Consider the following 285,825-nt stretch of genomic DNA (forward strand, 5'->3'; position numbering starts at 1 on the left):
CTAATGACACTCACCCGTTGTATCAAGTTGTGAGGCTGTATTTAGCTGACGAATGGAAAACGTCTGTCTGTGCAGTGCACCAGTGTATGTAACAGTTGCCATTTATAAACCATTGGTATTATTTTCCTCTTGTATGCCAGACATCTAAACCGTTAAACATCAACCAATCTTGAAAAAATGATAGTTTTGTTTTTCTCAAATGTCACTTTATTAGAAAATACAATTCCGGAGAATGTAGGAGACACAAGGACATCTGGAAAGTGGGTAAAATACACAGACCTCTGTAAATCAGGGGCATGGAGGGTCAAAATAAAATGAGCTACAGGCAAAAAGCCAGTAGCGCATCTATGGTCCATTCATCTGGAGAAGTCCACTCCTGTTCCCCACTTCCTAGCCCCTCCCCACAGCAGCCAGCTTTATCCTTGACATTTCTGATTTAAAAGACAAGTTCAAACTTCCTGGTTGCCCTATGGTTTTAATGAATGGAGCTTTTTTTCTCCAGTTGCGGAATGAGTCAGAAGTTCTGATCCTTGGAACTGGGGAGGAAGCTGCAGAGGGACAGACATTTCGCACAGTATCCCCATTAACTCCGTTCCCCAAACACAAGGCACATCCAGCCAATTCTAGTTTAAAACATTAATATCAAACTCAAAGTCTCTCCCTCTTTTTTTCAAGGAGGATAACGCTTTGGAGTAAAGCGCAAGAGTAAATTTCAAATCCAAGTGGTAGAAAATGAGGAGTATTAAGAGATGATAAACCCAGTCTCTCCCTCCCAGCTCCAGGGGATCAATCACTGTTCCGATCCAGCCTCCTTGAGAGCAAAGAAAAACACTAGGGAAAAAAACAAGTTTTGACAGGACCCCATACCCCTGTCCTTCAGATAGAGCATCCCTTTGGCTCCAGACTAAATAGGTTTATGGCCCCACAGAATCAGAAATTCTTATAAAAACTGACAGAAACGAAGTTTGGGAGGGAAGCAGCATAAAGAGCGGTGGGTTGTGGGAAAAGCCTCCCAGGACTACCCAGCAGGCAGCCACACTGGCATCTGCAGCCTAGACCCCCCATCCCAGGGCTCAAATGACCTTGGGCAAAAAAAATCAGGGCCCAAGGCAGCCTTTTATCCCACAGAGAAAAACGAAGGAAGGGACCTTTGGGGAAGCAGCCCCAGCACGTTCACAGGGACCAGATGGCCCCCCGAAAGCGAGAGAATGGAGGAGTAGAAGATGTATTCAGGGCAAGACCTAGCAAAGTGGGGGAAGATGGGAGGAAACCCTCCTCCCAAAAGAGCACAGGTCCCTGAATAGGTCCTTTGCGGAACCCCGGAAGAAAGGCCCTTCCTTACAAACGTAGGTATCACATCGCTCTCCTTTGGAGGCAAAATCAGAAAGGCCCGGAAGCACAGGCCTCAGTCTGGCACACACAGCCCTCCCTGCCCCTCCCCACCTGCCCTCAGAGACTGGGGGGTGCGGCTTTAGCTGAGGACCCACTGGGCCCCTCCCCAAATAATTCCTATAGAGAGTAAAACAATACACAAACACACACACACTTAGGGAGAAGTCCAATAAGAACCTTAATCATATAAAAAGTCCAAACAGTCTTCCTTTTTGACTTCTGAGGCACATGCAAGTCCCTTCTCACAAGGCTTCCTCTCCAGTGAGGACAACATTACTATTTCATTTTTTAAAAATTAAAGTAAAACCTGCCTTAGAGTTTCAGTCTGCTCTTCCCGACAGCCTGCCCTGCAGATTTTGGACTTGCTTTGCTAGCTCCTGCCATCAATATGCAGATCTACAGGAATCTCCAAAACAAGCATCAAGAAAAACAAATTTGAGGACAGATTGATGAAGCTCTTAGAAATGAAACAAAGCAAGTTAACTGAACAGGCAAGTGAAGAGCTTAGTTTCCCTAGAGATTTAAAACCGAATCAAACAAAAATGGATGTTCAGACATAAACATTATCTCAAGCATGTCTAGACCCATTAAGAGAGAATCACAATACTTCAAAACTACTCTGTTGAAACTCAGAGTGAATGAACTCTCCAGAATGAAAATGGATTATATATTGGAAAAATACAAGCAACTTCACCTAGAAGAAGTAGAGTGTAGAAAGTCATTGGGAATAAAATTAAACAAGACAAATGAGCAGCTGAGAGACGTCTGCATGAAACTTCTAAAGGAACAAGAAAACAGATTATTTAGGAACCTTAAACTTGAGACCAGTCCTAGACATGCCTGGTGTTGATTTTAATAAGAAAATAATTAATTAAAAAAATAAAATAAAATAAAAAAATAAAAGTAAAGATATCCACCCACCCTCCCCTAAAACGCTACTTCATATAGTCCACCCAACACACCCCAAACCAGGCATTGCTCCCTTGACACAAGGTAAACTTAAAACTTTGCTGCAACCTCACAGCCTCCAAGGGGCTGCTCATTACAACCAACTCAAACTCAGACTGCAGAGGAGGGGATGGCAGAGAGCCTCTTACCCTCCCTGCCTCCTATCACTGAGGCCCCATCCACTTGGACATCAGGGAGGCCTGACAAGGGCCCTGCCTCTTCACAAGGAAAAGATAAGTCAAGCAGGAAGAGTCCTTTCCTGCAGCTCCACCACCAGTCTGGGCCCTGGGCCAGGGCTCCGCTGGACTCAGGAGGTCTCATGACTTCGAGATCCTAGTGCGAACCAGCCGGTCTTCTCCTGGGCCAGGTCTAGCTCTCGAAGGCGGATGTGCACCTCGCCGAGGAGAACGTTCTCCCAGAATCCTTGCTCACTCAGCACACTCAGCTGTAGTTCCCGCTGCTGCAGGTCTCCCTTGGGGATCCCATCATACACCAGCTGCAAATGAAGAGATTGGGAAGAGGGAAGTGGTGAGAGAGGGAACATGGAAGAGGGAGATGCTCAAGTCTGTGGTCACTTGATCTGCTGAGGCTACCACCACTCTATTTCCCCAACCAGAGTCCAAGGGAACAGAAAAGGCACACAGAGCCCAGCAGGTGTGGCTCAGTGGTTGAGCAACCACACACGCACTGAGAGGTCGCCAGTTCAATTTTCGGTCAGCACATGCCGAGGTTGTGGGCTCAATCCCCAGTGGGGGGCATGCAGGAGGTGGCCAATCAGTGTTCTCTCTCATCAATGTTTCTATCTCTCTCCCTTCCTCTCTCTCTAAAATCAATAAAGAAAAAAAAATTTAAAAAGAAGAAAAGGCACACAGAAACCAAGGGAAGCTTTAAAGAACTTTGCTCTTTGCTCAGCGTTCAAGTGGGGTCAGGGCAGGGACGGGACGCTTTTCAATTAGTGCCACTGATCGTTATCAGCAGAGGACCAGCAGGATCCTTCTCCCCACAGGACAGGGTCCAGGCCACACCTCACCTGTGGAAGCCCAACCCTAAGTGTCGGAAAACTTTCCTTGTAAAGGGCAAGACAGAAAACATGGCTTTCCAGGTCATCTAGTCTGGTTTATGTCCCAATTATTCAACCCTGCCACAGAGGATACTTAAAGAAATAGGTGTGGCCACATTCCAAAACAACTTTATTTACAAACCCCTGCCCTATCCCTGCATCTTCCCCACACACCATTTCATTGTAGGTGGGGTTGCAGGTTTTCCGGGCCACTTTGGTTTTCTTCTTAGTGGTTTTCTGAGGATCAGGAAGGAGGTAAATCTTCACATAGGGGTCAGGGTCATTTCCATCCTGGAGCAGCTGCTACAAAGGGAATGAAAAACAAAAAGAGATGGAGATTCTTGTATTTATCTCTTTATCATCATTCCTGTGCTCACACCCTGATCCAGGTTCTCATCTCCCACACCTGACTTCTTGCAATGCATAGTAATTTATTTTGCTTACTCCATTCTGATAAAAATATTCGGTCTACCATAATGTCAGGTGTCCTACTGAAATATCCATCGGATTGCCTATTATATCATTTATACTTTTATACGAATGCTCATGGCACACCATACTTGGTCTGTTTTGAATGAACCATCATATCCCCAGATATCTCCCTGCCTATGACAGTGTCTTTGTCTAATCTGTTATTTGATGCAAGTAATCCCCTAAGAGGAGAAATGATTCAGATTAAGTTCCTAGTTCACAGTCAACCAACTAGTGATTCCCTCAGCCTGATCCTTTTATTTATTTTTTTTATCCTCACCCGAGGACATTTTTTGAACCCGAGGACATTTTTTGATATTTTGTTCAGATAGAGTGGGAGGGAGCAAGAGAGAGAGACAGAGAGAGAGAGAGAGAGAGAGAGAAACATCAATGTGAAAGGAACACATCGACTGGTTGCCACCCACACAACCCAACCAGGGCCGGGGACAAACTGCAACCGAGGTACGTGCCCTTAGCGGGAACCGAACCTGGGTCTCTCTGGACCGCTGAGCCAAACCAGTCAGGGCTCAGCCTGATCCTTTTAAAATTTAAGTTAGATTTTATGCTTGTGGACCCCAAGAAGAAAGACTGATTTGATGTGAAACCCAAGAAAAATTTATCTGCTGAGATGGACTCCCCAGGGTCAACTGAGGGCCCAAATTTTATGAATAATAAGGGCCTGTGCGGCCGGTGTGGCTCAGTGGTTGAGCATCAACCCATGCACCAAGAGGTCGCCAGTTCGACTTGCGGTCAGGACACATGCCCAGGTTGGGGGCCAGATCACTAGTGGGGGGTGTGCAGGAGGTGGCCAATCGATGTTCTCGCTCATCAATGTTTCTATCTCTCTCTCCCTCTCACTTCCTCTCTCTGCAAAATCAATAAAGGAAAAAAAATTAAAAAAAAAAAAAAAAGAGCCTAAAGGCCATTTGTTGACATGGGCTTTTCACATACTCTGTACACCAGGAAGAACCTCAAGCTGAACTCTCAGCTTCCTGCCCTATGCCCTGAGTATTTACACAAGCTGAGTCAACTATTATAAGGGAGTTCCTGGTTTCATCTTTTGACTAAATGCACTAAGACCTGTCCCGTCCAGTCAGGACTGCTCCATAATGACCAAACAGAACTGAATAAGCTGGAAATCTCATTTGTATAAAATTGGGAACTTGGGCAGAAACTTTCCATATAAAAAAATAGCCCCACCCCCCATCCCTGGCTAGTGCGGCTCAGTTGGTTGGGTGTCCTCCAATGTAAAGGTTACTGATTTGATTTCTGGTCTGGGCTCAATCCCCAGTAGGGGGCGTGCAGGAGACAGCCCATAGATGTTCTATCCTTACATTAATGTTTCTCTCTCTCTTTCTCCCTTTTCTCTCTAAAAATCAATTTAAAAAATATTTTTAAAAATGATAGCTTCCCTTTTCTTGGTGGAGCACAATTTTTTAAAACTTAAAAAAAAAAAAAAGTTTTAGAGAGGGAGGAAGGGAGAGAAAGAAAAATCCATGTGAGACAGACACATTGATAAGCTGTCTTCTCCCATATAAAGCTGCAACTTAGGTATGTGCCCTGACCAGGAATCGAACCCACAACCTTCCTGTGCACACAGTGATGCTATAATCAACTGAGCCACACCGGGCAGGGCTTGGTGGTGATGATTTAGTTTGCTAACTGAATATGTATCTCCATAGTGACAGCTCTTTTTGCTCAAATAAATGCTTTTTAAAATCTTTATTACTCTCTAAAATTAATTTTGGTGTATATGCCCCTGCTCAAAACCCTCTCATGGGCCCTGGCCGGTTTGGCTCAGCGGTTGGAGCATCAGCCTGCGGACCAGAAAGTCCCAGGTTCGGTTCCCACTAGGGGCATGTACCAACAAACAAACAAACAAAAAAAACCCCTATGGTTCCTATCTCACTCAAGGTAAAAGCCACAGTCTTGACTATATATACCCTCTAGTCAGCTGTGGCCTCCCCAACCTCATCTACTCCTCCTCTCCCCTTTGTTCCACAGGCTTCAGCCACGAGGGCCCCTTGCAGTTCCCCACATACCCCAGCAGGTTCGGTTCCTGGCTTTTGGATTTAACTGGACCCTCTGTCTGGAACATTCCTCCCTCAGACAAATATGCATGCCCCTCCCACCTCCTTCCATCTTTGCTCAAATACCTCCTCATTAATGAGGGCTTCCCTGACTACTCCATGCAAAACCGCCTCTATCCGTATTCCACCACTGTTTCTCTCCTTTATTTCTTCTTCTTTTCCTTCTGCTTTATTTCTTGCCAGAGCACTTGTCATGTATTTGTCTGCTTACCTCTTCCTACTGGAATTTGAGCTCCCTAAGGCAAGGATTTTGTTTTGTTTACCCTGTACCCAGAGCTGATGTAGCAGTGCCTGATTCATAGTAAGCACTAGTTGAACATTTGTTGAATAAATGAATGAATGATGTTGTAAGAGTAAAACCCAGGTTTCTTTGATTCCAAAGCTCATAGTCCTTCTGCCACATACCAATGCCCCAACCTACAAAAATCTAGCACACGGCAAGTATTCCATTAGCGTTCCCTTCCCTTTCTACTCTCAATCTTCTTAAAATCATACCAAAAATTTTAGTAATTATATACCGCCTTGATTATGCTCCAAGATGGTCATATGGCTGCCCATCTCTACAATCAGATAAAAAACACCTTGGGCCTCTCCTTATTATAATCACCCTAATTACCATAATAATATTTTGTGTGCATTATCTCATTTAATGTCCATAACAACACTGTGAAGTAGATACTAATATTATCTTCAATTTAATGAGGCTCAGGGTACCTAGGCTACTTGCCAAAGACCACAGGTGGTAAGAAGTTGTGTCTAGTATTGCTTGGTCATACCCCATGCCTGGCACACTAGCAGACCCATTGGTGGATACCCAGAAACCTTGAGGTTACATTCACGAAATAGGGGCAGAGCAGGTCTGAACAATCAGAAAAGCACTAGGAGAAAGAGAAAGAATCAAATGAGAACTGTGCATACACTTACCAAGTCCCGAATATGCATCACCATGATGAAGAGTTTATTGTTTTTGTAGGAGATGGACAGCTTCACCTCCCCTCCCACCTTCCCCACTGGACGAGCCCAAGTGCCATCTGTAGGGACATAGGAAACAGAGAAAGGTCACAAGGCCAGCCATGTCCCCATCTGGTTCCAGGCAGATGTTTGTTTTCCTTTGACCCCCACTCCCCAACAGTATCTTCATGTTAGGTCCCTGATACCCCCTGGGGGACCCAGCAAGTGGCATCTGTGAACATGATTTAGAGTTGGGGTGGGATGGGTCTATCCAATTTATGTAATCACCAACTGACTATCCAGTCCCTGGGGAACCCGTACAAAGAGCAATGGACCCCACAGCCTAAGTGGGAAACCAGATTCTCTAACCTGTAAGCAAACGAACAGAGAATAAAAAAAAAAAAGAGAGAGAGAACTGGAAAGAGGTGGGGGCAGAAGTTACCCTTGGGAATGGTTCAGAGGGATGAGCAGAAATGTCACAGACAAAGTGAAAGGGGCAGGAGAGAATAATAGAATAATAGAGAACTAGTCATAGGGGGGCACTAGCCATAGTTACAAGAAGTGTTAAAAATCCTTACTCTGTTAATCATGATTGTTTTTTTCTGATTAAAGAAAGCACATTCTGACCTGGCTGGGAGTTGTACACCCTGGGAGTTTACCTGAGGAATGCTGTCCATTCTCCTAACCTGAGAACAAGGGGATCTGCTTGACATCATGGAAAGATTAACAACCTAGCCCTGGCTCTTTTGGCTCAGTGGTTAGAGGGTCAGTCCAAGGACCAACCGGTAACGGGTTTGATTCCCAGTCAAGGGCACATACCTGGATTACAGGTTCCATCCCCAGCCCCAGTTTGGGGTCCTGCGGGGGGCAGCCAGTCCATGTGTCTCTCTCACATCATTGTTTCTCTCTCTTACTCTCCCTCCCTCCCTCCCTTCCATTCTATCTAAAAATCATTGGAAAAATATCCTCCGGTGAGGATTAACACAAAGAGGAAACAAAGATTAACAACCTTGTTACTGGAGCACTGGAACCCTGGAGGCGATGCATTGGTGACTATCCTTTGCAACCCCCAGCCGGCATCCCTACCCCTTGCCTGTAATCACCAGTCCCCATTCCTTCCCCCGGCTGTAACCATACCATTTTACCCAGTCTTATTCCTTTTTGCCTACCTGCCTTTTTTCAAGTAGTCTTTGTCTTTCTACCCTATTTAATTATTTTTTATTTATTTTATTTTAAAAATATTTTTCTCTTTATTGATTTTAGAGAGAGGAAGGGAGAGGGGGAGAGAGAGAGAAACATCGATGAGAGAGAACATCGACTGGCCATCTCCTACATGCCCCCAACTAGGGACTGGGCCCACAACCTGGGCATGTGCCCTGACCGAGAACTGAACCTGCAACCTCTTGGTGCATGGATTGACGCTTAACCACCGGGCCACGCCAGCCGGGCTGTCTTTCTACCCTATTTAAGCAACTGGCTAAGAAGGGAGGTTAGAGCAGATTTTTCAGGGATGACCCACTGCTCTCCCTTACTGCCGGCATTATTGGAATAAATGCTCATATATGATTCAACCTCTGCTTAACTGGCTCAAGTAGTGACAGGCGGCCCAGACCCATTCGCTGCCCAGTTGCAAAGGCGGTGTACCTGAGGACTTGGGAGCCAGGCTGGTGCTCGCAGCCTTCTCATCCCGGGGCAGAGGGTGGAAGAAGGTATACACCAAATCACACTGGAATGGAATCAGAGAACAGGGTGGTTCTTCAATGAGTGAAGAACTTCAATAAGTTCTTCAATAAGACAGTGGCCCAGTAGAAAAATAAAAGGGACAGTTCCAGATTAAAAGGGATTTCTGAAACGTAACAATCAAGTGTAATATGCAGAATATAGAATTATATTTAAGCTATGACCACTATAAAACTGTAAAAGTCATATCTGCCTATGGACAAATAGGGAGAAAACATGGAAATGGCTAGATGATTTGGTAGGGTGATGGGTCTGATCGCTGTTTTTGTGTTTTTATGTGGATGAAAGGGGGCCATATACTAAACCGGACAAGCTTACCTCGCCTGCCAAGCAGCCTTACAAACTCAGAGACCTAAAGTAACCACATAGGATGGGCTGAAATGAAAACTTTCTAACTAAAAGCAGTTTCGTGTCCTGGGCTGGTATCTTTCTTGACAAAGGTCATTCTTTACCTTAATTTGACCCTGACTCTTATCCTTTTGCATTTAAGACAACATACCTTTGGAATGTCAAGGTGATGTCCTTTTCCAACCCCTCAGGGTAGAATTTCCCACCAGACCAGAGCCCCTTCTTGTTATTATCATGTTAATTTGTTAACTATCCGATACCCACCAAAGTAAAGGAAGTATGTGGTCTATTGTACTTTTTATCTAATCCCAGAGATACCCCCCTGCTTTTCTTTCTTCTCCTGTCTCCCTAGTCTATCACCAGTGAATTTCATGTAACCCCTTCCACCTCCTCCTTTCATTTTAATGTGGTTCAAAACTGCCATTCTCTGAGGTATTTTCTCAATCCTTGGCCCAAATAAACTGATAAAATTCTTACAGGTTTGGACATTTCTTATGTTGACAATAATAAATTATAAAAACAAATTATAATACCGTTTATTAAAATAAAATTTAAGTGGTGTTAAGAAACAGCAGATCCAAAGACCAAAAAAAAAGACTCAATTGCATTTTCTTTTTTAAAGATAAAAGCTTTGGCCTTTACCAAAAAGGAGGAGGTAGAAGCTCAGGAATGTGAGTCAATCAATCTGGAACGTCCTGATCAACACTAGTGACGCACAGTACTCCTGTGGTGCCCACTCACACCATGTTACCCTTACCTGACACAAGCTTTCCTTTTCTTCTGCTAATAACTTTCTTGTCCCACCCAGTTTCTATCCAGAAAAACCGTCCATTCTGTACAACTTCTCAAAGCACCTATTTACTAGATGGGATGCTGCTGGATTCGTCAATGCTCAATAACACCAATTTATTTGGTTGAATTTTTGTTTTTAACAGTGGATATGTAACCAAACCTACGCATGTAGCCTAGCAGTTAACCTAGCACAGATTAACCTTTATTTAGAGTTTATAACTCGATTAACCAGTAACTCCACTTGGATCACTCTACAATTTGTAAGGTTTTTGTATTGCTATATTGTAACTTGCCGAAAGCTTCACTGCTGGAACTGGTTTTCAGGAACAAGCCAGGATGTTTCCCAGGACCAGGTGAACCAGCTGAAACCACTTGGGAGGCTAGAGTAGGCTGAGGGACCCTCTGAACTTTCCTCATTGTAATTCTAAAATCTCTACCGGGGCAGAGATTTTCTGCCACTTCTGAACATGCTATGCATATACAATCTGGAATGTCCCCACCTGTACCTGCAATGATGAAGTCTACCGTGATGTTTATGCATGATTTCCCCCTAATAAAGATGGATTAGATACTTTGTTCCGGGACACGGTGCTCTGGGAACAATCCCCATGTGTCCCTGCTGCTGGCTCGCAATAAAGCTCCTTCTCATAAAATCATCAAGCAGTTCTCTTTTGTCCGGCAACGACAGAGCACTCGGACCGCTTGGGGCCAGCAACAGATACACTCTCAGCCTGCTCAAAATACTTTTCCTCAGGAGCCGGGTCCTTCCTTAGGGGATCGCATCTGACTACATACGTGCGTGGCTGCAGCCAGTTCCCTGGTTTCTGTGCCTGGCCCGAGGATGAGCCCCGACCTCTCCTCCTCTGCAGGGTCGGACGACCCAGAAGAGCCCAGGGCTCCCCACCCCACCCAACAGCAGCATCGGAACAGCCGGACCCGAGCACACCCCACCCACCTCGGCCACCTCGGGGGTGGCGTGGATCAGGCGCCAGATGTAGCCGTTTAACTGCTCCCTCCGCCGCTCGGCCCCCGCCTCTCCCCTCGGGCGGCCAATCAGGAAGCGACTGGGGAAGCTGGCAAGTGTGGGTGCGCCGGAGGGGAAGATGGGAAAGAAAGTGAAGAGGCAACAGGCTTTTGTCACATTTCACTTGCATTTTCAGTCACCTGACCCACATTCCTAACCAGCCTCCCTTCCCAGGGACCCCACTCACTCCATTCCTCCCGCAGCTCCCCATGCCTGTGCCCAGGGCACACCCGGACAGTTCCAAGGACCCCCGAAAGAAAGCCAAACTGCTGGGGAGAGTCCTATGGGTCCCCAGAAGTACCTCAGAGGCTTTGGGGCCTCCCCGTTTTCCCCATCAAGGTAAAAGTCATTTGAATGATTTTTAAAATTTTTGTGGTGAAATACACTCAACAAAATTTACCATCTTAACCATTTTTAAGTATAAAGTTTAGAGGCATGAAGGACATTCACACACAACTGTCTATCTCCAGAACTTTGCATCATGCAAAACTGAAACTCTACCCATTAAACAATTCCCCATGTCCACCCCCCACCCACAGGCCTTGGCAAGCAACATTTTTACTTTTGTCTCTAGGAATCTTACAACTGTAAGTGGAATATCACACAGTATCTGTCTTTCTGTGACTGGTTTAGTCCACTGAGCATAATGCCCTCAAGGTTTATCCATGTGCCGGAATGTCCTTTTTTTTTTAAAGAATCCTCACCAGAGGATATTTTTCCATTTATCTTCAGATGGAGGGAGGAAGAGGAAGAGAGGGTGGGGGGAGAGAGAGAGAACGAGAGGGAGAGAGAAACACTGAACCACGACCGAGGTTTACCTCTTGACTGGAATTGAACTCACAACACTCTGGTCTGCAGGCCAAGCTCTAACCACTGAGCAAACCAGCCAGGGCAGAATTTCCTTCTTTTTAAAGCTTCATACTATCCTATTGTATGTATATATACCACCTTTTGTTTATTTTTAAAAATACTTTTACTTTTTAAAAGATGAGAAATCTTGCCCTGGCCAGTGTGGCTCAGTTGGTTGGAGCATCATCCCCGTACACCAAAAGGTCACAGGTTCCATTTCCCGACAGAGCACATACTCAGGCTGTGGATTCCATCCCTGGTCAGGGTGCATACCTTTTCAACCTATCAATGTTTTTCTCTCTCCCTCTCTCTCTAAAGTCAATTAAAATAATAATGATAATGCTAAATAAAAAACATATCCTCAGGTGAGAATTAAAAAAATAAATGAGAAACCTTGAAACAGCTTCAGATTTAGTAAATCCCCCTACCTTTAGACCCAGTTTGCTTTACTTCCTGCTGGTGGGTCCCACCTTATTTTCAAGGGTGGAGAGCTTGGCCAGCAGGGGGAGCACTTGTTATCAAACTCATTACCAGGCCCAAGAAAACTTAGTACCTACTAGTTTGCTACACTAGTACCTACCCTTTGCTCTAGAAGAGTTTCTGGCTCCTGCAGTCCCGCCCATGCCCCATCCATTCTCCCTCCCCATTATCCCTCTGGCAGGAAGTAAAAGGGGCAGCTACCTGGGCAAGAGAGAAGAAGGGAAGAGCAGCCGCAGCTTATTGTGTAACTCCTGGAACTCCTCAAATGTCCGCTGGATATAAGTGGCCTCGTGAGCATTCTCTCGCATCACCTTTACCACGTAAATCTGCAAAGGTTCAAGTCTTAGAGAACACCTGACACACCCTCCACACCCAGCGAAGGGAGTACACAAGTGAAGTGAAGTGTGTGTGTGTGGTGGTGGGGATAACACTTTCCAGAAGGAAGAAGGCAAAAGTATCTCCAGTGGAGACGAAGATGTTATGTCTATGGACATATGCAGGAATTTGAAAGCAAGTGTTTCCTGCACATGTTTTGCAAGACCCTTGACTCAGAGGGAGCACCCATCCAGTTCAGCTCCCTGATTCCAGGCAGGCCACTTGGGCAAGGGAGAGTGATATGGTCTGTGACTGCTCCCAGCACAGGATGCTCAATGACTCCAGTGCCCACTATGTGGATGGAAAGAAACAGAACCCAGTAAGCTATGGGCACTGGGGAGCTAGAAAGAATCAGACTGGAGAAGACGCTTACGTAGGCCTTATTGGGGTGGAAGACCTTCTCCTGGCGGCAGACAAAGACATCACTGAGGCGGCCAGAGCGCTGAAGAGTGTGTGTGCGGGGGGCAAAGGAAAGGGTCAGCTGGTCATCTGAGCCCGTGAACTTCATCTGAGCCAGGTTATGGATGAAAAAATTGAGCTTTGTGGCTACACTTCCCAAGCTGGACTCAATCAACCTGTTGGTGCAAGAAGTTGGGAAGAGGATGTCACCCATGCCCCCACTGCCTGGACACAGCTACCTCAAGGAATACCCCCCGAGACTAACACTTAGTTCACGTCAAGTCATTTTCCTCGGGTAATGTCCTCACAGAGCATGTGATTGGCACACAATTAACTACATGCAATTTATTCATGTGAACTCAGGGGTCTTATCTCCCTGTGCTGCTCTCCTAAGCCAAAGAATTAAACCAAAGTAGGAAGGAATTAAGGATTCCACCTAGGGTCACCATGTAAATATCTAAATATTGTTGTCAAACTGAATTTCAAGGTTCCAGTACTATGGCACCTCACCAAGCACTGCTCAATCTAGAGATTTCAGTTCAAAGGGAAAGGTTCTGTGCTAGAACAACAGAAAACAGTTTGCAAAGCTCCAAAAGTGTGCAAAGAGCACAAAATGGAGACATCATCTATACAGACAAAACTGCAGATGCTCATACATAGGTACTTCCCTGCTTCTGTATACAGTGTGCCTAAAAACATTGTTAGATATGGGAAAATGAAACCAGGAAATGCATGTTTTGATAAGGGAGAAGGAAGGTTTTGATCCAGAGGGCTGAAATTCATACTTGTCCCATCAACAAAGTCTTTGACCAAGACCTGGTGAGAGTGCAACACCTCTATAAACAGAGGTAAGCACCGAAGTGCAGGCGCAAAGCTGAGTCTGAGAGGTGCAGGAATTTACCTAAGTCAGAGGCAAAGTTGGGACAGCACGTCACACTGTCAACTCAGCTCTGCCGCCTGAGCTAAGCCTCTCCCATCTCCCCAGCCCCTCTCCTCCGAAGCAGGCAGCCTGAAAAATAATTACTCGGTGTGGGCAGCGCGTTTTGTATGCAGGATGTTACCTAGTGAAGTAGGTAGTGGCATTGGCCTCTGTGTCCTGAGGCCTCAGGGCATCATAGACATACTTGAGGTCCTCTAGGTCTGAGAGTTCGGGGATCCCACAGGACAACATCTAGAAGGAGAGTAAAGGGGGAGAGAGGGAGCCTATAACAAGCAGGAATTCTTGCTTCTTCTCCACCACAGGGCAAGATTTTCCACAGCTCGGCTTTTCCTCTCACACTTCCAGGAGGGTCCTAGAGGCTGGTAAACAGATGCTGCGGATAGTGGCTGGAGAGCCACAGGAATGGACCGGCCGCCCTGGCTGAGTAACTCAGTTGGTTAGAGCATTGTCCTGATAACACCAGGGTTATGGGTCTGATCCCCAGTCAGGGCACATACAAGAATCAACCATAATGCATGAATGGGTGGAACAACAAATCAATGTTTCTCTCTCTCTCAAATCAATCAATCACTAAAAATAAATACATTTTTTAAAAAGATGTTTAAAAAAGAAAAGAATGGAGGGGCTGGAGCAGGAAGTCAGACGCCTGTACAGACACCATTGTCCTGGGTAGACTAGGCCTTGTCTTTATCTAGAATTGAGAAAAGTAGATCTCCAGGAATCCCTTAAAGCAAGACAGGGTAGTCTTCAAGAGAGTGTCAGATGATAAGGAGGAGGGGTTCAGGAAGGAATGGAGCTCCTCACCAGGCCCAGAAGGTTGAGGAAGAGGTGGGTGTGCTTGCGAATGAGGTTGTAGGCTTGGCAGCAAAGGTCAACAAAATCATGGAAGCGGCTGGAAGGCTTGTCACCCCCGTTGATGACATACGCCATATCCGAGGTGAAGACAAAGGGGGCACGGTCCCTGGGCCAAGGGGAACATACAGGTAGAAGGTCAACATGGAGGAGAAAGCCCACCTTGGGGGCTGTAATGGGGATGCTTTCCCTCATCCCTCATCACCTATGCAAACCTGGATAGATGGGGCTTTCTCCGTTTGCTTTTTCTACCTTAATCCTGAAACATCCCCAGAGACATCTGTCATTGGTTTCTTGTCTGTGAGCTAACAGGACTTTTTCCTGGATATCTACTTGTATTCCCTTTGCTGAAGTTTGCCTCATTTCCCTTTGCTCAGTCCTCAGCAGGGAGAGAGCAGCTGGTCCCTGCCTTCTGCAAGGCCCTGCAAGGACCTGAACTCTTTCTCAGCCTTCTCTTCTCCAAAGCTGCTCAGCCCAAAGACCACGCTCTGAAGTGCAGCTCCTTCCATCGCAGGCTATTGTCCCCGCTCTGAACCGTTTCTGCTGACCCCTTTTCCCTACACACACATCCCTGCTTCAGGACACCACTTAGGACCACTTACCGCTTGATGTTGCCAAACATCTGGGCATGGCCCAGGAAGCGGCCAAAATCTATGTGGAACATGTGGCCGGTTGTCTTCAGCATGATGTTGTCATTGTGTCGGTCACAGATGCCCAAGACGTAGGTGGCCACACAGCAGCCGGCACAGGAATAGATGAAGTTCTCCACGGCCTGGGAGGAGGAAAGGAAGATGGGAGGAGAGGGTATAAAGCTGTCTTGGAAGGACTCCAGGGTCACAGCAAGACTGAATTCCACTAGTTGTGGCTTCTTTCTCATGTGTCCCAACAGCACCTCACATCTACCTGTTCGGCCTTCATCACAGACCAATGTGCACACTGATACACCTAGACTTGCCTCTGGTATCTTAGGGAGCATGAGAAGATGGAAGGCCTCTATGTATATCTTCACCACTTTATCTGAACTTCTTCCTCTGCACTTTTCTTTCTCCCAGGGAGCATGGTTAGAAAGACAATGAATCTATCCAGAGCCCAAACTTGACCAGCCCAGACTGAAGAGACCTTAATAGACAGGAAAACTGACCTGCACAACTTTCCCAACCAGTCTTAACTCAAGCACACACTAAGACAGCCAACTGAAGGGTCCCTTCCTGACCCTGCTCAGAATTCTTCCATCCTTCTCCCTGCCCCCCAAACTACCCATTCCCAGTGTTCTTAGCAACAGCTAAATGCTAATCTCATTAAAGTCACTTCACTCCAAAAAAGAGCTGAGGCAGCTTAACAGTTCTGGGTGTGTTTTACACTTGAAAATTAGACATCAGACATTCTGGGTGTAAAGCAGGAGGGGAGGGAAAAGGGGTTGGATCCACCTTATTTTATCTGGTCAACACCTGTCCCCTTATCTGTCTTCCCAGAAAGTAAAAATATGTGGAATTAGCAAATGGACACCTTTCACTCTAAATCCTCTTTGTGACATTTATAAAATTCCCAAGAATTCAAGAAATGCTCACTAGCACAGGGCAACAATGATCACAGCCAACCAGGAATGTACTAAGTTAAGAATGGAGAAAAGCTTCCCAGAGAACGTGGGCCCTCCCTACACCCCTCTGCAAAGTCCTGCCATACCTCATGGCCCTTCCTTGAGTCCCACACCTTCCCCAGACCTTCCCAGCTCACACGGATCCTCCTCATCGAGTCCCCCAGCCCCAGAGCCCCCACCACTCAGGGCTTCGTCTTTTCACTCCCTCAGGGCCCAGGGATCTCCTCTCCCAGCAGTTTCTTGGCTGTTCTACAAGGCCTGTTTCAAAACTAGCTACACACAGAAACCTCCCAGATACTTGTTGAATTAAACCAGATGACTCAAAATAGAAAATTTGTGAAGAAGTCATAGAGTGCACCTCCTGGAAGAAAGACTATTTAGATGGAAGGGAGATACAGGAATGAAAGGAAACCATTCAATGAGGAATATAACACAACTCCCTGTCTTGACCTTCACCTCCATCAGCTTGCCTTCCTGACCCAGATATTCTTTGTACATGAAATGCATCCTCTTTTGACTTACAAAATCGCTGTATGCCCAAGGGCAAATGAATCAAGTCCCATCACTTACATTATGCAGGATGGTAGTGGCTCACTGGCAGGAAGTCTCACTGAACAAAGGGTGCCCTCCTGATTTAAGGGGTTTCAGTGGTAGGATATAGGGAACTCTATTTGCTGAGTAAGTGGTCAAGAGCCAAATATCTCCAGTTCTTTCCTACTGGAAGTCATCATAAGACACTACCAGCATTATTCTAGCAGAAAGGCTAGAAGAGCTGAGAAGTTAGTTTTGAAAGACTTATTAAACATTGAAGACTCAGCCCTGGCCAGTTTGCTCAGCGGTTAGAGCGCTGGACTGCGAACCAGAGAGTCCTGGGTTCAGTTCCTGCTAAGGACATGTACCTTGCGGTTCATCCTGGCCCTGGTTGGGATTGTGCAGGTGGCAACTGATCGATATGTCTCTCTCACATCGATGTTTCTCTCTCTCTCCCTCCCTCTCTCCCTCCAGCTCTATCTGGAGATAAATGCAAAAAGTATCCTCGGGTGAGGATAAAAAAAAAAAAATTTAAAAACATTTAAGACACAGAGTTACTCTTCTGTGTGTGTATTCTTGTTGTAATATGTGTAGCATATTTACTATGACTCTTTATTACATTGGCAGGAAGTAATCATCATTTCAGCACCAATCACAGTGCCTTTGCATGGTGGCTATTTAATACCTGAAAACCACATGTTAGTAGAAATAGTATATGGGGTGCGTGGGAGGGAGGAAAGAATCCATTACTCTTCTCCAAGGGAGAGGACCTTGAAGTCTGCAACACAGAGAGGGTGGACTTTGAGAGGGGGGAAGGGATTACTGTTGCCTAAAGGTATCAAGGCAATACAAGTAGATCCCTAAGCTACAGCATAAGTTATCATGAGATGGGAGGGAAGGGCTAGGATTCCAGGGAAAGGCGGAGCTTGATTACAAAAGGCTGTATGGGCAGTGCTGTGGATGTTGGACTTATCTTTTAGGATATAAAAAACCTTTGAAGAACTTAGAGCAAAGGAGTGACATAAGCAGGTTCGCACTTTATAAAACAAAACAAAACAACCCTCTGACATCAAGTGGAGACTGGTGATGGAAGGAGGAGACATGCTAGTGGTTCAGGGAACAAAGAGCAAAGTGCTGAAGGAAATGCAAAGAGGACAGATGTGAGAACTGTTTGGGAAGAAGAATCAGCAGGACTTGGTGCAGCAGAAGCATCAAGAAGGCCCGTGGCTCTGGCTTGGGTGACTGCACAGACAGTCATACCATTTACTGAGAGGGAACACACACAAGTCAGTTTCAAGAGAGGAGAGACAAAAAGCTGAGTTTTGCCCACACTTTTTTCTTTTTATCCTCACCCGAGGACATTTTTTGATACTTTGTTCAGATGGAGTCGGAGGGAGAGAGAGAGAGAGAGAAACATCGACGTGAAAGGGACACATCGAGTGGTCGCCACCCGCACAACCCAACCAGGGCCAGGGACAAACTGCAACCGAGGTTCGTGCCCTTAGCGGGAACCGAACCCGGGTCTCTCTGGACCGCAGGCCAACGCTCTAACTGCTGAGCCAAACCAGCCAGGGTGAGTTTTGCCCACACTGAGTTTGAGGTTTGGGTGAAACACAAGTGAGATGTCCAGCAAGCAGGTGGCTACAGGGTGCACTGCTCGAGGGAGGGAAGCGGGAAGAGCTTTGGGAGGCATCAGCATAGGGGTGGTAGTTAAAGTAAGAGGTGGTGGGCTGGCACAAGAAGAATGCAGAGAGTACAGCAGGTCAGGAATTAAACCCAGAGGAATATCAACGTTGAAGTCCATTTAAGATCATTTAATTCGATGTTCACTAAACAATATTCTGATTATAATTTGTCCATGGAGGTTTTGCCTCAAGGATAAAATGTATTACTCAATACAATTAGTATTTGGATCCCTTTGGAAGTTAAATTATATAAATTAGCATTCTGGCTTACAGTCAGTTTCCTATGAGTTTGGTTATTGTGACTTGTTCCCTCCCCTAAACTTAGGTAACCCAGAGACTAGAGCCATGAAACTGTGGGCCAGCCATGGACCCCACACAGCAAGCCACCAAGGCCCTACCACCCAGTAAAGCTCCACCCTTTTCTATCATCTCCATCTCCTACCTAACCTCAGTCTTGGCTTCCATTTACAACCTTGCCACAAACCAGCTCCATAACTAGGAATAATGGAGTGACTCTTAATTCACATCTATGAAAAGATGAGTTGGATTAAAATGATCTTTAAGGTCTCTTCCAACTCACTCTTGTTCTACAAAGTACTGAACCCCTCAGAGGGCACAGAAGAACTGAACAGAATCCATAATTAGGAGAGATATAGACAGGTTCTCAAAAGTTGGCCCCCTTCTCCAAAGCACAGTCCACCATGGGAACTCAATGAAGGCATCCCAGTTGGATACCAGGAGATTTTTGGTCAGCTTACCAGTCATCTGACCCACCCTTAGACATCTGGATACACCAGTCAACCAAGAAAGAATGTTTCTTTCCTCCCAACACAGCTGAGCTGTCTTCTCTGAGCATGTGCAGGTCATATGGTAACAGAGCACTGTGCCAGAGCTGGGCATACCCACCCCAGCCTTGTCTGCCACTCCCAGTCCTACCTTCTCGTACTCGTCCTCCCCAGGGTTGTGCTTCTGTAGCCAGTCGGCCAGAGGCCGGTCCTTGAAGGAGCCGGTCACCCCGTGCTCCACCTGGATCTTGCGCAGGGTCTCAGCATTAGGGATCATCTCCACCATCCCTGAGAGGGAGGCACCGTGTCACTCTCCAGAGCAGAGAGAAGGGACTGTCAGGAGAGAACTACAAGCACTTTGCCGGATGCTTCTCTCTAAATTAAACTCTATGGCATTTGGACCTGGTCTGACAATAAGGGGAGCAGATCATGGTTATTGTGACTTGTTCTGCCAAAGGATGCCATCCCCCAGGTCTCACGTTCCGCATTGCGACTCTGGTTTCTCCTATTCATAGCTGCTGCTTCTTTTTGTTTTGAATTTTTATTCTAGGAATGTTCAAATACATATAAGCATAAAGAAATGGACCATGGCCCTGGCTGGTTTGGCTCAGCGGTTGGAGCGTCGGCCTGTGGACCAGAGAGTCCTGGGTTCCGTTCCCGCTAGGGGCATGTACCCCCCCCCCAAAAAGAAATGGACCATGGCCCAGACGGTGTGGCTCAGTGGTTGAGCATTGACCCATGCACCAAGATGTCGCCAGTTCGATTCCCTGTCAGGGCACATGCCCAGATTGTGGGCCTGATCCCCAGTGGGGGGCAGGCAGGAGGCGCCAATTGATGTTCTCTCTCATGGATGTTTCTATCTCTCTCTCCCTCTCCCTTCTGCTCTCTCTAAACATCAATAAAGAAAAAAAAAAAGAAAAAGAAAAAGAAGGAATAGACCATGTACTCACACATAATCACTGCCCAGTTTAAAAAATTATCAACACTTTGCTCATCTTGTTTAATCTGTTTCACTCACCCAACACTGCTGCTTTGGCCCCCTGGCTGGAGTATTTTACAGCAAATCCCAGACATGTCATTTCACACATAAATATTTAAAGTACAACTAAGAAGGACAAAACCACCATGCCATTATCACATCCAAACATTAACAATCATTCTTTAATCTCATCTCATCTCATCTAATCTTACCTAACCCAATCCATATTCATATTTTCCCCAACTGTCTCAAAAAATATCTTTTTAGAGTTGATTTGGTTGAATCAGGATCCAAAGTCTACAGAGTACATTTGGTCCTCCTGCCTTCTATTTTTATTCCACTCCACAGCTTCTAGTGAAATCATCTTGCCCTTTCCATGTTTCCTGAGGCGCACACAGTTGGTGTTGGGAATAGGCAAAAGGACAGTAAGCAAAGGGCACCCCCCACCCTACCCTCCACCTGTTCACAGCCCCGCCCACTGCCAACTGACCTCTCCCCCTTCCAGTGGAGAAGCAGCGGAAAATCACCATGCGCATGTCCAGCCCCTCCTGGACCCAGATCTTGCTCATGATGCGAATCATCTGCAGGGTGAGCATGTCCTGGCGAAGGTCATCCCCACACTGGAGGGAGGAAGACAGTGATGACCAGAACCATCTCTACCCCCTCCCTTGGCTCCCAAATATCCCAGGAGGATCCAGACTACAGTGACAGGGAGGGACTGTCCAGTTCTCCACCTCTGACCTGCCCACTCAGCTTGTACCAGATCAAACCACCAGGGAGGAGCCACGTGGTGTTTCTGCTCTTCCCCAACCCTACATTCCCATCTGAACTGAGGTCAGGTTCCCCTTCTTCATGCAGCCCTTCTGACCACCAAGCCTCTCTGAAAAACTTGAATGTTTTTACCTTGGATTCAGAATTTACACACAGCATATGCATATAAATATAAATAAATATAAATACATTTCGTCTCCCCCACTAGATTACATGCCTTGAAACGATCATTCACTTCTCCAAAGCATGGACGTATCAGTTAGAGGGTCTATGGTTCAACTAGTCCAACCTGCACCTGATATATTAATTTCAACACCACGGCCACACAGTCATTCAGTCTTTGCTTGAATACCCCCAGGGACAAGCAGATCACTGCCTTATCCTGCCATTGTAGGGGTAGCTCTGCCTCTTGGAATGTGCTTCTGTATATTGAGCTATCAATTGCCTCCCTACATGTCCCACTCTCTGGGGCCACACAGCATCAGTCTATTTCCTTTTCCACCCAATATATGGTCTTTCGTATATTAAAATCACGGCATGGAATAGCAGAAAGAACTGGCCTGGGCTCCTTCTGCCACCCTTGGGCACCCTCCTCCCCTTCTCCCTACCACCTCCATCCCACCAGGCTTGAGGGAAATGTCCCCACCTTGAAGATGATTCTGATGTTCTCACCCAGGGGATCCACATTCTGGAAGGAGAGCTTGAGGGGCACTGCATTGGAGTTGAAGTAGGAACAGTCCTGCCACAGTAGAGAGAGTAGTGACGAGGGTCAGGGTGGTCCACACCCAGGAAGGAAAATGGCTGTCTGCTTGGGTAGAGCTGCCTCCGGTACATCTGCTCACGGTTTCTTCCAGATGTTCCCAGGAGCCCTCACACTTTCCCTCCTTTCTGACCTTCGTCGTCTATGCAGCTTGTTACGACCTCAGCTTGAGCACCTGGTCTCTCATCCCTTCCGTTCATTCTGCACACAACTTACTAGTGCTGTGACTTTGGTGAGTTCTGTGTCCCATCCCTACCTCGGTTTACTCCTCTGTGAAATGGGGCTCCCAACAGTAGCGACTTCCCAGAGTCGTGAGGATGCAATGTGATAACCAGCACGAAGCACTCAGAGCAGTGCCAGGAGCAGAGACCGCTCAGCTCCACCAGCCCGGCTTCAACCCAGCGTCATCCCAAGACACTTACCTAGCGCCCACCCTGTCCCTCCACCCTGCACAGCTGTTAGCGTTGTCCCTATGCGTTAGGGTTGGGAAGAGACCCCACACATGCCGTTCTTCCTCGTTTTTCTCAATAACCAGGTCTGCGAGAACCCCACCTCCACTGAGCCCTCCCCACTCCAAGAGCCCCAAACCCACTGGTCACTCACCCTCGGCACGATGCCCTTAACCAGCAGACTGGGGCTGAGTGGCAGGCGGCAGGAGCCATTGAGGGCAAAGAACTGTTTTACCTCATCCAGGCCTGTGCGGAGGATCCCCTGGGAGGGACAGGAGGAGGAAAAGGAAGAGAGCGAGGTGAGGGGCCCATAAGCCCCGCTCAGATCCAAGCCTCTCCCCAGGGCTGGCACCCAGCAGTAGCTGGTATGAAAACGACCCTCTAAGAAGTATGGACAACCTCCAGGAGACCACGAAGAAGGAAGACCAGCCCTCCCATGTCCCAGCCTGGGACAGCGCTTGGGCAGCAAGCCCAACACCTCAAGAGGCTAAATGATGAGTGAACAGCCTACGGCGGCCCCCAGTGAACAGAGACAGCAGGTGGCTCAGTCTGCCGCCAAGAAAAGCTAACAATATGGACTTGACAACCTCTCAAATTCTAAATGTTAGCGAGAGGCACGTTAACATTTGTGCAAACAGATAAAGGTGCCCTCTCTGGTGGCAGCAGCCTCGAGCCACGGCTCAGAGCATGGTGGACAAAGTCCGCCTGCCTTCCAGCCCTTGTGCCCCCGACTGGGTGGCTCCTGTGCAGCGGACAACTGTGCTTAGCCTCTAAAGCAAAAAGTCAAATAAAAATTGTAATGCTTTGCAGCACAAACAAAACCTATCCATGGGCTTTATCCAACTTGCAGACTGTCAGTCTGTGACCTGGAGCTTAGAGAGTCACTAAATCAGAGAGGGTCAAGGGCTTAAGAAGTTCATGATTGGCTGCAGAAGTTCAGGACCGGAAGTAGGTAGCAGCAGCCTCATCCCACTCACCTGCCTTGCAGAGGGGGTGGCCTCCCGGACCTGCTGGGCCAGCTTGGCCAGGGTGTTGACCAGCCAGCACTGGCGATTAAACTCCTCTCTCAGCCCCTTGCCGCAGCAGCACAACAGGGCTGCCAGCAGATACTGGTAGCGGATGCTGAACTGGGAGTCCTTGAGGCCGTCCTTCAGCAACCTGCAAGGCCAAAGGAGCGGGAGTCAGGCCACTCAAAGGATCACAGGCAAGGGTGCACGTGTGTGGGGAGTCAGACCCCACTCCAATCGTGGAAAACCCACCCCAAACCTGGGAGGACAGCTCATACAGAGACGGTCACCCGCATCCCAGTCTATGCCCGCTCTGCCTTAGAGCTCCGACACCCTTGGCATCTGCTTCTCCTTTCTTTTCGCCACGTGTGGGTGGGTAGGAGGTCCAGGGAAGATCCTCGCTGTGCTACGTGGTGGTGGACTGAGACACTCTGAGCATCGGGCTGGCCCAAAGCCACACGGTAAGTCAGCAACATACTGGAACGCAGGAGGCTCAGCTCCCACCCTGCACGCCTGGGAGTGGGACACTCCAGGGGAAAGGACCCATGTCTCCCTCCCTCCTGTGGCACACAGCTTTACCAGAAGAAGTAGTGAGTCACTCTCAAGTCGGAGACTGCCCGCTTTAGGAGGAAGCGCACCAAGGGGCTGTCCAGGTAGCACTCATACTTTAGGGCCTATTTAGGAGAGAGGGAAGAGGAGGCTAGATGGACTGCCCGCGATCCACACCTACCACTCTCTCCACCCCAGGTTCTCAGGGGCAGAATGCAGACCAGCATGGGGGCTTGGGGTGAGACCACCAGAACTGGGGGGCAGGCCATTCCACCCACCTGCACGAGCTGGGGCAGGTAGTCCAGCAGCTCGGCATCCGAGAGCGAGCCGATCCACTGGACAGCCATATGCCGCACCTCCTGGTCCGGGAAGCTGCAAAACAGAGCCCAGCGCCCTGACCACCAAGCCCCAGGCTCTGAGGACCGGAGCAAGCCAGCACCCTCACGTCAGAAGCATGAGGGGAGAACAGCCGATGTCCCCCAGACTCGGCCAAAGCCATCGGAAGAATCCTTAGCACCTTCTCTGGATAGCAACTTCAAGAATGGCCCTGCCCCCTGGGCAGAGCTGGACTCAGACCACGGATGAACAGGAGGGTTGTCATGTTCCTTCCTCGTGTGACTTAAAGAAAACAGGACAAAGTCCTCAATCCCACTCCCAAAGACCTCTTCCTTGACTCCCACTGTGCCGGAAATTCCCCCACCAAAGAGCTCTCGGAGGGTTAAAGCATTCTTGTGTCTTGGTACCATCCTTTAGTGCCAGTCTTGCCAAGTGAACAACAGAGAGGCATGGAGTTTTACAGAAGCCCGAACACCTTGGCAGAATTCATTTAGCAGAGCAACACCATTGCCTCAAAAAGTCCTGAAGGCAAGTCAGGACGGAGTACACGTTAATTTCTGAAAAGGTGAGGAAAAAGCCAACAACACTGGGCACCATCTGAGAAAGGCAGCCTGGCGGTCTGAGGGGACGAGCCTTGTGTCCCCAGAGAACCCCTCAGAGGAAAGAGGACTGTTGAAGTAGGACTAAAGGAGAAGGTCTGGGTCACACGCACTCGCCCAAACTCAGCCATGGTGCAGGGAAGGCGGGACATTTCCTTACATGTAAATGTTGCCTCAAAACAAAACAAAAAAAACACATAAACAAACTTTGGGCTCTAGTTAATGATATTCATGCTAAAGTATTAGGAGGGAGTTATGATGCCTGCAATTTACATCAAAATGCATAAAAAAATTAAGTGGACTGGTGGATGGATGGATGGATGGATGGATGGATGGATGCACACACAATAAAGCAAATAGAACAAATCCTAATGGTTAGAATCCCAGTGGCGGGTGTATGGATGTCCACTATAAAATGCTCCTTTTTGTTATACCTTGACAAATGTTCATAATATAATATTGGGAGGAAATGAGACAATGACAAAGTGGAAAAGCCCTGAATTTCCAGCCCCACGTTGCCACATTCCCCAGGGCTGGCTCAGGTCGGCGATGGGCAGTGCCAAGCCCTGGCTTCTGCAAGGACACCTGGTCAGTAGAGGTGGGTGTTACAACTCACGTGGCATGTAGGAGCCCCAGGGCGTCCTGGTGGTTCATGTGGGTCCACTGCTTCAGGAGAGCATAGATGTCGGGCAGGCAAGCCCACTCCCAGCTGGGGGCACTGGCAAGCACCAGGGGAAGTGAGCTGACCTCCGAGTGGCAATAATATCGCTTCTCCCACAAGCGCTTCTTGTCAGCATCAGTGAGCCTGGGGGTGCGGGTAGCAGGGGGAGGTGAGAGAGCAGTCAGCCCGAGGGTAGGGTCCTTATTCTCCAACAGAATGCTGCACACTCTCCAACTCATTGGTCCCCCAGCTTTGCGGCACAGCACAGTCACCTGAGCTTTGGGAAATCCTCACCCCCAGGCCGCAGCCCACACCGATGAACTCCGAATGTCTGGGGAAGTGACTCTGGGTATTTTAAGTGCCTAGTGATTGGCATGTGTATAGGGAACCAGGGCCCAAATCTCATCTTTGATGCTGACTCTGGGACATCTCAGACCTGGGGAGGAATCCAGGGCCAAAGGCATGGAATTTGCTCCTCCTCCTAAGGATGCCCTTTAGGGCACCACTCCCAAGGAGAGCCGCCAGAGGGCAGTGGTCCCACACAGCAGGGTCTGGGTAGCTCAGAGGTGTCCTGGGGCTTCCTAGGTCCAGCTGGAGGTTTTATAGGATCTACAGCTAATTAGGTCTTGCCTGAGATCAGGTGTCTAATGGGAGAAGGGAGCTGACGGACTAATGAAGCCAGGGGTCCAGCAGAGGAGTGGGGGTGGGGGAGGTCTGCAGTTGCTCAGCTACTCTGGCTGCACGGGGTGGGGCAGGACAGGAGAGAGGTGAGCCCTGTCTCTGCCTGTCCCCACCCACAACATACACAGGGCAGGGCAGGAGCCAGAGAGCACACACAGAGCAGGCATCCCAGCAGCTCCTCCAGGTCCTGATTCCTCAACCCCTTCTCTAATCCTGTGAGAGAAGCAGCCCAAGGATGAGATCAGCTTGGACTCGCTTCCCTCTGAGAGCTGCCAGCTTGCCTTGACACCTGATCCCTTTTGGAAAGTGACAGGGCCAGAGAAGCGCAGACTGTGGGTACAGAAGGGACGGGAGGTGGGGGCAGGGTGGTGCAGTCGCCGCTAGTAGTAGGCAGTTGATCTGCGGTGTGAAGCCAAAGCTATGGTCCTCTTGGCAAGCTGAGGCTGGGCCAGCTTCCCAGCACAGGGATGGGTATTTCCAGATCTAATCTCCGGACCCTGACTGCTCCACATTGGCCAGTGTCCAAAAGGCCTGGGGGCTGCCCTCAGCAGAAACCTCCTTCCACCACTCCCTGTCCTGGTGGCCGTGCCCGCCCTATCCCACCTCTACTCCCAAAGCAGAAGGGCATGGAGCTGGGAGGTGAGAGAAGTCAGACAGAATGTGATAGACTTAGTGGGGCCCGAGCCACACCTGGGGGACGCCCTGGGCCTCACCAGTACAGGGACTCCTTCTGCATGATGTTTTTAAGCACACGTTGGTCTTCCTCCCGGAGGCTGCCGAACTCATAGCAAGGACTGAACTTGTCCCCAGAGGGGTTGGTGAACTTGATGCCAAAGGCCGAGGTGGGGAAGTCAATCTGGGGGCGTCCCAGAAGCAAGGAGAGAGAACAGGCAGGTGAGAGGGGCTGCCACCCATCGGGTCGCCAGCTTCTTTCCCACACCGCACTCCTGCCTTCCTCCCTCCCTTACCCTCAGGTTCTTTGTTTAGGAAATAACCCTGTTAAACGTGGTGCTCTCTCAAGCCCCGCTCAGCTGTAACTTCCAGCAGAATAAGAGAAGAAAGTGAGGAGAGCGGAATAAAAATGGGCAAGTGAGGAAGAGGTTGGGCCGAGATGCCTCTAGGTGAGGGACCAGCCTCAGGCCAGGACTCTGAACAGAAGTGTCTCCAGGCTGAGCCACTGGAAGCCTCCAAGCCGAGGTTGGGGAGCCTTCAGTGTGGTCCGGGAGGGCACTCCGCCTGGTAGGGGTCAGACACATACAAGGTGGGGGCCCTACCAACTCTAACGCCTGTGACCCGGGGTTCCCTGCTCTATGCTGCTGGATGGCCATCCTCCCAACTGAGTGAGTCAGTTCTCAGAGGGGGGTGCTATGTGCCCTCATTCAACAAATGTTTACGGAACCCTATGTGTCAAGCATTGTTCTATGCCCTGGGCACAGAGTAGTAAATAAGGCAGAAACCGTCTGCTCCGTGAAGCTTTCACTTCGTATCTCTCAGTCCACGTCCACTTCGACGTGCCACGTTCCGTACCACAGCACCCCACGACCACAGAAAGGGGAGCCGGAAACTGGTAACCAGACCTTGGGCCTGACCACCTCCTCCTCCTCTCCCCATGAGTCCGTGTGCCTGCTGGAGCACCGAGTGACTGCTTCAGGGAGGGCGTCCCCTCAGGCCCCAAGAGGGGACAGCTAAGACTTTATCACACTTAGTGCTGTGAGGGTTCAATACAAGCGGCTCCAAGGAGTTGAGTATGGACGGGGAGGGTCTCAGACCTGCCGTTAGGCTCCTTGAAATCAACTTTCACCTCCAGGAGATGGGACCGATCCCACAGAACTCACCTTCCCGCTCTAAGTCTAACCACATTCACCCAGTTGCTGTCACGTCATCATCCCATGCCCAAGTTCCAGCGCCTTCCCCTCCGTCCCAGCCCAACCTCAAGGAAAAGCTTGGAGCTAACTCTGGTGCGGTGCTGCTGGTGGGTGGCAGGCAGGACCACAGCCGGGCTCTCACCTGCAGGATGACACTGTCCGGCTGGTGGAAATTAGGTGTACTCCAGCGGGCCGTGGAGTTTTCCTGTGTCGCTGGCCATAAGCCCAGAAGCTTCCGGCCACAGGTTAGGATGCTAAGGAGGATGGAAGGGGGGGATGAGCCAACAAACCCAGGGGCGAAAAACATGGAGTTCCTCCTGCTCCCCAATCCAAACATCTGCCTTTGCTACTTGAAGCCACCACCCAAACCCTCTGTCTCGTTCTTCCCCAGACCACAGACTTTTTCTTCTTCCAAGTCCTAGAAAAGTGCCCCTCTTCCAGGAAGCCTTTCTGAGCAACCCCAGGCCCTGGTGTGGATGACCTGGTGGCAGGGATGCCTTCCTAAGATAGAGAGCCGAACTAGATGACCTTTAAGGTCCTTGCAGTGGCCACACCAGATGGCATGTGATCCAAGCATTGCATTTTCATGCCCCTCCCCAACAGTCGTGTGCCACCGGTCCTGCCCAGTAGCTCCTGGTTCCATCCGTGGTCCTGGTCACTAATCCTGCGCCTTGGTCCCTTCCACCAGAGCTGGGACCCTCTGGGCTCTTCCAGTGAGCCAGCCCTCCCGTTGGCCGTGGCCAGTGCAACAGCCAGGCCCTCTCTGTCCTCCTCCGTCCCTTCCAAGGCCAAGAAGCGACCGCCCGGGGCTCACATACTGCCTGAAGTTGAAGAGTGGGGTAGTGACCCAGCCCAGGGCTGCAGGCACCCTCCGCTGCTTGCCGGCCTCTGAGGAGCTCCCGGGTGGGGGGATGGGCAGGGCATAGAGAGTGGCACAGAGCAGCGTCTCCCTGGGCAGCCGGTTCACCTGCACTGGGAAGCAGATCCTAGGGAGAACAGGAAATGACATCAGAAGGTGCTGCCCCCAGGGCTTCAAGGCCCAGGAAGTCAAGCCGAGGCTGCCCACTCGGCCTCCCTCTCAGGATACGGGACACACTCTGGGGAAGCCTTCCTGCAGAACAAGGACAGTCCCAAACTGCAGGTTCAGCTTCCACTGGATGCTCCCAAAAGCACATCTGGTGTCTTCGCAGCCTCTCAGAAAGGTGAGGCAAACACCCCCTATCGGGGGGCTACCCGTGCTGACCAGATAGAAGTCGCTTGGCCAGTGCCATCTCCGAGTCCAGGTGACTACAGGTCCCATACTGTAAGCCACACACCTTCCCCTGCTTTAGGATTTCTGCGGAGGACCACCAAGAAACTGCTCCTTTGACAGTCCTTTTCCGTTTAACAATCCCAACCCTTCCCCTCATCCGGCTGCTGAGATCCACAGGAAGCAGCAGCGTGCTCTCTGCCCTCGTCCTCCACCCCCCCCCCACCTGTCGGTCTTCTCCCTGTCCCCTTAGCCTAATCCTGGGGACACAAGATGGTTTGCTCTCATCCCAAACATTCTCAAAGCCAAAGGGACACAGAGAAGGGGCTTCTCAACGAGAGGGGGTGGGGCAGAAGGGCTGAGCCAGGCAAGCCTTCCCTCTCCCCAGCCCAGAGGTTCCCTCCCAGGCTCCTCTGAATCACCCGCCACGCCCTGGTCAGGATAAGGGTGGGGTGAAGCAGAGCTGTGGAAAGAGGGAAGGCCCACATTACCTTTGGAGAAAGCTGTCCCTGGGCCAAAGTCCACACTGTCACGCCCTTCTGGCTGGCCCAGGGCCCATCAGCTCCCCGGGCAAAGGGAACAGGGTCAGAGCAGCCACCCCCGAGGGCAGTATTTTCATGGTAAAGCAGCCTCCCTCCATGCTGCCCCTCACTCCTCCAGGGGACTCCTCTCCACCCAAGTGAGGTCCTCCCGCCCTCCCAGGAGACTGGCAGAGCCCTGCTCTGTCCCAGCTGCCTAGGGTGGGGGTGGGGGCGGCTATAATTAGGGCCCCTCCAGCAGCCATCGGACATGCCTGGCTGGGGGTGGCAGAGCCCGGCTGCTGGACCTATTTTGAGAGCGAGCTGATCCCTGTACGACTGCAGCGGGAGAGAGAATCAGCTGACCCCACAGCAAAGAGCAGAGGGAGCTGGGCTCGAGCCCTTTCTTCTCACCCAAGAAGAGGCTTCCTGCCGCTTGTCAAAGGAAAGCTGGACGGAGGGAACTTTCTCACTGAAATCACAACCCATCGAACCAGCCAAGGCCCCGTTCTCAGTCCTTGAGTACACCTGGTATTCCAGGGGTCGGTCAGGATCCTCAGGAGGTTAGCTGCAGCCCTGACATGCCCCCCTGCCTGAGAAACCCCTCCTTCCCTCTGCCACCTGTTCCTCAATGTCGCATCACCTAGCAAAGGGCTGCCTCCTCCAGGAAGGGTTCCTGGCATGAGCCCATTCAGTGCTGGTTCAGCCACTCACATCGACATCTACTCACGCCTCTGCACCTCAGGTTCCTCACCAGTGCAGAGGAGCACACAGCTTCACTTGTGTGATGTGTGTATACACGGTCTGCATGCTTTCTGCTAGGTGACACTATGGCTACTGCACTAGACGTGGGCGACACATAACCTTTTCATGCACAAATATCCCCATGTATCACACGTCACTTTGTCCATCACTTGGAGCAGGACCCGAGAGGGCTCCCTCAGCGAAGAAGACAAAGAAGAAAGCACTTATCATGTGCGAGGTGGTGTGCCAAGGACTTGACCTGCCAAGTCCCAACTAGTCTCAAACAATCCCAGAGGGCAGAGCCTACCACCATGTCCACTGTGGACTGAATGACCTGCCCAGGGTTGCACCTACAGTAAAGATGGGAGGGTGACCATACTCAAGGCCTGTGTTCTGAACCTTTCATCTTCTTCCAATGCCTCAGTCTTCAACATGAAGATGCCAAGAGGTCGCCCCTGGGGCATCTGGATGGGCAGTGCTCAGATGACACCCTGCACAAGGCTCCGGGCAGGGCACCAGCCCTCTGGGATTCCAGGCAGACTTCTCAGACAGGGAGCGAAATGAGACCCAGAGAGTAGGCAGGCTGAGGGACCTCTGATACTCTATGGGAAAAGGGTATAGGGCCAATTCTGTGGGGTCTGCCTGGCCCGGAGCACTGTCTAGCACCCCTCCTTTGACAGTGGAAGTAACCAAGGCCAGAGAAGGCTGAGGGGGTGGTGGCACTCACAAGACACTCACTGCAGCCTTCCTGTCCCCAAGGAGGCTCTCCTGCCCTGGCAGCTATTTCATAAAAGGACTTGATTCCCCACAGGAGGGAGGGGCTGCCTCCCCAGCTGTCCACCTAACGTGACCCGTGCCTCCCAGCATTTCCACAGACTCCCTATCTACCTATTCGGCTTTCTTGGCCTCCAAGGACCCTTCTCAGTCCCTCTAGTATGCACTCTAAATACTGAAGCAGTGGTTCTGCTCTGCAAATAGAGACCCAGCTGCAGTGAGTATGGGGAAGTGAACCTGGGCAGCAAGCGCGGCCTTATGACTGCCTGGAGGAGGACCAAGCACAGCGAAAGAGGCCCAGGCAGGCAAACACCTGCAACCCCACTTCCTTCCTGCTCCGCTCGGCTGACGCCTACCTTCCCGGCAGCAATTTCTCGTTGAAAAAACGCTGATTAATATTCTCCTGGGCTTATGGCTTCATATTTATAACTTATCTGTCCATGGCAGTCCCACAAATGCCACTGAGTTAGGCAAATATCCCTGCTTCACATTTTGAGAAACGGAGACACAGGGGCCAGAACTAAGCTGAAGGACAGCCTGCTCTCCGTGGCTTCGAGCCCATTACTCTTTCCTCCAGACAACCGTCCCCTCTCCATCTGTAAGTGCCCTCTCTCTGTTCTGTGGAAACTTGGGGAAGAAGTCAGTGAAACTTTCTATGGGAGACAAGATCCAAACAATGAATTATCATTCAAACCACCAATGAACACTGTACATGACCCTTCACGGTTCACCAAGAGCCTTCAAGGACACTTCTCTTTGGCGTCTGCTAACAGCTGGAGGGGAAGAAGTTATATGTGACCCCATTTAAGAGTTAGGGAAATAGAGACTGAAGAGGTCAAATGACTTGTTTGGTTAGGGCTGGCGACCCCACCTGGTTCATTCCAGAGCCCGGGGGTGGTGCTTACCGCTGGTCCCAGATGATGAGGTGAAAGAGGTACTTGGAGAAGTGAGCCCGCCGGGTCTGCAGGGGGCTGCACAGCTCCTTGCCACCATGGCTGAGGGAGCAGGAGAGGTAGAAGTCTTCATAGCTACCAGAGAAAGGGAGCAGGTCAGGGTGCTCAGCTCCCACACCCCACCTCAGTCACCCCACCTACTCCATTTCCCTTGGTGAAACTCCTCTGGGTCTCTGGGGACTGTAATGCGGGGTCACCGGATGGGACAGTCAGATTGGATTTGCAGAAGTGTGCTCTGGGAGAAGCAATTTCATCTGGGGCCCTCTGCCCAGTTTCAGGCTCCATGTTGGGCCATGGGTTTTCTCCTTTTCCCATGGGGCAGCAGCCATGCAACCTCCTCCTTCCAGCGAGCTTCAGCCCATGGGGTCGGGTGTGCATGTGTGCACATGCGCAGGTGAGGAGGGTGGGGGATGAAAATGACATCTGCCCACTTGAATGCCAGCACATGGGGGTCCCTGTGGCTCATGACAGGTGCCTGACAGCAGAGGTCAGAGAAGGCCCCAGTTTCCCAGGCTGCCTCCTTTGTTCTCTGCCAATCTCCTAGAGGAATACATTAAGTGAGGAACAAAGAGAGAAGGGGAGGGTGGGACAGGAGGGGTCCGGAAGGGGGTGGTTGGAGCCAAATGCCTATTCCCCCAGGCCTTGGATGCCGGGGACCCTGCAGAGGAGTTGAGGATTACCAAATGAAGGAGCCTCTCCACACCCACCACTGCAGGCCAGACAAAGGGTCACCTCCCACCTCCCCACCCCCTCCCATTGTGCATCTGCAGGGAGTGCAGTCATTGGCCGTGGGGCATGCACGGGATCTGGGAGGCAGCCATCTGTCACCAAGTCTCCATCAGCTGGCCTTGGACGGGAGGGGGCAGGGATGCCAATGCAGCCTGCACTGAGCCAGCACTAACAGGGAATGGCAGGTCTGCCCGACTCCGCCTCTTCTCCATTTCCTAGGAGACCTTTTCTCTCCTCCAGGACGTTCCAGCCCACGTCCCCCTCAGGCACCACGATGCCACCTGGAAGTCAAACTCTGCTCCTCCCTACAGACCATCAGCCCTGGGCTCACCTGGCAGCCCAGGTGATGGGAATGCGGTGGGTGGCGTAGACGGTGAAGGCCAGAGGCCCAGAGAAATGGCAGGCCTCCTGGACCAGATCATGCTTGCGGCTCCCGTGAACGGCCGTCTGGAAGTCCGCATTGAAGGTGCTGCAGTACAGCTCCACCAGGTCCAAGATGGCCGCTGTCAGGGCTTCCACGGCCTTCTCTGTGGAACGAGGGGTCAGGAGCAAGAGGCGTGAGGCCTCAGCAAGCCCCTCTGGTCGCCACTGCGCTGGCCAGGGTGGAATACCCGGGGAAACAGCCCCCAAATGCCAGTTGCTTTTCAAGTGGCCATGACCAAGCCCGCCCATCTGGGGTGAAATGAGAAAAACGCGGGAGCATGTCATAAGCTTCTCCTAAAATGAAAGATTAAATTTTAAACATTGTCCTTGTTTTTACATGCTGCAACGTGAGAAATGATAAATGTTCTTTCTTTTAGGAAATAGTGGGAACCGTAATAATTCGTTACTTTTAAAAAGTCATTGCTTGGCAAAGTAAAAGCGGAAAATTTCTATGTCGGTCTCCAAAATAATACTTTTTGGGACATTTTATTGGTCCATAAAAACCCAAAGGCTGGAAATCGCGAACCGAAAATCCCAGAATATGGGCTTTGGAGGGCAAAGTTTTGCTTGAAAGACTCAAGGGAGAATCCCGGTGAAAAATTCTTTATCTCCTCCCCAGACCCATCCTAACTCAGAAACGCAGGAGGTGTGAGAGACTCAGAGAATAATCACAGCCTCTCCCAGGGAGTTTTCCCATCTGGAACCCAGGGCTGACTTTGCGTTACCACCCCCACCCGCCCACTTACCCCACCTCGTCACCATCTCCCAGGGACACCACAGAAACAACTAGTAAAAATGATGAGAAAACATTCTGTGGAAAGGAAGGTGATCTCCAGCTGTGCCCATGCCTCATGCAAACACACACACGCACACGCACGCGCACACGCACGCGCACACGCACACAGGCAGGCCTGGACCCCGCAGTCAGGGGCCAGGAAGCACAAGGAATCTGGGCAGAGTCTGCGGTTGTTAGCTGCCCCTCCTGGACAACGGCCGAGAGCAGTTCCCTTACCTCGGTTTTCCCTCACAGCCAAGACGGTGGGGTCCTATGGGGGAAGAAGGAGAAGGAGGGGCGCTTCAGGGCCTCAGCCGTTTCCGGCACAGCTGGACGAAGGGCTTTTCACAGCTGTGCTCATTTGGACCAGACTCGACTGAAGTTTGAGGAGCAGAGATTCCTCGGGGAGGTCGAAGTAATGGTTTGTAGCAGATCCGTGTAATGGACAGAATGAGCCAGACCGAGGATAAAGTCACTGTGTCCACCCAGATGAGACACCGACTCTCAGGACACTCCACTACAGACCCAGTTCCCCTCGTGCTGGGCCTGGCTGCACCCCACACAACCTCCCACTGTGGGCTCGCGAAGCCCCTGGCCTGGGGAAGCTTTGCTCCTGCACCCTGATGCATACGCAAACTCCCAGGCAATACCTCAGTGACTGAGTAAAGCCTCTCCTGGTCTGGGCTCCCAGCAATCAGTCCCAGGGGGCAGACCCTAGCCCACCCTCAACCTCTGAAAGGGGAGACACGCTTGGTATCCATTTCCCAAGAAGTCTTCTGGTTAAACTATTCAGACATCAAAGATAGAGGTGGAGAGAAGAGCCTGTTAGTAGCTGGACAGCTAATTACCCCGTTGCCTGTGAATATTCCTCTCCTCCTTCCCCATGCTAGCCATCTGGGCCCCATTACCTTCTGAATTTTCGGCTGCACGCGGGAGGGGCAGGGGGGCAGCTGGTTGAGAGCGCTGGTGATCTCGGGGGTCTCCACGGCAGCCAGGGCGTTGCAGATGGCCTTGACGGACTGGACCACCCTGTCGGCCTTCAGCGGGAAGTCCCCCTGTGAGAGGAGGCACAGGGAGGCTGGCAGGCTAGCGCCTGGTGGAGGAACGGGCTGGGGGGACTGTGGGCTCATGACCCTCAGGAGTCACCAGTGGGATCCATGCTTCATTTTCAAACATCCAGTGTCGGTGAATGCGCCATGCCCACGTTCCCAGTTCTCTGAGCCTCCTCGCACTCCCAGCTACCGCCCAGCTACTGTACAGACACCCAGGGGAAGTAGCGAGGAGGCCAAAGAGACCACCCTGGGGCGCCACTTGCCCACACAGCCTTACTTCCCCTACGACCACCTAGAGAGCCTAGGCAGATCCCGTCTGGGTCGAGCCACACCCACTCCTTCCCCCTGCACTTGGGCTCCCGTCAGTCTCTCATCGGAATTCCCTTACCTGTTCCGCCCTGATTACCTACCTACATTCAAATCATGGACCAGCTAAAGGCCAGCCTCCTTCCCAGGCAAAGCCTTCCCTGGCCAGTCCTCCTCCACTCCTCTCCAAGAGCCCTTGAAGAACTCATCACCACCCTGTCCGTCTACCACTAGCTTTATGTTACTATTTCAGACCAGCCACTAAGAGGGGGCTGGACTCGTGCAGAAAAGGGGTTCAGAGAATGACCCCTCACAGGAAATATTCAAGCAGAGGCTGCCAGAGAAGGGACTGTAGCACTGGGGAGAGGTCTGAACTCCCCAAAAGGGAAGAGTCCATGACCACTGCTGATTGAATCATGAGACAAGGTTTTGAAGATTCCCTATCTGATTTTTGTTAGCTTCGTAATGTTTGGGACAAATGTTTATTATCATGGTTTCGAGGTTTCAAAACCTCTATGAATCCAAGTAAGGAGAGCCCTGGCCCTTCCCTGCCTCTGGGACCTTCCACATCCTCATGGTTTTCCATCTGTGACACCAGAACCTCAGAACTTCCCAAATCAGAGGTTCCTGGACATTCAGTGCCCACAGGACATGCTCCAGTGAACATCCAAGTACCACAGCTGGGTGACAACTCAATGCCCCTTAGCTTTGGAGATGCACTACTCCAGAGACAGGGTTCAGGACACGGTTCATGACCACGTCTACAAGGATCAGAACCCCTCTCCACACACTTGCCAGCTACCCAACAGCCAGCAGTCTTGGTTTGTCCATGAGCTAGCAGAATGAAAAGAAGTATTCTCCTGACAAATTTTCAATGTCTACTCTAGATCCCTTCTAGGGCTGGCTGATCCCAGGAGGACGGGGGGAGAGGTTGGAAGGAGCTTGGGGGCAGCTGGGCCACCCCAGGATCTGTACTTACATCAGCCAGTAGGAAGGCATCCACCTCATTGTGGTAAGTGTCAAACAGAAGACTCAGGGCCTGCCTAGGAAGGTGGGGGCAGGGAAAAGTCATAGGAGATGGCAGGACAGACACCCCCCCCCCATGTACTGTGCAACCCATTCTCTCCCCCCTTTTCCACAGCTCAGGAATCTGACCCTGGTTTAAAGGAGTTCCCACTCCCCCACATGTCCCATGAGGACTGAAGGGTGGCAAGTCCTTTACTCTGCCACCTCTCACATGGAGAAGGATGGCAAAGAAATGTAACACACCTGGAGTGGGCATCGACCCCATAACTCTTGGGTCCGATCCCCAACACCTGCCAAAAGCCCTGTCCCTGGCAGAAAGGCAAGCATGGGTGTCTGCTGGGTTCCCCTCGGAGTTCCTGCTTGGCCCAAATCCAACATGGCACCCCCTCTCACCTGCTGATGGTCTGTTTGACTGGCCTCTCTTGCAGATGGACAAGGTAGTTCAAAGAGGAGGGGCTCTGGTCATCATTCACCTGTGTAACAAGTGCCTTATTCAGGGAGGGGTGGTGCCTTCATCTCAACCCAGGGCTCCTACCCCACTCCCACTAACTGTGTTCCAAATTCCCTCTGCTCCCCCTGCTCCCCAACACGAACCGTCCGGGCCAGGTCGCTGCGTACAGATTTCTGCTCCATCAGCTGTAGACGAATGTCAATGTCAAACTTGCGGCAGTACTGAATGTACTCATGGCTGCCCAGGGCGTGCTTACTGGTGGGACAGAGGGACAAGACCATTAACATCCTGGGGACTCAGTGGGAGGGATGATGTAGACCTGAGCCTTGGGAAGAGAGACACAGGAGGACAGGGAGATGACCCAGAGCTAGTACTTGTGTTGTGCCTCCTACCTTGGCTCCTAGAAACGTCGTGGTAGAGCTTGGGGAAGGAATGGGTCTGTCTAAAGAAAAGCCACCTAAGACACTGGGAATACTTTCCCAGGTATTTATTATCTGTACTGTTATCGGTAGTTCACTCTGGGGTGGGAAGTTCTGGTGGGACGAGTAACAAGGGACTTCTTGGAGGGTAGTGTTTAAACCCCATTCCCTTGGCTTTGGTGTATGGGACATGCTGAAATTCAGCCTGTGCTCAGGGTTGGGCGTGGAGCTCAGTGAGTGACACTGTTCCCCTACTGAGGTCCTAGGTCTCCCACACCCTACTATTACCAACTAGGGTGTTGAGATCAACCCAGTAACCCAGCAAAATTCCAGGTCTGTTATCCCAACACCCATCAGAGGTCTGCTTCTGCCCTGGACGGGTAGCTTAGTTGATTAGAGTGTCCTGCTATGCCAAGGTTGTGAGTTTGATCCCCAGTCAGGGCACATACAAGAACCAACCAATGAATGCATACATAAGTAGAACAACAAATTGATGTTTCCCTCTCTCTTTCTTTCTTTCTCTCTCTCTTCCCCCACCCTCCACAAATCAATAAATAAAAAATTTTAAAAGTAAAAGGTCTGTTTCTCCCCTTCCTCTGTGGCTCCCGCCTGATTGTGAATAACTGTATAAATCTCTACAGACATCCTAACAGATACCTGCATGCATGCCATTCCCACTGCTCAAGAGACCCCACCCCACCCAGCCTCAGAGAAGGAGGCCTAGCAAGTCCCTCCATGATCCAGCCTCTTCCTCCTCCTACATCACACCTCAGTCAAAAAGGAAACCCAGAAGAGAGGCAGAGTGAGGCCCACCTGCAGCCAGCTCTGCAGGCCTGGGCTGGGTCCCAGGAGCTGAGGAACAGAGGCCGGAAAGGGACTTCCTTCCTCAGCAGAGCTGGGCCTCTAGGCCAGCAAGGGAGGAGAGAGGAAGGAGTGAAGGGGAGGGGTATATGCAGAGCCGACAGAGGTACCCAGGCCTGAGGCCAGTTAAAGTGAGGTTAGGATTTAAGGGGGTTTTCCACATCTTGAGGGGCCAAGCCTCTGTCTGACGTAGGCCCCAACCGGCTAAGCCTGAGCTGCAGCGAAAATCTAGGGCTGGAAAGACGGCCCTGGGGCAGGTCTGGTGGGAGTACCCTGGAAGGAAGGAAGAGTGTGGTGTGGTGGTGGGGTGGAGGTGGGGGGCAGGAAACCCAGCCCTCCCCAGAGACTGTCTCAGGGTTCTTATCTGAGAGCAGCCTGCATCCTGGACCCGACACTCTCCCTGGCATTGGCCCCTTCTGCTACGCTCAGATGGGAAACCACAGGGCTTCCTTGGGAGCTGGCAGCTTTCTGGAACCCCACGAGGGACCTTTCCACCCCACCCCAGGTAGCTGTCTTGTGCTGAGGGGTCTGGACTTTTCTGTTGGTGGGAAGGAAGAGGAGAGACTGGGTGGAGAAGGAGAGCTCCTGGACAAGAGTCGTGGACACAGGTCCTCTGGGGACTTGCTCGCCCTTCTCTACGGAAGGCCTCCCATGTGTGCATTCGCGTTAGAGTGGGAGAGGCATGACCCAGGACCATCGAGCCTGTTCCCCCTCGCCCTGAGCACGCCACCTGGGTCTTGGCAGGAAGTTAGAACTTGACAGCTTATCTACCACCTCTGGACTCAAAGACGAGGGGACCAACAAGGGAAATCAAACAGTATCCATCTGATCTGATCCCCACGAGTTCCTCTCTTTGGACCAGTCCTTCCCTGCTAAGACTTCCTGGTGGCTCACTGGGTCATCCTCACATCCAACCCTCACTACATTTTGTGGAAGAAACTGTGGGTCAGCATTTCACAACTAGGAAGTGCAAGTCAGAACCCAAACCAGCCACACTGATGTGACCTGCTCTGTCCCTTGTCCCCTTAGGACAGTGGCCGGCTGCCCAGGCTGCTCTCTAGGACCCCTCTCATTTCTCCAGGGGAAACCAAGGACACCGTGAACCCTCTCAGCAGCATTCCCTGGAGTTGTGCTGAGTGGGACCAACCCCTTTCCTTTCCCAGTTGAAGGCACAGAGACCAGAAAGGGCCCACACATCCCTCAGGTTATAAAAACCAGCTGAGAACTGCTCTAGCCATAGACCAACCATCCTTGCATCTAAACCTGGATATAAGAGAAAGGGCTGTCCTGGCCGGTTTGGCTCAGCGGTCGGAGAGTCGGCCCACGGACCAGAGAGTCCCGGATTCGGTTCCCACTAAGGGCACGTACCTCGGTTGCAGTTTGTCCCCAACTCGGTTGGGGTCATGTGGGTGGCAGCCACTCGATGTGTCTCTCTCACATCAATGTTTCTCTCTCTCTCTTCCTCCCTCTCTCCCTCCTGCTCTATCTGAACGTAAGTGCAAAAATGTTCTTGGATCGGGATTAAAAAAAAAGAAAAAGGAAAGAGCAACTGGTGGCACCGAGAGGTTCTCCTAAAAACTACGACACGGCTCCTTGTTCCCCACCCCCAAGGCCTGCTTTCGTGGGCAAGATGCCACTGGGAGCCTGGGGAGGACAGCAGACCTCTGTGCCCCCGAGGGTGTAATTCCCCCTCTCCAGCCAGAATCCAGGGTCCTAGGGAAGTGGAGGGGACTGCCACCGCCACAGCAGCCTGTCCGGAGGCTCCTGCTGCACAGGGCGCGGGGAGAGGGCTGGCAGACAGCCCCGTGAGGAGGCTAACCAGCAGCACACCCAGCGGGGAAAGGCTTGCTGGCAGGGGCGGGGGAAGAGAGCAACTGTGATTTCTCCCCCGGGTTCCGCTGGGCACCTCTGCCCAGTCCTTCTTCTGCTTCTTGCTATAAGGGCACCTCCCATAATCTAGGGCAGGAGGAAAGCCACACAGTCTCCCCACCATGTCTCACACCTCTCTCCACATGCAGGAGTCTGCAAGCAGATATGACTGAGCCTGCCTAATCCCCGCTCCAAGCTCTTTCCACAGATTTGGCTCAGGAAGCGGCCAGCCCTGCTGGAAGACGGGGCTCCTGGAAAGTGCGACGTGGCTGAGAGAGCTGGAAAGCAGAGTCCGGCGTGGGGCTGTGGGGAGGCCGCCAGCCCCAGGCCCGGAGCCCAGCGCCTCCCGAGGAAGCCCCGACAAGCCTGAGACCCAGGGGGTGCGCATCCTAGCCCCTCCAGTTCACTCACTTCTGCAGGAACTCCTCCAGCCCACAGGGCTTCAGCACAAAGTCATCCACATCCACACCCCGCAGTTCATCATGGGTGTAGCACAAGGTCTGGTAGATGAGCAAGTCCACAGTGGAGGAACCTGTAGGGGAGGGGGCAGGGCAGCAATGATGGGGGTGTCGGGGTAGGCGGGGCTCAGCACCTACCCTGATCCCCTATTCCCAGCTGAGCGTGATCCAGCACTCTCACCAACCAGACAAAGCGGCTTAGGGTTGGAGGAAGAGACCGTGGAACTAGAAGCTGGCTCCAGAGCCAGCCTCCCAGAGGAGCTTCCTTACTGCCCATTAACCAGGCCACACCACGGGGTGGGAACCAAGGCCAAAGGATCTCACCCCACTTCCAGGTAGGCTCGCCCTCCTCCCCCTAACTTACAGTTGCAGGTAAAAGTGAGTGGCTCCCGCAGGCTGTCACACAACACTGTCACCTTCAGGTTGACCTCATCCCCAAGGTGCTCTGGGCTCGTGGTGACGGCACTCCAGACATATCCAGTGAGGAAGTAGTCTTGGATAGTGGAGCCAGATCGAAGGCTGTGCAGGAAGAGAGGGAGAAGGACCCTCGCTGTGCCTTCAGAAGAGAGCAGTCGAGAAGAGGCCTGCTGGGACCCTCCCGCCCTGAGGCCCACGGGCCCCTCTGTCCCCAGTCAGCCTGGCCCTCTGCAGTCCAGGATGCGGGCCGGGGGAAGCAGCTCTGGGAACCGTGTTGTTGATACATTTGCTACAGTTGCACAATGTTCCCCAGGTGGACAGTAGGGGTAGTTCTGAGCTGACGCGCTGAGTGCCATGGGCCATGGAAAGGTTTCCTGAGTCCACTTCCTTTCTCATCCAGCTCCAGATAGCTCTTATCTCATGGGGGGGGGGGGGGGTTGCTCCTCAGGGTGACCAGCATAAAGCAACTGGAGTAATTTGACTGTTAATTCGAGGCTTTCTAAATTTTGTCACATCTAGGAAACTCCTAAGGTGCCTCCATCTCAAAAAGCTCGCAAACACCCTTTATAGGAAGCATCCCACAGCTCTGGGTCAAGATATATTAAATGTGGTTCTTCTTTCTTCCTAGAAAAAGGTGACCCTCCTCCCCAGCCCCCACAACCCTTCACAACCCCCATTCGTGAACTCTTACATATCCAGCATGTGGCAAAATGCAGCAACTTCCTCGTCTCTCTCCTCTGAGACCTCGAACAACTCATGGCCATTGGCGACGGCGTGGGGCCGGGAGACCACCTTTGAGAGAAGAGCAGCTGACTCAGAGCCTTTCCCCTCGTGGCACCGCCCACACACTGCTCCCAGATCTAAACCATCAAACTCTACCTAGGCGTTCAACATTCAGTGAAGGGGGCACAAGACAATATGGAAAATCCTGGAATATATTTATCTGCTATCCTAGGATATCAAGAGCCAACTTGAAAGAGAGAACGTGATGCTCTAAGTCCAGAAGCCTAGGTAGAATGAACAAGAGTCTGGCCAGATCTCCAGAGAGGGCGGTTTCTAATAAGCTCAATGCAGTGGGGGGTGGGGGGGGGTGGGGGGGGGTTCACGGCACTGCTGCGCCTCTGGGCTGGCTTTCTGGGGGTGCTCCCAGAGGCTGGCAGGGGGCTGGGCTGTTGTTCCCGTCCCACCATGGAGGCCAGGAGAAGGGTTGCCCAAACAGTCCCCAGGAAAGCCGGGCCATGGGCAAAAGCCTCAACATCCACAGTAAGCTCTGGGGACCCAAAATAGAGAAGACTGAGAGCCCTTAGACAGAGACAAAGACAGACACACATGCCTTCTCGGTCAACACTGTTTGAGGGAGAAAGTGTCAGGGTAGCTTTCTGGCTAGCAGAGGACCTGGTAGGAGGCTTAGCTCCTCCTGACTCCCAGCTCTTCCGGATCTGGACAGCTACAATGCCAGGGAACCTGCCTGAGCCCCACTTCCTGTCCAAGACATGTGTGGCGGTGGGAATTTTCTCAGACAAGACCTAACTGACTCCTGCAGTCACAGGCTTTCATTCACCCATGACGAGTGCTAAAAAAGCCCTCTGGCTAGGTCTGCAGCCCAGCCCCCAGAGCAGGAAGTAGGGGAGCTGGTGCATGACAGGTTTCTGCCTGAGGGGCCTGCCCACAGCCACCAGGCGAGGCCACCCCAAGCGAATGAAGCTGCATCTGGGATGGAGTGGCCGCAGTAGGTGCCAACACCTGCTTCCGGGAAGCCCAAAGCTTGGTGCACACACAGCAATGCCTCCCCTCTCACCCTGCCTCTGGCTAATCTCATGCCCTCCCCAGCCCTCAGGCGAATGGCAGCACTGAGCTCATTTCAATATCCAGTTTCCTCTGAGTGACCCTCTCCTGTTAGCCTTGCTCCCCTGGGTGAACAGGGAGGGGGTGCAGAGTGGGGTGGGCAGCAGTGAGGGCAGCTGGCATGTGAGGCCCTGGCTCTGCCAAGTTTGTGCCTGGGTCCTGGTCAAAACAATAATACCATTGTCAGCAATTAACCCATAAAAGCAAGAGCAAGAAAGAGACAGAACAACAGAACGAGACAGAGGAACAGAAACAGATACAGAGAAATAGAGACAGAGAGAAGAGAGGAAGGCAGAGACCAGAGTAGCTCCTGAAGGCCATTTTCATGCCCTTTCAGTGCCACTCCCTGGCTCCGTAAGAAAACAAAGCCACTTACGTTCACCCTGCTGGCAGGCCCCGGAGGCATCCCTCGGTGCTGGCTGGGGCAGTCTGCCAGGCACAGGCTGGCAGCAGGGGTACCAAGCTGGCACTTGGAGCCAACCATTTCCAGAGCTGGCTCCACAGGCCTGGGACAAGGAGGGTCCCTCTGGCTGGAAGCCCGGTGAAGGCGGGGAGGTGGTACAGGCCGAGGGCCTGAGGGGTCCCCCCGCCTGGTAGGATGGGTCCCTGCACCAAGTTGAGGTGGTGAAGACCAGGGCCGCATTTCCCCACTAAGAATGGGCAAGAGCGTGTGCTCTGCCCTAGCTTCTTCAGGGAGCCCCTGGACCGGGCTCCCTCTCAGAACTCTGAAGCAAGCAGGGGATGAGGGGCAGGGGGGAGGAATGGAGGAGCAGGAGAGGGAGCGACAGAGGTGACCACCTACCAGGGTGGCTGGACCAGGCGAGCAGGCCCAACTCTGTGAAAGGAACTCAGAACTGGGAACAGGACTCTCCCTGTCCCTATAAATAGCAGGAGCAGCCCCACCTCTCAGAGCAGGGCCTTTAAAAAGCCCTGAGCTCTAGAGCTGTCACTTATCCCAGGAGCTGATGTGACTTCAGGGGCTCCATTAGCAGAAGCACAGGAAGGAAGGACCATGTGCTTTCCCAGAGTTGAAAAGGATCCCAATTGCTAGGACACACAGTGGGGAAGCCCCGGTCTCTCAGACAATGTATAAGGAGAAACCAGGGATGGAATGAAGTGGAATGCTCTTCCTACAGAAGCCATCAGCCACGAAGGTGCCTCCTGACCCCTTCCGGAGCAGGGCTTCCATGGCCCAGGGAGAAACACAAAGCATCTTCCAGTCCTACCCATGGGGATGCTGCCGGCACATCCTTAAAGATCAAAGCTGCCCTGGAACCAACCACATGCTTTTGTGTAAATACTTTGCTATTTTATATTATGTACTTATAAAAATGAAATTATTATTGTCATACTACAGGATTTTTCTAAATATTTTCAATGTGAAAAGAGATGGATGGGGGTGATAGTTGCAGAACAATGGGAATGTACTTCACACCACTGCACTACATACTTATGCTTGGTTAAGACAGTAATGTAATGTTATGTATATTTTACCATAATAAAAGAGAGACAGAGAGAGAAAAAGACAGGGAGAAAGAGGACAGGAAGATAGACACTGAAAAACAGAGAGAGAGAGAGAGAGAGAGAGAGAGAGAGAGAGAGAACAACAGAAGGAAAGAGAGACAGAGGAAAGAGGGAGAAAAAGGAGAGAGACAGAGGGAGAAAGACAGAAAGAGACACAGAGAGAGAGAGATAGTGAGAGAGAAACAGAGAGACACACACAGAGAGAAAGAGAGACAAAGATAGAGAGAAAGAGAGAGAACAAGCCAGCTTTGGAATAAGAGACCAGGGCTGTGTGCCTTGGACCATCAGGCAGGGCTGCGGAGGGGCCTGGACCAGGGTCTGGTATTCGGTGATCACTAAACAATGGTTAATATGAGGATTGAGCCTCATCATCATGCAGCATTTTTGGCAAAGGGAAAAGCAGAAGCAACTTACTCCAGTCCATAAGGCCATTGGGACATAGAGTCAACAATGAGTCCCACAACCCCAGTTATGTCCTCACATTCTGAAGCAGGCACACACTAGGAACTAGGACTTTGAAATGCCTGCTCCCAGAAGATACACAAGATACACAAAACTCATCCCTGGAAAGGAGCCATGCCTCTAGGTGTCACTTTTCCTCTCCCTCAACAGGACCCGGGGGCCCATGACAGAAGCAGTGGTGAGGAGAGGACTAAAGGGATGAGTATGTGGCCAATTTGTAACAGCAAAGAAGAAAGAAGGACTATTCTGCTTCTGAAGACATGAGAAAAGGAAGACAGAAGAAACGCAGTGATTTCCTCACCGAAGCTGCCGAAATCCGGTGGTTCTTGCCAGGTGTTCCATTTTTCCGGTTGGCATAGCGAGAGACATAGGTCCGCGGAGGGACCTGGGGGGGCATGGTCTTGCTCCGGGCCACGGGTTTCCCAGGAATGTCCTTGCTGAAGTCCAGGGGCCTCCGGCCCTCCTTCCAGCCTCGGGTGGCATCCTGCACCATCTCTGCATCGTAGGTTGACTTCAAGTTGAGCCGTGTAATCGCATCATTGATGCCATCGTAGTCCACAGATCCCAGCAGGCACCCACCCCCACCTCTTGGCTCCTCTTCTAGGATCTGATGCCCTAGCAATTTGCCTAGAGGCTGTTCAACCAAAGAAAAGGTGTTGATGTCATTGGGCTGGGAGATCTTGGAGGACGATGGGGACCCCTTCCTGGGAGGTAGGGGAGGGGTATCCCAGATAGAGACTCGAGGAGGCAGAGGAGGCGGGGACAGTTTCTTAGAAGAGCCATCGACATCCCCCGGTCTTGGGGACAAAGAGAGCTCCCCATCTGAACCATCAAAAATGTAGAGATAATCTCCAGCCAGGGAGCCTTTGGGCCAGGGATCTGGGCCAGGCTGGGAGCCCTGGGAGGTAGAGTGGTTGGGCAGCTCCTCCTGTGGGGAGAGCGAGTTGTAATTGAGGGTAGGATCAGAGCCAGAAAGACCGCGTAAGAGCTTGAGGTCATTCTGCCTTCCTGCTGGCTTGCTGTAGAAGTCCAGGGCTGGCTCGTCCCAGTTGATGAGAGAGGGGTCTGTGTTCTGCTTGGTTCTGTTCTCCTCCTTGTCATGCCGGAGCCGGGACAGAGCATCATACTCCATCTGTAGGGCTTCAGCCATGGCCAGCTCTTTGCGGCTGATGCCCACTGATTCCAGGGACGTCCAGTGTTCCCCATTGCCCTGAGTCGACGACATAGTGAGGATGGGTATGGAGGAGACAAGGAAGCCTGTTACTTCCTGCCAAAGTCAGGTCTGCAGGGTTGTGGCATGGTGTCTGGGCACCTGCAGGTGAGGGGTAAAAATATCAATCATTCAGTCACAAAGAGAGATGTATTAATCATCTGACTTAGGTGACATCATCTGGGCCTGTTTCTTAATTGCCTACAGCAGATGGAAAGAAACAGAAAGGTGGGGGGGGGGGGGGGAGATACCAAGACAACTTTATCTGTCCATTACAGCCATTCACCCTTCCGTTCATCTATACACGTCTGCACCTCCAGTCCCTGACTTCCCATTCTCATCTCTCACACGGACCCAGAGGAAAAGAGGCATCAGCCAAGAGGAGAAACAGAAACAAGGGCTCCTCAGTCAGTGTAGAGGGGACAGCTCTCAGCAGCTGCTGCTGGGGACTGTGAAATGGTACTGCCACTTTACAACAAAGGCGGCTTCTTGAACAGGTAAACATCCACCTACCATATGACTCACTATCCCTCTCACAGTTACTTGCCAGGAAAATGAAAGCACAGCCCGACCTGTGTGGCTCTGTGGATTGGGCATCCTCCCATGGACTGAGAGATCCTAGTTCAATTCCTGGCCAGGGTATATGCCCAGGTTTCGGGCTGGGTCCCCAGTAGTGGGTGTGCAGGAGGCAGCTAATCCATGTTTCTCTCTCACATCAATGTTTCTCTCTCTCTCCCCTCCTCTCTCTCCAAAAAATCAATTAAAAATATTTTTACAAAAAAGAGAGAAATAAAATGAAAACACGTGTCCACACAAAGATTTATACATGAATATTCATAGCAGTCTTACGTGAAATATCTAAAAATCGGAAACAACCCAAATGTCCACAAATAGGTGAATAGATTTTTAAAAATGTGATGTGTCCACAGAATTGACTATTACTCAGCAACAGAAAGGAATGAATTAATGACACATGCAATATCCAGATGAATCTCATAATAACTTCACTGAGTGCAACAAGCCAGACAAAAGAGTATGAGTATGTAGGATTCCATTTATATAAAACTCTGGAAAAAGAAAACTAACCTACAGTGACAGAAAGCAGGTCAGTGGGTATCTGGGAGGGCTGGAAAGAAGGATGTATTACCAAGGAGCAGAAGGGAACTTTTGAGGATGATGAACATGCTCATTATCTAGACCGTGGCAATGGTTTCACATATGTCAGGACTTCTCAAACTGTATCCTTCAAGTATGTACAGTTTATTGTATGTCAATTATACCTCAATAAAGCTATAAATGAAGAGTACAATAGAATGCTATGAAACAAAACTTATAACTACTCATATTGTACAAGAATCCTCCCAAAATACACCCATGTGAGCAATTAAACAAAGACTTCCAAGGGTGAGACCCAGGTGCCTGATGGAATACAGTTGTGCCAAAAGATCGACTTCTCCAAGGCCATTCGGGAAACCAGGCAAAAAGGCAGGCCCTCCAGGCCAGCTGCCTCTAGCTGCCAGCAGCCCCTTCATTTGCCGCAGTGGTGGCATCCTTTGCCTTAGAAACCATGGCATGAAAGAGACACTGAGCAAACGGCTGTCCTGACGAGGTTAGCCTGGCCCCGCACTTCTCAACCCCGACTGCACGTTAGAAACATTGTGAGAACTTTCTAAAAGTATAGTCCTGATGCCGTGTTCTCCCAAGGGATTCTGATTTAATTGGTCTGCAGTAGGGCACTGGTGTTTTTAAAACTCCCCAGGAGCCCTGGCCGGTCTGGCTCAGCAGTTAGAACATCTGCCAGCGGAATGAAGGGTCTCAGGTTTAATTCCCGGTCAAGGGCACGTACCTGGTTGCAAGTTCAATCCCTGGCTCCAGTTGGGGTCGTGTGGGAGGCAACCAATCGATGTGTTTCTCTCACATCGATGTTTCTCTCTCTCTCTCTCCTTCCCTCCTTTTCTCCCTCCCTTCCATTCTCTAAAAATTAATGGGAAAAACATCCTCGAGTGAGGATTAACAAAAACAAACAAACAACAACAGCAACAAAACTCCCAGGAGATTCTAGTCTGTAGCTGAAGCTGAGAACCACGGGGCCTATGTGTGCACAGTAAGTCCTCAACGTATTGACAGGTTCTCGGGAACTGAGAGTTTAAATGAAACAACATATAATAAAACCAATTTCACCACAGGCTAATTGATATAAACAAGAGTTAAGTTCCTGGGGCACATTTATGGTAACAAAAACATCACCAAACTTCAAACTAAAGACCCAAAACATTTCTAATATTAAACATTGAAATAAACGTGAACTATCCATACATTTAAGAAAGGTGAATGAGCCCTGGCCAGTTTGGCTCAGCGGTTAGAGCGTCGGCCTGCGGTCCGGAGAGACCCGGGTTCGGTTTCCGCTAAGGGCACGTATCTTGGTTGCAGTTTGTCCCCGGCCCTGGTCAGTCGTGCAGGTGGCGACCACTCGATGTGTCCCTTTCACATCGATGTTTCTCACTCTCTTCCTCTCTCTCCCTCCCACTCTACCTGAACAAAAAATGGAAAAATGTCCTTGGGTGAGGATAAAAAAAAAGAAAGGTGAATGAAAACAAGGTAATTATTTTCCAACTCGATTACTCCAGTTCAGGGTCATGGGTGACTGGAGCCTCTCCCAGCAGCTCAGGGTGAAAGTGGAACCCCACCCAGGACAGGATGCCTTTCCATTGCAACGTCACTCACACTAAACCACTAACTTAGACTAGGACAACGTAGACAGGCCAGTGCATCTAACGGTCACATGTTCGGGATGTGGGCGAGAACTGGAGTACTAGGCAGACATGGGGAGAACATGCGAACTCCGGACAGCGGCCCCCGCCAGGAGTCAATTTTATCTTTTCATCAGTGTTATAACAAAATGATATTCGAGAACTTGCTGTATGTGTGTCTTAGATGAGCTTGGGGGAGGTAAGTGTGAAGTGGTCACATCTGACCCTTAGCACCAGCAGCTAAGAAGTTCACAATTTCATTAAATTATCAAAAATTGTACATTCTCCCCACTGGTGTGGCTCAGTGGATTGAGCATTGGTCCGAGCACCAGGAGGTTGCCAGTTCAATTCCTGGTCCAGGCACATGCCCAGGCTGCAGGTTCGATCCCCAGTAGGGGGCGTGCAGGAGGCAGTCGATAGATGTCACTCATAGATCCTTCCATCTCTCTCCCTCTCCCTTCCGCTCTCTGAAATCAATAAAAAAAAATGTGTTTTTAGTTTGTATATTCTATTGTACTGCTTTATGCAGCAGATAATAAATATATGAGGTATGTTCTTCCTCTGGATTAGAAAGTTAAAAACATCAACAGGAAAAAGATCCATATAGATTATTGGTCACAAGTTCCATCAGATCCCAAATGAATTAGCAAACAACAAAAAAGAAAGCAAAATGAGTTAGGAAAAGGATGTACCTTAACCTAAGGTCTCCCACCTACCCCAGAACCCCATGCATCTGTCAGGCACAGGCAAAGAACACTGAAGGCCCAGGGCTGGCTCAGCGAATTTTAGGAAGTAGTTTCTCAAAGCTGAATTAGCCCAAGCCTGTCCTCAAGCACACAGATTTCTCTGCCTATGGAGTTTCTTCACCCTTCAACAGCTTCTTAGAGATTATTATTGTTATTATTGTGAAATATATTTTCACTGATTTTTAGAGAGAGAAACATTGATGTGAGAGAGAAACATCAACTGGCTGCCTCCCCCATGGACCCCAACAGATCAAGCCCGCACCCCAGGCATGTGCCCAACTGGGCATCAAACCAGTGACCCTTCAGTGCAGGGGATGATGCCCAATCAACTGAGCCACACCAGCCAGGGCCTTATAGATTATTTTTCATCTACAGAGGGTAAGAAGCAGTCCCGTCCCCCCACCCCCAGAGAGAGGGAGGGAGCGAGGGGGAGAGAGAGCAAAACATTGATGTGAGACAACCGGTTGCCTCCCACACATGCCCCGACCAGGGCAAAGGGTCCCTGGGCCAACGCTCTAACCACTGAACCACACCGACCAAGGCAAGAGGCAGTCTTTCTATTTGAAATTCAAAGGAATTAGGTGACCAGATAAAGATGACCAGAAAGAACAGAGCTGCCCAGAGCTGGGAAACTGGTTCCAGAGAAAGGAGGTTCCAAGTGCTTTAGCTACGAGACACTAGATAAATGTCCGAGTTGGACTGCGTTTACGCCTTTCAATCCAGACTGGATTTTCAGCTCTGAGCTGGGACAAGCAGAAGAGTAAGAGTTGTTGGCTGTGGCCAGGTAGCTCAGCTGGTTAGAGCATCACCCCCATATGCCAAAGTTGTGGGTTCGATCTCCGGTCAGGGCACATACAAGAATCAACCAATGAATGAATAAATAAGTGGAACAACAAATTGATGTTTCTCTCTCTCTCTCTAAAAACCAATAAATAAAAATAAAAAAGAACAGTAGGGGTTGCCTTAGCCAGACACCATTGTGAAGAAAACACTAGAACGAATCTCAATGTCCTCGTTGAACCCTCATCGTCTCTCACCTGGGCTACAGGACAATAGCCTCTAAGAGTTCTCCCTCTACTGACCTTTCCCTCTCGAAGGCTTTCTCCACAGAGCAGCCAGGGCTCCTTTCTGGGGTGCAAATCTGATCATCTACTCCCAGGTTAAACCCCTTCAAAGGCCCTCTGTCTGATTCCTTTACACGGTCTATCACGGCCAGCATCTCCCTCTCATCTCCAACCATTCATTACCAAGTATTTGACACCTCCGTGATTCTGTCTCTGCTCCTGGGTGTGTCCTTCCCAACACTCTTTGCCTGACTCCAACTTGCCCTTCTCAGGCTTGGCTCAGATTATCATGTTCTTCCGAAAGCCTTCTCTGAACCCCAGATCGAACTAAGGGCTCCTTCTCTATGCTCCCAATAGCAACCTGTACATATCTCATAGTCTTAAAATATTTTATTCAAAATTAGAGGGGTATGGATCTGTCACTCCCACTAAGCTCCTCAAGTTCCAAATTCATTTCATTTCCACTGAGAAAAATGTACTTGAACTGGAATATAAGGGCAGAGTATTCTGGTGGTAAGACTGTTTAGACATGGAGACGGGTGCTCAGAATGCAGGTAGTGTCCTTCTTTGGGGTCCTTCAAACACAGGACTGGTTTTCACCCAATTAGGCCAGGTTTGACATCCATAAAGGCAGGTGGGCTGATGGACAAGACCACCACCCAAAGTGCCTTCTAGTTCTGAGAGCCTTTGATTCCAGCTCATCGAATCCCTTCAAGCTCCTTAGCTCCAGAAGGAAAGGGAAGAAAGTCTGAGGAAGATCCAGCAGGCCCAGCTCCGGAGGCCCTCCTGAGACTGGAATTCAGATGAGGAAAGCTGAGCTACCCGTCTCTAACCACCATCCAACCCCCTAGCTCCTGGCCAGGACACCACCAGACTGTCAGCCACACGGGGGAAGGAGGCCCAGGCTGCTGACACATCTCAGGCCTGGGGCCACGCTGAGAGCTGCCCCTTGCAAAAGGCTCGGGGCTGGGCTCACGGATGCCGAGGGGTCCCTGGTGAGGAGGCAGGACAAACAGCATCCCCCCAGGACCAGGAGAGCCACCCGGAGGTGAAGGGGGAGTTCTGAGCAGAGCAGCAACCAGGCACTGGGGAACTCCAGAGTGAAAGAAGAAAGGCAGGAGCAACCAGTCCCCACAACCTGGAGGTGCAGAGAGAACTCGAGCTGCATTTTCCAGGAGGAAGGGCAGTGCACAAAGTATTTTAGGAATCGGTCTCATGTTTCCTGCTTCCCCCTTCCCTAATTCAGTTCTTTCTCTGCCAGCCTCCGCTGGGCTGACAACTTAGAAACTGTTCTATTCCCTTAGTCCTCAAGGGCTCCTAGGGATTCTGTAAGGAAAGAGGTGGGGTGGATGAGGGCCTGGGTCTCTGCGACTCTGCAGCCCATCCACAAAGAGATGCCTGAGCCAGCACTGCTGGGTCACACAACCCCAGGGAGCACCCACACACTGTGTTCTAAATGAATGACGCCCTTGACCACGACAAAGAAAACCACGTGAATGGCGCCCCCTGGAGTTGTGCGCCTTGGCAGCCCTGGCTGCGTTCTCTTCTAGTATCCATCTCTCAGACAGCAAATGGAGAGCCTCTGAAAGGTCATTTTAGCCAGTTTCACCGCCCGCATGCGCCGCTGGTTAACATTCCCCGGCATGCACATGCACATGCTATTTCTCTGCTTACCCATTTGAAAGAAAGATGCAAACACTTCACCCCTAAATAATTCACCCTGAATCACTTAAAAACTAGGACACTCTCCTGTAGAAACACAATGCGACCCACAGAATTGAACACGAGCACGATAACATGATTTAACATATAGTCCGCATTCAAATGTTCTCAATTGTCACTCGGGAAGTTTTTCAAACATACACATTCCTGGTCCCTCTCCTGAAGGGTCTGATTCAGTGAGTCCCTGGACTAGAATGTTCTAAGCCCCTCAGGAGGTCCAAATGAGCAACCAGGTTTGACCCACAAACTAGGGTTTCAGAACTCCCAGGAAGACAAGGGGGAACTGTGGAAAGGGATCCCCCAAAGCACTGGTCAGCTGGTGAAGTGGACATGCTCAGGGCCGAGCAGGTCGGTGCCAGGGTCTCCGCAGCACCAGGCACCAAACTCAGTCCACACAGCTGCCAACAGATGGCGGAAGGCTGGTGGGGAGGAAATGGGGTCAGGGCTGAGCCACACAATGGTTCAGAGTCAGAGGGTGGAGAGAAAGGAGAACTGGCTCTGTCAGTCCCGGAGCCAGAGAGGGAGGACCCAGGGGCCAGCACTGACGTCAGCTGTGGGTGGACAGGGCTTCCTGCTGTGCGCTGGAGTCCACCGGATCAGCTGCCCTGCTTTGGACGGGTCATCTTCTCCCCATTTTCTGAGCCAAAGAATTGGATCCCAATGGGTGTCGAGTCCCGGCTACGTGCCAGGCACCATGCTGGACCTCTGCGTATTCAGAGAACTGTGGCATAATTCTGGAGAGCTTACGATCTAGCAAAGGTGATAGATAAATCCATGAATATATCAATAAATGTATCAATCCCCCTCCTGAGGCACCGAGCAGGGAGGATATGTTGGCTCATTTTCACTGGGCAGGGAAAATGGAGAGTTATCAACAAGGTGATGAAAACTACAGAGGGTTTCAAGCCCCCAGCCACGGGCATCTCACCTGTTAGTCATTTTTACTAAGGGAAGAAGACAGTTTGAGGACTGCCTCCGGAGCATCTCCTCTCAAGGACAGAATGGGTCAAGGGGTTGGAGGCCATAAAGACTTAATCCCTCTGGCTTCCAGAGTTTCCAGAGAAGACTCCTGACCCTATCTTACCCCCAAGATCTGCACTTACCCACTGGCTTTGCAGCCAGAGACCCCCCACACACACCTCAGCCACACACCTGCTGCCCTGCTCCCACAGCCCCAGCCCTAACAGGGAAGTCCAGCATGTGCTGTGCCAGGAATCCGATTCCTCTAGCAGGAAGGCATATTAAGGTCAGCCCTGGCTAGTGTGCTCAGTTGGCAGGAGTGCCGTCCTACACACCAAAAGGTTGTGGGTTCCATTCCTGGTCAGGGCATATACCTAGGTTGCGGGTTTGGTCTAAGCCCCAGCCTCTGGCTCTCTCTCTCTTTTCCCCTCCCTCTAAAAATCAATGAAAATGTCCTTGGGTGAGGATTTAAAAAAAAAAAAAAAAAAAGGTCAGGTATGCCAGCTCCATGCCTCAAACCAGATGTGCATCTGATCCCTGCTTCCGTACTGAAAACCTACAGGTTTTATATAGCTCCTCTGATGTCAGGCCCATCACTAAACCACACGCACTGACGAAGTCTTCCTCGTATCTAACCTACATCCCCTCTGTGCGGCTCTCACTTAGTCCCAGATGTGGGGAGACAAAGTAACAGCCTGTGTTCTCTTCCCACGCATACAGGCCCTCTCTAGCGTCCTCTCAGCCAAGTTAAAGTGGCTCCACGTGGTCCAGTCTTTCCTACTGGGACTCTCTCCCATCTCTCTTCCCTGGGCCTACCCTGGTCTTTCCAGTAGTGTAAAGCCAAAGTGGATACAAGAGTTGGCAGAGGGTTCTCTGGGTCTTAGGAGAGCAGAGGGAGAGGTGCTAGGAGGCTGTGTGACATGGTCAGATGCAGTTGGGTTTGCATTCAGAGCCCTGGAGTCCCCAATCCTGGCTCAGAAACCATTTGTGCAATTGGTTCTGGTTACTCCCACACATGTCAAATCCCCAGAGATCATAGCTCCCACCACACAGCCTACAGATTTGGAATCTATGAAAAATGTCAGGGGTGAAAGAGGTGAGGCAGTTCGTGGCTCCTCTCAAAATTTTCCTTCCCAGAGCTGACGATTTAGATGGCAGGACCAGCTGAATGGAACCTTTTGCAAAGAGGAAAGAAAGGTCTTGGCAGTGTGTGGATTTCCAACCCAGGAACCATCCCATGAGCCAGAGCAGCCACATCTCCTGTCTGGTCCACTTCCTGCCACCCCCTCCACCTGGCCTCAGCCACAGCAGCCCCAAGAGCCAGCTCTTCCAGTTCAGATCCCCAAGGTTCCCTCCAAAGACCATGGTGGGTGGGAATGTAAACGGGTGCAGCCAGTAGGGAAAAACAATATGGAAGTTCCTCAAAAAAGTAAGAATGGAACAACCATATGACCCAGCAATTCCTCTTCTGGATATTTACCTGAAGAAATCCAAAACAGTAATTCACAAAGATATATGCACACCCCCCCCATGTTGATTGCAGCATTACGTACAATAGCTAAGATATGGAAACAAAATAAGGGTCCATTGACAGATGAATGGAGATGTGGTACATGTATACAATGGAATATTATTCAGCCATAAGAAAAGATGGACACAGAGGGCAGACCACATGAGGACACAGAGAGAAGACGGCCATCTACATGCCAGAAAGGCCTTAGGAGAAAGCAACCCTGCCAACACCCTGATCTTGGGTTTCCAGCTCCAAAACTGCACTGGGCTCCACACCTGGCCCTTGCTGATGTCTAGAGCTCCAATGAACCGCTGTCCTATAACAGCTCTGCAGGGAACACAGACTCTCAGCTCAACTGACTGTTCACCTATCTGGAAGATGAAACACACTCTTTAATCTGCGCTGTATCACAATACAAGCTGGTCACAAGGGAGTCCTTGCTGAAAATCGACCAACTCCTAACACACAATCATTTTTTAAACTAATTAATTTATTATTTATTTATCCTCACCTGAGGACATTTTTCCTTTTTTTTTTTTTTGGTACGTGCCCCTAGTGGGAACCAAACCCGGGACTCTCTGGTCCACAGGCCGATGTTCCAACCCCTGAGACAAACTGGCCAGGGCCATTTTTCCATTTTTTGTTCAGATAGAGTGGGAGGGAGAGAGAGTAAAAGAGAGAGAGAGAGAAACATCGACATGAAAGGGACACATCAAGTGGCTGCCACACGCACAACCAACCAGGGCTGGGGACAAATTGCAACCGGGGTACGTGCCCTTAGTGGGAATCGAACCCGGGTCTCTCTGGACCGCAGGCCAACGCGCTAACTGATGAGCCAAACTGGCCAGGGCCAATCATTTTATTTTTAATATTTTTATTGATTTGGAGAGAGAGAGGGAGAGAGAGAGAGAGAAACATCGATGTGAGAACAGAACATCAAGGGGGGATGGAGCTCACAACCTGGACATGTGCCCTGACCTGGAATTGAACCAGCAACTTTTTGGTGCACAGGATGATGCCCACCCAACTGAGCCACACAGGCCAGGACCACAATCATTCGTTCATTCATTCGTTCAATCCTCATCCAAGAATATTTTTCTATTTATCTTCAGATAGAGTGGGAGGAACGGAGAGAGAGGGAGAGAAACAATGATGTGAGAGAGACATTGACTGGTTGCCTCCCGTGCGACCTTGACCAGGGCCAGAGACACACTGCAACCAAGGTACATGCTCTTGACTGGAATCAAACCCATGACTCACTGGTCCGCAGGCTGACGCTTTAACCACTGAGCCAAACTGGCCAGGGCAGGACCACAATCATTTTAGAGCTTCCAGTAGAAACTTTGTCTCCAGAGGAGGTGGCCCTTGCAAAATAACCCCTCGAAGGCACAACTGGCACCAGAGCACAAGACCACAAGACTCCTCATTATCTTGTTCCTCGTACAGCATCTCTACGTACCGTACATGTTAAATGTTAAACCACCTCTGGACTGTACATGTTAAATGTTAACTATCCTGTGCCCACCAATGTAAAAGAAGTACGTGTCTCTCCATTTGTTCTGTATCCCATCTTAGAGATTTCCCAGCTTCGCTTTCTCCTATCTCTTTAATCTACCAACGGATTTCATGTAGCCTTCCTTATGTCTTCTTTTATTCTAAATGCATAAAAAGAACTACAAAACTACCACTCTCCAGAGCATTTTCTCAATGTGTTGAGATCTTGCTTCCAGGCATGCCCTGAAAAATTTGGCTCAAATAAACTCTTATAAACTTAAAAAAAATTATTTGCAACAACATTAACAAACCTAGAAGCTATTATGCTAATTAAAATAAATCAGATTGAAAAAGACAAAACAGCCCTGGCTGGTGTGGCTTAGTTGGTTGGGCATCGTCCCATGCACCAAGGGGTTGCTGATTTGATTCCCAGTCAGGGCACATGCCTGAGTTGTGGGTTGCAGGTTGCAGTCTTGAACCCCAGTGGGGGGCATGTAAGAGGCAGCCGATCAATGTTTCACTCTCACATCAATGTTTCTCTCTCTCTCTCCCCAAAAATCAATAAAAATTACTTTAAAAAAAAGGACAAAACATACGATTCCACTCATATGTGGAATATAAAACAAAAAAAGTAACAAATGAACTAACAAAACAAACACACAAAAAGCTCATAGATATAGAAAACAGAATGTTAGTTTCCAAAGGGGGGGGGTGAAGTGGGTAAAAGGAGTCAAATACATGGCAACGGAAGGAGACTAGACTTTTGATGATGCGCACAAAACAGAGTACACAGATATCAACTATAATGTTGTACACCTGAAATTTATGTTATTAACCAATGTTACCCTATTAAAAATTAAAAATTTTAAATTTTTTTTTAAAAGAAAAAGAATTACTGCCCACTTCCTCAGCCTTCCAGAGAAAGGTAGTGGGACAGGAATGGGAGGGGTAAGAGGAACTCCCAGGATGAACTTCCCTTACCCATCTTGGCCCCCAGCTGAGGGGACTCCTGAAGAACCTTCTTCATAAACAACTTTCTTACCAGCACAACCTGCATCAGAAAATGAACCCCAACATTTCCAAGCAGCAACATCGAGGAAACCCCAGTCTCTCTGATGGTACTGTAGGCCCCATGAAGTGTAAGGCCCTCTGGGAGGACGTAAGAACATGGGTGCGTGAGGGATGGGACATGGCAGCCCTCGCCAGTCTTTGCCTCTCCCTGCCTCAGCACCTCACCTTTGCTTCACAGGGCCATTTGCTTCCTGCACAGCAGGAGCTCCTGCAAGGCCCAGACCGGCCTCTGTCACCTCCATCTGAACCTGCAGACCAGCTCACCCAGCTCATGCCCTGTGGAATCCAGTTCTCCGGGATTCCTTCTGGGGGCTGGGAAAACACCCTGGAGGGGACTAGCCCATGAAGCAGAATCCAGAAAGTAGGTCACAGCTGTTCCCATCCAGGTGAGGCACCAAACCCAGGACAGAACATGTTCTGTCTGGAGGACTCACAGGAGAGAAAAGAGAAGAAGCAGGGCAGATCCCCTCACGCTCAGGTTCGGTCTTGACACCCTACATCCTCAAGTGCTGGGCAGGGCTAACCCATCAGAGTCTGCAAGGAGCAAGGAGGCACCTCAAACATGGCCCCACCCCATGCAAGGGGACAGGATGTATCTCAGATGAACTGCAAAGGCCGGGTAGCTCAGTCAGTTAGAATGTTGTCCTGATACACCAATGTTGCAGGCTCAATCTGCACATACAAGAATCAACCAATGAATGCATAAATAAGTGGAACAACAAATGGATGGATCTCTCTCTCTCTCTCTCTAAAAATCTATCTACATACATTTAAAGGCACTGGACTAACCAGAGTGCACCGAATAATGCCAGTGTGACCATCCTCCAGAAGGACACCTTTGCTGGGGATTAATGCTCTGATTTTTAGGGAGTGTCTCGAATTCATTCAATTATAACAATTCTATGGTTGTTTTCTAGTAGAACCTCTCTTAGACATCTGAATGGTTGTCTGTCTCCTCCATGACAGGGTCCTCCTGTCTTTCAGAGGTGAGGAGAGTGAGGGCCACTAAGGGTCACCAACTTCGCGCTGGTATCACACTGGAAAAGGGTCCAGAGAGCCGACACTCAGAAATCATCTCGGCCCCAGCCCTGTGCTCTCTCAACAAGTACACACTGGGCACAGATGTGCTAAAACCCTAGGACAAGAAGGACCCCGGAAATTAGTTTCTGGAATGATGCTACACAGAGTAGAGAAGGTGGGGCCAGCAGCTTGGTGTGATAGCAGTATCTGTGGGAAGAGGGGTACAGGGGGGGACTGCCTATCAGCCCTGGTTGGAGAGCCAGTCGACAGGGACACACTGTGTGGGAGGTGGGCTGCTAGCAGTTGGCAGCCACCTGCTTGGCTTGGAGGAGGGTGAAAGAAAATTAAGCAAAAAACAGTAAGCCAGCCATCCATGCGAACCTCCAAGAAGCTGAAGACCTGCTCCCACAGCATGCCCAGGGCAAGCTCCATCCCTCCCTCTGGGCAAGGAAGCTCTGTACCACTGTCCACAGCCCTGCCTACTGTCCTTCTGCCACCAGAGTTCCTAAACCAGCTATCTAGACATGTCTGAAAAGACAGTATCTTCAATTAGTGCTGATTCCCCAAAGAAAGAGGGACCCAAAGCCATGGTAACCACACAAATGGCACACACCCCTCCCCCTCCTCCCCCCAGCTCACTCACTCCCTCATCAGCTCCTTGGGGACAGGAAGCTAGCCTAGACACCATGAAGTTGTGATCTTAGTACTGGCAAAAAAGTCTGCAAGAAACAGACGGAAGGTTGAACTCAGAAAAGAGAGGAAATAGGACCTTCAGCTCCAAGGGGCAGCTGTGGGCCTTCGCTGTCCACATTCTAACACCCTGGGGGCAGCACAGAGAGCACCAGGGATGGAGGCCCCTTGCACAAGACCACCTGGCTCTGGCAGGCCTCGCGGTGGTTATTGCCTAAGTCAGAGCTGAGTGGAGAAGCCCTGGGGTACCCACAGAGCAGGACGGGAAAGGACAGAGGTGCCAGCTCTCAAGCAGCCCCCATCTTTCAGCCCAGAAAACAACACACAAACAAAACACCACCAAACATCTGATACTAATTTACACCTGGGTGTTAGAGGCCTAGGTGTCAGTCCCTCCCTGGGATATTTGCATTTAAAAAGCAGAGTCTGAGAGGAAGAGTGCTCAGACCAAGCCTCCTAGCAGTGGCTGGGGAAATGTCTAGTGGTGCTGGGAGGGATGGTCCCTTAAGGTAGGTGGGTGGGTCCCTGGTGTAGGCTGTGCCTCTCCATGGCCTCCCCTGGTCTCAGCTCCTAAACCCCGGAATCTCTTGCCCCTCTCCAGAACACAAGTCCCCCCAGTGCTGCCCACCAGGCGGCTTGTCCTAAGTCACTGACCCCTCCAATCCCTGGCCTTGGCTATTGTTAGCCAGCCTGAGCCAGGCAGCCACCAGGCATTCCTCAGTTCTCCACTATTCCTGGTAGCCGGCTGGCCGGAAGGATATGCTCTCAGGGCAGCCGACCCAGGGGAGGACAGGGTCTCTATCTTATCAATATCAAAGAAGAAACCCCACTGGGGAAGCAGAACCCTAACAGGAACTGAGAAATGAGATCCTCTCTGAGATGGCCTCGTAGTGTCCAGAATCCCCAAACTACAGGGGAGGGAATTACTTAGATGGGGGGACTGGGAAGGGGGCAGCAGGCAGTGGTCCTGATGGTGCCAATCACAGGGGACCCAGCTTTGGCTCTCCCATCAGCCTGGTCACTCCTAGACCTGTCCCAGTGGTCAGTCCAGTGCCATCAGCCCAGCTCATCTGCATGTACAGTCTGGTATAGACCCCATGCCCTATTTCCCAGCCCACTGGGCTCAGGGCCTCAAGACAGCCATGGGTGCAGCTGGAGGTGCCTTTCCCTCCCTCCTGCTTTCTCTCTCCCATCGCCACCCTAACTCAAGAGCCTCAGAAGCCTTCCCTGGCCAACCCTTTCAAACTCTCCTCACCTTCTTACTCTCCGTGTCTCCTTAACGCTCTGATGCTGTGTGCGTGACATGACTGATGAAAATGCTGGCCTGGTGTCTAGGGCACAAGATGATGAATTTCCTAAGTAGGAAGTGACGTAGGGGCGGGGGAGTCAAGCACAGAATCATGTCAGTTGGTCTTATTGCTGCTCTGAACGTGCCCTGATGCCTCTCTCCATCACTTTGCACAGCAAGGTCCCAAGGGAGACAGAGGTTTCCTGAAGAGAGCACCTACGTCTATACCCGGCAAACTGGACCCTCAGCAGAGAGGTGAACCAGCTGCCCCCCTAGCACAGTGTCGCACTCACATTCCACCGGCCCCATCTTCATGACCCTCACTCACGTGACCCTCACTCAGGGCCTGCCACGGTGGCAACAGTCAGAGGCCATCCTCAGCAGGTACTGGCTGACATGCTTGTAGCCGGATCTGCAGCCGGGGGTGACTGCACGTGCAGGCACATGGGAGCCAACAGTCCGCAGGCACTTTGCTGAACTATGATTACAGGTAACCTAATCACCACTACAAAGTCTAAATTAGTACCTCCAGAGCTTGGTCCACTTTTCGTGACTAGAGTGTTTTGGTGGAAGGGGAAGAGGGCAAGGAAGCAGGGAGGGGGCGATGAGGGAGGGAGGCTGAGTACATGAGCATCACAGAAACAGAAGGAAGGAAACAGACCTATTGTTTGCCTCTGGTATTCCGTGCCAGGTATTACCTTGTTTATTCCGCACAGCAGTCCTTAAGTGTGGATATTATTATCCTTACTTTATGAATGAGGACACTAGAAAACAGGAAAGGGATTGAGTAGAATGCTCAAGGTCAGACTAGTAAATGAGAAAATCAAGAGTTGAACTGAAATTTGTTGGAGGTCACCATTCAGTACTTTTTCCATCCTGCCAGAGACCCAGACACAGCACATTTTACCAAAGGTTCAAGCTGATGTGGAAGATTATCTGGACACACCCCCCCCCACATTCTCCCCCACACCACAAAACACTTCTCCACCTTCCCCACCCCTCAGAAAACAAGCAAATGAATAAACAAGAAAAGAAAACACCCAACCCAGCTTTGCAGATGAGAGGAGCAACGACCAAGGCGGAGACATCACTCCTCTGAATCACAGAGCTGGTCAGCGGTAGCCACGTGGGACCAGAAGCAGGTCCCAGACCCTCCTGCCAGTGCTCTTTCCACACTGAGCCACAGCCAGTCTTTTTACCCAATTCTCAAAACCCTCCAGGGAAGGGGAGCCCCCAGCCTTCCTGTCTCCATCTTTCTCAAATTGATCCATTCCTTTTCAAGCTTCTTATTACTTTCACAAGTGAAATATTAGGCACCAGAAGGTTATTATCCCTTTCTCGAACCTGAATGATGAAAAGAGCCTCCTAGTCTGTCTCCCCTGTGCTCCTCTGCCAGCATGGCCCTCCTGCAGCCGGCTCTGGCCCTATCCTTCTTCTGATGAAAGGGGTTCTGCCTCTTCCCTTCCCTATCAGATACTCAAGACTCCCCACACTGAGTCCCCGCCCAGCCCCCTACATGTCCCCCAAATGCTGATGGTTCTTAACCATTCTCCAGGGCCCCAAGTTCTCCCATAGAACTTCACTCCTGCTAGTGCCTCCTGGAGTCCTCTTGCCTTCTAAGGAAAACCTGCTTTTATAGCCTTCTCTCATCTCCTATGACTACCACTTTGTTTTCGTCCAAATATCTCTAACATTTTTAGTGCGTGCCCAACTGGTGTGGCTCAGTGGTTGAGCGCTGACCCATGCACCAAGAGGTCACAGGCTTAATTAATTCCTGGTCAGGGTACATGCCCAGGTTGTGGACCCAATCCCCATTGGGGGGCATGCAGGAGGCGGCCAATCGATGTTCTCTCTCATCGATGTTTCTATCCCTCTCTCCCTCTCTCTTCCTCTCTCTCTAAAAATCAATAAAGAAAAAAATAAAAAATAAAATAAAATTTTTAGCGTGTCCAACTGCATTTACATTGTTTTGTATTATCCCTACTAGTGATCAGAATAAAATTATCTTTCATCCATGTTTAAAAGCACTTTCATAGACATTAGCCCATTAATCTTAAGAATAAAAATGGCCCTGGCCGGTGTGGCTCAGCGGTTAGAGCGTCAGCCCACGGACCGGAGAGTCCTAGGTTCGGTTCCCACTAAGGGCACATACCTCAGTTGCAGTTTGTCCCCGGCCCAGGTGGGGGTCGTGTGGGTGGCAGCCACTGGATGTGTCTCTCTCATATCAATGTTTCTCTCTCTCTTCCTCCCTTTCTCCCTCCCGCTCTATCTGAAGATAAATGCAAAAATGTCCTCAGGAGAGGATAAAAAAAAAGAATAAAAATGACCTCTTAAGTATCTTGTCTTCCCCACGCTGCTCAGCGCAGGGCTGTTAAAGGCTGGGTTCTGAGGGTGCTCTGACCAACCCAGAGAAGAGTAAACACCTTCGTGCGGTAGGAGCAGAGATTCCGAGGCTCAATGAGGATGGAGAAGTTGTCATTTACTTTTCCAGGTAGATACCCCACAGCATTTATTAGATTCTCAGAGTTTAGAGACCCACAAAACATTAAGCACTCGGATCCTAGCTTCTGTACTTCTATGAAATGTTATCCAAGGTTACAGCAAATTTGGGGCAGCCATATGGCAAATGACTGATACTGAGCTTATAGGATTACCCCATTCCACAGAGAAACTCATCCATTCACTCACATTACCTCAGGGTCAGGGATCACACTGAATTCCAGTTTGTATTCCTAGGGTTTAGCACAAACCTGCTATTGAAGGATGATAAAATTAACTGTAACCACCACCATTTACTGAGCCCTTGCCATGTATCAGGCACTGTTCTAGACAGTTCATTAATGAACTCAGTTCATTTATACAACAACCTTTTTTTCCCCTGGTACTATTATATTTCCCATCTTCCATTTGAGGAAACAAAAGCACAGATACATTAAGTCACTTTCTCAAAGTTAAACAACTTGTCCAGATTTTGAACCCAAGAAATCTGACCCCAAAGCCATACTCTTAACCACATGCTGTTTTTATACTGTCAATGAATGAATGAATGAATGTGAGAATGAAAGAGCAGAGGCACTGAAGATGCTCCATTTCTTAAAAACACAGTGTTTTTTTTAAAAGAAATTAATGTATTGATATTCATAATTATAACAACAGTTACCACTTATTGGAGTTACCACTTATTGGAGTTAGTCATGTGCTCCATGGATTACACACATTATCTTCATTTATATTTAACAGATCTGGGATTAGATATTTACCCATTTGTATTTTATGTTTTCCATCACCATTTATCCCTTATATGCCCTCTTCCACCTCCAACACCCCCCCCACCCCCCGCCATCACCACGCTGTTGTCCATGTCCATGAGTTTTTTTTGGTTGTTGGTTTTTTTTGCTCACTCCCTCCATTCCCCACCAACACTCCCCGAAAACCGGTGTTTGTTTAATCCTCACAACAAACCTGTCCGGTTGGTTTTTTTGTTTCTTTTTATCCTGACGACATGCTTAGAGAGAGGAAGGGAGAGAGAGAAAGAGAGAGAAAGAGATCAATGTGAGCCAGAAACATCCATCAGTTGCCCTCTGTTCTTCTGTACGTGTCCTGACCGAAGATAGAACCCACAACCCAGGCATGTGCCCTGACCGGGAATCAAGCTGGCAACCTTTCGGTGCACAGTACATCACTCACTCAACTGAGCCACACCTGCCTGGGCTGAAGATGCTCTGCTGGAGGAACAATTAACTAACCATTAATGAACCCACCCCATATTATCCACAGTTATCACTAGAGTCCTTCTCCAGCCTTCCTGGAGTTCAGAGAACATCTACAAGTAGCTTCCTGATCTGCCAGTAGAGAACACATTTGTTCTTTCCAAACATTATCTGACAGACTTGCATCCCTTTGTGATCACATCTCCTTCCACAGATGACTGTCAGAAGAACACTTTCTGTTGTCATCTGGTTCTTGGGGAAGCCCCACCCCATTCAGAACTTGGGCCTCATTGACTTTTTCTCACAGGTCCAGTGAGCGCAGCACAGGAGGAATCCTGGCCTAGATTCAAACCTCAGCTTCTCTCTAATTATATAATCTTAGGCACATTTCTTAATTTTTAGTTGGACTCTAAACCTAATATAAACCTCAGTTCTCCCAACAATAAAGGGGGAAAGAGACAATTTCACCATCATCCATTTCCTCCATGGTTGCAGAAAGAGGAAAATGCGGTTAATGTTTTCAAAGCGACAGGTGGATGGGCATTTGATGTCAGTAGCTAACCTCCTGCCTTTCTTGGTATCTGAATCTTTGTTCAAGTAGCTCCCTTCCCCCTTCCTTACTGCAATCATCTGCCACAGCACAGTCAAAACTGCACTTCAGGGAATTTGCCAGCCCCCTGGAACCACTCTTATCTTTCAAAGTCTCTTGTCAGGGAACTGTATCTACCACCTTTTCTCCCTGTTGGCTTGAGTAGAGCTGTTCAGCCTGAAGGACCATAGACATGAGACACCTGCAAAGCACCAGGCCCAGGTGGGATAAGGGAACCACAGAGTGGGAACCAAAGGCCCACCAGATGTGGGAGATATGCTAGAGCATCACCTGGTCATGGCAAAGACCACAGGTTGTCCAGGCCACTGGGCAACCCCAAAGGAGCAGCACAGGGAAAAGCCTGAGGTCTTCCTCACCCCAGCACACCCTGCAGGCCTCCCTCACCATGCTTCAGGAAGAGGGAAATGGACAAGCTCCCTCTGGCCAGGGCTGAAGAGCTTGATCAGATGCCGGCACACACACCCCCATGCACACTCAGCACGAAATTCAGAGACGTGGAAATGAAACCTTGGGCTCACCCAAAGACCAAAGGAGCGGCCACCATCTCCTCAGATGCTGGATGCCAAGCAGAGCTATAAAATGTGCCTCGACTTAATTTTTCCTTGGACACGATTCCAGATAGGACCGCCAGGCTCCAGAGGAGCTGCAATTCCTAAGTCTCAGAACTGCTCTGCTCTGGGTTCCTCAGCTGGAGCTGGGGAGGGGGAAGTATTTGGGGATCAGAGTTGCTACCTCCTGGGCCATTTCTCTTCCAATATCTTTCCAAGGTCCAGTGAGGCAATAGAGTAAATTTTCATTCAGTGACTGCTACAGTATTGTAATTCAGTGCAAATTGCTTACATCTGCTTGGCCATGTCTCAGGTGGTTTAGAGAGAGGAGGCGCAGTGTTGGCCCACTTTGGGGAGCGGGAGTAGCTATGTGCTAAAGAATCTGGTGCCATGCTGGGACCAGCCGGCCTATGGTACAAATTCCCCAGTGGAATAGAGAAAAAACATCAGGACAGCTGGAGACAATAGATTCCATCCCAGGCTGCCTGGATAGGGACAGGGAAAGGGGAACCACAAAGACCCCCAAAGGGGATGAAGATAAAGGGAGAGAAAGTGGCCGGAAAGAGCAAAAGCAATGGCAGATTCACCACACACACACACACACACACACACACACACACACACACACAGAGTCCTCAGTCAAGGAGGGTGTGTGCACTCAGCAACCTCTTCCCACCACCCAGGACCCTGCCAAGCCCCTGGACTCCCCATTCTACACCACCCCAACCCAGCTGGGCAGCCTCCCCCTTGGGCTTCCAGCTGCTGCATGGTTCCCCAGCATCAAAGCCACCACAGTCGCGAGCTGAAAATGACTGACAATGACTCCAGGAGAGCAGCGCCTCTCTGGAGGGCTCAGAACTCGGGCCTGAGGGTCCCTCTCCCTCTCCCGGGCTTTTTCCTTTTGCTGCAGTATCCTTATAAGGGAGAAGCCAGACTACCATCCGTCTAGCTTTTTTAAAAAAATGTAAATATTCCCCAGGCTAGATGATGACTTTCAACCACTGCACGAGAAAGCACCCCCCCCATAACCTTCACTCCGGGCCAGGTTTGCTTTTTAATTCTTATCTTAAATAACCAACTAACCAACCCCCCAAACCACTGGTTTGGTTCAGATCACATAGCAGTTGGGAGCCAGGAAGTGTGTTTAGAGGGGAAGAGCGGCCCGGGGTCTCGAAATGCCCCCAAAAAGCTGGAGGTGGGTGGCGGTGGGGGGTCGACAACCTGCTCCGCGCTGCGAGCTGGAGCTGTCGCCTCACGGCATCAGCGGTTCAGCCCGCGCGGGCACCCTCGGTTCCTGCCATTGTTGCGTCTCGGCTGTTGCCATGTTGGAGGGACAGCCCTTGACCTCCACTCGCTCCATGCAGGGCCACCTGCAGCCCCTGGGCGGTTGCTCTCAGCCCGGCGTGCGTCCTACCTGTGCTCCCCGCCGGCTCTCCAGCGAGACCCGGCCACGACGGCGGCAGCTCGCCCCGCAGCTCCTCCGGGCGGCCCCGGCTCCGGCCCCGCGCTGGCCGAGCGGCCGCGCACAGCCCCCCCGAGCCGCCCGCTCCGGGCTCCGCGCGCTAGAGCAGTGGGGAGGCAGGGAGGGACGCCGGAACCAGCTCGAGGGAAAGAAAGTCCTCTGGCCGAGAGCGTGCGCAGCCCGCAGTCAGGCAACCCTGCCTGAGACAATAGCCAGAGCAACGAGCAAGAGCAGAGAGGCCATCTCCCGGGGACCCGTCGCACTGCACCGCGACGCGAGGTTCGGCCAGACCTGCCAGCGGGCGCAGGACGGGACAGCACAGGACGCGCGGCCGCCGCGCGCCAGCCCCGGCTCCGGTCCCAAGCTGGGCGGGTCCGCAGCTCTGCCAGCCTTCCAGCCCTCCCCCCTTCCCTTCCAGCCCTCCCCTCCCATCCCTCTGTCTCTCTCCTCCACCCCTCCCCTCCCTCGCTCCCCTACTCCCTCCTCCCCTTCACTCCCCTCCCCCTCTCCTCCAGCTCCCCTACTCCTCAACCCGGCTCCTCTACCCGCTCTTCCCCCCCCGCTCCCTCCTCCCCCCCTGCTAGTGCGCCTGGAGGAGAACCACACCAAGTTTTGCTTGGAAAACCCAAGAGCCAAGATTTCCACTTCCCACTTGGGTGAGGGTTTGAGAAATTTCCCAAATTGGTAGGTTAGCCCGAAAGAGCCCCTATTTGAGGTCTGAGGTCGGGGTCGGGGTCGGGGTCGGGGTCTGGGGAAGCTGTGTGGTCGTTGTCACACTCGGCCTCTTTGGTTTTTCTGTTAGCCCAAGTGGGTGGTCAGATCTAAGCTTCAGAATAGGAATCGCTACATGGGGGTGGGTCCTCCAACTCAACTATGGTAGGAAAAAAATCCTCTTTCCTACAACATGTTGTATTTAACATTTTGACCCTAAGTACCTTTCTTTGAGTGGCGGTCTCTAGAATTTTCCAAGAGGCTACACCCAAAAGAAACTTGTAGTTGACCAGCTCCTTATTTGCATTTGGTTTGCATAACTATGATCTATGATCTCCAAGTACATTTTCCTCAAAACATGAGTCTTGTTTCCCCCAGAATTCTTCTTTCTTTCTTGCCAGACTATAAAGATCAACACCTGGTTCTCAGCCTTCCTCCTCTGAAATTTCCTTCAGGTATCCAGAGTCTAGATTCCTGGCCTCCTTCAGACGCCCAGGACTCCCCAGCCAGGGTTCCCATGAAAACATCTGTCAACCTCCCCCTTCCCTGGTTTCAAGGAACTATTTGTTAAAGTGCTTCCATTACAGTCTGTTTGGGGTTCACCAGGTTAAAAAAAAAAAAAGACAAAGGTGTCAGAAAAACCTTTTTTCAATGTCCTCATTATTATGAAACTGCAACAAACTCAACACAATCCTTAGATTCATAGAATAATAGAAGACTCCAGAGCTCAGTAAGGATAACTGTTGGAAAGGGAATTTGAATGCCTAAAGGAAGTCCTCCAAATCCCTGTGCAAGCACAGTTGCAACTCCAAGGTGCAACCACTTAAGCTAATGCTTGCTGTCTGGAGTAAGTACTGTCAGAATCCAGGTGAAAAAAAATAGGGTCACTGAGAGAGCAAGGAGGGAGAATTGCAAGGGCATGCCTTTCTTGCTCTACAACATTTCCCAGCTCTGATACAGAATTGACAGTGATTTTTAAAAGACAGATGAGTCTGATGAGTAAGAGGATAAAAAGAATCTCTAAAAATTAGTGGGGAAAATTAAGCTTAAAAATAGAAGGGGTAAACAGCTTGGTACTGGCACAAGAACAGACATAGGTCAATGGAACAGAATTGACAGATCTCAGAGGGGAGGGTGTGGGGAGAGGGGGGACTGGAAGAGATGAACCAAAGAACATATATACATGTATGCATGCATAGCCCATGGACATAGACTACTGTGATGAAGGCCTGGTGTAGGGCAGGGGCTGGGTGGAGGGAAGCAAAGTGAGGGGAAATGGGGGACATCTGTAATACTGTCGACAATTCAAAAAAGAAAGAAATAGGGAGTGGTCGTCAAATATAGAATCTGCCAGTTTAGACTGCCCTCTACTGGGAGAATTAAGTTCAACAGTCTTTGTGAAGTGAGAAGCTTGAAGAAGCACTCACTCCAAGATGATCTCATGCTAAATAAGGTACAAGATAGCATTCCTGGTGTTGTTTGTAATGCTACATAGGAAAAGCTGATTCGGCTCACGTGACATCAGATGGGACTTTGCAATGTTAATAAGCTAAATTTTCAAACTTAGCTGTTGGCTATTGCATGAAATTATTCTCTTTAGCCTGAAGTAAACCTGTCAGCTGTCTCCAATCTGTCGCTCTCTCTTCCTCCAGTCCAGCCAGGTGCATGTATTCACCAGCTCCCCTACCCCCAAACAGAACTTGCGCTCCCCACTTTCCTTCCAGACTTACCGTTTTTTCCTCCACTGTGCTTAGCTCACTGCTTGGGAAATAGTAGGTACTCACAATAAGCAACTTGACGGATTAATCTCATTCAGTCTATTTGATTTGAAGCAGCTGGTTTATTCTCCAGAAGGAAAGGGAATACGACGTGACAAAGTCATAGGAGAGGAAAAAAAACCTTGAAGGCCCCTTTATTCTTGCCCTTTAACTCTCTTCCTTCAAATTAGGTAGTACACACCCGAAACTAATATTATATGTGAACTATAATTGAAAAATAAAATACTTTAAACTGTTTAAATGTTAAGTATAATAAATCTTATTCATAAAAAGAGAGCAAAAAGTTTTTCCATATCTAACACAGTGGGTATTCAAGAAATGTCTGAATAAATAAATTAATATCTGCCTGGCTCATTACAATTTCTTTTGTACACATCTCTGATCGTGTGTTTTCCTTGCTAATTCAAGGATCCCTAACTTCATTTTATAATCCATGATTTTCTGTCCATTCTCATCTCCTCCACTCTTGTACTTGAATTCTTATTACTGCATTTATTACTTTGTTACAATTGTTTGCTTAAATATCTGCCTTCTTTCCTAGACTGTGAGTAGAATCTTCCACTCTAGAGCTAGCATGGAGTCTAAGCAATAACAGATGATCAATACATGTCTGTCCAAGTAAATCATTCCTTCCCTCTGCATTTTCAGTCTGTCACTTCTAATCTTATTCACAGTGGGAAAAGTAACAGAGTGGTAAATTTTTAGATTTAGAAGGCATCTTACAGGTCATCTAATCAATTTCCCTCTTTTTATAAATGTGGAAACCCAGGCCTGTTCAGGATCACATTATGTGTTGGTCTTTGTTCTGAAAGAATCAGGCTATTATAGGAAAGAAATTCCTCTAGCTGAGGCTGAGCTATTTTGTTGTTCATTGTTTTCAGGACCCTCAAGTTTCCAAAAACAAGAATGAATTCCCTTATCAGGCCTTGAAATTTCATAATCTTGTGTCCCACACCCTATGCGTCAGGGTTGATAAAACCGATTGTAGGAAAAACTGGGCTAATCTGAAATTTGTATTTTTAATACTGTATATTTCTCCCCCTGGTGCACACTTATATTACTTTAGAAGGATTCATTTTGAGTCTGACTTGAAATTGCAACATATCTGGAAAAGGGGGAAAGGCAAAATATTAATCAAAATCTGATTTAAAGGTCTAAAACTCCCTTATCAAACATTTCCATAGTCACTTCTATTTTCCTATATTAGCTCCTCTATTCATGAATCAAATGTTATCTTTCCTTCTTTTGTGCTCAGGAATGCTTATCTAATGGTTACATCATCTAGTGAATGGAAATGTATTTTTTCAATAAAGGGAAATATACTGTAATCTGGTTCAGTAGAATGACTCAAGTTAAGAGGTCCTATCAGCAAAGTGACAGATGGAAGACAGAAGAATTATAATAAAAAGGGTTGAATATCTGAATGTTCAGTGTTCAGCCTGGTTGCCCATTTTTTCTGTAATTTAGTACGTATTTGAAAAAACCGCGATAGAGTGAAGCCCCGTAAGTTGAAGTGCAAGTGGCGAGGGAGGACTGTGTATAAATAAAGAATCCTACTTCTTGGAAATTCACTTATCGCGGTGGTCCGGAACTGATTGACCGCGATAAACGAGGGCCGGCTGTACCACTGAGTTTTAGAGAGTTCAGTAGATACTGACAATTTATCAAACATGAAATATGAAAGAGCTTGAAGAACACATGCCTTAAATAAATGGAGAAAAACAGAAAAGCAAATTTTGTTTTTGTCTTTCTTTTAAAAATACTTTAAATCTAATTAGAATCTAAATTTAAGCTTTGGGAGAGGCAATTTATTGAAATTATATTAAGTAAAGAAAAGAACAGGTATTTCCCAAAACTGCCCGGATAGCTCAGTCGGTAGAGCATCAGACTTTTAATCTGAGGGTCCAGGGTTCAAGTCCCTGTTCGGGCGTGTTGTTTTCATACCAAATGCTATATACAAAAATGTCCGTGCGGAAGTGTGTTTATGTTTTAAGTTGAATTCACTTTTTGCATAGATTTCAGGATATGCTAAATAAACATCCTGAGGGGGGAAATGTGACTATACACAATCACTAAATTTCTTGGTAAGTATGAAGGTTTTGCGCCGTGGTTTCCCAGAGAAAAGGAATTTGTTTTTTCAGATTACTAAATTCGGAAAGAAAAAAAATACTAGCAAAGACGAAAACAAAAGCAATGCTGCCGCCCAAAACAAGAGGGAGAAAACCAAAAGGGGCAAAAAAACACAAAGCGCCCGAACAGGGACTTGAACCCTGGACCCTCAGATTAAAAGTCTGATGCTCTACCGACTGAGCTATCCGGGCTCTCACGCGGAAGCGTGCTTGTTGTAATGCCTTATATAAAAGTTAGGAATCTTGTGCAATCAATTCTCTTCACCCGCATTTTGTGACACTGCTTTAGACCCGAGAAAGCTCGGGATTCATGCACCAACGAAAAACACAAGACCTAAATCACACACCTTTCGCCGGCATTACCAGCTAATTCAGAATCGCGAGATATTTATGTGCACAATAACCATTATTAGGTAGGCTTCTTTGATTAGTAATCTCTTTAATAGGTCCAGAATTAAGAGAACGGCGAGTATATCACTTTTGAAGCATTGCAATGATGTCTGGTCTATGATACTATTAATAGTTTGGTGGATATCAGTTCTAAAACCTAAGCGACAACAGCGACAACAGAAAAAAACAATCAGCCTAAGAGAATACAAATACGCCGTTCTGAAGCTATTGGGTTGAACTGTATCGTATAAAGTGGGAGAAAGGACACTGCGGAGTGATAGTGAGATTGTCTTGCAAGTAATTTTAAGCGAAGAAAACCCTGGGGGAGGTCACCAGTGGAGACCTTGGAGGCAGAAGCCCTATTAAACCCGAGAGACTGGAAAGCCGAACAGACCAAGAGAGAAGAGATTCTATAGATCTTGACATCGGAGAGCTGTTCTGGTCCACAGCCATAATAATCTGAGCACTCCCCTCTGCTATAGGGCTGACTTTGAGAATTACCAACTGTGGGGTTTACAATGGGACAAAAAAGGATTTTTGGTAGCTGATGTTACTGTCCCTTAATTTCATTTGCTTAATCCCAACTGCTTTTGGAGTGATTGCTTTGGTCCTGCAATTCCACTTTTAGGAATTTGTCCTTAAGAAAGAAATAGGGATATAAAAAAGACCTGATTATAGGAGAGGTCCCCATGGCATTTTAATTTGAAAAAATTGGAAAAGACATAAATGGCTGTATAAATTATGGTACAACCTTAATATAGAATGTTATGTAGTCATTAATAATCATGTTATAGAAGAATACTACTTGGGGAAAAAATGCAAAATGTTAAGTTGGAAATATTTCAAATCATTTTTTTAAAAGGGTACATTGAAAAACTGAAAGGATAAATACTTCTACATAAAGCCTGGGTTCTGAAGTTAGGTGCTCCTGTTTGTATCCTTACTTCCACGGTGTGATCTTGAGCAAGCTACTTCTCTGTGTCTCAGGACAATGAGATGATTGTGAGAATTATATAAGATTGCTATATAAATTGTTTAGAACAGAGCCTGACACATAATAAGGATCGATACAGTCACATAAAGATTTACTGGCAAAGCAATATTTACAATAGCTGAGATATGGAAGCAATCTAAGTGCCCATCACCAAATGGTTGGATAAAGAAGATGTGGTACGTATACACAATAGAATATTACTTGGCCATAAAAACTAATGAAATCTTACCATTTGTGACAACATGGATGTACCTGGAGGGTATTGTGTTAAGTGAAATAAGTCAGAGAAAGACAGACACCATGTGATTTCACTTATACGTGGAATCTAAAGAACAAAAAAACCCTAACAAAAGAGAAAGAGACTCATAGATACAGAGAACAAACTGATGGTTGCCAGATGGGAGGGGGTTAGGGAGCTGCGTGAAAAAGGTGAAGAGATTAAGAAGTATGAATTGGTATTACAAAACAGTCCCAGGAATGTAAAATATAGCATAGGGAATATGGTCAATAACATTCTAGTAAATATATATGGGGGAATCACTTAGTAAGTTATATAAATGTCTAACTACTATGCTGTTCACCTGAAGGTAATATAATATTGAATGTCAACTGTACTTGACAAATTAATAAAAGATAGATGCAAGGAAGGAAAAAGAAACTTAGTGGCAAAGATGTAACAGGAACAGGCTCTATGGCTTCTGCTGTTTCTATTCTCTGACACTACCCTTCAAAAAATGCTTAACATACTTTTTAGCTAATTATTTTTATTGAAGTACAATTGACATATAACATTATATTAGTTTCAGGTGCGCAAAATAATTTTATATTTGTATATATTGTAAAATGATCACAATAGATCTAGTTAACATCTGTCACCAAATGGTCATACATATTTTTCCTTTGAGAACATTCAAGATCTTCTCTGAGAAATTTTCAAATATGTGATACAGTATTATTAACTATAGCCACCAATCTGGCTTAATTTATTTGACTGGAATGGAGGGAAATGTAGAGAATTTAGAGAGCTGGCAATATTGTGTTAATTCTGGGCAAAAGGAATAACTTTACCCCTAGATTTGTTCCATTCATGTTACATTAAAAACAATTACAAGGACTACCATATTAAGTGTTCTCTATGAGAATCATATCACCAGAGCTAACCATCTATCCAGGGCTAATGGTAGAATGAATGGTTTCTGAAATTGGCTGTGTGCAGATGGGATGCTCAGTCACCAGATTAGGAATATTAGACTGCCTTTTCTTTGCTTAAGACCCTTTGATTCGCCCTGGCCGGTTTGGCTCAGCGGTTAGAGCGTCGGCCTGCGGTCCTGAGAGACCCGGGTTCGGTTCCCGCTAAGGGCACGTACCTCGGTTGCAGTTTGTCCCCGGCCCTGGTTGGTTGTGCGGGTGGCAGCCACTCGATGTGTTCCTTTCACATCGATGTTTCTCTCTCTCTCTCTCTGTTCCTCTCTCCCCCTCCCACTCTACCTGAACAAAAAATGGAAAAATGTCCTCGGGTGAGGATAAAAAAAAAAAAAAAAAAAAAAAAAAAAAGACCCTTTGATTCTTCCCTATTACTTATTGAATAACACGTGGAATTTTTTATAGCAGCATTTAAAATCCTCTCCAATCTGGCCCCAGCCTACTTTGCTAGCATTCAATACCACTTAGTAGAAACATAAGGCAAACTACATGTGTAATTTAAAACTTTCTAGTAGCCACATTTAAAAATGTAAAAAGAAACAGGTGAAATTAATTGAAATATATTTTATTCAACCCAATAGACCCAAAATATTATCATTTTGATGTGTAATCAATATATTATTAGTGAGATGTTTTGCACTATTTTTTTCCTACAAAGTCTTTCTGATGTATATTTTACACTTTCAGCAGAGTTTGGACTACCGCATTTCAAGCCACATATAGCTGGTGGTTATTATATTGAACGGTGTGATTCAACACAATGTCAATCTTCTATACAACATCCAACACTTCGGTCAAAGCACACTCCTCTCAGTTTTAAGACTGTGTCTTCCAATTCCTCATCCCTCTCCTCTCATTATTTATGCCATATTTCTTCAAACAACATCACTGCCTCATGAAATCCTGTTCATTTTTCAAGGCCCAACCCAAATGATACCTCTTCTACAAAACCTTCAATTATTATGTTAAATGGGAAGGAAAGATTAAATCAAGGGACTGTAGACTCACATCCAGTTTATAGATTCAGTAATAGAGCCATACATTTATTATTCACATTGAAAAAAATAAGATTGGATCTCTGTTATAACATGCACAAAACGTCAGTTTCAAATGAATTAAAGGCCCAAATGTGACAAGCAAATGTTTAGAGTTTACTCGGTTCAATTTTGTTATTTAACAAATAAAAAAGTAAAATGTTTTGGAAATCAAAAGCTATAGGCAGATATTTGTGCAGGGTCAGAGCCCCTAACCCTTGGGTGTTGTTGAAGGGTCAACTGTAGTTGAAGGCTCTAAGGGAAGTTTTTGACTGCAGAAAAACAGAAGAGTTAGAGATGGGATATGGCAGCTGTCTTCAAATAACTGAATAGTATTCATATTGGAAAGAATGAAGCCTTACTCTTCTCCAAAGTGCAGAAGGGAAACAAATTTCCAAGTAACAGATTTCAGCTCAGAAAATCCTTTAACATTTAGAATCATCCTGAAATAAAATGAGTTATTTGGGAGAGAGAATGCTGAGACAGATGTTAAACAGCAGCTTGCAGCCATCTAGTAAATCCTATCTTCCCTAAACCAGGGACATTTAAGAGTAAATGGTTTGCACTTCTCCCCAACCACAGAGTAAATAATTTAAATCACCCTACTGGGAGACAGCATAAATCCAATTAGTGCCATTTGCCAACCACATCCAAGGACAGGTGAAGTTAAGAGAATAAATATCAGTTTGGTATGTCAAGGACAGGTGAAGTTAAGAGAATAAATATCAGTTTGGTATGTCAGCATAAAGCTGAAGAATAGTCTATCAAGATCTCCCCTAAACGCCCAGCCTTAAAAACCCATCAACAGGAAGGTCCAGGTGCTGGCTCTCCTTCCCAGGAGCAGCCTGCGCCTCCACCCCCTTCTTCCCCTATAGGCATGCATCTCCTAAACTTTAAGGGACCCCAAGAGGCTTGCAACCGGGGCAGCAATGGGCAGTGGCAGTTCATCTCAGGCAAACCTCCTGAACCTGTCCCCAAGGCCCCTTTTCTGACATCTTAGTCAGCCAAAGGAGACCAGCCTGGGCTCATTTCCCATCTTTTCTTGTTTCACTGTCCCCAGCTTTAAAACTATCCTCTAAAATTCACCTCGACTCATGCTGTGAAATTTTTCCTGCACGAATTCAAGAATCCACACACTATTCAAGAACCCACACACTATGGGCTGGCCCTAGGCAGCCGGGTTCAGAGCCAGGACCTCTTTCTGGCAGCCAGAGGTTGAAGACAGCCTGCCTGAGAGGCGGTGTTTTTGAGAGGTTTGTTGAAGCCACTTTCGTATTGGGAGAGATTAGATAGGACCTGGTTGTGTGATCCAAATAAGCTCCAGCTCACTGTTTTTTGCACCGTGCTTTCAGCATTTACCACATCTCTTGCAGTGATTTGAGTCTATGCTAGTCCTATCTCCCCCAGTTAGCCACAACACGGGTGCGATTTCCCTTCTTCAGCCTCCTCCGGGATTAAGAGTAACACCGAGGAACGGAGGGAGCGATATTTTTCTGATGAGCTGAAGGCTGCCTTTGACGATACTCATAGCTTTCTCCCCTCCCCGTTTCTTGATCTCCTAGGACACGTCTGCAAATGATCCCAAGACCTCGCGATTTCCTGAAGCGTTCGCTCTCGAGACCTCACAGCTCTTCGTCATCCGGGACTCGCGACTGGCTTCCGGAAAAGGACTGTACTCTATGGTAGGGAGAACTTATCCTCTCTAGCTCTCTAGTCCTCCAGTTGAACTATCTATGGTTTCCAGAGGCCTCACCGGAAGCTCCCAAGTGAGCCAGATTCAGGAAGCCGGAAATTGCGCTCTCATTGCTCGCCGCCGTTTCAAATTGCTGCTGAGGCTTGAGGCCCTTTGACTGACGTCCTCTTCACCTGGGGTCGGCGTGGGAGCGATTCACCCAGCGGCCGTACGGCGTAGGTTCTTGGGTTTCGTCGGCGCGGCGCCGGGAGGCCGGGTCGGGAAGTGTGGAGCGGCCGGGTCCGCGGGCCGAGAGTGGGGCGAGCGGGCGGGAGGAGCTCGCGGCGTGGGTGGCGGCCTTGGGACGGTCGCGCGGGGTAGGAAAAGGGTTGGTGGGGACAGGATTGTGAGAGGAGGGCCCGCGGAAGGTGAACATTGGGGTGCCGTGATGTGATGCGGTTCAGCGAAAAGGTTCCAAACCTCACGAAATCGTTGGATGGACGGTGTTGAGCCGCACGCAGAATTTGAATACCGAGGCACTTTGGGGAGAAGAGGCGGGAGAGAGGGAGGCGGGAGAATGACTGGGAGGTGTTTCAAGATTTTAACGTAGCAGTTTTCAGGGCCACGGGCCATGTGTCTCAGAGGCATGTGGTGCTTGTTTGAAAAATGCCTTCCAAGCAGTATCAGGAGACAGGGCTCGGGAATATGCATTTCTATCAGCACAGCTCCTCCCGTTTAATTCCTATTACTGTATACCCTCAAGTTTGAAAACCACTCTTTTAAAGGGATGCCCGAAGAAAATGCGCCTGCTCTTTCTCCTCGTTTGTACTGGGCAGGATCACAACTTTTTATAGTCTTAAAATAACAAATAGTGCGTGCCTGTTAAAAATAATGCACACAGTACAGAAGTGTTGGAAGTGAATCCATCATCCCTGACCGGTTTCCTCCTGAGGTTAGCTACTGTTAACTGCCTGATGTTATATCCTTCCTGACTTTACTACATATATCCACATATTTAAACAGCAGTGGGGTCATTTTGTATGTATTGTTCTGCACCTTAATTTTGCAAATAATGTGAGGGACAGCTTTACATACAGTTAACCAAAATACTTTTTAAAGATTGTGTAGTATTGTATTACAGGGTTGTATAACAGTTTCTTTAAACAGTTACCCACTGATGGATTTTTAGGTTGTTTCCTGGCATGTTGTTGGTTTTGCAGACTGTATGGGAACGTACTCTTCAACACACTTTATCTTTGTACATGTGTAGCAGACGTTAGTAAGAACTTCCTAGAAAGTCAGAATATAGGGTTTGTCTGTTTTTTACAAGAAGAAATTTGTTTTTATTAACTCTTGTTAAACAAAATCCAGCCCTGGCCGATTTTGCTCAGTGGTTAGAGCATCAGCCTATGGTCCGGAGAGACCTAAGTTCAGTTCCCACTAAGGGTGCATACCTCGTTTGCAGTTTGTCCCCTGCCCTGGTTAGTCATACGGGGGGCAGCCACTCGATGTGTCCCTTTCACGCCAATGGTTCTCTCTCTCTCTCTCTCCCACTCTATCAGAACAAAAAATGGCAAAATGTCCTCGGGTGAGGAAAAAAACAAAAACAAAAACAAAATCTAACCTAGTAAATATAAAAGATCTGATTGGCTTTAATTCATGAATTGGGCAACATCCTATCTGGCAACCAGAAGGGAGTTTGAGGGGCTGTACAAAATAGAAGATTTTTTTTTTTTAATCTACATTTTATTTATTTATTTAATTTATTTTTGTTACAGATGTTTCTCCCCCCCCCCACTGATTCCCCCCTCTCCCACCCTCCCTTCCCTGTCCCCAGCTTTGTTGTCCATGTCCATTGTTCATGCACACAATCATATAAGTTCTGTGGTTTATCTCTCCCCCACCACCCCCTCTTCTAGGGATTGTCAGTCTGTACCCCACTTCCACGTCTCTGGGACTACCCCCATTCCTCACTGTTATGTTCATTATATTCCACAAATAAGTGAGATCATATGATACTTGTCTTTCTCTGGCTTGTTTCGCTTAGGATAATACTTTTCAGGTCCCTCCATGTTGTCTCAAAGGATAAGAGATCTTTCTTACTGCTGCATAGTACTCCATTGTATATATGTACCACCGCTTTTTTATCCATTCGTCTACTGATGGACATTTGGGCTGTTTCCAGATCTTAGCTATTGTAAATAGTGCTGCTACGAACATGGGGTTACATATATTCTTTCTGATTGGTGTTTCAGGCTTCTTAGGGTATATTTCTAGAAGTGGGATCACTGGGTCAAATGCAGTTCAATTTTTAATTTTTTGAGGTAACACCATGTTGTTTTCCATAGTGGCTGCACCAGTCTGCATTCCCACCAGCAGTGTACTAGAATCCCCTTTTCTCCACACCCTCGCCAACACTTGTTGTTTGATTTGTTGATGGTGGCCATTCTGACAGGTGTGAGGTGATACCTCGTTGTTTTAACAAAATAGAAGATTTTTATAGGAAGAGGGATGGAGCAAGGGAAAGGAAGGATTAGTGTGTTTTTTCTCTTCTTTATTGATTTCAGAGAGAGGAAGGGAAAAGGAGAGAGAGATAGAAACAATCCATGAGAGAGAACATCGATTGGTGCCTCTTGCAAGCCCCCCACCTGGAATTTGGCCCACAACCTGGACATGTGCCCTGGCCAGGAATTGAACCAGCAGCCTCTTGGTGCATGGGTTGACACTCATGAGCCACACTGGCTGGGCAAGAAGGATTTGTTTTTATTTTATTTATTTATTTTATCCTCACCAGAGGACATTTTTCCATCTTTTGTTTAGATAGAGTGGGAAGGAGCGAGAGAGAGAAACATAGATGTGAAAGGGACACATCGAGTGGCTGCCACCCGCACGACCAACCAGGGCCAGGGACAAACTGCAACCGAGATATGTGCCCTAGCGGGAACCGAACCCGGGTCTCTCTGGACCGCAGGCCAACACTCCAACCGCTGGCTGAGCCAAACCGGCCAGGGCAAGGATTTGTTTTTAAATCATTTTTTCATTTACAATTGACATACTTGGACATACAATGATGCTCATTGCCTCTCTTAATTATTTATAGGCCAAGTTGACAAATTATCAGATATGTAAGATTATAAAAAACCAACAAGCTTAACCTAATGAACATAGAGTGTTTTGCAAGCATACATTACAGAATTGATCAGCTAGAGCAGCGGTATTTATTTATTTTTAGTCTTCACCTGAGGATATTTTTTCATTTATCTTTAGATAGAGTGGGGGGAGAGAGAGACGCACATCAACTAGCTGCCTCCCACATGACCCCAACCAGGGCCGGGGATGAACTGCAACCCAGGTATGTGCCCTTAACCGGAATCGAACCTGTGACTCTTCGGTCCACAGGCCGACGCTCTAACTGCTGAGCCAAACCAGCCAGGGCCTGCAAGAATTTTTAAAACATGCAATACCTGACTATTTAATCAAGGGCACTGACCTCTTTTTCCCTTAGATTGTCAAATAAAAGATATGACAACATGCAACAAAATAGCTGTTGGTATGAATAAATCAAAATTATACTTTTTTTTTTATCAGCTTGGCAAAATATATTTTTTGGTGTGCTATAGAATTTTAGTAATTAGTTTGTGTGCCATAAGATGAAAAAAGTTGAAAATTGCTAAACTAGACCATGCTGAAAGCCATGAGTAATGCGTTGTGCTACAACTTTACAAAGGCCATGGTGTCACTAGGCAATAGAAGTTTTTATTTTTTTTAAAAATTTAAATGGTGGTGGTTATTTTTAGAAAGATTAAAATTTTTCTTTTAGTTTATTGATTTTTTTAGACTTTAGAGAGGAGGAAGAGATAAAGAAACATTGATTTGTTTTTCCACTTATTTATGCATTTATTGGTTGATTCTTGTATGTGCCCTGACCAGGGATTGAACCCACAACCTTAGCATATTGAGTGGATGCTCTAACCAACTGAGCTACTGGGCCAAGACTAAGTGATAGAAGTTTTTTAGCTTCCTTTTAATCTTATGTGACCACCATTGTTCTTGAGGTTCATTGTTTACCAAAATGTGGTACATGACTGTAGTAAGAGCCTAGAAACAAATCATCATCATACAACAGTCAGAATAAATGAAAGTCACGTATGCTTTGACATGGATGAACTTTGAAAACATTATGCTAAGTGAAATAAGTCAGACACAAAAGGACAAATATTGTATGGTTTCACTTATATGAGCTACTTAGAACAGGCATATTCATAGAGACAGAATAGGATAGTGTTTACCAGTGTCTGGGCAGAGGGGATATTGAAGAGCTAATTGTTTAATGGGTAGAGTTTCAGTTTGGGGTGGTGAAAAAAGTTCTGGGGATGAATGGATAATGATGGTGCATTTTGAATGTAATGTCACTGAATTGTACACCTAAAAATGGTAGATTTTATGTTATATATGTATAGTTTACCACAATAAAAAAAATTTTAAAGAACTGAAGTGACTATGTAGCAAAAATCACTAAAATTACATATAACATGCCTGCTTTTTTAAAAATTCAAAGCAACCAAACAACACACACACACACACACACACACACACACACTTTTTAGGATTCCATTTTGATGCACTAAAAGGAAGGGAAGAAAATAAAAACTTAGCATTCAGGATGATTGTTGCAGGGGAGGCAGGGGAAATGGGATGGGCAATATTGTTGTCAGAGTCCTACTTTTAGATGCTTATTGCAGTATTTATTTTTACTCTATTATTATGTTTTTTTAGAGAGAAGAAGGTGGGGAGAGAGAGAAAGAAACATCCATCGGTTGCCTCCTGTACCTGCCCCAACACCCAGGTATGTTCCCTGAAAGGGAGTCGAATCCTCCACCTTTCAGTGAATGGGATGATGCTTTAACCAGCTGAGCATGGCCAGGGCTGCTTATTGCATTATTAAAAGGAATCAAGCAAAAGTGGGCCAGAAATGGATGAACAACAAGAGTATGTCTTGAAGGAAAGGATTGTGGTTAATTCTGTGCACTTGAGGTCTAAAGGGAAAAAAATACCACTAGTGGGGATTTAAGAACTCTTCTGAGATCGACATCTTGACTCTAGCAGTTTAATTGTTTGCTTTTCTTGCCTCATCTATAAAATAAAGATATTACCTACAGCATAGGATTATTTTAATATTAAATGTGCCTGGTACAGAGTAAATGCTGTAAGTCTTTGCCGTGTGTTTCCATTATGTAATGCTATGTAATAAACAAGTCAACAATGTAGTGAGTTAAAGCAGCAGCTATTTTTTTTTTTTTTTTATCCTCACCCGAGGATATTTTTCCATTTTTTGTACAGATAGAGTGGGAGGGAGAGAGAGGAAGGGAGAGAGACAGAAACATCGACGTGAAGGGACACATCGAGTGGCTGCCACCCGCACGACCAACCAGGGCCGGGGACAAACTGCAACCGAAGTACATGCCCTTAGCGGGAACTGAACCCCGGGTCTCTCCGGACCGCAGGTCGACGCTCTAACCGCTGAGCCAAACCGGCCAGGGCAGCAGCAGCTATTTTTATTAATTGCGATTCTGTGGGCTGAGCTGCATGGTTTTCTTTCTTTTTTTTTTTTTTTTAATCCTTATCCGAGGACATTTTTTTGTTTTTTGTTCAGATAGAGTGGGAGGGAGACATAGAGGGACGGAGGGAGGAAGGGAAGGAGGGAGAGAGAGAGAGAAAGAGAAAGAGAAACATCTACTTGAAAGAGATACATCGAGTGGTCGCCACCTGCACAACCCAACTAGGGCCGGGGACAAACCGCAACCGAGGTACATGCCCTTAGTGGGAACCAAACCCGAGTCTCTCTGGATCGCAGGCCAACGCTCTAACCGCTGAGCAAAACTGGCCAGGGCTGCATGGTTTTTCTCGTGGTTACTTGTGGTCTGTCATTTAGCTGTAGACAGGTGTCAGCTGGCGCTGAAATGTCTGAAGACGTGTTTCTTTTTGAGGGTATGTATGCCTGAAAGGTTGGGGCTCAGATGGACCAATGAGCCTCTCCATATATTCTTTTCTTTTTAAAAAATTTTCTAAATTAAGTGCCCTGCTAGCTCTGTTGGTAGAGCATAAGACTCTTAAAAATTTTTCTAAATTAAATTTATTGGGGTTAGGGTTTGACTGGTGATGTGGGCTTGTGAAAATTTACAGCAGGGAGAAGGGAGAAAAAGGGAGAAAGTTTATTTTACTTTCTCCATAGTAGGCGAAGGACCCATGCACTGACAGGCAGTGCAAGATCAGGGAAGAAAGAGAGTTGCTCTTTTGTTGAGGGCTTTAGGAAGAAAAAGGCAGCTGAAGCCGGGGAGATCGTGTTGAAGTTGAACAGACTCAGTGGTGGCCTTGAGAAGGCACAGTTAGTTTGTTCTCCAGGAGGCAGGCCAGCTGATGTGGTAAGGAGGCGACCTTAGCAATATCTTTTCTAGCCTGTAAAATATGCTTTGGGCCCTGGCTGGTTTGGCTTAGCGGTTAGAGCATCGGCCTGCGGTCCAGAGAGATCCGTGTTCGGTTTCCGCTAAGGGCATGTACCTCGGTTGCGGTTTGTCCCCGGCCCTGGTTGGGTCATGCAGGTGGCAACCATTCGATGTGTCCCTTTCACGTCGATGTTTCTCTCTCTCTCCCTCCCACTCTATATGAACAAATTTCGAAAAATGTCCTCAGATGAGGATAAAAAATAAATAAAATATGCTTTGGAGCAATGAAAGTTACCTGGTGTAAAAGGGGGAGTCTCATCTGAAGGGATTACGAGTTCAGAAAGGCAAAGGAGAAGGGAACTTCCTATTTATCAGTGACTCTTTAAAACCTGCAAGGAGGGGGAGTAGGGGAAAGCACAACCCTTATCTATTCATTGTTTGAGTAGAAAGGCAGTTTAAATTTAGAGACAGCAGCAATCTCTGAGTTTAATTACCTGGTGCTTCTCATAAATTGTGGGAAAATTGTAACAAAGAAAGGCCTGTTTTCTGTCCTTACATGGTGACATACACATGTCCTTTCTGTGGGGTCTCCAGTAGAGTAGCCAGATTTTAGGGGCTTCCAAAAGCATAAAAATGAAGCTCCCAGGCCCAGAATTGGGACATTATCATTCTGCTATGATTAGAAAAAAAAATTCTGAGATGTTCTGAATTAAATTACAGCTTCAGGAGAATGAGAAGCTCTGACAAATGACTGCTCACTTGCCTGTGTATCTGTTGGAATTTAGGATTAATTTCTAGGTGGTTATTTCTGCGATTTTCCAAAAGAGAATAGCCAGACACCATAGAACCCCAGGAGCCTTCGCTTTTTATTTACACATGAACATGAATTTTCCAAACTGCTGCCCATAGCTAATCCATAGGAACTGACACTTCTTTGCTGACTTTGCTCCTCTCCCAGAGCTGGCCCTGCTTCAGCTTCTCCCAGCCACTTTATATATAAAAACACTCAACAATGCCAGGACGGTAGACCTGTTGTCTTAACCTAGCAGTGCTGCTGGTAGTTCAGGCTTCATGCCCCAGGTCCTGGTCTTTCTTGTTGTCAATGGCCTAATTTTCTGTTACAAAAGACTTTTTTTTTTTTTTTTTAATTTATCTTTATTGTTGAATGTGTTACAGATGTTCCTCATTCCCCCTCCCCCTGACTCCCTCCTCCCTACCTCCACCCGCCCTCCTGCCTTTCCCCACACTGTTGTCTGTGTCCATTGGTTATGCATATATGCATATAAGTTCTTTGGTTTGTTTCTTTCCTCCCCCCAACCCCCCTTCCCTTTGAGGTTTGTCAGTCCAGCAACCAATTTGTACTTCTTAATCCCTTCACCCTTTCCCCCCATTCCCCCAACCCCCTCCCATCTGGCAACCAACAAAATGTTCTCTGTATCTATGAGAATGCTTCTGTTCTGCCTGTTCATTTTGTAGATTCAATTGTCGATAGATATGTATTCATTACCATTTTGTTTGTTCATATTTTTTATCTTTTTCTTCAAGAAGACCCTTCAACATTTCATATAATAATGGTTTGAGAAAACAGCTGACAGTCTTATGGGAACTCCTTTGTAGGTAACTATCTGCTTTTCTCTTGCTGCTTTTAAGATTCTCTCTTTGTCTTGAACCTTTTGCATTTTGATGATGTGTCTTGGTATGGGCCTCTTGGGTTCATCTTGTTTGGGACTCTGTACTTCCTGGACTTGTATGTCTGTTTCCTTCACCAAGTTAGGGAAGTTTTCTGCCATTATTGTTTCAAATAGGTTTTCTTGTTCTCTCTCTTCTCCTTCTGGCACCCCCAAGATGCGAATTTTGGCACGCTTGAAGTTGTCCCAGAGGCTCCTTACACTATCCTCATTTTTTTGGCTTCTTTTTTCTTTCTTTCTTTTTTTCTCCAAATAAGAGCCGTTTATTAGCCAGCCGGCGTCTGATTCCAAACACCCCTGTGATAGAGTCTTTGGAATCAGTTGGCTTCTTTTTTCTTTTTCCTGTTCTGATTGGGTGTTTTTTTGCTTCCTTATATTCCAAATTGATGGTTTGTTTCTTGGCTTTACCTACTGTACTATTGAATCTGTGTAATTTATTCTTTATTTCAGTTAGTGCCTCCTTCATTTCTGACTGCATCCTTCATTTCTGACTTTTTTTTATGCTCTTGAGGCCCTCACTAAGTTTGCTGAGGTTCTCACTAAGTTCATTGAGCATCCTTATAAGCAGTGTTTTGAACTCAGCATCTGTTAGGTTGCTTATCTCCATTTCGCTTAGTTCTTTTCCTGGAGTTTTGTTCAGTTCTTTCATTTGGGACCTGTTTCTTTGTCTCCTCATTTTGGCTGCCTCCCTGTGTTTGTTTCTCTGTATTACTTAACGAGAGGTATGGGGCTAGCTGAGACCAGATGCTGCTCGTTTGAAAGAATTTAGGAAAACCTGAAGCGGGATCCAAGACAGGCCAATCTTATGGTAAAGCAACTGGCAACGGCTTGGGTGGGCCTGAAAGTTGAGTGGGTCAGGCCTCAGGGAATCACCAGGGCGAGGCAAACATAGTGAGCCAAGTTGCAGGAGCTCTTTGCTGCCCCAGGGAAAGGCTCACCAAAGGAACAAAGGCCTCTGGCAGCACGTCTGTCCAGGAGAAAGCCCTTTCCAGCCCTGCTTCAATGCCAAACAACTCCTTTTTTCCCTGTATGTCTCTGGCACCCTCAAGCTGCTTTCCCTCTGAGCTTAGAGCGAGAGCTTAGAGCGAGCAAGTCCAAGTGCGGGCCCTTTAAGAGGAGTTGCCTGGGGCTCCAGCCTCCTCAGCCTCCCTGAGCCTCAGTTCCCGCTGGTTTTTCTAGCCTGAAGTTATGGGGATTCTCTTCCTGGCACTGGAACCCTGAGCGGGGCACCTGATGTGGGACGGGGACCCCTCAATCCTCAGGGAGGACCTTCCCAGCCGAGGTGTCCTAATTTTTATCCGCCACACGTGGTTGTGGGACCAGCCTGTCGCACCTCCACCCCTCCTACCAGTCTCAATGCAGCTGCTTCTTTAATTCCGTAGTTGTAGGGCTTCCATTCAGCTTGATTTCAGGTGGCTTTGAATGATGGTTGATCTATAGTTTAGTTGTAACTTTGATGTGGTTGTGGGAGGACGGATAGTTTACCTACGCTGCCATCTTGACCGGAAGTCACAAAAGACTTTCCCTCTTGGAAGTTAAAACTTTTTGTTAACAGTAGCATTCTGTTGATTAAATTATGTCACAGAGCCAGTTGGGAGATGTGGTTTGTGGGGACCATTTTGTGAAATCATCCACACTGTTAATATTTGTATTCATCATGTTGTTGTACCATGTATATAATTGTTATTTTAGGTACTGGGGATATATTATTAATGAACAATAAATACAAATCCCTCCCTACTGGTAGCTTATTTTTTACATGATAAATAATTAAAATGTGTAGTGTGTTGGTTAGTAACAAGGAAGAAAAGTAAAGCAGGAAGAGATAGAGAACATGGTGGGTTGGGAGTTGCAGCTCTAAAAATGGGAACTAATGCCCTGGCCAGTTTGGTTCAGCAGTTAGAGCGGTGGCCCACGGTCCAGAGAGACCCGGGTTCAGTTCCCCCTAAGGGCATGTACTTCGGTTGCAGTTTGTCCCCTGCCCTGGTTGGGTCATGTGGGTGGCAGCCACTCGATGTGTCCCTTCCACGTCGATGTTTCTCTCTCTCCCTCTCTCCCTCCAGCTCTGTCTGAATAAAGAATGGAAAAATGTCCTCAAGTGAGGATAAAATAAATAAATAAATAAAATAAAATAAAAAAAAGGAGGAGACTAGGAGCTAGAGGGGCAAAGGTGGAATAGGAGAGGGGCCAGCTATGTGCTACCTGACACGGAGATGCAAGCAGACCACAAGAAGCCCCCAGAATAAAGAAAATTCCTGCAAAGATTAATACTTTATCGTTTACCTATACCATAAAAGGAAAATAGACCACAACATATACCTTGTAAAGGTTAAAGTTAATCCCAAAGGTTTTTTTCCACTCTATTTCCCCATGACACTAATTTTCCATAGAAACTACAAATAGATATAAGCTCATCTTCTAGAGGCTGTTGGGGTCTCACTTCCTTTTTTTTATCCTCACCGAAGAACATTTTTGCATTTTATCTTCAGATAGAGTGGGAGGGAGAGAGAGACATAGATGTGAGAGACACACATCAACTGGTTGCCACCCATACGGCCCTTAGTGGATCCTGAACCTGGGACTTCGGTCAACGGGCTGATGCTCTAACCGCTGAGCCAAGCTGGCCAGGGCTCTCTTCCTTTTCTTGTGAGAAGGGTCCACTACTCTGTGAAGTGGCTTTTCTTGCTTATCCTCTCTGCTCAATAAACTTAATTTAGCTTTAATCTCTTATCTGGGTTGAATCTTGATTTTTTTTCCTTTTTAAAGCCAAGAACACTCTTGGCTCCCTCTTGGCTTGGGGCTCAAGTCTCCCCTGGGGATTTACCCCTCTGGTATCAAAAGCAAAAAAACGTTTAAAAGGCTAATGCAGTTAGGAGATGGGTGGTTTGGATTAATGTAGTGATAATACAAGTAGGGAGAAGTGCTTAGATTTTGAATTCATTTTGAAGACACAGCTTCAGAATTTATTTATGGATTGGTTGTGGAGTGTGAGAGAAAAAGGAAATTAACATTGTCTTTAAGGTCATTGACCTGAGCTACTGAAGGATGGAGTTGCCATTTACTGAATTGGGTAAGACTACAGAACAAGCAGGTTTGGGGAGGTCATGATTGGTTTTAAAGGGGACAAAGTTTTGCCTGCCTAAAGTTGCCTTTTGGGATATTAATTTTAAACTGATTATTAAGAAACAAGACTCAGAAAAAAACTGACCCTCCCTCCTTTCCTGCCTAATAGTCTCAGATAGAAAAACTTGCTCCAGGAAGGAAATCTTAACATATCTACCTTAGCCCAATCTGAATTGAATGTGATAGGAGGGTGTCAAGCTGGGGCCTGTTAACCAGACACCCCTCGAAGCATCTCATTGTTTCTTGGTTGCTCAGAAAAATTTATCTGCCATGTATGTTCACCTCTCAGTTACCTGTGTGGCCCATTCTCACTTTTGAAATTTAAGAGCCCATTCCCCCCTTTCGCCTTTGTCTAAAATGTCTTATACACTCAATTTTGCCTCACTGTCTTTGGAATTTTCATGCTTATGTGAATTCCTTGTGCATATGTATTACAATTTTGATTTTTTTCCTCTGTTAATCTTTTAATTTGATGATTATTAGCCCAGCTAGAAGAACTTAGAAGGTGGGAGGAAAGGTAGTTTTTTTTAGCTTCCAGTTTATTTGAAATGCCAATTAAAAGCTACCTGTTTTAGCCCTGGCCGGTTTGGCTCAGCGGTTAGAGCGTTGGCCTGCGGTCTGGAGAGACCCGGGTTCGGTTCCCGCTAAGGGCACGTACTTCGGTTGCAGTTTGTCCCCGGCCCTGGTCGGTCATGTGGGTGGCAGCCACTCGATGTGTCCCTTTCACGTCGATGTTTCTCTCTCTCTCTCCCTCCCACTCTATCTGTACAAAAATTGCAAAAATGTCCTCGGGTGAGGATTAAAAAAAAAAAAAAGCTACCTGTTTTAAAATGTAAGTTATGCCTGTATCCTATTAGACTTCCTTTTTTTGTTGCAAGGGAAGTTGATAGGAAGGAGGAATTAAAAAAAAATTTTTTTTTTATCCTCACCCTAGGACATTTTGCATTTATCTTCAGGTAGAGCCAGAGGGAGAGAGGGAGGAAGAGAGAGAGAGATACATCGATGTGAGAGAGACACATCAATTGGTTGCCACCCACACGACCCCAACCGGGGCCAGGGACAAATTGCAACTGAGGTATGTGCCCTTAGTGGGAACCAAACCCAGGACTCTCTGGTCTGCGGCCAACACTCTAACCACTGAGCCTAACTGGTCAGGGCAGAAGGAGGAATTTTATACTTTGTAATAGTTAAGTCTTCTTAGAAGAGTGAGGAATCTGGTTATTTTTAGCTACACTGTTGTCTTTTCTAGGCTCTCTCACCATTTCCCTGATGTGGCTTGTTCACAAATCTTACTGATTGTCACCTTTTTACTAAAAAAAGGCCTGACGTAAACTTAAGCAAGTTTATTTAAACAGTTTATTTTCCTTTTCTACAGTTTTGCTTTAAGGAGAAAAGGTAGAGGTGAGAATTTTAAATTGAAACTTACTCTCTATTTCAATTCATTCTGTATCTTTCCTAGGCGATATATGTCCATCTTGCTTTAACCCAATTTGTAGGATTTAGTTTCTGTTGACAAGAGAAAATTTCTGATGGTCTTAATTAAATTACAGCTTCTTGAGAGTGAGAAAAAGACAGGAATAATTAATCAGTTAATAGTTGCGGGCCAATTAACAAAAGATTGCTTACATTTTTGAATATATGTTAGAGCTTTTTTTTTTTTCTATTTTCTTTTCATCCTCACCCGAGGATATTTTTCCATTTATCTTCAGATAGAGTGGAAAGGAGAGAGAGGGAGAGAGAGGGGGGTGGGGGAGAGAGAGAGAAAGAAAGATAGAAACATCGATCAGCACAGCCAGGGCCGGAATCAAACTTGAGACTCATTGGTCCTTGGGCTGATGCTCTACCCCTGAGCCAAACTGGCTAAGGTTATGTTGAAGCTTCGAGTCAGTCTCTGCGTCTGAATTCTGCATATGCATAACCTTTCTGGACTGTTGCCTTAACCATTCAAAAGTAGTAAATACTTCTTTCTTACAGATGGTTCTCTTATCAAAGAACTGCCCATATTTCACCTTATTTCCTCCTCTTTTATCTCTAGAGAAAGAGCAAATATGTGGTAAACAAATTCTTACTGGACCACTCACAAACAATGGGGCTGAGGGAAACAGGCTTTACTAGATTTCTCCCTGTCAGACACAGTTTGTTTATATTATGATACTAATGGTCATTTCCTTTAAGCAGGTGTTTCTATTTGAATTCTTTTAGGCAGGTAAAAGGGGTGATGTGAAAGGTTCTTTCTGAGCCTTTTGTTTCTTAATAAACAGCTTAGACTCAGTATCCCAAAAAGCATACTTTGGGGTATCAAACCTTTGTCCCCCTCAGTCCTGCCTTTGAAACTTTAACAAGTTTCATATTCTAGAAGCTAAGTTGATAGACTGCATAGATGGTTCTCTTGATTAAGCTCTGCAGTTTTTGTTTTGTTTTGTATCCCCACCGGAGAACATTTTTCCATCTTTGTTCAGATAGAGTGGGAGGGAGGAAGGAAGGAGGTTGGTGGAGAGGAGAGAGACATCAATGTGAAAGGACACATCGAGTGGCTGCCTCCCACATGACCCCAACCAGGGCTGGGGACGAATTGAAACCGAGGTGCGTGCCCTTGACCTGAATTGAACTTGTGACTCATTGGTCCATGGGCTGACGCTCTAAGCGCTGAGCCAAACCTGCCAGGACTCTTCAGTTCTTTTTTTTTTGGTATGTGCCCCTAGCAGCAACCGAACTCAGGACACTCTGGTCCGCAGGCCGACACTCCAACCACTGAGCCAAACCGGCCAGGGCAGTACTCTTCAGTTCTTATTTTAAACTGAAAGTGGTCAGAAAGGTATCAGGAGTCCCAGCATGGCTGTAGCCCTGGCCCGTTTGGCTCAGTGTTTAGATCATCAGCCCTCCGACTGAAGGGTCTTGGGTTCGATTCGTGGTCAAGGGCATGTACTTGAGTTGCATGTTTATCCCTGGCCCCAGTTGGGGTCGTTTGGGAGGCAGCCAATCAATGTGAGACACATAGTTTTCTCTCTCTCTCTCTTTTTCCCCTCCCCTCCTTGTTCTCTCTCCTCCTCTCTCCTTTCCACTTTCTCTAAAAATAATCAATGGAAAGATATTCTCGGGTGAGAATTAACAACAAAAAAGAATTTCTGCTTGGGTATATTGCATTTTTGTAGGGTGTCCTGGGGTGTCTTTTTTACTTCTGCTCGCTGCTCTTTTGTAAATCCTAAAGAGAGAATTTTCTAATTTACACAAGATTTTATAATTTTTTTAATCCTTTTAAATTTATCAACAGACTTATTTCTTCACTGCCAAAATGGCATCACTTTCTACCTCTGCCCAGTGTTCAACATCTGACAGTGCTTGCAGGAACTCTCCAAGACAGATGAAGCAGGTAAAGCATTTTAGGCATTCTTATTTCTCTCTAAGTTGAATAAAAAAATAGAGTCGGGGTATGACTTCACTGACTAGGATTTTATACAGAGCAGAAGTATTATTTTTAAAAATGTCCTATTGAGATAGGCCAATAAGCCAGGAAACAGTGTTAATGCTCATAAATTTGAATTGATTATTGATTAAATAAATGTATGGAAGTTACTATTGCTCAGTGGTATATTTTGAAAACCAGGGTGTTTTTAGGGTATAGGTGGCTAGTGGGGAATTTGGGACCAAGTTATATAAGTTAGTTGATTCTCTCTCACTTCCTTCTGATTAGGTTGTTTTCTTTAAAAATCAGTTTTTAAATTGTAAATATAGCAAGTGTATTCTTGTAAAAGATTCAAACTTTATAATGTATTTATCTTTAAAGTATTTATAAAGACTTTTTTGACCCATCTCTTTCCACCAAATCCCTTTCCCCTAACACAACATAAAACACTTCTAATCAGTTTGGTGTGTCTTGTTCCAGATCTTTTCCTCTAACATACCAAAATGCGTAATTTTGTTTTGTGTTTTTGTAAAAATTATACACTATATAATAGTATGTAGCTCAATATATTATAAAGGTGGAATTTAGACTTGATGGGGAAATGTGGCTTATATAAAAAATGATTTTTATATAATTGGCCATCTCTGGAAGGAAACAAATTAAGACCCCAAACCTTGTATCAAAACAAATTGCAGATAGATACTTAAATGTAAAAAGTGAAATGATTAAAAGTATTAGAAGAAAATTTAAGAAATACTTGTGAAACTTTAGAATGAGGGAGGCCTTATGATAAACTGTGGAGGCTGTCAGAGAAAGGGAGAGACAGATTTGACTATATACAGGTTAGAAAACAATCGTGTGGCTAAGGGCAGACTGCACAATCAGAGTCAAGAGATAGCAAAGTCATTATGCCTTGTTTATCCGTTTATCTACCAGTGGTATTTGGGTTGTTTCCGACTTTTGGCTATTAGGAATAATGCTACTATGAACACTGGTGTACAAATAGTTGCTTGAGTCCCTGCTTTCAGTTCTTTTGTATGTATATCTACAAACTTCTGGGTAATATGTAGATTTTATGTTTAACTTTTTGAGGAGCTGTCAAACTGTTTTCCACTGCAGCTGCACCATTTCACCGGTTCCAGTTACTCCACAATCCTCACCAACACTACGTTCTTTTTTCTTCTTACTATAGCCATTTAGTGGTGTGAATGTGCTGTCTTTTGAAGGTGTTGATTTTTCAGGAAGTAGTCTGATCATCTGTAGTTGTTTTATGCATTGAAAGATTGTACAATATTAGATTAGTATCTACCAGTGTTTAAAAAGTTGAATGAGGTTGTCTTGTTCCCTGGGGTATCAGAAACCAATGTAACTGAACTGTAAATATCAGGTTTATTTTATTTTATATCAGGTGCGACCAAAGCTGCCACTTCTGAAGATTTTGCAGGCAGCAGGTGCACAAGGTGATATATTCACTGTTACCGAGGTAAGCTACCAAAGAAAATTCTGTTTTAAGAACAGCTGAAAGGAGGACATCTGTAATACTTTCAACAATAAATTAAAAAAGAACAGCTGAGAAGTATAAACCTATGGATTTGTAGTTCTGAATCAGGCCTAAGAAAGGAAGTTCCTCCTGAGGTACTGGAGTTGCAACTTTTGCTCTGTTTTAAAGACTACTGAGCTGCACTGAATTTCATATTTCCTTTAAATTTCCTTTTTGAAGTTTGCTGTCAGCTAAACATAAGACTAACCATGAATTTGTTGATTTCAGCTGAAGTGCAAAACATGCCCGGTCGATGTGGCTCAGTGTTTGAGTGTCTACCCATGCACCAAGAGGTCACCAGTTCAATTCCCAGTCAGGGCACATGCCCAGGTTGTAGGCCAAATTCCCAGTGCAGAGCATGCAGGAGGCGACAAATCGATGTTCTCTCTCATCGATATTTCTATCTCTCTCTTCCTTTCTCTCTAAAACCAATAAAGAAAAAAAAACTTTTTTAAAATGCAAAATATGTAAAAGTTTTTTAAAATGACACCATCTGTGATTTAAAGGATATGCTACCAGGCAGGAATTAGATGCTGTAGTTTTGCATTATAAATGTGTCAGGTACTCTTTTGAGCACTGTGAGTTATTTTAAACGCTTATGCATTTAAATAACTTATTTAGCTTCTAAAGTGTATTTTTTTCTTTATTGATTTTAGAGAGAGAGGAAAGGAGAGGGAGAGAGAGATGGAAACATCGAAGGGAGAAAACATCGATTGGCCGCCTCCTGCATGCCCTCACTGGGGATTGGGCCACACCAGCCGGCCTGGCTTAAAGTGGTTTTTAAAAACAAATTGAAGCCCTGGCCAGTTTGGCTCAGCGGTTAGAGCGTCGGCCTGTGGTCCAGAGAGACCCGGGTTCGGTTCCCGCTAAGGGCACGTACTTCGGTTGCAGTTTGTCCCCGGCCCTGGTTGGTCGTGCGGGTGGCAGCCACTCGATGTGTCCCTTCACGTCGATGTTTCTCTCTCTCTCTCCCTTCCTCTCTCTCCCTCCCACTCTATCTGTACAAAAAATGGAAAAATATCCTCGGGCGAGGATAAAAAACAAAAACAAAAACAAAAAAAGAACAAATTGAATTCGCCCTGGCCGGTTTGGCGCAGCGGTTGGAGCGTCGGCCTGTGGTCCAGGGAGACCCGGGTTCGGTTCCTGCTAAGGGCATGTACCTCAGTTGCAGTTTGTCCCCGGCCCTGGTTGGGTCGTGCGGGTGGCAGCCACTCGATGTGTCCCTTTCACATCGATGTTTCTCTCTCTCTCTCTCCCACTCTATCTGAACAAAAAATGGAAAAATGTCCTCAGGTGAGGATAGAAAAAAAATAAAAATAAAAAACAAAAAAAACCCAAATTGAATTCTTTAAATGGAAAAGACTTGGTATTAAAATGTTAATCTCTTTGAACTTTGCTTGCTAGTAAGGTAAACCCTTCCTAAACAGAAGAAACAGAGCTTTTTTTTTAATCCTCACCCGAGGACATTTTACCATTTTTTGTTCAGATAGCGTGGGAGGGAGGGAGAGAGAGAAACATCGATGTGAAAGGGACACATCGAGTGGCTGCCTCCCGCACGATCCAACCAGGGCCAGGGACAAACTGCAACCGAGGTACATGGCCCTTAGTGGGAACTGAACCCGGGTCTCTCTGGACTGTGGACCAAAGCTCTAACTGCTGAGCCAAACCAGTCAGAGGAAGAGAGTGAGAGAGAAACATCGATGTGAAGGGACACATCGAGTGGCTGCCACCTGCACGACCAACCAGGGCCGGGGACAAACTGCAACCGAGGCACATGCCCTTGGTGGGAACCGAACCCGGGTCTCTCTGTACCGCAGGCCAGCGCTCTAACCGCTGAGCCAAACCGGCCAGGGCTTTTTTTGTTTTCTTAAAAAGCTTAACACCTATCTGTAATGCTGCACTCCTGAGCCATTAAAACTCTCAAGGAAACCAATCTGGAGGCATTTCAGATTTTCTAGAATGCTTATATTTTCTTTATCATTTTAAATTAAATCCATCATTTGGACTGTATCTAAAATTCTGATAAGTATGACTTTTTTCAAACTTATTAAAGTGTGGAGTTTTACATCAAATTACATACAAGTTTTACATACAAGTTACACTGTCTTAGCAGAGTTTATTGGGGAAAAAGTTGGACAGAGTCCAACTTTATGATAAGCTCTATGTTATAAATCTTGACCCTACCTGGTACATAAAGAGGAATTCCCTAAATATTTTAAAATATTGGTTGTCAGTGTGTGCATTGAGCCAGTATGGTATAATGAGAATAGTAGTAGTATATACAGATTTAGAGTAGTGTTTTAGAGGATTTTATTTTGTATACTTAGAATTGAGGTTTTTTTTTTTTCCTGAATGTTGGGCAGACATAAATATAATACTTACCTCCTCCCTTTATATGCCCCCTTCTTTTTTTTTTTTTTTTTTTTTTGTGGTATGTGCCCCTAGCGGGAACTGAACCTGGGCCTCTCTGGTCCATATGCCGACTCTCAACCACTGAGCCAAACTGGCCAGGGCACCTCCCATTTCTTCTAATAGGTGTTCTTTCCCATCTTATTTTTCCCTAGATATTTGATTAGATATGAGAAATTTCTTAACCTGTTAACCGAGCGGGACGTAAACCTTGCATACAGTAAAAAGGGAATTCCCCGGTTAACAGGTTAATACTGGGACATATTACCTGGGATGGAGGGTAACCTAGGAGCATCATTGCTTCTAATATAGCAGGAACAGTGTTGGGAAAAATCTGTGCAGATATCTAATGATTTATGAGAAGTGGAGGCCTAAAGATAAAGACAGCTGCTTTGGTCTGCTTGTAATCAGAGATAACAAAATTCTTACTGTCATTAAGTGAAGTTGTATTAAGCAGTTTTTTAAAAAATCTGTTACCTAGAGAAAACATTAGGACAAATTAGATCATTTTTAAGTTTTGAATCATGAACTTGTCTGTTTCCTTCCATTTTGTAAACCTGTGAAAAAAGCCAGATAGACTGTATTTTTGATAAACAAATTATGTTTTATGCACTTCTAGTGATGATGGTTAGTTAACCGTTGCACTTCATTTGTAAAAAATCAGTAAGTGAACACATCAAAAGATTATCGGCCCTGGCCAGTTCGGCTCAGCGGTTAGAGCGTCGGCCTGCGGTTCAGAGAGACCCGGGTTCGGTTCCCGCTAAGGGCACGTACCTCGGTTGCAGTTTGTCCCCGGCCCTGGTCGGTCGTGCGGGTGGCAGCCACTCGATGTGTTCCTTTCGCATCGATGTTTCTCTATCTCTCTCTGTTCCTCTCTCTCCCTCCCACTCTACCTGAACAAAAAATGGAAAAATGTCCTCAGGTGAGGATAAAAAAAAAGATTATCGTAGTTATGTACCCCTGGACTTGCAAAATATTTTTATGACCCAGGCAAATTTAAACTTTATTCCTTCTAGTAATAGGAAAGACCCCTTTATTTGGATTGGTGAACAAATTTTAAAGGGGATACTAGGTAAATTCACCACTTTTTCTCATTGTTAGACCAATACATTTGTATTATAAAATGTAAGGGTCTGTTATGGTCCAGAATGTTAATAAGTGGATGAATCTAGTATTGGGGGTCAACTATCCTGTTGTAGGACCCTGGACTCCTTATATGTTATCTTTCTCTAGCAAACCTAACTTGTCCTTATAATTAATTTGTGTGTTTTTCACAGCTGCTGGACAGAACTCTTAATAATATTTATTTCTTTGCAGGTCATGCATTATCTAGGCCAGTATATAACAATGAAGCAGCTCTATGATCCGCGGGAGCAGCATATGGTATATTGTGGTGGAGATCTATTGGGAGAACTCCTAGGATGCCAGAGCTTCTCTGTGAAAGATCCGAGGTAAAAAGAGTGAGGATTTATTTTTGAGGTGCTTATACTTAACTACTTAATCTTTGTAAGTAGTTAATGATTATTTATTCCCGTAGTCAACAAATATTTAAGGGCCTACATGTCAGATGGCCTATGAGGCACTGAGAATACAGTATTGAGCAACAGTCTGATTTTATGGAGCTTAATTTAAGTGTAGTGAGATAGGTGCTCTTCCCCATTGTAATCTAATTATCACACTAATATATGGTAAAATTATACTATGATAAAGTTACAGAAAAAACGCCACATGATGTTGTGTTGGGTGGGGTTTAGCATCTTAGGGATCAAGAAAAGGTTCCTTGAGAAATTGATATTTGAGCTGAGAGCCAAAGGATAATAATTAAAGAGTCAAGAGTCGATTAAAGCGGCTGGTTGAAGGAGCTCTTATGGCAATTGAGCGTCACTTATAAAGGCCTGGATATTAGAGAGCTTAATGCGACTAGGTTAGAATTTTGTCAAACAGTTGTAGAGGAAGTGTGAGATGATGAGAAATGTAGAATTGCTGTGCAGTTTGAGGTTGATGATGGGCTCTGCTGTGATTTTTGTGACCTTTGTGCGACTTTTCTCCAGCTGTATGGGGTATTTGGTTATTTATAAAATCAAAAGCTAATTAGTAATTGAGAAGCAGGATTCTTTTTCTTTTTTTACAAAAAATATTTTTTTTCTTTATTGATTTGAGAGAGAGAGAGAGAGAGAGAGAGAGAAACATCGATAAGAGAACGTTGACTGGCTGTCTCCTGCATGCCTCTTGCTAGGGATTTGGCCCTCAATCTGGGCATGTGCCCTGACTGGGAATCCAACCAGTGACCTGTTGGTGCCTGGGTCGACGCTCAACCACTGAGCCACACCGGCCAGGGCAGTATTCTTTTTCTTTCTGTAGCTTTGTGATGATTTTTGAGTCATTTTTTCTTTCTTTGATAAGACTCCTTTCTACCTCCACTTCCTAATCGCCCCACTTGAGTTACTCTTAGCCAAATAAATAAAATGTAAATTAATTTGTTTGTAATGGGGACAAAGTAATAACAAGGGTTTGGACATTAATGTCTCGATATTCTAATAATGAAAAAAGATCTGCCTGGCTGCTGTAGCTCAGTTGGCTTGGAGCTTCCTCCAGTCCCATACACCAAAAGATGGTGTGTTCAATTCCCGGTCAGGACACATACCCAGGTTTCAGGTTCGATTCCCAGTGGGACCTGTGTGGGAAGCAACCAGTCAATGTTTCTTTCTCTCTCTAAAATCAATGAAAAATAAAAAAATCTGTTCTGGGGGCAAAAAATTCTATCTATATTTTATAAAGTTGGGAGATAGTGTATCAGAAATACATTTAACATTTTAATGGAAAACCATTAGGTTATTAATTTATTGTTTTATTTCTTTGACAGCCCTCTCTATGCTATGCTAAGAAAGAATCTTGTCGCTTTAACCACTGCTACTGCAGGTATGTCTCACCATCATTTTTCAGTCTATATTATAGCTTTGAGTCCAAGGGGGCAAATGATGGGAAGGGAAAACAAAAAGGATCAAGGTGGAGATGGAATGTTATCTTGGCATGGGATACTATCACACAGAATGTGATTACTATGTTATTTAACTATTGATTGTGAAAATTTTCCAGTATACTAAACATAGATTGGTATAATTAATGTGTGCGCCTCTTAGACTTAGCAGTTGTTAACATATCGCTGTATTTGCTTTATGTAGTCATACTTTTTTTTTTATCCTCACCCGAGGACATTTTGCCATATTTTGTTCAGATAAGAGTGGGAGGGAGGGGGGGAGAGAGAGAGAGAGAGAAACATCGATGTGAAGGGGACACATCGAGTGGTTGCCACCCGCCTGACCCAACCAGGGCCAGGGACAAACTGCAACCGAGGTACATGCCCTTAGCGGGAACTGAACCTGGGTCTCTCTTGACCGCAGGCCGATGCTCTAACCGCTGAGCCAAACCGGCCAGGGCTGTAGTCATATTTTTAAAATCGCTAACAGATCAGGACTTTTTTCCTTCGAACATAACTACAATGCCATTATTATACTCAACAAAATAATAATAAACTAAATTATTGCATAATAGTATCCAATAGCTAGTTTCTGTATAGTTACCCCCAGCTATCTCAGAAATATCTTTAAAAAATTTTTTTATTAATTTATTTTTGTTAAAGATATTTCTTCTTTTTTCTCCATTGACACCCTCCTCCCGATCCCCTTCATCCGAAATATCTTTTATATATGGCTTGTTCAAAGTCCACATTTGATGCAAAGCCCATACACTACATTTGGTTGCTAAAACTCCTTTTGTTTTTATGTCATTTATTTGATGAAGTAATGAATCATTTGTGCTGTAGCATTTCCTACATTCTAGAGTTTGTAGATAGTATCCTTGTGATGTTGTTTAACATTTTTCTCTGTTCTATTTTTGGTAAACTAGCAGTGCTTGAATAGATTCAAGTTTAAATTTTTTGCTAAGAGTTTTCATAGGTGGTGCTTTTGTACATGTTGCATTACATTAGAGTGATGTAAGGTGTTTGTGCCCCTTGCTTTTATTTGATTAGAATCTGTGGGTTCCCATGGTGTCAGTCTGATCCATCTATTATAAAGGTCCCCCAAGAACCTTTCACTTGATGGTTATTATGATTATTTTTAAAAATGTATCTTTATTATTGAAAGTATTATGGATGCTTCCCCCATTAACTCTCCACCCCGCTGCCACTCACCCCTGGCCTTCGCTGCACTGTTGTCCCTGTCTGTCGGTTATGCATACATGCATGTAAATTCTTTGGTAAATCTCTTTTCGCCCTATGCCCCTTTCCTCTGAGATTTTACCTAATGGTTTTAGTTCTCTGTTATTTGAAGGCCAATTTGTCTAACCCTTTGCTTGATTTCATACCTTTTGTTTTATTTTTTTATTTCAATATTCATTTAATTAATTTATTTTTGTTATAGATGTTTCTCTTTTTTCCCTCCATTGACACCCTCCTCCTGTTCCCACCCCTCCCCCCGGCATTGTTGTCTGTGTCCATTGGTTATGCTTATATGCATAAGTTCTTTGGTTTATCTCTCCCCCCCCCCTCTGAAGTTTGTCAGCCTGAACCCTATTTCTATGTCTCTGAGTCTGTTTTGTTCATCACCTTATTTTGTTTATTGTATTCTACAAATAAGTGAGATCATGTGATACTTGTCTTTCTCTTACTGGCTGATTTCACGTAGCATAATACTCTTCAGATCCCTCCATGTCCTCTCAAAAGGATAAGAGATCTATCTTTGTTACAGCTGCATAGTATTCCATTGTGTATATGTACCACATTTTATACCTTTTAAATACTGTTCTTTGAGTTTAACTTATTACGTATGTGTAGGAATCTGGCTGCTTTGGGTCTGAACTGTGGTGTTAGAGATAAGTGAATTAATAAACTGGAGACAACTGAAATGTAACCCAGTTTCACTCATCTCCAAATACTGAAACTTTTTTCTTCAAGATAGCACTCTAGATTGGCTGTCTTTCAATAGTTTACTGAAACATACAGTTTGAAAAAAAAAATCCATTCCTAAGAATTTGCTCTCATCAAAATGTGATTTTGAACGTATATTGAATTTTGAAACCTGTTGGTTTCATTGAGCCTTTGCCCACTTCACCCAGCTGTAAATTTCTGTTTCAGAGAGAAGGGCCTTGCGAATGATACGGCTTTTTATTGAAATTCATTCACTTGGGAAATAGTATCGCTTTTCTGGGGTTCTCACTATAGGCTTGAAATACATAGCGGATTTTATATTTGCTCTTGTACCTTTCAGTAAACTTTGTTTTCTGATTGATCTTTATCTGAATATCTAGCATAGGTATAATTCTCACTTTGTCTCTCATTTTCTTTCTTATACTTCCTTTGCAGAATTTAACATGCCATGTATTAAAATGAACATTTCTATAGCAAACATTTCAACTGATCCTCAAAACAACCCTGTGGGGAAGGTTTGGAGATGAATAAACTAAGATTTTAAAAAATAGAATGAGTGATTACCATGGTTTTTTTCATTGTGCCACACATTGCTTTCTCCTTAACCGTTGCTTATAACAGAATTTGCTCCAATTAATTTTTTAAGCACACTTTTTTTCTGTGAACATTAAATCTTTAAATATTTTGTCACTTGGAAATAATTTCACCTACAAAACAAATCCCAAAAGTATTATAGAGTTCCTTATACTCTTTACCCAGATTGCCCAAATGGTAACACCTTACATAACCGTGGTACAATTAACTTTGTCTGCTCTGACTTGCACTTGGATTAGTTCTTGTAGTTGATCTTTGTAAAGTGGGTGGCCTGTGCTGTGTTTTATTTGAAAGGACAAATGAGACAAGTGCTTTCATTTCACCTATTTTACACCTTTGCAAATGAGCTAAACCTTTTATTTTGATGACTGAAAGAAATATTATTTAAAGTGAAGGTGGTGCCCCACCAGTGTGGCTCAGTGGATTGAGCGTCATCCCATGCACCAAGAGGTCACCAGTTTGATTCCCGGTCAGGGCACATGCTCAGGTTGTGGGCTTAGTCCCCAGTGTAAGGGGGCATACAGGAGGCATGTTTCTCTTTCACATCGATGTTTCTATCTCTCCCTTTCCATTTCTCTCTCTCTCTTAAAAAAAAAAAATCAATAAAAACATTGAAAGTGAAGGCGGTTGCCCTGGCCTGCATTGCCCAATGGTTAGAGCATCGGCCCGAGGACTGAAGGGTCTTGGGTTCGATTCCCTGTTAAGGGCACATACCTAGGTTGCAGGTTTGATCCTCGACCCTGGTCTGTGTACATTCGGGAGGCAAGCAATTGATGTGTGTCTGTCACATTGATGTTCCTCCCTTCCACTCTCTAAAAGTCAATGGAAAAAAAATCCTCACATGAGGATTAACTAACTAACTAACTAATTAACTAAATAGTCTTAAAAAATAAATTGAAGGTGGTTCTTTATAAACCATTTCTCCAGCCCGGCTGGTGTGGCTCAGTGGTTGAGCATCGACCTGTGCACTAAGAGGTTACCAGTTCTTTTCCCCATCAGGGCACACGCCCAGGTTGTGGGCCCGATCCCCAGTGGGGGCCAGGCAGGAGGCGGCCAGTCAGTGTTCTCTTTCATCAATGTTTTTATCTTTTTCTCCCTTTCCCGTCCTCTCTAAAATCAATAAAGAAAAATAAAAAGTTTAAAAAAAACCATTTCTCCAAATTTCCACATGCATCCTAATAAAATACAATATATATGACAAATTTATTTTATTTTTTTTAATCCTCATCTGAGGACATTTTTGCATTTATCTTCAGATAGAACAGGAGTGGGGGTGGAGAGAGAAACATCGATGTGAGAGACACATCAACTGGTTGTCACCCACACAACCCCAACCAGGGCCGGGGACAAACTGCAAATGAGGTACATGCCCTTAGCGGGAACCGAACCCGGGACTTTCTGGTCTGCAGGCCAGTGCTCTAACCGCTGAGCCAAACCGGCCAGGGCCTTTGTATTTATTTTAAAATTTATTTATTTTAAAGTTTTCTTCAGATAACTTTTTTGCTTCCAATTATTACCTAAGTAAGGTAGTAAGCTTTAGAATATGAATGACAGTAAACAAATGCTTCATCTGCATTGTATGTTAATAGAGCTTTGAAGACCACTGTGGTCATAAAATGCTGCCTCTTAAACTTCTCAGTATCTTCATTTATCTTATAACGTGCTTCTAGAAATAATGCCCTTTATAATTACAATTTTGAAAATGTTTGTTTTGTGCAAAACAACTGAATTGTGAGACCAGTTGTAGGCTCTGTATTCTCATTTAGTTGAGGATATTTTCCATAAGATCTCTGGACCTGATAATAGCCAATGAACCCAATCCATGATAACTTACTTATAAACATCTCAGTTATATGTAGCCTCTGGGTGGTCCAGGTTATTCAGTTCTCTAAAGCTAAGTTTTTATCTTCTGTTCTGCTTGAAAATTTCCAAGTCCTTGAAATACATTTCTTTTAGACTAAGAATTTCTCTTAGGTTATTGTTTCCTTTGCTTCTTTTTATTGGCCTTGAGAAAAACTTTCTCTGCTTCATTGTCCTTAGAAAATGTTTATAGTAATTGAGAAAAATAATACTTGTTGATTTTAAAAAACCTAATCTGTATTTAGGTGATGGGAATTGAAACTGAAATCATTGGCATTTAGAATGTACGTTTACATGAAGATGCTGTGGTGTTATGAAACAAGCGAGAAATTGCACATTTTCAGATTTCATAACCCTTTTTAACTTTTTAACATTTAGAAAATTAAATTAAAAAGCCAAACCTTTTTTTGTTGTTTACAAGTTAGGCAAATTTGGTAATAAAATACCTGTAGGAAGAAGTGATAAAAATATGCATGATTATTTCTTCTTGGAATAATTTTTCATATTAATATTTGAAAGCTTGCTATGGAAGAACATTTTTTGTTTTCCCCCAGATTACATTTTGATAATATTATTTTAAATATAGTCTGTTTTGGTTTTTGCATTTTTTTACCAGTTTTCATTTTCCCATTCCTTTTGGATGAGAGCGTTGTTCAACCAACATGGAGAAGTATGTTTCTAGGGACCAAACCTGGCTCCAGGGTTGTTTGCTGAGGTCCTTTTTGTGTGGAAAGAATGGTTATTACCAGGGAAGGTTTTCCTTTTGTTTTACTTGCTATCCAGATGCTGCTCAGACTCTCGCTATCGCAAAGGATCAAAATCTGGATATTCCAACTCAAGACCGTCTGAAGGTAAAATCACCACATGGTGACTTATTTTGTTGTACAGAGTGGCCCCTTCTCTGTACCTATGGATCTTGGCCTCCCAAGACCTTTCGCTGAATGTGTAAAAATTTAATAAGAAAGGTTCTTGGGAGTTCACAGACCAGGGACAGAGTGAAAATTCTCTGTTCTGTCCATTACAGAGTTCCAGGCTCTGAATCTTTCTTTGGGATGTAGCACTTCTGATCTTTAGTTCTTCCAGTTGCATTTTCTTTGTGTGCGCGCCTGTGTGTGTGGGATGTTGTATATTCATAGGTATTTGAGGAAACTGCTTTTATTAGATTTTAACAGGCTTCTTGGAATTAAGTTCATGTTAGGTCATTTCTTAAAGCTTCCCCAAACCTGGGAAAACCTTATGAGCATCTTGGTATATGGTGAGGATTTCACATGTTTTCTGAATTGTGCCTAATTTCGTAGTAGGTTAAAGGGTTGATATTAATATCCTGTTTTTAATAGTAGATTTTGGTCTTTTGTGCAGATATTTTTTCCCCCAGGTTTGAGATTCTCCTAGCTCTGCTCACAGTGGGTTGAGATGTTGCCTTTATTTGATGACTGGTGAACGGGAGTTCTCTTTTCTTGTGTGTGTAACCCATTGTGTTGCACACTAACTGGTGAGCCAGAATGGAACTGCTACATCCCCTGGTCTCAGTCATTTCTACTGCATTGAGAGATGCCTTTCCCTTCTTTTCAGCAAGGTGAAGAGGAAAGTTCCAGTTCCAGGAAAAGTACTGAAGAAGGCAATACTCCCACACTGCCTACCTCACAGTACAAATGCACAAATTCTAGAGAAGGTACGTTTTGGATAAAGGCTATGTAGACTTTTCTTTTTTATTGATGATTTCTAGGAATGACATCTATCCAAATTAAGCACTAGTTATAATTAATACTGTTATATAGAGAAACAAGAAATAATAATGATGCTTTCTCTTCTATGTGAAGTAGGAGGAGCATATGTTATACTTATTTCTCATTCTTTTTAAAAAATTCTTGTCACTATTGTGAAGTCTGAAGAAGATGGTAGTGTTCTTTTAGCAACCCATGATTACTGGGGTGGAACAAGATCTTTTCTTTGGCAGAGATGGGGAACATATGGCCCTGCGGGCTGTACATGGCCTGCAAAATCAATACCAGTTAACATCACACCCCTCACCAAAGAGAAGCAGTTCCAGCCATTACATTAGGAGTGAGTTAATTAAATGTTTGACCAAATAAAGCAGGCTAATTTTTAAGTTGATAATTTTATATGGCCCACAAATGATATTATAAATATCCAAATGGCCTTGGCAGAAAATGGTTCCCCATCCCTGCTTTAGCTAGTAAGCTAATACAAGATGGCTACACATTTTTCATTTTGCCACCTGGTAACTTAGCTGCCTTGGTCTTTTAAATCTTGGCATCCCTGTACATGGTTGGTTAGAATTTTTATTTTGATTTGTTTGCTTGATGCAAATTTTCATAGATTTTTTTAAGTTTGCAAAAATGATAAAAGATACTTAGTATCTCAGAGCCAAGAATGAGACAGAGGAAGCCTAAGTAGTTCCTTTGCCTTTGGGTGGTAGTTATCAGATCTTTGCCGACCATACTTGATATGGTATGGTTAAGTGAGTTAATTGATACTTTGGAAGTTTCCCAAGTCCTACTTTCTAAAATATATCCTAAATTTTTTTCTGCAAAATTGTATAAAATAAAAAATATCTTAAAGGTATTTTTTGGCATGATGATTTCTAGTCTGGGTTCACATTTGAAGCAGTGGCTGTTGAAATTGTTTTAAATGAAACCAGTTTTTCTGCCTAATTACCTTGGAGCTTATGCCAATCTTATGGCATTAATGTATAATTTTGTTTCTTTAAATTCACATTTTTGCTTATTTTCTACTTAGAAGGCTGTTTAAAACAAGAACAGCTAATTCTGGAGACTATATGTAGTTTATGATGTAAATTTTGAGAATAAATAGCTTAGTATTTTTAGGAAGATGTATATGTAGAGAGGACACAATTTTTATATGTGTAAAGAATGGCCTATTTTCATTCCCTGCATGAGAAGTTATAGAGCTTGACTAGGTGAAGATAACTTTAATATTCATCTTAGGAGTTTGGTTTCTGATAACTTCAGCAAGGAGTAAGTAAAAAGACAGTTGAAGTTTCTCTGATCACAGATACACCTTTTAACAGACAGGATCAACACAATTTGTAAGTAGGTAGGATGAACTTTTGTTCTAGCAAGGATCCATTATTGCAGAAAAAATTTTAACTATATGTATGTACCTCAGCACATTTAACTAACCCGTGGTTGCCATTGGTATGTTTAGTGCATTGGGAGGAAGTAGAGGAGGGGAAGAAAGTAGGAAAAAAGTAAAGCACAACCAAAAAAGATTGCGTGATGAGAAAAAAAGAAAGGAATTTCATGTGGTAGCAATGAACATAGGTTAGTAACTGCCTTGAATGTCATTTACATGTAGGACACAGGATCTTTCATTTGAACTATGTGGGGCCTTAATGTGTTTTCGATTTGCAGTAGTTTTAGATTTTTAGACATCTTAACTCTGAAAGAGCCCATTGATCCAGAAGGAATGAATATATATATTTAAACAACCTAGAGTTTAGTGGTTATTACCTGTCAAACATATGAATTATTGAGAAATGTCCCAAAATGTGTGGTACCAGTGAGGCTGCCTTGACAACCTTGTATTTGCCTGTGTTACGTTCTGTACCATCTCCTATCTCAAGGGTTTGGCCACTATGCCATCACCATTTGCAGCCCAGTGGATCAAGTCATTATCAGATAGAATGTACTAGAGCAAGATATTCTTACATTTCTTGCGGTGGTAGGAATGTTTAAAATACCAGTAAATACCACTGTTCGGATACTTTCAGAGTTTAGATTTCTTGATAAATGATTATTTACTTCTAGTGTCATTACTTGCTTATAAAGCCTACACAGGAGAATAGATATGGGCTCTGCAACTGTGTCAGGTGTTTGGTTTCTGATTCTTCCTTAGTGGGAGTAGGAATTACTTTTTACTTATTTTATAAAGAGATTATAAGTATTATAAAGAGTTTTGATTCTTAAGGGCTGTATACAGAGTTATCATGCTTTTCATTTGACTTCTGTAGATGAAGACTTGATAGAAAATTTAACCCAAGATGAGACATCTAGGCTGGACCTCGGTCTTGAGGAGTGGGATGTGGCCGGCCTGCCTTGGTGGTTTTTAGGAAATTTGAGAAACAATTACACACCTAGAAGTAATGGCTCAACTGATTTACAGACAAATCGGGTAAATTTCAGGTTTGAAGAGGAAATTCTTTTTCTCCTTTGAAAAGAGTGACATTCTTGGTTACACTAGACCACACATTACATTCTCCAAGAATTCTCATATAGTGCTGTGACTTAAGTGCCATCTGAATGCAGACAGTACCCAAATCTATCTTCAGCCTTGACCTTTCCCCTAAAAGCCTTCCCAACCCTCTACTTAGATTATCTGACATTTAACATGTTCAAACAGAACTTTTATTTTATTTATTTTTTACCAGATACTCCTATGCAGTCTGTCCTTTTTTATAAGTCTACTTTCTGCCCAGTTATTCCAGCTGAATATTAAGGGATATGATTTCTTTCTCTGTCATATGCCACATTCAGGTTATCCAAAACATTCAAAATCTAACCAACCAGTTTTTATTACTTCCACTGTTGTAACCCTAATTTAAGCCATTATCATTCTGCTCCTTTATCTTATTTTATGTTTTTTCATTGCAATTCTCACTTTGTAAAATGATTATTTTACTGTGTTTATGTATGCATTGATTGTTATCCCCACTGAAGTGTAAGTCCAGGGCTTTTATTAACCACTCTGTTATATTGCCTAATACAAAGCAGTATCTGAGACATAATAGTTGTTCAATGAGTATTTCTTCAGTAAATGAATGGACATATAATGGCAAAATAATAAGTTGTCTCTTATGACTGTTGTAGAAAAGGATGTCATAAATGTCCATAGTTGAATGCAGAAAGTTGTATTTAAAGTTGTTTAAGAAATCAGAAAGCAGAGAGAAGGTTTGAGTTATCGTCAGTAGTTCTCATATTTCTTCAATAAACATTGACCATTAGAGGAGGAATATCTCACAATTAATAGAATGTTTTCTAGGTTCTCAGAGTGTCACTTGTGGAAAGGAATGTAGAGAATGGATTCTGTTTACTTGAGGAACTATGAGTCTTTAGCTTTTAAGGTCTTCAGTGCTGCTTCTCAGGTATTATACTTGATTTACTACCAAAATACACAATTCTGACAGTCCCCAGCTTTAATAAACACCCTCAAAACAAAAAAATAAAATTTATTACCAGGCACCTATACATCTATTAGCTTTTATATAATAAGTACCAAGTAAGTATTTGTTGAATGAATAGATGTTTATTGGAGACAGGCTAGGTGTTTGGAGATACTTGAGGACATTGAGTTTTGGGTTCATTTATGTTGGTTCAACATCTCTGATAAGCCTCTGACTACAAAAACTCATGTTTGTTTTCTCTGTTAGGATATAGGTACTGCCATTGTTTCAGATACGACAGATGACGTGTGGTTTTTGAATGAGTCAGTATCAGAGCAGTTTGGTGTTGGAATTAAAGTTGAAGCTGCTGATACTGAACAGACAAGTGAAGAAGTAGGGAAAGTGAGAGACAAAATGGTATGTTGTGGAACTATTTCACATTGGTTGTATCTATGTGTGTGTAGTATAACCTGTTCAGGTCTGGTGACATGACCTACGCTGCACTGCTTTGTACAGCAAATGACTCTCCTACCTTTCCTTCTTAATCTTTTTCTGTATCTAATTTTAAGATTCACACTAAGTTAACCAGGCTGCCTTAAAAATAGGCTAGGACTCCATGAGTAAAGCTCCTTCTTTGTTAGAAGCAATAATCTACCCTTTTTCTACTTACCTAATTTCTCATTGTAGAGGATTTTTTTCTTCTGGAGACCTTGCGTTGCTAAATAGGCAAAGTTCTAAATGGCCACAGCAGCCTGTAGAGGGGGAAATCCTTATTTTTTGAACATCTCAATAGTTTTCATAACAATTTTATACTCAAATGGAAATGGAGGAGGTTTTCCTACATACTATAGATTTTAAATTAGGGAGAAAAGAGGGAGTTAGAATTCTGAGTACATATGATGTGAATACACCAAGATGAGTCATACAAGCATGTGTTCAAGTCTCAAAATAAATAGGCAGCAGATCCCAGTGCCTGACATGGTCAAGAATCTCAGTAAATATTCACTAAATAAATATAGCAAAAAACCAGACCTAAATTTGTCCATTCTTGTAATTTAAGGGATTTTCATAGTAATTTGGGTTTTTGAAGGTGATATCCTATATGTTTGTGGTAGGCAGATAGATGCTTGGGCTCTCTTAGACTAGTTATGTGGGTATTATTAGAAGGGAAAGCATGCCCTTGCTGGTTTGGCTGAGCAGTTAGAGCATCGGCCTGCAGACCAAAGAGTCTCGGGTTTGATTCCCAGTCAAGGGCACGTGCCTCGATTGCAGGTTCACTCCCTGGTCCTGGTTGGGGTCATGTGGGAGGCAACAAGTTGATATGTTTCTCTCAGTCTCTTTCTCCTTCCTTCCCTCCCACTCTATGAAAAATCAATGGGAAAATATCCTCAGGTGAGGATAAAATAAATAACCAAATAGAAGGGAATGCAAGTGGCTAGAATGAAGACAAAGGTGACATTTGGAAACTTCTAGAGAGAGATGGGACTTAAAATACTTAAACTTTTGTGAGAAAATTGCTGTACAGAGGGTCATAATTGTTTTATAATTGGTTTTGTTCTGTTTACTGTGTCAAAATTTAGGGTTTTAATTTTTAGAATTTTAATTTATAAATTTTAAAATTTAGAAGACACTTCCCACATTTCTTTTTGTTTCCTGGTCTGTGGTCATATTGTACTATATAGGACAGCCAGAATATTACATAACTAGTTGTACTTTTGAATATAAAGAACATTTTAAAATACTTTGTTTTCATTTTTCACATCTAAGTTCTTATTTTATATAGTGCTTTACAGTGCCCACCTAGATTTCCAAGATAATTTTTCACATTTAATTATTTGTAGCTTTTCTGCCCTAATACGGTTTTTTTGTTTGTTTGTTTAAGTCATAAATTTAGGCACCCCCCTCCCTTCTGAATGCAGAAGATATTTGGTAACCCTCTGGGTGCTAGGTGTGCACAGTCATTTTTGATCTCATGTTTAAACTATCTCCTTTTGAAGTGGTAATGATGGAGGCAGAATGTAGACTTTAAATGGAAGCTCTTCCATCATTTCTGCGCTCAGGTAATAACCTCATGTGAAATAGGTAAACCTTACTAATGAGATGTCTTTGCCGTCACAGGTGATTGAAGTGGGAAAAAATGATGACCTTGAGGACTCGAGGTCCATATGTGATGATACTGATGTAGAGGTTGCCTCTGAGGTACGACTCTAGTAAAAGAGCTGTTTGCACCACTCATGTCTTCAGATGGTAACGTTCCAGCAGTTCAATGTGGGGAATGCCATTGCCCCATTTTATCTACCTTTCCTGAGTGTTAGGAGATGTTGGTTTCTTTACATTTTGTTAGAAGCTTTTATTGGAATTTAGAAAAAGAAGATGAGTTGATCTACTCTCCCCACCCTGAAAAGGGATGGCCTAAATGCCTCTGTGCCTTTCACCTGCTTTAAAAACTATCTTGACACGATCCATTGGGTAGTTATCTCGAATAGGCCTGCACTGCTTCTCCCACTAACGCTTCTCCTCTCTGTGATGCCAAAGATAGACTTAGAAGCTATCTAACTTTCTTTGTCAGGAATAAACATTATATTTTCAGCCCTGGCCTGTTTGGCTCAGCATTTAGAGCGTCGGCCTGCGGTCTAGAGAGACCCGGGTTCGGTTCCCGCCAAGGGCACATACCTCGGTTGCAGTTTGTCCCTGGCCCTGGTTGGTCGTGCGGGTGGCAGCCACTCGATGTGTCCGTTTCACATCGATGTTTCTCTCTCTCTCTCTCATCCTCTCTCTCCCTCCCACTCTATCTGTACAAAAAATGGAAAAATGTCCTCGCGTGAGGATAAAAAAAAAAATTATATTTTCAGTGCTTTCTTAAAAAGAAATGGGAAATGGCTTAATTTTTATACAGATTTATATTATTGGAGGGCTAACAAATGAAGATTTAGTATTAAGGTTTTAGTAATAGGTATGAGTTTGTCACCAATTGACAACTAAGGTTTAGACTCAAATGTGTTTCTTGCTTTTCTGTTTTTATGCTAGTTCCCCATTTTCCTTTCAGCATTCCCCTCTGCTAACTCATTGGAAAAAAAGGGGTGCTGAGGGAAGGATAGGGAGGTTGATTTTACTTTTTGCTGCTTGGGAATAGAAAAATTTTAGGTTGTCTCTGGTGTTGATTCCTCTCCCACTTCTACCCCACCACTGTTGACCATTATGGTAATTCATTGTCTGTGTATTGCTAAGTAATAAAGTAGAATATATTGGTCCATTAAGTGGTCTTGACCATAATAAAAATAGAGTTAAGTGTTTCCATCTTCATTAGACTTCTGTGGCTACTTGGACCCAGAAAACCCCTTAAGCAAATAGACTGTATTTTATCAAATCAAAGATGCCATTGACTTTAACAAGCCCTATTATTTTATGTACTACTAGAAAACAAAAGTTGATGCCAATTAGACCATGACATACCATCAGTTATGAATTTCAAATTTTTATTAAGTTTCTTTGTGTATTTGTGTAATATTCATTCGAGGTCTGAGGATCTTCAGCTGGCACAAGAATGTTTTGAGGCTCTCTGGAGAACACCCCAATTTACCAAATGGTTGTGTCCCTGCCTCTTGGTCTGGGGCCTGGGGTGGGGAACGTCAGGCCCACCGGCCATCTAAGGCCCAGGAAATCAATATAGCAGACTAATTTTTAAGTTGATGAATTGTATGGTTAGCGAATGATGTTATAAATATCTAAATGGCCCTTGGCAGAAAAAAGGTTCCCCACCCCTGGTCTAAGGCAATTGAGTTATGATTTCAAAACTTCAAGTGCTTGATGTTCATTCTGAAAGCAATCAGGTTGGCCTGGGTAAAACCATTGATCCTGTGAAAGCCAGGCAATTATGCACATTGAATACTCTTTACTTATTCCAGGTAGCTACCTTTGAATTAAGGTATGTAAAATTTATTGAGCTCTAGTATTTTCTAATTTTAATATGGAGAAGTAGGAAAAAACTTACTTGGCAGATTAACCAAAGAATTTATAGGCATATATGCATAACCTATGGACACAGACAATAGGGCAGTGAAGGCCTGGTGGAGGGAGTCAATGGGGGGAAAAGGTGGGGACATCTGTAATACTTTCCACAGTAAAGGTGAATTTAAAAAAATTAAACTCTTGTAAAAGAAGATAATATAAAGCTCAATGAGAATTTGGAAAAAGGAAAAAATATTGACATTCAAGGATAAGAACACTTCATTTTTCAGAGGGTGTGACTGAGGCGTACAGTTAGCTACCGTGATCCTGAGAGCAGTGAGAAAGCAGGAGTACATTTAGTAGTTTTTTAAAATCTCACAATTACAGCTTTTTTTGGCCAGATTTTATAACATTTCTTAAATAGTAGAAAAGAATTATAGAGTAGTGTCTCTTCTTCATTCTTTAGATAAGATGAGTTCTTTAGATAACTCTTAACATAAGAGTTCGTTGTCAAAAGAGAAATGACCTAAAAGGAAGGCGGGGGGGCGGGGGGGGGGGTGGCGGGAAGCAAACAATGTAAATTCCACTCAGACTAGAAAGCCAAAATAAGACTTTGCTGTATCAAATTTGGCTTGAATTGGTGGTAGTTGTGTCACTATCAAAGTGGCTAGACTGGTCTCTCACTAGCTTAGTTAGGTGATGAGAATTTGGCCTACTTTTCCTTTTCCCCATCATCATCTTCCCCAGAGTATTAACTGGCTTCACTTTACCTTTGTAGGATGAGTGGCAGTGTACTGAGTGCAAGAAATATAACTCTCCAAGCAAGAGATACTGTTTTCGGTGCTGGGCCTTGAGGAAGGATTGGTATTCAGATTGTTCTAAGTTAACTCATTCTCTCTCCACATCTGATATTACTGCCATACCTGAAGAGAAGGAAAATGAAGGAATTGATATCCCTGATTGCCGAAGAACCATATCAGCTCCAGTTGTTATACCTAAAGATGTATATAGAAAAGAAGAACATCCCAAACTCTTTGATCCTTGCAGCTCGGTGGAATTCTTGGATTTGGCTCACAGTTCTGAAAGCCAGGAGACCATATCAAGCATGGGAGAACAATCAGCTAACCTTTTTGAACAGACAACAGTTACAGGAAACGTAGAGGATTGCCGGAATCTTTTGAAGCCATGTAGTCTATGTGAGAAAAGACCACGAGATGGGAACATTATTCATGGAAGGACGAGCCATCTTGTCACTTGTTTTCACTGTGCCAGAAGATTAAAGCGGACTGGGGCTTCATGCCCTATTTGCAAGAAAGAAATTCAGTTGGTTATTAGGGTTTTTATAGCATAGCTGAATCAATGAACTACAGAAATATTACCAGGCAAGGTCTTCAAAACATCAGTATTGAGCACCATCTTCACTCAGTTTGACTCATTTTTTTTTTTTTTTTATTGATATAAACATTGTGTTTCAGGACATTTTTGCTTCTAAATATATGGAAATTGAGAATGAGTTCTTTAGAACTAGATCATTAATTTGGGGACTCAGCATGAAAAGACATGTTAATCACTTCCTTCTCCCTTCAAGATGAGGATCTGCTGCCTGGCTGGTGTAGCTTGGTTGGAGGGGCATCCTATGCATGTCCTATGGTCATGGGTTTGATTCCAGGTCAGGGCACATACCCAGGTTTTGGGTTCAATCCCTGGTTGGCGCACATACAAAAGGAAACTAATCCTTATTTCTTTCTCACATTGATGTTTCTCTCCCTCTCTCCCTTTTCTCCTCTCTCCCTTTTCTCCTCTCTCTGTAACCAATCAAAAAAAATTCTTGTATGAGGATTAGAAAAAAAAAAAAAAGGTGCCCTGGCCGGTTTTGCTCAGCAATTAGAGTGCCGGCCCACAGACCGAATGGTCATAGGTTTGATTCCCAGCCAAGGGCACATACCTGGGTTTCAGGTTTGATCCTGGCCCTAGTTGGGATCATGCAGGAGGCAACCAGTTGACATTGCTTACATCAATGTCTCTCCCTCCCTCTCTTCCTCCCTCTTTTTCACTCTATCTAAAAAAATCAATGGAAAAATATCCTCTAGTGAGGATTAATCCAAGTGGGGGGAAAAAGAGGATTTGGGAGGGTGCTGCTACCAGTACAAACAAAAGTATGTTCATTCATTCATTCACTTATTAAATTACTTGAAGATTAACATTTTTTAAGTTACTTTTATGTTCTACACTTATTTTCTGTTAGGGAGTGTTTATTTTTAATTCAGTTACAGTTGGCATTCAGTATTAGCTTTAATTGTACAGCATAGGGGTTAGATATGTAATTTGCAAAGTGATCCCCCATAAATTGCCCATAAATCTAGTACCCACCTGACACCATGCTTACTTATTACAAATATTATTAACTATATTCCTCTTGTACTTTACATCCTGTTAGGGAATGTTCTTAGGCATCTAAACCCTGGTGGCTATTAGAAAAATATTAAAGTTAACAGTGAAAAAACATTTTTTGTATAGTGCTGTAGATCACTTTATGTTGGCAATTAGGTTGCATGGCCAAAAGGAAAGTCTTTTTTTTTTTTTTTTTTTTTTTTTTATCCTCACCCGAGGGCATTTTTCCATTTTTTGTACAGATAGAGTGGGAGGGAGAGAGAGAGAGAAACATCGACGTGAAAGGGACACATCGAGTGGCTGCCACCCGCACGACCAACCAGGGCCGGGGACAAACTGCAACCGAAGTACGTGCCCTTAGCGGGAACCGAACCCGGGTCTCTCCAGACCGCAGGCCGACGCTCTAACCGCTGAACCAAACCGGCCAGGGCAAAAGGAAAGTCTTAAACAGAGTTCTCCCATGTGTGCCTAGAATAATGCTGTGAAATATTTTTTACTAACAGACCCTGTGAGAATTTTGAGAGTATATATATAATCTTTTGCACAGTTTAAAATTTAAGGCATAATTAACACACAGTAGTATTCTCTTCTGTAGACATCTGAGTACCCAAAACAAGCTCGAGAACATTTCTGTCACCTCAGAATATTCCCCTGTGCCCCTTTCCAGGCAGGCCCTCTGCCGTTTCCTGGCTCTCACCCCAGATTAGTTTTTCTTTTTGCACATAATTGGCCATCTAAATTTTAAGAATAAATGTAAGTACTTACAGAGGCTATACTATCCAGTATATTGCATGTATATGTGCATTAAAGATATTTTTATCAAAGCCTTCAAGCTACAGATATAGCTGATTAAATTTGTAGAAAATGTTCTGTCATGTAAATGGGAAAACCTGCTCTCATAAAGTTAATCGGCCAAATCAGACTTAACTTTCAGTAAAAAATGTTTGACTTTAATTCAAATTAATGTATTAACATACACTTTTGGCACAACCTTCTCAATTACAACCTATCTATCTTAGGATAGATAAGGCCAGGATTTTTAGACCCAAACAGCTCTTTTTGCTTTACTCTGTCTTCTTGTTTTTTAAGAGTTCTCTGAGGGTCTTTTTGTTTGTTTTTTGCCTTTTGTTGGTGAGCTGTTTTGTTTTTTGCATTGTGAGGCAATGCTTCATAGTAGGATTTTAGATGGTGAGAGGCAGTCTTTTGAAAATAGGGAGTATGGCACTTGTGAAAAGGGAAGTAATTAGAAGTGTTAGATCTGAACAATCTATCTGAGCACACAAATCTTTGGACAATACACATGGTAATTAAAGATCTTTAAATCGATTTTCTTATAGATATCCCTGTCCGCTTTTCCCATGGAAAATATCTTGGTTTATGCGCAGGTGTATCAGTATGTCACTTTGAAGACCAAGGCCCTAGAATTTCAAATCCCTGGGCCAGGGATTTCTATTTGAACAGGTGTTCCTGGAAAGCTGATGCACGTGGGCCACAGACTATACTTTTGGAAGTCTTGCCCTTAAAGGAAGGGGTTTTCCAGGTATAGGAAGTAAAACGAGATTCCTTTATTTAGCATCATAATTTCTAGAGGATAAGTTTTGTTAAAGTTAGAGAATTTTATTTTATTTTTTTATGTATTATTTTTTTTATCCTCACCCAAGGAGATTTTTGCATTTATCCTGAGATAGAGCAGGAGGGAGAGAGGGAGAAGAGAGAGAGAGAGAGAGAGAGAAACATAGATGTGAGAGAGACACATCCAGTGGCTGCCACCCACATGACCCCAACCGGGTCCAGGGACAAACTGCAACTAAGGTACGTGCCCTTAGCAGGAACCGAACCCAGGCCTCTCTGGTCCACAGGCTGACGGTCTGACCGCTGAGCCAAACCAACCAGGGCAAAGTTACAGCATTTTAAAACTAGAGTGCACTCATGTACTCAACCCCTTTTATTTTGCACATGAGGCTGTAGGTCAAAGGACTGCTGAAAGTCACAGAGCTAGTACTAGAATACAAATCTAAACTATAGTTTAAATCTTACTTGCTTTCTCATTAAGTATGTTTTTTTAAATTGATTTCTTAGGAAGGGAGAGAGAGAAATGTCGATCGGCTGCCTTCTGCACGCCACCTACTGGGGATCAAGCACACAACCCGGGCATATGCCCTGACCAGGAATCGAACTGGGACCTCTCAGTCTATGGGATGACACTCAATCCACTGAGACACACCAGCCAGGCACTTCTCATTATTTATTAAATGGTGGTGCTTTGTTGAACTTAGATCAGCCAATAACTGTAATATACTGGAGAAGATAACTCGGCAGCCACAGTTGGACTTTAGAGAAACAGTGGCTTTTAACACTTTTCCCAAAAGGGAGAAGGCCCAGTAAATGTCAGGTTTTCTTCTATAATCAGATAAATATCCCTCCCATTGGGAGGACAAGTAAAGGTGGCAGAGGGACCTGGAGCATTTTCTCCAGTGTTGCTCCTCCTTGGTGAATGTTGCTCAGAAGTCTGCCTCTAGGCATTAGGCAGAAGGGTTTCCCCCTAATAAGTATAACTGGTCCTTTGAGTTTAATACTTTGTTAGGCCTATGGGAAATGTTTAAAACTTCAGAAAGTGAAATTACTTTCTTCCCTGTTTTTCCTCCACCACTCCTCTTCATATTAGTTTGACAGCTCTCAATTTTATTTTTCCAATCAATTGTTTTTGCAGTGATAAGATGCAGAGTTAGGGATCTGCGCCAGTGTCCTGTGATTTCCCTTATATAAAGGTGCAGTTTTTTAAAAATTTTTTTTAAATGTTAAGATTTTATTTGTGTTTGTAGATAATTGATGCTGATTTTGGTACATTTCTTGCACAGAATCCTCTCATTCTACTCAGTTTTCCTCCTTTTCCCCTTTGTTCACCTGTGTTTTTCACAGTTCCTGTTAGTACTAAGTACTGTGATTAGAAGGTCCGTGAACTGTGCATTTGAGCTGAAAATGTAATAACCTATACTTACGCTTACTGTGCCTCTACGGAGCCTTTTGAATGACTGAAATGTTACGGAGAAGTGTATCTGCAGGAAGAGTAGTATTTCTTGATACCTTATCTAAAGTCCAAGTTGCTGCTTCTGCATATGTTTTTTTTCCTTCATCCAGGATCCGTACTCGGTGTCTTCTGGGAGTATCGCACAGGAGGTGGAATTCCTTATTTTTTGAGGGCAGGATGGGTCAGGGATCCGTAAAAGAGCCTAATAGTGCTATCAGAGCAGATCTTTATGTGCAGAAGCTTTGAACTATCGTGATCTGCTTTATTCGGTTTTGTTCTTTTTTCATTGGCACTGCGGTACAGGTACATTTTACTCACGACCACTAGAGCAAAGCCTGTGCATGTGAAGTCTTCATTGTTGACTACTACAAGGTACGTTCTCCACTTCCAAACACTACCGTTTTTTTTTGTTTCCTAGTGTTATTTTAATCGAGTGTTCAGAGCAGGTGAATAGGGTGTGACATCCCAAGTGCTATAGTTACAGATGGGAAAAGAAGTAATTTGTCCAAAAATGTAGATAGTAATTGGTGAAACGAAGATTTAACCGCCAGATTACCAATCTCCAAATCCTTGACACTTAAAAACTGTTAAATTATAAAATATTTCAAACATACAGAAAGGAACCTATTATACATGTATACATATATACTCATACCTCTCAATTTTAACAAATCTAAACATTTTGACATGTTTGCTACATAACACTTTTTAAGAACTAAAATATCATAGAGACAGTTGAAGCTCCTACACAAGCCTTTTTGCTCCATTCTCCTCCCTCCCTCCCCAAGTGAACTCTTCCTGGAGCTGGTGCTTAGCATTCTCATGAAGTTCTGATACTTTCACTGCCCACGTATCCATAGGGGTATCTTGAGCCTCATTCGAAGCAACCATACCAGGTTCTCTTCACTACTCAGATGGAAGCCAAACTTCAGGAACTTGAACCCTGGTCCACATCTTCGAATTGAAAAGGGCTCTTCAAGACTCTTGAAACAACTTCCAGATGGAGATATATGTAGGATGAGGTCCTAAAAGGGGCTCTGTCCTGGAGCTGGCACCCTGCGCCGTGGCATGTGGAAGCGCTCTGGTTCCCCAGCATGGAAGCTGTCTAATAAAGGGCCTGCTTATCTTTTAGTTAGTTGTACTTAGGGTAACCATACACTCGGGTTTGCTTGCTGGAAACAGTGCCCGCTTTACCCCTTTATTTCAGCATCCAACCTGGTTTGTCTTCGTCTCTCCTCTTTCATTCTCAGATCTTTTCATTGGAATGTTAAATTATATGGTCTCCATGGTAGGCCATGCTTGAGTTGAAATCGTGATTGAGAGGAAAGGGTCTATTAAAGTAGATGTCAGTGGGGTTTACTAATTTCTAAATTATCATGTCATAGACTTTTGATTAATGAAATCACCCTATGTTGGACTCAACTTTCTTGTTTTTGTTATTTAAGTGAATATTTATGATCATGTTATCCTTAACATAAAGTTCAGGGCATCGATGAATCCTTACAAAAATGAATTTCTAGATTGTAGCTAAAAATGTCTCCCATCTTTTAATATTAACTCATTATGTTTGCACTGTACTTGTTTTTGCTATGCTTCTGTATTTGACACTTAAATCAGACTTTGTAAAAATAGTGGACCAGGCCTTAAAACTGACATAACCATTTCTCCACAGTCCATTTGTGGAATATCATAGGTTCTCAATTCTGGACTTGAATAATGGATCAACATCCAGCCAGGCTAGCCTCCTACCAACGATAAACATCTTTAATATAAAATAGAATCACTGCCAAACCTTTGAAATATGCAGTTATGTTTAAATAATTTATATGTGTTTAGATGTATATAATGCTTTGTGGACATTGTTTTGTTTGTAAGAATTTATGTTTAAAGGTCACAATAATTTGCAGCTTTTAAAATGACAATTCAGTGCACTGTTGACTCCTTTGTAAAGTCATTAATGAGAAATTGGTGAATGTTAGATCATGGGTTCTACAATGGTATTATGGTGTTATCTCTTGGTTCTCTTTAGAAAGGAGGAAACTCGTTAACCAGCTATTTGTTGTTGTTTTTTTCTTACAGAGAGTTATGTGAACTGAAAGTGTATGACTTTAGATACTGTGAATCTTGTTTTCTGTTTAGCCAAATACCTACTTAAATTGTTCAGACCATGGTCTAAAGAACTCCTATTGATGGTTCTCCCATTCATGGGTATACATGTGTGCACACACAATATCAAGACATAATACTTTTGCGAAAAAAAAATGGATATAGCTTAGAAACTATTTTGTGTTTAGAATCTGCACATCCAAGGTAAAGGAACTTGTATGCTCTCTCTGTGCCAAAGTAAAATGTACACTGTTTACAAATGTCTGGAAGCTTGCGCTGCTGTAGGTGTGGTTACTTTGCTGGCATGTCCTAGAGTGTGATTAGAAGAGTTGTGGTTTAGCATATAAGGGGAATATTGAGGACCCTAAACTGAAAATGGGTGTCTGAGGAGTAGTTCGAGTGGCTCTCCATACCTCATTGATTACAGCTTTTCCAGATTGCTTTGACACGTCCTTTGTGTTGACAGCTTTCCTGTTTGCCATTTCTTGCTTGCTTTTTTTTTTTAATGAGGTTTGCAATTTTATTAAAACAAAAAATAACCTATACAAAGAGGAAAGTTGCATTTCTGTGGGCAGCATTAAGGCGGGGGGACAGCTCTAGGTCTGATGGCATCCCTGTCTGTGCCCTCCCCACCTGCCAGATCTGCTGCTGGATAAAGGGGTTCGAGTGGCCTCCATGCCATCCTGTGGGCAGATGAGCACCACAGAGGTGCCCCTGCACACCACCAGACCCAGCTGGCAGGTGTGTTCTGTAGCTTACCTTGGTCATCAGGGTCTCATGTATTTGATGGTGTCATCAAGCACGAGGTCGAGGAGCGGTTCAGACCCTCTCAGGATTCCATTGGCCACCTTTTCGCTGCACCGCCCTGTTCTATAGCTTCCCTTACAGGAGCCGCCAGATCTCTTCTCCCGAGGGAGATTGTCCCATAAGCATTTTAAGCTCTCTTGATGCAATTATGTGCAATCCCAACTAATGCTGTTATTGGTGAATGCGGCATTGTTAAAGAAAAGAAAATAAATTTATGCTTGGGTTTATTGTAACTATCAAGAGCTTTTTGAATGACTGAAAATGTTAGAGTTTTATCTGCAGAAAAGGTAGCTTATCTGAAATCCAAGGTGCTATTTTTCTTATGGATGGTTTTCCTTCATCCAGGATACTTATTTGATGTCTTCTGGGAGCATAGCACAGGAAGTAGAATTCTTCATTTCCTGGGGATCGAATGGGTCAGGGATCATAAAAAGGGCCAAGTAGTACTATCAGCAGTTCTTTTCTCAGAACAGTTGCTGGTGCTGGAATTTGGCAAATGCTTTATTGAAAATTGGCATTATCATAACACCAAGACTTTATCAGAGCATCTACTTTCTTATCCCAAGGCTTTTTTTTTTTTCATTTTTAGCAGTGATTAGTTTGATGTCAGACAGTTCCCCCCTCCTTCCTCCCTTACTGTTTTTCCCATGGAATTCAAAGTTGTTCTCTATTCTTGGATACTGCTTTTACACCAAAGGCCTTCTGTGTAACATGTCCTTAGATAAGATTCCTCTTTTCCAGTCCCGGGAAATGTTTCTGTTGCAGAGTTAGTTGGATTCCAGCAATGAGGAAGGAAGCTGTGACATCAGAGCTGCTAATGTTACAGCTTGTAATTGACATTTCCCCAGTGTGTGTCGTGGGGGAACAGGGCAGTTAGCTCCCCCATGTCTCAGCACTAAGAACTGGAGGTCAGCCTTTCTTCTTCCTACAGGAGGGTTATATTTTTCCTCTATAGTTGGCATTGTTTTTTCATTTTCTTTCAAATAAGAATCAAAATGTCTCCTTTGGTCTTTTTTTTTTTTTTTTTTGGTGGTACGTGGCCCCTAGCAGGAACCGAACCCCGGACTCTCTGGTCCGCAAGCCGACACTCAACCACTGAGCCAAACTGGCCAGGGCTTGGTCTTTTTTTTTTTTTCCTTTTTTCTTTCTTCCTTTTAGAAGTAGAGAATGTATTCAAATGGGAATGAAATGTTTCTGGCCCCTTGGCAAGGTAAGGAGTACACATAACTTACCCTCCGTACCTCATAGTTTTTTGTGGGGATTGTGTGTGAGCAACTTAACCTAGAATTGCCTTAAATGGGATATTAGAAGTTGTTATCCTCTTGGTAGACCAAGTTTCGGGGTTTTCATAAAGTGAAAGAAAAGGGCAGTTCAAAATAACTTCGAATAGTGGCAAGCTCATTAAATGAGGAAAGGAGACATTGTCATGTGTCCCTGCCCAGTCTTTATAAGCGCCACTAAGTTAATAGCTGTTTTTTGGTGTTTGCACTATGTAAAGCTTCTAATACCTGTTAACTCTGTTGTGCTCTTTTGTGTAGTATTTTTCATTTTGCCATTTTGTGTTGTCATTATTGGGGAAATACGTAATTTTGTCTGTATACAGCAAAATCTCTTTGGTCTGATTTGGGGGTGAAGAGAATAGCTTTTGTCATAGAAGTTGTTATAGTCAAACATCAACTTTTGATATTTTCCCCCAGTTAGCTGTAGAGTAATTATATATTTCATTTTTAGGTTCCCAACCCCTGAAGGAAACCTCAAAATTTTGCCGAGTATTTTTGTTGTTGTTGTTAATCCTCGCTCGAGGGTATTTTTCCCATTGATTTTTAGAGAGTTGAAGGGAAGGAGAGAGAGAAAAAAATCGATGTGAGAGAGAGACATGGATTGGTTGCCTCCCGTAAGCACCCTGACTGGGGCCAGGGATCGAACCTGCAACCCTTCAGTGTGCAAGCTGACTCTAACCATGGAGCAACACCTGCCAGGGCACAGAGCATTATTTACCGTTGAGCTAATTAGTGAATTGTGGAGGTCCCCCCCCCCCCCCCGGAGACCTTAAAAATTAGAGAATAGAGAGTACCTGCACATCTGGCGTGAGTTCAGGCAAGCCTTCGCCGCACAGGGCGGACCTAACTGAGCTCATGGTTACATCAACTTATCCATGCTCGTTGCTACTGAAGAGATTTCAAGTGGGGAGATGGTGGACTTGTTTTTATTGAGTTTACAAAGAGGTGCCAGGTGAATTGTGGCTGGTGCAAAGGTACGGAGGGTGTGTCGCGAAGGGCACACCAATCACATGCTTAGCATTTGCTGGGGACTTTAGTAGTGGTTCTTAAACTCTTGGGGATTATAGCCCTTTGTGGAAAGTAAATGAAATTTAAGGAATCTCATTAAAAGCACAGGATGTTACATCCAGTTTCAGGAGCTACATTGAAGCCACTGGTCTGTGGCCTTCAGGTTCTGTTCTTTGGAGGTCTGTCAAAGGAAGGGGAGAGGTCACAAAGAGCTTGCTAGCCCACATTCTTTTCTAAAGGTCACTTCCCTGTCACTAAGGCCATTCAGGTGAGTGAAAGGTCTGGTCAGTTGTTTAGATAAATTTGTTTGAAATAAAAACTATTAAAAGGAAATGATATGTAGTATACTCCTGTGTGAGGAGGCCCTGGGGATGGGGTGTGTGTGTAGGGGGGTGATACTGGAAATACCAGGGGTAGAATTTTATAAATGAAACACAGGAGGAGCATTAGAGACAAGAATGAGGCCAGCTTCCTTGTCACAACCTTTCCAGGTTTGTGACCTCTTTAAAATGTTTTGTTGTTGTTAATCCTCACCTGAGGATATTTTTTATTAATTTTTTTAAAAGTTTTTATTTTTGTTAGAATGGGGGTCGGGGGACATCCATTGGTTGCCTCCCACACGACCCTGACTGGGACCAAAGATTGAACCTGCAACCCAGGTATGTGCCCTTGACTGGAATCAAACCTGCAAACCTTCGGTCAGTGGGATGATGCTCCTACCACTGACAAAACTGCTCAGGGCTTTAAGACACTTTTAATGATTTCAGCTGCATAGTGTTTCCTGGGTTTTTGCATTCTGCTCACCTTGGTGCTACAGATGTATCATCTTTGTTGATATAGTCGTCAGGCCAGAGGAGGACAAGCTGAAACTAGTAACAGCAGACACATTGCCTAGTGTTTGCTAGAATTTGTGCAAATCTAACCTCTAAAGGTGTGAAAAGAATTAGTGCTGCTAGAAAAATTTCAGGTCATTACAGGTTTGGGGATCCAGGGAAAGTCTGGCGACATATATACCCAACCCTGAACTAATTTGATTAATTTTTTCTTTTGCTTTCTTTCCTCTTCAAAATAAAGGACAGGAATTAAAATTGTTCAATAAACTTGTTCGTTAATATGGGCCTGAACTTGCTTGGTACTGGGAATACCATAGTGAATAAGGCAGCTCCAAATTGCCTATGGTCTAGCGATGGAGTTAGGGACTGAAGGGAGCAGCAAAGAGAGAACTGCAGGAGAGAGGAAGCTTGTTTGGAGGATAAGTTCTGTAGCTGGAGTTAAGGACATGACTGGAGAAGTGATGAGAAATGGGGCTGGAGTGTTGAGGGGCCGGACGGTGAAGGTGTGATAGGCCACGCTAATTCACTTGAACCATATCATGAAGGCAGTGGAGAACCATCAAAGGATTTTAAGCAGGGGTGTGGCGTGGCCTCATTTGCCTTTTTGAAAGATCAATCTGGTTGTATGGTTAAGAATAGACTGGATATATGCATATAAGTTGTTTGGTTTATCTCTTCCCTCCCCTCCCACCCTCCATCCCTCTGAGGTTTGTCAGTCTGTTCCCTACTTCCATGATTCTGGATCTCTTTTGGTCGACAGCTTATTTTGTTCATTATGTTCCACAAATAAGTGAGATCATGTGATACTTGTATTTCTCTGACTGGCTTATTTCACTCAGCATAATACTCTCTAGGTCCCTCCATGTCATCTCAAAGGGTAAGGGGGGGGGGCGTCAATGGGGAAAAAAGGGGGACATCTGTAATACTTTCAACAATAATAAAACAAAAATTGCCATTTACTAATAAAAATTAATTACGTACATGGAAAAAATATATAATTCCATAATTTCTCCTTAAAAAAAAAAAAGGCAATAGACTGGAGTGCCGGCTGGAAGAATTAGGCTGTGGCAGCCGTCCGAGCTGTAAGCGACAGCACTGCCAAGGTCGTGGCAGTGGGCCTGGGGTAGTAGATAGTATTTACCGAGCACTTAGTAGGTGTTCACTAGTCATCTGTTATCCCATGAGGTATTTAAGGCTTAGAGAGATTAATAACCTGTCCAAGGTAACTAAGAATCACAGAGTCAGTCACTGGTTAAAACCATCGTGTCTGAGTGGAAAACCCAAGCGAAGTACGTGGATCAAGGTGGAAGTGACAGACTTCATGAATGTGGGTGTGAGGAAAAGGGAGGAGTCAGGGATGGCTGGAGCAGTTGGTGGGTGGTGGTGCCATTCATTGAGTAAAAGAACAGGCTTTTGGTGGTAGTGGTGAGGTAGGAAAAAATTAGTTTTGGATGTGTTGACTTGGTGCACATGGGAAGATCCAAATGGAAGTGGAGCTCAGGAGAGAGGGGCTGTAGATATCAAGCACCTCGTACGTATCTTGTACTTTCTGGGTTCTGAGGACACAGTGGGGAGGGTGATGAACATGGGGTTCTCAGGGCCTAGGAAAACCATTAACACCTAAGATTAGTGAATGTTAGGATGGTAGAACACTTGCTGCTATGGGAAATACAGAACCGGGGCCTCATTTAGTCAAGAGTTTGGAAACACCCTCCTTAAAGAACCGAGAAGCCGCGATCTGAAGGAAGGATAGGAGTGCGAAGACAGGAGGAAACATGCAAAGGCCTTCAGGTGAGGAAATCATGGCATCCGAGAGGACTGCAAAGTTTCGTGTGGCGGGAAGCACGGAGGGGGAGAGGAGTATGTTAGAGGAAATTGTTGGAATAAGAGTTTGAAGGGAATGGAGGTCTGAAAGGTACTCTGGAGAATGAGAGAACAGACTATGAAAAGTTTTGCAAGATGTATGCCCAAGACTATCCCATCTCTAGACTAGGGTTTCAGAACCTCAGCACTTGACGTGCTGGGTGGGAAAATTCTTTGTTGGGGGAGAGTGTCCTGTGCATTGTAGGATGTTCAGCAGCATCCCTGGGCTCTCTCCACTAGATGCCAGCCGCACACCTCCTTCCTCTCACTGCCATTGATGAGAACCAACGTGTGTGCTGACACTGGCAAATGTCACAGCAGGAGGAAATCGGCCCTGGCTGTCGCCTAGCTGCTGAGTGCTTCAGGGGGAAAGCCACTCGACTTGCAGATTCATGTCCCTGCCCTGGGCTCCCAATTCTAGCTGGTTCTTCTGTTTCCCTCATAGTTGAACTGATGATTCTAACCTAGAAGACAAGAGGAAAGTGAAGACAGTTTTCTTCTCTGCTTCAGATTACCTCGTGGGATCATAGATGTCAAGCCAGCACCTAATGAGTGTTGATCATCATCATTTCCAGGAGGGGGCGATAAGAAACAGCCTTAATGAAATGGAGAGAAGGGTGTAGAAGGAGTAGTGGGTGGACCAAGAGCAGAACGGACAGGTGGCTGTGTTCAGAGAAAAATTGATGTTCTACTAAAAGGTGTCCAAGATTGTGGTGGATCATCTTGTCTACCAGGTCTTGTTGAGGGGTGTGCTTCCTGCCCAACTGGCTGCAGGCTTGCCAATGAAATGTGAATAGAAATGAGGGTGCTACTTTGAGCAGAAGTTTAGGGACTGTTGCAAGGGTCAGTCAAGGCTCTTTCAGCATAAGGCTAATGTGCACCCTAGAGTGGGGCTGCTCCTTCAGCTTGGCCCCAAGGTTGACGAGGACAGGGAGCAGAGCTGTGACTGTCCTGGTGGGCAGAGAAACATTTTATTGGAAGCCACTGAAATTTGGGGGTTTGTTACGACACTAACTTAGTCTAAGCTGACCAGTCCAGAGGTGGAGCAATTCCAGGTGAGGGCAAGTGCTAGGCATGGCATTGAGTGAGTGGTTGTGGGCAGGTGGTTGAAGTCATGGAGGTGACATTCTTTGTTGAGGTGGTCAGTGACGCCCCTGTGAAGCTAGGGTTGGATGAGTCAGTCACATGGTGTAGTATCACCCAGCGTGGCAGGGCTGTTGAACCCTCTGGCAAATGTCACAGCAGGAGGAAACGTCTCTGATGAATGAGGGAAGGTACCTGGAATGAAGGAGGAGTAAAGAAGTCTAAGTCTTGAGTGCCACAAGAGCAGAGACTTTATGTTTGGAGGGGCGATGTCTGGACGCAGGACAGGGGAAGCCCGTCACCTGTGCTGAAGGTCCAAGAGGCGGCAGCTCTGGATCCTCTTTCCAGAGAAAGGGTATATATACATGTAAAATTTTACATGCAAATGCAAAAAAAATTTTTATTTTCCCCTTATCCTCTGTAGGCCCTAGGTTAAGAACCCTGATACAGAGCAGTAGCTCTCAAACCTTAGCAAGCATCAGAATCACTGGGAGGGCTTTACCAGCGGATCACTAGGCTCCATTTCCAAAGGTTGCATCCAGTAGGTCTGGGTGGGGCCCAGGCATCTGCATTTCTATCAGGTTCTTGGATGATGTTGGTGCTGCTGGCTGAGGAACCACACTCAGAACCACTGCTGTAGTCAAACTATGATAGAAAGTTTTGGGAGGGAGAGGTACAGTAGGAAATTGCGAGAGACTAGGTCATGGGGATAAGGATGGAGTGTTTTTGTTCTACTGGACGCCTAGATTAAAGCTGGGCAAATGCTCTAATGTTTCTGCCACACACAGAGAAAACCTTTCAAGGTGGAGAAAAGGGAGAGGAGTGAGCATTTATTTCAGGTTTAGGGCAATGTGTATAAAAATATATATCTTTATGTTAACAATGTCCTTTCAGATCATCTTCAACACCCTTTACTTTACAAAGAGGGGGACTGATAAGCATCACTTGACTCATTGACCTTCTTGCCTCTTCTCACTCTGGGGCTCTTTCCCCTTGATCAGTAACCTTTTAAAGAATCACTAGCGGGAAATAAGCCTGCTTTTGAATCAAGTTAAAGATATGGGAAACTTCCAGCACACTAAATTGGGAAACTCCAGCAAAGTACCCTGCTCAAAACTGGATAAAGCCCCTACCTAAATACAGGACACATTTGGGGGATAATTGCACCTGCTTTCTCCTCCTCCTCCCCCCTCTCTCTCATGCTTGTAACCAGGATTTTTGGAATCTTGGCACTGAATTAGGATTGCATTAGCTACTTGATGGGTGACCTTAATGTCACTTAATGTCTCTAAGCCTCAGCTCCCTGATCTGGGGTACAGAGCCTGGTGGACAAATGAGGTAACCCATGTGAGATGCTTAGCACCTTATAGTTCCTCTTGTTGCTTCCATGGAGCTAGGGGTTGTAGCTTCCTCAGAGTGAGTGAGCAATCAAATGTCTGGCCTCTAACCAGCGGATGTAACCTTTATCTTCCACCAGAGGGCACTAGTAACCTATAAAATCTTAGAGGAGGGTCTTTTTGCCTTTAAAACAACATAGTCGAATCCTCCGGAGCAGCGATTCTCAACCTGTGGGTCGCGACCCCTTTGGGGGTCGAACAACCCTTTCACAGGGGTCACCTAAGACATAACAGTAGCCAAATTACAGTTATGAAGTAGCAACAGATAATTGTATGGTTGGGGGCGCCACAACATGAGGAACTGTATTAAAGGGTCATGGCATTAGGAAGGTTGAGAACCACTGCTCTGGAGGACAAACCCCTAGGTCAGCGATTCTCAACCTTTTTCATCTCATGGCATATATAAACTAACTACTAAAATCCTGTGGCACAGCAAAATATATATTTTTTGCCGATCTGACCAAAAAAAAAGTGTAATTTTGATTCATTCACACTGGAAGGCTATTATTGTGTTGGCTGTTGTCATTTTTTAAATTTGACAGTCTAAGGGAAAAGAGGTCAGTGCCCCTGACTAAGTAGCAGGTATTGCATGTTTTAAAAATTCTTGCAGCACACTGGTTGAAAATCGCTGCCCTGGGTTCAAGTCTTTGTTCAAGTATTCTTACTGCTGGCGCTTGGAGGAATCATTTGTAAGATTCCTCTGAAGTCCAGGAGGGAACTCTGAAGTAAGAAGATTAGTGTAAACAGCACTGTAACTCCTCACCAGCCACCAAGATCATTTCTGGTTCTTTTGGGTTGGGGGGAGAGGGAGAGAGGAAGAGAGAGACAGACAGACAGACACAGAGACAGAGAGAGACATCACCTCGAAAGGAACACATCGAGTGGCTGCCTCCTACAAGGCTGACCCCAGCCAGGGCCAGGGATGGACCTGGAATCGAACCTGCGACTCCTTGGTCTGTGGGCCGATGCTCTAACCCCTGAGCCAAGCCGGCCAGGGCCATTTCTGGTTTTGATATTGTTCATTTCTCCCATCCATTCTTGGTCTCTTCAGACTATCTGTAACCTAGTTACAAATTATCCTCTCTATAATAAGCTATTGCAGCTCCTTTCTTCCTGGTTCATTCAAATGGGTTTCCTTTGGTGGGCAGCCTCCCCCGCATGTGGCCGCGATCGTGGGTCATGGCCAGCCTTCCTGCAGCAGGGGCAGGGGCGTGGTGGGGTGGGGTGGGGTGGGGTGGGGTGGAGTGGAGGAAGGATCTATTTCTGAGACTGCCTTACTGCTGGGCCTGATGCAGTTTCCCTAAATCCCGCTGTGGTGAGAGTCTACTGATCACAGGTACCCATCACAGGAGGCTGTGTTCTGGGAGCTAGCTCTCCATCTGAGGAAGGGGGACAACTAGGAAAAGTGGAGGCCACCAGCCACCACGGCCTCCCTCAAAACATCCCACACTTCAGGAGAGCATTGATATCCAGCGTGTGTCTAGTACACACTGTTTATTCTTTACTTGTCTTCTTTGTTTTTGAATCTGATGGAGGAGGAAATGGAGCCTCAGGTCAGCGTTCAACATTGCACATGGGGATGCTGGCCCAGACAGGAAGAGCCTGGAGGAAAACCCAAAGGGTCTGTCATGCATCGTAGTAGGAACACAGAACCACAGCATCTTTGGGGTGGACGGGACTCCGGAAATCTGTGACCCTCACTGCTCAGAGAGGGGAAATGACATGGGCAGAGTCACATGGCTGGTTAAAGGCAGACTACGCCAGCAGAACTCGAATTCAGATCCGGGGGCAGACACACTAGTTCTTGCCTCGCTGTTTTTCACTCAGTCACCATCGCTGTTTTGTTTTATGTCACATAATCTTCACAGCAGCTCTGTGAAAGAAATGGTGTTAGAGAATGAGATATCCCCATTTTACAGAGGTGTAGAGAAGTTAAATAAAAAATTAGCCAATATTCTACTTCAGTGTTTCTCTGTGTGTTTTGTTTTGTTAAGTGGGACTGACCCTTGCATAGCAGGATACATAACATCTCTGGCCTCCAAGCACTAATTGGCCCAGTCATTATGATATCACCCCAAATTTCCAACTCTCCCCCCCTCACCCCACCCGAAATATAGTAGAGGAGAAGGAGTATTAAAACTGTTTTGGTCCAGCCGGTGTGGCTTGGTGGTTGAGCGTTGACCCATGCACCAAGAGGTTGCTGGTTCAATTCCCGGTCAGGGCACATGCTCAGGTTGTGGGCTTGATCCCTAGTGGGGGGCATGCAGGAGGCGGCCAATCGATGTTCTCTCTCATCGATGTTTCTATCCCTTCCTCTTACTTCCTCTCTCAAATCAATAAAGGGAAAAAACAATCAAACAAAAAACTTTTGCTGGTTTGGTTATTTTTATATTAATGAAGGTCATAAGGTGGAGATAGGAACAGGACAAGAGGAAGGAGACCCCGGGGGATGGGCACAGTCCTGGAAGGGAAGAGGCTAAATTATAAAGGACGGAAATGACTAAACTAGAGGAACTTGGAATATGGTTACATCTCAAACCTGGACTGTGGGCGAGGTCTAGCCTCACAAACTCGTACCTGAGAGACCAGTCCGGTCTCACAGACCAGGAACAGCTGGGTCAGTGGGGCGACGGGGCACTGAGGCTGGAGGAAGCTGGAGAGCCATGCCCACCTTGAGGGGCGGCCCCTACCCAACTCCAGCCTGGTGTTTCCAGGTGGTCATGTGGGGTCCCGGGTGCCAGCTCTTCTAGTGTTTTAAGAGTCTCCACCAGGCCAGACTTTTATAGGAAGTCTCCCTATTGTAAATACAAGATTTAAAAAATAGATTTAGCCCCGGCCAGTTGCTCAGTGGTTAGAGCATCTGCCTGTGGACCAAAGAGTCTCAGGTTCGATTCCGGGCAAGGGCACATACCTCGTTGCTGTTTGGTCCCCAGCTCTGGTCTGGGTTGTGCAGGAGGCAACCAATCGATGTGTCTCTCGCACGTCAATGTCTCTCTGTCTCCCTGTCTCTCTCTCTCTCTTTCTCTCCTTCCCACTCTGTCTGAAAAAATTAAAATGGAAAAATATCCTTGGGTGAGGATTAACAACAACAAAAATAGATTAGGTAGGCCAAGGAAAAAAGCCCGCGGGAGAATGTGGGTAGTCGGTGACCTGTAGGTCAGGTCCTCTCCGAGGGGCCATTCACCGAAGGTACCACAGTGTGTGCCCACCGTGCTGGTTGACAGGGATGCAGGTTTCAGTACCCACACAGGAAAGTCACTACCCATCGGTGCTGGCAAACAGTGGCGAGCCTCCCTGGGTACTGGGCTCCACCCAGGCCTGCGGATATCTGTCAGGGGAGCTCCGGTCCCTTCTGGATCGAGGTTCTGGAATTCTAGAGCAGCCAATGCCTGCGCCTTTGCTTGGCCCTGTCATTTCCCCTGAAGTGTAGGAATGGGGAAGAGAATTTGCTGGAGTCCGGGCTCCGGGGGGCCCTTCCTGGTTCATAGTACTGGCGGTTTGCAACCTCCTGCTGCTTTTATTCTCTCCGCCAGTCGGTCCCTGACAGCAGCTGCAGAACTAAACAACCAGTTTTCCAGCCCCGCTGTTCAGCCGCACTGATGATGAAGTTAAATGCTCTTTTCTTTAAACCCACTGGGGACGAGCTCCTTCCCCACTCTCTCTCCTGTTAGCGAGGGGAGAGCAGATACTTGGGAGCAGCTCTTGATACATGGGACGCTGGTGCCCGAAGATCCTCTATTGGGCTCAAGCCACCTTCTACTTTGGGGCCCTGGTGGGATGTTCAGCTTGTTGAGAATGAAAGCATGTGCTTGCCTGTTCTTCGGGGCGGGGCCTGCCCACATCCCTCGCACCCTGGGCACCGGGGCAGCTCGAAGAAGAGGCGGTGGTCCCAAGCCCTGCTGCCTGCCCTTCCTGACCCATGTGCCCATGTGTGCCAGTTTTTGTTGTTGTTAATCCTCACCCGAGGATATTTTTTCCATTGATTTTTTTTTTTTAGAGAGAATGGAAGGGAGGGAGGAAGAGAAAGAGAGAGACAATGATGTGAGAAAGACACATTGATTGGTTGCCTCCCACATGCACCCCAACTGGGATTGGGGATCGAACCTGCAACCCAGGTACATGCCCTTGACCAGGAATCAAACCCCTTTGGTGCGTGGGCCGAGCCACACTGGCCAGAATGGATTTGCATATTTTAAAAGAGGTCCCTCAGGAAAAAGTAATGCTTCCCCAAAGGAATGACCACACTGGTGGAGATCCAGAGGGAGACAGTGCACGGGTGCTGTAGATATTTGGGGCCACGTGCCTTTAAATCAACCTGCTCTCAGGTATTTAGGCGCAAAGGGCAGCTTGCTTCTCGGCCCCTCCCTCCCTGTCTCCCCACTGCCGGAAGCACCAGCCCTGCCTTGCTAAGGAGCATCGTTTCAATCTTTTTTTTTTTTATCCTCACCCAAGGACATCCTTTGATATTTTGTTCAGATAGAGTGGGAGGGAGGGATTGAGAGAGAGAGAGAGACATCGACAAGAAAGGGACACATCAAGTGGCTGCCACCCACACAACCCAACCAGGGCCGGGGACAACCTGCAACCGAGGTACGTGCCCTTAGCAGGAACCAAACCCGGTCTCTCCAGACCACAGGACAACGCTCTAACCACTGAGCCAAACCGGCCAGGGCCACTGTTTCTTTCTTTTTTTTTTAATCCTCACAGGAGGACATTTTTCCATTTTTTGTTCAGGTAGACTGGGAGGGAGAGAGAGGAAGAGAGAGAGACAGAGAGAGAGAGAGAGAGAGAGAGAGAGAAACATCGACGTGAAAGGGACACATGGAGTGGCTGCCACCTGCACGACCGACCAGGGCCGGGGACAAATTGCAACCGAGGTACATGGGGGCCACCGTTTCAATCTTGTACCAGGATCTTAAAATATATACTTGTTCAAGCTTCTCCCCAGGTCTGTGAGCTGCATGTGTTTATCCCTATTATCGACGAGGAGCGAGGAGACGTTAAATGACTTGCCCAAAGTTACACAGTTGGATGCTGTGCCCGGATTTAAATCAGGTCTGAATAGCCCTTCTGGTCAAGACTCTCCTCCCTCCCCAAACTTGTCAGCACTGCTGAAACCCACTTCATTGTTCCAACTGTGTAAAGACATCGATCCTGTCACGAGGAAAACGACCTGGAAGGCATAACACACTTGCAATGACCATGACATCAGAAACACATTCATCTGATACGGTGTCGTGGCATTAGGGAACAGGTTTTGACCCAAGGGTCGGGCACAGCCAGAGAGGAGCAGGGAAGGTGAGGTCAGAGCTCCCCGCAGCAGGGCCTCTGCTCAGTGCACTGAAGGGTGAGGGGAGATATGCCAGGAGCTGGAAGAAGCTGGGGAGGGTCAGACAAGTAAACTCAGCAAGTTGGGGGAGAGAAGTGAGCATTTATGACCTCTGTGCTTGGACCCTGAGTAACCAGGGAAGATACAGGGCACAGGAAGAGGCGGCTGCAGGCCACCTGGGCTCTATGCGCAGTAAATTCACACAGCTTCCTAAAGGTCCACTCACCGAAGCCACGCCCTTCTCTGCATTGTCTGGACCAAGGAGACTCCGTGGCTGGGACCAGGTGTGACAGGGCATGTGGTGTGGGATGGCCAGGAAGGTCCAGGACAGCGATCCCGGACAGTGCAGCATCTCTGCCCAGCCAGAGTACCCAGGGTCGGGGCATATGGGCGTCAGGTAAGTGGGTGTCTTGGTGATGGATGGGAGTTTCCTGGCAACCGTGACCTTTCTCTCTGTTGAGTTCAGCCCCAGGGCCCCTTGTCATCCACTGATTGCTTTGTGATTAATGCTCAAGTCACTTACGCCCACCTCCTGTCCCTGCTCTGTGCTCCCCAGTTCCCATGATTGTCCCTCTGCACTTATGTAATTTACTCAGGAATTATTGTCCCTAGACTCTCTCAGCGGGCAGGTAGTGACCAGGGTCTGCGTGGGATTCCCCTGTGGAAATCTGACCAAGGACAGAAAGAGGAGTCGTGACACTAGGGAGAGATTAAATCTCTGCAACGAGTTAAGCAGGGCCACGCTGAGGCCAGTCTCTGCCCTGCAGGAATCACCCCTTCGTTCCTGCTCACTCTGGGGCTCAGCAGCAGAACAGTGAGTTCCCACAGGGGAGTCATTCACTTGAGCTGCTGTGGTCCCGTCCAAGTTCCAAAGTTAGGTTGGGCAGCCTAACCCGGGTGGTGGAACCGGAGAACTGCATTTGGAGGAGGGGGTGGCCCCTCTCAAGTCCCCAACATCAAGCCAGGCAGCCCTGCCCCGACCCCATTCAGAAAACAAATGGTCCCGAATGAACACGCTCACTTGTTTTCAACAAATATTTTTCTCACCTTGGCCTGAGATTTCAGAACAAAGACTGTATATAAACTAGATTTAACACTGATTTGGTTGCACCGACTTTATAACTTATCAGAGCAGGAAAGACAGAATTACACGCTGTTAACACTCCTTCATTCAACAGCTGTTTACTGAGTACCAGACAGGAGAGAGGGGCTGTTGGTGTTAATTCTCTGGGAAGAACATCTCATTAATAATGCTCTATGCTTTTCATTCTTCCATGCTGTAGCAGCATTGAGTTACCCCCCCCCCCCCCATCTGCCTCCCTGCCTTCCTCTCCAGGGCAGACGAACAGGTTTTTGCTTAATGTGAGGAAGGCTGGTCCAGTAAAGGACGGGGAACAAATGCCCTGTGTACAGTGGGAGGCCAGGATTCTGAGTTCTCGCTAGATAATGTAATGCTTGGAGGAATGTGAATTTCTCCAACAGCCCAAACGGGGCTTCACATAGAAACAGATCTGGTGGCAAACGGTGGATTCGACTCAGCCTTTCCAGGAGGAAGCCAGCTGCTGTGAGGACGAGAAGCCTGCGTTCAGAGGGCCAGAGGGCCCCTCTTGCAAAGAGCAGGGCGCGAGAGCTCCGCCCTGCCCTCGGGAGCCTGCCGGCGTCCCTTTCCTGGTACTGCGCGGGACAAAGGCTTCGAGGACGGCCTGCCTGCGCATGCTCCGTCATTGGCCAAGGCTCCGCTCTCCCCCGCACACTCCTACCCCACCTAGCCCCTCCCCCGCTCGTGGTCTAATCCTCCCCCGCTCAGACGTGGCCTTGGAGGGCAGCGCACAGGGGGTGCTCCCAGGTTGCATAGCCAGGTGGGGCCTGTCAGGCTGAATGGGGAGCTCACGCTTCTGCTTTGGGAAGGAGCCCCTGCCAGCTGTCCGGGGTCGTAGTCATTGCAGAGATAATGTCCTGCCCTTACACAGTGCTTCCTTCTAGGCAGATATTTACAGATATTAGCTCATGAACAACACTGTGAGTCAGGTGCTGTTACGACCCAATTTCACAGATGAGGACAGTGAGCTCCAGGGAAATTAAGTGACTTGCATGGGTCATACAGTTAGCAAGTGGCGGTATCAGGATTTGAATCTGGACAGTTTGCCTCCAGAGTCCACGTAGTTAACAATATCTTTTCTGCCCTCCTAGACGAACATTTTCTTATGTTAGACTCTTTTGATTGCAAGTGACAGAACCCAACCCAGGCTGTGGGTTGGCACAGTCGGCAGAGATGGGCAAGGCTGCTGTGAACACAGCCTGTTCCTTCCCGCCCCTCCAGTGGAGAACCAAGGACACTGCAGCCAGGGGAAGCAGCAGTTGCAAAGGCTCAGAGGCCCAAAGGGTAGGTCAGTGAGGGCTGTAAGTGACTGGGGACAGAGACGGAGGGAAGCCACAGAAGACATCTTCGTTGGGCCAGGTGCATGGAGTCAGGGACTCACTGCAAGGACCCTGAGCCAAGGACACCTGTTGTCTGGTCCGAGGCTGGGGTGAGAAGACAGAGCGCCAAGCCTGCAACCCGGTGCTCTCCTCAGCTGCTCTCCCAACACGCTGCTCTTTCCGGGTCGTTTTCTGTGGTTTCCCAAATCTTTTTCTGCTTCCGACTCCCCTGGAGAGTTAGTGCTTCGTGGAAAGAACTTTGATCTGTCCAAGCCCTCTGAGAGGGGCAGTCTCTGGTGCAGAGTAAGTGTGTAGCTTGACACCTGTGCCCATGTAAGTAGAATCTTTTAATTAAAGATTCAGTAGGAGGGGAGTGCTGTGCCAGGCACCGGGCGGGCAGGGGCTTGGGGATCAGTGGCTCAAAGCCTCCTTTCTTCAGGGGGCGTGGTCTCTGATTTCCCCTTTTCCCCTTTGCCACTCCTCACTTCCACTGTTGCCGGCTTTGAAGTTTGAGTTCTCCCTGAATCCACACAGGGAACTGATTTAGAAGACAGAGCTCCCGTCCCCCATGTTTACCCAACCACCATACTGGATGTGGCTGGGGTAGGGGGAGGAAGCGAGGCCTATTGACCTGGCCAAGCCCCTATCAGACACAGGTGAGTGGCTTTCTCCTCCTCCTCCTGGTGTGAACTTGAGCAAACCATTGAACCTTGATGGGCTTCTGCATCATCCTTGACGCGTCAGCCGAGTGACTTGCGACAGCTCCTCCCAGCATGTGCAGGGAGCAGCGAAAGGGCAAAAGGAACAGAGGAGACCCAGTAAGCAGAGGCCCCAGTTGTCTTCCTCCTGAGATGCCCAGTCAGAGGGCTCCCATCCCCCCAGCAAAGGGTTGAGCTGCAGGGACCTTCCAGCTGTTTACCTTAGAATCTGCTGGGCTCCTGCAGTTGGGGCGTGGGATGCAGGGAGGAAAATAGAAACTAGATGATATGGTGGCAGAGTGAATGGAGTGGATGGGGTGAAGGCTGTGGGTTGGCACAGTCGGCAGAGATGGGCATGAACACAGCCTGTTCCTTCCCGCCCCTCCAGCGAAGAAGCAGAGGGAATGGGGTGGTGTGGGGAGCAGCATGACCAGTCATATACCTGAGACCCGTGTTCTATGAAAGGCAGTGAGGTCCTGGCTTGAGACTTGGCCTGACAGACCCCCTGCTGAATGCCTGGGAGTCCCTGCGAATCAGGGGAGCTGGGATCTTGGAGACCTCAAGGACAACTGCTTTGCTCCACAGGGGAGGAAGGGGAGACCGGCAGAGGGGAAAGGACGTGCTCAGGGGCTCAGCACTTGTAAGTTGCAGAGCTAAGAATTAGATCCACTTGCTGAGGGTTTCAGGCATTTTGATCATCTCCTAAAAATATCTCCCATAACCCTAACCAATACCTGAATTCACTAGGGTGGTTCTGGGTGTAACTTCTGATCACTGGGCCTTTGACCTTGGCATCAACTCTACACCGTACAGGCCAGAGCAGACGGGGTCTGGGCTCTGCCACAGCCCCCTCTTCACCGTGGCCAAATCTGTCTTCTTCTCCAGGCCTGGTCTCCTCATCTGGGGTCACCAGCGCCCCCTTCACAGAAGGGAGAGAATGGACTGAATGGGCTACCGTTTTGGGTCCTGCCACGCCGCAGGCTTTGCCAAGGCTCCTTGACAAGGTGCTGCTCCAACTACCCGTTCTTTCCGGAAGCCTCTGGGGTGCTGTTGCTGCCCGCACTTCCACAGATGGCACTAGACCGCTTTTACTGGACACCTCTGTGTTCGTATGTTCACGTTACTGTAGTTCATAGGGAATGTTCTAGGGCTTCTCCTGCATTCCCCAGCACACTCCCGGAGGCCAGGCACTCCGTCACGCTTTGCCTGAGGCACCTGGTAGAGGGCCAGCGAAGAGCGGCAGGTGAGCCAGGAATATTTGTACAATGGACTCTTAATAATGCTCATTGCTTACGACTGTCAGAAGTGATTTCACATACCTTGTCTCATTTACCCATCCATTCGAATCCATACACATTTGCTGGGCTGACAATAACATGCGCAGGCTTCACCCCCTGGATGCTGGGGCTGCGAAGGCACATCACACCCCAGTCTGTGCAAGGAGCCACAGGCGGGAGACGGCTGGGTGTCAGCAGAGGTGCCGTGGAAGCCCCTGGAGGAGCCCCGAGCTGGGGTCAGCGGCCAGGGTGGGCGGGGCTTTGTAGGGCTGCAGGAGCCAGTCTGCCGGGGGGATTCAGACTGGGCAGAGCCTGTGGGAGAGGGAAGCTGGAGGCAGGGTTTTGGGGTGATCGTACACTCAGTGGTTCAGTACTGTAGCTGCTGGCGTGGGGAGCATTTTGAAGGATGGCGAGGTGGGAAGAAGGAAGAAAGGAAACACTTTCGATTTGAACGTGGAGAGCTGTGTGTTTCCACAGCACCTGCACGTCTGCCATCTCAAGTGAGCCTGAATCCAGCAGCAGCAGAAGCGTTGAGTCTGCAGTCTGCGCCAGGCTTTTCTCAGGCATTTGTGTATTTCTTCGAACCTGCACCACAACCTGAGGAGTAGGTGCTGCCACCACCTCCCTGTGTGGCAGGGGACACCCAGGCACGGTGACAACTGACATCTTCAGGAGGGGAGTGGTGGGCTCTGTCATCCTCACTCAGCAGTTGAGGGCATGGAATTTGGAGGTTTCATGACATGTGTCCAGTCCTGTGCTATGCAGTAGACCTGGGACTCGAACTCAGGCCTCTGGGCTTCTAGCCTGGTGCTCCCCCCTGGAAGTCTCTCTGTCCCTCAGGACAAGGTGTCTGAACCAAAGCAAACAATCCGACTGTGAGTGGAAATCTGCTCAGGCTGCCCTGGTGTGTCTCCACGGATGAGCTTCTGCCTCTGCCACCGAAGGGGCCAGGACGTCATCGTCCAGAGCGGTGACCTGGGCTCTTAGTGGAGCATTTCACCTGGTCAGCCAGCTGCTGGAAGTGCAGAATCCACTCCCTGTCTCCTGGGCACAAACTGCCCAGGGTGCCCCACTCCAGGCATCCAGTCTTGTTACCTGATGCAGTTTGCAAATTAACCAGCTGTCCCAAGTTCCAACAGAATCCAGCTTCACGTCTGCGGCTGTCCATTCCTCCATACCCACCTGTTCCCGCTTCGCCGCCACCAAGGAGAAGGGGCCTTTCTGTGGGTTCCTCTGGCCAGGCCCCGCTTGACCCCGGAGGTCCCCTGATTGCCCCTGTCTTCCCTGGACTGTGGTCTGCAGCATGAACACAGTCTCCCCCGCACTTGCCTCTGGCCTTTTGCACCTTCTCTGATGGACTGCCCTTGGGGAGCAGGTGCTCCTTTCTTGCTGAAGCTGCAGCCATTCCAGTCCAACCTGCATCATCCCGTTTCCGAAGCCAGGTTGCTTTTCCCTCTCTGCCTCACCTCTCTCATCCTTCTTCTCATGGGGAGCTCAGGGCACTGCTGTGACAGCGCCCCGGCCCCTGGCCCCACCGCTGCAAACTACTCCTTGGCCCTCCGGCCAGATGCCCCGTCTGTGGCTTACTTTGCCCCCCTGCATGTTCCCTTCTACTATCTGGCTCTCTTGACCCTAAGATATTCCTTGGTGACCTCTGTTTGCCACCTCACATAGTTCTGGAATGATGCCCGTCTACCTGCTTCTCCTGCTCACAAGGCCTCCATCACTGAGGCAGAGGGCAGAGTAGACGGGTCAGTTGGTTCTCAGGGTTAACAGATCTGGTTTGAATCCTGGCCACTGCCAACAGCCGTGTGACCTTGACCATATCTCTTTGGGATATTATACAGAGATTATGACATCCAAATTGTAAGACAGTCTGGTCGGTGTGGCTCAGTGGTTGAGCATTGACCCATGCACCAAGAGGTCACTGGTTCAATTCCCAGTCAGGACACATGCCCAGGTTGTGGGCCTAATCCCCAGTAGGGGGCATGCAGGAGGCGGCCAATTGATGTTCTCTCTCATCAATGTTTCTCTCTCTCCCTCTCCCTTCCTCTCTCTCTAAAATCAATAAAGAAAAATTTTTTTAACAAAATAAAATATAATTAAAAAAATAAAGTAAAGGGGGCTCCCCCACCAAAAGTGTTCCCTATGAGTCTGAGGAGTGCACGTCTCCAGGTCCCTGGACAGGTACGTGCTGAAACTGTCAGCTCCGCGGAGAGCCTGGGACCAGGGTGTTTACCTGGATCCTGCCCTGCCTGCCCCATCTCCCTGCAGCCCCAGGGGAGCATGGGGAGGGTCCCAACGCCAGGCAGATGGGTCACTAGCATTGGATTTGCCACATTGTTTTATAACCTGCCTTATGACCTACCCCTTGTAACCCACACGTATCCCAAGGGCTGGGTCATGCTCTCGTCGCCTCTCTCTGCCCAGCACGTGGCACGGCACCGGGCACACTGGGGTCTGGATACACAAACACTGAGAGCACTTGCTCTCTGCCAGGCACAGTGCCTTACGTGTTTTACTCCCTAAGCGTTAATGCCACCAGCGTTCCCATTTACAGGCGCTGAGCCGGAAGCCCAGAGGGGTTCGCTAACATGTCTGCAGTCATCTAGGTAAGAGAGACTCTCCCGTCCTTTTCAGGCTCCTGGGTTTCTTTGTAGATGAAACATCCCTGAAATCCTCACAGAGCAGCAGAACTCGGGGACCAGCTCCCGGTCTGGGAGGGATGACTCAGAGGAACAATGGGGGACCTCAAAGATTTAGAGCCCCCCTCCCAGGTGAAATGATGATCACAATCCCCAAGACCTGCACTGCTTTTTTTTTTTTTTTTATCCTCACCCGAGGACATTTTTCCATTTTTTGTTCAGGTAGAGTGGGAGGGAGAGAGAGGAACAGAGAGAGAGAAACATCGATGTGAAGGGACACATCGAGTGGTTGCCACCCGCACAACCGACCAGGGCCGGGGACAAACTGCAACCGAGGTACATGCCCTTAGCGGAAACCGAACCCGGGTCTTTCAGGACCGCAGGCCGACGCTCTAACCGCTGAGCCAAACCGGCCAGGGCACCTGCACTGCTTTTATATCAACTTTTGAAAGCCTTTCCTAGCAAATATCTTTTTAGGGCAAATATTATTCTTTTTTCCGATAAAGAAGCTGACACCCGGAGAGAAGTGACTCACCCAAGGTCACCAGCTGGTGAGGGCAGGAATGGTATCTGTGAGCTGAAAAGACTCAGGACAGGATGGGCTTGCATCTGGGGGACAGCCTCCCTCTGCCACCTCCCAGGAGCTGGAGGCCACGTGCACAGGTCTGAGCTCAGGGGCTGAGCCTTGGAAGCCGAGCTGCCTCACACCAGCCTGCCCTCTCGGAGGCAGAGGCTGAATATCCAGCACTCAGTGGCCCAGGGTGGCCCGGGGCTCCTCTGCCTCGTGGCTGCACACTCTGAGGCCGACTTTATGAAGGAGGACCCCCAGTTAGTTCCCACATAAAACAGCTTTATGGGCTTGCAAACGCCAGGCTCCAAAGCGGGCTCGCCTGGTTGGACCTGCCGGAGTCAGTCACAGAGACGCTGCCCCACCCACCCAGAAAGTGCCCTAAACCAAAGCCTGGGTGGCCAGCAGTTTCCTGGCCACACCTTAAGTCCAGGCTGAGCTGGGAGGGGACACCCATTGAGACAGACAGGCAGGCAATCCCTGCTCCCTCGGGCAAAGTGTGCAGCTGGGATGCCTGTAGTTACGAGTGTGCACACGATGAACCTCCCCAGCTGTGTGGGCACACAGGGGCCTCCTAGAGCATCAGCTGCCCAGCAGCCCCTTTTCTGGAAACTGCACAACCACCTGGTTACAGCAAGACTCCCAGGGGCGTTCTCCTCCCCCCACAGCCACACGATTGGACCAGCAGCAACCTAAGCTGGGCCAATCAGATTTCTTCCTTCATAATGTGGATTTGGAATCAGGAGAGTCCAGTGAGGTCTGGCTTTCTCATAAACAAGAGGGACGGAAACCTCGGAGAGGTTGGTGGCAGCGTTTTATTCCACGTCGTCAAGGATACAGAGGAAGCCACCAGCAGCGAGTGACAAGAAGGAGTCAGACCTGGAAAGAGAAGGTCCAATGGCATCTATGCCCTTGGGTTTCCTGATACCTCGGGTTCTTCTGATCAGGTTTTCATTTTTGCTTAGAGTTAGTTTCTGTTCCTGGCAACCAATAAAGAGTTAATACAGTGAAACTAGCTGTTCTCAACCAGGGGTGATTTTGTTCCCCAGGGGACATGTGGCAATGTTTGGAGACATTTTTGGTTTTCGTAACCGAGGAGCGGGGAATGCTGCTGGCATTGGTGGAGAGAGCCCAGGGATGCTGCTGACCTGTCACTATGCGCAGGACAGCGCCCCCCCCCCCCACACACAGGGTTACCCCGTCCAAATGTCAACAGTGCCGGAGCAAAGAAACCCTGGAAGAACTGCAGAGACCTTGTACATCGAAGGCAGGAACATTGTCACGTAAAAGTAGGTTCCAGTCTGGCTGGTGTGGCTCAGTGGTTGAGCGTTGACTCATGCACCAAGAGGTCGATGGTTTGATTCCCGGTCAGGACACACGCCCAGGTTGTGGGCCCGATCCCCAGTGGGGGCATGCAGGAGGCGGCTAATCAATGTTCTCTCTCACGGATGTTTCTCTCTCTCTCTCCCTCTCACTTCCTCTCTCTCTCAAATCAATAAAGAGGGGAAAAAAAAATTTTAAAGTAGGTTCTATGTTCTCCATTTACCAAAGATGATTTTATATTAAATGATAATATTCTGGTGGTGAGATTTCTTACACTTTGGTAGGGGGAGGAGTATCAATTAGTTCAACCTCCCCGAAGAGTCATTTAACTATAATGAGGGCCGCCCTGGCTGGTTTGGCTCAGCGGTTAGAGCGTCGGCCTGCGGTCCGGAGAGACCCGGGTTCGGTTTCCACTAAGAGCACGTACCTCGGTTGCAGTTTGTCCCCGGCCCTGGTCGGTCGTGTGGGTGGCAGCCACTCGATGTGTCCCTTTCACGTCGATGTTTCTCTCTCTCTCTCTCTCCCCCCTCCCTCCCTCTCCCTCCCAATCTATCTGAACAAAAAATGGAAAAATGTCCTCAGGTGAGGATTAAAAAAATTAACTATAATGGGGCCCTTAAAATCTTCACTCTTAGATCCAGGAACTGACTTTGTAGAATTTATCCCTGGTAGAAAATCTTTTTTTTTTTTTTATCCTCACCTGAGGACATTTTTCCATTTTTTGTACAGATAGAGTGGGAGGGAGATGAGAGAAGAGAGAGAGAGAGAGAGAAACATCGACGTGAAAGGGACACATCGAGTGGCTGCCACCTGCACGACCAACCAGGACCGGGGACAAACTGCAACCAAGGCACATGCCCCCAGCGGGAACTGTACCTGGGTCTCTCCGGACCGCAGGCCAACGCTCTAACCGCTGAGCCAAACTGGCCAGGGCCCTGGTAGAAAATCTTAACTCAGAGGTATACACATTGTTTACTGCAGCTTTATTTATTGTGGTGAGAAAGAGAAACAACTTAACCATCCAACCCTCCACTGTCTATTGGTTACATAAATGATGATGCACTCATATCATAGAATACTACATGGAGCACTTAAAACTATGTTTGTGGAGATTACTGAATAACACAGGGAAATGCTCATTTTGTTAACTGAAAGACCAGAGTACAACAAATTTGAAATATGTAAGCACAGAAAAAAGGCTATAGGGAAACAGATCACAACTTCAGCCGTGGCTGTCTCCAGAGAGTAGGGTCACAGCTAGTCTTGTTTTCCTAGTTTTTAAAAGTATTTTCCAATTTTTCTACAATAAAACATGCGTTACTTTTATAATTAGAAAAAATCCATACTAAAAAGTAATCCTAAAATCAGAATTGAGGACAATGTAGGTTTAGAATTTCCTAGATTTTTCTACCAGGAATAAATTCTATTCCCCCCCAAAAGCACTCCCCTTTTTAAAGTAATTGCCAACAGTTCCAGCCCTAGGCAATGATGAGGTGGAGGACGCCTGGTGGACGGGATATAATACAGTCAGTCAAACCCATACCACCCAGACTTGGAAAAGCACGTTCGTGGTCCATGTGGAGACGCTGGCCCTGCATTCCCAGCCCTGCATTCCCGGCCCCTCCGGTCCGATGGGAACAGCAGGGAGAGCGCAGCAACTGCTACCTGTGTGGAGACCTGCCAGCCACCTTGACCCAGGAGCTGGGGCGGGGCCACTTGGAGAAGGCAGAGATACTGTGGTCCTGGGAGGAGGCGCCACCCCGAGCCTCGGAGTCAGTGACTAGACCAGAGGGGGACATTGAGGCCCTCGGAGAAACAGGATCCAGAAACTCCAAGCAGATTCCAGGACAAGCGCTAAGCTGGGCCCAGGGGAGGGGTGCGGTGGGGTGGGGGGGGGTAGGAAGGGTGGAGGGGTGGGGAGTGTGGAGGGGAGTCTGAGGAGGGGGAGGGGAATTGCCAGGAGGAGAGATGACTAGCAAGGCACTTGCCGTGTGTGGTCTTTGCTGTCAAGGCAGGGCCTACAGAGGGGCTTGCCTCTCAGGTGTGTGTGGGGGCAGGATACAGGGTTCCACCTTCATTAAGATTACAGCGAGGTAGCATTGTACGCACACGTGTATATGGACAAGGAAGACACACAGGAAGTGAAAACAGCTCACCAGGGTGGTAGAAGGGGGTTTGCTTATTTTTAGACCTGTTCCCGTTTCTCTTCCTCGTCAAGGTACGCGCAGCCTCCGCGTCTCGTCTCCACTCACACCTTTGGCGTCCACTTTTATGTCCCTCTCACCATCCATGATCACACTACACTCACAGCTATGCCCATAGTCATCTCTCTGTGAAGAAGCTCCCTTCCCCACGGTGGGGAAATGCTGGCTTCCAGAAGTTCAAAAACAAAGCCCGCAAACTTCATGCTGTGTCAGTTCCCCTCGGCCTGTCTCCCCTGCCTTCTCACCTCACCTCACCCCTCTCCTCTCCTTCAGCCACCTCTGTCCCTCCTTGTCTGTTCTCCTCCTTCCCCCCACCCGGTGCTTCCATATTTCCTTGGTCCCTCCAAGTCAGGCAAAGTGGTTTTGGTGCTTGGCGTGACTGACGCCATCTTAAGAAGCATGTTGCTCTCAGTGATGACCAGTTCACCCCAGAGGGGTGGGCCCATATCACCTCAAAGGAATGTTCTTACAGGTGGGTACGTGGGCCTGTGAAGTTGTTTACTGTGTTGGAATATACAGCTCTTTTTGTTTTTTGGTACGTGCCCTTAGTGGGGACTGAACCTGGGACTCTCTGGTCTGCAGGCCGATGCTCCAACCGCTGAGCCAAACCAGCCAGGGCTGAATATACAGCTCTTTTTTTTTTTAAATATATATATATATTTTTTATCCTCACCCGAGGACATTTTTCCATTTTTTGTACAGATAGAGTGGGAGGGAGAGAGAGGAAGAGACAGAGAGAGAGAAACATCGACGTAAAGGGACACATCGAGTGGCTGCCACCGCACGACCGACCAGGGCCGGGGACAAACTGCAACCGAAGTACGTGCCCTTTGCGGGAACCAAACCCGGGTCTCTCCGGACCGCAGGCCGATGCTCTAACCGCTGAGCCAAACCGGCCAGGGCTGAATATACAGCTCTTAACAAGCATGCGCCTCGTGGCTACAAGCCCCCCATGTTTCTGGAGACTGTATCTATCAAGCCCCTATCCCCTCTTGGGCACCGAGATCCACCCTCTTTCTGCCGCCTGAGACTCTGCTTCTTCATCCATCAACTCCCGGTTCAATTCTGGAGTTGTCAGCCTCTTTCTTGGGTCTCTCAGCCCTGTCCTCCTTTGGGGGTTGGCTCTAGCACACCTCAAAATATTCCCAACAGTCAAGCATCTCCCCTCTCTCCAGGCCCAGGCTGTCTGCCAAACTCACCTGACGCAGGAACCCTGAAGTCTGACCACGGTTTCTTTTCCCAGGGGAAGCCCCAGCTGCCTGCATTTTGATGGGGATTGGTAAGAAGGCACAGGGTTGGGGTTCAGAAGGAAGGGGGAGGGGGTGGCTGGGGCTCACAAGAAGGGCCGTGTGCCATCCTTGCAGAGACTGGGCACTGTCCTGTCTTTTCATGTCGTGGTCAGTCCCTCCCCCTTCCTGGCTCAGACTATCTTTTACATGTGAATGCCTCCCGGAACGACACCTCAGATGTGAACTCTGGAGCCCTGAATTTATGTCTAAGGCAGAAACGACCTCACACTCCCAGGACTGCTCCTCCAGTAGACCGACCCTCATGACTTACCTCACCACACCCAGGGCCTGGGACCAGCCAAGGAGACACCCTCACCCTCCTCTCTCCCTCGCCCCGTGTTCTTCACTCATCACGTTTGGAACTTGTCTCCCACTCCTCCCCACCACTGCTGCCTTGATCGACGTTTATTTTTTTTCCTTTTTAAAAAATAGACTTTATTTTTAGAGCAGTTTTAGGTTCACAGCAAAATTGAACAGAAAGTACAGAGAAGTCCCATCCACCCCTGCCCCACACATGCACAGCTTCCCCCACTAGCAACAACCCCCCCTCCCCCAAGAATGGTGCATTTGTTACAATGGATGAACCTACCCTGATGCATCGTTATCACCCTGAGTCCATAGTTTACATCAGGGTACACTCTTGGTGTTGTACATGCTATATGGGTTTGGACAAATGTACAATGATGTGTATCCACCTTTATGGTATCATACAGGAGAGTTTCACTGCCCTTAACACCTTCTGGGCTCCCCCCTCTCCTCTCCCCCCTCTCCTCTCCCCCTTATCCTCTCCCCCCTTCTGCTCTCCCCCCACTCTTCTCCCCCCTCTCCTATTTACCCCAACCCTCGGCAACCACTGATACTTCCACTGAGTCCATAGTTTTGTTTTTTCCAGAATGTCATATAGTTGGAATCATACAGTTCATAGCCTTTTCAGATTGGCTTCTTCCACCTAGTAATATGCATTTAATATTCCTCTGTGTCATTTTATGATTTGATAGCTCATTTCTCTTTAGCACGGAACAACATTCCATTGTCTGAATGCATCACACTTGACCCATTCACCTACTGAAGGACATCTTGTTTGCGTCCAGGTTTTGGCGAATCTGAATACAGCTGCTGTAAACATTCATGTGCTGTAAACATTCATGTGAAAGCTGTTGTGTAAACGTAGGCTTTTCACTCTTTGAGTAAATACTGAGTAGTGTGATTAATTGTGTGGTAGAGTATGTTTATTTTTGTAAAAAACCACCAAAGTGTCTTCCAAAGTGGCTGTACCATTCTGCATTCCCACCAGCAGTGAATGAGAGTCCCTGTTGCTCCGCATCCTCCCCAGCGCTGGGTGTTGTCAGTGTTCTGGATTTGGGCCATTCTGACAGGTGTGTGTAGTGGTGTCTCTTGTTTTAATCTGTGTTTCCCTGACAACAGATCAGGTGGAGCATCTTTTCATGTGCTTATTTGCCATCTGTACATCTTCTTTGGTGAGATGTCTGTTCGGATCATTCGCCCGTTTTTTAATCAGCTTGTTTGTTTTCTTGTTTTGAATTTGAAGAGTTCTTTGTGTATTTTCGATAGCAATGCTTTATCAGATATGTCTTTTGCAAATATTTTCTCCCGGTCTGTGGCTTGTCTTTTCATTTTCTTGACACTGTCATTCACAGAGCAGAAGTTTTTAATGAAGTCCAGCTTACCAATTATTTCTTTCTCGTATTGTGCCTTTGGTGTTGTATCTATTTTTACATGGACCACACCAATGGTCTCTTGACTCTCCCAGGTCATCCCCCACCCTCCCTGCCCTCCCTTTGAAGATCTCTGTGAACTCCATGAACAATGGCTTTTCACGTCCTCAGGGGCTCCTCCCTGCCTCAGGCTTCACCTGCTGTCCCTTGTCCCCCAGACGTTTGCCCAGCCAACTCCCTCCCAGCCTTTGGAACTGGACACAAAGCTGCTTCCTTAAGGGAGGCTTCCCTGATGCCTCAGTGCAGCTCAGGTGTCCCCTGCTGCATTACATCTCTTCCAGCCCGTGTGCTTCTGCTTCCTTCCATTCATCGTGGTCGATGTGGCTTCCTGTGAAGACCTGAGGTCCTGGAGGCAATGGAATTCCTATGTTGGTCACTGTTTATCTTTACACTCTAGCACTGTGCTTCAACCATAATGATGATTATTATTTTAAGGGCAAAGCAGGTGATTAAAGACCAGAGTGAGCCCTGGCCAGTTTGGCTCAGCGGTTAGAGCATCGGCCTGCGGTCCAGAGAGACCTGGGTTCGGTTCCCGCTAAGGGCACGTACCTCGGTTGCAGTTTGTCTCCGGCCCTGGTTGGGTTGTGTGGGTGGCGACCACTTGATGTGTCCCTTTCACGTTGATGTTTCTCTCTCTCTCTCCCTCCCTCCCACTATCTGAACAACGACAACAAAAAAAGACCAGAGTGAATCAAATAGGCATTTGCCTCCAATGGGCTCCTTAATGGTTGTTAACTGACTGATAGATGGACTCTGGAACAGGGACATTATCCTGTTCCGGCCCCTCCTTCATTCTGGGCTGAGAAGCACAAATAGATCATTGGTGGGACAAAGTTCAAGTTTACTTTGAGGGGCATGTTGGAAGGATGCCCAGGGCACATTAGTGCTGAGCCACCTCGGGTAGAGACAGCCTGAGCCATTGATAATTATTGCTGAGATGTCCCGGACATCCATTTAAAAGATTCAAACAGACTTCCGGTCAAGACGGCGGTATAATAGGTAAAAATGGTCCACGCCTCCTGTCATAACCACATCAAAATTACAACTAAACTACAGAACAACCATCATTCAGAACCGCCTGAAATCAAACTGAATAAAAGTCCTACAACTACGAAATTAAAGAAGCAGCCACATGGAGACTGGTAGGAGGGGTGGAGGCACAGATGTGCTGGTCCCACACCCACATGTGGCGGATAAAAATCAGGAGGGTACCTTGGCTGGGAAGGTCTTCCCTGAGGACTGAGGGGTCCCCGTCCCCGTCCCACACTAGGCACCCAACTCAGGGTTCCAGTGCCAGGAAGATAAGTCCCCAGAACTTCTGGCTGTAAAAACCAGCGGGAACTGAGGCTGAGGGAGGCTGAGGCTCTGGAGCCCCAGGCAGCTCCTCTTAAAGGGCCCACCCAAGGACTTACTCAAACTCACTCTTTCTGGGCTCCAGCATTGTGGTGGCAGCTTGAAAGGCACCAAAGATATATGGGGAAGAACTGAGTTGTTTGGCATTGGGGCGAGAGCTGGAGAGGCAGCTTTCTCCCGGACAGACGTGCTGGTGGAGGCCCTTGTTCCTTTGGTGAGCCCTTCCCCCACAGAGCAGGACACCTCCAAGCCCAGCACAAGAAGCGGCCATCTGAAGATCACTTTGTAGCTTATGCCTGGTGGCCCTGGGTAGAACACAGGCAGAGGGTGACCTTGCCCCAGAGCCAGGAAACCGAGTGAACAGTGTCAGACTACATTGAAACACCACCACCCAACCACCTCCACAAGTGACACACTCAAGAAGTGGACTCAGTGGGTACAAGAGCCCTGCTGAAATAAGTCTTGCTTTGTGCAGTGTGCCCCTGCACAGATGATCCTCCAAGGTAGTCAGAGGTCAGTGGTCAGTGGGCACAGCCAGGCCTTGCAGATGATCAGCCTGAGTAAATCCCTCCCATTGATTTGCCAACAGCAATCAAGACTCAATTACAACAGAAGGGTGTACAGTTCACACTAGGGGTGCACCTTGAGTGCCCAGCTAGGGTGGTCAGGAAGGCTGTGCCACTAGACCCTACAGGACACCTACAACAATAGCCCACCCTAGGAAGCCTAGAAGACATAGCAACTCTACCTAATACATAGAAACAAACATTGGGAGACAGCCAAAGTGAGGAGACAAAGAAACATGTCCCAAATGAAAGAATAGAACAAAACTCCAGGAAAGAACTAAGCGAAATGGAAATAAGCAATCTAACAGATGCAGAGTTTAAAATACTGGTTGTAAGGATGCTCAAGGAACTTAGTGAGGGTCTTAAGAGCATAAAAAAGGACCAGTCAGAAATGAAAGAAGCCCAATCAGAAATGAAGGAGGCACTAACTGAAATAAACAATAATTTACAGGGAATCAATAGTAGAGTAGGTAAAGTCAAGAAGCAAGCCATCAATTTGGAATATAAGAAAGCAAAAACACCCAATCAGAACAGCAAAAGGAAAATGTAATTTTAAAAACTGAGGCTAGTGTAAGGAGCCTCTGGGACAACTTCAAGTGTACCAACATTCGCATCCTAGGGGTGACAGAAGGAGGAGAGAGAGAGCAAGAAGTTGAAAACCTATTTGAAAAAATAATGACAGAACATGTCCCTAACTTGGTGAAGGAAAGAGACATACAAGTCCAGGAAGCACAGAGTCCCAAACAAGATGAACCCAAGGAGGCCCACACCAAGACACATCATCATCAAAATGCAAAGGGTTAAAGACAAAGAGAGAATCTTAAAAGCAGCAAGAGAAAAGCAGTTAGTCACCTATAAGAGAGCTCCCATAACACTATTAGCTGATTTCTCAAAAGAAACTTTGCGGGCCAGAAGGAAGTAGCAAGAATATTCAGAGTGATGAAAAGCAAGAACCTACAACCAAGATTACTCTATCCTGCAATGCTATCATTTAGAATACATGGACATATCATAAGTTTCCCAGACAAGAAAAAGCTAAAGTAGTTTATCACCAACAAACAAGTATTATATGAAATGTTGAAGAGTCTTCTTGAAGAAAAAGAAGATAAAAAATATGAACAATAAAATGGCAATAAATACATATCTATCAACAATTGAATCTATAAACAAAGTGAACAAGCAGAATAGAAACAGACTCATAGATGAAGATAACATTTTGTTGGTTGCCAGATGGGAGGAGGGTTTGGGGGGGAATGGGTGAAAAAGGTAAAGGAATTAAGAAATACAAATTGGTTGTTAGACTGACAAACCTCAGAGGAAGGGGGATGTGGGAAGAGATAAACCAAAGAACTGATATGCATATACTGTATGTATAACCAATGGACACAGACAATAGTGTGGGGAAGGCAGGAGGGGGCAGGAGCAGTGAGGAGGGGTCAATAAGGGAAAAAGGAGGAACATCTGTAATATATTCAATAAGAAAGATAAGTTAAAAAAAAGATCCAAACAGCCCTGGCAGGTTTGGCTCAGTGGTTAGAGCATCGGCCTGTGGATCAAAGTGTTGTGGGTTTGATTTCCAGTCAAGGGTACGTACCTCAGTTGCAGGTTTGATCTCCAGCCCAGTGGGGGTTGTGCAGGAGGCAACCAATTCATGTGTCTCTCTCATACAGATGTCTCTCTCTCTCTCCCCCCTCTTCCCAATGGAAAAATATCCTCTGGTGAGGATTAAAAAAAATAATAATAATAATAATAATAATAATAATAATAAATAAGAGATTCAATGTTATCTCCTGCAGCTCTGGCTCAGCCACAGCTCTTTATAGGAGAAGACCTGGAAAATCCAGAGAGTCCCAAGGTCATGGCTCAATTCCTGCATCTGACCCGGTCCCTGGCCACATTGGGGGTCTCGGCTGTTGCAGATTCAGGAAATTTTGCTACTCAGTTTTCATGTATAAAAGTAATTTTCCCTGATGGTGAAAATATAATTGAGCAGCACTAGGGGACGTTCTGCTCCACCCTGGGGAACGCCTGGATGTCACATCCTCAGTCGACAGGACTGGTACCCTAAGCTAACTCGTTCATTCTGTGTGCCTGCTCCTCATAGGAGAAGATAGGCACTTTTCAGGCGGCACACAGGGACTTGGTGGCCTCCAGGAACGACAGCGTCCACCGTGGAGGCTGTGAGCTCCTGGAAAACCAGAACCGAGATGGCAGCCCAGGACCTGGAGGGCGAGGGTGGGCCTCCTTGAACAGTCTTCCTGCTTTCTGGAGACAGGAGAAAGGTGTGCCAGGCAAGGACGGCACAGCAAGAATCACAGGTTGGATCTGGAGGCCAGGTCCGGATGAGTCTTCCTTACCCAAGAGGCTGGATGACTTCTGAGGCCTGGGGCAAAGAAGAACAGATGGCTAGCAAGCCCAAGTACACCCCAGGTGCTTACACCCTGAGAAGAGGTACGGGGACAGGCTCGAGGATCAAAGGCTCCCCAGACCCAGAATGTCGGGGCCCTGAGCTCTGTGGTTGATACCCACACCTGGAGGTTTGGGGCAAGCAATGCAATTTAGGGATCTGGGTGGCCTGGGCAGTGCCAACCCATCTAGTCTTGTCTATAGTTCAGTCATAACTTGGGGATAAGTCACTTCCATTATATTAGATATTTCTGAAGGACTGGCCTTAACACCTGACTCAAGTCCTTCTTAAAACCTTCGCTTATCACGTTCAGGGAAAGAAGCCATTTATACGTGTAAGTCCATTTAGTGAAGTCCAAGAACTGGCAAAACCAACCTATGGTGATAGAAATTAGAACCGTGATGGCCTCTGGTGGGACCTGTCTGGGGTATTAGGATTATTCTATATCTTGATTTAGATGTTGCTTACACAGGTGTATACATTTGTCTAAGCTTATTGAACTGTGCACTTAAGATCTGTGCACTTTACTGAATGTAAATTATATCTCATATAAATAAACAAAATGACCTTGTCTTGCTGTTCTTGGAGGAAGAGATTTTCCTATTCTTTGCTGTGGAGAGGCAGCTGGCTGGGCCCCCCAGGAAGCAGTAAGTGGCTTTGGAGTAAGACAGTCTCTGGTTTTAATTGTGTTCTGCCACTATCATTGTGACCTTGGACTAGCTGATCTCTGGTTTTCTTTTTTTTCTTTCTTTATTGTTTCGCGAGAGAGAGGAAGGAAGAGGGAGAGGTGGAACCATCGATGAGAGAGAACATCAACTGGCCGCCTCCTGCATGCCCTCTCACTGGGGATTTGACCCACAACCAGGGCCCTGACCGGGAATCAAACTGGCGACCTCTTTGTACATGGGTTGACACTCAACCACTGAGCCACACTGGCCGGGTGATCTCTGGTTTCCTAATCTTTAAAATGGGGCTGGTAAATGAGTTATATAGCAAATTGCCTGACAAATAGATGGTGTTCAGACATCACCTCTTACAGGAAGCCTTCCCTGCCTTCACCAGTGTCAGGTGCCTTCTTCATTCCCACACACCAGTGTAATTCAAATCTGTGTCTCAACCACAGTGCACATCTGACAGTCACAGATTTTGTGGTTGTTTATTCAATGCTCAAACTGCGAACATGGAAGCTGTAAATTCCAAGAGTTTACTATATTGTAACATTTTCTCTTTCTTGTCTGCATTCTTCACTAGGCTCTCAGATCGTGAAGGCAAGGGCTGGGTCTTGCTCAGCTTTGTATCGCCCCAGCTATAACAAGTGCTTGCTAATTGTTTCGCCAGTGAGTAACTAATAAGTAAATTAATGCATGCATAAGTAATTGAATAAATGCATGAAAGAATGCATAAACTAGTGAATATGTGAATAAATGGATGAGTAGAGAATCAAATGAATGAAGGAGTGCTGGTTTCCTTCCTTCCGAGAGGTTGTGTGGTGGTGGCAGCCCAAATGGCCCAGTTACACAGCCCTGGGAAGAGTCAGGGCTGGGGCAGCTTGAAGGACAGCCCAGCTGTCGGAGCCTTCTCTCTCCTCTCTCTGGCCAATATTCACCACCCCTCCATGGTGGTGCCGAGGGAGGGAGGCAGGGCGTGCCTCCTGGAGGTGGAAAGCTAAGTCCGTGGAGGTCCTGTCCCCTGATATCCCTGCCACCGGCAATGAGGGCCCGCTCCCTCCCGACGCCATGTCCCGAGCAGATGTCTCTCCTGTCTTGTCAGCCACAGAGCGGCTGTCAGGAGCTTGCATTATTTATCTGCTCTGTAACGTTTACTGGGACTTAGTGTTTAATAACTGTCACTCCAATATATCTTTTCTTAATCCCTTCAGATCTGCTGCTGTGGCAATTTTAAATATTTATCAACATTATTCGTGTATTCGCTGGTTGGGTTGCAATTTTTTTGTAATTAAAGATTTACAAGACACGGCTCGAGATTTAGGAGGGACTGGTAGAGATCAAAGTGGGTGGAGAAGAGGGATCTGGTCTTGGAAGCCATTGCTTGAAACCCGAAGCTGGAGTTGGCCCTCCCCTGGGAACGGTGGAAGCTCCCCCTGGTTTCGGGGCTCTCCTCTGCCCTCTTCCACGCAGTTCCTGCCTCCCGTGGGAGCCCCCGCTGCCTGCCAGCCCGCGGTGGGTGCCGGGGGACGACAGGGGGCGAGACAGGAAAGGCCCCTGCTGACACGAAGCTCCCACTTTGGTGGTGGAGACAGATGATGAACATGTCAACACGTTGAAAGAAATCATTTTGGATTTTGAAAATGCTATACAGGGAGTAAACAGATCATGACTGGAGATGGGATGTTCGTATCCGAGTTCCTTATTGCAGACACTAGGCACCGACTCAGGAAAACTTCACTAAAAAGAAATTTCTGGAAGGATAAGGGAAGAATAAAAGAGAAAGAGAAAAAGAGAAGGCACAGAGAGAGGCAGTCTCTTCGGAGGGTGTGGCCCTTGGGACACATGTCTCCCCACAGGGTCCTGTTTTTGTGACACTCTGCCCAGGAATCACAGTCCAGGGACAGGGGGGCCTCCCTCTTGGGCCAGGGGAGACCAAGGCACTTTGACTGAGAGTTTTATCAGAACTGGCTCCATTCGGGGAGGGGAAGTCATCCAAAGCAAACTCTGAGTGATGACACCACAAGAAGGGGCTGATGTTTTCAATGCTGAAACATCAGGCGAATGTGACCCAGAAGGCCTTTCTGAGGATATCTGAGCTGAAACCAACCGCTGAGAGGAGCAAGACGCACGGAGAGCTGTGTGTGTGTGTGCGTGGGGGGGGGGGGCAGTGGGTGTGAACGCCAAGTAGCTGGTCCTGTCTTGTCTCACAGGCTGGACTTGGGAATGGGTCCATCTCCGGTCCTTAGTGTTTCCCTGGGCCATGTTATGAGCCCAGATTTGTGTTTATTCCAGATGGAATGAAATAGAAGCTGGTCCAGAGGGCATTCTCCTAGCTCCTGGGACAAGAACAGCAGAGAGGGTGGAACTCGGGTCAAGTCGTGTTCCTGGAGGCCTGGGTGGACCTGGCTTTGTGTTATGTTTGGTAGACTGAGGATGGATGACGCATGCATGCACCTGCTTAGAGCGCGGATGCTCCGGTCGGGAGATGCACACAGAGCGTTCCAGCAGGCCAGCGAGAGAAGTCAGCTCGGGTTGATTAGAAACCTCTCTCTTTTCTCTGTGTTGAGTGTTATCAATTCCCCCTAAAGACTATTTTAGCAGCACCCCATCTTGATTTGTTATGTTTTTATTTTTATCCAATTCAAAATCCTTCTTAATTTCTCTTTTCTTTGGCTCATGGATTATTCAGAAGTGTTATTTAGTTGCCAAATATTTAGGGATTCTCCTAGTTATCTTGTTGTATTGATTTCTAATTTTTTTCCATTGTGGTCAGAGAAGGTACTTGGTATGACTTAAATCATTTTAAATGTACTGAGTCATATTTATGGCTCAGAAGATGATCTTGCTTGATGAAAGTTTCATGTTTACTTGGGAAAATGTGTTGGGTAGAATGTTCCATAAATGTTGACTAGATCAAGTTGGTTAATAGTGCTGTTCAAATATTCTGTCTCAAAATATTCTGACATCTTGTTCTATCAATTATGGAGAGAGGGTATTAAAATCTCTGACTATAAATGTGGATTTGTCCACTTCTCCTTGCAATTCTACCAGCTTTTGCTTCATGTATTCAACGTCCCATGAATGATGGGCTTTTCCAGTCTGGCCCGTAGAAACAGGTGCTACTCCCAGCTTGTGTGAGTATAAAGCACTGTTTCCTTTATTCTTGAATCTATTCTGATTATTCTTCCGCCCACCTCACAGCTTCCTCAGTTGTATGTGGTGATCCGTTCTCAGCTGGGTACTTGAGGGGGATTCTCCTTAGATCTCAGAGTTCTTCCTCTGTGGAACTCTCTTCTTTCCAGTTCTCTTTCCTGTGAATTCTACCTGCCTTGTACTCTCAGAATTGTCTGCTTAGCTCAGATGTCCACCAGGTTCCGCCTGGGACCTGGAAACTCTCTTAAGGTAGTAAGCTGGGGCAATCAGAGGGTTGACCTTATTTATTTCTCGTTTCACAGGGATCACTACCCTTCATTGTCTGGTCTTGTTAATGTCTTACAAATGGTTATTGTGTTATAAATAGTTGTCTCACATATTTTGTCTGGTTTTTGATTGTTTGAGGTGAGAGGGTAAATCCTGTCTCTTTGACTCCATTTTGGCTGAAAACCATTCTCTTTGGACTTTGGAGATGGACCTATTGGCAAACTCAATAGGAGAATCTCAGGAGGTCCTGAGACTTTAGGAGCAAACAGACAGTCTTTTGCCAGGTCACTATTCTTTTTTTAATTTTTTTTCTTTATTGATTTTAGAGAGAGAGGAAAGGAGAGAGAGAGAGAGAGAGAAAGAGAGAGAGAGAAACACTGATGAGAGAGAACATATTGATTGGCTGCCTCCTACATGCTCCCCCACTGGGGATCAGGCCCACAACAATTTGGGCATGTGCCCTGACTGGAAATTAAACTGGCGACCTCTTGGTGCATGGGCTGATGCTCAACCACTGAGTGACACCAGCCGGGCAGGTCACTATTCTTTTGAGAAATAGTTCGGCTTGTTGCTGGCCTGATAGACTAAATCCCTGACCACTAGACACCACATGAGCACGCAACCAAAGCTACTCATCATGATTGACTAGCCCATAAATGCAGGCATGCCCAAGCAACACTCCATAATCCAGAGCAAGTTATATCAGTGGGACTGGACCAAGCAGGTGCCATGGCTTGTGTAGCATAGGAGGAAGTCACTCAAGCGCTCAGTGTGCTCATTCCTGCTGCTCTCCACCTCTTCCTCAGTCTACACCCACGGCCTCATGGAGAGTTGACTGAGGAGGAGAAAAACCAAGACTGCTTTGTAAAACTCTTCATGATATGTCGGTACCTACCCAAAGTAAACTATTTTAGCATTATAGCTCCATTCAGGAGTGCACTGAAAGTGGGGAGCACAGATCTTCCCGGTGGGAGGACTTGGAGCGGTACAACATGGACTACTTGGTTTGAAAGGAGAGATGGCCAGAGTTAAGGCTCTCACTAATGCATGCGCTTGACTAATGATTTGGCCAGATGGTCAAGAACTTGGAAGGAGTAAGATTCAAGAACTGGTGACAGGGAGTTTAGAAAAAAAGATATGAGTATGGGCCTTTTGGAATGGATATAGAACATGAGCATATTTGTTTTTCATGTGGATATCTACCAAGCTCGTATTAGTAATCAGGTAGACAAGATGGTCCACTTTGCAGATGTTAGAATTTTCCCTCAGGAACCCCACGGTTTGCTCAATGGGCTAATGAACAGAGTTGCCATTGTGGCCAGGTTGAAGGCTTGGCATAGGCTCAATTCCGTAGTCTCAGCAAGAGTCACCTGATTACCACCATTGTTAAATGTCCAACATCCTCAAAGTAGAAACCAACCTTGAGCTCCTGACTTGGTACCATAACCTTGGGGGACCAGTCAGCTGCTTTAGGTCAGGTTGGTTATTTCCAATCCCACCCATGGAGGGGTTATAATTCATTCTCCTGGAGCAGACATCTATTCCAGTAGAATGAGAGTCCTTGCCAACAGGGTCACTTTTGTGATGATGGAGGCCTCTTTGTTTGCCCAAGGGGTAGGTACTGGAATAGAACCTGGCTGCGGCAGGCAGATCTCGCTGCCATGGATGGAGCATCAAGAGTTTCCGGAGACAGCCTCTGAGGGGGCACATGAGCCAGAGATGGCTGCAGAGGCGAATAAATAGCCAAGTCCTGAGACATCCGCGCTTAGCTCAGGGCCCAGTAATTGTCATGTTGATGAGGGCATGGCAGCATGGCCGTGTGTACGTGCGTGTGGTGCATGCTAACATCTCATCTTTCTGATCAGCTGGGAGGGCTTGAAGGCATGGGATGATTGATGAGGTCTCAGACGGAAGGCGACTGTGAGGCAGTCTCTGATCTCTTGTTTTTTCAGGGTCTAGCACAGTTTCTGTCACAGAGTAGTTTCATCTACTGAATGAGAAAATAAAAGAAAAAAAATGAATAAGCAGGTATGCATATCCTTGGAGTTGGAAGGGATCTCAGAGATGATCTAGTCCCATCCCCAACCACTATGAGGCTGTGTTTGCTGGCACCACCCCCTCCCCACTGCTTGTCATCAGATAGAATAATGGTTCTAGCGAAAATGTACCAAGTGCTCACCATTCTACCTTATAAGCATTAACCTTTTATACGCCTCTAAACTCAAGGAGGTAATGATTATGCTTATGTACCAGTGAAGAAATAGTCTCAAGTAACTTCTTCAAAGGCATACAATTAGTAGATGACAGAGTCAGGAATGGAAGCCAAGTGCATCTGACTCCACAGCCGAAGCTTGTCAACGCTGTGCTGTAAGGTCGGAATACACATTGTGGCAGAGTTCTTACCACTGCACAAAATAACTTGCACTCTCATTAGCCAGCTTTGGTCATTAGAAAGTTTTGTTTGTTCGTTTGTTTTTTTCTTTATTGATTTTAGAGAGAGAGGAAGGGAGAGGGAGAGAGCGAGAGAGAAACATCGATGAGAGAGAACATCGATTGGCCGCCTCCTGCATGCCCCCCACTGGGGATCGGGCCCACAACCTGGGCATGTGCCCTGACCAGGAATTGAACCGGCGACCTCTTGGTGCATGGGTCAATGCTCAACCAGTGAGCCACACCGGCTGGACAGTTGTTAAAATGTTTTTTACGCCGAGTTGAAAATCTACCTTCCTGTGATTTCCTGCCCCGAGCGTCCTCTCTGAAACTCCGGAGAATAGCCACCCTCCTCCCACTTCCAACAACCTTCCTACAGCTCTGTGAAATGGCTCTCATGGGCTGCAAGCGTGGGAGGGTCTCATCAAGACTCCCTGCTGGTGCCCTCACTGACCCAGCCCGTTTCCCAAGGCTCTTGGCATTGGCTCTCAGGCTGAGCAAAGTGCAGTCTGGCCGGTGCAGTTTCGGACCATTGCCTCCTGTCTAGACACTATATATTATTAATGCCATCTAACCTCACATTAGATTTTTGGCAGGAGGAATTCTTCCCCTGCTCTGGCCTGCGCGGCTGAATTCATGTGGGACTTAGCTCAAGGCAGGAAATGATATGAGAAGGCAAGAACAGCAAGAGCCCTGGGTCTGGCCTGAGATATCTGGGTTCTGGCTTCTGGTCTCAGTACTGAGAGAGAGGGAGGAAGGAGAGGCTGCCCAGGAACTGGAGGGCGCCCTGGTTTGTGGGTGGTGCTTGACAACGGTCTCTGGTAGAGGGGAGCTGTGAGGTGTGTGTCCACACGTGTGCACGTCTGTGTGCCTGGGTGATGTAGCAGGGAATCTTCTAGAGCAGCTGTTGGGCGTTGGTCTCAGCCTCATCCACCTGAGCCTTTCCATTCCCACTTGGGTGTAACTGAATCGTTTCGCTGGGAAAATCCTCCTGCAGACCGAGCTGAACTCTGCATGTGAGATGGCCACTGGACCTCTCCCTCATCCCTCCAGCCCCGGTGCAAGGGTTGCCCTGGCGTGGAAACCCGGGAGGTCCAAAAGCCCAGGTCTGGTCGCCTGTGCCAGGGCTGCAAGGAATCGGCTCGCTTCACCTGAGCTGGGCAGAGTCCTCTCCGGGCTCTGCCTGTGTGGGGTGGCTGCTGCTCGCCCTGGCATGTGGCCCCATGCTAATTGCCTTGGACTGCTTAATTAAGATGTAAGGTGGCTCCTGATGCACAGAGAGGGTGAGGATGAGGCCTTGGATACTCTGTCTGACCTTCCGGAGCCCCAGAATGGTGAGGGGTGGAGAAGCCAAATGTGAGAGGGGAGAGGAAGGGGGGTAGGGCTCTGCTGCACCCCCACCCCCACCCCGCCAGAGCACAGCGTCCATCTTGACATTGCCCTTGGCTGGCTGTGTTTCGAAGGGCCAGGTTTCACCCACCTGCCACCCGTGGGATGAGGCAGGACTGAGTGAGGATGTCACTGGACCGCAGAGAAGGTGTGGGCTCTGGAATCCAACAGACTTTGGTTTGAGTTCTGGGCCTGGTATTGGGTAAGTCAGAAAAACTTTCCAGACCTCAGTTTCTTGATCATTTAAATGAGATTAAAAACATTCCACCTCCTGGGATTGCTGAGAGGCTTGAAGATCGTGTGTATAAAACACCTGTCTCACGGGGGACACTTAATAAAGAACAGTAGTGGTCGCCGTAAGGAGACCCTGCCTGCCCCTCCCATCCTGTCTGGGCGGCACGGGAGAGACCGGCTGATGATATGACAGTCCTTTGGGGTTCTGCAGGCTGTTCTGAGCTGGAGTGACAGTGACAGTGGCATTTACATAAAAGTCCCAAACACTTTTGTTTCCAGGAGTGCAGCTCTGAGGGCTCCGAGTGCAGTTCGGGTGCACCCCTTTCTGTGCTCCCCCACCCCTTGAAACATTGCTCTTCTGAATGTCCCCAGCTCAGGGACTTGCTGTTGATCAGCTGCAGGAAAAAGATTCAGGATGCTGCAGGGAGATTTTTGTCTCGCCAAATCTCTATGCTCCACGGGGAAAGGCCAATTAGAGCCCAGCTCCCAGAGATGCATCACTGTCACACCTGGCTCCTGGGGCCCTCAGCCTGACTGGCTCCCTGGAAAAGGCCATAGATCACAGCTGTCTCCTGGCAAAGGCAGGGAGGGCTGGAGGGGGCAGGTGGATCATTGGACAGAAGTGGGGAAGCAGGGAGGGCTGGGAGAAACCATACATGCTTCACCACTCAGTGTCCCAGGGCAGAGGGCAGCCAGACACGATAATCCGGAGCTTTGGAACCACTCCCGAAAGAACGTCAGGGATGATGTCTCGGTTGCGTGACCTCGCCCCTTTCCCTGCTTATCCTCATTTCCCCTTAACTTTGGGGAGACACTGGATGTCAGAGACTTCTTTGGCTCAGAGGAGGCTTAGTTCCAAATCCGGATTCACTGGACACCAGCTGCCTCCACCCAGCCCCACATTCTTCATGACTCCTTGACAGCAAAGCAGGGTGGAGAAATTGGAACCTTGGTGCCCTGCTGGTGGGGATGTAAAATGGATCAGCCGCTGTGGAAAACAGCGTGGTGATTTCTTAAAAAAAAAAAAAATTAAACATAGAATTATCACATGATCCAGTCATCCTACTTGTGGGTATATATCCAAGAGAATTGAAAGCAGGGTCTCAAAGAGATATCTGTACACCCATGTTCATGGAAGCCTGGTTCACAAAAGCCAAGAGGTGGAAGCAACGCAAGAGTCTACCGATGGATGAACGGGTGAACAAAATGTGGTCTGCACATACAATGGAATATTATGCAGCCTTAAAAAGGAAATAAATCCCAATACCCACTACAGCACAGATGAATCTTAAGGACATTATGCTAAGTGAAATAAGCCAGACACAAAAAGACAACTACTGTGTGACTCCCCTTTTTTGAGGCATCTAGAGTGGTTAAGTTTATAGAAACAGAAAGTAGAACGGTGGCTGCCAGAGGCGGGGGAGGAAAGGATGGCGAGTTGCTGCCTAATGGGTACAGAGTTTCAGTTTTGCAAGATGAAAAAATTCTGGAGACCCGCTGCCCAACAATGTGAATATACTTAACACTACTGAGCTGTACATTTAGACGTGGTTACGATGGTACACTTTTTTGTTGTGTTTTTAACTACAATTAAATTTTTAAAAAATCAGATGATTTAAATTAAAAATAAAAAACCAGCAAAGCAGGATCAAGTGGTGGGGTTGGGGTATTAGCAGTTCGTTATTTCTTTTATTGATTTTAGAGAGAGAGGAAAGGAGAGGGAGAGAGAGATAGAAATATTGATGAGAGAGAAGATTGACTGGCCATCTCCTGCATGCCCCCCAATGGGGATTGGGCCCACAACCTGGACATGTGCCCTGACTGGGATTCAAACTGATGACCTCTTGGTGCATGGGTCAACGCTCAACCACTGAGCCACACCGGCTGGGCTTGCAGGAAGAATTTTTAACAAGTAGAATTGTTCAACTGGATGGGCTGCCTTGTGAGGTAGAGAGTTCTCTGTCACTTAAAGTATGAAAGCTGGGTCTGGCCAGAGCAGCTCAGTTGATCGAAAGTCGTCTTGTGCACCCAAGGGTTGCAGGTTCACTTCCCAGCCAATACACATACCTGCATTTTGGGAACGATGGGCAGTTCTAGAGAACTCAGTGGTGGACGGGAGGTGGGGCTAGAGGAGTCTTCCACACCAGTGTCTATTATTCTGCATCTTTTGTGCTATGGTACACACTTCTGAGGATAGGACAGGATTTTACTCAACCCCCAAGCGCCTAGTAAATCCAGTGATAGCAGCTTGGTGGATGATTAATGGGTGAATGAGTGTCTGACTAGGCAGATGAGCCACTGAATGAGTGAACCAGCTCTGTTCTTCCACATGGTCCTCAGCCCCTGGCCACTCTAGAAGCCAAAGCCAAGGGCAGTCCTTGCCATGGGAACCAGGGTGGGAGCTGGGACCTAGGGGAAAGAAAGGAGACAGGGGTCTGCAAACAGGGGCAGCTGGGGAACTCATAAAGGGTGTTTTAAATGTATTGAGCTTCTACTACAACGGCTCTCAACCTTGACTGTGCATTTAAATCACCTGGGGAGTTTTTTTTAAAAAAACATTGTAATGTTTGTATCTCATCCCTAGAGACTGATTTAATTGGTCTGTGCTGCTGGGCATCAGGAGTTTCTATTTTTATTTATTTTATTTTATTTTATTTATGTCCTCATCTGAGGACATTTTTACATTTATCTTCAGATAGAGCGGGAGGGAGAGAGGGAGGAAGAAAGAGAGGGAAACATAGCTGTGAGAGAGACACACTGAGTGGTTGCCACCCACATGACCGCAACTGGGGCCGGGGACAAACCGCAACCGAGGTACATGCCCTTAGCAGGAAACGAACCTGGGACTCTCTGGTCTGTAGGCCAACGCTCTAACCACTGAGCCAAACTGGCCAGGGCATCAGGAGTTTTTAAAGCTCCTCGAGTGATTCTAATGCATAGTCAAGGTTGAGAATCACTGTCTTACTAAATGCTAGGTGCTTTACATGGGTCTTCTCATGTAAGGTTCACACAATTCACGAGTCAGGTCACGGCTTCTCAGAGCATGGTCCCAGACTCCAAGCATCACTTTGGGAACTTGTGTGAAAAATGCAAAATTTCAAGCCCCACTCCAGACTCTGGGAGGTGGAACCTCTGGGGTTGAGCCAGGAATCTGTGGTTTGGTCCCCGTCCCCAGGTGATTCTTGCGTATGCTTCAGTTTGAGAGCCATGGAGTCAAGTACCAGCAGCCCTCCTCCACAGGTGAGGCAGACAGGTGTGGTTACTAGCGCACTGTCTCAGGGATAGTCAAGATCACAGCAGGGATTTGAATCGAGGCATGTGCCTCTGTCCAGGCGGGATGTCCCCCCCTTCTTACTTCTGATCCCCTCTTCAAGGCTGAGACACACCACACTGCTTGTGGGAGGCGACAGGGGTCTCTTGCTGGCCCCGGGCTCACTCTTTCTCCTTCTCTTCGCTGGGTGCCAGCCTGTGGTTCCATCTGGAGCCCAACGCTCTTGTCCTGGGGAGACAAAGGGCGGAACACCCCACGGTTTGTTCTAAAGTGGTTTTATTAGGTGCTTAAAATAGCTTCTGGCAGATGGCGTGTAGAATGGGGACCGGAGCAGAGCTGCAGATAACATTTACAACATTGTGTGTTTGTGCACGCGTATGTGAGTGTGTTGGGGGGGGGGGCAGAGAAGCCGAGGAGTTGGGGGAGGGGCACAAAGGAGAACTAGGACAGGATGGGTGATTCTAATCTACCCAAGACTGAAAAGAAGGGCTCAAGACTGGGTTTCCCAAGGCACTTGGGTGAACCCCGTGCCCTCCTTGGCACAGGGCAATTGGATGCAATCGGACAGATGTTGACTGGCTGAGTGAACTTGAATGTGGCTCTCAGGGTTGGGGACCCACAGGCTTGACAAGGGAGAGGGATGCAGCAGAGTTCTAGAAAGCTGGTAGGTTTTGAGGGACAGGAAGCTCAAAGCTTTGATCGAGGGTTAGGGGCAGGCACAGGAGCCCTTGCTTTGCAAATGAAAACACTGGGAATTCACTTCCTTTTCTTTCTTTCAAGGGAAATGTCTAGATACATAAATCTGAATCCCATTTAGGTGCAGAGATGGTGGGTGTCCATCAATCAAATCCTCCCCGACAGAGCCCCAAGTTGTGGGTGGCTATTTCCCTTGGCAACTCCCAACTGTACTCTGGGGTCCTCAGCTGTGGGGGTGACTCTCAGAACCTCTAATGCCGCAATTCTGGATTTCTCTGGGTTTCGGACCCATTTCAGAATCTTATCAAATCCAAGGTGGCCTCTCAGAAAATTTCACATATGCATTTGAGCAGAAAACCTTGTCAGCAATCCACAGTGGTCCATGGACTCTCCAAGTCCATTTTGAACCACTGAGGAGTATGGGCAGGGCCTCTCAGCCAAGAGACTGGGGTCTGGTTCCCCTCCACCCTCACTGTAACATGAGTGGAGATAGTGATGTCGAAGCCATCAGAAAGCAGGGGCCTGAACCAGATGATTCTGCAAGGCAGGCTTCAGCTGTGAGGGATTGTGCCAAGCAGTGGCCTTTGAGCCGAGGAGCAATGCACTCGTCTCCCCAGGGCTCCTTGGCATTGGTCAGTTCTGCCCCCACAAGTCCTGGGACCTGCCCACCACACACGCAGCTCCTGCAGTCCTTGTTGGTGCAAGTGGTACCTTCTCCTCCTTGGTCTCTGAAGTTGGTAACTGACTTTCGGGCAGCACCACGCCCCCTCCCAGAGGAGCGCACTGCCTCCGTGTCCTTGTTTCAGGTAGAAGGTGTTCTAGTGTGGGCAGGTGAACAGAGCCTGGGGATTCGGAATTAGAAGACCTGGGTTCAAACTCCAGCTCTCTGGTTGTGTGATCTTGGGTAAGTTCTGTAAAATTTCCAAGCCTCAGTCTTCTTACCTGTAAAATGGGGGTTACAGCCATATCTGCGTTGCCTAAATCGCTGCTTATTACTAAGAGCAAATGAGAAAGTAGGTATCAGTGAGCTCAGTCATGTGCCACGATATACCACACGTTATTCTTTTTATTTTTTAAAAACTTTTTTGGTTAATCCTCACCTGAGGATATTTTTTCCATTGATTTTTAGATAGAATGGAAGGGAAGGAGGCAGAGAGAGAGAGAGAAACATTGATGTGGTAAAGACACATCGATTGGTTGCTTCTTGCATGACCCCAAAGGGGCCGGGGATCAAACCTACAACCCAGGTACGTGCCCTTGACCGGGAATCAAACCCTAGACCCTTTGGTCCGTGGGCCAACGCTCTAACCACTGAGCAACTGGCCAGGGCCTGCAGGTTGAGCCTGCGTTCCTTCTTCCCTCCTCACAGGCTGACGCTGGCCCCTTTGACTCCTTAGGTGGCAATGAGGGGACAAGGAAGAGCTCCGTCCACTCCTTCCACCTGCTGTGTTCTTGTTGCCAAGGGAGCGGCCGCTTCCCAGCAGCGGCTCTTCGGAGCTCTCACTGGTCCATGAGCCAGACCACAAGCCCCGGCTTCCAGGTGCGCAGACGGGGTGGGGATTGCGATGGGAAATGTCTACACGCGAGGCAGGGGAGAACTCTGGGTTCCTTGCTGCGGACTGTTCAAGAGGGCACAAAGATTTGGGGTGCAGGAAGGAGGCCAGGGGCGGCTAGCTGGGCATTGGAAGGTCACAAGAAGTGGAACCAGACAGAGGAGAACGGCTCAGGAGGGCATCGTGGCATGAAAATGACACGGGCCACTTGGCCGGAAGGAGGCCGTAGGGACTGTTTTCTAATCGATTCTGAGAAATGGGCACGGAGGCCAGAGGAAGCCGTGGTGGGGCCCCTGCCACCTGGGCACGCGCTGCTGCGCCGCTTGGCTCGGCGTCGAGCTCCTGACCTGCCAGCTGGTACCCAAGCTCCGAGGCAAAGGAAGCCCAGGGGCAAAGGCTGCTCTGGGCAAAGGCTGCTCTGGACATCGTCTGACCAACAGAGAAGAACCAGTCAGGGAGGGGACAGAGCAGACCCTCCAAAGGAGGCCGCTGTGGAATTTTAGAGTTCATAGTGTCTAAGGAGGGAAAGGTGGGGGTGGGGAAAATGAGACACACTCGGACTTCCAAAAGTGTGTTTCAGAAACGTAGAGAAAAGAATCAGAAGCTGTGATTCCCGAGACAATATAGTTTAAGCGGTTTTAAAACCAAAGCCCTGACAATAAAGTCATAAATTATCTTGAATAAAAAAAAAAAAAGAGGGCAGCATCTAAAAATAAAAGTGGCAGCACAGGGAGCCCTCTGAAATCTGCACATGGAGTTCAGTTCTCATGCTCTTGGAAAACTACTGGCATACTTTTAAAGTGTACGCATGTGAATCTAGTGGGGCGGGGTGGTGAAGACAGAGCCTCTGGAGTCAGGCAGCATTTCAATCCCGCCCCTGCCACCTACCGGCTGTGTGACCTTGGATCGGTCGCCTAGCCTTTCTGAGCTCTGAAATCTAGGCTTGTAAAATGGGGACAACAGTATCTACTTGATAAGGAGGCTTTGTGTAAGGAGGCTGTGTGTGTGAAATCTGCATGAGAAGGGCTAACACACAGTAAGTGCTCAATGTTAGCCGTTATTACGATTCTACAAAAAAAATACAAGGAGATGGTGTTGATTAAAGGGCAGCTGCAGCCCTAGCTGGTGTGGCTCAGTGGTTAGAGTGTCAACCCGCACACCAAAGGGTCTCGGGTTTGATTTCTGATCAAGGGCGCGTACCTGGGTTGCAGGTTGGATCCCTGGCCCTGGTCAGGGTGCGTGCAGGAGGCAACCAATCGATGTGTCTCTCTCACATTGATGTTTCTCTCTCTCCCTCCCTCCCTTCCATTCTCTCTAAAAATCAATGGGAAAAAAAAAATATCCTCGAGTGAGGATGAACAAAAACAGGAAACAGGCCACTGCGAAAGGAAAGCTCAAATGGGTAAGAACCATACTGGGGTGGTTCAAGACACGTGACCCAACACTTGTGAAACCTGTGAGGAACACACAAGGGTCGTTTTGGCAAAATCATCGAGGAAGGTAGCCGCCATCAGGCCGGGGACAGCCAGCGTGTTGTCCGTGGGAACAGAGGAAGGGCAGGGTAGGGACCCCTGTCACTGCCGTCTCCCTCGGAGCCACATGCTTGAGTGACAGACACTGGGATGGAGCTGGAGGCCGAGAAGGCTCACTCCTCACACCTGGCCTGAGCCCTGGTCTCCCCGTGACGAGACAGGACACCGGCAGCCCTGCGGACCGATGTCGGAGCCTTGATCTCCGAGAGCCTCTTCTGAAGGTTCACGGGGAAAGGCAGGGGTCAGGAGCCTGTGGCAGGGTAGATGTGGCTCTGATCTTCAAAACCAGGGGAAAGGACACTTTAGAAAGTGCAGAGGGGCATGTGGCGTCCATCCCTGGCAGAGTTCTAGGAGCAGTGATGAAACTGAGATGATTATTGCAGTGGACTCCTAACTGGCTGCTCTGCTTTGCCCTCAAGCACCCCCCTTCTCCGTCTAGCAACCAGAGGGATCCCCTTAAGGCAGATCACACTGTCTGCTCAGGACCCTCCCGTGGCGCCGCCTCGTTCAAATGCGATAGCCTGGCTATTTCTCTGACCTCAGGTCTCATGGGTACTCTCCCCCTCCCTCTCTTGATCCGACCACACTAGCCTCCTTGCTCTTGGCCTGTCCTCATGCTAATCCCTTTGCCTGAATCGCTGTTCCCCCAGATAACTGCTCGGTTCTCTCCCCCAAACAAGGCCTGTGCTGAGCTCCCTATGTAAGCCTTCGAATCTCCTCGTGTCCTCTTCTCTCCCTGACTTACGGTTTTTCCATAGCACTCATTACCATCCAACCTACTATCTCTTTACCCATTGGTCCTGTTCCTCCCCTTTCTCCCCTCACTAAAATGCAAGGTCAGGCTCTGAGAGTTGTATCTGCAGCCATGTTCATGACATATTTGTGACTGGGAGAGAGCGAGGAGAAAGGGAGCGAGGAAGATGGCTTGGCGCACGTAGAGGGAGTTCACCAGACTAGGTGATCAGCCATCCCAGTTTGCCGAAGACGGACCGCTCCTAAAACAAGGGACTTCCAGTGCTCAGACCAGGGAAGTCCCACTCGGTCATCTTACACCTGATAGGCCAACCTCCTTTACTTCTGTGATACAGGGACTAGAGGGACAGCTCCCAGGAATGCCACAAACTCACTACCTCCTCATTTTGACACTGACTCCCACAAAGTCAGCCCCGTAGGAGAATGCAGAAATGTCAGCGGCAAGATAGTATATTTCAGTGGCTTGCAGTTGTCTGAGCGGCTCCACCAGACATGTTGATTGATGGCCCGTGTCAGGCCGGTGGGAAGGCTGTTTTGCTGAGCCATGGAATGTGTCCAGCCTGGTCCGCTCCGTAGTCTCTCTGAGCCGTGGACGGGACATGGAAGGCGGTGCACAGCCGAGCAGTGCCAAGCCTCGGGAGGGGAGCTAATGTGTTCGACAGTCAGGCTGCAATTTGAAATCATGTCGATAGATGGAAATGATAGGCCTTATATAACAACTTAAAATTTAAACAGAAATAAATAGTGCTTTCTATTTAGGGTTTTTTACAAAAAGCAATCTTAAAAGGAAGAGCCAGGTAAATAGTTATTTTGTTTGTTTTAAACCCAGCATGTTTAGTTGCCTCCACACTTTGTCTAGTGTAAAATCTAAGACTTCCCAGGGCACGTAGGCGTGTTAATAGACATACAGGGCGAGGTCCACTGTCTTCCGGCCTGGTCAGACCCACCTGAGCTGCATGCCCAGCTCTGGACCAGGGAGAGGCGCTTACTCTCATTTGCTCAGCTTCTGGCTATTCTGGGGCACAACCACCACCAAGCGCCCTTTTCTCCTTCTTCCTAACCGGCTATGTCCCTGCAGCGTCATCTCTTTCCAGGAGAAACAAGGCCACTGGTTCCCATCGTCTCCCCGCTCACCTAACTTCTCCAGGGTAGCCAATGTCCTTAGGACGTGGGGATTCACTGGAGAGACAGGTTAAATCAACATAACTGCCTTTTCTCCCTAGAAGAAGGGATTTGTTTTCACGAACTCAAGCAGCAGTGAGCTCCACAGCATCTGGGAAGCACGGAGCCTGGGAGCCTGGGAGCCGAAGGGCACCTCTCTCCCCAGGGGGTCCCCCCCCCCCCGGGGCTTCCTGTCTGTGGCTGGAGTCTGAGGGAAAGGAAGGTAGCAAAGAGATCTCCCCCCTTCCGGACCCAGGCACATTTGGAGTCTTCGGAACTGGTGGGATCTAAGCCCCGGGCCTCCAGCTGTGTTGCTGCTCACTTTCCAGGTTGCTCTGATGGGTCCCCGGTCCTAGGGGAGCAGTGGGGGTGTCAGCGGAGGTGCTGGTGGAAGGGAGCTGCAGGGCCCCACAGGCCCCCCAGGGCTCTGGGTGCTCATTTAAGGGAACAGCACCTCGAACCTCTGTGCCCTGTGCACCCATCCAGAAAGGCGGCAACTACTGATCGTCCTAGAAGAAAGGAGAGGCACTGGATTCTGGCCCCGTTTCTCCACGATCTGCAAAGGCCCTCCGGCCTCTTCCCCACATGCCCTCTGGATCTCGGAGAACGGATCCGACTCTCACAGATGGCAGCCAGGCTAGATCCCAAGGCCACTCGGTCAGCTGGCGGAGCTGCCCAGAACGCAGCCGTGGTGACCCCACGGCTCATCAGGAGAGAACCCCGGAGGCCTCAGGAGTGTTGGTCATGGGTGCCGGAAGGGAAAAGGAGCATGTTTGTCGAGTCTCTGCTGGCCTGGCCCCTCCACGGAAGAACCCAGCACCCGCCCCTGGGAAAGAGCCCCTGGGACTGAGCCTGCTGACCGGAGCAGCCACCAGTCGGGTGCGGGGAAGCGGAAGGACCATCCTCCAGCCCTTCCCCAGCTCTGTCCTGGGGGCCGGGAGCAGGAGCTCCACATTCCAGCCACCACCTGCTGGAGCACTGCGGTTCTCCAAGTGTGGCCCCCGGGCCAGCACATCAGTCTCACCTGAAAGCTGGTTAGAAATGCAGGTTCTCAGGCCCTGTCAGCTCTGGGTCAGAATGTCTGGGGGTGGGCCCCGCCCTCCATGTTGAGCAAGCGCTGGGCTATCTGGGGTAGGCTGCCCTAAGAGGAAGGAGGCTTCCGAATGGGCCAGCGTTCGAATGGGCCCTCTCTAGGTCCCGTGGGGCCTGATGCTCTGTCTCCTCGTCTGCTTCCACCAGTGTGCACATGTGACTCTCGACAGCAGCTTGGAGCGGCCTCTAAGCAGTCTGCTGAGCATGTCTGAGCTCCGGGGTCCTCAAGTTCACGCGGAGCCTCTTCTCAGTCTCAGGAGCCCCGTGATGTTACCCAGCTTATCTCAGAAACAAGCCCTGGGCCAGGGGCCTCTTGTTCTGCAGCCGCCCATTGGCCGGCCACAGCAGCCCCACCCCGGCCTCTGCTGCCCTTCCCACGATGTCCTCTTCACACCGGGGCCTCAGAAGTCAATCAGCTTAGAAACATCCTGTAAGAGCCAACCAGGCTCGTCACGCATTGCACTGAAATGGACTGGAAAGATAAAGGCAAGGGTTTCCTTGTCCCACAGCCCGCCCCTCCCCAATCCTCTCTCACCCACACTGGCTCCTGCCCCCCTGAGCCCGAGTTCTTGCTGTCTCAATGATTTGCAATTCTCAGCATGACTCTGCCTCTTGGGTTTGTTTAATTAGAAATAGGCCTGGGAAGTGCTTCTTATGCACCGGCATGTTAATTGCTTATCAGAGAATGAGTTGGGGTGACAATGTTTGGTGATGGAAATTTCCACTCCCTCCATCTCTGGCTTTTTCTCCATTTCCCCCCCCCACCCCCTTCTCCTCGCCTTCTGTGCTTCCTCCCTCTCTCATCAGCCTCTCCTGCTCTGTGCCCCTCTCCCCCCAGCCCTGTGGCAGGGACGGTCTGGGAGAGGCCAAAACCAGAAGGGAAAACCAGCGCCCTCTTTCTCCATCCCCCCCCTTTCCTTTCTCTTCTTCCACGCCAGCCCCCCCCCCCCCCCCGTCACCCTCTCTGCTTTCAGGGGACCCAGAGCAGAAAGCTCTGAGTTTATACTCAGTACTAAAAGGAATAGTTTCCCTTTGTTCCCTTTTCCCTCCTTATTATGTTTTTCTTATTTAGCTTTATTTTTTTAAAAACAGGAGAAAAGAGTGAATTGGGTTGGGGGGGAGGTGACACATGTCTCCACAAAGGTACAAAATTGCCGGTAGAAAGTCAACCTCAGAGTGCCGACCGAGCTGCCGAGAGGTGGCGGTTGGGCAGCCTCTTCCCAAATGTCCTTCAAGGCAGGCTGGGGGTCCACTCTGGGAGCCGTCCGCACGAGGGAGGAGAGGCCTCCTTCAGCCCTTGCCCGGGAGGGGACAGAGCAAGCCACTGAGACTGTGCAGAGAAACAGAAGAGGAGGGGGCACATCCTGCGGGCCGAGGGCTGGGGCACAGGCAGGGGAGCCTCTGGGCATGTAGACACTGGGGAGGTGGGAGGCTCTAGCCAGTCCTTCTGTCCCTTGCAGATGCTCCTCCAAAGAGGAGCCCCCAGAAGAGAAGGGCCACGTATTGAAAGCCACAGGAACAGCCCCTGGGGCCACAGAGCCCTGTCTGTCTTGGTCCAGCAGTCAGGCCTCAAGCACGTGGGTCCATGTCACTTTCTTGGCAGGGCATCTGGCCCCGATTGTGTCCTTTTTGTTAAAAAGTAGTCCTAGTTACTTCTCTACTGCTGAGAACAGGCTGAGCTCCAGGAATTTTGAGACAATGGTGGTGACAGTGTTTCCCCTTCGAAGGACGTGGACAGCTTCCTTCCCAGGTTCCAGGGCAGGACAAGGGGTGCAGACACCACCCGGACTGAGGGGGCACCCCAGCCCCAGAAAGCCCAGGCTGGAAGGAGAGGCCACCCACCTACCCCCTGCCTGGGCTGGCCAGTGCCAAGGTGGGTTGCTAGCCCGGCTGCCAGCAGGAGGACAGCCAGAGCCAGGATGGCTATGAGCCCAGGTCGGTCCCCTAAGGCTCTATGGCAGGGAGTGGCCTCTTTAGTCCTGGCCCATACACAAGCCAGCTGGGTGTGGGCATTAGCGAAGGCCACTTGCAGGCAGGCCCAGTACTCCGTGGCCTGAAGGAGGCGGGTGATGTTGTAGCTGTGGGTGCCCCGAGGCAGGCGGGCCAGAGCAGTGGCCCCCTGGCCCCGGAGGGAGGAGGCGCTGGCCCAGGTGAGGTTGGTGGAGATGGTGTTGGGTGGGGGGACCCAAGATAGCAGGATGTGATAGGGATGGGTCTCCTGCACCCGGAGGTCTAGTCCCCATCCCTTGTCCCTGCCTAGCTGCAGGGGAGCCCGGCCAACCACCACACTAACTGTCTTCGTATCGGCCCCTACCAGGTTCTGGGCCACGCAGGTATACAGCCCCGCCTCTTCCACCGTCACCCTCCGAAGCTCCAAGGTCCCCTCGGGGTACACCCGGTACCTCTTGCCTGCACGGGCAGCTGTCAGTCGAAGGCCAGCTGGAGTGACCCAGTAGATCTCAGGTTCTGGTTCAGCCAGCGCCCGGCAGTGCAGCACCAGGCTCTCCCCACTGGCCACTTGGAGGCTGGGAGGAAAGCTCCGGGGGGAGATGAGGGGCAGGCAGTGGTCCGTCATCTCTCGGAAGGGCACCTCCCGAACTGGGCGGCGCTGGAGGTCTGGCGGCTCCGCACACAGGGTGGACTGCGGCTCGATGAAGCGGACACGCGTGCCGGTGGCATTGGCCCAGCGGATGACACAGTCACAGCGGATGGGATTGCCATGCAGACCCACCTCCTGGAGGTTGGGCAGGGACTCCACTGTCTGCCGATGCAAGGCACTGAGCGCGTTGTTGTTGAGCATGAGGGTCTCCATCTGGGGCAGGTGGTGGAAGGCACGGGGGTGGATGAAGGACAGCCGGGGGTTGTTTGTGATGTCCAACTTGGTCAGCTCGGGGAGGTTGACCAGGGCAAACTTGTCAATGGAAACCAGCTCCTCCATGTTGTTCAGCCCCAGCTCCTTGAGGTGCAGCATGTTGGCGAAGTCTCCTGGCCCCACCCGCTGGAGTGGGTTCTTGTTCAGGTCCAGGAACTTGAGCCCAGGCACCTGCTCCAGCGCCCGCCTGGGCACCCGGACCAGCTGGTTGTCATAGAAGGAGAGGCTCTCCAGGCTTTGCAGCCCCTCCAGGGCATAGGTGGCGATCTCCCGAAGGTTCATGCCCGCTAGCACCAGGCTGCGCAGGTTGGCCAGGGGCCGGAAGTTCATGTCCAGGATGGCATCCACCTTGTTGCCCCCGATCATGAGGATCTCCAGGTTGGGCAGCATCTCGAACCAGCGGCTGTCCACGGCCCTCAGCAAGTTGGAGTTGAGGTGCAGCCGCAGCAGGTTGCCGAGGCCGGCGAAGGCCCGGGGGGCGATGCGGTGCAGCTGGTTGTGGTTGAGATAGAGCTCCTGCAGGCTGGCCAGCCCTGCAAAGCTGTGGTCCTCTAAGTGGGTCAGCTGGTTCTCTTCCAGGTGCAGGCTCAGCAGCTGGGGCAGGGCATGGAAATCACAGTCCCGGGCATCCGAAAAGCTGTTCTGAGACAGGTCCAGCTCTGTGAGGTTGGCCAGATAGCCGAGCTCACTCCGGTCCACGCGGACGATGCCATTGCTCTGCAGGAGCAGGGTTTGTGTGCCTGCAGGCAGCGCCGGGGGCACGACCGTCAGGAACAGGTCATTGCAGTCCACGGTGGTGGCCTCGCGGTAGGACGAGCGGGGTGTATACCAAGGCCGGATCTGGCAGGCACACTGAGGGGGGCAGGGCACACGCCAGGGGACCACAGGCACGGCGGCAGTGGCACCAGCCACCCATGCTAGCAAGAGGGGGGCCACAAGGAGCCTCATGGTGGAGCCTCAGGGGAGGGGACCATCCACAGGGAAAGTCTCAAGTCCTTCTGCTCTTAGTGGTTTGCAGGCTGAGGGTCAGCAGCCTGCCAGGGCCCGGGGACCCCCACTCCCAGGGCAGTCATGGGGGATGATGGGTGTGCATCACTTCTTGCCCTCCTGGGTGCGGCTCTCCGTCCTTGTCCGCTGGGCCTGCTCACTCATCGCCATGCCCCCGCAGGGCAGCCCTGGAGAAGAGGAGGCAGCGTTAAGCAGTGGCGGAGAAGCAGACTCTATCCCTCCTCCCTTCTCTCTTGTCTGACTCAAGAGGCCAAAAGAGCTGCGGGGGGTGGGCCCCCTGGGTTCCGTCCTATAGTCCTTAGGCTTGAGTGTCCTTTTCTAGGACCTGAGGTGGGAAGTAAGTGACTGTGAGTCTTCATGGAAAGAGGAAGAGATTGGACCTTAGAAGCTTCCAGAATACTTGGGAAAGGTGTGTGTGTGTGTGTGTGTAGAGGAGATGGTTGTGGTTATTGTCATCTTCAGACTTGTTCTGAGACCAGAGAGACGTGGAGTAGATTCTCCAAGCTTTCTTACATCTCTCCTCCCGGCCTCCTTGGCTCACTCAATAAATGGAAAATCAAGTGACCGTTTGCAGACGTCCCTCTGAGTGGTGTGGGCAGAGGATGGTGAACGAAAGGACAGCTTCTAAAGTCCAGGGCGGGCTTCCTGATCCCAGACCCAGACGGTCTGGGGCAGAGAGTGGGCCTGCCTGTGGTCTGCTTAACCTCTCCTGGGCTGGGGCGCAGCTGGGGTTTTTGCCAATTTCTTACTTGGAGGCAGGGGTTTCCCAACAGCCTGGCCGAGCTGCCAGGTGTTGGGATTAAGAAGTCTGGGTCTCATCTCCTTAGCACTGCAGGTAAGACCTTATGTGACCTGGCCCCAGCCATTTCTCCTGGCTTCTTTTGTTGCCATCCCACTTACCCCTGTCCACAACCTTTTCAGGTTGAAGTTACCCTGACATGTCCCCCTTCTCATGTCTCCTTTTATATATATATGTGTGTGTATGTGTATGTATATATATGTGTGTGTGTATATATATGTATGTATATAAAATATGTTTTTTATTGAATTTTTTATTATTATTATTTTTTAATCCTCATCCGAGGCCATTTTTCCATTTTTTGTACAGACAGAGTAGGAGGGAGAGAGAGGAAGAGAGAGAGAGGGAAACATCGATGTGAAAGGGACACATTGAGTGGCTGCCACCCGCACGACCAACCAGGGCCGGGGACAAACTGCAACCGAGGTACATGCCCTTAGCGGGAACCGAACCCGGGTCTCTCCGGACCGCAGGCGGACGCTCTAACCGCTGAGCCAAACCGGCCAGGGCTTTATTGAATTTTTTTAGAGAGGAAGGGAGAGAAACATGAATGAGAAACATCAATTAGCTGCCTCCTGCACGCCCCCTACTGGGGATCGAACCCACAACCCAGGTAATGTGCCCTGACGGGGAATCAAACTGGACCTCTCAGTCCATGGGGCGACACTCAGTCCACTGAGCCACACCGGCAGTGCTTTTGTAGCGATTTCTGAAGCTGGGAAAAACAAGCATGACTTAAAATGCACAGAGGTTTTGTGTAGGGGGTTGTAGGCACTGACATGTAAACTCAGGGCAAACACATGTGCACACAGGCATGCACACCTGCATACATGTGCAAGGGGAGCCCGGAGAGCCTGGCGCCTGAGCCCATGACTGGCGGTCAGGAACAGGGGAGGGAATTCTGTGGGGTACTATGTAGGGGGAGAAGCAGCAGGGACAAACTGAGCGCCTGAAGGGCCTTGTCATGGAACTGGACCTCAGACGAGTAGTCCTGCTCCATGCCTGGACCTGGTACGAGAGAGCAGAACTCACCAACAAGGAGATCTTACTGTTACATACTTATCACTTCCTACCGGAGCACCCTGGGAATAGTTATCGACTTCTTTGAGCATCTGTTCCTTATGTATAAATGAAATTGCCATTAGGATTTAAGGAACGGAGTGTGTTGCAGACAGAAAGAACTCAATTAATGTTAGTTTCCTTCCGACTCCATTAATCCCCTGGGGCTGGGAGGCCCTCCAACCAGAACTTCTTAGGAGGAACAAGTTGGATCCTAGAGCTTCACAAGCCTCTACCAAGCTCGCCTGCTGTGGGCTCAGTGTTGCCCCCAGGTGGTAGGGAGGAGAGCTGTGAGCAAAAATAGACAATATACATGTCACACCTTTAAAGAGTGCCTCCCTTGCAGGACCAAAAATGCCAAGTGACCAGGAGAGCCCGAGATCACCCATAAGTAGAGAGAAGGCTGGAGCGGGTGGGGAGGGGTCTTCAGCTGGGCCCCAAGCATCTGAGACCCTGCCTGAGTCGCAGGCATCTCTCCTCCAACACCTTTGTTCTAGCACTTGGTGATGGAGAAACCATTGAAAACAATTAAAACCCTCCAGAGACTGGCTTTTCCTGCACCCCAGGCAGCACCTTGCTCCTCGCCCCCTCTGGCTGGAATGGGTGATCGAGGCAATGTCCCTGCTCCTCCCCGGGAGGCCAGGCCTGCGATTCAGCACCCAGAGAGAGGCAGCGGCTTGATGACTCGCGTTCACCCATCTCTCGTCTCAGGACTTGGCGAAGGCCCAGACGAGTCCTCCCCCTCGCTGCTGGGCATGCAGCCCCTCCAGGGTGGCACGCAGAGCTGCCCACTCACCGCCATTGCCATCTGAGGCTGTCTTGCACACAGCCCACTCATGCAGGCTGATTAGCAATTTCTGCCGGGAGCTCAGAGAAAGCTAATTGTCTTTTATCCATAATCTCCCGGGTGAGCGGGAGTTCAGGCTATCACGTGTACATCTTCCTCAACTGGATTCCAAGCTTCTTGCAGCAGGGGCCATGTCTGACGTGCTTTTGGTGTCCCCACATTCTGTAGGACTGAGCATGAGAGGGTACTTGTGAGTGGATACAAATAGTGAAACGTGTCATCTTTCCACAACCCTGCATGTAGGTCGAGAAGGGATTTCGTCTCCTTTTGCAAGGAAAGCAACTGAGGCTCTGAGAGGTTACGTGACTTGTCAGAGGTTGCACAGCTTCTACGTGGCTGGGTCAGGATTCAAACCCAGGTCTGTGACTCCATAACCTGAGCTGCCAGCCCAGCCCACGTTCCCTGCCTGGTGGGTCAGTGCCTGCCTTATCGGAGCAGAGCGCAGGGCTGGCCCAGCCTGCCAGCCTCAGCCGCAAATCCTTCAGAGATGGCCTGGTCCTGAGCTACTCCTGCCTGGGTACCTGCCAGGCCCTCAGACACCGTCCCTAGACTCCTGGCTAGAGTGACCAGCTGGCAAGGGCAACATGTGGAAGACACTGCTCCTCTGTGAATGTGGCTGGGCCTGGAACCACAGGGGCAAACAGAGCCACAGGCCCCACAGACCCCAGCCTGCCTACTGACAGGGGGGTGAGGTGGTGGTTTCACCAGCACTGCCGGCCCCACAGCCTTCGGCGACAGGAGACAGAAAGCCCCGGGGCCACAGTGAAGGAAGCAAGGTCGCCCACTCCAGAGGCAAAGTTTTCTCTTGGAAAGGCTGGCTCTGCAAGCCCCATCGACTCACCTCCTCCAGGCAGCTGCTCTGGATTTAGCAGATTGGGTTAATTGACTGATTAAACTGAGAGCTTTGGAGAAGCTGTTGTCAGGAGCCAGAACTGCCCTTTCCTCCTCCGGCCCCGCCCCCAGCACAGTCCCTGTGCTCCAGCCACATCTAAACTGCTGCCCCTTCAGCCTGTCACTGCCTCCTCCCCGCATCCTCTTCCTTCCGTGGTGCCTCCACCCCACCTCTGGGAGCTGGGGTTCTGGAGGGAGGAGCAGGCAGGCGGTGATCGATCGCCTGGTCTCCAGGCTTCAGTGCCAGCCCCCCTGAGCTGAGAGACAGATGGGCAGCATAATTGAGTGTAGCGTTGATAAACTCCGGCCTCCTCACCGGTAGATAAGCGCGGGGTGGGAGGGATGCAGAGGGAGGGAAGCCAGCCCTCCCCATCTGTATATCTGGCCTCTGCTCCCCCTGGAAGGTGAGCACGGCCCCTCACCCCCATCTCTCTCACAGACAGCTGGGACCCCAGAGCGGAAGGAGGCCTGGGTGCACCGCAGGCGGGGTCGATCTAGTCCTCTGGAGCCTGACTTCCACACATACCTTGTGCAAAGGAGGAGGGCGGGGGGGCTTTGCCATCAGTTCGAGCCGGGCTCTGCCTCTCGCTGTGTGACTCTGGGCAAAGTGCGTAACCCCCTGAACCTCAAAAGCCCAGGCTGGGAAGTGGGGACAAACCTCTGCTCACAGAACAGCTGTGGACGTAAGGGACATGTGGTGCCTGTCAGTCCCCTTCGTCTGCCCCTTCATGTTCCCTCTTATTCCGTCTTACCACCCACTTCTCATTGCTCACTTTTGTACTAAACTTTTAAAACTATTATTGAGGTATAACATTTGTACAGGAGAGTGCATAAATAACACTAATGCTAAGTATACAGCTGAATGAATTTCTACCTTTGTGGATACCAGTATAACTACCACCGAGATCCAGATATAAATATTTCTGTCTTTCTAGAAGGTTCCTGGGAAGGTTCCTTTCTAGTCTTAGCCAGTCCTCGTCTGGAGTTAGCCACTGTGCTGACGTCTATCACCATTCATCAGTTTCATCTTTTAAACCCAGATTTCCCCTCTCTTTTCCATCACAACTTGGGACCGTGGTTTTTGACCCTTTAGGGAATGTCAGAACTTCAGACTTGAAATTCACTTAATTCATCCTTCTACTTCCTGAGGGCTATAGCTTCCCAGGGTCTCATGCTTAATCAGCCCTCCAGGAAGGGGGACCGAGCCCCCTGTCTTGTTCTATAATTCCCGCATCGAGAAATTGCTCTATGCTTTAGGGCCCTGCTCTGACGGGAATCGCTCGGCCTGGGCCCACGTGCCAGGCCAGGACCCGTGCGTCCCAGGCTGCCTGGAGGCAGGGACGGAACAGGATGGCCTCAGCCAACCTCCCTCCCCAAAGCCCTGCTGGCTCCTTGCCACCACCGGGGGCAGCGCTGCTCACCCCCTGCTGCAGACCCCCAGGGCTCCTCATTGCAGAGTTCTGGGGCCCGAGCAAGAGGACACACTGACAGGTGGTCAGGAAGGAGGGGCCCAGACTCACTTCTAACTGCCCCCAATGTCTCTACCTGCCCATCTCGGAGGCCGCTCACATTTAACTCGTCTCAAACTCCACATCTTCTCCCACCAGACCTGCTCTGGCTTCTTCAGGCCCACCTGGGCCAGACAGCGCCACCTGCCGCCGTCTCCAACATGCAAACCTCTGCCCTCTTGACCTGTCCCTCTCCCCCCACCCATGCTCTTTGGTCTCTCTTCCTCACCCCCAGGTCACCCTCTCATTCCCAGACACCTTGTGCTCCCACCAAACCAGGCTTGCTACCCACTTCCACTCCTTGGCCTTCATACACGGCCTGCAAAGCAGCTTCGACTGCCAAACTCCTCTTCAGCCCTAAAAACCCACCCCAAATGCCACCTCCTCTGTGATGTTTTCCCCCAATTCCCTCGAGTAGGGTGGTTACTCCCCCACCCCACCCTTGGGAGTCCCAGAGACTGAACGGACGTCCGCCACAGCACCCTCCTCGCTGCCAAGCTGCAGGTCCGTCTTCCCGGCCGGGCTCCCAGCTCCTCGAGGAAAGGATGATTTGTTATTGATTTCTCTATCCCCAGAGACTAGTGCAGCGAGACTTCCCCTGCGGGGGTGGAGGGGGTGGGAGGTATTTGACCGCCATGAACTGTGAAGGGCAACCCATTAGTGGGTCATGAAAACAATTTAAAGTGGGTCACAATCTGCATATACAAAAAATGTAACATAGAAAGCATCTGAGTAAATTGTCGGTAGCTAGACTAAACATTGATTTGAGAAGTGTTCCCCCCTATTTTACACACACATACACACACACACGCACACAGAGTGTACAGGGACATGATGAAAAGTCATACATATTTTTTGCCTTGAGCTGTAGTTACAAAAGCTTGAAAACCATTATTTTACTGAGCATCTTTCTCTTGGTAAGTTGAGCCCCTTCAAATCTAGTTATCACTGGGAGGATGACATAAAGCAAAATCCCAGAGGAAAGACACCACATTCCTGGGTGCCTTCTCTGTGCCAGGATCCCCATCTGCTGGCCGCAGCGGATGCCTCATCCCACCCCCGACTGCCCTGGGAGGAGGTACTTTTCAGGTCAGAAACCCCAAGCTCAGTGGAGCTAAGCAGTCAGAGCAAAGTCCCCCAGCACACTGTGGGAGAGCCAGGCTTTGGGCCCAGGTATGTTTCACTGGTCAGCCTTTTGTTTCCATGACTCTGATGCCAGAAGCTGACCTCCAAGAGTGGATGATAGTGGGGGTACTGGAGGAGGGCAGGAAAAAAACTGGAGAGCACCCCCTGGGGAAAAGTTTCTCGTGTCTACCCTTCCCTTCCCCTCCTCTCTGGAGAGGAATCGGGGTTCCAGCAAAAACCCCTTCCTGGGCCTGGGAGGGAAGGGGCTGGGTCACAGGCATAACTCTGCTCCCAGGTCTCCGACTGGCCCAGGCGGAGGGCGTGAGGGCTCTGGGGCCTGGAAGGAAGCCGCCTGTTATTTCTGAGTTAGGAGCGGAGGGCGCCAGTGGGTAGCACACGGAGCCTTTTCGGTCTGGTCGCGCTGCACCGAAAGGGCTGCAGGACAGCGACGCTGCCCGCCGGGCACGGAGGGGGGCTGGGTCCCGCTGCCAGCCTTCTCTGGTGCCTCAGCATCCCTCCGTCACAAGCTGCCTGTCTACTTCTCTGTCTGGCTCTCCCACCAGACTGTGAAGCCCCTCAGGGGAAGGGACTGGGTTCCACGTTGCCAGTTCCTCCAGCTGTAGTAAGAGCTCAGAAAACATCTGTGGGAGGAGGGAACGCAAGGCAGGGAAGGGCAGGGAGAGGCGCTGGTTGTGTCAGGGCTTCTGACCCCATGGACCAGAGTCTGGGCTCAGGCCCCTTCCACCTCTCTTCTCACCAACTGGAAGGAGAGACAGGTGGCTCCCGGAGCGGAGCCTGAGCCCGGCTTCCTCAGGCTGGCCCCCTGCCCCCTGCCCCTGGCTCCTCCACTTAACCCTTCCCTCAGGGAGAGAAGGTGCTACTCTCTGACTCAGGGCGCTGCCTCTGGATTCGACGGGATCCTCATCCTTCTGGAGCTGTCTCAGGCCCCCCTCCCCCCCCCAGAATCCTGTGGACTGCAGACATCCGAGAGGACTTAGGCTCGTGGTGCCCAGGGGTCCTGGTGCTGGTGTGTGACCTTGAGCATCCTCACGCAGGTTCCCCTGCCTCCTGAGGGGATGTCTGTAAAGCGCCTGGTGCTCAGTAGGGTCTCCTCCCCCTTTTATCCGGCGCAGTTTGTGTCTGAGACAACCCCTGGCTTCTAGACCACCTTTGTACCAGGACAGCACCAGATGGTCACGTGGCCTCTACGGCAGGCACTCTCCTAGGAGCCCTTCCACTGCAGGCTGATACCCCTTCCCGATGGGGCCGCCTTCTCCTGGGTCCAACGTATGCACTTCCGGGGACCTCTAGCTGGGGTCCTATTTCTCGGCTCCAGAGCAGCTCAGTTCCTTTACAGAGCATGGATGTTGTAAACAACCCAGCTCCTCCTGGCCTAGCTGAGCAGCAACTCGTTTCTCCAGATGCTTGCTCCCTGGAAGGGTGGAGAGGCCCCTCCAGAAGACTTCTAGATGTCCCAGCTTGACAGTAGCCCAGTCATTCCACGCTGGCCACAGTCACAAGACAGAGGGGCTGACAAACCCAGCTGCTGATCCATGAGCCTCTCCAGCCTCCCTCCATACAATTCCCCCTGTTCTTTTTAGACTGAGGTAGGGTGCTGGGCAGACCCTGAAGCATTCTTGAAAGGCTCCCTCCTGAAGCCAGGGCCTCAGGACATCCCTTTAGACACAGTGGGTCCCTGGAAGCTAGGCATAAGGGCAAGGGAAGGAGGGGGAAGACTTCAGAGAGATGCAAGCAATACTCTGCTGCCACAGTGTCTTTGCACATGCAGGGTTCCTGCCCAGAAGTTCCTTTTCTCATTTGTGTATCTCAGAAATGCCTTCCCATCTCTGAAGCCTCAGTTCACACTGCATCTCTCTGAGGTTGTCCCTGACCACAGCCATCCCCTTCCCCTCCCCAACTAATCAACCCTTTGCCCCTTCCCCTGTCCTCTAAGAACCCTCATGCAATATGATGCTCATCTCTTCTCTGACTGTGAACTGCTCCAGGACTAAGGGAAGCACCAGTCTTCCAGTCTTGTTTGAGGTGAATGGAGGAGTTAGGTGGGGTAGGGGAGTTCTCTCTCTCCAGTATCCATGCATAGAAGGAGGGACCCCCAGGGCATGGGGGTGGAGCTGGGGGGAGATGCTGGGAAGAGGCTTTGGGGCCTGGATGGCTGAGGCGAAAGGGCAGTGGATCAAGTGGGGAGACCAGTTAAACAAGGAGAAAAGCCAAACCTCTTTTAATGGCAAAGGAAAATGAAATGAGAATGAAAATTGATGAGGCGGAGAGAAAAGGAGACTCATTTCATCAGCAGGTTTACCAGATGAAGCTGAGAGATATATTGCTGGCGGAAGGAGCCTTGGTCTCCGCTCTGCTCACTGCCGCTCCCTCTGTCAGCTGTCTCCGCGGGCCTGGGAGACAAACGGCTGCAGCTGCGGCCTCTGCGCCCCGCCCCCACTGCAGCCAGAGTGGCTGTCAGTCCTCAGCACCCCTGCAGGCCTGCCCGCCAAGCCTTCGCCTGGCCCTCCTGGGCCCCTCTCAGTCCCACTGGCCTCGCCCTCGGCAGCCCCTCCTTGGTCTCCCCTCCCCAGCTGGGGGCCAGGCCTGGGAGAAGCTGTCGAACTTCTGCACCCCTCTTCCTGCTTCTCTGGAGCCAGAGGGTGGCAGAGGTCAGGACACAGGAACCAGTGGTGGACACAGACCTGGGCTTTCGTCCGACTTGGGGACAGACCTTGGAACATGTCCTCTCATTCTCTAGGCCTTGGCTCCTCATCCAGGAAATGAGAGGACTGGGCCAGAGCAGCGAGCATTTCTGAAACTGGTCCTTGGACCGGCGGTATCAGCATCACCTGGAAATATGTTAGAAACGCAGGTCCTCGGGCCCACCCCGGCCCTCCAGACTCAGAATCTCTGAGTTGCCCATATTTGCACAAGCCCTCCAGTTGCTTCTGAGCAATTTCTGGGCTAGATAATGGCTAAGGTCCTTCTGGCTAAGATTAGAATTCTGTGTGTGTGTGTGTGTGTGTGTGTGTGTGTGTATGGTGAGCTTCTTATTGTTATCCTGACACTTAAGACTGGAGTTTACATTGCCCTGGCCGGTTTGGTTTAGAGCATTGGCCAGTGGACCAAAGAGTCGCAGGTTCAATTCCGGTCAAGGGCACGTACCTCAGTTACAGTTTGGTCCCCGGCCCTGATGGGGGTAGTTCAGGAAGCAACCAGTCGATGTGTGTCTCTCTCACATCGGTGTCCCCCACCCCCCACACACTCTATCTGAAGAAAAATGGAAAAAATATCCTTGGGTGAGGATTAAAAAACAATAGACTAGAGTGTACAGACCCCTCAGCTCACTGTCCTGGCCATGAGGAAACCAGTTAGCATGCACAGCCCTGACTCTGCGGGCGCTCTGAGGGGAGGTACAAGGTTACGGGGAGAGCAGACAGGAAGTCACTCTACGTAGTAGGATAGAGGTGTCAAAGAAGCATTCACCAAGGGCAACAGGGGCACAACAGAGGAGAGGACACAACTCTGCTTCATGTGGGAAGTTGGGCAAAAACATCAGCGCAACTTTACCAAAAGCCATTGAATTGTACACTAAAAATGGGTGAATTTGATGGAATGCAAATTCACAACTTCAATAAAGTTGTTTTAAAAAACCACAAGGGAGGTGTTGTCTGGATCAGTAGGTCAGCAGGTGCACAGAGGGTGGACGGCTTTGTACACACTGGAGACAGCAGGAGCAAAGGTCCTGGGATGAAATGCGTGCAGTGAATTCCGAGGAGCAGCTGCCCTGAGGTCCCAAGACTGCCCGATGTGGGGAAGAGGCTGGAGCAGCACGCCAGAGCCAGAACGGCCAGAGCCAGAATGATCCGGACACGATAGCGCAGGCAAAGGGTGACCAGAGGGGGCATGCAAGGCAGTGACCACTACAGCCAGCAAGAATCATAATCCATTAGGAGAGGGTGCCCCTTGCCATTCAAATTCTTCCATAGCCACCATCCTACCTGATTCTCACAAGAGCCCTGCAAGGGCACAGGGGCCATTAGCCCCGTGTTAATGGAAAGGATATTAAGTGACTTTCCCAAGACCATTCAGCACAGGCGTAATGGAGCCAGGCCTGGAAGACAGTGTGCTGCCAAGTCGAGGCTTCCTTTCCCAGCGGAACAACAGTGGCGTGGCAGCCACCGACTGCAGACTGCTTAGGAGCCAGGCCTCGGGCTGGGGGCGCACTGGGCGGCTGCACTGGGTGCCTATAACAGAGAGGACGATGTGGGGTCCTCTCCCATTTCACAGATGTGAAATTCTCAAGAACATCTAGCCGGTCAAGCCAGGGCTCCAACTTGGTTGTGGCTGGTGCCAAAGCCTGTGCTTTAAATCCTGACCCCACATCACCCAAACTCCAGCCCCCACTGCCCAGCTCCCCTCAAGGCTGGAATGGAACTGGATTGCCGATGACTTCTCCTTATTGAAACTCCCTGGAGCCTGGGCCAATCTGAGAGAAAGAAGCTGGCCTCTAATATAAGCTGGGCAGCCCCTCTCAAGGGAAGGCCCTTTCCAGTCTGGCCGAGGCTCCCTGTCCCTCTAGCTGGTCCATGCCTTCTGAGCCCAGCCCGCCCCTGGGGGGATCCGCAGCTTCCAGGGCCCAGAGCCCGGCGCTGGGAACGCTTCCATCCATGATCAATAGCAGCATAATTCAGGGACTGCAGCAAGTACGAACGAGTGGAGGTTAAATCAATACTTAGAAGCTTCAAAATTAAACTAATTAAGAGCAAGCTTAATTATTTTTACTGTCTGGGAATAAAAAAAGACAAAAGGCCCACCTATATTTTATAATTCTACCTTAGTATCGTCTGGTAATTTGGGGAGAGCTGGAGATGAAAGGCGATCCCCGCTTTCTGCCTTGCAGGAGAGGGGGCACCTCGTCCTTGTACTAGAGATGAGGAGGAGAAAACGGAGGGGGTGGAGCACAGGACGCAAACTGCATGTGTAGAAGGCCACTGGCTTGGGCCAGGGACCGTTATAGGTTGACCTGTGGCCCCCCAAAATATATATGGAAGTCCTGACCCCCAGGACATGTGGATGTGACCTTAATTTGGAAATTGGGTCTTTGCAGATGTGATCAGGTTAAGATGAGGTCATCCTGGATTATGATGGGCCTTAGCCCAGTGACTAGTGTCCGCAGAATAGGGAAGTTTGGGTGCAGACACAGAGGCACTGGGAGACGTCCACGTGGTGATGGAGTGGACGGGGTGCTGCAGCGGCTAGCTGAGAACAGATACCCCTGGAAGCTAGGAGTGGCAAGAAAGAATTCTCCTCTACAGATTTCAGAGGGAGCACGGCCCTGCAGGCACTGATTTTGGACCTCTGACCTCCAGAGCTGTGAGACCACCGATTTCTGTTGTTTATGCCACATGGTTTGTGATACTTGGGTATGACAACCCTAGGAAACTAACACAGGGATCCTGGATTCCAGTTCTCACTCTGCACGTAAAACTGCGCAAACAACTTAACCTCCAGGAGCCTCAGTTTTCTCCTCTGAAAAATGGGGATAAGACCTACTGACTTTTAGGAATGTGGAAGAGATCAATGAAAAGACGAATGTGAAATATGCACTATGAACGGTACATGCTACGGAACATCCCCTGGGCTCATTGCTAGTGGAAAGATTCTGGGAAGGGACTCAAGAGCCATCTGTCAGATGGGCAGGAAGTTCCCTGCCAGCTCGTAGGACTGGTCTAAAAACCCAATCAGATCATAGGTGTGCGGTGCCTTTGCATCATTAGAGATATTATATACACGGAGGGTATTTTATTGCCGTTTTCAACAGGGATTTTATTTGCTGCCCACTTGGCCCAGATTTTATCATCTGTAAAACAAAGGGGTTGAACAATATTATTTTAAAGGCATTTTTTTAAGCATCATTCTCTGGGCTAATTTATATACTTAAAAAAAAAAAGTTCATCTTAGCAGCCAAACCTCATCCTTAGACCTCTCTTCTTAGCCCTTCAGCCCAGAACAATGCAGAGGGACGCCAGCGAAGCACTGGCTTTGCTCCCCTCTGTCCCCCCTTGCCTGGTTGAGGGAGGGGGACCAGGGCACCTTTCCTCTGTCCCCCCTCAAGAGTATACCAGGCATGGAAGGAATAGGAAACCACACAGGCAGCTAATAAAATCTCTATCGATCATGGGGTGATCGAGTCCAGCTGGCTCCCGGAGCTGTTCATCTTAGTAAACGTTCCTAATGGTCCACCTGCACTCAGTCCTGAGTCCTAGAGCCGTGCCCTGTTAAAGGGCACCGCACAGTGCAGCTGAGCAGGCCTCTCCAGGGCTCCGGGGGTGAAGGCTCTCAGGTGGTCTCAGAACTTCGGAAGGAGCTGCACCTTGCAACAGTGGGGTTCTCTTGTGGGAGGACTGAACTTCCTGTTATGTGACAACAACCATTCTTACCAGATGGGTATCAGTGAGTGAATAAGCATCTGTCTGCACATCGACCTCATAGGATGACAGCAGTGTCACCACGATAACCACCTGCACGGCGCCATCACCTGGTCACCCCACCTGCAGCCCATCATCTCTATCAATATCACCAGACCCCTCGTTGCCACTGCCTCAGCTGTGACCACCAAGACCCCCATGCCCGCCGCCATCACCACCCATCACTCTGAATGCCCTCCACCGGCACCATCGTCTTCTCCTTCCCTCGCAGTCCTGGTCATCATAAGTACCCTGATACTCAAAATTAGAGTTACATGGTTCAATGCTGTGGCATGCACGGAATCTGAAACCTGTGGTTTCTGCCACTGGGGGATATGCACGACACAGTGAGACCCTCTATGACGCCAACGCGAGAACAGGTGGATCTGCATGCACACAGAGGTGCACACTGAGCAAAGCATGGCCTTGGAGCTGGCATGTGTACCTGGGGAGTGCTGGAGGAAGGGCAGTGGGGTTGGAAGGGCACACAGGGGGCGGGACTTGGTGTGGCCGGGAGAGCTCCACATTCTGCTTGGGGGTAATAAAACGACACTCCACTGTCTCCTGTCCCACTCCAGACCAATTAAGTCAATGTCTGGGGACTTGGCATATAAAAAAAACACCCCAGCCCTGGCCGGTTTGGAGCGTAGGCCTGCGGTACAGAGAGACCCGGGTTCGGTTCCCGCTAAGGGCATGTATCTCGGTTGCAGTTTGTCCCCGGCCCTGGTTGGTCGTGCAGGTGGTGGCCGCTCGATGCGTCCCTTCACATCGATGTTTCTCTCTCTCTCTCTTCCTCTCTCTCCCTCCCGCTCTATCTGAACAAAAAATGGAAAAATGTCCTCGAGTGAGGATAAAAAAAACCCAAAACAAAACAAAAAAAACACCCCAAACAAACAAACAAAACCTCTCCAGGATTTCTTTGTCCGTAAATTTTATATCAAAAGAAATAAAAACCCTGTGAAACAAAATTAAAGTCCATAGTGTTCATAACAAAGAATTTAGAATAGAGTGTACTGATGTCTGCAATTTACTTTGAAATGCACCCAAAATAACAAAGATTGAGGGACAGACGGAGAGAGCAAGTCTAGGGAAAGGTTGATGGTAGGGTCTGGTAGATGGTGGGTGTATCACTGCTCACTGTAAAATTCCTTCAGTTTTGCTGGATAGTTGAAATTTTTCATGAAATATTGGTGAGAAAAATCCCCCACTGGTGTCAATGTGAAGGCTGGATTGAGAACCATTGCATCTGAAGGAAAAAAATCCATAAGCAAGTGAAATTCTCTTTCCTCCATCCTCCATGTGTGAAGGAACACGCCCTCTTTCTGTCAAACCAATCAGACTCTCGCCCAGGGTTTGCCACCCTCTCAAGTGGAGGCACAGACAGTGTGTTTGCAAAGTGCACCCGAGGAAACGGAGGGGATGCTGGAACAGGAGCCTGGGCTGGGGAGACATGCAGCTGCCCCACGCCCCCCAGGGCTGCCCTGAGCGTCCAGGGCTGGGCCTGGGACCTGCCACAGCCATACCAGTTGGCCAGCTCTGCTCTGCTCAAATGCCACCCCCCCCCCCCACATCGCCACCCCAAGTGGCCCCTTTCTGAAGTCCAGGCTCAGATTCTTGGCGAAGATTAAACCATTTCTCAGGGAGACCAGACCAGAGCCTGACTGTTGCAGTGTGTGCGTGCGTGTGCGCGGGGTGTGGGCTGGACCCTGTGGGCGGGGGCCACTCTCACGCCTCATCTGTATGCTCCTCCACACCTGCTGGCCTGTCTGTCGGGGAGTGCCATGGCAACACCGTGCTCTTTAAACACGGCAGTTTGTGCTGCCACCGCCAAGCAGCATTAGGCGATTTAATTAAGGAGCTGGCAGCAGACAAACTTTGTGCGTTAAAGGCATTTTATTAAATCCCATTGTATTATGCCGCTCAGTTGCTCCAGGAGCTGAGGGGCTGTGAGGACAGAGAAAACACTGCTGGGGCTTTCTCTTCTCTTCTCCACTTTGCCTGGCCTCCCTTCTGCTTTATGAAAACATCCCCTGATGCGGAGGGACCCCAGCGGCGACTGCCTGCTCCCCTAGCCCAAGCCTTAGGCCCTGTCACATGGTCTGCAGGCAGCAGTCTGGGGATAGAGTCACTGGCATGGATCCCGCATATTCCGGTTCACAGAGTGCTGCTCTCCCGGGCCAGGCCTCCAACCCTGGCTTCAGTGTTCACCACAGCACGTTTCATGTCGTCGGCCCTAAACTCAGCCTATCCCATGCACCATCTCATCTCATTGAATCCTCCCACACCCTTGGAGTAAAAAGGCTGACATTCCCATTTTACAGCTAAGGAAACTGAGGCTCACAGACATGCAGTAGCCTGTCCAAGACCATGGAAGTAGGATGCAGCAGAGAGGCTGACAGCAGAGCCCTGGTTCCAACCACAGCTCCCTGCCATCTCTTAGGGCTGGTGACCTTCTCTTATTTGTCTGCAGGATGGTCTCCACTCCAGTCACCCGGCCAGGAAACGAGCCTGCGTGAAGCTGGGATAGCAGTGGGGTTCTCCAGGACCCTCACCTCCTGACCTACCAGCCTACAGTGTGCCTCATGGAAGGTCACACCCAAGCCCGAGAACTTGCCAACGTACTCAGAGAGCCCAACCTCTCCTCCTGGCCACCACAGGAGGGTTTCTGGCTGGGACTTGCAGCCAGTCCATCTCCTCTGAGGACCAAAGGTCGGGAAGCCAGATGAAAGGCCACAGGATGTGGGAAGAACTTTCTGGGTGAAACCGAAAGGGCATGACTTGCCAGGAAACCACCTGACACCTACCCTACCCTCAGGGGAGCAGGGCTCTGGGCCGGTCTCTGGGAGGCCAACTGGGCTCCTACCCTCCGGCTGGGGGGAATCCCTGGGCTTCCGTGACCCTGAGACTCAGCTCCTACCTTTGGGAATCCCTCTTTGTAAGCAAGGGTGGGGGAGACCAGCAGCCCCGGGCACTTGTGGAGAGGCCCACTGTCCTTAGGGCTGCAGTCTACTCCTGGGCCCCAGGGTCTCCTCAGGCTCCCCAGGTGGTCCGCCTGGCCTGATGGGAGAGCCCAGGCTTAGGAGCGGTGCCAGCAGGGGGCGCAATGCCTTTCACTCTGCAAACGTTCACGGGGCCTCGCATGGTGCACAGCCTGGCAGATGAGGAAGGCAGGGCGCCTGCCCTCCAGACCTCTGCCAGGGACTGTCCTCTTGAGCTTAGTTCCCTCAGTTCTAAAATGGGGCTGTCAACTGAATAAACATAAATAAAATGGGGGCAATGACATATGCCTTGTATCGCTCTGGGTTCTCCTTATTGGTCCTCACTCCCTCAGCCCACCTGGCAGAGACTGAGCCACTGTGCGCACCCTCCTGGGGACACCTTTGAGAAGTCCCCGGGGAGGCCATGTGAGTGGGGCAGCCAGGGCGGACAGAGCCGGCTGCAGGGCTGGGCCCACGGGCCAACTCGAGGATGCCGAGCTACACGCTCCCAGGGTAAGTCTCCCTGGGAAGCAACAGCCTGTGAGGGGTCTGGTGGTAAGACATCTGGTCTGCGTGGAAATCCAGAGATTCTAATCCCAGCTCTCCCATTGACCAGCCATGGGACATTCTCACTGAGCCCGTTTCTTCCCATCCATAGGGTGAGGATAAGAATATCTGCCTTCGAGTTTAACAGGCACCCCTCACTGACTGCTTGCTGTGTGCTGCACCTTTCACAAAGCTTGTTTCTTATTCAAGCCACACAACAACCCTACAAGAGCAGTAGTGTTTATTTAATGGAGGCTCAGAGAAGTGAAGCAACTTGCCCAAGGACCCACAGCAAGTAGGTGTAGAAGCCATGATTGAAGTCCTACAGTATGATGCTGAAGCCCTCGCTCTTAACCAGCGCCCACTGCCAGGCTGGGAGGGGGCTGGGAGGGGGCCGGGAGGGGGCTGGGAGGGGAGCGGGAGGGGGCCCGGAGGGGGCCGGGAGGGGGCCGGGAGGGGGCCCGGAGGGGGCCCGGAGGGGGCCGGGAGGGTGCCGGGAGGGGGCCTGGAGGGGGCTAGGAAGGGGCTGGGAGGGGGCCAGGAGGGGGCTAGGAGGGGCCTGGGAGGGGGCTTGGAGGGGTGTGTGCAAAAGGGCTCCAGTGGCACTAAACTGAACTACCTGCCCCAAACCCTCCCCCTCCCCTGCTACAGCTTGGCCAGTTTTCTTCTAGTGAGATACAATGCAGATAAGGAAGTGCTCCAGGGGCTCTGTACCTTCCCCTCTGCTGGAGCAGTTTGGTCAGCACACATGTGTGTGTGTGAATGTGTGCATCTGTGCAGGAACATGCATGTGTGTGCGTGTGTGTGTGTTGGGGCTGTGGCAGACGTGTGTGTGTGCATCTGTGCAGGAGCATGCATGTGTGTAGCATGTATGTATCTGTGCACATGTGTGTGTGCGTGTGTTGGGGCTGTGGCAGACGTGTGTGTGCGAATCTGTGCAGGAGCATGCATGTGTGTAGCATGTATGTATCTGTGCACAAATGTGTGTGCGTGTGTGTGTGTGTGTGTTGGGGCTGTGGCAGACGCGTGTGTGTGCATCTGTGCAGGAGCATGCATGTGTGTGCGTGTGTAGCATGTATGTATCTGTGCACAAGTGTGTGTGTGTGTTGGGGCTGTGGCAGACATGTGTGTGTGTGCATCTGTGCAGGAGCATGCATGTGTGTAGCATGTATGTATCTGTGCACATGTGTGTGTGTGTGTGTTGGGGCTGTGGCAGACGTGTGTGTGTGCATCTGTGCAGGAGCATGCATGTGTGTAGCATGTATGTATCTGTGCACATGTGTGTGTGTGTGTGTTGGGGCTGTGGCAGACGTGTGTGTGTGCATCTGTGCAGGAGCATGCATGTGTGTAGCATGTATGTATCTGTGCACATGTGTGTGTGCGTGTGTTGGGGCTGTGGCAGACGTGTGTGTGCGAATCTGTGCAGGAGCATGCATGTGTGTAGCATGTATGTATCTGTGCACAAATGTGTGTGCGTGTGTGTGTGTGTGTGTTGGGGCTGTGGCAGACATGTGTGTGTGTGTGAATCTGTGCAGGAACATGCATGTGTGTGCGTGTGTGTGTGTGTTGGGGCTGTGGCAGACGTGTGTGTGTGCATCTGTGCAGGAGCATGCATGTGTGTAGCATGTATGTATCTGTGCACAAGTGTGTGTGCGTGTGTGTGTGGGTGTTGGGGCTGTGGCAGGCAGAGAGGTGCCATGCCTGGACAGGTGAACCAGCTTGTTTTCACAGCCATTTCCCAGGGAATTAAGAGGGGAACATTCTCTGTGATCATGATAAAAACAATACTAATCAATAGGGCTGCAGCTAATCTTTCTCTAGCGCCTCTCCCGCCAGATCTCAGCACCCCGGGCAAGCAGCACATCTTCTGGCTTCACAGCCACACCCCAGGGGGGAAGCCCCGGAAACTGCCCGATCTTCTGTCTCCTCCAGCTGGGAGGAGGGCAGGTGCATACTCGGGACCGACCTGTGCCAGGAGCTGCCCTGTGAGTGCCAGGGGCAGAGCTGGGAAGCCATCCCAGGACTTTCCTCCTGCTTCCCCAGGACCACCCTGTGCCCATGAGTAGCAGAGCGGGTGAGGGAGGGCGCGAGGTGTCAGCTGTCTTTGCCCATCAGCTCTGGGCCCCCCACCCACCAGCTCTGCCTCAGGGAGGAGCCCCGCCCCTGCAGCCAGTGGGGCCGTGTCTGTCCGGCAGGTCTGGTCCCTGTAGAGGACAGCTGATGGCTTCCTCTGGTCCCGGCCAGGAGTCATTACGCACCAAATGTCTAATTTAAACAAGTGATTAGGCAGCTCTATTAAGAGCACACGTGCTTCCCACCAGAGAGAGACAGGAGCTTCCTGAGGTGGCCGAGGCAGGAGGACGCAGCAATGGTCTCTTCTCCTCACGCATTTCCCAGAGAATTCAGTGTGAGGTGGAGGGTCCTGGGTTCTGAGATTCAGCATCCCGGGCGGCTTGAAGCAGGACAGATTTTCAGACACAGAGCCCACTCCCGATTGTCCGGGCAGCCCACCCACACCCTGACACGAAGGACCGTAAGCGATGTAAATGGACAGAGAAACCAAGGTTCTCATGTGGCCGGTGGCTTCAACCTCCCCATACACACCACACTTTAGAAAAGCAATGACCGAATCTGAGTTATATGCCTTTGCTTCCTCCCTTAGCTGCAGGACAAGGAAGGGGTCAGAAGGGGAGACACGGCCAGGAACTGTGTTTATCATAAACACACACCCAGCATCTCCGGAGAGAAAGCCTTCTTAATCTCCTGAGCCTGCAGGTGGACTGAAGAGCCTGGAAACACGGGCAGTTGTGTGCAAACACATGTTTGTGTGTGTGTGCATCACGTGGCTGTGTTTTCCTGCAAAGAAGGCCCAAAGCGTGTGTCAAATTTTCAGTGGCTCTGGACTCTGCTCCTCTGTCAGTCTGAAGATGACAGGTCGTCACCTTCCATACAGGGACTTCCTCTTTCGGAACGCAGTGGTGGGCTTTGAGGACTGGATTCCACCTGCCTGAAGAGCGGGGTTAGGACAGGTATGGGGACACACTGAAGCTGACCTGTGGCAGAGAGGCTGGCCAGGCAGAGCTGTGGCCACCTCCCGTCCAGAGGTGGTCATCAAGTGCCTTCCTCGTCACCTCACTTTCCCCGTTGTGACAGCTCCATATCTACTGTTTCCTGTCACCCCCGTGACAGCTTCCCAATGATAAAGGTGGCCTCGATGTCACCCACATTCCTCCGCAAGCCCAGGGGCTACAAAGAGATCAGGTTCAAGCAGCTGGGAACTAGGTGCTCGGCACGGCAGAGCGGAAAGAACAGCCTTTAGACCACGAAAGACCCTCGTTCAAGTCCTGCTCCTGTCCTCACTAGCTGTGTGACCTTAAACCAATAACTTTCCTTCTCTGAGTGTCAGTTACTGTCTCTGTAAAGTGGGACGACCTCGCAGGATTATGTTGAAGATGAAATGAGGTCGAGCTGACGGAGACTCTGACGTGGGGCCCACACACAGCAAGAGCCCAATAAAGGGGTTCTCTTTCCCAGCAGCCGCGGGCTCCCCCCTCCAGCCTCGAGAAGAGGCTAATTGGTAAAATGTGGATGTGGTCAGAAGCCACTCCCCCGACGCTGGTGACCCAAATCTCCCAATCCTTCGTGGCTTCCCTGGGGCTCCTTCTCCTCCACGAAGCTCCCCTAACACTGCTGTTTCCTGACTTCCCACAGTCCCCCTCGGGGCTGCTCATCTGTCTCGTGCAGTCTCCTCTCCATCCCTCTCTTTGTGCTGCGAGGTCACTGGCTCACCGTGAGCAAAGAGCAGACCCCTTGGCTGCTCCAGCAGCAGCACCAACCCCCAGTCCTAGCCTTGCCTGCCTTCCGTCCTCGCCTCCTCCTCCCTTCCCCTGCCCTGCACCGGAACGGGCTGTTCTCTTGTGCACTTTCAGGCCTTTGAGCTTGTTGCTCTGGCACGTCCTTCCACTCTGCTTTGGGAGCTTTTAATTATCCTCCAAGTGTCAGCTCAACTGTCATCTCCTTTGTGACACCTTACCTCCCTCCTGCTCTCCCAGCTCCTACCCTAGTTTAGCAGGAGCCATGGAGTGACTGTCCACCTCCCTAGACAGCTGCTCCGAAGCCGGGGCTGCACGCGCTCCAGCCTGGCGGCCCCTCTGCCTTGCACAGGGACTGGCACGTGGTCGGGGCTCAGTGAATGTGGGGTAAAAGGACAAGTGGTGTGGTTGCCCATGGCTGGCAGTGAGGTCTCCTTTAACAGGCTTCCTGTAAAGGTGGCAGGCCCCCATCACAGGTGACTCACTTGGGTCCCGCTGGAGTTAGGTCCCACCCTGTCCGGACTGGATGAGCAGGGGCGACATTAGAGGGCTGATGCACTCATCTCACCTGGGTTTCACACGCGTCCGCTCCGGGCCACGGGCCGGAACCTCTTCTACCTTGCACCGACACAGGGAGGAGGAGGGAGAGGGCGGGGGTGCAGGGGGTGGGATGAGGAAGAGAATGAACAGTTGCGAGCACTGGCAGTGTTAGGTCTAGCTCTGTGAGACCGGCATCCTGACTCATTTCCCCGACCAGGACACAGGCTCCAAGGTGACTGACTGGCCCAGAGCCAGGTAAGAGGTTGCACAGAGCTAAAAACTGGAGCCAGGTTGGTCCAGCTCTGGAGTGAGAGTTGTTTTTCTTCTTTATAAGATGCTGCTTTCTGCAGAAATCACAACGTAGGACCACAACGTAGGACCAAAGGAGGCAGGAATGGGGAAAGGCTCAGAGGGAAAATGTGTATGTGTGCGTGTGTACATGTGCGCATGTGCGTGTGTGTGCGTGTGAGTATGTGTGTGTGTGTTTTTCTTCACCGATGAAGACAGAGAATGGGTGGAGATCATTTGAATCGGTTGCCCAGGTGGCTTTGGGCAGCCTTTCCTCTAACCTGCCCGGGTGTTGCCAGAAGACTGCACCCGGGGGTTCAGGTTTTAGGGTTACAAGGCAGCCCTCCGAGCAGGTATCCCCATGTGAGGAATGGCTATTTCAGCACAGCGATTTCTCCCTCTGCCTCAGTAACAACCCGGGGCTTCACCCCACGTTTGGCTACTTGCACTACCTGGCCAAAGCCTCAACCCCAAAAGGGTGAGGAGGAAGATGGAAAGTGAGGCGAGGGGAGGAGGAAGCCCTCCATGGCGAGAAGAGCGGGTGGGGGCTCCAGACAAAAGGGGGGCCCTGGCCGGTTTGGCTCAGCGGTTAGAGCATCGGCCTGCGGTCCGGAGAGACCCGGGTTCGGTTCCCGCTAAGGGCATGTACCTCGGTTGCAGTTTGTCCCCGGCCCTGGTTGGTCGTGCGGGTGGCAGCCACTCGATGTGTCCCTTTCACATCGATGTTTCTCTCTTTCTCTCTCTTCCTTTCTCTCCCTCCCACTCTATCTGTGCAAAAAATGGAAAAAAATGTCCTCGGGTGAGGATAAATAAAAAAAATAAATTTAAAAAAGGGGGGGGAGGTGGGGGGAGGGGTGGGGGCCAGGCTGCTTGGACTGGACCAGCGCCTCTCATCAGGGACTTGACTGCCTTTATTTTTTATCAGAAATATGTGGCCTGAAAAATACCTGGGACTTATTTAGATGCCTTTGGGGTTATTTTAAATGTGTTTTATTGTTTTTCTTTAGTTTTTAGTGAATGTTCCTTTCCAAAAAAACTATTCTCGTTTCTGTTGAAATGGAGAGAAAATAAAATGGGAGGCACCTGCTGTGCAGCCCCGCAGAAATAGCCCCTGGCAGCACCCTCTGGAGAGCTGGGGGTGGGGGGGCAGCAGTCGCACCCAGAAAGGAACGAGGGCTATGAAGAAGGCTGGATTTCCTTCAGGCCCCAGGTGAGAGTCCTGGGCAACCCCCAGCACCTACATTCCGAGGCCGGGTTCTGCAGCAGCGTGTACAGCGTGCTGCGTGGGTGCCACGAGGCTGCTTGATCCTGCAGGAGCGGGAGAGGTGCCCGAGGGCGCCTGCACTGAGGAGGATTCGGGCTCCTAGTAGGGAAGGAGTAAGGAGGCAAGAACGAGGTTGGAAAGTTTAGGGGAGGCTTCGAGGAGCCTGGTGTGGCAGGGTTAACAGTTCCTTTCCTTCCGGGGGGATGCCATGCCACGTTGGATAAATAAACACTACGCAACTGCAAAAGACGAGTTCCACGGTGTGTTAGGTACCAACACAGTGTTACCCCCCTGTCGGCCCCCATCAGGGTGACTGATGACTTATCCAAAGCCACGCTGACATTCCAAATGAGATGTTTGGATAGGGGTGCCATTCAAAAGGGCCCAAAACGCCAGACAGACCCTGCATGTAAAGAGGTGTTTGTTACCTTTGTCTCACCTACTTAAAGGGGTCTTGTCTGACAGCATGCCTTCTCCAGCAGAGTGAAGGCGGAGAGAGGGAGGGAGAGAGAAGGTGTGCTGGAAGATGGCAGGCGAGAGGAAAGGGCAGGGCTCCCCAGAACAGTAAGTAGGAAGTCAGGGTGATATCGGTAGAAGTGGGGGTCCTTTTCCCCACTGGGTTCTGGGGGTGGTGTTCTTACGATATCTTGAGAAAAAGGATTTTCTGTGACTCGCAGAGGAGAATGAGTGATTTTTATTTGTGTGGAGTTACATCCCTGGCTTTCCGCAGCCCAGTCCAACGGAAGCAGTGTAGCTGGGTTTCAGTAGAGCTAGAAGCAAAGCCAGTGTCCAGAGTTTCTTTTCCACGTTGGAGCTGGGTCCAGTTCAGCATCAGGCTAGTTACAGTCCATTAGTCCAGTGTGGGGGGGGGTCCACACGGGAAAATGCAAGAGAGCCCCAAAACCCAGAGTCACATGAGTCCCAAGAGTCCCAAGAGCAGTAAGAGCACAGGCAAGTGAACACCTTTGTTCAGGGGGTTAAATACCCCAAATTTCTATAGTGGCCACGTCCATTCTGGCCAATGACCTTTGTTCTCAGGTGTGACTGACTGCTAGCTCCTTCCTTGTGTTACCCCAACTTTACTGGGCATTGGTCTATTTTCCCTTTGTTGGTCCCCCTAGGGAGTGTCAAGTTGTAGCTTCCTGGTGAAGCTGCCCACATGACTTGCTTATATAATATCTGGCTTCCCTTGGCTTCCTTTCCCGTTATTAACAACTGGGTTAATTGCAACCGGCTCAGGGACCAGGTGAGATGGCTCTCACAGAGGGACTCCGCAGACCGGAGCAGCGGCTAGAAGGAAGCCTGTGCTGGCCAGTGTGGTGGCCCCGTAGGTGGCCACTGAGCGCTTGGAATGTGGCCAGTCCAAACTGGGACGAGCCGTGATGTCCACGTACACCAGCTTGTGAAGATTCAGGATGGAAAAGGCATGCAAAACATCTCATTCATAACTTGGTCATGCTGATCACATTCGAAATGATAATATTTTGGATATACTGGGTTAAATACTGTTCTTTACGTTTCTATGGAAGAGTGTTAGTCTAGACTGTGGGGCAGAAAGAGGTAGGTTCGCCCCCCCCCCTCAAGGGCTCTTCATTGGGTCGCTTACGCTCTCCCAGCCTCCACTTCCTCATCTTGTCAACTGTGAAAACATGGCCACGGCCAGGTGGCTCAGCTGGTTGGAGCATCGTCCTGTGCACCGAAAGGTGACGGGTTCAATATTTGGTCAGGGCACATACGCAGGTTGTGGGTTCGATCTCCAGTCGGGGTGCTGTGTGATCGACGTTTCTCTCACATTGATGTCTGTCTGTCTGTCTCTAATATAAATTTTTTTTTATCCTCACCCGAGGACATTTTTCCATTTTTTGTTCAAACAGAATGAGGGAGAGAAATGTCGACGTGAAAGGGACACATCAAGTGGCTGCCATCCACACGATCAACCAGGGCTGGAGACAAACTGCAACCGAGGTACATGCCCTTAGCGGGAACCGAACCCGGGTCTCTCTGGACCGCAGGCCAACGCTCTAACCGCTGAGCCTAACCAGCCAGGGCTAAAATAAATGTTTTTAATGTAAAAATATGGTGTGTTCTTGTGAGGTTGCTGTGAGGATCAAACAAAATGCCACGTGTAAAACACCTGGCGTGACACCATCTACATGGACAATCAGTGAACCCAGCCTGGCCCCTCCCCCTCATTCCCGGGGGCCACCTCTGCCCTCAGCACCCGCTAGCTTCGTGCTTAGCTTTCCTACTGGCCTCTGCGAGAATCTGGAAACGACTGCCCCTTTGCAGACCTCGATTCTCTCAACTGTAAAATGAAGGGGTTGGGTCAGACGACTCTGAGTTCCCCCCAAAATGATATGACCCTTAACCTGAATTACCCAACTTCGGGGGGCCTCGGTGACCCCACCTGAATCATGGTGAGGGGACAAGTACTGTAGCAATATTGGCCTGAACGGAGAGGGCACCCCACTGATACTCCTGCCTCCTGTGGCACAGACCCCGCTGGGCTGGGGTCTGGAAGCAGGGAGGGGCTCGGTGAGCCCAGGTGAGGACCATAAATCGCGTCGGGAGAAGGCAGAGGAGACGTAAAACCTTTCGCTAGGAGCATCACAGCACTGCCTGAGCCCCGGGGAAATTAACCCCTCTCCCACGGAGCTTGTCCGATTCCAGCCTTGCCCCACAGCTCCTCTCCGGAGGCCCCCACCGCCCCGGGCCAGTGCCGTGGCGCTGGAGGTCAGGACCGCCAGGGGACCGAGGCAGGAAGAGGATGCTGAGAGCAACCAAAGACCAAGGCTCAGCCAGTCCTCAAGGCCTCCCACCAAGGCCAGGAGAGGGCTGATGGTTTTTCTCTCTGATCCTAAATGCGAAGGCCTTAAACGTCAGGACACAAGAGCTCTTTTTGGTAGATCCACAGCAAGTGCCGTTATAGGGGCGGTCCATGGCTTCCTTGGACCAGAATCACCCAGCCAGGGTGCTTGCTAATCACCAAGATTCATGGACTCCACCCTTGACTTCTGGAATCAAACTCTTTGGAGGTGAGACCCAGGACATGTATGCTGAACACACTCTGGAGGTGATGTCTGATAACCACGGATGGTCTCTGATAACCACGGATGAAGATCCCAGGTGAGGACTGGTCTAGTGACTGAGACCCGGGAGACAGCCCCACCTCCCCAGCCCAACATCCACTTCTCCACTGAGCAGCCTTCATTTCCGTCGGCCCGGTCAGCAGGGTGGGCATGAGATGTTTGAGCAGAAGGCGAAGAACCTTTATGAGGGGGAGGGAAAGCGAGGATGGCTGCACCCCTCTTCTCCCATCCCCGGGCCCGGTACGCAGAGGTTCCCGCAGAGGGCGGTGGCAGCCAGTGGAAGCAGACACGGCGGGGCGGTGGTGTAGGGAGAGGGGAACTTGAGGCAGGTGGCCCACCTAAGCCACCGAAGGCAAGGCACCCGAGGGACCAGGTGGGGCGACAACACAAGGCCGTAAGCAGGCTGGTGGGGGCTGGGGGCAGACAACGGGGGAAGTGCAAAGAAGGCTGGAGAGGGGCAGCCAGTGTGTCTTCCCTCGAGATGGTGACAGGGGCCTGAGCAGGACACAGGAGAAGCTGGGCCTCCCCCACGGCTGCCCTCCCTGCTGGAAGTCTCGGCTGCTGGATCCCACATGTCACAGTTGGAAGCCTGAGCGATGACCCAGGCCAACAGCCCAGGAAGCTGAGGCTCTAAGAGGGGACGTCCCTTCCTCCCCGATTCCCAGTTCTGAGCGCTTTCCACCCTCCCAGGTGCCTCCGCTTGGTGCTTCCACCAAACTGGAGGATGGCCCTGGAGGCGAGGTGCAGAGGTGCAGCAGAGACGAGGGCGCACCCGCAACTCCCTCCCGTGCGCAGATGCAACTTTATTCAGGGGGTTCCAGGGGGCACTCGGCGCTTGCCTGCTGCTTTGCAAACACCTCCACCTGCACAGCCTCATTACCACGCAAGTGCTCACCACCTTCTTCGCCTTACAGATGAGGAACAGGAGGCTCAGGGCCTTCAGGTTACCGGTGGTGGTGGCAGCAGCCTGGACCCGGGCTTCTCCTGACCAGGTGGGCGCCTTTCCACCAGTCACCTGCCTCCACAAGCCTGTGAGGAGGCAGCACTAGGAGCTGGGATGCGATCCTGCCAGAGTCACAAAGGGCAGAGATGGAGGCACCGCACCAAGGTCCTGGCTTCAGGACAGAGGGACCAGGTGAAGGGATTGGTGGAAGGCCCCGGAACGAATCAATGGCAAAGCCTGATTCCTAAACCTGACTCCTCCAGCACAGGTGACTCACAGATGTGGGTGAGCTCGGTTTAGGGTCACTCTGAAGCGGGGGCAGACGCCAGGAGCCGGGTCCGTTCCCTTACCTACTGCCACTCAGTATTTAGGGTGGTTCTCACTGCAGAGGGTACTGGGGGTCGGGGACCCAGGGCCGGACAGCTTTGCACTTGGACACCACTGGGCTACGGGGTCCCTGAGAACAGGGTTGGTCTTGTCTGTCTCCTGGCACCTGCAAGGGCCCCAGCACACAGCTGCGCGGTGAGTGAATGAATGAATGAATGAATGATGTGTGAATGGATGAATCAAACCAAACTAAGTGGAAATGAGGCTGAGAGGGGAGGGGTGTGGTAGAAGAACAGGGACCGGGACTCAGGACTCTGCCTTCTTCTCTCCTGCACCAGCGTGTGCTCACACCAGGCACTGTGCTGGTGCAAACCAGGAGCAAGAGAAGTGTCCCAGGAGGGAAGGGACAAGTAAGCAATAATGAGGAAGCATGATGGGCCGCACGTTCCAGCTGAGCCCGGACTCTTGTGTGACCCCGAAAGTCCCTCCCTCTCTAGGCCTCAGTGTGCTTAGTAGCAGTTGGGGTTAGATGGAACGTCCTGAGCTCACTTCCCACACTGTCCCCGGTGACCGTCACCTGGCAGGCATGCAGCCTCTCCCCCTGCAGAGCTCTGCAGGCTGGGTGGGAAGAGCAAGGCCAGGCAGCGGCACCCTGTTCCAAGGGAGGCAGACAGACACTCCTGGAATCTGGGTGCCCGCAGACTGTGCAGCCAGAGATAACGGACTGTGACAGGAGCCAGCCAGTAGTCAATTCCATTCAATAAAACTGCCGGCCCAAGAGCCCAGTAAACAGCAGGCTTCCCTGTGCGCCTGAGGCACTCTGCTTCCTCCCCTCCTGCCCGCCAGCCCCTTGCCAGCCTGAAAATGTCCCTCAGCCCGGGGTGGAAGGTGGGCAGCGGAGGATTACACGCCCCGTGGCAGGTGAGGGCCTAGGCCACGGGGCAGTGGGAGGAGGAGGGAGCCGGAATCACTTAGCCCTCATTAGTCCAAATTAAAGTCAGGAGTGAGATGACAATTACAATTTGCAGTGGGCTAATTGTTTTCCCTCAGAAGCTGATCGTTTTGCAGATTGGGGGAATTAATTGTTTCAAGTCCCAGGTGGATTAGCTTTGATCCCAGCTGAGGCAAGGCAGTTCTGCCTCCTGGACTGGTCCTCCCCTTCGTCAGCACCCCTCGGGCAGCCACCCAGCCTCAGGCTTTTGTCCTTTGGGAGTCTCGGGCAGGAAGAGACGGAGGGTCCGGGGGTTCCTGGGAAGAAGGAGCAGAGAGCATTGGCAGAGGCAAGGCTAGGAAGCCAGCGGTGAAGCTACCAGGAGGGGGCGCTCTAGCCTGTAGGTAGCCTTGCCTAAGAGCCATCCATCTGCCCAGTTGAGGGGTGGGCTCTGAGAAGCCTCCCTGGACTTGCCAGAAGTTCCCATTTCCACGGAGCACCCGAGAGTCTTTGTAACACTCGTTCGTTCATTTGTTCGTTCATTCATTCAACAAACACCAGTGGCCTACTGTGTGCCAAGCACTTTAATGAGGGCTGGGGACACCGCAGAGAACAACAGACTCCATCTCTTCTCTTGTGAAGCTTACATGGGGGGAGGAAGAAGGGGCAAGAAACACGTCCTCAGATGGTGACAAGGGCCAGGAAGAAACATGGAAGTAGAATGGCCCTTAGAGATGCCTACGCCCAGTCCCTGGAAGCTGTTGAATCTGTTACTTTATGTGGCAAAAAGGACAGTGAAGATGCAATTAGGGTCATGGACTTTAAGACTAGGGAGAGTCCTGGATTATCTGGGTGGGGCAAATCTAATCACAGGAGCCCTTCAAGGCAGGGGACTTTCTCTAGCTGGAAGGAGAAGAGGGATTCCAGGCATGAGGACTTGGAGTCTTGCGGCTGCTTCTGAGACATAGGGGATTAGGCACAAGGACTGAAGAGAGGCCGTGAGCTGACAGCCAGGACACAGACCAGGCCCCCAAGCACGGGACGGGACTAGCCCCCTGAAGTGGGAAGCGCATTCTCCCCAGAGCCCCCATAGTTGACACCTCGGTTTGGGCCTTTTGAGAACCAAGCCAACCTAGATGGACTTTGGACCCACAACATTGTGAGGCAGAAAACGTGTGCTGTTTTCAGCAGCAAAATCTGTGTTTTCTGTTGCTGCTGTAAAAATCACCAAATTCAGGAACTAAACGGGGGCGGGATAGAGCGACTTGGTGCTGCTTGCTCTGGGTGCCCTGGAAGGCCCGAGGGCCGAGACCTGCATGGGGAGGCAGAGCGGGGTGACCAACTCACCCCTTCCCCAGACTTCAATCCGAGTCCCCCCAAACCCCAAGCGGCGGGCCCTGTACGGCAGAGAGAACACGCACAGCTCTGAGCCTGCATGGGGAGGCAGAGTGGGGTGACCAACTCACCCCTTCCCCAGACTTCAATCTGAGTCCCCCCAGCCCCCAAGCGGCGGGCCCTGTACGGCAGAGAGAACAGGCACAGCTCTGGGGCGGAGGCTTCCAGGTGAGAAGCCACAGAAACCCTCCCGAAGGAAGTGCTGTCAGACGCAGGAGCAGGGGCAGGGCTGCTGGGAGACCTTGCTCAGAGCACTTTAGAATGGGGCAGTTCCAGCGAAGGTGGGGGGTGGGTGAGAACTCCCCTATGGAGCCTCTTCTAGACCCTCCTCCCAGCCGTGGGGCTTAAGAATGACTACTGCCTTCCCTGCCCCCCAGGGCTCCTGCCCTCCTCCCTGCTCTGCCTCCCTTCTCTGCCGGGCAGGCGCAGGTGTCTCCATGGTGCCGGGACCAGGTGCCGCCTGGCAGCGGAAAGTTGGCGCACCGCCAGCAGCACAGAGCAGGGGAATTATTTAAGGATCTTAAATTAGTGAGATGATAGGGGGCTGGGAAGGAGAGAGGGAAGACGGGTTGCAGTGGGCTTCAGGCCCTGTCGAACAGCACCTTTGAGCCTGGAGAAGGCCTGAGAGGCCGAGGGCAGGAGCAAAGCAGACATGGGTGGTGGCCCCACACCCCTGCACAGCTGCGCCCCCTTTACACGAACCCACCCCCGTGTCCGTTCAGCTGGTCACTCTGCACGCGAGGCGGGCGGGAAGCAGCTCATTAGGCCCGAAGCAAGGAGTTGTGTACTGGGCCGAGCGAAGAAGGACCTGCGTTCAATTTTTGGCTCTTTGTCTCATTAGCTGGGTGATGCCTGGCAAGTTAATTGCTCTGGGTCTCAGTTTTCTCTTCTGTACAATTAGAGCAATAATACCTACTTTGCAGGGTGGTGGTTGTAAAGATTGGAGATGTCAGAAAGTGTCCCACCTGGCCCTGGCTGGTGTGCTCAGTGGTTAGAGTGTCGGCCTGTATATCGAAGGGTCATGAGTTCGATTTCCAGTCGAGAACACGTACCTGGGTTGCAAGTTTGATCCCTGGCCCAGGTCAGGGTTGTGTAAGAGGCAACTAATCAATGTCTCTCTCTTACATTGATGTTTCTCTCTCTTCCCCTCTCCCTTCCTCCCTCCCACACTCTCTATAAGTCAATGGAAAAAATATCCTCGGGTGAAGACTAACAACAAAAAGTGCCCCACATGGAGTGGGTCCTGGATATACTGCAGCTATTTCAACTGTGAGCAGCACCTCCCATCCCGAATCCCAGCCCCTTTAATCCAATGTTTCTCAAATCAGAGTGTGCCCAAGAATCACCTGCAGTGTTTATCAACATGCAAATACCCATCCTGCTCCTTTGGGGTTGGAACTAGCTTCCAAGCAGGTGATTCTGATGTAGGCGGCTGGGACCATACCTGCTGTCCCAGGCCAGTGTCTGCCTCTTGGGAAAAAAGCAAAAGAGCTGGCCCAAGGCTGTCCTGTACCTGTTCCCATTTTAGAAGCTGCCTCCACAGATGGAAAGAGCTGGCTGGGAGGTGATGCCTTCCCCGCACCCTCTGCCCTCATCTGAGGCTGTCTCCACACCTAAGGAAGCTGAGTTGGTCCTCCTCAGCCTCTTTTCTTTTTTTTATCCTCACCTGAGGACATTTTTTTCCATTTTTTGTTCAGATAGAGTGGAGGGAGAGAGAGAGAAACATCGATGTGAAAGGGACACGACCCAACCAGGGCCGCGGACAAACTGCAACTGAGGTACGTGCCCTTAGCGGGAACGGAACCCGGGTCTCTCTGGACCGCAGGCTGACGCTCTAACCGCTGAGCCAAACCGGCCAGGGCTCCCCCTCAGCCTCTTGAGATGTTGTGAATCCTCAGAAGGTCAGAGCTGGAAGGCACCTGTGCACCCACCTCATTTTGCTTCCTTGTTTTACATCGGGAGAAACTGAGGCCCAGAGCAGGGAAGTGACTTGGGCAAGGGCACACGCAGCAACTCAGAGCTTCTAGCTCTGATCTGCAAGCTGAAAGTGCTTGGCTACGTGACTGCTAGTCCCTCTGTGTCTGGGGAATTATTTACTCCAGGAGTTAGCTCCATTGGCCCCAGCTGGGGGAACCCTGAGGGATGACCAAAGCTGATCGACTTCCTTGATCACTAATTAACCTGATTTCCCAGCCAGAAGGTCTGCATAACCTTTATCACATCCCTACTCCAGGTCTTATTCTGTTTATTGTCTACATTTGGAGGGGTTTTATCATTTTTTTCCCTTTTTCCCCCTCCCTTACTCTCTCTCTATACACTTGTTGAAGCACTGACTCCCGGCCTGCTCTCTGCCAGGCAGTGGGAACACACAAGATGAAGGAGACCAGCAGCCCTGGGAAACCGTCAGCCTCGCAGGACAGGCGACACCCCCAGGTCTGATGTGGCCCAAGGGCTGTGAGATGTGTCACGGGCACTAGCCATGCAGGATGGTGGCGTTCAGAGCAGCCCATGGCCCTAGGGTGTCCTGGCTTTCCTCTGTACGTCTCTCCTGTCTCTGGCTATCTGCCCACAGAGTACGTAGCAATTTAGGTACGATACAGTACTATTATTGAAATGTTAGAAAATATAGAAAAACATATGAAGAAAATGTAAACAATCTCCTTTTCCGTCTCCTGACACTAACCACTGTTATCCTGCTGCATGTCCTTCAGACTATTTCCTACGAAGTACATCTGCTTCCTGTTGGTCTCCCCGGTTTCATGTCATATTTCTTGTTTTGGTGGAGCACATCCTTCTTGCAAACAAGAGTTAAGTTTCTTGAAAATTTGCATGTTTGAAAATGTCTTTATTTGACCTCTGCAATTAATTGATAGAGTGACTGGAAATGTACTTTCAGATTGAAAATAACTTTCCCTCAACAAATGCTATATGATTTCACTTATATGTGGAATCTGAAGAACAAAATAGACAATCAAAACAGAAACAAACTCATAGATACAGAGAACAGGCTGATGGTTGCCAAATGGAAGGGGGTTTGAGGACTGGGTGAAACAGGTGAAGAGAGTAAGAAACACAAATTGGTAGTTAGAAATAGTCATGGGGAGGTAAAGTACAGGATAGGGAGTAGTCAATAATATTGTAATAAGTATGGTGTCAGGTGGGTACTAGACTTACTAGGGGGAATCACTTTTCTTTGTTTTTTTGTTGTTGTTAATCCTCACCCAAGGATATTTTTCCATTGGTTTTTCTTTTAGATAGAGTGGAAGGGAGGGAGGGAGGGAGAGAGAGAAAGACACATCGATTGGTTGCCTCTCACGCAACCCGACCAGGGCCTGGGATTGAACCGGCACCAGATAAGTGCCCTTGACTGGGAATCAAACCTGAGACCCTTTGGTCCATGGGCTGACGCTCTAAGCACTGAGCTAAACCAGCCAGGGTGGGAATCACTTTTTAAGTTATATAAATGTTTCATCCCTATGCTGTACACCTGAAACAAATGTAATATTGAATGTCAGCTGTAATTGAAAATAAAAAATAAAAAAAACTTTCCCTCCCGTGTTTGAGGGCATTTTTCCATTATCTACTTGCTTGCAGGATCCTGTTGAGAAGTCTGCTGTTATTCTAAACCTTTTTCTTTCTAGATACTTGTAAACTCCTCACTTTATCCCTATCATTTTGAGACTTAAAAATGTGTCTTTGAGAGGGTTTTTTGTTTTTGTTTTTTCATTAATTGTGCTGGGCACCTAGTAGGTCCTTGCAATCTGGAAAGTGACTATTTTCATTTGAGGAAACAGAATACAGTTTTAATTAAAAAAAAAAAAATTTTTTTTTCTTTATTGACTTTTAGAGATAGAAGGAGGGAGAGATAGAAACATCGACGAGAGAGAACATCGACTGGCCACCTCCTGCATGCCCCCCACTGGGGATCGGGCCCGCAACCTGGGCATGTGCCCTGACCAGGAATCAAACCTGTGACCTCTTGGTGCATGGGTCAACGCTCAACCGCTGAGCCACACCAGCTGGGCTAGTTTCAATTTCTAACAGTTCATTCTTGTTCTCTGCATTTTCCTTAAAAAAATGTCCATCAATGGATAAATGGATCAATAAAATGTGAAATAGCCATACAATGCAATATTATTCAGCCACAGAAAGAAATGAAGTACATATATATGCTGCAACATGGATGAACCTCGAAAACATCATATGAAGTGAAATAAGCCAGACACAAAGGCTGCATATTGTATGATTCTATGAAACATCCAGAATAGGCAAGTCTAGAGAGACAGAAAGTAGATTCGTGGTTGCCAAAGCCTGGGGGGAGGAAGGAATGGGAGTGAGTGCTTATGGGTCTGAGGTTTGGTTTTGGGAATAGGAAATGTTTCAGAATTAGATTGTGATGGTTGCACAACCTTGTGAATATACTTAAAAAAACCCCACTAAACTGTATACTTTTAAAAGGGTGAATTTTATGATGTGAATTATATCTCAGTTTTTCAAAAAGGCCCCTTGTTCTTGTTTCGTGGGAATAAAACCATCTCTTATCTCTCTGAGATGATCAATTGTGGCAGTGGTGGAGGTGGTTTTTATGTTTTCTTTTACTCCCTGCATAGTGTTTGCTTTCTTCAAGTTGTTTTCTGTTTATTGGGGCTTATGCTTTTTTATATTGGACGCTTTCCTTAAAAATCTAACGATCCTTGGATGACGGCTCATCTTTACAAGCGAGGCACTGGGAAGCTGACTGGGAGCTTTGTGTGTGGACAGAGCTTGGTGACTGGCAGGTCTCACCATGGGAGGGCTCAGTGGAGTTGCCCAAATGTCACAATTTGCCTGGCTACCAGCATTCCTCGAGGAAGAAAATGGCAAGGAGCTTTCCCATGTGGCTTGCAAACTCAGCAAAGCCCCATTTTTTAATGCACTGCCTCACCACCATTCTTGTCCCCATGTTCCCAAGCCAACACCTCTCAGGTTCAGCCTCTGGTGAATCAAGTTCTCTCCAGGGTGCTGTCTGTGCAAAGCAGGGATAGTTCTTGGTGATATGGGTGAGGAATCACGCTGGGGTATCACTCTCTTGATTGGGGCCCTGCTCCATACCCTGTCTTCAGTTGGCACAAGCTTCTGAGCTTTCTGTGGTTCTATGGCAGAAATCGGCCCATTTTTCATTGGCTCCTTCTTTGGGGGTTTCTAGGTTTTCCCTTTTCTATCCCACCAAGTCAGTTAGCTTCTCAACTTTCCAAACTATATAGATATCACTGACTCGCTTCGGTCTCCCTTCCCTTGTGGGCGTATACCTCTTCACTCCTTCCCTCGTTTTAATGTGGCAGCAGAGAGAAACATGGATGCGTTCAGCCTACCGTGTTTACGCAAAACCCCTCTTTGCTACCTGTCGTTTGAAAAGAAGCAGGCACTCGGCATTCTCAGGTTTATCATAAAGTGGCTTGTAACAACCACCCCTGATGTTGTGGCAGGCAGTTAGACAGACATGAGCAGAGCAAGGACGATGGGCCAGGCACCGAAGGTCATCAGGGCCGAAAGTCCCAGGTGCCTGGCAACCAGCAAGACTGGGAAAACAGGGACTATGCCCCCAGGGTAAACTTTCCTCCCTCAACGGGGTGTGGGGTTTGGACCCCCTGACCTTTTCTCTCTAGAGCTCACATCAGGCCTCCTTTTTTTTCTGCTCCAGGCCCAGAAAAGCAGCAAAATCAGCCAAGTGACCCCAGCTGCACTGACCAATGAACCCCTGCCCTGCCTCCAACCAATCAGTGGAGACCACGAACTTGAAAGGACCCACCTGGAAAGTTGATGAATATTCTATTGAGATCACCCACCCCCCTCCCTTAAGCTCTCTACCCACAGAAGCTTTTAGGATGAAGGGCCCATGGAGCTCACCCTCCCACGAGCAAGCTGGCATCGCCTCCCCGGCCCCCCAGACGCAGCACCTTTACCTCTTCTCACTTCTCAGCTCCAAGGGCCCTTCCTTTGCCTCTATAACTTGTTTCCTAAGCCTATTTCTTCTACAAATGACTTCTTCTACCTCTGTGATTGTCCAAATTAATGTTCTCTTATGGTTTGAGTCTTGGCCCTGAATTCCTTCTTAGCCAGAATGCAAGTACTGAGATTGCTGACTGCGGTCTGACTCAAGCAGCCTAACGCCCGGTGCCATTCTCGCTGACACTCACAATACGCCGCGAAAAGGTGCACAGTGCAGACCGCAAGTGCTGTGATTCAGGAGGCCCCCGGCACGCTGAGAGCCAGGTGACTGCCCTTGCTGGCCATCGTTACATTTCTCAGTCATACTTTACTGCATTTTATGGGGGAAATTACATGGTAGTCTGTAATCCATGGATTCGTGAAGGGCTATGATGTATCCCTGGAAAATGTCAAGGGTCTAGTGTACTTCTGTCGCTATGGAAACTAGTTCCCTCGTGGCGATCAGGCTTAGCAACATCCACGATGGCCGCTATGCACGTGGATTCTGGCTCTGGTAACGAGCAGAGAGCAGTCCCTAGAGAGGGTCACACTCACCCTAGTGAGCAGCCATGTCCTTCAGGATGTCCCCTGGGCCTCCTCTCCCTCTGCGCATCTAGCACGGGGCCTGACCGGGGGCACTTCAGCTCAGAAGATGAAGAGGAAGAGGGTGAGCCTGTCATGCCCCCTAAGATCTGGAATATATGAAGTGCTCTTGGAACTGCTTTCAGATCCAGCCCCCCGGGACTTCTCATTCACGTCACCCACGTGGGGGAGAGTTGGCTCAAAGCTCCTTCAGTGGTCAACACGCCATAATCAACCGTCTGAGTGTGTCTGGGAGGGACGGCTAGTTCAAAAGTCACTTGTGTTTGGCTTTGACATGCGTTCGTATTTTTGTCCCTGGCATAGTTACTACAAAAATGAATTAATACGTGTGCTTAGAAGTGCTTAGAACAGTCTGGCTCATGGTAAGTGTTTTATAAGTGTTTGCTACTATTATTATTACAAAAGTTGTAGTTCGCTTGGGTCCACATGATAACAAATTTGCATTCCCTGCCTCTTTGCAACTCCCTCAACTCAGACAATGGATGAGCTAGAGACCCAGGGATTAACTCCTGGGTCTTAACTCCTCTTTACACAACAGGGAATAAGCCACCATCTAAATGCCCTGGCTGGGTGGCTCCATTGGTTGAAGCATCGTCCAGTTCACCAAATGGTAGAAGATTCCCGGTCAGGGCTCATACCTAAGTTGCGGGTTCAATCCCTGGTCGGGGCGCATGCAGGAGGCAACCAATCAATGTTTTCCCCTCTCCCTCTAAAAACAAAACAAGACAAAAATTCCCCTACAAAATATTTTGATTACTGGTTTGGCCCATTCACTAGACTGGTGAACTCACTGTCAGCCCCACTTCCCAACACTTCACCAAGAACCAACTGGCTGATGTCCGTAAAGCCATTTGTGAGCTGTGCTTATGGCGGCCCCTTCTGGCCGGGGAGTGAGAGGCCGGCCCAGGGGTGAGGTCAGCCCAGGGGTGAGAGGGGGCCCAGCGGTGAGGTCAGCCCAGGGGTGAGAGGCTGGCCCAGAGGTGAGAGGCTGGCCCAGGGGTGCGAGGCTGGCCCAGGGGTGAGAGGCTGGCCCAGGGGTGAGGTCAGTCCAGGGGTGAGAGGCCGGCCCAGGGGTGAGGTCAGCCCAGGGGTGAGAGGCTGGCCCAGGGGTGCGAGGGGGCCCAGTTCCTCCTCCGCACAGTTCGGCCCTCCCTGCGTTGTACCTGCTGCTCGGGCGCATCCCTGGGCGGCCGGCCTGTGGAGCTCTTGCTCCTCCTTTCCAGATGCGTATGCTCACTCCAGGTCTCCCACACATCCTCGCTTCTCCCTGCCAGCTGCTCCTGCTGCCTTTTACGGATGTGTCTCTATCTCTGCCTGCCTTTACTTCTTTAAAACAGTTTTTAAAATATTTTTTTTACTGATTTTTAGAGAGCGAAGAAGGGACAGAGAGAGAAACATGGATCTGAGAGCAGAACGACATCGGCTGCCTCCTGCACGCCCCCTACTGGGAATCGAGCTGGAAACAGGCATGTGCCCTGGACCTGGAACCGACTCGGTAACTTTTTGGTGCATGAGATGCCGCCCAACCGAGTGAGCCACACTGACCAGGGCTCTGCCTGCCTTTTCTGTCATCATCTCACTTTCTTTTCTTTTCCTGGGCTGTGGGCTGTGACCCACTTAAGGGCAGGTCTTGTCTATCATCAGTCTGAACACCTAGCACAGGGCCTGGCACATAGATGGTTGAAATATCTTTTTTTTTCTTTTTGGGATGGCGGAATCCTCTTATTTTATTTTATTTTTTTAAATCCTCACCCGAGGATATGTTTACTGATTTTTTTTTTTTATCCTCACCTGAGGACATTTTCCCATTTTTTGTTCAGATAGAGTGGGAGGGAGAGAGAGAGAGAGAGAGAGAAACATCAACGTGAAAGGGACACATCGAGTGGCTGCCACCCGCACGACCAACCAGGGTCAGGGACAAACTGCAACCGAGGTACGTGCCCTTAGCGGGAACCGAACCCAGGTTTCTCTGGACTGCAGGCTGATGATCTAACCGCTGAGCCAAACCGGCCAGGGCATGTTTACTGATTTTTAGATGATGGGAGCAGGGAGAGAGGAACATCAATGTGAGAAAGAACATTGATTGGTTGCCTTCTGTATGTGCCCTAACCAGGGATTGAACCCACAACCTAGGTATGTGCCCTGACCAGGAATGGAACCCACAACCTTTCGGTGCATGGGACAATGCTCCAACTAACTGAGCCACCCGGCCAGGGTGATGGAACCCTCTTTTTGTGTTACCTTGTTTCTGTATCTGCTTTGTGTCCTCTGTTTGTTCACATTCTCTCTCTCTCTCTCTCTCTCTCTCTCTCTCTCTCTCTCTCTCTCTCCAGCTAGCTTCCCCTCCAAGCCTCTGGGCTGCTCCCTGCCGGGCGGGGTGTGGAGGAGGTGGTTTTCCATCTCCGGGAAAGCCCTTCCGACCTCAGCTGCAGGAAAGGCCTAAATGGGTTGCCCAGCTCAGCATGTCAGGACTGATACCTGCTGATGAGAAGCAGGCTTGTTCGGTGCAATTTCCAACTCATTTGTCTTTTCATTTGTAGCTTAAATTGGCCAATTTCATCGGGAATGTGCTTGGACTCTCTGGCAATTCACACATAACAAATGAGTGTCCCCAGTAGCTGTGACAGAGCAACTGGTAGGGGAACGAGCCTAGGTCTCCCACGGCAGCACGGTGATGGTCCTGACCCTCCAGTCTAGAAGCCCAAATGCCTGAAGGACGGTGACCGGTCCTGATGTCCACAGGCCTGAGGAGGGAGGGCAGGGGGCGACCCGCAGGGAGAGGCCCTGGGAACAGCTGTTTCCTTTCTTTTCTTGTGTTTGCTCCCATGACCTCCCTACCTACCTATCTAGAGGGAGGGTGTCAAGTGCAGGGAATGGAGGGTAGCTGTTCAGGCTTTTAAGAGTAGGCAGAATGGACATACTGTTGAGAGAAAGAAGCCAAATACTCCGATTGCATGAAACTAACACCGGCGAAACAAATGAGTGTGACTAGAACTCGGAACAGCGACTAGCCCTTTAGGTATTACTTAGGCTGAGAGAGCAGGAGGGAGCCCGGAAGGTTCCCTATTTTGAGCTGGGCTACAGTGACACCGGGAGGGCTTGTACATCCGCGAACAAATTCACCAGGTTGCACACTTGGGGTCCTTGTGCTTCACTGTATAAGTTCTACCTCAATTAAAATGAGAAGTCACGCCAATGGTTTCCAAACTTCATCGTGCATAAGACTCACGGGGAAGCGTATGTACAATGGGGATTTCCGATGCCCACCCCCGGAATCTCTTTAGTTGGTCTGGAGAGCTGTCTGAGAACCTGCATTGTTAACAGCCCCCTCCTCCCGAGGGTGGTCGCGGACCAGACAAGATCACACAGGGGCTTGGACAACTGTCCAATCAAATGGCCTAATGCCACCCTGCTGACAGCCATGAGGGGCAGCTGGGTGGTGAAGGGCTCCCAGGTGACTTGGCAGGGAGTGTCAGAGGTCGGCCACCAGTGAGTGGCACAGGAAGCGCCGTCAGCAGAAGTGCTAGTGGACACCAAGGAGCTAGGTCAGGGACCAGGCCCCCTCACCAGGGAATAGAATTACTCTGAGCAATTACTCCTGCCTGGGCACTCTGCCCAGGATGGCTGGGCACACATCAGGGAGCGGCCTGCTGCTCCGCAGATGCAAGTGGCCGGGGAGAGCTGGTCCCCTGCAGAGGTGGAGTGCCGTGGAAGGGCCACATGACTTTACAGGGACTGGGGACTGGGTCTGGTCAGCCGTGCATGCCTCAGCAAACCCCTGCTGTTGGACAGAAAGAAGAAACCAAGACTGAAGGCACGTGCTAAGGAGGAGACCCTGGGGTGGGGGTGTCGACAGGGTGGCGGTTCCATAAATGCGAGGCTGAACTTCAGCTTGGAGCACGAGTCTGAAAATGTGTGTGACCCACATCTGCTGAGCCACCCTTGACTGGAAGGCCTGGGAGGGCTGAGATCTAGGGGCGGGGAGCGATCCAGGGCACGAGGGAAGGGGAGGGAGCAGCCCCATCAGCCAGACCTTACAGAGGCCATACCGTCTGCTCCTCACAGTAATTCCGACATGCCTGACTTATGTGCACTTTGCAGATGATCAAACCAAGACTAAGAGACAGTCACCAACGTGTCCAAGGCCACAAACTCACAAACATTTGGAACCTGAACTCAGGTCCTTACAACTCAAGCCCCACGATCTCTCTGTCCTCTCCCTCTCAACCTCTAACCGTGATGGGACATTGAGGAACTTGCAAAATGCCTTCTCACACATGAACTTACTTGATTTTCACAAATGCCTTGTGTTAGACGGGTAGGTCCCATTTTATGGATGAAAAACTGACCTTCAGGTAAAGAATAACCTGTCCAAGGTCGAACATGATAAGTAGCTGGGCTCTGGACCTTAAACACAAATCATATGGCTCTACGTCTGCCACGACCCCTTGCCTGGACACCGAGAGACACAGTCCAGCCCTGTCACACGTTTTGGAGAATTTGGGGATGCTTCTGCTTGAAGCACACCTCGGTTTCACGATGACTGGAAACTGATTTTACATAACTCCTTTAGGGACTGAGATGGGAAAATGGCCTCGTCAGGGGCACAGAGGTCCAGAAAGCTTTGGTGAGTAGCTCACAATTACACAGGACACGGAGGCTGGATCTGAGACTAGAACCCCTGTTTCCTCAAATGAATCCTTTCCAGTAGCCTTCTGGGAAATTCCTTCCCTCTCATGGTCTCTGCCTCAGGGGCCCTCCTGTCCATCCTTCATTTCGATCATGAACTGATGCCAAAGGTGATAAGGAAGCATCAACCAATGATGGGGGAGGGTGGCAGCCTCTGGGAGTCTTCAGGCCAAGAGCATTCGGAGGCATCAGCTCATGGACCTGGGGCACATCATCAAGGGACAGGTGGGGACAGGGATGTCATACTGGATCACTGTCCTGACACCACCTACAAAGGGTTTTCCCAGGCCTTCTCCCTGGTTAAGCTGGCCATCAGGGAGTCCCCACACATGGGAGGACCACACTGAAGAGGACGCTGTGTTCTGGGTGAGCTGCCAGTCTCTGGACTGCTCTGATGTGCCACGTCTGCAAACAGTGGCAGCCATTCTGGACCCTCCATTCTGTGGGTGCACTTGGGGTTTATTTGCTTGGTGGCTTCTCCCCAGCAAACATTCTTTGCCCACCCTGGTTTCTTCTTGCTTCCCACTCTGCTCTGGGAAATGCAACCAGTATTCTCCAAATCAGACCCAACTAGACCCGTGAATTGGTGGCCCTCAGGTCATCACAGCACGCTCCAAGCACGGGTGCAAATGCTGTTCGCATTATCTGCAAGCTGCTCGTCGTGTCTGTTTGTGTTTCCTGGGAGTCTCCCTCCTCTGCTCCTCGCCTTCCATCATCTCCCTAATGGAGAGGCAGGATGCAGTCCCCCACAGGCTGGCATTCATCTTCCCAGCCTGACCCTCTCACGGGCTATTAAGCTGCTGTTGCAAGATAGAGGAGGGGAGAAAAATGAAAACAGTGCACAGAGAGCAGCGGAGGGCAAATGGGATTCTCTCAGAATGGAGCCATTGATAAGGCGGCCGAGAAGAAATGGCCTCGAGCTCTGGAAAGTAGACAGCTCCCTAGACAGCAAGGCCAGGTGAACGGGCCTCCTCACCGGGTGGTTCTCGGGAAGAGGCTAGGCTGGGAGAGGCTCTCTGCAGATGGCTGGACAGCCTGGGAACCCAGGCAAAGGTGCTAAGGTAATTGCTACCCCTGTATCAGTAAAAAAAAAAAGAAAAAATTTAGCAATTCTCCCTCCCCTGCCCCTGTTCCTCTCCTCCCAAACAACTGCAGGAAGAAAAAGCTGAAGCCGACAGCCCAGCCCGGTTATAGGTTCGTGATGCTAACTTCCCTCGGCCTCCTCTGCTGCAGTCCTTTTATTGCTGGAACACCCTGCTTCTTACTGTGCTCCCACCTGCACTTGACCTCTGGAAAGACTACCTTGCCGACCTCAGGGCCGGTGGGATGGACAGGCGTGACCTTTGCTGGCCACCACTGTGCCTCCATCCTACACCCCTGCCTGGCTGCCATTCTCTCTTTCTTCCCTCTGATTTAAGGAAAGAAGGTTTCTCTTTTTAAAACCCCTCAGCCCGGGCTGGTGTGGCACAGTTGGTTGAGCGTAGCCCCATGCACCAAGAGGTCGCCAGTTCAACTCCCAGTCAGGGCACGTGCCTGGAATGCAGGTTCAGTTCCCAGGCTGGGGCGTGTGGAGGTAGCAGATGGATGTTCTCTCTCTCATCAGTGTTTTTTCTCTCTCCCTCTGCCTTCCTCTCTCTCTAAAATCAATAAAGGTTAAAACAAAACAAAACAAAAAACACATCCTCATCCCTTCCCACTTCGCCAGGAAATTCAGTACTTTACTTACTCTCTCTCCTTTTTTTTTTTAATTTTAGAGAGAGAGAAAGGGAGAGGGAGAGAGAGAGAGAAACATCGATGAGAGAGAACATTGATTGGCCGCCTCCTGCCTGCCCCCCACTGGGCATGTGCCGTGACCAGGAATTGAACCGGCCACCTCTTGGTACATGGGTCGATGCTCAACCACTGAGCCACACCGGCCGGGCCCTCTCTCCACCTTTAAAAACAACGATACAAATGCCTCCCTTGCCTGTTACCCTCTAAATGCAGAGGCCTAGGCCTGCTTGCTTATGTCCCTGTGAGCTGCTTTCAGTCTCAGCTCCTCTGACCCCGCGGCATTTTCTCAGCCTTCAGCCTACAGACACGCCAGCCCGCACCACCCGGCATGGCTAAGCGCCCTTCCTGCAACTCGCTCTGTCTTTGGGCTCTCCTGGGCTCACGCCACCCCTCGGGGTCAGCCTCTCCTGACACCCCTCACGCAGTCTCGTCGCATGGGCAGCTCTACCCTAGTGACCATCTCATGCTGTCATCTTTCCTCCGCATCCAGTTCCCTCAAGTACCAACTTCCACTTGAGTCCTTAGAACGCTGGTCCTAAATCAGACATGCCCCACCCTCTGCCCCAGTACCGGCACCTCTTCCTAACCCTTCTTCCAACAGTCCATTCGGTCTCCCCAACTCTCGTTCCATTCTCTTCAGGGAGATGATTCTTCAGCTCTTCCTTCGAAGTGCCCCTGATACAGAGACTGGTCGTGTAGTCCTGGGGTCTGAGGACAGAAGTCCAGATGGCCTGCCCAAAGGTCAACATTACTTGGAAGTCTTGTTTCGAACCTTCCTGTAAACGTTATACTAGACCCGTACTTGCTTCCCTCTTGCATCTGCTCCGAGTCTCTGCGTCAACGTGGTACCACCGCTGAGAACCATGTTCCTAGGCTTTATTCCTCAGTCTCCAGAGTGAGCGTCACCTCCTCAGGGCACTTTCGGTCTCTCTTTCCTACCAACTACCACTGGCTTTAGAGCCAGACACTTTAGTCTGGCATTTAGTTCTTCTTAATTGCTTAAAGGTGGGTCAACGCTGTTAGTTCTTTTAATCTGTCCCTCCGACCTGTGGCACTTGGTAGGGCCTTGACTGGACTAAAACCACAGGTTCCCTTTTGGCATCATGGGACATGTTTCCAAGAACCCTCTGTGAAAGTCCCACCCTGGAGACCCCACTTATCTCCAATGTGTCCCTGGAGGCTGGGGTTGGCTTTCTTGTCACCTCACCTCTCCAGACAGAGAAATGACAGAGGTTCTGCAGCAAGCCCATCTCCTGGGTGCTGTGCCCAGGATCGAGGCGAGTCCAACCTGTGGTTCCTTTGCAATCACTTAATTGCATTTGGCTCTCCACATCTGAGGCTGAGGACTTCCACCCACTCCACAAATCCTCCTTAATTAAACCCCCGGAGGCCCCTGCTGAGTGGCGGCAACTCGGCTCCTTTTCTGCAGGTAACAATGCCCTGGTGGACTTTGCAGCTTAGGGTGGGCACTTTCAGTCCCAGCCCATTGCTTCTGCAGACTGCACCAGCGCAGCCTGGCCTGGGAACAGCTGCCAGGCCACCAGGTGGTGGCAGGAAGCAGGAGCTCGAGGGGTTTCTCTGCTCTGTGCTAAAATGAGCAACCTGCAAATTAGGTGCAAAATACCATGCAAATATGACACATATTAATTTGGAACAATTAGCTTTGGGCATTTTAGTCAATAAAATGCCAGCCCTGTATGTGATCACATTTATTGCCCCAATTGTCCTTTTCTGATACTCCAAGCAAAACTGAAGGTGCAGTTACATAAGCTATTGAGAGGGATGCATTCCTCTCTTGTGAATGTCTAGGCACAGGGGTAAGGTGGACACTACATTACCTATGTAAACACAGATGCCATTATATCCACATCCTTACTGGCAAACATTTATTGAGCCCCTATTCTTTTTTTTTATCCTCACCTGAGGATATTTTTCCATTTATCTTTAGATAGAGTGGGAGAGGGGAAGGAGAGGGAGGGAGAAAGACACACACACACACTGATTGCCTCCCAAATGACCCTGACCAGGGCTGGGGATGAACTGCAACCAAGATACATGCCCTTGACCAGAATCGAACCCAAGACTCTAACCACTGAGAAAACTGGCCAGGGCTGAGCCCCTATTCTATGTTAAACTCTGTGCTGGGTGCCGAGAGAAAGACATGGAGCGCCCTCATTCCGCTGAGCTCGGTACATTAAACGTCTAGTAGGTGCCTATTACCAAACATTTGTGAAGTGCCACTTACTAGTCGTGTGACCCCGGGCAAGTTAGTTTCTCGCTGTAACGTGGGGTAATGCAATGTCCTTCAGTGGGTGAAGGGTCGGACTGTGGCATGTCCCTCGCAATAGAGAGGAATGGGCCATTGAGACAGGCAACAACTTGCACTCAAGGAAATTATGCTGACAAGAAAAGCCAATAGAAAAAAATTATAGACTGTGTGATTCCATTTATGTAACATTTGTGATATAACATACTTATAGAGATAGAGAACAGATTAGTGGCTGTCAGGGGTTAGGGCTGGGTGCGTGGCTATAAAACTTAGCACAAGGAAGCTACAGTTAAGTATCCTGTTTGTTGTGATGGTTACACAAAACTGCACGCACACAGATCGATGCCATGCATAACTGGTGAAATTTGGAAAAGCTCTATGAATTATATCAACGTCAGCTTCCTGGTTTTGATATTACACTATACTTCTGTAAGATGTTAATATTAATATAGGGGGAGGCTGGATAAAGGGGACTCAAGACTTCCCTGTATGTTTCTTTGCAATTCTGATGCATCTATAGTTATTTTAAAATAAAAAGTCTTTTAAAAGATAGGGTACAGTACCTACAGCACAAGGTCAGCTTTGGGGTTCCGTGAGCTAATATAAAGCACTTTACATAGCATCTAGCACACAGTACGCCCTCACTGTGTTGTTGTTGTTATTACATGCCAGGCACTGGAGTTCCAACAAGAGTAAGTCGTGGTCTCTATCCTCAAGAAGCTTCCGACCCAGCAGAAGAGGAAGACATAGCACAGAGATGTTTAACGGAATATACCGAATGTAGTTAGTACGTAACAGGCGGTCTCTGGGCTTTGGGGGAGGTTTCCTGGAGAAGATTCACGAGAGCTGAGTCAAGTCTGGCAGGAGAGTATGAAGGGCACGAGGCGGAAGGAACAGTCGAGCAGGGCCCAGCGCGGAGGAGCAGCTGGGACGGCTGGGGAACCAGAGGCAGCTGGGTTTACTGAGCATTCTGGAGGCAGAGGGTGGAGGGGAAGGGGCTGGCGAAGGAGGAGAAGCCACGCCAGGGAGGGAGTGCATGCCCAGGAGCCCAGACGTCACCTTCAGGACTCCTGGGGTCCTCCAGCAGCCTCAGCCACCCTCATTCTGTGCTCTGTGTTCTCTGGGCACTCCAGCTCCTGGGACCCCAGAGCCAACCCTGTCAGTCACTGTGTCCCCAGCACTGAACGAGGGACTGCTGAGTATACGAGGCAAGTGAGAGGCCTACCAGGGGCTCCCAAAGCCAAATTGTACTGCCCTTAACCACAGAGGAGATACATTTACTGCAAACCAACTGCACACCCCATCCCGGGCACACCTTTCCCCACTCCCTAGGGGCTTTGGGGTGCACCACTCCTTCCACCCTGTGGATCACCCAGAACTCATAGCACCCGCTTTTCTGTGAGCCATACATGCAGAGGACAGACAGAACGGGAGAGGCGCCAAGCACCAGGCTCCATCAGCTCCTCGCCGACCAGCCCTGTGACTGCGCGTCCGCCACTCACACTCCTGAGCTGCACCTGCCCCACTGTGAGACGAGCGGCCACAGCACACACCGGCTTCCTCGCAGGGTGGCTTGAAGGACACTAAAGAAGCAAACCCCATAGGTATGTGAAAGGGCTTTGTAGGCTGTAAAGAACTGTGCAGATATGGAGTATTGCTATTGTTCTCGAAAGAACTGCTGGGGAAGAGGAGTCTACACCCGAGTGGAACATCAGAATACCTCTCCTTTGAATCTGGGCAAGGTCTTTAGCTATGAAAGGACAGTGAAGGGAAAGGAAAGGGGGACAGGGGCCTGTTTCTTTATCTAGCAGAACACTGGTGAGACAGAGGCCATCTGGTCACGCTCGGAGGGTAGCTTTTCCCATGAGATGCTTTGTATTTAAAAATCTTTTTTTTCCTTTAATTTTTTTCTTTACTGATGTTAGAGAGAAAGAGGGGAAGGGAGAAGGAGAGACAGAAACACCAATGAGAGAGAACATCGATCGGCCGCACCCTGCACGCCCCCCACTGGGGATCGGGCCCACAACCTGGGCATGTGCCCTGACCAGTGACCTCTTGGTGCTTGGGTCAACGCTCAGCCACTGAGCCACACTGGACAGGCTGAAACACCTTTCATTAATGAATTCTCTCCAATATTTTTGCACAGCAAATCTGTGCTACAGTGGTGTACTAAACAGACAGGCTCTCCTGTGGGGGCCAATGTCTAGTGACAAAGACATTCACTGATGTAATGAACACCCAATTACATAATTAGGTATCACAAGGTGTATTGAAGGAAGCATGCAGGACATTATGAGCGTGTTTAACAGAGGCCTGATAAAATTCTGGAGGTACCCGGAGGGAGCTTTTCTAAGGAAGGGCTACTTGAGTCGAGACCTGACAGATAATGAAAATTTAGCGAGGAGAAGTATGAAAAAGTGACAAAGGGCCAAGAAACAGCATGTGTGGCGGCCATGAGGCAAAAAGGAGTGTAGCTGTCAGGGAACAGAAAGAAGCCAACGTGCAGAGTGCAGAGCATGGGGCTGGGGGCAGGGCGACAGACGGGCCAGGTCCTACGAGGGGCTGCCGGCCCCGCTCATCCTAGAGTCCATCCTAGAGTCCCCACTGAAGTTCTGAGAGTGGGAGGGAATATGACCAGATCAGACTGTGTCCTTAGAACGTCATTGTAGCAGCTGCTTAGAGGCTGGAATTGGGGTGCAAGGCAGATGCAGGAAGGCCAACGAAGTGATCCCAGTGGCCCAGGCGTGAGGCGAGGGCAGCCTGAAGTACTGTAGAGGTTGTGAAGATGGGCGAGTGGGTGGATTTGGCTGCTGTTTTGGAGGTAGATGCGACAAGACCTGGTGGGGGACTGGAAGTACGGGGGTAAAGGGAAGAGTTGTCAGTGACTCCCAGTTTATGGCATACAGAACCGGTGTGAGGTGGTCCCATTCACAGAAGCAGGCCATGCTAGAGGGGGATCACGAGGGGGTGAAGCAGACGGTGGGAGATTTAGGAGAATCATGACCTCGACTTCAGATATGCCCAGTCTGAGGTTTTGTGAGACATCCAACTTAGTCATCTAGGCAGCCAGATATAAGGACATGGAGCTCAGATGAAGAAGTACAGGCTACAGACTTCTACCTGGGTGTCCCCTGAATGTGGGGAAGCCATCCGTGAGATGGCCTCGGTCAAGGATCCAGTCAGAAGAGAATACCCTGAATCAGGCCACAATCACTCCAAGGTTTCTGGAGAAGGGAAGGATGACTCAGCAAAACAGACTTGGGAGTAACCAGAAAAGCCAGGATGATGGGGTAAGAGAAGCCAAGGGAGAAGAAAGTGTCAGAAAGGAGGAATATTTTTGAGAAGTAAAAAATGTTCCCTGCAGTTAGCAATACGGAGAGCTGTCTTAGCAGAGCGATGGGGGAGGAAGCCAGACTGCAGGGGGGCAGAGGAAGAGGTGGGAGGTGCAGAAGTGAAGAGAGCTCGTATTGCCAGTTCTTTCAAGAAATTTGGCTTGTAAGGGGAGAAGCGACAAGGCAGTGGCAGAGCGGGGCTTGAGGGAGGCGTCTGTTGCTGTTGAAGACGGGAGGACCTTGGCCATGGTGGGAAGGGGTTCCTGAGAAGACCAGAGGATGGTCTGGAACAGAGGTGGGGGAAGGCTGGCCGGCCACGGCGCTGCCTCCTCTGCAGAAACAGGGGGGGAGGAGGAGAGAGCTGGTGCAGAGACAGGTGTGTGTGAGGGTCTGGTGGGGAGGAGTTGAGGGAATTCTGCCTGATGACTTCTATGTCTCTGTGAAGTAGCAGGTGAGGCCCTCAGCGGAGAGGGAGGGTGCAGGTGAAGGTTTGGGGAGGGTGTGAAATGGTCATTGTGGAGAGTCAGGAGAGAGAGAACCAGAATAACGTGGTAGGAACACCCAGCACTTTGGGAGAATAAATTGGGTTGGTGATGGTGAATTTTTAGAGGTACCGATCTGCCGCGTTATGTCTTTTTCTCGCAGGTTGAGTGTCTGTATAAAGACAGAAAGAAGCAGACAGAGTGGGGACTTGGCCACTCTGGGGCAATAAAAAGACAGAGGGACAAGGGAGTTTAGGATATTGGCAGGAGGGGTCTTACAATGACAGAACATGGAACCTGTGTGGGCTCAGAGAAGGAAAACAGGAAGGTAGTGAATGGCAAGAAGGTAGAGGTGCCGATGGACGCAGATCCCGAGGACGCTAAAGAACGGCTGTGTGTGGGTCAGTGCACAGCAAGATGGCAGACCAGGAGGTGGGAACCAGAAAGCAGGGACCTCTACTAGGTGATTTTCAGGTGATGGCAAGATCTAGGGTGTGACCCTGGGAGCGAGTGGCTGAGGTGGGGAAGCCAGTGAAGGGGCTGATGGGCCGGGGGTAGGATGAATTGCTCATGTAGTCACTGATCTCACCCAGGACAATAGATAGATTGGGAGAGGGGAGGATGTCTATGAGCAGATGCCAAAGGCTTCACTGGACCGGGAAGGTGGCCAGTGATGATAAGGGGAGGGGAGAGGTAGCCTGACTTTACGAGGTTTGCGGAATAATGATATTATATATTCTATTCCCTTCCACCTGAAGTACATTCTCCAGAGTGAAAGGTCAAAAAAGAGCTCTGGCCAGTTTAGCTCAGTGGTTAGAGCGTCGGCCCACAGACCAGAGAGTCCCGGGTTCGGTTCCTGCTAAACGCACGTACCTCAGTTGCAGTTTGTCCCCGGCTCTGGTTGGGGTCGTGTGGGTGGCAACCACTCGATGTGTCTCTCTCACATCAATGTTCCTCTCTCTCTCTCTCTCTCTCTCGATCTGAAGATAAATGCAAAAATGTCCTTGGGTGAGGATAAAAAAACAAGGTCAAAAAAGAAAGTGGAATAAGTCTTGAGAAGAGGTAATTGATTCAGCACAGGGTCAGAAGTTAGGAGATTTATATCTTGTCCTGATGATATTAATATGCTTTGTGACCTTGGGCAAGTCCTCCCCCCTCCCTGGGTTGGAGGAATTAGTTCAGCGGGTGTTAGGTGTGCTGAGATCCTGGTTCTCCTTCTCCCTGGGTCAGCCGGAGTCCCAGAGCCATTGCATGGAGTATGTGTGCTATGCTGGAGGTGGGAACGTGGGAAAGCAGTGGGCCAGACCCTCTCCAGGGACCCAGCCGCCTCTGACGTTGTTTGCGTACCTCTGGTTCTCTGTCTTGGAGAAGGCTGTGGGGAGGCTGACAAAACAGACAGATTCCTGCTGCAGGCAGAAGTCCATCTGCTGGCAGAGAGGAAGCCAAGTTTCCCAGTTCACACTGGCTCCCCTTGCCTCCTTTCCAGCACCAGCTGGGGGCGCTGTGATCTGCTCAGATGCCCAGGTGAGGGCAGGTGCTCTGCTCCTCTTCTGCCTGGTGGCCGGGTGGTTAGTGGCGGTCCCTTCAAGCCTTGGCAGCAGCTTATGCACATGGAGGAGCAGCCACCCACTGGCTCCCTCTTCCACTATCCAGTTCTAAAAACAGACTCACCATTTCTCCAGATTTTTTTTTTTTCCTATCCTCACCCGAGGACATTTTTTCGATATTTTGTTCAGATAGAGTGAGAGGAGGGAGGGAGAGAGAAACATCGACGTGAAAGGGACACATCGAGTGGTTGCCACCCACACAACCCAACCAGGGCCGGGGACAAACTGCATCCGAGGTACGTGCCCTTAGCGGGAACCGAACCTGGGTCTCTCCGGACCGCAGGCCGACGCTCTAACCGCTGAGCCAAACTGGCCAGAGCACCATTTCTGAGAAGTCAGGCAGCACGTCTCAGTGCACATGGCCCAGACAGAGCCTTCACAGTGCAGCTTTCTCCTGGGGACAGCCACTTCTCAGAAATCCACGGAGATCCACGGAGATCCACTACGTGCTTGCCCTTGGGCCACCCTCTCTCTGCTACTAGCCTTCCTTGGCCCCCCTCTCCTCCCTCTCCCGTCAGACACTATATACTTAGAGAATGCACGGACCACCTAACTTGACCCAAATCATGCAATACCAGCAAAGACCCAGCACCTGGCCCAGTACTTTGTACGCAGTAGAGAGGCCATATTTACTGAATAAATGAGGATTATTCTTGAATATTTAAAAAAGGAAACTCTACCAAGCCCTCTCAAATTTTTAAAATTATTGATCACATTGCTTAGATTTATTGGAGTAAATAATTAAAAGATTACTTTTAAAATTCTTTCATACTTACTGATGACTACTACGTGCCGAGCATTTTACAAGTGTGAGCTGGTTTTACTTTCACAAGCCTGTGAGATGGGTATGTTAACCCCCTTTTACAGACGGGCAAACTGAGGCTCAGAGAGAGGTTAAGAGGCATGTCCAGGGTCATAGAGCTGGTTAGCAGTGGTCACAGGATTCCCAGACATCTCCTCTTTTTAGCACCAGGCTGCCTCTTACAAGGGCATACACAGAACACCAGCTGAGACGGAAGCAAAGGGGAAGACAGAGAAGTGCACCTGAGACCGGCTGAGGCTCCCACTGCCTTACTCCGGGGAAGTAGTTTTGAGGCTGGGTAAGTAAGCTTTGCCCTCACTCACCTCTCCCCCTTTGATTGCTTGGCTGGCTCACCCACCACCTCTGCAATCTGGCCTATCCCTCAATGCCACCTGGTTTGGCTCCCTGAGCCTGAGAGGGGCCACGAAGCTGCAAGGACCTCTCCTATGGATACACTACCCCTGCTCCCCTCCCCCTGAGGCAGAGCAACTACTGGGCCAGGAGGTACCCTTTGTTCTCAGGGCCGAGGGAGCAGGCGGGAGTGGCAGAAAACATGAGTGGGCTGACCTGCCACCATGAACGTAGCTGCCAGCCCCTCCACACCTGTTTGCCTCCGGCTGACAGGTGAGCAGCTGTGCTCTACAGCTTTCTGTCCATCTGTCTCCTGGTGCTCCTCAGAGCGGGAGGGCCTGGACCTGAAGCAGCAACCTTACTCGAGATTTTAATGGGCCAGGAAGAGGAAGGGTGGGCGGGGAGGAGAGTGTGCCCTTCTCTCCATCCAAAACCAGAACCCCTCCCGACTGCTCTCGCTGCGTCCTCCCCTCCCCTCTTCTCCCCTAGCTCTGCTTGCCAAGCTCTGCAAATTACCACACATGCCAATAAGTCATTAGAAACCAGAATGGCAAATGTGGGGTTGCTATGGAGACCAGCACCAGGAGCTGGCAGCCCTGGGGGCCAGCCTGTGGCTCAGGTGTGCAGTGGAAAGAGCTGGGAAAGCCAAAACAACCGGCAGAGGGGAATAGAATGTGTTATGCACTATTGGGGTGTGGTTTCCAGGCAGGGCACCAGGCTCTGCTGCCTCCTGCCCTCCTACCCACTTGCAGCTTGTTAGGTGTGATAAGTGACCAACAGGCTGCCAAAGGGCAGGTGCAGCCTGGGTCAATGGGCCCAGCCCCTCCCTCCATAGACATGTCTCCCCCCTGAGGAGGTGGCTGGGATAAAGCCCACTTGGGGACTAACCTTAGAGACCAACCCCCAGAGCCAAGGACCACTGACAGCCCTTAGCCACCTGAGCGGCTGCCTGTTTGGAGAAAGCCGAGGCCCGGGGAAGGACTGAGGGCTGAACAGCACTCAAGCAACACTCATCTTCCTGGGCCTGGAACTCACTTTGCTTCTGCCCAGCACTGAGCACAGTGCCTGGGCCCCTGTAGGTCAGAATGCACGTGTGCGCGCGCGCGCGCACACACACACACACACACACACACACACACTTGTTGAAAATGGCTGAGAGGTGTGCAAACATCCGGGATTTCTGACCAGATAGCAGCAGGCCCAGGTGGGAGTCCCAGCTCTCCCACTAACTCAGTGTGCCCTCGCTCAAAGCCACTTCTCTCTGGGTGGGCCTTGGTTTCGTCATCTGGAAAATACCGGGATGTATTTCCGACACAGTGTATTCCCAATTTGGCTCTTCAGAGTTACAAGGAGATTCCTCGGGGTCATGGGTCAGGAGGAGGACGAGTCAGTGCGGTTCCAGTCCCCCGGCTTTGCTCCAGCAGCCTCTGCTCATTCCCTGTTGCTGCTGTAACGTATTACCACAAATGGAGCGGCTCAAGACAACGCAGATTAATTATCTGAGTGCAAAAGTGACTCTCGCTGAGCTGAGATCAAGGTGGTGGCAGGTCTGCGTGCCTTTGTGGAGGCTCTAGGGGAGAATCTGTTTCCTGGCCTTTTCCACCTTCTAGAGGCCACCTGCAGTCGTCAAAGCCACCAGTGGCCCATTGAGTCTTTCTCCCCCCACCCCCCTTACTGATTTCAGAGAGAGAGGAAGTGAGAGGGAGAGAGAAATAGAAGCATCGATGAGAGAGAACATCAATTGGCCGCTTCCTGCATGCTGCCCACTGGGGATCTGGCCCACAACTTGGGCATGTGTCCTGACCAGGAATCGGACCGGTGACCTCTTGGTGCATGGGTCGATGCTCAACCACTGAGCCACTCCGGCTGGACCCATTGAGTCTTTTTCACATCACATCACTCTGGCCCTGACCTCTGCCTTCCTCTTCCACATTTAAAGAACCCTTGCATTACACTGGGTCTGCTAGATACTCCAGGACAATATCTTTGTTTTAAGGTCAACTAATTAGCAACCCTAATTCCATCTGCCACTTTAATGCCCCTTGCTATGTAACCTGACATTCTCACAGGTTCCAGGGACTAGTACACAGACATCTTTGGGGGGCCATTACTCAGCCTACCGCATGTGTTTTGAAAAGTGGAGCAATTTCTAGAAATGTCTGAAAGCCACATGGCCAGAGGACTCTCAGTTGCCATCAGTTCCAAAGGGCTGTGACTTGGACTCCTCCTTTTCTCCCTGGGGGATTATTACAAGGAATTCAGAGGAATACTGGGGCCTGACCATCAGGGGTGAATGTTGGCAGTCTTAGGCGGTCCTGGTGGGGTGTGCAGAGAGGGGGTCTCTATGTCCACCAGAAAAGAGGTCCCCAGGGAGGAAAGAATGGGGGAACCCACCTGTCTCAGCTTTCCTCTCCATTCCATACGCACATATATACTAGACTGTCCTGCAGCGATCTGTTTTGTTGTTGTTGTTAATCCTCACCTGAGGACATATTTCCATTGATTTTAAGATAGAGTGGAAGGGAGGGAGGGAGAGAGAGAGAGAGACTTCGATGTGAGAGAAACATTGATTGGTTGCTTCCCACATGACCCTGACCGGCTATGGGGATCAATCATGCAACCCAGGTACATGCTCTTGACTGAATATCAAACCTAAGACCCTTGGGTCTGCAGTCCAACGCTCTAACTGCTGAGCCAAACCAGCCAGGGCCTGCAGTGATCTGTTTTTGTTTCTATTTCCAGGTAAAGTCAGATCAGATGGAGGAGTGTATGTGTGTGTATGTGTGTGTGTGTGTGTGTGTGTCCCCATGCATACAAGTGAGTGATCTCTCCCACCAGACAGGATGATCGCAGAGGTCATGACTCCTCTTCCTTTGCTGTCCCCATTACCCATCCCCATCCACTGACATTGCACCTACTGCAGCAGGCACACTGATTTAACGGTCGTAAAGTTGAGATACTACCCTTTCCTCCCATACCTTGACCTTCAACACTGTCCTCTTCCAAGATCCATCCAGAGGAGTCCCCAGACTATTTGTAACAAACTCTAGAAGCAGTACCACGTTCAGAAAGCACAGTCTTAGAACCTTTCTGCTAGCACCTTTCTGGGACTGTAGTGATCAACGCTGGTGCAGGTGAGAGGGGCTCTGACGTGCCCTGAGGGAGACCGTGGCCTCCCATTCACCTCCCAGACAACAGAACCTCTGCAAAACACCCTCTGCCAACTGCCCGGGACCCAGTGGGGCTGGATAACAAATCTCTTATGAGAACGCTTTCCTGGATATTAATCACAGCCCTTGTGTTTTATGATTTTATGCAAATTACTCACCCTCTCTCAGCTTTATTTTTTTTCCTTGGTATAAACCAGCAGCTCACACTGATTCCTACCTCTATCATATGTCCCAGGGGATCCCAGAAGAGAAATATGATGAGGCAGGAGAGAGTTATTCTCTGCAGGATCGGCCCTGGGGAAATTGAGGAGGAAAGGAACTAACATTTACTGAGCTTCTACTTTGTAGCAGGCACTTTACACAGATTAGCTCGTTTAATGCGGAGAACCAGGGCTCTGGAGTCAGGAAGAGTTGGGGGTCAGACTCTGGCTCTGCCACTTGCCAGCTGTGTGTGGCCTCGGGCAAGTCACTTAATGTTCCCCGGCTTGAGTTTCCTCAACTGCAAAATGGGGGAAACCACATCCACTCCACAGAGCTGTGTGGATTAAATGAGATAAAAGCCGCGAAGCTTTTGGCACATTGTAATCACTCAGCAATGTTAGCTCTCACTGGTAACGACCTGATGGAGTGGGTGTTACTAACCCGGATTTGTAGCAGGAAAACTGAGGCTCAGAGAGGTTACATATAATGCCCACGGGGTGTGGTTAAGGAACAGGGACGCTAAGCCTCCTCTGACCACGAGTTTAGATTTGTGGCTTAGAGATCGTGCCAGAGCTCCAGTAGAGCTGGTGGGCCCTCCTCCCTCAGGCTGCCAGGGCCCAGAGGAGGGGAGGGGTCTGTTTAGCAGAAAGGGCTGCCCATGTGAGTCTTGGCTCCTGCTCTTTGGCTGGGGTGTGGGGCAGAGTGAGGTGCTACTGAGGGACCCCACTCCATTCCAGGGCATTCTCTCTAGAGGTCAGAAGTGAGCCAAACCCCAAGTCCCAAGATCCGGGCAGCCTCTCTCCAAAGCAAAAAGCAGACTCACGCCTCCTAGGGGAACGTTTGCTCATTTAGGTACCATGTTATTTCCAATTCACTACACATGAAACCAGTGGGATTGTTCTAGGAGTGACCTAGCAAACGGGAGCCCCAGCAGAGAGCAGGGGAGGAGAAGCCAGCTGCGGACTGGGTCGAAAATGGAGCATAAGGGATGGCAGAGAATCGGGCCAACATCGGCGAGCCAAGGGGCTGGTGAGCCACCCGTTAGGGGAGTGCAGATCTCAGAAACCACTTGAGAGCTGGAAAGGGGCCCTTCTCAAAGCAGGACATCGAAGGCTAGAGATCAGCTGGCCCTGCGGAGATTAAGGCAAGAATGCGGGACGATAGGTTTTCCTCCTCTAAAGACAGGCTGCTGACCTGTCCAGAGAGAACAAAGGGGGCGCCAGAAGCCCTACTCCAGAGACAGAAACTGCTCCTCGCCCTGTGCCACCCCATCTGGCCACCCTTCTCCCGTTCCCGCCCCCAGGAGCGACCGGTTCCCATTCCCCTCTCCAGAATCCTCCCCTCAGCAGATCCAAACTCCACCCGGTTCCCAGGCCCCAGTCAGCCGCACCCCTTTGAGGCAGTGTTCCCTATATACTCCCACGCAGAGCTCACAGTTCTGATAACATTTATAGTCTAAATCACACAGTTTAGCACTTGGTTTTAAATACTGTCGGGTATTATTCCCTTGTTATTTCTTGGGAGTATACGATTTGCCTCCTCAACAGATCTGTAGATTTTCTTACCAGTACAGACTGTGACTTATGTTTCTTTGTATTCTCCCTGACCACAGTGCTCAAAAAGTACTTGGGGGTGGGGGTGGAGGATTGTGTGTACAAATACTAACGGATTAAATTAGCTTCAATGGCTGGAGAACCTCCTGACTAAGCCCCTAGTGAAATGGATCACCAAGATCCTGGGGTTTAGCCCTAGCCGGTTTTGTTCAGTGGTTAAGAGCATCTGCCCTCAGACCAAAGGGTTGCAGGTTCGATTCCCGGTCAAGAGTACGTACCTGGGTTGCAGGTTCGATCCCTGGCCCTGGTAGGGGCTGGTGCTGGAGGCCATCAATTGATGTGTCTCTCTCATATCAATGTTTGATGTTTCTCTCTCTCTCTCCCTCCCTCCTTCCTACTCTCTAAAAATCAATGGGAAAAATATCCTCAGGTGAGGATTAACAACAACAAAAAATGTCAGACCGCATGCCTCCTGCCCCAAACCCTGCAAAGTCTCCATCTCTGAAGAAACACCAAACTCCTCTCGCCAGCTCCAGGGCTTTCAAAGATCTGGCCTCCACTCAGGTCCTGCCTCTGAGCCCTTGCACCTGCCGTTCCCTCTGCCTGGTGTGCTCTTCCTACCTTGCAGCCGCTTCATCTTTATTCATAGGTCACCTTCTCAGCGCGGTCTTCCTGGACCACTCTGTATAAAACTACAAACTCTCCTCTTCCAACGTATCCTCTCCTATCCCCCTTCCTTGCTTAATTTTTCTCTTTAGAACTATTTATTTTACTGTCTCCCCAGACAATCAAGTATAAACTCCATGAGGGCAGAAATCTGTTTGCTAGTTGCTCACTGTTTTCTATACCAGCAGGCCAAGCACAAATCTTAAAAAAAAGACTTGCTAAATAAAGAGATTCCAGTCCCACTCTGTGTCTGACATAGCGGAGACATGGTTCTGCAGAGACGGGCAATGGACAGGAAAATTCTGTAGCTCTCCCGAGGTGTGGGATACTGCCCTTCCACCCCGAGGCCAACTCTGGGCAAGCACCTTCTGAAGTTCACGGGCCTGGAGCTGTGTGAGCCCCAGCTACCTTCATTCCATCGGGAGATCCGTCCAGAAGTAGAAGGGGGAGGGGCTGGATGTCAAGGCATTGAATGTCAAGTCCCTCCTGTCCCCGTGCACGGCTTGCCTACCAGCTGCCCCTCTGTGGTCGCTCCATCTTCTGGCGTCACCAACTCTGCCCTCGCAGGCCAAAGGCAGATGCTTTCATCACCTGCCTTTGAATGCTCATTTTGAGAACATGTTATAGGGGAACATAACCTGTCTTATCTCTTTCTTCCATTTTTCCCCCTGGAAAGATCAGGTAAGACAGACCCAGTTTTATAGGAGGAATCAAGCTGATTGCCTAATCATCGCTGCTCCTTCTTCCATATGTTTTTTTTTCCTGAGAGATCTGCCTCGTGAGTTTGTAAGTATGAACGACTGGACTTGTTCCTTCCAAGACACCCCACTGATGGCACCACTCCCAAACCGTCCCTACCTAATCTGCTGAATCAGACTCTGCGTCCATCCTCACATCTCGCAGAAGTCACCCCTCCACTGGTTCCACTATCGTTGGCCACAGGGACTGGCTCTTAGGGTCTAGCTTCTCTGAACACCACTGGCTCCATGTGACCCCCAAGGCACTTAGCTGAGGCAGAAGAAAACAATGTTGGCTCTTGAGGAGCTGGGACCTGTGGAAGCAAGAGGAAGAGGGAACACCCTCTCTGAATGTCCCACAAAAGGGGACAGGCAGCCCCTGGCTCAGACAGGACTTTGGGAGCTTCTAATTGCAGGGAGGGAGGAGAATGGGCTGGATGGCCCCAGAGCACTCTCCAGGCCCAAGGACTGCTAGGTTCTGAGGGTGGTTAAGGAGCAGGAGCCCTTGGGTCAGAAAGATTAAATCCTTGATTTTTTTTTTTCTAGTTATATGTCTTTGAGTAAGTTACTGAATCTCTCTGAGTTTCAGTTTCCTTGAGTTTAAGTTAGAGATAATAAGACTACCTACCCAACAGGGGTACTTTTGAGCATTTAATGGGATAATATAGGTAAAGTACTGGCACACAGTAAATGCTCAATAAATGCTAGCTGCTACAATTAGTGCCATTACAACGTGAGAGGCGGGGGCTGAGACATAGTTACTGCCTAAGGAACCCTCTGCCTGATCTTCATCCTGGAACTCATTTCAAGTCCATCAGATGCTGAGCAGCAGGGAAGACGTGGGTGGAAGAATGTGCAGAGAGAAACTGAATTCTAAACCAAACTTGGTCCAATTCACCTCCTAACAAGCAGCTCCCTCAGCCCAAGGTGTCCACTGGGTCCCCCGGGAATGCATAAAGCCAGAGGACAAGGGGTGTGACAGCTCTGGGTTTGGAGCGGAGGCTGCTTGGTGATGGCTCAGAGCATTCAGGAAGCCATGGTCAGGAGACCAATCCCAGCAGGATGCGTCAGGCCTCCTGCCCGAAGACCAACTGTTTTAGGCTGGTCATGTTCTGTTCCTGACACCTACAGAAGGCAACCCATACCAAATCAGCACCTGTTCATACGCTACCCCTTTGCCCCACATACCCTTGGCACCAGTGTCCCCGGGCCCACCACCTCAGCCTGGTTGACTCCTTTTCAAGCCTTGCCCCAAATAGCATGTGCTTTGAGAACCATTCTCTAATCTGCAGGCAGAGGTTGTCACCTCTTTTTCTGCTCATCTCTGTATTATAGCACTTGTTTCATTATTCTAAGACTGCCTCTCCCGCCCTGGCTAGCGTGGCTTGGGCCTCATCCTGTGCACCAAAAGGTTGCCAGTTCAATTCCAGGTCAGGGCACATGCCTGGGGGGTCTGCAGGAGGCAGCAGATTGATGTTTCGCTCTCACATTAATGTTTCTCTCTCTCCCTCCCTCCCCTTTCCTCTCTCTAAAAATCAATAAAAAATTTTTTAAAAAAAAGACTAATTCTCCCACTGAATGATAATAATAATAATATACTTACATAGAACTTATTATGCCAGGCACCGTTCTAAGCTCGTTACATGTATTAACTCACGTAATCCTTATAACCACTCTGTGAAATAGGAAACTGAAGCACAGAACGTTAGATGACTCAGTGGTGAAGCCTGGATTTGAACTCCAGGGGTGCTGCTCAAGAATCTATATTCTTACTGTGAATTCCTGGAAGGCAGGGGCAACATCTGCTTTGTCTCTTTGTCTCTAGCATCTAGCATAGGTCTGAGCACACAGTAGGTGCTTGGAAAAGATGGGCTGATTACATAAGCAAATGCCTGCGTAAGGCTAATCTGGTGACGATTCTAGCCTCTGAGCTGGAGGATTGAGAGATCAAGGCCCTCACAGAAGTATAAGGTATAGGTGTCCTTATTCACCCTCTGTTAGCAACCCCACCACACGCTGCTGTCTGTCCTGTCTGGTTGTCTTTTCTTGCATGTCTCTTGCTTTCTGTTTTTTGTTTCTCAGTTTATCTTCTGCCTTTGTCCTCCTCTCCTACTGTTTCTGGTCACTCTCCCCCTTTGCTGCTCCATCCATCCTCTGTCCATTGTCCTTGTCCTTCCCTGGAGTTCTTGCAGGCTTGAAAGCATCCCACCCCCATTCTTTGCCTTGGAGCGTTTATAGAGTCCAGGCTTGCCCAAGGTGGTTGAAAACACCGGTGGCATTGACTCATTAGACTGGCCATGGATGAAGCTCCTACCCTCTGACCCTCAGTGAAAACAGTCATTTCTCCATCAACTCTACCTGGATGCAGGGTGGTGGTGTGGAGTGGGGGTTGCCTGCCTATAGCTTGTCACATATCTGCATAGCATCAGAAAGTCCAGTGCTCTCTACGTGCTCTCTCAGGGTTCCATCTCCTCCAGGAAGGCTTCCCTGCTCACTTGAGAAAGCATTAAGCAAATCCTTATATATTCCCATATTATTCTAACTGAGAAGATACGGCACGCTCCTGAAAAATTTAATTAAAATGTAATCTTCAGACAACTGTACAACTTACCAGATGCCACAGGCATCACAGGGACCAAATGAACTGCAGACAACCAGTGCTTTCTAAATGTAGATCTGTGTGACCTGAGGCAAGTGGTTGATCCTCTCTGGTCCTCAATTTCCTCAGCTACAAAGCAGGAGTGATAATCCAGACTTTAGAAGGTTGTCGGGAGGACTGAATGAGATAATTTTTATAAAGCTCCTGACAGACTGGTGCTTAGCAGGCACTCAGTAATAAATGTGTGCCTTTCTCCCTCCTCTGTCCAAAGCACTGGACTTCTACCCAGCCCTCCCAGATAAATGATGAGGTATGAACTGGTCCATCCTTTTAGGTCAGAAATGTCTTAAGGACAGATGGCCCTAGGTCTGTAAGCTTTGTGGTACCTGGTATATTGTAAGGAGATGGGCCTGTCATGTTAGAGGTCACTCAGCATGATGACGACAATTGACTAGGTCTGTTCACGCTCCCACCCCTCCCACTGAGCAGCGGGTCTTTGAAAAAGCCTGGTGGGCACAAAACTAATCAGCTGGGAGGTCCAGATACAAGTTCACTTCTGCCCTGAGACCCGGGGGGGTTGTTTAATTGCTGTATCCTCAGCTCCTAAAATAGTGCTAAGCACATAGTAGGTGCTCGATAAATTGTTGAACAAAGGAATTTTGTTTAAAAAGCAATGGATTTTCTTTTTCCTTTCAAACATAAAAACGGGGGGTGGTGGCAAATGACAGAATACAGGAGACATGCCAGGGAAATGCAGCTGCCAGGCCCACCAGCCCTGGCTCCTCTTCTGCAAAGAGGATTCAGCAAAGCCAACAGTGTGTTCCCACAGTCAGGGAGCACAGAGCACATGCCTGGCTTGTGGTTAAGCCTGCAGTTGACAGGAGAAAAGGGGGGCAAAGGTGGCGACGGAGACCTGGGAGGGAGGGAGGCAACGTCCCAGGAAGAAGGAGGACGATGAAAGAAGAGGGAGAGTGTTGTGAGGAGAAAGGGAGCCCCTTGAGAAAAGACTGTGAAGAGTGAAGGAGAACCGGGAGGAGGAAGGAGGGAGGTGCAGGGCGGGAAATGGGGAGTGGGGAGGAATTGTGGCGAGCAACAGAGGCAACTTGTCTCAGTCTGGGTGGAAATTGTCTTAGCAGACCTCTGAGTTCCCACTAATTCAGAGGTGTTCAGTGTCTCCTTCAGGTTAGGCTGTGCTGGGGGAGGGTGTGGGTTTAGGGGTGCTCCTACACACTAGGTATCTGCCAGACCCTGGGCAGGTCTCACTCCCTGGTGCACTGTGACTTTTAGTTCCATCCTTTCCAGAGGGATCCCCTGGGAAGGAAGGAGGACACTCAGTGTGGTCCAGCCCAGGGAAGGTAAAGGGCCTAGAAGGCTCAGACCCCTGGCTGTGCCCTGTCCATCTTCTTCCCACAAGGGCACCTGATCAGCCAGGAAAGTGGGTCAGGCCACCCACATGTGACTTTTTTCTGATAACAAGGCCCACAGGCAAGGGGGCCTCGGGGCCTTATACACGACTCCCCATTCCCTGCCAGCCTAGGATCCTGGCCTTCTCATGCAGGAAGAGGACACTGGGCCAGAGCCTATCCCAGGCTGGCAGGGAAGGGAGCCTGCCTTGTGCCTGGGTGCATGAAAAGACCCAGAGCTCCCAGTGATGGTGACCAAGCTGGCAGGGAGCCACCTCTACACCCCTGACCCGAGGAGGCAGTTCTCTCTACCACCCACCTCCTGGGGTCTTCAAGCAGAGGGCCTTCCCCGTCCATCTCGGCCGCTGAGCGTCCATCTCTGCCGCTGAGCGCGGTGCCCAGCCCACCCCCTCCCGACCTGACCCTACCATCAGAAGCTGCGTTGGTTCCAACAGATGGGAGCTGCGGCAGTCTGAAGAACAGAGCACAAAGCCCAGCTGACATTTTCCTTCCTGTTCGTTTGGTGGGGGAGGAACCAAGAGGGGAGCACAGCAACACCCCTTGGCCCTCCCCCAGGGTCCGGGTCTCCTGCACCGTTAGCTTCTCAGCTCAGCCCCTGCCCCCGCGGCTCCTCGCTAGCTGGGCAGTCAGAGTCTGTGCCGCCCTTGGATGCAGGACGGACGGACCACCTGTGGCTGGCCCACCCCTTTGATCCCCTTTGGTGCTGCAGTGGGCCTAGAGCTGTCTTCCCGATACTGCTTCCCACTCCCGGAGCCCCCAGACTGAGCCCAACGCCGGCCCATCCCCCACCTCAAAAGTCCCATCCCAGGCTGCGGACAGACCCCTGCCGGCCTGGGAGGAGCCTGGCTCACGGTTCCAGATACTTCGGAAGGACACCAAGGCCACCTTGTCCCCCCGCACGGACACCCGAGATCCAAGGAAGGGAAAGTCCCTGCGGTTTGGGGCGCTGCCACCTCGCCGTCCGCCGCTGTCACGCCCTCCTAACCTCTCTGCCACCTCTCGGCTCCCCGACACCTCAGGGCCCCGCTCTCCCCAGCAACAGTTTGGGGCGGTTGGGGCCCCTCGGGGGCAGTACAGCCCAGACGCCCCTCGCCCGCCCGGGTCCAGCCGCGCAGTCGGCCGCCTTCTTTACATTCCCCAGCCCGCCTTCCCTCGCGCTCGGCCGCCTCCCTCCGAGTCACCGGCTCCCCTGCCTGCAGCTGGCGGGGCCGCGGCCGTCCCTCCCCAGCTCCCGCCACATCCCGCGGCCACGCCAGCCGCACCAGCGCCGCCCGGGGTCAGCCCGGAGCCGCACACTCACCCCGTGGCCGCCGTCCGGGTCCCGGGGCCGCCGCGCCGCTCGCTGCAGCCCAGGCTGAGCTGGGCAACCGGGTCCGCGCCCTTCCCCCGTGCGCCGCCCGCCCAGGCCGGGAGGCTCGGGGCCGCCTGCCCTACGTGGAGTTGCCCCGGGAGTGGTGCTGGGGCAGAGTCCCGGCGGGCGATGGCAGAACGACGGTGTGCTGCCCGCCCGCGCCCCGCGCGGGGGGCTCCGCGCCGCCCTTCGCGCTCGTGGCTCGAGCTGCGGGCTGGAGACGGCGGCTCGCTCCGCGCAGCGCGGCCAAGTCCACCCAGCAGGCCCCCGCGGCGCCCCGCGCCCCTCGCGCCTCCTCCCGGCTCCTCTCGCCCTCTCACTCGCTCCTCTGCCGCTCTCCCAGCCTCCCCGGCTCACTCCGGTCGCCGCCTCCCAGTCTGCCTGCCACGCCGCCCCCTTCCAGTCCCGCTGCCATTTTAACTCCTGAGTGGCCAGAGGCACCTTCTCCCCGACACACACCGGAGGGAGGAGTCGGGTGGGGCCAGTGGTGTTCGCGCCTTTAAATGCAAAGCTTAGCTGAAAAATGTGGGCATGGGGCTTGGGTCTGAGAGGAGAAAGGGGGGTGGCTCTTAAGATATTACCTCTTACCCCCTTGCAAAGCCCATAGGTTCTATCCTTCCGAAGTTAACAGGGGACTAAGGAATTCAGTGGGCGGGTTAGAATCTGTTCAATGGACCTCTTATTCTAAAGGCTGGAGCCCAATATACCCTTCCAGCATTGACCTCTGAGCAGGGCAGCCTTACATCTCTGAACATCCCACCTGGCCTTTAGCAAAGGTCAGGCAGGAACTGGCAAGCCCACAGGCGCTTGGCTTTGGGGAGTGCTCACCCTGCGGACTGGGCGTCATGAACATGGGGAAAGCAGAGTGAGCTGATCCACGCTGAAGGTGGGTGCTGGGCTGCTTCCTGGTGGCTTAGGAAGGCCGGGTCCCTGCCACTGGTCTGGGCTTAGGGTCCCCTGCTGCAGCAACGGCTGAAGGCCCATGCCTTAGTGGGCCTTCCTGGATCACTCAGAATGGACAAAACAAGGCAGCTCCCAGACAGGCCACACCCCTGATGGGTCTTGACCAGAGCCTGCAGAACCAACAGCAGGGAAATGGGTGAGGTAGAGTCCAAGATATGGGGAGTCCTTTGAGGAGGGCATCTGGGATGTCTTCCTTCATCGGGGCTTGAGCTCAGTGCCGCCTGGGAGGTGAGCTCTGGACAGAACAAGGACAGAGCTTTCTGGCTCTGGCTTTTCCAAGGGCACAGCCTGTGTAGTAACTCTAGGCCTGGAGGCTTTTATAAAGCTGCCATGAAGGTCTGAGCATCCTGCATGCGCAGAGGGGTTTCTCACCTTCACATATTCAGTGAGTGTGAATTATGTTCCCACTGTACCTCTGAAACCACCCCTACACCTCGGCCCTCCACCCCTGCTGTGGGGTCTAATGGCCTTGGGGAGCTTAGAGGGACCGAGTTGTAACTATCTGAAACAAATTTTTAACATTTCAAGGCAATGGAATACAAAGAGAAAACGCCATCATGGGCTAGGGTTATACATGGAGGGTTTTATGGAGGAGTTGAGATTCAAACTGAGTCCAGATGGAGGGATAGGATTTGAACAGCAGAGGAAACATGGACCGCTGAGGCAGGAAAGCAGAGACAAGCAGGGTATACCGTGTTGCCTGGGAGGTAGGGGCAAGGGAGGGAATTTATAGAGCTCCTATTGGATGCTGGGCCTTTTCACATCTCTCATTTTATCCTCTGAGTTGACTTACCCCACTGAATAGACAGGAGGATGGAGGTTCAAAGAGTTTAAAACCTGCAGTCAGAACTTGAACTCTTTCTCTTTTTCTTTTTTAAAGACAGGCAGACCGCCACGTGCGGCGCCTCATTTGGGTGTGCTGGAGTCTTGGAAGCTTGGCTACCCTACGTTCTCCTACCAACAGACCTTAGAGCTTGTGTGGAGGTTCCAGCAGGGGAGCGTATACGCTTGACCGAAGATGGGTCCTCTCGTCTTGGAGGAAGGTTGTCCTCTTCCATCAAGCACGCAGCTCCAGGGGGGATGCACACAGATCGTGAGGGAGGAGGGGGACACCCACCTTGCCAGCCAGATCAGCTGACTCAACCCTGGAGATTAATGGGTGACAGATGTCGCAGCTAGATCGCCCTCACATCCAGAACTTGAACTCTCTTTGAACCCTCAGTGTCTTTGCTGCAGTCCACATTGGATATGCAGAGCGGAGCAGCTGATGAAGGGTCTGATCGGCCAGGCTGAGTTTAGCTTGCCTGTGCACACGTGATTTGGGATGAAAGACACAGGAAGATGGGAGGCTAGTGAGGAGGCTGTTGTGGGAATGATGGGGAGGGGAGCAGTGAGAATGGACAGTGATGAGCCTTTGTAAGGAAGACCTCGCAGAACTTTAACTAATTGATTGAAAAGGGTCAAAACTTGACTCCACACTTTTGAGTGTGAGTGTTTGGGTTCCTTGTCAATTCAGTGGAGCCACCTCAGCATCCTGAGGGCCAGTGCCACTGTATACAGACTGACTGTGTAAAGGAGGAGGTGTTACCTGTCCTTTACCAGCTCAAGAGCCTGCGCCTCTCACCAGTGCCCCTGCCTCCCAGCACCTGTGCACAGCCTAGTGTATCTTAGGTCCCAGACAGTAAGCTTCTGGAGGGCTAAGGCTGTCCCACGCAATGTCGTGTCAAGACTAGTACCTTAGGGTAGGAGCTCAATACCTGATTATTGAAGAATTAATGGGGTAAAAACAAGTTTTATATACATATATATATATATATTTTTTTTATCCTCACCCGAGGACATTTTTTGATATTTTGTTCAGATAGAGTGGGAGGGAGGGAGAGAGAGAGAGAGAGAGAGAGAGAGAGAGAGAGAGAGAAACATTGACATGAAAGGGACACATTGAGTAGTTGCCACCCGCACAACCCAACCAGGGCCAGGGACAAACTGCAACTGAGGTACATGCCCTTAGCGGGAACCCAACCCGGGTCTCTCGGGATGGCAGGCCGACGCTCTAACTGCTGAGCCAAACCGGCCAGGGCAATATATATATATTTTAATCCTCACCCAAGTATATTTTTCCATTTATTGTCAGATAGAATGGGAGGAGGAGAAAGAGAGAGAGAGAGAGTGAGACATCGATGTGAAAGAGACACATCGATTGGTTGCCTCCTGCATGACCCTGACCAGGCCCAGGGCCAGGGCTGGGACAAACCACAACTGAGATACATGCCCTTGACCAGAATCGAACCTGCAACTATTTGGTCTGCGGGTCGATGCTCTTACCGCTGAGCCAAACTGGCCAGGGTGAAAGCGAGTAATATTTATTAAGTGACTGGTCACTAAGTGGCAGACCCCTTAAGACATACGCTGGGTAAGGGATCTGGGAATTCCATTGCCCACCGGGAGAGACTGGGAAAACCTTCTCTTGAGCTGACTCCAACTCTTCCAATACAATGGGACTGAGGAAAGAGCATAGATTTGAGAGCAAGGGGTTTGAACTCTGCTTATCACTTCCTCTGTGTTGCTTCAGGAAAAGTGCTTAACCTCTCTGAACTCCAGGTTCTTTCCTATGTAAAACTATTAATTCAAGTAATAGTGGTTAATTCTCATTGAACATCTACTATGTGTAAGGCATAATACTAATCACACTTCTACATGAGCTCATTAAAAATTGCACCAACAGCACTCTGGAGATAGGGGAAAAAAGTGTAGCCTTTACATAACTGGTACATAAAAGAGCTGAGATCTGAACCCAGGGCTATTTGATGGTGGAGTCTAAGCACGACACTACCCTGAAACGCTTCCTAAAGATGAGGGTAGCAATCAGGGTATTAACTCACACTCAGGATGGGTGTAAGATACAACAGAGTTACAAGTGTCCGGCAGTGAGCACAGTGCCTGACACATTGCATGGTCTTGGTAAATGACAGTCTTCTCTCAAACCATACTGTCCTTCTGAGCCAGATACTTTCCTGGGAAAAGATGGGGACTCAATTCAGTTTATTGGAAGCTCTTAAGTAATTATGCAGATGATTTAATGGCCCTGTTACTGACCTTTCTCCCTCTAAGTTTAATCTCTACAGTTAGCCATGCATAACTTCTTACCAGGAAGCCTGGGAGGCACTCTGAGACGCCAGGGTGTCTCTGGAGAAGGATGCAGGTTTACACACCCCCACAAACAATCCTTGAATCCACTGGGTTCTTTACTGTGGGGTCAGACACCGAGCTAGTAGGCCTGATGTTTGTGTGGTGGGGGTGGGGCTTCTGGAGCTTGGCAGATGAACCAAGTCAGAGAAGGGAGGCTGGGATATGGTACCACCTCCTTCAGTGGACCCTCTATTAGTGGATGCAGCTCTGCCTGACCCCCACCTCAGGAGGCCTCAGGAGGCTTTGGATTCCCCCCGCAATGACCCATCTAAGTAGAGTATGGCCCTGGAGCAGTGGTTCTCAAGCGTATACCTAGAGTCAGTGTACAAATGCAGACTCACCAGTCCTACCCCAGACTCAGATTCTTCAGTTCTTGAAATCTGCGTTTTGTCAGACTCTCCAGGTGGTTCGGATTCAGTGCCTGGATGAACCCTGCTTTGAGACACTGGCCGGTGGTGCCCATTGCTCTCTGACCCCTCCCTGTCTGGGCACAGTGACAGCTGAGCCCTGTACTCTCACTACTGGGGAACAACAGTGAAAGAGCACAGGGTCCCTGCCAGAGGCAGGTTAATGGTGAAGTTGATGAAGCTTAAATGTTAGGGTTGCTCACTTGTGGGGATCCGGGGAGGTTGGCTATGAGATCTGGGAGTCATAGAGTGTTCGATATGAGGAGGGGAGGCTAGTTTGCAAGCAGGAAGCATTTTTACATAAGCATTTCTGGTAAATTGGATGAAGAAATGTCACAAGGAAAGGATGTGAATTTCCAAGGTTCACATAAATTGTGATTTCCCCCCCGCCAGTTCTACAGAAATATTGCCGTTGGACCTAATTTGGTATTTGTTCTTTTTCTTCAGAGGGCCCTACAAAACCTGTATCTCCCCCTCGCTCCTACCCCCAGGGAGCTCCAGGATCCACAGACACCCCTGGATCACAGAGAAACCAGAAAGGCAAGAGGACACTGCAGATGGCAGAGCTGAGTGGAGAGGGGGAAGTCCTCGCATTCCTGGAGAAGGCACTGCAGGTAAACATGATGTGGGTTGAATCTGTTTTCGCCCAGAAACAATGTGATCATGGAAATTGTGTTCCTCACCAAGGTCCTGGTGCCCAGATTTTTGTAGGAATAAGTGCAAACACCATAAACACCATATTTATTCAACTGTAAAGGATATACCTGTACTCTGTATTTGTGAAACTGAATTTGAGTATAGAAAACAGTTAAGCTGGGCAATATGGTAACCAAATCCCATTCTGTTTCCTTTAATGTATTCAAAAGGTTCCTGGGAGAAATGCTATTTTGGGGAGTGGGTGGAGGGAGCCATGGAGAGGACTGAAGAGATGTTCATTTTCCTCCATTTGAAACCTGTATAGGCCAGAGGGAGGGTCCCAGAGGTCTGAGCTGGGGGACGCAGGTTTTGTGTCCCCCTGGTACATCTGAAAACAAGTGAGCCAGGCAGCATCGTGTGTGGGTCCAAGCGGCCGACTCTGAAGTGCTTGTCTCTAAAGTCAAGGGCTGTCTACACAGTAGGAATGGGGCCATTGGAGAGGGCTGGGTGGGGGTGGGGTGGGGCTTGGAGTTGGACTAGGATGATCTGGGGTGGCTTTCTGGAGGAGGAAAGTTTTGAGAAGATACTTTGAAGGCAGGAGAAGCAAATGGTTAGGCTTCCCGAGGGGTCAGTCCCAGGGACCCTCAAAGACCTTTTCATTTGACTTCTGAGCCACCTCACTATGACCCACAAGCTGTCAAGAAGCTTTTGTCCCACCTGGCTGGTGTGGCTTACTGGTTGAGCATTGACCCATGCACCGAGAGGTCGCCAGTTCAATCCCGGTTAGGGCACATGCCCAGGTTGTGGGCCCAATCCCCAGCGGGGAGCATGCAGGAGGCGGCCAGTTGATGTTCCCTCTCATCAATGTTTCCAACTGTCTCTCCTCCTTTCCTCTCTCTAAAATCAACAAAGAAAAAAAATCAGAAGCCTTTGTCCCTAAATGCTCATCACTGACCTTCCATCTATTTCAATGTTTTTCAAACTACAGGTGGAAACCTATTTGTGGGTTACAATAAGAACTTAAAAAAAGAAAAATGAAACAGAATAGGAAAGAACACATTGCATTAACACTTTTGTTCCAGATTCATGTAAACACATGGTGTACTGAGTTGTGGTGTTCAATGTATTTCTTACCGTGGGTCTCTAATCAAGCCTTGGCTGGTGATTCCCAAGGCCTGCAAATAAGAGAAACAAGGGCTAGCTCACATGGTAAAAATAAAGTATTTAATCAAATCCAGCCTTTCCACTTGGCGTGACTTCTGTTGATTGTCTTCTTTTCCCATCAGAGTCTATTCATTTCTGAACATTTCATTTCAGATATGGTTCACAGGGCAAAGAGACGGGTTCCCCGTATCCTGACCCATCCCTTTCTCTTTGCACTATATCTGACCCCTGCATTTTTCTTTTTATTTTCTCTTAAAGAAGGAAGTCTTTGTGGTCTTCCAATATTTGAACTAATTTCAACATAGACCTTAGAGTTTGCAGGACTCCCCAAAGATCACTCACTCCTAAGGTCTTTCCCAGCAGTCTGGGTCTGTTTTGGCTTTCTAAACCTGTGCAAAAGAACCACGTGGGAAACAGACTAAAATGCTGTTTTCTGGAGCCCACCCAGTAGGTCTGAAGTGGGGCTTTGGAACTGCATTTTGACCAGCTCCCCAAAATTCTGAGGTCCTCATGGAGAAAACGGAGCTCCTTCCGAAGCTTTCCTGGTTCCCTCCTGGTTCTGATCACTTCACTGTTTCCCTTCTGCAGGAATAACCTTGGTTTGGGCCGATTTATATTTATTTGGCATCGTTTGCACTTTGAAAAGTTACTTTATCTGGGTATCCAGACTTTCTGTTTAAATTATAAACTCCCCCCAAAGAACCGTATGACTCATTACTAGTGCCCGGCAGAGGACCTTGCTCACGGTAGACTTCCCATGCACTCTTTGTGCATAGGACAGAGTCCTCCTATGTCCCCCTGCCCCGCCTGGTTTCTATGCCCCCGGCCGGAGTCCCCACCCAGGAGTGCTAAGGGAGGGGTAAGTGTCGGAGTTGTTCCCTGGACTGAACACCATTATTGATTGTGTAATTTCAGCTCTGTCTGACGTTGTCCTTTCCAGCTAACCTCCGTAGGTTTAGGGAGATGCGAATTGATAAAAACTAATGAGTCCAGATGACCCCCCTGGGATTGCAGCGTCATCAAGGGCTCTTATATTCTTCCCGTCCAGAAACACACCGAACAGCAGAGGCTGAGCAGCAAGGCTAGAACTAGAATGAGGCAGCTAGCCGGAAGCCACCTAACACAAGCATTCTGGGCCTGAATACTGACACCTGGGCCTTAAAATGGGCAGAGGGACAGAGGGCTGGGAAAGCCCTGGCCTGGGCGCGGTCCTGTTCCTAGATTAAACGGTTCTGCGGGCAGAGGTCAGCTCGGTCCATTCTTCTGCCCTGAGGAGCTTTTTCATATGACCCTCAGTTGGGGTAAAATTGACACCAAGCCCCTGATTCTGTGCTGGGAAGCGTCAGTGTGCTGTCTCACTTAGTCCTTATGAGGTTCACAGTGGCTGGTCTCCCAGCAAGAAGAGGCCCAATCTGGGCTCAGCACATGTCCTCTGGTCAAAGCCCACTGGTGGTTATTTGTTTGCTTCCTTTCCCCGCCTCCAAACTCCCCCTGGCTCTCATGGAAAAGAACCCCACCATCCCCAAGAGCCAGCTGTCAAAGGGATTAAACCCTTCACTGTCAGAAAGCTCACCCTTATGTCTTACCTTCCTGCTCCTCCTGGGATGAATCACATCTCTTCCTATTTTCACCTCGCGGGAGACAAAGAACAGCCAGTCACTGGTCCCCAGCCTCTGTATGTGGGACCCAGGGCCTCCTGGTCATGAGGTCTTCTCTGTCTTCTTTCTTTCAGGCACCACGAACCCATCTCCTTTGCTGAGGGGGGTTTCTTTTCTGGAAGAAGAAAAATTGTAAGGAGAAGAAGGAGAAAGGTAAGAGAAAAAGAGAACCAAGGAAATAAATTAATGCCATTTCTCCCTGAGCAGAGGGAGACTGATCTGCCTGAAGACAGAGCATGAGGGGTGAGCCCCCAAATGCTGGGCTCCTTGCAGGCCAGGACCCTGGGCAGAGAGGGCAGGGGCTTGAGCCACTTCTGTGTGCTTCTGCAAGAAGGGTAGTGGTCCCAATCCCTTCACAGATCCCAGAGCCCTGCCTCTGGACAGGAAGATGGGTGAAATGGCTCTGGAAGAGGCCTCTTCCAGCCTGGCTCACCTGGCTGCCTCCACCACAGACCAGGGGAATCTTCACACTCCAGGAGAACAGAAATCTAAGGACAGGGGTCAAACACCCAGGCCCTCTCCTTCCCTGTCCTGCAATTCGGAGATGATCTCCCCATACATTGAGTAGGGTGGCTGGAGGGGATGACTAATGCATGTTATTTTCAAGATGCTCTCTCTGCCCAGGAAAGTACATTCAGATCCAGGTTTTAATTGTGTGTGATTTTAGCTGAGATGGCGTTAATTTATTTCCTTTGCTACTTCAGCGGTTCTTCCTCTTTCCTCACAGTGAAATTATCTGGAATGTATCTTTTTTCTTAAGGACGAAGAGAAGAAGCTGATCTTGCTCCTTTTCCACTGATTGAGGTTTAGAACATTCTAGAGGCTGCCAGATGCTGTTCAGTGGGTGCTTCGGGATGTGGGTGCTTTGGTCCTCCACTCCCTAGCCTCCTGACCCTCCTACTTTTGCCCAAAGAAAGGTTGGATGAGACAGAACCCTTACTATCCAGGCAGGCCCTTTGACAAATCCACCGCCAGAGGGGAATTTTCAGCTAGGGCTAGCTCCAGTCAAGTTTCCAAAATCAGAGATGCTTTCTTCCTGCTGCAGCCTTCAGAGAAAGGGGAACAAAGCACTCCTTGGAGGGAGGGGACAGGGTTAGTCAAAGAAAGATGGATCTGAAGGCATCTAAGGCCTCTGACTGGTGCTCATCCCTTCTGACTTTGATTGGGAGAGATCTTTCGTTTAAGGAAGTGGATGGGGGCAGGGTGAGTGTGCTTACCCCCTATACAGTGTTTTTCAATGTTTTCTTTTCACTGGGACTCTCCTTCTGATAAGCATAAAAAGAGCACACACACCTTCAGAGATGCTGCTGCATCTTGCCCCAGAACTCCGCGCTCTTTGAAAAATATTGTGTTTCTGTGTGTCTGTACTAATGAAAACCATTTTCTTAGGCCTGTTATACTCTAGTTTTTATTTTAAAAATGAAATAATTTTTATTTTCCAAATATAGAATTATAGCATCATCTTGAAGATGCTTTTTCGATCTCTGTGTAAGTCCTAAATTGGAGATGGAGCTCCTCCATCCCTCCCCACTGGAGATCAGTGAATCATGCCTTAATGTCCAGAGGGAAATCAGAAAAGCACTGGCCATGCCAGACTGGGACTATTTAAAGACGCTTTTGTCTCTTGTCCAAGTTGCTCTCCCGTCCTGTGCTATCAGTGTCTCCTTTGGTCATTCTGGCACATAGAAAATTCAATAAGTGTATGTTGCATGAATCTTACAGTGTTAAATAATTATCAAGTGCTTGGCACTGTGCTGGTGCCTGGTGCCCAACAAGGTGCTCAGTAAGTATTAGCTATTGTTCCCAAGGTCCCTGCCACCCGGCCTCCTCCACACGTCCTGTTGTCTGCTCTCTATTAAGAAGCTCCGGCTGGTGCAGATGGCAGTTTTCTTAAGGTGCCCTGGGATGACCCCCAACATCCTCTTGTTCCGCAGAACTTACATTTAACCTCCAAATGGTGGCCACCTGTCCAGACACTGGCTTCTTTCGTTCGAATCAGAAGCCTAGCACAGTGCTGTGCACATAGTAGGGCCGTTTGTTGAGGGAGGGAGGGAGTGGTCCTGTGCCCTCCACATGGCAGCCCGTCTAGTCAGGCAAGGCAGAGCCTGGGGGAAGCTGTGGCTGGACCACACCGCTGCTTAGTGGACAATTAAGCCTCTGACTGTGCTCTTTATGCCCAGGGCTCTGGTCAACCAGCACATTCTTTGTTTTTTTAATTTTTTTTTCTTTATTGATTTTGGAGAGAGAGGAAGGGAGAGGGAGAGAGAGATAGATAGAAACATCAATGAGAGAGAACATCAATTGGCCACCTCCTGCATGCCCCCCACTAGGGATCTGGCCCACAATCTGGGCATGTGCCCTGACTGGGAATCGAACCGGGCGACCTCTTGGTGCGTGGGTCAACGCTCAACCACTGAGCCACACCAGCTGAGCTGCTCTGGTCGAGCAGTACATTCTTAGGGCTTCAAAGCATCCTAGGCAGCCCATCTTTCTAGTGTGTTTAGGGGTTTATTAGAGGCCAGTATCACTCTGCTGTTTGAAATTTGTTTCTGAGTTCTCCCTGGATTGCTTTGAATAGCTTTGGAGTTTGGATAGCTCTTTCTTCCAATTGCTTTTGGTCATTTCCTGGCTGTGTCGGCTGCAATCTCAGTCTCTGCAGTGTGATAAGGATCAGTTCCTTTCCCAGCGGGGCCCGGCCTGGACTTAGTGGGCACCTCTGGCCATGTGATGGAGGTGCCATGATTACCGGATGTGCCCATCTGTCCACTTGCCCTGACCTGCCATTTCTTTTTTTTTTCCTTCTTCTTTTTCTTTATTGATTTTAGAGAGAGAGGAAGGGAGAGGGAGAGAGAGAGACAGAAACAGCGATGAGAGAGAACATTGATTGGCCACCTCCTGCATGCCCCCCACTGGGAATCAGGCGCACAACCTGGGCATGTGCCCTGACCGGGAATCGAACCAGTGACCTCTTGGTGCCTGGGTCAACGCTCAACAATTGAACCACACCAGCTGGGCCCGACCTGCCGTTTCTTAAAAACAAAACATATACTCATTATAGTAGATCCTGCAATCACCTTCTAGACATGTGTCCCCCAAAAATGAGAACTTTGTCCACACAAAGTCTTGTACGTGAGTGTTTATAACTGTTTTATTTGTAATAGCCCCAGACAGGAAACAGCCCAAATGTCATTCAATGGATGAATGGCTAAACAAACTGTGGTCCATCTATGCCCAGAATACAGCTCAACAACAGAAAAAAAACAAACTACTGATACACCACAACTTGGATAGATCTCAGGACCTTGTGTTGAGTGAAAAAGGCCAATGTCAAAAGGTTACATACTGCATGATTCCTTTTATATGACATTCTCAAAATTATAGAACTATACAGCTAGAGAACAGATTAGCAGTAGCCAGGGTTTGAGGAGGAGGGGTGGTTAAGGAGGAAAGGAAATGGCACTACTATCAAGGGAGGGAGGGAGCTTTGTGAAGGGAATAGTTCTGTATTTTTAAGTTTTTTTAATTTTATTTTTATTGATTTTTAGAGAGAGAGGAAGTGAGAGAGAGAGAGATAGAAACATCAATGAGAGAGAACATCAATTGGCCGCTTCCTGCATGCTCCCCCACTGGGGATCGGGCCCACAACCTGGGCATGTGCCCTGACTGGGAATCGAACTGGTGACCTCTTGGTGCATGGGTCGACGCTCAACCACTGAGCCACACCGGCTGGACAATAGTTCTGTATTTTGATTATAGTAGTGGTTACACCTGACAAAACGGCATAGAAAACACACACACAGGTGTAAAATCAGTGACATCTGAACAAGGTCTGTGGATTATATCAATGTCCATTTCTTGGTTTCAAAAAAAAAAAAGAACATCCAGCACTTTTCACACTGTTTGTCAGCTCCTGGTCTGCCTCTGGTCTCCAGCATGACGTTCGGAGAGGTTTGCAAGGGCCAGACTCCCCTGGCGTTCTCAAGCATTAGGACTATGGCTAAAATACTTTAGTTCTCCTTCTAACCTACAATGGATTCGTTTTCCTGCAATCATCATAACCTCTTTGGGGAGCGCTACATTTTCCCAGCCTATGCCAAGCTATTGTATTCTAAGTGGATTATCTGCCCTGTGAAGAACTATAAACTTATTTTGTTTATTTGATTATTCTAAGCCTAATCATTTCACCTTCAGGTTTAAGGAGGATCCTGAATTCAATTACCATAGAACTTGCATTCCACTGCTGCTTGATTCTGTGGTCAAGTCTGCATTCTCTGAACCTCTGTTTCGCTCCTGATGGTCCAAGGCTCCGCCCTGCGGTTGTCATGGGATACGCAGTGCTGCCTGCCTGGGAGGGCTCCAGGGTGGCAGGTATGAAGGAGTTATTCTAGAACTTGATTCATTTAACATCCCCCTACATGAACAACCCCAGGAGCTGTGCTCTCTCTCCTCATTCTCAGTCTCCTAAAGGAAAGACATAGGCCTCATCCTGCCCAATCGCACCTCTCCCTGCTGCTCTAGGCCCGCCCCCATCTTTTGCATCCTGATCTTGTGGGGCGCTCAGGAAAGCACACAATCACCCAGGAGTGGATCTCGCCCTTTTTCCTATTTTGTGGGTGAAGCCCATGGGACTCCGTAGGTAACGGCAGAGCCGGTCTGTGGCCCACCGTGGCACTTCAGGCCGCCTCTCGGAGAATGAGTTCCGGAAGTGTATTCCAGTTCTGGTTGTTAATTGGGGGATTTGGTGACCACAGAAGTAGGCCTTCACTTGAGCTGTCCTGGCAAGAACTTAGAGCTGGCCTTGGGTCTCTGCGCCTCCACCCCTACTGCTCCTGAGGCTAGTTCTTCAAAGGGGCTGAAGGCCTGGGTCAAGTTCAGGAAAAAGGAGAAGATGCTTCTGGCTCTTCTGGGGGCTCCTTTGGTTTTTGGTGCTCTGGCCTTTTGGAGCATCAGGTTTACATTCTAAGGGGTCAGTCCTTTCCAGGGGCAAGAGGGCTGAGCCTGAAGGTGTGGGCAGTTGGAGTGCTGCTGGGGAGTACTGTGGGCAGACTGGGATAACGTCCTTCAGTGGGTTAAACAAACACCCTTCCCAACCAACACCCCCGCTGCACACACACAGGCACAAACACACGTGTGCACAAGTGCATCTGCACGCACACACACACACACACACACACACACACACCATGGGATTTAAGCATACTTATTCCTGACCTCTAGTATGATAAATGGTTAAGAGTGCAAAGAATAAGACCCATCTGGGGGTGGCAGCCACTCGATGTGTCCCTTCACGTCGATGTTTCTCTCTCTCTCTCTCCCTTCCTCTCTCTCCCTCCCACTCTATCTGTACAAAAAATGGAAAAGTATCCTCGGGTGAGGATAAAAAAAAAAAAAAAAAAAAAAGACCCATCTTACCTGGTTTGAATCTTGACTCTGCCACTGCCTGGCCATGTGACCCTGGGCAAGTTTTGTAAATACTCTTAGCCTTCCCTTCTTCATGTCTAAGTAGGGGTAATGAATGGCAGCTATCTTATAGGAATGTCATGAGTACAGAAGAGAATATATGGAAAGTAACCAATCCAGTCCTTGGTACTTAGTGAGGGCTGTAAATGTAACTTATTTTGACAATGCTGATCATGATGATAGTGAGTATGAATGTTTTAAAGTCATTCCATATTTGTATCCTTCATGTTTCAGTGTTGACACCACTTCCTCTAAAAAACCTGGCCTGGCCCCACAGGAATAGACGGAGGACCCTTCCTCTGGGGCCCCTCGCATCCAAACGTGTCTACCTTAATATTTGCACATTGCACCTGGTCTTGTCAACCAGCTTGAGTTATCTGAGAACAGCACCCACACCTGGCTCATCCTTCTAGCCCCAAAGTTTAGCACAAGGCCTGACAAATAGTAGGTATCCGAGAAGCATTTGCTGAATGAATGGATGAGTGAAGAGCTGAATGAGTGGATGAAAAGATGACATGTAGGTTGGGACTCAACATTTCCTTTCCATCCTGAGACATCCTTCCTCTGGAACCTTGCTCATGCCACTCCTATCTTCTGGAAAGTCTATCCATACTGTTCATTTTTCTTGTCCATTCCTATCCTTCAGGGCCCACCTGGAGTTCCTACCTCCTCTGTGAAGACTTCCCTGATCACTCCAACCTGCTGTGATTCCTCCTGCTTGAAACTCACATGGGAATTGTGTAGCATTGATGTGGACTGTCATTTACCTTTTCCTATGTATGTCCTTTCTCCCCAAACTGTGAGTGCCTAGAGGGCAAGGATTTAACCTTAATGTGGTTATATCTCCAGAGTAAACCTCAGGGACTCGATAAATGTTCATAGGTCAAGTGCCAAACAAATTGCATATGAGGCAGACGATCTAGAAGAGCCACGGGCAGGATGTAGGGTGGGGCACACAGTGGTGCTTCCCCCACCAATTAGCTGGGTCACCTGGGGCTGGCTCCTTGCTTTCCGGGGTCTCATTTTCCTCAATGAAAAAAGTAAAAGCATCTCCTCCAGAAGGTGGACGAGGAACTGCATGTGGAGTCCCTGACACAAGTCACAGTAGCTGCCACTTTTGTTCCTTCTTCTTCTGCATCCACTCCCACTCCTGTTCTCACCATCTCCTGGACTCAGTCAATTGCCCCACACCTCTCGTCACCTGATCCAGGTCTTTGTGAGAACGCTGTGAGCAAGACATTGGTCCCCTTGTGTCTGTAGGGGTCTTTTGATCCCCTTCTTTTAAACAGGGGATACTAAGACTCATACATGGTGGATGACTTTTCAAAGGTCACTTGGCTCGAAAAGTGTCAGAACCGAGAGTCAAGCCCAAGTCTGTCCGACACGAAATCCATTCACATCACAATGAATTCTGGAAGGGGCACTGAATCTCACTCTACTCTGCCCCCCACTAGCTCTGTGACACTGAGCACCTCACTAAGCCATTCTGGTTTCTTCACAATGAGGTGGGCCAGCTCGGTGGTCTTTGACATCATAGTGACTATCCTGGTTTTCTCTTCAACTGTGAGAGACTCAAGGGCAGGAACCAGACAGTAGGCGAGTCCCTTCCGCAGCATCTCATTCTCTCTACGCAGAGACGGCTCGCCCAGGTTGTGGATGGACATTAGACCATCAGGGGCGTGGCGGGTGAGCAGGAAGGGTGCCGGAGCGATGCTGGCCGGGAGTGAAGGGAGATGGTAGAACCAAGTGCAGGTGCTGTCAGCAGAGGGAGGCCTGGGTGAGAGGGAGAAGGAGGGCTTCTGATGTCTGCCTGAGTCTGGGTTAAAGGGTGCAGACAGGGGAGTTGCTGAGGCCTACAGTTCTCAGGACAGGAATATCTGAATGGGTCTAGATGAGCCTGTGGTTTTGATGGCTGTGGAGAGGGGTGGCCTTAACTCAGAGCTATGACTGGGCCTGGTTACCCGTCTGAACCACAGCACACAGCATTCACCAACTGAGTAACTGTGAGCCAAGCAGTTTTCCACGGTTTGAAATCTCTCCTTCTCTAGCCAGGAAGGTGAGTCTTCGATACTCAGCTCTGAGCCATGTCCCTGGACGCCCTGGGAGAAGCGACCCCTCGCCTCTGCGTGATTAATGGGAGGCTGTGCCTTGATATTTATCACTGCTGAGGAGACCATCTGGGGCCTCAACTTCAGACCAAACACATGATGTGTTGGAGGCACCTGGCCCTCCCCCAGGGGTCCAGTGGGGGCGATCGGTTGGCTCCCAGGCCTCCCTGGTGGTCCTTGTACTTAACTTGCCACACTGATGCCTGCCTGCTGCCTCCTTTGTTTGCTCTTGCCCCCCTCCCTCCCAGGAGCACGCTGTTTAATCCCTCCCGTATGTGTGGATTACCTGCCCACTCTGGGCCCAGCCCAGGTGTGCCAAGAAGGGGCACCAACGCACGTGGTAGGAGACACTGTTCCCTCTGAGGGAACAGCACCGCACGGCCAAGTGCTAATCTTGGGTCCAAAAGCTATGGGTCGTGATGGTCATGCATGGGCAGAACCAGCCCCGGGGAAGCATGGTGCCCGGGGTGACCATGTCACCACTGCCTCCCTTCTGCCACACATTGCCTTCCACCCTTCTCCGCTGGGCCAGGCAGCCACACGCAGGGCCAGGGCCGGAGGCAGCTGCCCGGTGCGCGCAGGTAGCCAGGAGGCAGCAGGTTTGGGGTGGGGAGCTTGCAGCTGAGGCCTCCCAGCGCAGCGCTTCTCCGCAGTCTCCTGGGCTGTGTCTCAGCCTCACGGGCCCTGAGCCGGGGACTCTGGAGGGTCTGTCTCAGAGGACCTCCGCGCCCAGCGCTCAGACGGAGGCCCTGCCGCAGCAGATAGTCTGGGAGGGCCCAGGCGGAGGGCAAACATTGTTCCTCTGGCTACTTTATTTCTTTGGTTTGTGGCTGTTTGACAACAGCAGTAACAGCAGCGTATAAATTAGGTGCCCGCTGTAAACCGCGGACGGCGGCTGTGCAGGGAGAGGCTCTCCGCCTGTGTCCCTGCCCGCTGTCCTCCCCCAGCACCCCAGCCCAGCAGGGCAGGGGCGATAGGGCCCCGCTTTCACCCCCTGCGCCCCCCATCACAGGAGGGCAGGGCGCTGCTGTCACCCCTCAGAGGGATGTTTATCTTCAAGCAGAGAGATGTTTATATTTTCAGTGTGGTCCAAATTACAAGCAGCAGACTGGAGCCCGGGGAACATAAACCAAGGGATACAGGTAGGGATTTTTTTTAAAAGCTTGATTTAAATCCACCTCCGGAAGGTCTCCAGGGGAGCCAGTGGGGAGGAGGAGCTGTGAGGAGGAGGCAGGCGGCCTGACTGTGAGCTCCGTGTGCCCTGAGCGTGAGGCCCTCGTGTTCCTCCCTGGAGCGATGGCCTGGCTCCCAGCTCGTTCAGAAACCCAGTTATTCTGATGGAGGGGGGCCCTACAGAACCACGAGCGGGGCCTTGGGGTCCCGGGGTCTCGGTGCAGCTTGAGGCACTGCCAGGACAGGCCTGGTCTCCCGGCAGCCGGCCGAGCAGACTGCTTCTCTGGCCACAGGAGGTGGCTGGCCCAGCCTCCGTAAAGCAATTCCCGTATCCCCCTTGGCAGGGACACAGACCAGTGTCCTGCCTGGGCCCCTTCCTGCCCCAGGCCCCGTGGGAGACTTAGGACCTGGGCCACAGCCTGGGGGTTTAAGCATCCACCAACCATGTACACGGTGTGTGGGGTCCCAGGACTTCAGACCGACTAGGGCTCACCCTTGGAGTTAGTTTCGGAACACAGAGCACAGCTGTTTGGACTCAGCACCCCCAGTGCTGTTCCCCTGCTCCTCCTCTCTGCCCCGGCATGGCCGGGGCTTCGCTGTGCTTCTGTGGGTGTGTTCTCCCTGCCTGTGGCGTCGCGCGTGTGTCCTGCCTCACGAGGACAGCGCGGAGGGCAGGAGTGGGTGTCGCGTCGCGCGTGTGTCCTGCCTCACGAGGACAGCGCGGAGGGCAGGAGTGGGTGTCGCGTCGCGCGTGTGTCCTGCCTCACGAGGACAGCGCGGAGGGCAGGAGTGGGTGTCACGTCACGCGTGTGTCCTGCCTCACGAGGACAGCGCGGAGGGCAGGAGTGGGTGTCACGTCGCGCGTGTGTCCTGCCTCACGAGGACAGCGCGGAGGGCAGGAGTGGGTGTCGCGTCACGCGTGTGTCCTGCCTCACGAGGACAGCGCGGAGGGCAGGAGTGGGTGTCACGTCGCGCGTGTGTCCTGCCTCACGAGGACAGCGCGGAGGGCAGGAGTGGGTGTCGCGTCGCGCGTGTGTCCTGCCTCACGAGGACAGCGCGGAGGGCAGGAGTGGGTGTCACGTCGCGCGTGTGTCCTGCCTCACGAGGACAGCGCGGAGGGCAGGAGTGGGTGTCACGTCGCGCGTGTGTCCTGCCTCACGAGGACAGCGCGGAGGGCAGGAGTGGGTGTCGCGTCGCGCGTGTGTCCTGCCTCACGAGGACAGCGCGGAGGGCAGGAGTGGGTGTCGCGTCGCGCGTGTGTCCTGCCTCACGAGGACAGCGCGGAGGGCAGGAGTGGGTGTCGCGTCGCGCGTGTGTCCTGCCTCACGAGGACAGCGCGGAGGGCAGGAGTGGGGCTGACTCCCCTTCTAGGTGGGATTCTGCTCCGGGAGCGGGCCAGGCTGCAGAACACCAGCAGGCAGGGAGGGGACGCCCAGGGCAGCCCAGGAGAAGGCACCAGGCGGCTGTGGGTGTGGGTGTGGGTGTGTGCACGCATGTGAAAAAATAAATTGACATTGAGGTGCAGGTCACAAGTCTTGGGGAGGTTGCTGTTTTTGACAGGCATTTTAGTTTCTTACTCATTCTCTTATTCCACCCTGACCCAAGCCCAGGAGGTCTTGGAGGGACGAGTTCCTGGACTATATCAGCCTGATGTTAGATCCAGTGTGTGTGTGTGTGTGTGCACGTGCACACATTTATTTTCAGAGACAGAGAGAGAGAGAGTTGTTCCACTTATTCATGCATTATTACATGTGCCCTGACCGGCGATCAAACCCACTACCTTGACATGTCAGGACGATGCTCTAACCAGCTAAGCTACCCGATCACGGCCAAGATCCAGTGTGTCTTCTTCCAGTGAGCTACAAAGCAATGTGCCATCTCTTTTTGAAAAAGAAGACATGTCTGACCCACTGGAAACGCTTAGGAAGTAGTCGGTCAAATCTAACTAACTGTGTGACCTTAGGCAAGTCACTCACCCTCTCTGAGTACAGAGCTTTTACCTGGGAAGTTAGAAAAGTGGTCTCTGTGAATTGCTTTGAAGCTCAAACAGGATGATAGATGAGAGAGAGCTCTGAAAAGTCCAAGTCCTCTAGAATGTCCAGACTTCTACAACAACGGCACGGCCGTCAGGATCAGCAGGTATAGGCCGTGGCAGTGATTTTCATCTGGTGTGCTGCGCCACACTGGTGTGCCAAAAGAATTTTTAAAACATGCGATACCTTCCTGGCCGGTGTGTTCAGTGGTTAGAGCATTGGCCCATACACCAAAGGTTTGATTCCCAGTCAAGGGCACATGCCTGGGTTGCAGGTTCCATCCCCAGCCCTGATTGGGGCTTGCAGGAGGCAATCAATCAATGTGTCTCTCTCACACTGATGTTTCTCCTTCTTTCTCCCCCCACCCGCCCTCCCTTCCACTCTCTCTAAAAAACAGTGGAAAAAATATCCTCAGGTGAGGATTAACAACAACAACAGAATCACGCAACACCTATTTAGTCAGCGGCACTGACCTCTTTTCCCTTAAATTGTCAAATAAAACAATGACAACAACCAACACAGCAATAGCTGTCTGGCGTAAATAAATCAAAATTATATCTATTTTTTTGTCATACCAGCAAAACATATATTTTATATTTGAGGGTTCTCCGGAGCCAACATATCCTTTGTAGGTCAAGGTGATATCCTGGGATACTCTTTGGCTAGCCTATGCCCGGTATAGCTATCCCTACTGGGGGTAGGGGTGCTCCCTGGTGGGTAGTTGCCCCCCAAAGACAAGGGTCTATAAGCTTCGGGAGACATGTTTATGGGCCATTAGGAACAGCTCTGGGACCCAAGATGAGCCACACTTGGAAAGGTCCCAGTGTCTCCGTGGATCTGGAATCACAGCCGCAGTGTGGTGGCACACGAGGGGGTGGCCCCTCCCCCCTTGCGTTTCTGCCTCTGCCCCCGCGTAGGGTGAGGAGGGGGTGGTGAGTGCCCGTATCCCCATTGTAATGTCTCTCAGGATCCCTGTTCTGGTTCTACTGGAGCAGGAAGAAAAAGGCCTCACACTAAAGCCTTCCTCCCCACTGTCCCCAGCGCAGTATTTTTCCACCCACTCCTCTGGCTTCTTATCGATTTAAATAGAGAGACGGCAGGTGTGGGGAGAGATGAGAGCGACCAAGGGAACAAGAGGCGGACTAAAGCAGAGAGGGGAAGAAGAAGAGGGACGAGCAGCATGGTGGGTGGGAGAGAGGAGAGGTAGGAAAGAGAAAGAGCTGGAAGAGAAGATACATACGCAGAGGACGTGGGCGCAAGAAAATCAAAAGGGAGGGAGACATGAAGAGGGGAGGGAAGGGAGGAGACTCCTCCCAGGCCATCCCTCCCCCATCCAGCCAGCAGAAGGGATTTGCCTGCTTGGGATCCATCAGAGCCCAGCACGGCCCATCCCCCCTGGAGGACTGAGCTGGGCTTCACCAGATCCTTGGTTCTGGCCAGGAGCCCTGGGCTTCATGGGATGTGCGTGGGCAGAGCTGTGCCCCACTCTGTATCCACCTGATAGGAGACCCCTCCCCTGCTCCCCACTGGTCCTGTGTACTCGCTGCACCATCTGATCCCTTTCTGTAGATGAAGCACTTTGCATGTGCGGCTTTCCTCCTTTTGTTCTGCGGGGAGAGGTGACCTCTGAGAGGAGCCCCTAATCCCACCTCTGGCAGCTGGCCTGCTCCAGGCAGTGCCCAGCGTCCCCAGTGCAGGCTCTTTGGGGGTGATCTCCATAGCCGGGGCTCTGTTGTCCCCATTCTGTTCTGTCCTGGGGCTTGGCTTAGGAAAAGACTCACACAGTGGTGGTTATAGGCTCAGTTGGATGTGTCTGTGTTGCCATGACAACAGTGAGGGCTGCCCCTGTTCTCTCACCCACCCCATACTCTGCTCCTTTCACAGGCTAAATACCTCTGTTTCTCATTTCTCCCCCACCCCATACACGCCATTCTTTCTCATTTCCATGGGACTCAACCCCCTCCCCCCTCTCTCCCTCTGCAGGAGTAAAGCCGCACCAATTTCTCTTCTGTCCTAACAATGTAGGTTCCCAAGAGCTGGTCCCAAGCACTGAGTGTGGAGCGGTGACCTATGTTGTGACTGGGAAGAGAGGGGTGACGGACACTGGGTGAAGTTTGTGGGCCTGCTAGGGCCTCAATTCCTCTGAGAAATTGCCTTTTTCTTTCTTAGAGTACCCCTCAGCACACCCATCCCAACCTCCAGGCTTCCTTGGGGCTCCTCTGCCCCAAACACCTGTTGCCCTCTTTCTTCCAGTTCCCAGCCAAGCTCCAACTCCCCTACAATCTTTTCTGTTGAACTCCGCCGGACCTCAGGCCCTAGGATCCCTCTCAGCATGTGCATGCCCTCTGGAGTACTGGTCTGCCCTTGCTTCTCGCCCGCGTACCCATGTCTACGTGCTGGGCTGGATTGATGTGTTCAGCCTCCTCAGCAGATGGAGGCGGTATTTCTTCCCACCCCACACAACTTGCCTTCCCACTGCCCTCATCCTCTTTCCTGTGGCGAACCCTTTGTGTAGATTGGAAGGGTTGACCAGCTGCCTCTCCTCCACCCTGCCCCCTGCCCAAGGGACAGACCCCCTGGCCAGGCCACACAGCGCCTTCTCGGAGACCTGCTGTTAGGACGTGGGACTCTTCCTCTGGACTGTGGATTGTAGAACAGTCTAGCCTTGGGCTTCCGGGGGCCACGTTTTACACCACATGAAAGGAACCAGGAAGCAGTGTCAGGTGAATATATTTACCCATCATTCTGGAAACTTCCTGAGAGCAAGGGGTGTGTCACCCCTACCAGACTGGAGCTCCCCAGGGGCGGGAGCTGGGTTCCCCCATCTAATTGGAGCGCCTCAGGGTAGGAGGGTTTCTTAAGCAGATTAGGTGCTGGAGTCTTTGTAGTTGCGCTGGTACACACGCAGGCAGTTAAGGCTCACCACCAGGGTTTAATTCCTCATTTGGATAACTTTATAAAAACTGCACCTGACTATAAGCTCTGTCTTGTTCACCATGTGAAGTGCTGAGTCTAAAGAGAAAAGCAAGACAGCCCTGGGGTGGCTCGGTTGGTTAGAGTGTTGTCTCGATACCAGGTTGTGGGTTTAATCTCCAGTCAGGGCATATTCAGGAATCAACCAATGAATGCATGTATAAATGGAACGACAAATCTCTCTCAAATCAATAAATAAAATGTGTGTATATATACGGGCAAGGCCCTGTTTGCTCTTGGGGATTTGCAGTCTGGCAGAAAGCCTGTCTGTGCGATGACAAGTGTCCACTGGGTGTGGGAAGGAATGGCAATACCAGCAGAGGGCAGGTAGAGCAAATCTTCAGAGAAAAGGTCCCCGTGCCAAGTCCCCAAAGAGGCCTAGGAGCTTGTCATCTAGGCAGGGTGGAGAATGGCATGCAAGACCCAGGAGCAGCTTCACAGAGCCATGAGGTGGGAACCAGCCTTTGGGCTCGTGAGCTGTGGTGTGTGCAAGGAGTCCCCCGGTGCTCGGGGCATCTTCCCTTGTGTGTGCAAGGAGTCCCCTGGTGCTCGGGGCATCTTCCCCTGTGTGTGCAAGGAGTCCCCCGGTGCTCGGGGCATCTTCCCCTGTGTGTGCAAGGAGTCCCCCGGTGCTCGGGGCATCTTCCCTTGTGTGTGCAAGGAGTCCCCTGGTGCTCGGGGGCATCTTCCCTTGTGTGTGCAAGGAGTCCCCCTGGTGCTCGGGGCATCTTCCCTTGTGTGTGCAAGGAGTCCCCTGGTCCTCGGGGCATCTTCCCTTGTGTGCAAGGAGTCCCCTGGTGCTCGGGGCATCTTCCTTTTCCCTCCTTTCCTGGACCCTCCCTGGCAGCAGGCCTTCATGGAATCATCTTCAGCTGCTTGGACACTGCATTTGCTCGGCAGGGCAAAGATGCTGGGTGGGCCACACACTATGCTTAAAAGGGCCTCCTTCCTTAGCCCGGGCCCTGGGTTTCCATTCGTCAGGACTGTCAGTTGCAGGTACCAGTAAATCCTTGAAGCCTTTATGAGGTCAATCTAGCAGGAAGTCCAGTATTTCTTTCTTTCTTTCTTTTTAATCCTCACCCGAGGATTTTTCCCATTTATCTTCAAATAGAGTGGGAGGGAGAGAGAGAGAGAAACATCGATGAGAGAGACACATTGACTGATTGCCTCCCGCACCACCCGGACCAGGGCTGGGACCGAACCGCAACTGAGGTACATGCACTTGACCCGAATCAAACCTGCATCTCTTTGGTCTGTGGGCCGACGCTCTAACCCCTGAACCAAACCAGCCAGGGCCAGTAGGGCCAGTATCTCTTTCTTGATGTCTGTCTCCTCTTGCTCCTTGTAATTGTTAGATAAGTCCCCAGGGCTTATGAAGTGAGGAGGGGCCAGTGAGTAGATAGATAACAGGAAGGTCTGGCCAGTCTGTACTTCTGTCGCTACTCATGAAACGGTGCCCTGACTCTGGTCTCCACAATCCAGGGGGGCTCCTCCGTTGCTGCCTTAATGCCCTTGGTGATCAGGTTCTTGAATTGACCGGCACAAGGATGATCCACTCTTGGACCACAGACACACTGCAAATAAGTATATGCTCACGTGCTCGGCCATTGTCCCCAACAGTTACCAGCTAAGTAGCTGGATCGGGGAGAGTTATTCAACCGAGTAAATGTGAAGATCTAACTGGCTTCATTATGTGATTCATCCGTCTTCGGGCAGCATCCCATCCACCAAGGAGAAGGGCACTCTGAGGGGCTGCGCAAAATGGAAGTTTTTGTAGAAAGAAGGGTGAGGCAAGAGGGCTATTCACGAAAGAAAAGAAAAGATTATTTGGGGGCTGGGAAGGTTATTTTTCATGCAAAGTGCCTCTTCTTTCTGGGGTGGGGTGGGGTGGGGTGGGATGGAGAGTGTCCATGTGACAGGTTACTTCCTTGGTGTTGACCGGAAAATGCCAGACTGGTTGATTATGTTTCTAGGAGCTGTTGAAACTGCAGTTGGATGAGGTATTAAACAGATCTAGGTTTGGTATCATGGGCTCTCAGCATACATGTCACATTTTGGGACTGTGGTTTTCTCTTTAACAATTTGCCACAGCCACATCTGTGCCCAAACCAGCCACTCTGCCACCACAATAATACAGGCTCCAGCTAAGGCCAGATGGTCAGTCTAGACCAGTGTTTCTCAGTTTTGTTGTGCATTATAATGACCTCCAGAGCATGTTGAAGCACAGATCTGGGGCCACACCCTCAGAGATTCTGATTCTAGCTGATGCCGCTGGTCCAGGGACCACACTGCGTGGCCTCTTTAGATTCTCCTTCTTTCAGAGTAAATTCTCCCTTGTGGCCCTTGGTGTCCACTCTCACCAGTCAAGTCTAAGGTCATCACCATCTCAGTCCCTCATACTGAATTTGCACAAATAAGAGATCAGTGTTTTGATCCTTTTCCTTTCTAGAGACTCCTTGGGCCCTATGCAAATTGGTCTGTTCCTTTCCCAGCTGCCTTTGAACTCTCTCTATAGACAGTTCTCAAAATGAGTTCCCTGGAACCAGCAACATGAGCTTCACCTGGGAGCTCATTAGAAATGTAAATTCTTGGGCCTCCCCTTAGACCTCTGTGTTCTCTTATATGACTGTCAGTCAGGTGTGGCAGAAGTTCAGGAAAACAGTTCATTTATACTCACAGCTTCTAGAAACAGGAGGCCTGTCATGTAGCGCCATGGGGTGGGGGTGGGGGGCCTGCATTGTTAGGAGGCAGGAGGAACAGGCCCTGCCCTGCCTTTCCTGAGGACACCCCCAGTAAACAGTTAGGATTCTCATGAGCTCTAAGTGATAGGGGTGGTCCCTAGTTGCCAGGTACCTGGCCTTGGGAGGATTAAAACAGAAAAAGAGCGCCTCCTGGGGCATGCTGGGGGAAGAGCTGCCAGGCCCAGGAGGCTTTGGCTCCGGATTGTTCCTTTGCACGTCGGAGGCATGCTCCCAGCTGGCCCCGGGAGGGGAAGTCTCTCTCCCCAGCCCGAAATGTTTACGTCAAAACATCATAATATATAGAAAATAAAAATATGAACTTTGTACCTACTGATTCAGAAGCTCTGGGGGGGTGAGTGGGGCTCAGAGCTCTGTCCCAACCCCGCCCCGCCGGGAGATTCCGATTCACACGAAAGTGTGGTATCAGAAGGGCAGCCTTTATCAAGCCATAACACAGGTCCCTTGCTGTTTCCACGCGGGGGCCCTCGGCCTGGCTTTGCCTAGCAGGAGGGGCCGCCCCTGTGACTTTCCTGAGGTGACTTGCTGAAGCAGCCCTGCAGCCTAGGGAAGGACAGCTGCAGGCTGCCCGGCCACTTCTAGTCCGTCCTGCCACTACCTGGTCCTTGGGCTCGTCACTACCGTACTTGTGACTCCTCAGAAGAACGTGGACCGAACCGGATGATCTCGAAGTTTCTTCCAGCCCTGTCTTTCCTTGATTCCCCTCATCACTCCCCACCCCACCCCTGTGTTATAGGATCGATGGAATGAAGTGACGCGGAAGCACCCAACGTGCGGGACAGGCTTGATAGAGTTCATTGAATTTTATATTCTCTTGTCCTCCCAGCTTTGCCAAACCTTCCTTTTAGTTTTTATTGCTGCTCCAGTCGGTGCTTGCGTTGGGCATCAGGGGCCCTCTCTGCTCCAGAACGGTCTTCTCCTTACAGAATTAGCGTCCTTACAGCCCACAAATATTGTGGGGAGAGGAGTCCCCATACACTTTCTCAAAAACCGGGCGCTGGAGGGGAGAACCGGGGTGAACCGGGCGCTGGAGGGGAGAACCGGGGTGAACCGGGCGCTGGAGGGGAGAACTGGGGTGAACCGGGCGCTGGAGGGGAGAACCAGGGCTGAGATGAAAGGCCTCAGACATCTGCTCAGCTGCCTCCTGCTAAAACCGAATTTCCCCTCCTCTTTCAGGCAGGCCTCAACTAGCTCCTCTGAGGAGCAGCTCAGCATATCTGCACCCAGAGCCCGGGGGAGACCCCTGAGTGTCTTCCCTGCCTGTCACCACCCCCACTCGTGTCTCCTCCCCCCACCCCACCCCTCTCTGCCAGGGTGCCTCTGCCAAAGGCTGGTTATTTATATCCTGGAGCAGCTGCTGACAGACAGCTGGGAGCTGGGAGCTGGGAGGCATCTGACAGGATGATCAAGGTAGAGATGACAGGGTGGTGGGCGGTGCTGTCACTCTGAGCAGGACTGCTGGGCACAGCCTCCTCCCCTTTGCCCAGGGGAGTGAGACTTAGGCAGGGGCATCTGGGAAAGGGCAGCTCACAGGGAAGGGAGCAAGGGGTGCGGACCTTGGAATGGGGAGGCAACTGGGGTTGCAGGGAAGAACTTGGCTCCTGTTGACCTTATTCAGAAGGAGAGGGAGCAGCTGTAGCTTAATGATCCGGGCACTTGCCCATGACATCTGCTTCTCCAAGCTGTGTGACCTTGGGCAAGTCACTCTGGGTGAAGTGAGATGGTTGGGCATGATGCTCTCGAAGGTCTCCTCCAGCCACAGCAGTGGAGAGGTTAGACACAAACCCTGGGGTTGCCTGGCCTGCCACCTGCCTGCTGTGTGGCCGCGGACAATTTACGTAACCTCTCCTGCCTCCCATTCCCTCTTCAGAACAGTCTCTACATCAGAGGCTTTTTGTAGAACTGAAACGAGTTAATTAATACACGTGATTGCATGAGAACAGTGCCAGGTCCGTGGTCGTCTAGTGAAGGGAACGCCGAGTCTATGAGTGTCTGGATGTGCCCCTACTGTGAGAAGGTGACTGTATTGGGAAATATATTATTGCGGGAAGAAGGGGCAGGTTTTCCGGGTTCGTGGGCCTTTATGGTCCGATGGGTATCCTGCAGATCGGGAAGTGTTTGGGCTAAGGCTGCTTGTGTTCTGAGCCCCATTCCTCCTCTTCCGACCATTCCTCCCGCAGTGCTCTCTGGGGACTGTTATTGTTCGCTCAAAATAGCAAAAGGTCAAAAGGTTATTGTGCTCCCTCTGACTCTGCCTCCCCCTCTCTCCTTGCCTCTCCCCGGCTCCTGTCTTTATCACAACCCCTTTCCATCCTTCTGTCTTAAAAACTAATACCTGGTCGTGGAGAGAACCGAATCCCAAACGTGTAATTAAGTTTCTGGGCACAGCTGTGCCGCAGCACCAGCCTGACTGTCAGGGTCGGGTGGGGGCTGAGCAGGAATCCAGGGGGTGGGGGAGCCCATCAGTCCATCCACCAGCTCAGCTCCCAGCCACATGCCGAGGGACACGCTTGTTGACAGCAACTCCACCTCAGCTGCGAGTCTGAAAGCAGTCGAGGCCCAAGTGGATGGTGGCCCTTCTCTCTTTTACTAATCTCGCCAACCTCATCTAGAAAAGAAGCATCCCACCCTGGCCGGGTGCTCAGCGGTTAGAGCATCTGCCCGCAGACTGACAGGCTGTGGGTTCAATTCCCGGTCAAGGACATGCACCTGGGTGGCAGGTTTGATCCCAGCCCTGGTCGGGGCACATGCGGGAGGCAACCAATAGATGTGTCTCTCTCATATTGATGTTTCTCTCTCTCTCCCCCCCCCTTCCCACTCCCTCCCTTCCACTGCGTCTAAAGAAAAAAGGAGCATCCCTGTAACTGATGAAGCAAAGAAAGCTGATGGGTTACCATGGAAACCAGCTGAACACAAACTCTTAGCTTTAGCTAATACTTGACTTGTAGAAATACTTCCATAATCACAAATTAAATGCACACACACACACACACACACACCTGTAAAAGAAGAAGAATTGTTGATTCATTCCTCTCTAATCATAGCAATTAGGTCCCAATGTTGGAGTCCAGATGAGATGTGTGGAGATTACACTGTTCCTTTTTAAAGAAGACCCTCGAAATTCACTCCTTTCTTGGAAACCTGAGGCATCACTTCCTACATCCTAATATTGCCAAGAGTCACATATGGAGAATTCTATCCCCCAAATCCTTTGCTGAGTCATCTGGTTTATTCATTAAATGTTCCCGATCACCCACTATGCTCAAGAGCCAGGAATGAAGGGTAATAATACAAATAATAAAATCTATTCTCTGTCATCACCAAGCTCATAGCTCAGGCAGTGGGAGGTATGACCAAAATGACCTGTTACTAATAACAAGGGAGCCATACTTGCAAATGATTTTTACGCATGCAGAAATATTGCATTCAAGGTGACTCCTGTGATGTCATGTGTTCTTGAAGGGAGAAAGTGAGAATTGGGGCCACGCTGAGGCCTCCTGCTTTCCTGCTTTAGGTCACTCTGCCTCTTCAGTCACCTGCCCCAGCTGCACGACTGCCACTGTCCTTTCCTCCAGAGTTGGCTGCCTTCTCAGCCCAGGGCTGCCTCCTTGTGCGGGGTCAACCATGTGCCCCATAGAAGCAACACAGGTGCTCGAAGACCCACAGGGAAGGTGCCCTCATGGTTAATCTCCGCACACTCTTACGTGGCGTGTCCTCTACCAGGTAGCTGTGGACCTCAGAGAGGTTAACGTGCACAAGATCGCAACAGCTGGTCTGGGGTAGAACCTGAGCTCTCCCAGGCAGGTGTGCAGGTCTCAGCACTTTCTCCCCTGGAGCTGGACAGACAGGCCCGGGTGGCTCGGCTCAAACACGCCTGGATGAGCCTTGCTCTGTCCACCTCTTCCCACTTGTGCGGTTTCTATCACTCTCTATTCTCTTCATCTGCTTTTATTTCCTTACTACAACTTGCCACCAGACCTAATATATCCCTCTGTGTGTTGTCCATCTTCCTTTGTTAGATCGGAAGCTCGTGTCTAATTTGTTCATTGCTATATCCCCTGCACGTAGAATATTGCCTGGCACATAGTAGGTGCTCAATTTGGTTGTCGAATGAGTGAATGGATGAACAAACAAACCTCAAACAGAAGCTTCCTGCCTTCTGCTCTGCCTACTTTGAGGCAGCCCCTACAGGTCCCCAGGAGTTGGCTGCTGGGGAAGCGGGGACCACGTCAGCGCATTGAGCTGCCCCCTCTTACGGACCTGGGAAGCACACACTCTGCAGCCAAGGCAGCCAGAGAGGCACTGACACTTTTTATAAGAGGAAATAACAAATGTAACGGTTTGGGGTTTGGCACTGTTTCCCGTTCCCCCTACCCCACACTGATCAGCACAGCCCCTCTGGCTGCAGAGGGGCCTGGTTTCCAGCCGTCTCTGCTCCCATTCCCTGAGCCAACTGCCTCCCGCCCCACACAGCTGCTCCCAGAGATCAAATGGAACTGTCTGATTTGCATCTCCAAAGAAATAAAATAAATTCCTTTAAACACTGTTTCGTTTTCCTTCTGTTTGCCCCAAAGCAGGCTTGTTGTGCCTCCTGGAATCCAGAGTGGTTTCTGTGGTTCAGGAGCTGGGGACCTCAGGGGCCTTCGCAATAAAAAAAGGGGTGGTGGTGGTGGACTGCAACTCCAGTTTGAAAGAGGTTGGGGGCGGGGAGGAGGGTGGAGAAAAGAGAAAACAGCCACAAAACCTGCCTGACACAATTACAGCCACATTTGCATAACAGAGACTGAGAACTCACTTAGAAGAAGCAGTAATTAGATTCTCTGGCGATTAGGGATATTTTCCGACCTGCAGAGAGAAATGGAAATCCAGCCTTAAAGAACAGAAGGGATGTACAGAGGGGAGGACCACTAGCCGGGGGTGGACCAAGGGATGGCTGACTCCTGGCCTGACCTGGCCTGCAGGCGGAGGCTTGCAACCCCAACCTTGTTCCAGGGCGGGGAGGGTTGAAGACCCGCAAACCTGCTCTCTGCGAAATGAGTTTCCCAGGCACGAGGACCAGGAAGAGCCCAGGTCCAGTGGGAGGAGAGAACAGAGCTCAGAAACGTCTTGGGCTTCAGCTGTGGTCCTGGATTTGACTCTGAGTGAGAGAGAGAGGTCACTGGAGGGTGTTTCAAAGAGCAGTGGCATATCAGGATTTTTCACAAGGGCAATTCCAGCTGCTGTTTGGCAGACCGGACAAGGCTAGACGCAGGGAACCCAGGTCAGGAGGCGGGCGGTGCAGCTGTCAGAGGCGTCAGAGGCCCAGCTGGTGGCCGTGTAGGTTGCAGGAAGTGCACGGAGCCAGCAGAATTGTCTTCTGCATCAGATGGCGAATAAGAGACAAAGAAAGGATCCAAGGATGTGGCCAAGGTTTTAGCCTGAGAATCGAAGCTACATTTCCTCAGGTGAGAAAGAATGGGGAGGGAATAAAAGTCACGTTTTAGAGCTGTTAGGTTTAAGCCTGTTAAATATCCAGGTGGAGATGTCGAGAAAGCAGTTGGATATTGGAGTGTGGAGTTCAAGGGAAGAGGTCTGGGTGGGAGCTGTACATTTGCATATAGATGGCACTTAAAGTAATGAGAATGGATGAGATCACCTAGGGAGCAAGGCTGAGAGGGGTGAATGGAGGTCTGAGAGGGAGCCTGAGGCTGGAGCTGCCTAGAGGTCCTTGGTGGTGTAGAACAGCAGCCAGGAAACTGAAGTCTAGATTTCAAGCACCTAGGCCTTTGGACAAAAACGCTTCAGCCTCAAATCATAGAGATATGCACTGAGGCTGCCCAGTGCTACTGAGGAAGATGGAGCCAGAGGACAGCGCTAACTGTGACCTGGACTGTCCCTTCCTCCCCAGGCCTTAGCTTTTTTCTGAAAAAAAAGCGGCAGGTGCTTGGTCTCTAGGAGCCCCTCCAGCTTGAACGTAACTGACCTCAGGGGGACGGTGGGGTTGACACAGGGTTCCCTTTGTCTTTTTCTCTTTGCCTACAACAGCGATTTGCAACCGGTGTGCAGCAAGAATTTTAAAACATGCAGATGACAACAGCCAACACAACAGTCCGTTGTGAATGAATAAAAAATTATATCTTTTTTTTGGTCAACTCAGCAAAAAACAGATTTTTCGGCGTGCCACAGAATTTGTATGCCATGAAATGAAAAAGGTTGAAAATTGCTGGTCTATGATATACAGTAGAGCCTTGTTATTTGTGGATTCTGTATTTGCAAATTTGCCTACTCACTGAACTGTAATATCAAAAGCCATACTCAGGGGGCTTTGGGGGTCATTTGCAGGAAGAAAAGTGGACAATTTGAGTTGTCTGAGCACACGTTCCCAGCTGAGGTCATGTAACTGTGGTAGGACCGTGAAAAGCTAGAAAAATTCTGGAACAAGTGGAGTAGGGAAACTGAGGCAGGAAAATGAAATAAAGCCAAAAAGCTTTGTAGGCCACTTGTAACAGGGTCTTATCTTGAGAACAAAGTGTTAAAACCTCTTCTCACAGAAGAATGCAGGAGAGGAGGGGAAGGGAAGGGGAGAAGAGGAGGGAGAATCAGAGACCACTTAACGCAAATCCTCCTGAAGTTGTTGAAACAGCAGGGAAGAGGGGAAAATAGGGGTATAAACAAAAAAAGCCAGGCACTTCCCATAAATTGTGGGAAAGCCACAACAAAGAAAAGGGGAGACTTTTAGAGTTAATCTGTACCAGGATATCTAGTAGAGGAATTTAAAAACAAACAATGTATAGACAAGCGGGCAGAATCTCTCCACACCGCTGGCTCTTCAGATTAGCTGAGAGCATCTGGCCTCCACCAGCCAGACGCACAGGTTTGCTTGCCTTGCCTCTTTGCTGAATTGAATGTGCATGCTTTAATGTTTTAATAAATTCACTTAACACAATGCACATATTATCTAGAGTCTCTTATTTACATTCATTTATATGCAAAGATAAGGATCAGGGTTGGGGACAGCCGGCTCCCTCTGACTCAGAGAGCTGTCCAATAATCACAGAATCAGCTCAAAATGGTCCTATCCTGTTGAACAAAAGACACCGAGTTGCTTTTCAAAGACAACAGACAGAAACTGCTGGTCATGCAGCTGAGTATGTGCAGAGGAGAGAACCTTGAGCTCCAGCTGCACCAGGAACCCAAACCCGCCCCTCCCCCCACCAAAGGACCAGGACATAACTGGAACTTGAACATCAGAACCATTTCAGAAGCAAAGAATTCATTGTTCAGGAAGATCTGGTTTCCAAGGCCAAGTTCTAAGGTCCTCCGCATTAACACTTGTTCCACCTACCTGTCCCCCAACCTCTTAAATCCCTTGAACCTAGTTCAGTGAGCAAATGGATTTGGGGCACCATCAGGTCTCCCATCTTCTCAGCTGCTGACTTCTATATCCATAAGCCTTTCTTTTCTCCAAACCCTGACATTTTGAGGTTTGGCCTTTCAAAACCTCAGGCACACAAACTTTGGTCTGATAACAGTCAAATAAGGTGACCCTCTGTCTTCTTGTTTTTTTTCTTCTTAATTTATTTTTGTTACAGATGTTTCTCCTTTTCCCCCCATTGACACCCTCCTCTCGATCCTGCCCCCCCCCCAGCATTATTGTCTATGTTCATTAGTTATGCTTATATGCATAAGTTCTTTGGTTTATCTCATTCTCCCCTCCCCACCTCCCTCCTCTGAGAATTGTCAGTCTGAACCCTACTTCTATGTCTCTGGATCTATTTCGTTCATCAGCCAACCTTGTTCTTTATATTCCACAAATAAGTTAGATCATGTAATACTTATCTTTCTCTGACTGGCTTATTTTGCTCAGCATAATACTTTCCAGGTCTCTCTATGCCATCTCAAAGGATACAAGATCTTTCTTTCTTACAGCTGCATAGTACTCCATTGTGTACATGTACCACAGGTTTTTTATCCATTCATCTATTGACGGACACTCAAGCTGTTTCCAGATCTTAGCGATTGTAAATAGTGCTGCTATGAACATAGGGGCACATATATTCTTTCTGATTGGTGTTTCAGGCTTCTTAGGATATATTCCTAGAAGTGAGATCAAATGACAGTTCAATTTTTAATTTTTTGAGGAAACAACATACTGTTTTTCATAGTGGCTGCACCAGTCTGCATTCCCACCAGCAGTGTGCTAGGGTACCCTTTTCTCCACACCCTCACCAGCACTTGTTTGATGATTTGTTGAAGGCAGACATTCTGACAGATGTGAGGTGATACCTCATAGTCGTTTTAATTTGCATCTCTCTGGTGATTAGTGACGCTGAGCATTTTTTCATATGTCTCTTGACCATTTGTATGTCTTATTTGGAGAGGTGTCTATTTAGGTCCTCTGCCTTTTTTTTTTTTTTTGGTCCGTGCCCCTAGTGGGAACTAAACCCAGGACTCTCTGGTCCGTAGGCTGATGCTCCAACTGATGAGCCACACCAGCCAGGGCCCTCTGCCCATTTTTAATTTGGATTTCTTGTCTTCCTTTTTTTGAGTTGTATGAGCACTCTATATATTTTGGAAATTAACCCCTTGTCTGATATATTGTTGGCAATTATGTTCTCTCATACAGTGGGTTCCCTTTCCATTTTGATTCTTGTTTCTTTTGCTATGCAGAAGCTTTTTAGTTTAATGTAGTCCCATTTTATTAATTTTTCCCTGTTTCTCTTGCCCTAGGTGTTGTATCAATGAAAATTCTGCTGTGTGTGATGTCTGAAATTTTGTTGCCTATGTTTTCTTCTAGGATTTTTATGGATTCAAGAGTCACATTTAAGTCTTTTATCCATTTTGAGTTTATTCTTGTGTATGGTGTTAAGTTGTGATCTAGTTTCATTTTTTTTTTTTTGCATGTAGCTGTCCAATTTTCCCAACATCATTTATTAAAGAGACTGTTTTTACTCCATTGTATGCTCTTGCCACCTTTGTCAAATATTAATTGAGCTTAATGTCTTGGGTTCATTTCTGGGTTTTCTGTTCTGTTCCATTGATCTATATGCCTGTTCTTGTGCCAGTACCAGGCTGTTTTGATTACAGTGGCTTTGTAGTAAAACCTGGTATCAAATACTGTGATCCCTCCTACTTTGTTCTTCTTTTTCAAGATTGCTGTGGCTATTCAGGGTCTTTTTGGGTTCCATATAAACTTTTTGAATATTTGTTGTAGTTCTGGGAAATATGTCATTGGTATTTTGATGGGGATTGCATTGAATCTATAGATTGCTTTGGGTAGTATGGACATTTTAATGATGTTAATTCTTTCAATCCATGAACAAGGTATATGCTTCTACTTTTTATATCTTCTTCTATTTCTTTTTTCAATGTGCTGTAGTTTTCTGTGAACCGGTCCTTTACTTCTTTGGTTAAGTTTATTCCTAGGTATCTTAATTTTTTTGTTATGATGGTAAATGGGATTGTTTTTTTAGTTTCTCTTTCTGTGTGTTCATTATTGGTGTATAAGAATGCCAATAAGACCTGGCTGATGTGGCTCAATGGTTGAGCATTGACCAAGAGGTTGCCAGTTTGATTCCCAGGTTGTGGGCCCAATCCTCAGTGGGGAGCATGCAGGAGGCAAACAATGGCTGTGTCTCTCTCATCGATGTTTCTATCTCTCTTTCCCTCTCCCTTCCTCTCTCTCTCTAAAAATCAATAAAGAAAAAAAATGTATAAAAAAAATGCCGCTCTCGCCGGTTTGGCTCAGCGGTTAGAGCATCGGCTTGTGGTCCAGAGAGACCAGGTTTCATTCCCGCTAGGGGCGCGTACCTCTGTTGTAGTTTGTCCCCTGTCCTGGTTGGTCGTGTGCAGGTGGCAGCCACTCGATGTGTCCCTTTCACATCGATGTTTCTCTCTCTCTCTCTTTCTCCCTCCCACTCTATCTGAACAAAAAATGGAAAAATGTCCTCGGGTGAGGATAAAAAAAAATGCCAATGAGCCCAGTCAGTGTGGCTAAGTAGTTGAGCGTCCACCCATGCACCAAGAGGTCACTGGTTTGATTCCCGGTCAGGGCACATGCCCAGGTTGTGGGCCAAATCCCCAATGGGGGGCATGCAGGAGGCAGCCAATCGATGTTCTCTTTTCTCGATGTTTCTATTTCTCTCTCTGTCTCCCTTCTTCTCTCTCTAAAAATCAATTTTTAAAAATCTTTAAAATGTCCCCCAAATGTAGTGCTGAAGTGCTGTCTGGCGTTCCCAAGCAGGAGAAGGCTGTGAAGTAAATGCCTCATGGAGAAAATGCGATTAGAAAAGCCTCGTTCAGGCATGAGTTATAGTGCTATCGGCTGTCAGTTCAATGTTAATGAATCAAAAATATCTATTAAATTAGGTGTCTTTAAACAGAAATACATATAAAACAAGGTTATGTGTTGATAGATTGATGAAAACATTATGACCAGGGGCTCGCAAGAACCTAACCCTGTATTTCCCCTAGGAGCAATGGTTCAGTATTTGCCAATTCAGGTTTTCTGTGATTTGCAGACCTTAACTGTTACTGAACAGAAACCTGACCTGGAGTGAGTCTGCCTTGGGCCAGCTTGTAGTGCGTGCAGGGCCACTGACCCCTGGCAACCACCGATCTACTTTTTGTCCCTATATTCATGCCTCTTCCGGAATCATGCAATGCGTAGCCTTTTGAAACGGACTTACTTCACTTAGCAAAATATACTTAAGACTCATCCAGGCTGTGTGTCATCAGGAGGTTGTTCCTGGGCAGTGTTTTACTCCGTGGAGGTACCACAGTTTGTTTATTTATTTGCCAGTTAGAAAACATTTGGGTTGTTCCAGTTCTTGGTGATGTTCAATAGAGTTACTGTCAACATTCGTGTACAGGTTTTGTGTAAACAAGTTTTCTCCTAAGTACAGAAAAGTGGGATTGTAGGGTCACATGGTAAGCGTGTGTTTCACTTTCTGTAAAACCACCAAGTTATTTCCTAAAGTGGCTCTATCATTCCCAGGGGTAATGTATGGGAGTTCCTGTTGTTCTACAACCTCGTCAGCACTTAGTAATATCAGACTTAAAAAAGAAAAGTTAACCATTCCAGTAGGTTTATAGAGTGTCTCACTCTGTGTGTGTGTGTGTGTGTGTGTGTGTTTTAATCCTCACCCAAGGATATTTCTTCCATTGATTTTAGAGAGAGTGGAAGGGAGGGAGGGAGAAAGGGAGGGAGGGAGAGAGAAACATTGATGTGAAAGAGACACATCAATTTGTTGCCTCCTTCAGCTCCAAACATTGTGGTTTTAATTTAACATTCCCCTAATGAATAATGGTAAACCTCTTTTCATATGCTTATTTGCCATCCCTATATAGTCTTTTGAAAAATTCCTGTTCTAATCTTTTGTCTAGTTTTTGAAGTGGGTGTTTGCTTCCTTATTGTTGAGTTTTGAGAGCTCTTTATATATTCTGGCTACAAGTTCTTTATCAAAAATGTGATTTGCAACTGTTTTCTCCCCATCTGTAGATTATATTTCTACTCTGATAACAATGTCATGTGCAAAGCAAAAGTTTTTAATTTTGGTAATATCTAATTTATCTTTTAAAAAAATAAATTATGCTTTTGGTATTTTATCTAAAAATATCTTGCATAATCCAGGTCACAAAGATTTTTTTTTTTTTAAATATTTTTACTGAATTTTTATTTTATTTTAGAGAGAGAGGAAGGGAGAGGGAAAGGGGGAGATATAGAAATATCAGTGTGAGAGAGAAACATCCATTGGCTGCCTCCTGCATGCCCCCTACTGGGGATGGAGCCCGCAACCCAGGCATGTGCCCTGACTCGGAATCAAACCGGGACCTCTCAGTCCGTGGGATGATGCTCAATCCACTGAGCCACACTGGCTGGGAACAAAGATTTCTTTTATTCTTCTCCCAGAAGTTTTAGTTTAATGTTTTACATATGACCTATATGTAAAACATATGATCCATTTAAAACTGGTTTTGAGTTAATTTTTGTACAAAGTGTGAAGTATAGGTTGAGGTTCATTTTCTCCGCATATGTTTGTCCAGTTGTTCTAGCACTATCGCTGAAAAGACTAACTTTGGGTAGCCTTTGTGAGTCAACTGAAGAAAAAGACTGAGTTTCACAATGGATTGAAATGGTGTTCCAATTCTGACACTAAGTCTGATGTGTGTTTTTCTCACCACCACCAGCCAATCAACTCAATTCTGACACTACCTACCTAGAGAGAGCATCAGACTCCACAAGTTAAGGACTCAGTCCCACCAGACTGCCCTCCTCTTCCCTTCAGATGCCAATCATAACTTCAGGTTGTCACCTGTGCTTCTGACTGACTGGCAATAAGTCAGAGGTTCCAACAACTCCTGCCCTTCCTACTTGGGTGCCATTAATTTGTCAGGGCAGCTCACAGAACTGGAAATTATAGAAAGTCACCCAGGGAATTATAGAAAGGCCTTTGATGTGGGGAAGGGTTGTTAAATCATCAGGCAGATCTGGGGAAGGGTGGCCCTCGCTGATGTCCAAGTACCCCCCACAGTGAGGTGCATTCCTCTCTCCAGTTTCAGCTCCTTGATGTGTCTGGGTGAGGTGCAGCCTGGTCTGGAGGCCAGGTGGACTCCTCGGCGGGGTGAGACTCTAGGGGAAAGGTTGTGTTGTTGCTCTCCTGTGAGCCCTGTTGCAGTAGGAGCATCACGGTGTCCCGGTGCTTTGACTGTTCTCTCTCTGGGCTCCTAATGGAGATTGACAGAATCTAGCATTTCAGGTAATTCTATTGTCAGTTTCAGCAGCCTCCTGCACCTCATTAGACAAAAGCAGGGAGAGATGAGCAAAGGAGGGATGTCAGCCCCAGAGCAGAGGGGCCTGTTAGAGAGAGCAGCCTTCAGGAGATGACAAGGTAGTGAGAACATCATCTGGGCTGTCCAATCGGCCCCTCTAGGCCCTGGATGGAGACTGGGGCGGTTGCACAAAGCAGAGTGGAGCCGGTATGGACAGGTTTCGCTGCAGGCCCTGCTGCTCAGGGAGGCGCAGAGGGAGGGGAGGCTAAAAAAAGATCATCTCTTGAATTGTCCAGCTCTTAGGACACAGGCTCCTCTCCGATGGGTAGGACCCATCAGAGAGGTGTCTCTGGGTGGCTTAGATGTGAGCAGCTAGTGGATAGTGTTAGTACTCAAAGCCTTATCTGATTCCTCTAGATCTTTAGGACTTTACTCAGGATGGGTAAATTGCAACAGACCAAGGGAGATAATCCTGAGCTTAGAGAGAAATAGGAATGTGTCCTTGTCTCACACTAGTATCCTGCCCCAGACCTGGCCAGAAGCACTCTCAGACTTACAGAGATACACACAACACACCCAGCACTCACACACACGACCCTCTGTACAAGTACACACAATGCTCACTCACCTACGCATACACATTGTGAAATACACAGACATCTAGATCAAACACAGATACCAACTACACATCCACACAGCACATCCGGTTCACGCCGAAAGCGTCTGCCTACAAAGTTTTTGTCTGTGGCTCGTGGCAATCAGATTCTCGGCCATCTATTCACATCTTGGATAAATACAGCTCACACACATTCATACCCACCCACCATGCTCACAACACACAGCACGCACACAAACACCCATGTCACAAACATGTACACACACACACACGAACACACGTGCCTCTTTCATTTTGACCACGCGTGAACGCTCCTGACCAGACCTGGTCACTGCGCTGCTGCCCACGTGCACGCGCCCGCGTCCTCACACTCTCCCGCCCACAGGCTCTCCGCAGGCCGGGCCAGTGCCCACACAGCCTAGCAGAGCAGGAGTGCTCTCCACCTCCCTCCTGCCATTGACATGCAGCACCTGTCTCGCCTTCAGTTCTGTGCACTCTAGCTTCGATTGGGGTGAATGCCAGAGTCTGCCTGGCACAGAGCCCAGAGCAGCAACTGAGAAGCAAATATCCTGTGGGAATGAGCCTCCACGAGCCCGATGGGTGCGCGCCAACTCTGGAAGGGCCATTAAGGGAAGAGGCTGCCTAGGTGACCCCCCACCCCCACCAGTGCTCTGGAGAGCCATGGGGTGAGTCAGCACGTGGACACCCTCTCTTCATCCCCCCTTTCTCCTCCTCCAGATCCTGGACATTTGGGGTATTCCAGGCCTTTCCCAAATTAGAAGAACGAGTGAGGCCTGAACGGGACACCAGCTTAGAGAACCCAGAACTGGAGTCTAAGCTATTCCGCTTCCCGTTAGCCTTTGCCTGGGCATCACTATGGCCCCACAATCCGGAACATGCCTGGAGCAATTAGTTTTAACTGAAAAAATATGAATGAATGTGTGTTACCTTGTGAAGTAGGGCCCACACTGCTCTGTTTCCCAGGGACCTCTGGGCATTATAATGAGACATGCAACTGTGAGGACTCTGTGCTGTTATTGTGACCGACACCAGGTTAGATACATCATTTTCTTCTGTTTCTCTGTTTTTCTGGTCCCACCTACTCCCTGTGCCTTGCATTATCTGTTGCTAAATAATAAGACTAGTTACCATTATTTGAAAACCTGTTATGCTCCAGGTACTATACTAAGGACTTTACCAACATCTCATTTAATCTTCATAACATACTTGTTAGATGACACTACTGTCCTCATTGTGTAGTCAGAGCATTTGAGTCTCGAGAGGCCAAGATCTTGCTCAAGTTCACCCAGCTAATAAACAGCAAAGATAGGATTTCAACTCAGGCCTTGGCTTCCCTAGCCCATGCCTTTGCTTCTATACAAGCTTACATTGCCCTGGCCGGTTTGGCTCAGCGGTTAGAGCGTTGGCCTGCGGTCTGGAGAGACCTGGGTTCGGTTCCCGCTAAGGGCATGTACCTCGGTTGCAGTTTGTCCCCGGCCCTGGTTGGGTTGTGCGGGTGGCAACCACTCGATATGTCCCTTTCACGTCGATGTTTCTCTCTCTCTCTCTCTCTCTCTCTCTCTCTCTCTCTCTCTCTCTCCTCCCTCCCACTCTATCTGAACAAAATATCGAAAAATGTCCTTGGGTGAGGATTAAAAAATAAAAAAAAATAAAAAAAAATAAAAAAAAATATACAAGCTTACATTTATGATCGCCAGTCATAGAATGCAAATTCTGTCCATATATCCACGTCTAAGCTGAACCGCCTTTTCTGTCTGTGTCCATCTTTCAGTCTTAAACTGTAAGCCAGCCTGTGAACGGCGGGAACTGCATTTATTGATTTTACTTCATAATGTTCGCATACTTCCAGGAAAACACGGTAGAGATTACCTTTTTTGAAAAAGTGGTGGTTTCATAACTTTGAAATTGTATCTGAAGTCAAAAGACCAAGTTCTAGCTCTGTTCTTGGAAAAGAACAAGCTTCAGAGAGACCTGGGTTTGAACCCAGCACCATCACTTACTGGCACCATCGCTTCCCTCTTGTCATGTCCTCCCTCTGGCCTCAGCTTCCTCATTGTGGAATGAGGCACTCCTGTGATGATCTCCTGGGTTCCTTCCACACATGACTTCCAAGACCCTCCGCTGTCCCGCGGTACAGAACGGAGGTGGTGACTGAAGTAATTTCCTGTGCTAACTGAGCGACCACTTCCTAGATGCCATTTCTTGCCTCCTATTCATTTTCTCTGTTGGTCGGTCCCTGGAGGAATCCAAAAAGTCAAGACAGAAAAAAGAATTGTAACTATATGTTAACTAGACTTACGGTGGTGGTCACTTCACAATGTATACAAATATCAAATCGTTATTTATACAGCCAAGACTAACACAATGTTATATGTCAATGATACCTCAATAAAAATTATGATCTAGATAGATAAATAGGAAAAAAGAAAAAGAAAAGTCAAGATGCCAGGCTTTTCCATTGGAGAACAAAGGCCCTCTTTGACAGCTTGCCTGACAAGACAGCTACCAGGAGCTTCCCAAAGCCATGGTCAGTCACCCCAGCCATGTGCCAAACATGTCATGTACTGAACACTCCCTGGCTCTTAAAGATCCTGTGTTAGAAAAAAGCCCGGGGGGCTGCCTGAAGGGCTTGAGAAAGAGGGCTGCAGAGGGACAGACAAGCTGAGGACAAGTAGGTGTTCCGACTCTCCTGGGTTGACAAGGCCTCCAGATCCTAGTTGACAGAAGGGGAGGAAGTCAGATCCTTACTGATGAGAAGGTGGCAGCAGCCTGCAGGTCAACCCCACAGGACCGTTTCTGTCATCAGCAGGTGCTTGGTAAAACAGCATCACTGCTGTGCAAAGAGCTAGTCTGAGAGAAGGAGTCAGGATTCTAGACCTGGCTCTGAGACACTGGTTGACCCCAGGCAAGTCATGCACCTCTCTGAGCCTCCGTGTCCCCATCTTTATGCAGCCAGGTCCTTTCAGGCCTCACTACTCTGAAGGTGTAACAAAGAACACGGACCACAGTAATGGTTGCAGACACGAAGGCTTGAGGGTTCCTCAGGGAAAGGACTAAAGCCTTAGTCCCCAAATACTCCTCTTATGGTTCAAAGGCTTCTTGCACAAGAATAGAGTGATCATGATGCTCTTCTATAGCCATGACATCTATTCTCTGTCTTCTGTCATTCTCCACTCACTTGCCCACTCTCTCCCTTGTGACTTCAGTAACTAGAAGCCTGGTCTAGTTAAATGCAGGTACATGTTTAACCACAAACTCTGAGGTGAGGGGAATGCCTGATTTGTAGGGTTTGCCAATTACCAAGGTGTAAACACTCCCATCACAGCTCATTTTGAGATACCAAATGCGATGTCATGGAGTGCAAAGCCAGGAAGAGATTCATAGCACTCCGTTATATAGTATTCTCACCATACAGACACAACAGACATAAATAACCTCAAGAGCATTGATAATAATAAAATGTAGTAAAATAATGAAGAAGTGATGAATTTCCTTCATCACTTTGCTTTTATAATTTATTAAATTGTAACTTTATGTAATTTACTTTTTAATAATAACTGTGCTTAACAACTCTCTCACAAAAGTTCCTGAAAAATGCATGGTCCTTCCCATTCAGGGCTTCTCAGACAAATGGCAAAATTTGCAGAGGTACATAGTTGAGGTCCTCGCTGTGGGAGCCTTGTGGGTTAAATGGGGCATTGATTTCTGCATGCCTATTTTCTCTCTTTCTTTAACCTCAGTTTCCCCATCTGTCATATAAGACATTCCTCCCAGATTCTCCTTCCTTTGTTAGAATTAAGAGAAATAAGATTAGGGCAGTAGTAACACTTTGCTTCTTATGAAACCCTGTGGTTCACTAAGCCCAAACCTCATATTAATTTTTCTAACCGCAATTCTGTGCAGTGAGGTTGATGGAGCAGTGAAGTTAGTGGATGGACCATTTCTCCCCAGGTCAGCAAACGTTTTCTGTAGAGAACTAGAGAGCAACTATTTTAGGCTTTTGCAGGCCTTATGATATCTATTGCAATGATTCGATCCTGCTGTTACAGGTTAAAAGCAGTCAAAGACCACGGGTAAAAAACCAAGAGCAACTATGTTCCAATAAACTTTATTTATGGATAATAAAATTTGAATTTCATATAGTTTCCATGTCTCACAAAATGTTATTCTTCTTTTGATTTTTTTTTTTTTAGCCATCTAAGAATACAAAAATTACTCTCAACTTGTAGGCTATATGAAAACAAGCTGTAGGCAGAATTTGACTTGCAGGCAATAGTTTAGCGACCATGCAGAAGAGGAAATGAAGCTTTGAAGAGAACAGTGACTTGTTCAGGTTGATCTAAATGGACAGAGTTGGAACTGGATTGGTCCCTAGTCCACTGAACTTTCTACTAAGCCGACCTGCCATCTAAAGGAGGACTCACAGGTGCACTCCACTGCGGCTCTCGGTAGCCCCAAGGGTTGGTGGCTCACCTGGCCCTTTAACTATAGTGGGCCTTCCCCTGCATTGAGGCCAGCGAGAAGAGGCTTTGGACAATGCGTAGTTGTAAGTGAGGCGTAACCCTGTTCCTCTTCCGTGAAGGCAGAAAATCAAGGGCCCATTGTCTTTACGACTGTAGGTTCTATGACTCTGCTTATATTCTCCAGGTATTCTAAATGTTCACAAAGCCTATCATTGTATTCTCAAGTGTCTAGTCCAGGGCTCTTCCTGTAGGAAGAACTTGGTGACTAATGGCTAAGCTCCTTCAAGCTACAGTGACATTCGGACAAGAGGTGAGGGTGACCCACCAGGGTGATTTATTTTCTCTCCATTATATTATTACAAAACATTTCAACCTCCAGAAGAGTTTAAAGAATGGCATAGTGAACACCCAGATGCCCACCACCTGGATTCTATAACTAACACGTTGCTTTATTTGCTTTGTTACGTATCTGTCCATCGATCCATCCATCTGTCCATTCTTAGGTTTTTGACACATTGCATTGTAAGTTGCAGACATAAGTGCACTTAACCTCAAAACACTTCAGCATCTTATGTATTTGTTTATGCTTTTAAAATTTTTATTTATTTTTTTGACCTGCTTTACCTTTGAGAGGCTCTGGAAGCTGGCACCAAGAAATAGCTCCCCAATACACTGACCCCTAAAGACTTTACTTGGGCATTTCTTTCTTTGGCTTTTCTGAGGCGTTGATAGTGCAAATACCTTTGGAGGAGAGAATTCAAGTCCACCCAGCGGTGGCTGGAGTAGTGAAAACAGCCTTCATCGAGGCCTGGGCTTGACATCTGCTCTATCACATAATAGCTGTGTGACCTTAGACAGTTAAAAAAAAAAATCTCTCTGTGCCTCCTCACATGTAACATGCGGTTAATAATAACTACCTTGGGATTATGATGATGAGGATCACCAGTTGTGTTGGGGACCTACCGGGGAAGGGACAGTGTGGTAGGATAACCAGACTGAGACATGAACGGTCTGGTTTCCTGTCCCAGGCATGTCACGAAAGAATGAGAGCTCTTTCCAGCTTCTCCCCAGCTCCACTTAGGAAGGCCCTCCGCACTGTGAGCACTCAGGTTCAGCCCCATCTGACCCTGAGACTGTTTAACAGCGTCCTTAGTCTCCACTCTCATTTTAAAGACAGAACAAAGGGAAGCCTGTCTTACCAAAGCCTGCGCTGAGACAGAGCTGGCTCCATCAGGACGGGAGGGAGGTGGCTGGGCTGGAACTGGGGGTGGTTTGAACCCAGTGGGGAGTGAGGAAGATGAGAGACGCAGGTTCTGTGAGTGGAGACCTGCCCTCCACACCCACGAGCCACGCAGGACACATCTGGACGTCTTTAGGGGTCTGGGGGACTAGGGTCAAGTCAGCATGGAGGACCAGACCCTGGGAGGAGCCCTCGCCTCCTTGAAGGTACCCTACAGGTTGGATGATGGGCAGAAGCCTTTCCCCAAATTTTCTCAATTCAGTGACTATCCTGAACGCTCAAACCACATGAGAAGGGCGAAGGGGTTACCCCAAGCATAGTGGAGCGTTCCACCAGCTAGGTAGGGGGCATTTCAGAGTCATTTAATTTGGAAAATTAACACTCCATCCTTGGAGTGCGTATGGTAAATGGGAACCCTTCCCAAGCTCCAACTCCCCCTCCCACCCTGTGGGACAGAGCGAAGGCCATCTGTAAGTGGACTGTGAGACCGTGGGAGCCTGGCCGGCTCCTTGGTCCAGGGAGAACCTGCCCCTGAATGTGAGCCTGGGTTATCAACAACGGCAGGGAAGTCTGCATTTTGATTTCACACGGCCACCCTGCATGCCCTGTTTGCTCAGGGTTCTGTACTCTACATAACCCTGTGCTCGGAAAGTTTGGGGGGTGGTAAAAAATTGCACCCCCCCAACACACACACACACCCCGTTGGCTGCCATCAGTGTGCACATGAGTCCTAATCAACCCATGTCTTTCACAGCCAGAGTTATTTTGGCTTTTTTATTCTGAGTTATTCTGAGTTATTTTCTTTGCAATCCACAAATAATACGCTGAGGTTTTCTTGGGCCCTGGCTCTTTGCATAACAGTGTTCCCTCCTTCTTTTTCCTTCCAACAAGTTGAGTCTTGAGAAGTATGCCCAGGGGAAATGGTTACATGGCAGAGAGAAAGTTAGGGACTCTGGAGAGGTGTCCCCTTCTGGCAGGTTTCGGGCCAGATACAGACATGAGTCACTGCTAAGAGACACCTGGCTTTAGAGTCCCCACCTCCCACCGAGGGGAGGAAGAGAGCCTGGGGGAAGGGCCCACGGGCGATGGGGGAGCAAGCCAGGAAACCGGCATCGAGAGCCCCCTGACCTTTAATCCCGAGCCAGGTGCTCCTGCTCCCACTCACCTCCCAAGCTGCTTTTTCCTGTGGCAGGTCTGCTGGAGAGTAGAAGACAAATGAAGTGTGAAAAAAAATCAGCAAAAATAATTACAGGTTACAACAAATCAATTGGAACTGTGTAAATAGCCTTCTCTAGCTTAACACCGACCCTCCCACGGCAGCTCCATGCGAGGCCCCGCCGGAGACTGGCACCAACCCTGGATGTGACCCCGAAGATCGGTCTCAGGCTTGTCCTAACCAGCTGTGTCAAATGGCCAATGGACCCCACCCCTCCTAGCCTCAGTTTCCACACCTACCTTGAGATAACAATTGTATCTACTCAGTATCTGCGCTGGGTTGTTGAAGTACATCAATCTGAAGGACTTGGTAGCGTCAAAAGTGCTCTGGAAACTGTATAGTGCTAGACAAATGAGTCATGTTTTTACCTGATGATTGTCTCTTGAATCCACCCACTTCTCTCCATTTCTACCAGTGGCTCCTTCTCCAGCTCCCACCATCTCTCAGCTGGTCGTCTGCAATGGCCCCTTTCAATTGGCATGTGGCCACGCTACCCCATTTCTAATCTCTTCAGTAGGCTTGCAGCTGGCATGATCTTCCAAAATTCAGTCTGGTCATGTACCCAGGTTGTCTAGAGGGAAAAGTGGGATTGAGCGTTGAGGGGTTAAGGTGGTTTAGATTAAGAGGAAGAGAGAGAGCTGGAGAGAAGGGCAGAAAAGTTCAGTGTGCTTGTGTTTTAAAGGATTTGTTACTACTGTGTCCTGCCCTTGTGTTGCTTATTAACTCCAGGGATAGGCAGAGTTTGCAAATGCGAAGCAAATGGAGTGTAATTAAATGCAACGCTGTGTGCTTCTAATTGTGAGATACTTCTGCTTATTACGGAAGCACAGGGAAGCTCCCAGTGTCAGCTGGGTTTGAGACAGGACCTTGAAGAGCAAGCTGGGTTACCACAAAGAGAGAAGGATGGCTTCTGGACAAGGGATCAGACTGTACTGATTCGTAGGGGCAGGGAACAGCAGTGTGGGCATGAGTGGTGGGAAGAGGCTCAGCACGGGCGTGAGCTGGCTGGACTCCACTGGGCAGCTGGCTGGGTGGTGGAGTCAGGTGAAGCCGGACTCAAAGTCTAGCCTGAGGTGATGAGCTCTAATTTAGACTAAATGTGGATAAACTGATGAATTATTGATTTGTTCAATGGATAATTTCATAACTCAGAAGTGAAGGAAGCAAGGAAGAAATGCACTGCTCTGGACTTAACTCTGACCAGCCCCAGGAAATACTTGTCGGCAATCAAGTGACTGGGGTCCTTGGAGAGAGTGACTGTCAGCTTGGAGTGGGTAGCAAAAGGCAAGGTCACTGTGGCATGGCAATCATTAGTGCTAAACTTGAGGAAAAGGCATTTGCAAAGCCCTGCTTGGGGAAGCAGAGAGGTCTGTCTCCTGGGCAGAGACGCAGGGTGGTGGCCATGGTTGTGCAGGGAGGGCTGGCTGAGACTGCGGATGATGGAGGCTCTGAAAACAAACCTGCAATACAGCGGAGGGAGAAGGCTGCCTCTTCCCCACTATCACACACGTGAGTGTGCATGCAGACACACACACACACACACACACACACACACACACACACACGCTCTCCGCTCCCCATGTCTGTCATTTCGCGTTCAGGCAGTTAATTCTCCCAGACACACTGCTGGAGCACCAGGAGCTTTGTAGAGTTGCAAATGGGATGGCTTTGCAAGCTCATTACAGAGCGCCCGAGGGAGCCCACAAGGACAGGGATTTCCAGTTCTGTGCTGATCTCCAGGCATGCCCACGCTCTCTGGTCCGATTCGGGTGCCTGACCTGGGAAAGCGGTGTGCCCTAAGCTCTATGGAGAAGAAGAGGACAGAGGAGCAGGTGGCAGGAAGTAGGGCCCAGAGAGAGCCCCAAACCCACCACATCACCGGCCAGCGGTGTCTGACTAAGAGCTCGCAGGGAAGTGGGGCCGTGTCCCCCGCTTCCACACGCACCATACTTACCACGACAAATGGTCTTCTGGCTACTCCAGTGCAGTGCCTGGCACAGGACAGGCATTTCAGGTTTGGATGAATGAATGAGCGGATGTTTGAAGGACCCCAGTCACTTGATTGCCGACAAGTATTTCCTGGGGCTGGTCAGAGTTAAGTCCAGAGCACAGCAGTTCTTCCTGAGCAACTTGCCCTGTGCCAGGCGTCATTCCTGGCACAAGAACACATTAGTGAACCAAAGTGACGAGAATTCCTGCAACAGTTAAGCTTGCATTCTAGGGAGGGGAGGAGGACAATAGCCACCAGCATAATAAACAAGTAAATTATGTAGTACATTAGAAGGTAGTAAGTGTTATGGGAAAATATAGAGCATAGTGCCAGGGATGGGGAGGGGGAGGGGGCTACAATTTTATTGTTATTGTTTTAAATATGTTTTTATTGATTTTTTAGAGAGAAAGGAAGGGAGAGCTAGAAACATCGATGTGAGAGAGAAACATCAATCAGCGGTCTCCTGCACACCCCCTACTGGGAACTGAATCCACACCAGGACCTCTCATGGGATGATGCTCCCACGGGTTGTACTGTCATTGTAAATAGGGTGGTCAGGGCGAGGCTGGTTGGAAAGGTGATGCTGATAAAAGCCAGAAGAGGTGAAGGAGAACCTGCAGGTGGTGGAAACGACCAGAGCAGGGCCCTTGGGAGAGGACAACAAGAAGCAGAGAGGAGCAGGGGTGGGCAGAGTGTGCACAGGGATGGAAAACGAAATTCAGGCCTCAGAGCAGATGTAACCCACTGTCCTCCTTGATCTCTCTCCGCAAAATAGTATCCCTGGCCCCAGCACTCTGTCCCCAAGCCCTGCTTCAGTTTCTTCAATTCTCCCACCACCACCCACATGTTATGCTCTTGTTTGTGTCGTCTGCCTCGCTAAGAAATGATGTCAGCTTCATGGAGGCAGGACCATTGCCTTCCTGTCACTGCCCTATGCCCAGGGCCCGGTGCACAGCAGGTGCTCCATCAGTCTGTGCCAGTGTCAGAACTGGTAGTGAGTGTGAAGAGGACAGAATGAGGCTGCTGAGGGCCTTGCAAAGACAGCTTTTCATGCCCAAACTGAAGGGAACTTTCTGACCCGTGTCGATCATTGTCATCCTGAGAGGAAGGGCAGAGGGGTAAGCCACGGGGCTCATTCATTGGCCTCGATCCACTGAGAGCAGAGATGAGTAGTGCAGGCAGAGGACAACCTGTAAGGGGTGTTCTTAGACCTTCCTCACAGGCTTGCAAATCTTTTTATTTCATTTTTTCAACATTTATTTGTTGGGCACCTACTATATGCCAAGCACTGAGCTGACTGACTGGTTGGGTAAAGAAGGGAGGGGCAGTTGAAATATTGCCACCGTCTCCCTATCTAGGACCCCAAGGCCAGCCTTCATTGTGCAAATGGGCAGAATGTGCCAGGCACGTGACAGGCCCTGGGAATGCAACGATGAATAGCACAGTACCTGCGTCCATCAAGCTGCTGCCAATCTGGCGGATGTGAGAGACGTGTAAACGCAGATCTGCAGATCCATTGCGTAAGTACACTGACTGTGTATGCAGAGGACACCAGGAAGGCCCCACATAGGAGTGGTACGTGCATGGAGCTGGAAGTGAACAATGGATAGTGTGGTTCGGTTTGGAATTCAGTTGTATGGATTCAGCATTGTCCTCCCCCGGTGGCCTGAACATACTGATGCTCCCAGGAGAGAAACTAACATGCCACACAACACATGTGAGGAGACCAGGTGCCGTGTAAGAAGGGCTGACGGAGAGATTGGCTTGGGGGAGGGACCCTCGTTCCCAGTTCTCAGTCCTCAGTCCCCTCTCCACCTTCAATGGTGCCATTTTTAGGTGATACAACTTTCAGGCTGTCAGGTGGGAGCTGGGGGGGCGGGGGAGCTCTCTAATCCTAGAGGCAAAGGTTTGATAAACACGTTAGTCAGCACATTTACCCTGATAGGCTCCTGATCTGGGCTCCCCCTACAGTTATGTTTTCTTCCCCCCTTTGCTGTGTCCTCTGGGGCAAAGGTTCCATCTCCATGCACATGGGTGTGGCTTCCTGAACCCCTCCCCTCACTTCCTGCCTCTGAGACCAGCCCCAACCTGCCATGTCTCGGCCCTGGGTAAGACCTGATGAGAAGAGGGTTTCTTGATTTTAGCAGGAATTGGACAAAGGCTCCTATAACTACCCGAGAGGACAAATTAGAGGAATAAGTTGAGTGATGGTATATTGGATGGAGACTTTGTTGGCTTAATAGCCAAAAAGAGTGTTGATTATTGTCATCATAGATGTACACACAGGGCTGTATTATTGACCTTGACTTTTCAATATTTTAATCAGTGACTTGGATAAAGACTAAATGACATAAGTCTCAGGGAAAAAGATAATACAAAAATCAGCAAAATCAGATATCTAAAGACTGGATGAGGAGAGACAAACCAGACTGTGCCGGACGCCTTTGGAAGGTCTCCCGTGTACAACGCAGCAGGATGCCGGCTCTGTAGGGGTCTTCAAGAACTCAGGTTGGAACCAGTGCTGTACTCAAGCTCCTCAGGTGCATTAGGGAATAGGATATTTCTTGTGCCAACAAGGTGGTAACCCAGGTTGCAAAGCTCAGGATCTATTCCTTCCCACATTCATCATTAATATGCAAGGCAATGAGGCACTGGGTTCCCTCTCTTGAGTCGTATACTCACATACAGGGTGCTCCAGGCCACGCTCAACCCAAGCACGGCTCTCCAAGGGGGTGGGGCAAGGGCCAGGAGGACTTACCTATCCTGCCAACCATACGCCTGAGAACCTCTACTTTGAATCTACACTGTATGTCATTTGTAGTGTTCCTTGTCCTTTCTTTACTCCACAGATGAGTTAAAACAACAAGATAAAAAAACAAACAAACAAAAAAAACAAGATAAAATGTTACATCAGCAAATATGATGCATGTAGGCTAAGAAGATCAATTATATGAGCTGATTCACAAATGGGGAGACTTGGCATTACAGCCTAAGAGACACCCCTGAGTTCAGGGGGCTCAGAATGAGTGAGAGACGTGACCTGGTGGCTGGTAAGCCTGTGTGGTCTGTGGCTTTGTTAGCCGATGCAGTACCTGGATTTCAGGAGAGGACAACCGTGTTCCGTGCTGTTAGAGGCAGGGCTGCCGGCTGCCGCCGAGGTACAGGCGGAGTGTTCACGGGCTAATGGGGCAGCCAGGAGAGCCGCCTGGAGCAGACCACTCGCTGAGGCTGACAGCTTCAGAGGCAGGCTGGCCCGGGCTCG

General features: G+C 49.1%; 3 protein-coding genes, 1 long non-coding RNA gene and 2 other non-coding genes across 17 annotated transcripts; 2 read left to right on the forward strand and 4 right to left on the reverse strand.

Annotated features, from left to right (window-relative positions):
• Positions 1 to 207: 207 nt before the first annotated feature.
• On the reverse strand, positions 208 to 66,684 carry PIK3C2B (phosphatidylinositol-4-phosphate 3-kinase catalytic subunit type 2 beta). 2 transcript variants are annotated; one of them, XM_036272602.1, is made up of 33 exons: positions 66,632 to 66,684; positions 45,123 to 46,133; positions 41,682 to 41,782; positions 40,938 to 41,092; positions 40,527 to 40,647; positions 37,110 to 37,221; positions 36,909 to 36,988; positions 36,469 to 36,532; positions 35,040 to 35,186; positions 34,369 to 34,402; positions 33,265 to 33,460; positions 32,157 to 32,279; positions 28,785 to 28,952; positions 28,109 to 28,220; positions 26,815 to 26,957; positions 25,376 to 25,564; positions 24,103 to 24,196; positions 23,855 to 23,949; positions 23,246 to 23,426; positions 22,423 to 22,530; positions 21,706 to 21,798; positions 20,779 to 20,908; positions 19,461 to 19,597; positions 15,314 to 15,483; positions 14,664 to 14,820; positions 13,981 to 14,090; positions 12,894 to 13,095; positions 12,347 to 12,471; positions 10,748 to 10,865; positions 8,557 to 8,638; positions 6,886 to 6,992; positions 3,575 to 3,703; positions 2,301 to 2,836 (listed from the first exon to the last, which is right to left on the reverse strand). In XM_036272602.1, the coding sequence occupies exons 2-33, from the start codon at positions 46,044 to 46,046 to the stop codon at positions 2,648 to 2,650; spliced, it is 4,896 nt and encodes a 1,631-aa protein (XP_036128495.1). In that variant the 5' UTR covers positions 46,047 to 46,133; positions 66,632 to 66,684; the 3' UTR covers positions 2,301 to 2,647. The 2 variants fall into 2 exon arrangements, with proteins under 2 accessions (XP_036128497.1, XP_036128495.1); XM_036272604.1 differs by lacking the exon at positions 66,632 to 66,684 and having other exon boundaries at positions 208 to 2,836; positions 45,123 to 46,046.
• A 4,341-nt stretch (positions 66,685 to 71,025) lies between these two features.
• On the forward strand, positions 71,026 to 71,098 carry TRNAK-UUU. Its single transcript has one exon. It is a non-coding gene; the product is annotated as a tRNA-Lys (tRNA).
• A 318-nt stretch (positions 71,099 to 71,416) lies between these two features.
• TRNAK-UUU lies at positions 71,417 to 71,489 on the reverse strand. The gene has a single exon. It is a non-coding gene; the product is annotated as a tRNA-Lys (tRNA).
• A 5,222-nt stretch (positions 71,490 to 76,711) lies between these two features.
• On the forward strand, positions 76,712 to 113,471 carry MDM4 (MDM4 regulator of p53). Of its 10 annotated transcripts, none has more exons than XM_036273032.1 (12): positions 84,625 to 84,650; positions 87,743 to 87,791; positions 91,116 to 91,214; positions 92,656 to 92,730; positions 96,514 to 96,647; positions 98,060 to 98,115; positions 103,361 to 103,428; positions 104,150 to 104,249; positions 106,572 to 106,732; positions 107,988 to 108,137; positions 109,839 to 109,919; positions 112,447 to 113,469. In XM_036273032.1, the coding sequence occupies exons 3-12, from the start codon at positions 91,137 to 91,139 to the stop codon at positions 113,017 to 113,019; spliced, it is 1,476 nt and encodes a 491-aa protein (XP_036128925.1). In that variant the 5' UTR covers positions 84,625 to 84,650; positions 87,743 to 87,791; positions 91,116 to 91,136; the 3' UTR covers positions 113,020 to 113,469. The 10 variants fall into 10 exon arrangements, 9 of the variants coding, with proteins under 9 accessions (XP_036128923.1, XP_036128924.1, XP_036128922.1 ...); XM_036273033.1 differs by having other exon boundaries at positions 84,631 to 84,646; XM_036273030.1 differs by lacking the exons at positions 84,625 to 84,650; positions 87,743 to 87,791 and adding an exon at positions 76,712 to 76,826.
• A 57,030-nt stretch (positions 113,472 to 170,501) lies between these two features.
• LRRN2 (leucine rich repeat neuronal 2) lies at positions 170,502 to 173,519 on the reverse strand. Its single transcript, XM_036272792.1, has one exon. The coding sequence runs from the start codon at positions 173,294 to 173,296 to the stop codon at positions 171,134 to 171,136; it is 2,163 nt and encodes a 720-aa protein (XP_036128685.1). The 5' UTR covers positions 173,297 to 173,519; the 3' UTR covers positions 170,502 to 171,133.
• Positions 173,520 to 226,436: 52,917 nt separating this feature from the next.
• Positions 226,437 to 233,086, reverse strand: LOC118638016. 2 transcript variants are annotated; one of them, XR_004960996.1, is made up of 5 exons: positions 232,982 to 233,086; positions 231,974 to 232,060; positions 230,492 to 230,684; positions 227,372 to 227,507; positions 226,437 to 226,525 (listed from the first exon to the last, which is right to left on the reverse strand). It is a non-coding gene; the product is annotated as an uncharacterized LOC118638016 (long non-coding RNA). The 2 variants fall into 2 exon arrangements; XR_004960997.1 differs by lacking the exon at positions 231,974 to 232,060 and having other exon boundaries at positions 232,982 to 233,078.
• Positions 233,087 to 285,825: the final 52,739 nt, after the last annotated feature.

This window comes from Molossus molossus, unplaced genomic scaffold (genome assembly GCF_014108415.1).
Source record: "Molossus molossus isolate mMolMol1 unplaced genomic scaffold, mMolMol1.p scaffold_m16_p_20, whole genome shotgun sequence".
NCBI classification, from domain to species: Eukaryota; Metazoa; Chordata; class Mammalia; order Chiroptera; family Molossidae; genus Molossus; species Molossus molossus.

Excerpts from the sequence above, each read along its gene's own strand:
- PIK3C2B (XM_036272604.1), bottom strand. The coding sequence starts at position 46,046 with ATGTCGTCGACTCAGGGCAATGGGGAACACTGGACGTCCCTGGAATCA. Across the intron at positions 14,821-15,313 it reads ATGTTTGGCAACATCAAGCG|GGACCGTGCCCCCTTTGTCT; the intron begins GTAAGTGGTCCT and ends CCCTTGGCCCAG. Across the intron at positions 10,866-12,346 it reads CCTTCTTCTCTCTTGCCCAG|CTTCCCCAGTCGCTTCCTGA; the intron begins GTAGCTGCCCCT and ends CACACTTGCCAG.
- MDM4 (XM_036273030.1), top strand. The coding sequence starts at position 91,137 with ATGGCATCACTTTCTACCTCTGCCCAGTGTTCAACATCTGACAGTGCT. Across the intron at positions 91,215-92,655 it reads CTCCAAGACAGATGAAGCAG|GTGCGACCAAAGCTGCCACT; the intron begins GTAAAGCATTTT and ends ATTTTATATCAG. Across the intron at positions 96,648-98,059 it reads TTCTCTGTGAAAGATCCGAG|CCCTCTCTATGCTATGCTAA; the intron begins GTAAAAAGAGTG and ends TTTCTTTGACAG.
- LRRN2 (XM_036272792.1), bottom strand. The coding sequence starts at position 173,296 with ATGAGGCTCCTTGTGGCCCCCCTCTTGCTAGCATGGGTGGCTGGTGCC.